The sequence below is a fragment of the Heteronotia binoei genome, chromosome 1 (genome assembly GCF_032191835.1).
Source record: "Heteronotia binoei isolate CCM8104 ecotype False Entrance Well chromosome 1, APGP_CSIRO_Hbin_v1, whole genome shotgun sequence".
Classification (NCBI taxonomy): domain Eukaryota; kingdom Metazoa; phylum Chordata; class Lepidosauria; order Squamata; family Gekkonidae; genus Heteronotia; species Heteronotia binoei.
The window spans coordinates 25,280,838-25,550,444 of record NC_083223.1 but is presented as its reverse complement, the minus strand read 5'-3'; the positions used below and the strand labels follow the sequence as shown (position 1 = coordinate 25,550,444).

General features: G+C 45.3%; 3 protein-coding genes across 4 annotated transcripts; 1 reads left to right on the top strand and 2 right to left on the bottom strand.

Moving 5' to 3' along the window:
* Positions 1 to 3,356: 3,356 nt before the first annotated feature.
* Positions 3,357 to 19,195, top strand: CRLS1 (cardiolipin synthase 1). The gene is made up of 7 exons (XM_060232687.1): positions 3,357 to 3,883; positions 9,956 to 10,093; positions 12,594 to 12,723; positions 14,113 to 14,198; positions 14,742 to 14,810; positions 15,750 to 15,841; positions 18,857 to 19,195. Exons 1-7 carry the CDS (start codon positions 3,443 to 3,445, stop codon positions 18,942 to 18,944), a joined length of 1,044 nt encoding a protein of 347 aa, XP_060088670.1. The 5' UTR covers positions 3,357 to 3,442; the 3' UTR covers positions 18,945 to 19,195.
* Positions 19,196 to 31,268: 12,073 nt separating this feature from the next.
* Positions 31,269 to 62,952, bottom strand: LRRN4 (leucine rich repeat neuronal 4). Its single transcript, XM_060234477.1, has 4 exons — positions 62,256 to 62,952; positions 58,415 to 58,619; positions 46,683 to 46,820; positions 31,269 to 32,587 (listed from the first exon to the last, which is right to left on the bottom strand). The coding sequence occupies exons 1-4, from the start codon at positions 62,950 to 62,952 to the stop codon at positions 31,303 to 31,305; spliced, it is 2,325 nt and encodes a 774-aa protein (XP_060090460.1). The 3' UTR covers positions 31,269 to 31,302.
* A 26,409-nt stretch (positions 62,953 to 89,361) lies between these two features.
* On the bottom strand, positions 89,362 to 213,453 carry FERMT1 (FERM domain containing kindlin 1). 2 transcript variants are annotated; one of them, XM_060232676.1, is made up of 15 exons: positions 213,431 to 213,453; positions 143,967 to 144,165; positions 142,263 to 142,496; positions 135,430 to 135,570; positions 131,349 to 131,562; positions 129,552 to 129,654; positions 124,755 to 124,862; positions 114,752 to 114,880; positions 112,881 to 112,930; positions 108,448 to 108,572; positions 105,799 to 105,905; positions 104,627 to 104,848; positions 103,164 to 103,288; positions 96,831 to 96,972; positions 89,362 to 91,816 (listed from the first exon to the last, which is right to left on the bottom strand). In XM_060232676.1, the coding sequence occupies exons 2-15, from the start codon at positions 144,115 to 144,117 to the stop codon at positions 91,643 to 91,645; spliced, it is 2,025 nt and encodes a 674-aa protein (XP_060088659.1). In that variant the 5' UTR covers positions 144,118 to 144,165; positions 213,431 to 213,453; the 3' UTR covers positions 89,362 to 91,642. The 2 variants fall into 2 exon arrangements, with proteins under 2 accessions (XP_060088659.1, XP_060088650.1); XM_060232667.1 differs by lacking the exon at positions 213,431 to 213,453 and adding an exon at positions 147,318 to 147,567.
* Between the last annotated feature and the right edge of the window lie 56,154 nt (positions 213,454 to 269,607).

Sequence of the window (269,607 nt, the reverse complement as noted above, 5' to 3'; positions counted from 1 at the left end):
CATGTTTGATCAGGCCGATGGCCCATCCAGTCCAACACTGTCACACAGTGGCCAGGAAAAAAAATTATATATATATATATATATATATATATATATATATATATATATACACATACATACATACATACATACACACACACACACACACAGTGGCTAATAGCCACTGATGGACCTCTGCTCCATATTTTTATCTAACCCCCTCTTGAAGCTGTCTATGCTTGTAGCTGCCACCTCCTGTGACAGTGAATTCCACATGCTAATCACCCTTTGGGTGAAGAAGTACTTCCTTTTATCCGTTTTAACCTAACTGCTCAGCAATTTGATCGAATGCCCACGAGTTCGAGGGAGAAACGTACTTCTTTCTCTTTCTCCATCCCATGCATTATCTTGTAAACCTCTATCATGTCACCCCGCAGTCGACGTTTCTCCAAGCTAAAGAGCCCCAAGCGTTTTAATCTTTCTTCATAGGGAAAGTGTTCCAACCCTTTAATCATTCTAGTTGCTCTTTTTTGGACTTTTTCCAATGCTATAATATCCTTTTTGAGGTGCGGTGACCAGAATTGCACTCAGTACTCCAAATGAGACCACACCATCGATTTATACAGGGGCATTATGATACTGGCTGATTTGTTTTCAAATCCCTTCCTAATAATTCCCAGCATGACGTTGGCCTTTTTTATTGCAATTGCACACTGTCTTGATAATTTCAGTGAGTTATCTACCATGACCCCAAGATCTCTCTCTTGGTCAGTTTCTGCCAGTTCACACCCCATCAACTTGTATTTGTAGCTGGGATTCTTGGCCCCAATGTGCATTACTTTGCACATTGAACCTCATCTGCCATGTTGACGCCTACTCACCCAGCCTCAACAGATCCCTTTGGAGTGCCTCACAATCCTCTCTGGTTCTCACCACCCTGAACAAATTAGTGTCATCCGCAAACTTGGCCACTTCACTGCTCACTCCCATATGGTAGATGGATGGGTGGTTTGGCAGCCAGATGGTTGACAGTTTACCACCTCAATTGAAGGCCTGATGGAACAGCTGTTTTACAGGCCCTGCAGAACTGCAACAGATGGGAGCTTGTTCCACCAGGCAGGAGCCAGGACAGAAGCCCACTGCCCAAAGAAACTCCACTCCAGCTCAAGCACAGCAGCTCCATCTTTGATGGATTAAGTTTCAACTCTGTAGCAGCCATCCATCCACAGCCTCCACCACCTGGCCCAGATCATCTGGGGTGGAGTCCAGGTGGCTGCCCACCAACATATAGAGCTGGGTGTCATCAGCATACTAATAACCCAGCCCATACCTCCATACTAGCTGGGCAAAGGGTTGCATATAGATGTTAAATACTGGTGAGAGGATTGCCTCCTGCAATACTCAACATTTCAGCAGGTACTCACTGAGCACCACTCTCTGCCCCTGATTCGGAGGAAGAGGTAAATCATTGCAGCGTAGTTCATCTAATCCCTATGTCAGCAAGGCAGTGGGTCAAAAGATAATAACAGACCATGTTGAATACTTCCATCAGATCTAAAAGTAACAGCTGTGCTAACCTGCCTCAATCCAGATGTCTCCAGAGATCATCTGTGAGCACGACCAGTGCTGTCTCCATCCAGTGTCTGGGGCAGAAGCCAGACTGGAATGGGTCCAGGGCAGATGCTTCATTCAGGAAAATCTGTAGTTGCTTGGCCACTGCCCTCTCAACTATCTTGCCCAGTAACAGTAAGTTTGATACTGGGTAGTAGTTGACTAGGACCGCAGGGTCCAAAGATGGCTTCTTCAAGAGCAGACATACCACTGTCTCCTTCAACCTCACTGGAAAAATACCTGATGAGAAGGATAAATTGAGAATTTCTTCCAGGGGGGCCAGAGCATTGTTCCCACAGGCCTTGATAGGCATGTTAGGGCATGTGCTCATAAGGGCTGCAGTCAATCTGATTATGTAATTAAAATTGTTCACATCTTTTCTCCTTGTAAGAATCCCTTTTTCTTCTACTAATAATGCAGTTTACTCCTTTTAGACACATCTGACATAGGAAGGCTCAGTTGCAACACTTTCAGAATGAACTGTGCAATCTTATCAAGAAGACACAAAATATATAGTACAATTTAAAGGATGCATGTTCTATGTATACAGCTGAGCATGCATTTGACAAAGACAGCCCTTGTTAGAAAACTTTTGGCATTTGTCAACAATTTGCAGCGTATACAATTCCCCCAAATGTGATTCTTTTACAGGCCATGGTGTTTATAGCAGATAATCCTGCTGTGCCCTCTCAGTCTGCTCAGAAATAACTTATTTTAGCTTAATTTAAGGATTAAAACTGAGGTGGTCCAGGCTACATTACTGACTAGGCTGCAAGTTATACATTTATTAAACTGAACAAAACAGTACTAATATTCTGTAATGGTTAGAAAGTTTAGTGTGGTGTAATGGAAGCTTGCTGGGTAACCTTGGGGCTGTTTGCCTACTCTCAGCCTAATGTAGGTGAGGATAAAATGTAGAATGATAATTATAAGCTATTTTGGCTCCCCATTGGGGAGAAGACTGGGATATATTTATTGGCTTCACTTCTGCCTCTGCTAAAATACGGTACTTCACTGATTCTTTAAAAAATTCTTATAAAATCAGTTTGCCTGTGATGACAATATATGGCTTGCTGAATCACGTATTCTGTATTTACCACACATCATTTCCCTGGTTCATTTTAATCCTGCTTTGTTCACCCTCAATTTGACAATTTATGAGAAAAAGTAAATGCTGAATCTACATGGATCCTGCAACTTTTTAAACAAGAGCTCCTCCAAATCCAGTATCACGTCAACTCGAGAAGCATAGAATGAACCATAAACTATAGAGATCCAATAATACTCTTTAGTTACAGTGATTACCCCAATTCTAAAATTACACTCTAGTGAATTATAGGTAACTCTGCAAAAGGGACCGGGCTTAGAAGATAAGCAGCGCTCACATTCATACAAGCAAAAATGAATCCCCTTGTCATCTGCCTCCTACCCTCGTTTGCAACACCCGTCTACCTCTTGTAAGCGCCACTACGGTGTGGTCCTTGTAACAGTGCTAGTTGCTTCACTGCCTCTGGCTTCAGCCAAAAGCAGCTTCAATTCAGGAAAAGTAATTTTATTCCCCTTCCCCAAAAAGGTTCTGGTGGACTGGGATGGTCATCGTCTCTCCCGTTAATTTAGGGAAAGGAAGGAGGCGTGTCGCCGTAAAGCAGAGCGGCGATGTCGTAAAGGCCACGTAGTGTACTACTACCAAGGTAGTAGGCAGAGAGCGAGCGAGGGCTGTGTCTTAGTTGAATGGACAAAGCTGAAGTAGCGGCCACCGGCGAGGAAGAGGAGGGGCTTGTAAATTCCGCCCCTTCCTCAAGCCCTTTCACAGCGGGCAAGGAGGCCCGCCGCCTCCTCCGCTTCAGCAGTCATGCTGACCGCGGCTTGGCTGTGTCGAGGCGCCTCTTGTAAGTGGAGAGTCCTGAGGGGCGCCAGCCCGGCACGGTCCGTCGCGGCCACCGTAGCAGCGGCAGGGGTCGCGGTGTTCGGCGCGCGCCGCAGCAACTGCCGCTCTCGAGCGTCGCTCGCGGCCTCTTCGTTGGGCGGCCTCGCGGCGCCTCCTCCCCCTTCCTCTTCGGCGTGCGGGAGCAACCGGCAGTTAGTGCGCGTGCGCAAGTGTCGCTCGGACCTGTTGGTCTCCTGTACCTCAGCCGGCGGCTGCCCTTCGTGCTGCTGCTGTGGTGATGTCGCCTTTCGCGGAGCGGGACAGCCAAGGCGCTCTCGCAGCAGCGATGAAGGAGCCTCTCGGCCACCGGGAAAGCCCTCGGAGGAGGACGCCGGAAGAACGGACCGACATGGATACGCTGAACTGGTTGGTAGGGGGAAGTGGGCGGTGGTGCTTGTTCTCCGGTCAGCCGCAGGTCACGTGATGATGGAATGCTTCTTACCAGGCACAGTTGTACCTTTAAGACCAACAAAGTGCTGTTCAGAATGTAAGCTTTCGTGTGCTCTAAGCACACTTCATCAGACAACAGGATGGAATGGCAAACAGTCCTAAGTGTTTGTTAGCAGATTGCCATTTTCATGATTTTGCATACTAATTGAGTGCCCACTTTCTTTATATTAAGGACTGCTTGCCATTCCATCCCATTGTCCGATGAAGTGTGCTTCTAGCACCGAAGGCTTACATTCTGAATAAGACCTTGTTGGTCTTAACGGTGCAACCTGACTCCTGCTTTGTTCTATTGCTTCAGACCAACACGGCTGCCCACTTGGATCTCTCATACCTGGCATGTTTGTTGTGACATGAGGAAGGAAGGGACCGGGCATGAATTCTTTACACACATGCACTTCTAGAAAGTTAGTTGATCGAGGGAAAGGATATGGTGGGACTTTTCCCCTCACCTGCTGAGAAGCTGGTACTGTAGGACTAGAACAGGGGTGTTGAACTCATTTGTTATGAGGGCCAGATCTGACATAAATGAGATCTTGTTGGGCTGAGCCATATGCGTCATAAAATGTAATGCAGGTAGCAGAGATACTAACTTTATAAAGGATACAGACAAATAAAGGTTTTTTATATCTCCTCTGTGATTGAGGGAAAGGGGCAAGGGACACTTTGGCTCTTTCCCTCTCTCCCCAGGGGATGAGGGCGGGATGGAGCCTCAGCCAATAGAAGGAAAGAGGCTTGGCTCAGTAGCTCTGCTGTACAATTGAGAGCAAAGCAAGCTTTCCTTCCCCCTCTTTCTCCCCATGAAGAGCCTCAGCAAATGGAGGAAATAGAGGCTTTGCTCCTGTGCAATTGAGCAAGCCTGGCAAAGCAAGCTGTGACACAGAAGGAAACAAGAGGGAGAAGAAAACAGACTTGCTTGCAGGCCTGATGCAGCCCCCGGGTTGCACATTTGACACCCGTGGACTAGAATCTGGGACATCCAGGTCTGAATCTACTTTGCCACAGAAGCTCAGTGAATGGCCTATCACAGCCAGTGTGGTTGTCGTAAGGATAGAGGAAATAATGGGGATGTGAGCTCTTCTTGTCTCCACTGGGGAGGAAAAAAAATTATAACTTTAAAAAAATGGGCTATTTGAAAAATGCAAGGTGACTTTTTTTGTTATGGAGGAGAATGCTATTGTCCTGTCAACTTGAAATTGTGCCACTCAGATACTGTTTGTGCTCCTGTGCCAAAATCAGAATGCCTGTGTGTACTTGGTGAAGCAAGAATGTAATGGTCCAGGGGTGGCCAAACTGTGGCTTGGAAGCCATGTGTGGCTCTTTCACACATGTTTTATGGCTCCCAAAGCCCCAACTGCCCTAGCAGCCAGATTGGAGAAAACATTTGTCTCTTTAAATCACTTATCCAAGCCAAGCCAGCCAATAGCTTGGACAATGCCTTTGAAGATAAACTTGCTTGCTTTCCACCTTTTCCTTCCTCCCCTCCATCTGTTTGCCTGCCTGCCCACCTGTTCTCAAACATCTAAAATTCATGCCTTGCAGCTCTCAAACCTTTGATGTTTATTCTGTGTGGCTCTTACGTTGAACAAGTTTGGCCACCCCACTAGTACTTATGCACAGAGCTATTATTTTAACTTGTGTCTGCCTGATTCTAAGAGCATGAAGTGACCTTTGCTGTAGTCAAAGTTACAGTCCTATCATTGCCAGCCAAAAGATATGGCAAATGGAAATCATGCAAGCAGCAGGGAAACATGCTCAATAAAGGTAGTTTGAAACTGGTTCTTATAGTAGAGTACATGTGACACCTAAATAGGAAGTGGGATAAAGTGTTAGTAGCAGCTCTGCCACAGGGGAAGAGTGTCTGGGGGAGTCTAATACCCTCTCAGCAACCTAACAATTCTTTGAGCAATAAACCATTTGTTCTAGCCAGGAAGAATATTTGGGGGAAAAGTGGGACCATTGAAAAGGTAAAATAACGTGACAAAACAGGAAAAAGAGGGACTGAAAGGCCCAAGCAAAAAGGGAAACAGCATCTGTTGGCATCTAAATTAATCATATCCTGATCTAATCTCAGCAAGAGGAGAGTTGTCTTTCCAACTTCTGGGACATCTATAGGGGACAGGCTCTGATTAAATACTAGACTCAGCAGCTTATTCTCCATTAATTTATCCCAGGATGTTGTATGACAATCAAACAGAGTCCATTGTAAAAGTTCAGGAATAGTTTAAATTTTATTGCAGTTGCCCAGGCCATAAGAGAATTTGACTAAGTAGTAACTTGGAATCTGAGATACATTTGGGAGCTTGCAGAAGTGTGCTCAGGAAGGAAGCCTGTACACTGTCGAACCTATTTAAGACTGTAGAGATTCAAATAGGCACTCCATATAACAGGAAGGACAGAATTTTTGCACTTGAAATCTCAATTGCCATTGGAATTGACTGACCCCCATATTGAAAAAAACTCTCAGAATAGCAGCTAAGTAGACTTTCATTCCTTCTGAGACATGATTAAGATGAATAGACCAAGTGTTGGAAGCTGTAAAGTGGAACCTGAGATAACAATATGAGTTCTAGTTTATCAAATGTCCATTCCTTATCCAAGACTGACTGACTTTTCTATGTGTACTCACTTTCTGCAAGACCAAGATCTTTGATTTGCTGTAGTTAATAACCAGCTCATTATACTGACAGTATTTTGCCATAGTGCAAAGTAAATGTGACTTCCAGTTTTTGGTGTTAGGGAAACAAGACATGCAAGAGCTGTGATCTGTTGCTGGGGCTTTGATATATATATTTTTTAAATTCTGTTCAATGGGGAGGGGGACTTTTTTGTTTTGTTCTTTTAACTTTATCCTTTTCTTTCTTTTTCTTTCCTACCCAGCTTTCACTTTTGTCTTTTTCTATGTGATGGAGTACAAGGCATACTTCTGTCAAGATTATCTCCTCCCACTTTCCTTTTCCTCCTCCTCTTTTAAGTATTCTTTAATTAGTGTAAGGTGATTGAATAGCTGAGGTCTAGTTTCATTCTCTGATACTGATTGATTGTGGCTTACATAGAAATCCAAGCTGGAGTCTTATTTATTTAAATTATTTGTACCCTGCATATCTCCCCAGTGGGGACCCAAAGTGGCTTATATCATTCAGGTCTCCTCTATTTCATCCTCAGAACAGCTCTGTGAGGTAGCCTAGGCTGAGAGTGTGTGACTGGCCCAATAACACTCAGCGAACCTCCTCCATGGCAGGAGTGGTGGTTTGAGCTTGGATGTCCCAGGTTCTAGTCCAGCACTCTTATCCACTACATCTCACTGGCTGTCTTGTGGTAATTTAAGACCCAGAAGTATTTCATTCTTGCATTGACTTTAGTAAACAAGAGTCTGCTTCGTCTGTTGTAGTAAAAGTTGGTCCTTCTAGTGTAGTTGCATCTAAAGATGTCCACTAAGGCTTTATGTTGGAGCAAAACTTTATTGGCCTTTAAGGTGCCACAAAATGCCTATTGGTTTTTGCTGCAATGGTTTTTGCTGCAATGTGGCTACTTCTCTGCAGTTACTAGCGGTGAGAAATGGACTTTCCTGTGTACTATGCTGCTGTGGTTAACCATAAGGATACCTTTTCCTTCTTCCTTGGGAAGCAGCCTGCTGCAGGCATGTATGAATTTGGGATTCCCTTCATAGGTAAGCAAGAATATTCTCAATATTTATATTGAGGACCAAAGCCTCCAGCTGTGTTTGAAACTGCTTTGCTTGGGTTTCCAACAGCAGAGGAGGTTAGATGTTTGCTATGCAGTCTGGCACAGATCTGCTGTGAAACACTGAAAGAGTTGATGTCACAGTTTAAAAAGTTTTTCTTTGGCTTTCTTCTATCCACACTTTGTTTTTTTAAAAAATGGGGATAACCAGAAGGTCATTCAGAATGGTTTACTGTTACTTCTGTGATGCTATTTGTGAAAACAGATGCTTATTTAGTAATTAGGTTTGAAAGGTTAGCCAGGTACTATACCATATCCCTGTGTTGAGTTGTGGTTCATTTCTCGCTGTTGCTGTTACAGTTCTGAAGTTCTGCCCAGTTGTTCACAGTTCTAAAGTTCTGCTCAGCAGTTTCCTTACAAGTGGCCACACACATGGATGGTGGCATGAGGCTGGGTTTCATAATTGATACATAATGTGTTTGTCTCTTAAAGTGCACTGGGAGATCAAGTAGTGACTTGCTTTGTGATAGAACTTTTCACCTCAAGTGCATTGTGTTTCAGTGGCATTAAGTTCTTGCACTTCAGCTGTGTCATCAAATGCTGAGGAAATCAAGTGACAGAAAGAAAGCAATGTTGTTGAGAGTTGTGATCCAGTGATAATACATGCACTTCAGTTTTGCACAACAGTTTAGCCACATGTCCAGTGTCAGCATTTCTTTTCAGAACTGTCAAGTGCTGATATTGTTTTATGCTTGCTTTATGTTAATTTATTTAGCTATTTCTTCCCTTCTTTTTTCTCCCCAGTGAGGACCAAAGCACTTTACAATATGTCTGCCATTTCTATGTTCCCATCACAACAACCCTATGTAGGTTAGACTGAGAGAGAGTAACTTTTGGAGTAGGTATTTGTGGGTTTCCTGCATTGTGCAGGGGGTTGGACTAGATGACCCTGGAGTTCCCTTCCAGCTCTATGATTCTAACTGGTCCAAGGTCACTCCATGAGAAGGGAAGGCCTCTGACATGAAATGTTTCATATATTATAAGGATGTTTAGTCTCATGGAATTTATCTTCAGCTAGGTAGTTTTTGAGTAGACCTTGGATTGACAGGTCAAAGATGTGTAGCCCAGCATCATATGTGCCTTTTGATCTGATCCATTCAAGGCTCTTTTTATATTATTTTTCCTCCTTCTGAACAGTGAACTACCATGTCACTTTCACACATTGCTTATGCAGTGCTCCAATTTCTGTAGAAACTGCAATCACTTAGTATGTTTTATCTTGCTTTTCATTCTTCCTTCATTTTTATCCTCACAACAACCTTAAACTGTGAAAGTGATTGGCCCATAAGTCACTCAGCAGGCTTCCATGGCCGGGTGGGGATTTGAACATACATTCCTCAGAATCCCTCATCTCATTAGCTTTCCATGTGGTACTGGGGAGGGTACAATTTGTTTAAACAAACTTAAAAACTGTTGGGGGTTCTTGGAACTCAGTTTGTGGTTCATTATTATTCTTGGACAATTAAAGTAACTGGGAGGCTTTTCTTTTTTGAATCATGAAATTATTATAAAACCGGACCAGTGCAATAAGATTTGTGAGAAATTCTGGTTTATTCAGGTGCTGTACATACTTACACTAAGTTTAGTGTGCCTTACTTCTCAGTAACATCCTGGATACTAAATTAATTCTGGCAGTTTCTCCCATGTGGTGGTATAACTCGAAGAACAGATGGAAATCAGTGGCAGTTCTTTCAGCATATTCGGTTATGTAACAGGAGACGAAAATAAACGAGACTAAATCATCTATATAGATATCAGTGTTCAGAAATTTGTTAGTCTGATGAAGGGTGTACATCTACTGCTGAGCTGTTATGTTGACATTGTGCACTGAATTTCATACATTAAAAAACAGGAGGGAAGCCCTAATCTGGATCTCATCAGATCACAGAAGCTAAGCAGGGCCATCCCTGGCAAGTACTTACATACACTCCTTGGAATACCAGGAGTGGAAGGCAGAGGCAGGATGTATCAAGCCACTTATCTGTGCCATAGTAGGGGTCACCAGAAGTCACTACACACACACACACGTGTGCACACACATATACAAAATCAACCCCCCCCCCAAAAAAAACCAGGAGGGAAGACCTTGGTAAATTATCACAGTACCAGAGGTACCATATCAGTGGGACACAAATATTACTTTAAAGATTGTGTAATAATGGCATAAAAACCTTATACATTGAAGCCATAATGTCAAGATTGCACTGACAGACTTACTTGAAGTGTCTGCTCTGTTTATTTCCCCAGTATGAAAATCCCTGGACGGTCCCTAATTTTCTTTCAATGGCAAGGATTGGTCTAGCACCAGTTTTGGGCTACTTGATTGTTGAAGAAGATTTCAATATTGCATTGGGTGTGTTTGCTTTGGCTGGCATCACTGATTTGGTAAGTCTTACGATACAATTAAAAAATGAGTACTTTTCATGCAGTTTTATCCTAGAGCTGCTTCTTGAATCATATTTTAGAAGAAAATATTTTCTCATTATGCTTTAGTTTCATAAAGGATCCAGTTATAACTTTAACACTTTTTTTGAAAACCTGAAATATTTGTCCTTTTCAAGAGAATTAGGGGAATGCACTTTTAAAGTTTGCCTTTAGAACAAAGATATTTGAAATCCCTGTGAAGAGCACACATTTGAACATATGAACATATGAAGCTGCCTTATACTGAATCAGACCCTTGGTCCGTCAAAGTCAGTATTGTCTTCTCAGACTGGCAGCGGCTCTCCAGGGTCTCAAGCTGAGGTTTTTCACACCTATTTGCCTGGACCCTTTTTTGGAGATGCCAGGGATTGAACCTGGGACCTTCTGCTTCCCAAGCAGATGCTCTACCACTGAGCCACCGTCACTCCCCAAAGATATGTAAAGATATTTGAAATCCCTGTGAAGAGCATACATTTGTAGGTCTTAATGCAGGTTGTCGTTAGTGTAAGCCCTTTTATGTATACATTTACACGCAGGTACAATTTACTGATGTCTGGCTGGATTCCCAGTGTATCATGTGCTCATTATTACTGTGGAAATTGAGCTATTAGGAGAAGAATGTGTGCAATGCTGTGTTTTGTAATAAATTAGAACAACTAGTTCTTCTGCTATGAACCAGGATCCAAGGAATGGTGCAACTAATTTGTCCTGCCCAGGGAGGCTGGTTTTTCTTTTTCTTTTTGCTTATGTTTCTTGATGCCATGTTCTGGGCCTCTGTTGAAATTGAGCAGATTTCCCCAGGAACTGTGAGATAAGACTGACTCTGCTGATCCCTGGGAATGCCTAAAACAACACTTTGGATCCTGACTAAGGTTTTAAAATTAACAGTGAATTCTAACAAACATATCTACATGCCTCCAGCCACCATCCTAAACATACTAAATGATCCATTGTATAAAGCTAGGCTCTACGCTACTGCTCCAGTCCTACAGACAGATTCACACCTGAGGGATTTGTAATAAACCTTTTTTGAATTAAAGTATCCACCTGATGAAATTGTTTAAGAAAGCCAGAATAGTACCCAGAGAAAACCTGTTACAAGACAGGCCTTAAAAAGACAGTAACAGAACACCACCAGTGGTCACATACAGCTCTCAACTAAAATCAGCTCAACACATCAGCAGCGACTTACAGCTTCTACTGGACAATGACAGCTCTTTCACAAATATTGGGGGGGGGGGCAAACCTTTTCTTGCACACAGACAACACCCCCCCCCCCACAGTATCAAACAACTCCTTACCCACAATAATGCAACATCTAATTTGATCATGGACACTGGTACCAAAGCTTGCAGTAAACGCAGATGCCAAGTTTGCTGCCACATTCACTCAGACAACACAAACACTGGACCTAATAACATTAATTACATCATTTCAGGCTCATTCACTTGCTCATCTTCTAACAATATACATACCATTAAATGTCAACAATGCCCTTCAGTTCTCTACATAGGGCAAACAGGACAAACCCTACACCAAAGGACACAAATCTGACATCAGGATTCACAAGACTGAAAAACCTGTAGGAGAACACTTTAATCTCATTCGATGGGTGACCTCAAAGTAACTGTTTTATTACAAAGAAACTTCAGGAACAGAATGGAGAGGGAAATTGTTGAATTACAAGTTATTGCAACACTGGGAACAATGCACCACCCTGGACTTAACAGTATTATTGGTTTCTTATCTCACTACATATGCTAGACTCATTCTCACTGAGAGGGACTATACTTCTGCTGTATTTTTATGCATTCTCCCCCCCTTTCCTGTTTTGAATAATATAATGGAATACTGTTTGTAATGCAATGCAATATATAGAAATAGATTATTTTTCTGACAAAGCATCTCTAAAGAACAACATATCGGTATAATATTTAGAACAGCATATAGTGATTGTAATGTAATGCAATAAAACTTGAAATATACTTCATCCCACCCCAACTAAAAGAAAGAAATGCTGTTTGTTACCTTCACACTTGAGGGGGAGATGGATGGGGCATCATAAAGGAAGCTCAGTTAACTTTTACCCAATTACAAAAGATTCTCTTAAGCACTTATCTCCTATTTTGACATATTTTTATTGCCTCAAACATCGTTCCCCCTTAATTGGATCCATACAGCTGTTGACCCAGTATACATGGCTTGTTCCTGGTTTGTCTCAAAATGTCTACATCATGTTATATGCTGATTTGTATTTCTGCCCTGTCTATAAATTTGAATGGTTTTCTTCCATTTCATTGTATCTGAAGAAGTGTGTGTGCGCACGAAAGGTCATACCTTGAATAAAAATTTGTTGGTTTTAAAGATGCCACTGGACTCTAACTTTATTCTGTTGCTTCAGACCACCATGGCTACCCACTTGGATCTGTCATTCCTTTTTCTGTTTAATTTACATTTTCAGTTGGATGGCTTTATAGCACGGAACTGGGTCAACCAGAAATCTGCATTGGGGAGTGCCTTGGACCCTCTGGCTGATAAAGTACTTATTAGTGTCTTGTACGTTAGCCTGACCTATGCAAATCTTATTCCAGGTAAGAAAATAGCCATTTTTCAAATGACTATGATTATTGAATGACTGAAACATAAGGAATTTTCTAATGTTGTAGGCTTATCAGTCATGCATGGTGTGGTGTAGTGGTTAAGACTACTGAATTTTATTCTGAGAGACTTGGATTCAAGGCCCTACTCAGAAATGGAGGCCTAAACTACCTCACAGGGTTATTGTAAGGATACGTTTAGGAAGGGATAACCAAGTGCACCACAGTGAGCTCCTGTCAAGCATCGTTTAATCTCTCTTTTATTGTATGAATAAAACCAGTATATTATAGAGATGTTACTAACTCTAAATTAAACCTGGGCACATCAAAGTAGAAGTGTAGAGACAGATCTTTCGGGCCTCTTTCACTTTCACTAACAAATGCAGGAATTTGCTTTTTGAAGATAAGGCCTCCAGGGACAGTTTCCCAGGCTAGTCCTGGACCTCAGGGGAGATAAGGAAGTTACTGTGTGAACTTTCACACGTGAATGCAGGCTTGTTTAGCAATGTTTAGAGAACCTTTGATGTGCCATCTTTAAGTATGCATTCTACTGTTACTTTGTATACCTAGCTCAATAGAGCCACATGGATTATCAATAAACCATACGTTGTTTCAACTCAAGGACTGGTTCTGTTGAAAATTGCATGCTTGACAGCTCCTTGGAGGAAGGGCAGCATGAAAATGGACTAAATAGCCTAGTAAATTCACACTGTAAAGAAAATATAGTTAATACATTATTCTAATTCAGTTCATTTCTGTATTTCACCACATTTGTTTTCTTGTCTAAGATTATTTGAGTGGATCTTTGAGTAGTTATGAAAAGACTTAGAAATAGTAAGTGATAATTGGCCTTCATCATAACAAGTCACAAGGCTCACCTCAGCATGGCTGCAGACTGAATGGCTTTCTAAATAGCATGTGGGCATCAGAATTAGAATATTTCTAAACAGCATGTGGACAATCTGAACACATGTCATGTTTACATGGAGCCAGTCACTGAAATGACTTGTGGGTGGAAATGCAGCTGGTAAATCAGCTTGAAATTTCCAGTTAGTTGTCCCATTTGTCATGTTGTGCATCTTTTGATACATTTTCCCTTTCATAGTCTTATTCTAGGAAACACTTTAATAGCTACCACTGAATAAAGTAATGTTTTTGGTCCTCTCCTCCTGAGAGTGTTTTGTTAAGTGATCATCAGTCTTTTACTAGTTTGTGCAATACCAATAATTTAGACTGAGTAGAAGAGACCAGGAAGTTTGTTTGTGTTGTCTTTATAAGGTAATGAATCTAGATGCTGTGTCTGAGGTGTATAATATGTTTTAATTGTCTTTCTGCATGTGCACAGAGATCTCTTGAAATAAATTCTGTGGGTTTTCCCCCCAGTTCCTCTTACATCTATGATCATTTTAAGGGACATTGCGTTAATTGCTGCTGTTTTTTATGTGCGGTACAGAACGCTTCCTCCACCAGTAAGTAGCAGCTGTTTATTTGAGTCTTAAAAACTCAGTTGTAATTTTATGTATAATGACAGGGTTGAGGGGAAGGCAGCAGAAAGGGCAAAATAATGGGTAAACCTTTGTTTAAATGCAGCCCCAGACCTGTGCTGTGGGAATCTAGAGGTGTCTCTGGTTTACTGCTCTAGTAGGGAAATAGGAGACTTCATCCTGCAAGTGGTGCTCCTGCTCACAGTTCTTTGGCTTTAACTTAGAGTGTGCTCTGTGAGCTCCCAGCTGTATTAAGGAATTCTAGGGAGCCAGGCAAATCAAATCCCTATTTTGAAAAGATAGGCCAATATTTGTACAATAATAGAAATGCCTGCTTCTAAACTATCTCTTTTGTCTTCAAAAGAGCCCTTTAGTGCTGTTATCATCTTGCGGTTGAACATGCACTTTAACTTGATTTAGCAGTGTTATATATCATAGTGGTAAATATTAAAATGAATGTTACATCCCTAAATGCTTCAGTAGGTTTTCTTCTTTCTATGCTTAGTACAGTCTTTTTTCTTTTCACAGAGAACGCTTAGTAGATATTTCAATCCGTGTTACGCCACTGCTCAGTTAAAGCCAACATTTATTAGCAAGGTAAAAATAATTGTACACCTTGTTGTTTGTTCAGCATCTGATCCACCTCATTCTGCAGCAGCATTGGGAAACTATGGTGTGAAGGCTAAATAGATGGCAGGTGCAAGAGATATGAACTTGATGCAGTGCCATAGTGTCTTTGCCCCCTGCCCCCTCCAATTTTATCATAGGAAGAATTTAGAGCACCTGTGAAAGGGGATTATAATAAGCAAGTGAGAGAGCCAGAGAACAAGAGACACTGATGCTGTCATCCTGTGTCCTTTGATGCCAGTGCCCCTTAACCTGCATGCTTGCTACCAGCAAACCCAGGGGAGAATATTATAAGGTCCTTTGCTTCCATCCTGCTTCCCTTCTAACAAGCCACCTTTTTTACTCAGTCTCACCAGTTCCCCTCCATATCAGTAGTCCCTGTCCCAAGGAGATTTTGTTCATGTGGGTCCTGTGGTTCCTCAACATAGCCTTTTTAGATAGTTAAAGGGACCTGCCTAAGCCATTTTGTGCTGGAGGATGTGTGGTATGTCTGTTTTTGATCTTACAGAGTAGAATTTTTCCTCTTTTCTGGCATGTGAGTAGTAGTTGCTTTGAGACTTTTATACTCCTAATGTATGGTGGTAAATCCCCTTAAAGCAAAGGTTTTCTTGAAAGGAACAAGATTCTGCTAATTCCAAGACCTAAAATGAAAGATTTAGGCCTTGAAAGATTTAGGCCTCAAACTCTTATTCCTACCAAGAGAAGAAGGTGAGACAGAATCTACAGATAGGAGAGCATGGAGTTGAAATAGTCTAGATAGATAAAAGTGAAGTGCTTGACATTCCTGTTGATTTTGGTGGACAAAAGATTAAGCACAAGCATGCATCTTATTGACTAGGTCCTAGGTGGGATGTAAAAATGTTTAATGTTAATATCATGTGACCCGTTTTTCCAATTAATTTTTATCAGGGAAACACAGTAGTACAGCTAATCTTGGTGGCAGCTTCATTAGCAGCGCCAGTTTTCAACTACGTGGACAGTGTATATCTTCAAACATTATGGTAAGTAAACATTAATTTTTCTTGTAATATTGTAAATTTGTGAGAGAGGCAGTACATAGACACAGATTTGCATTGTTGCTCAAATTGGGTTAACTCTTCTAATTAACCAATATTTAACAGTTCACGGTGATCAAATTAACCCCCCCAAAATTTGGCTGTCCTCAAACCAGAGCCAGGGCTTTTTCAGCCCTAACTCTGACCTGGTGGAACTCTCTGCCAAATTACATCCATGCCCTGCAAGATGTAGTCCAGTTCCACAGGGCCTGTAAGGCAGAGATGTCCCTTCAGGCTTATTGTTGAGGACAGCAATGCTTTCCTTTTGCCTGGCCTTCCTTTCTTTCTCTCTCCTTTGAGGTAAGGATAAATCTGGTTTTTAGATGCCATCTGGAATGGCTGTTGTACCTGTTTTATTGCTTTTGTTTTAGATGTGTCTCTTTGAATGTCGTACACTGCCCTGAACCCCAAATATGGGGGAGGGTGGTTTAGAAATTGAATTTATAAATAAATATAAATAAAACATAAAGTTCGACTCTGAATAGTGTGAAACTTAGTCTGATGCATATTTACAACCATAGAGTTGGAAGGGACCTTCAGGGTCTTCTAGTCCAACTCCCTGCACAATGCAGGAAATTCCGAACACTCCCAGTAACCCCTCCTCCATGCCCAGAAGATGGGGAGGGGGGGAGAAAACCTCTAAGATCCCTGGTCAAACTGGCCTGGAGAAAATTGCTTCCTGACCCCAAAGTGGCAATCAGCATTTCCTTGGGTGTGTAAGAAAGGGCCATCAGAATTAAGCACTGATGCACCTATCAGGAGGTGGTGGGCTCTCCTTCCTTGGAGGTTTTTAAACAGAGGCTAGATGGCCATCTGACAGCAATGAGGATCCTGTGAATTTAGGGGGAGGGGTTTGTGAGTTTCCTGCATTGTGCAGGGGGTTGGACTAGATGATCCTGGAGGTTCCTTCCAACTCTGTGATTCTATGCAACCCTTCCTGCCCTCCCTCTCACAAACTGCCTAAGTTCACAGAATCAGCATTGATGTACAAATGACCATCTAGCCTCTGTTTGAAAACCTCCAAAGAAAAGAGAGTGCACCATCTACTGAGGAAACCTGTTCCACTGAGGTACTGCTCTAACTCTTTTGACTTAATTTCAACTGGTTGGTTCTGTTCCAGCCTTCTGAAGCAGCAGGAAACAACTCTGCACCATCTTCTATATGACAGCCATTCAAGTACTTGAAAGTGGTTACCATATCACCTGGAAATAAATTCCACTGACTTGAAAGGAAATAACCTTAGGTCTAATGGGATTATATCCATATATAATGAGTGTCAAATTGAAACTGGTATGGTGTAACAGCTGAGCTTCGCAAACAAACTAAAAAAAGGTCCTTAATTCCAATTGCTTGTGCAGTAAACTCAGCAGAAGGCAGTGGGCAAACCATTCTCTCCTGCCCCAGTCTAATATGGAAGTAATAAAATTGACCATCCTTGCAGGCTTATTGCTGTGTAAGTACTACTGCAGTCTAAAGTAGTCTGTGAATACTACTTATAATTGCTAGAAAGGCCACAGAGCATATGCTTTGGGTGGGTGGAGAAAATCCCAGGTCCTGTCCCTGACCTCTCTAGTTAAACAGGCTCCTAGAGAGCAGGCTGAGAAAGACAGAGCTGCTGCCAGAGCTATGTATGACCAAACTCAGCGGGTAACACTGTGGTCTTACATGACCAAACTTCAGGGTTGTGTGTTCTCTCACCCTCCCTTACCATTCTCCAGTTTTTGTCTCGTGCTTCCTCTTTCACAGAAAACCATATTTTCCATTTTCTTTTCAAAATCAAAGTTAGATACATGGTTTTGAAGGGGTTTTCAACCTGGGTATGAAAGTGCAAGCCATAGTTTGGTTGAAATGGCAACCTATGATATAAGAAAGAATCTGAAGTGGGTTAGAACAGAGCAGGCATCTAAGCACTCTCATCTCATAGCCACACTACAGCATAAACTAGCCTAATATAGGTCTGGTTTATGGTGTCAAGGTTGACCCTGCCTTGGTGCCAGTGACGTAACCAAACTCTGGCTTGAGTTGGTTCAGGTCACTCCCCAGCAGCTCACATGGAAATGAAGCAATAAAGCTGTATTGAAGAAGTGTTATGAAAAACAAGGAATTTAGGTCAGTGGGGTCATAATGCATACAAAATAACAAAATGCTAATTGACTGTGCTGCTTACTTACACTAATTGGCCTAATCCAATAGGCTTCTCTTATATTCTCTGCCAGTCTGAGAAGACAATACTGACTTTGATAGACCAAGGGTCTGATTCAGTATAAGGCAGCTTCATATGTTCATATAATAGCAACACTGTTGATTGTTAGAGCTGAAGCATGATATTCCAGAGCTTACACAGAGTATCTCCTGGGAGCAAGTGTGGTAGATGGAGGAAAGGGGATATGAAGGGAATGTTGTCTTTCTGCTATAATCTATAATATAGATATTGCTAGCCATAACCTTCTAACCTTCCCAACCAATCACAGGGCTGCCTCCTTGGAACTTTCTGGGGTGAAAGTGAGTTCCCATCCATAGCAGATTCACAGCTGATTAATAGAGTCTTGAGAGGACCTTGGTCAGTCTGGTGGATTTTGCTGATATCTGTATTTTATTTTATTTTTAATTTTATTGCATTTATATCCTGCCCTCCCCTAACAGGCTCAGAGTGGCTAACAACAGTTAGGCACCCAGAATTCAGAAGATGGAAGTTCTAGGCTGGAATTTCCCCCTAAGGATAGCTTCTGTCTTGTTCATAATTGTAAAATAGTTTGTTTTGTTCATAATTTGGCTTAAGTTAGGTTTGATTTGTGCTGCCAGCAAGCTCATTTTCCTTAGTCAGCATTAGCTGCCATGGCAAAAACACATTTTAATGCTTGCCTTGGAAACACCTAACTGCAAGAGACCAGAGGGGCTTTAGACTTTGCCTTTCCCCCACCGCTTGTTCAGAAATTAATATAATTCGTTTTCTCCTTGAAGGTGCATCACAGCTTTCACAACAGCAGCGTCTGCATACAGTTACTATCATTATGGCCGAAAGACAGTTCAGGTACTAAACAACAAATGAAGTCTTGTGGCGGGACTGCTCATGACCCATTGGGCTTACTTTGGAATGGTGTTGCCTGCAATATATCTGGACTGTGGATAAAAGAGCATTCTTTTAAAATAATTTTCTCTCAGTGAAACCATGTCTTCACAACAGAGCTAATATGAAGTTAATATGAAGTTTTGATCATGTAAATATGCAGAATTTTCAATGTAATTTTTCAATTTGTTACAAATAAAATATAATTTTGTATGTTAGTATACTTAAACACATGTGGGGGTTAGGGCCTGATATCATGTGTTTTGCTGATTGGTTTTCAGAAGCTTGCAGTTAACTTTGGAGGGTTTGAGGTTGTTGCTCTACTGCCTTTGTACATCTGAACTGAGGCTAGTTTGTCATGGAATACTTGGCACAAGCACAGCCTAACTGAATTGGAATAGGTTAGATACTAGTGTTCCTTCTACTAACTGAGGCATCTTCCATGTTTTTGAACTGAAGGTTCCTTGGTTAGCAGGAAATAAGCTTAGGAATCTGTTCTTCTTGCATAAGAAGTAATTTCATTAACTTTCCCCTCCTCATTGCAGCCCTCCATGTTGGATAGCTTTTTGTCAACACAGGCTCCTCACTTCCAGCATTGACTTTTTGGCTGCTGTGGGAAGGAGATGCCAGGAATAATCCTTTAACCCTTTCTATTGGTGTTGCATAAAATCCAACCAAATATATCTAGGGACAGATTTAACCAGCATAACTATTGGTGTGGAATGTTGCATTAATGTAGCATGTTAGGCAAGAAAGCGTTATATCCTTCTGTGAAGGCTTTTGTTTGTCTTCCTAATGATGTGGGTGATGTGCCCTATGTTCTTATGAACATCTCTTTTACATTGTAAAATGAAACCTTGAACATTTGTTTCAAGCAACAAGTGCTTATGAAAGAACAGCTGTAGCTATACTGAAACATGGTAAAGCACAGTGCTGTGCTAGCATTGAGTCAGTATTGCACTAAAAAGGCTGAGGATCAAAATACCGTATTTTTCGGACCATAAGACGCACCCCCCCCCCAAAAAAAAAGTGGGGGGGGGAGTGTGTGTGTCTTATGGAGTGAAGGTACCTTCCTCCGGTGGCGGGCGATCCGTTGCCTCTGCCTCTGATCCGGCGCTTCCCCCGCACCTGCCTGCCTGGCTCCAGCTTCTTCCAGCAAGCGCTGGGATCGCTCCACGCTGCCCCCACCACAAACCCAGCACTTCGCGAGCACTGGCTGCGGAGGGGGCAGCGTGCTTCCTCCGTGCCTGTCTCCCTGGCTCCAGCTCTGACGCTTACAGCAAGCGCCAGGATCGCTCCCTCCACTCTCCGATCCCGGCACTTGCTTTAAGCATCAGAGCTGGAGCCAGACAGACAGGCACAGAGGAAGCACCCACCCCCTCTGCAAACCCAGCGCTTCGCAAGCGCTGGCTGTGGAGGGGGCGGCGTGCTTTCTCCGTGCCTGTCTGCCTGGCTCCAGCTTTGATGCTTAAAGCAAGCACCGGGATTGGAGGGCGGAGGGACCAATCCTGGCGCTTGCTGTAAACGTCAGCGCTGGAGCCAGGCAGACAGGCACAGAGGAAGCACGCTGCCCCTTCCGCAGCCGGCGCTCGCGAAGCACTGGGTTTGCGGTGGGGGCAGCATGGAGCGATCCCAGCGCTTGCTGGAAGAAGCTGGAGCCAGGCAGGCAGGTGCAGGGGAAGCGCTGGGATCGGAGGCGGAGGCAGCAGATCGCCCCCCAGGAGGAAAGTGCGTCCTATGGTCCCGAGCGCCTTATGGACTGAAAAATACGGTAAATGATTTTACAAGACAATGGAGCTTTTGGGGGAAAGCTGTTTATTAATTTTTAAAAACTAGACCTAGCTCACCATCTCACTGTATTTGAGACTGAGGCATGAATCAGGATGTCCCGTGTTAAGTTTTAAAATGCCACAAACTCACTTTGGCAAGTGTCTCTGTTAATTAGCTTCAGCTTTTCCCACCTACACAAGAGAATGACAATGACGTACTTTACAGACTTGTTGTAAGGATTGTAACAAAATGTATCTAAACTGCATAAATACGTCTATTACGATACTTTGTGAATACCTTTGGAGCATATTGCCTATAGACAAAGTCTTTGCTTAAAATCCTGTTGTCAATAGAATTTGCATTTATCAATATCTATGCTGAGAGTTGGCACCAAAATCCTTCTAATGTGTTTGCTTTCTGAAAATTAAGGTATAGAATATCATGCAAAACACTGTCAGCAGAAAAAGAAAAGTGGTCACAACTTTGTTCAACTAAAACTGATGGTTGCTGCTGATCCCGTTATTTCTCTGTGGTACAAATACAGAACACAGGAAGCTGCCTTATACTGATTTAGTCTATTCATCTATCAATGTCAGTGTTGTCTGCTCTGACTAGCAGCAGCTTTCCAGGATCTTTTGAAAGTCTTTTTCCTCCCATCCTACCTAATCCTTTTAATTGGAAATGCTGGGGACTGAACTTGGGACCTTCTGTGTACAAACCAGATGCTCTGTCATTGAAGCATGACTCCATTGCTGAAATAATAAATGCAAAGTGAACATCAAAAGCAAGACCCCCCCCCCCACCTGGTCCCCGTCCCAGTGGTTGACATAGCATATTGAGAAGTTTGGTGGCAGGAAAGGCTTAAAGGGATTGCTCAGATTTAATAGCGAATAGCTTGGCTCTGGGTTGTATTTAAATTGAGGTTTCTCTTACAGGGTACTAAGAGGGACATAAATAGTTTCAGGGTGGTCTGTTACTCTTCAGGCAGGCAAACCAACTCTGTTGAGAAATCTGTTGAGCTGAACTCACCCAGGGTGCCAATACTGAGCATGGCTCCATTTAAAAAACAATATTTAAAACTTTATAAAATATTGACACAAAAATAAAGAATGCTAGATGTCAGAACATAGGACATGTAACTATGAGGCATGTTTTGCATAGTGTAAGAAAAGCGTGGCATGGTTATGGGGCTGCATATGAATTTGTGCATGTTGTAGACTCACCAGAGAAGAGCTCTCTATGAAAACAAAAGCTGAGTGGAGTGGAAGTGATTGGGATTCTTGTTTGTATGGATATAAATAATTTTATATGTTTTATATATTTAAACTTGTATAGAGAATGTTTACTGGGGGGGGGACTTTGATACTTCAAATGCAACCTCCAGATGCTGCAATCTAATAGTGTCTTGCAATATAAACTGGATAGAGGAGGAAATTCTTTAAACTTTGAAAAGAGGATTTTTCCAGTTTTATCAAGGTGAAATAGTGCAAGGCATTCTGTAGGAACCACTCAGGTATGTTCCTCCATGTAGACAAGGAAATATGGCCCATATTGAAAGTTTAGGAGAACTGAATGATGGGTGATGCCTTGGATGTGCAGGGCTGTCAGTTGTCAGAACTGTCAGACCCAGAGCCAAGGAAAAGACAAGTAGAGTTCAAGATCTTTATTTCAGCTTCATGGGCATACACATGCGTTGTCAGAACTGAGAAGTCCGCCAGTTCTCCCAACTTATAAACCTTTGCCCTGATGGTTATAAGTCAAGCCAAAGTGCGCCAAGCTAAAGTGGGGGTTTTGCGTGGGGTTTCTATTAGCTCTCATCACTACAGGTGCCGTTATCAGTTCTCGGGTCGCTTCTCCTCCTGTTCGCGGCCTTGGTTACATAGCAACTAGCCAGCTACCAGACAGACCATCCTCCCTTCAGATAAGCAACTACATCAAAGCAGCATAGCTAGCACAAGGACAATATTGTATAACCAGGTACATATGGCAAGAGGAACAAGATGGTGTAACTCTTGACAAGGACCACTGCACTTTCAACAATAAATAAATCTTTACTAGTGTCCAGACTCCTGTGTCTTAATTGTACTGCTAGTTTCTATGCAACCACTTTAATGAAAAAGGTTCTCTCTGGTTTGTTGATATCTGCTTTAGAAGTCTGATGAAAGGAATTATGAAATTTGAATTTTAGTTGACAATATAAATGAATCTGATCTGGGGGATGAGTGCGCATACACATGTGCTCGTTCCACCACCATAAACCTAGCAGAAGTGTACTGTAACTAGGATATAGCAAACAGCCAATATGGTTAGTGTTGAACTAAAATCTGGAAGACCTGGGTTCAAGTCATAAAACGTGGATTCCGATGTCTCTACACATTAGTTCCTCCTGTTTGTTTCCCATACTCTGTGCATTAGCACAGAGTATGGGAAACAAACAGGAGGAACTGGATGTCCTAATAAAGGAAAGAGACTATGACATAATAGGCCTTACTAAAACTTGGTGGGATGACACTCACAACTGGAATATTAGGATTCAGGGGTACAACTTATTTAAAAGGGACAGGCAAATGAGAAAGGGCGGAGGTGTAATAGTATATGTGAAGGAGGTATATACTTGTGAGAAAATATGTGAATCGGAGCATGGCAGCTCAGTTGAGAGTCTCGGTAAAAATAAAAGGAGTAAGAAATAACAGCTACCGTATATTATTGTGGGGGGGTCTGCTATAGATCACCAAGTCAGGCAGAGGACTTGGATGAGATATTTCTACAGCAGATTGCAAAGTTCTCCAAGAGAAGGGATACAGTGATCATGGGAGATTTCAATTACCCGGACATCTGTTGGAAGTCCAACTCTGCTAAAAATGAAAAGTCAAATAGATTCCTGACTTGTCTTGCTGACAACTTCCTTTTCCAGAAAGTGAAGAAGGAAACAAGGGGATCTGTTGTCTTGGATTTGATTCTCACCAACAAGGAAGAATTGATTGAAGAAGTGGAAATAGTGGGCACCCTGGGCAGTAGTGACCATGTGATTTTGGAATTTACAGTCTTAGGGAAGGGAAAAGCTATACGTAGTCAGACTTATAGGTTGGACTTCAGAAAGGCAAACTTCGATAAACTTAGAACTGTGCTGGGTAAAATCCCATGGTCAGAAATACTTAGGTGGAAGGGGGTTCAGGAGGGGTAGGAGTTTCTTAAAAGCGAAATACTGAAAGCGCAATCACAGACGATTCCTATGAGAAGAAAAAATAGAAAAAGCCTAAAGAAGCCAAAGTGGCTCCATAAACAGCTCTCTGAAGACTTGAGAAATAAAAAAACCTCCTTTAGGAATTGGAAGGAGGGCCTTATAACCAAGGATGAATATAAACAAATCACCAGTGCTTGTAGAGAAAAAGTTAGGAAAACTAAAGCTCAGTATGAGCTTAGGCTGGCCAAAGATGCTAAAAACAACAAAAAAGGGTTCTTTTTTATGTTCAGAGTAAGAAAAAGAGCAAGGACATGGTAGGCCCATTGCGAGGGCAACAAAGTGAAATTGTAATGAGTAATGAAGAGAGGGCGGAACGGCTCAATTTCTACTTTTCCTCAGTCTTCTGAGGGAAACGATGCTCAACAGGACAGAAAAAGAACATATAAGAGGGTATGAAGTTCCAACCTAGGATCAGCATAGAGGTAGTACATAAACACCTAGTTTCTTTAAATGAAACTAAGTCCTCAGGGCCAGATGAATTGCATCCAAGGGTTCTAAAAGGGCTTGCGGATGTAATTTCTGAGTCTCTGGCTATTATTTTTGAGAATTCTTGGAGAACAGGAGAGGTGCCGGAAGATTGGAGGCGGGCGAATGTTGTCCCCATCTTCAAGAAGGGGAAAAAAGAGGACCCAGCTTGACATCTATACCTGGAAACATTTTAGAACAAATCATCAAACATTTAGAAAGAATGGATGTGATTACTAAGAGCCAGCATAGGTTTCCCAAGAGAAAGTCATTTCAGACTAACCTGATCTCTTTTTTTGAGAAAGTGACTACCTTGCTGGATCAGGGGAATGCTGTAGACCAGGGGTGGCCAACGGTAGCTCTCCAGATGTTTTTTGCCTATGACTCCCATCAGCCCCAGCCATCGGCTAACCCTAACCCGTTGGCCACCCCTGCTGTAGACGTCATTTATTTTGATTTCAGTAAGGCTTTTGATAAGGTTCCACATACTATCCTTGTTGATAAGACGATGGTGTAGGGAGGAAGGGTTTAAGTTTGTTAGGAACTGGGATGCTTTCTGGAACAAGCAGGAGCTGTACAAAAGAGACGGTCTCCACTTGTCCCCAGATGGAACCAGGCTGCTGGCGCTTAAAATAAAAAAGGTGGCAGAGCAGTTTTTAAACTAAATCTTGGGGAAAAGCCGACAGGAGATTAAATGTCTCTGGTTCAGGAGGACTCATCTCAAAGAGATGAAGGGTTAGCTGTTACTTTTCTACCGGGTAATGGATCAGAGTTGTCCACTGAGATGGTGACAAACAGTATGGACTGTCTGCCAAAGTCTTGAGGCGGCAGGAGGAAGGTTGCGGGCCTAGCTTGCCTGGGAAATTATAGATGTTCGTATGCAAATGCTAGAAGTGTTCGAAGTAAAATTGGCGAGTTGGAATGTTTAGTGTTGGGAGAAAACATAGACATTGTGGGAATTTCAGAAACTTGGTGGAATGAGAATCAGTGGGACACGGTGATTCCTGGATATAAGTTATATCGGAAGGATAGGGAGGGAAGGGTTGGAGGTGGGGTGGCTCTGTATGTCAGAGAGGGTATACGGTCCAGTAAGACTGAGGTCAGAGAATTAGATTCCCTTCTAGAAATGCTTTAGGTTGAAATAGAGGGCCCAAAAGGAAATTTAACTATGGGAGTTTGTTATCGCCTACCAAATCAAAAGATAGAGGATGATTATAATATGATGGAAGGATTAAAGATAGTGGCTAAACGTAAAAACTGTGTCGTAATAGGTGATTTTAACTACCCGCAGATTCGAGTAAAATAATTTTTATTATTCAGCAACATTAATCAATAATCATCCAAAAATAATCATCAAACATATTGCATCACATTTCCCATCTCCCTCCCCCCTTTTTGTGACTTCCCCGGTGCATTCAACTTAAAATACAAAAAGAATAAAAGGTAATATTAACCTTTTAAGAACCTTGTAAAAACTTATAACTATAATAAAATACAAATAAGAACAAAATTACTTATTATTTTCTATCTTAATTAATAGTATTATAATATTACTCTACTTAATTTTTGGTGTTATCTATCTTAATTATTATCTATTAAGCCCAATCCTTATATGCAAAGAACACTGTATATTTCTATAATTTTACTTTATCTATAGTTAACATTTTACATTAAAAAAAAGAAAGAAAAAAGTTAACCATTATTAAAAAAACCCAAATCTTGGAGAAACGTTGACTGCAGGGTGACATGATAGAGGTTTACAAGATAATGTATGGGATCGAGAAAGTAGAGAAAGAAGTACTTTTCTCCCTTTCTCACAATACAAGAACTCGTGGGCGTTCGATGAAATTGCTGAGCAGTCAGGTTAAAACAGATAAAAGGAAGTACGTCTTCACCCAAAAGATGATTAACATGTGGAATTCACTGCCACAGGAGGTGGTGGCGGCTACAAGCATAGACAGCTTCAAGAGGGGGTTAGATAAAAATATGGAGCAGAGGTCCATCAGTGTCTATTAGCCACAGTGTGTGTGTGTGTGTAATTTTTTTGGCCACTGTGTGACAAAGAATGTTGGACTGAATGTTGGCCTGATCCAACATGGCTTCTCTTATGGTCTTAAGATCCTGTGAATTTAGGGGGAGGTGTTTGTGAGTTTCCTGCATTGTACAGGGGTTGGACTAGATGACCCTAGAGGTCCCTTCCAACTCTATGATTCTAAGTCCCTGCTCTGCTATGAAAGCTTACTGGGTGACCTTGGATCAGTCACACACACTTGACCTAGCCTTCACAGATTGGTGGCTCTAAGGACAAAGTGGAGGAGGGGAGAGCAATGTTATATACTACTTTGGATCCTCCCCCCACCCTCACTGGAGATAAACATAAATTATATATACAAACAATGCTAATGCATGTTTCAAAATCAATTGTTTTCCCAATAGGTTGTATGGATTTTTGTATCCTAGATTCTGAATTGTCAGACACCATCCAGTTATTTATTGTATTAAAAAATCCACAAATTACGAACGGGCAGTAAATGGATCTGAGATGAGAATGACTGTGTCTGCTCAAAATTATCCAAAATAAAATTCAACCCAGAAAGAAGCTTAGAAGTCTACCAACAACTGCAGTGTAATAGGCAGAAGGCCAGTGAATTAAAAATTAAGACATTTCATCTCAATAGGTTTCTGTGGCTTTGAAAGAGCTGTAATAAAAGGCATAATAGTATGGCTGGGTGTTTATACTCTGGCTTTATTCCATGGTAACGAAAAAGAGCTTAAATGATCAAAATTGCAATTATCAAATTATTAAAATAACATTGGGCCAATCACAGTTCTCTCAGAATCCTCTCAGCCCCACCTACCTCACAAGGTGTCTGCTGTGGGGAGAGGAAGGGAAGGCAGTTGTAAGCCGATTTTAGACTCCTTAGGGCAGATAAAAGCAGGGCATAAAAACCCAAATCTCCTACTGTGTGAGACAGGATGCTGAACTAGATGGACTATCGGTCTGATCCATCAAGGCTCTTACTGTTCGTAACAGGGTGATCATCTAAATGGTATATTTCCTAATTAAATTGTTTTATTTTGTGGGTAGTGGAGCAGGGCCCCCAGCAAGAACTGCAAGGCAGAGAGCTCTAGTTGAGGTACTGCAATTGCGATAGCCTTGTCCCCATTCTTCAGACAGAGGCCTCAACAAGTTAACAGCAAGTCCTCAGACACTATTTGTGCAATTATGCTACTAAGGAGCTTTTTTAAAGGAAAAAAAATACTACCAGTGCTCTTGCATTATTGTTTGGAATGATTCTCAAAGTGTAGCTCTAGGGTGTCCTTAAGATGTGTCAACCCATGATGAGGCAAGAGTTTTTGCAGGGATGGATGCTACCATGCAGTAATAGAGAAAACTGGGATTATTAAGCTTCTCAGAGAATTGAAAGCTCCTTAAGAGTTTAACAGTCAAGTGTTGAAATAGCTGGCCATTGCAACATTCGACTCCACCATCTTGGATACAGGTTTGCCTGTGTCCCTTATAAAGTTTATGTCTCCACTACTTGGTTTTACATTTTATGGTATCCATGGCCTGGACTGACAAAGTGACATTTATGTCAGATCCAGCCTTTGTAACAAATGAGTTTGTCACCTCGACCTAGAGGCTTTTGTGACATCACAGTCGCAGCTCAGCCAAGGAGGCGTTTTTAGCTGGGTGGCTACACTGCCAGTTTGAGAGGGAGGCAACCTCAGGGAAAGTTTGACAATCTGAATTGACAGGTTGAAGAGAAAGGAGGAAGGAACAAGTCATTGTGTGTTGACTTGTTCATTATGGCAGAGTCAGTGAGATAGTGGCTGGGATGCCCTGGATTCATATCCCAGCTGAGCCAAAATGCTTCACTTCTTGCTCCAGGCAGTCTCTGTCACAAATGGGTGTTTTCTTTGCTTAGTTAAAGGGATCTTAGAACAAAACAGCTTAATTTACAATAGGTCTTCACCGGCAGTTGACCTGGACAGATAGTAGTGGTGATTGTCAAGCTAAAGTGATGCAAGAACATGGAAGATAACAGTGGAGGACATGTTTTGGTTGCCATGTATTTGCCTCAGTCTCAGGTTTTGGAGAAGGAGAGCCTTTAATGAGGTACAGGGGACCATAGGGAATAAATGAGATTGTAGAGGGGGGTAGGCACGCTCTGTGTGGACAAGGGGAATCACTCCCACTTTATAGAATCCCTTTGAAAAAATCTAGTTGTGCTTATGATCAAATCCATTTATTGGGGCTTCTGTGGTTGCCCAGTAAATCAATTGCTTTCAGTCAACAACACACATTCACAATATGTCTGAGTTTTGTGTTGACTCGTTCTCAAACTTTTCTGAATCTTACCTGTCTAGAATGTTCTTACCCTGCCGTTCCTCCAAGGCACCCAGGAGCAGTGTGCGTTGTCCTCCCATCCTTCATAGTGGCCTCTTCATCGAGGGGGGGAAGTGGGCAAACACGGTAAGGACGCACAAACTGGAGCTTACTAGTGCTCATGTTTTTAAGCATGTTTGTATTTTGAGTAAAATATAATATCATTAATTGGGTTTGCTTGTGTCCTTTATAAAGTTTATATCTCCCGTGCCTGGTATTACATTTTTTGACATGCATGGCCTGGCCTGCAAAAGTGAGATTTATGTCAGATTCGTCCCTTATAACAAATAAGTGTGTTTTAGACTATAAAAATGACACTGATAGGAAAATTTACCCTTTCAGACCTAATCTGAATAATTTATGCCTTGATGTACGGGGTAAGAGCGTGAAAAAAACAATGCAGGAAGCTCCTGGCACAGAATCCCCAGTGTATTGGTAGTTAGGCTCTGATCCCATTCATAAAGCTATGTTCATTCAGGCAAGGTAGTTCATCTGTATTGACAAATGTATAAGGCAAGTATTGAGAGTTATTAGGGACAACTAATGTAAATAACCATTTAACTTTTTAAATTAGTGCTTCCTGATCCATTACCTAGAAATTTCAGAGGGAGCCTGAGAACCTGTTTTTAATCTCCAACTCCAGTCCTGGAATATATGGATGAATAATAACCCAATACCAGTGAATATGCACAGTTTCTTTTCTTTATTAAACAAAATAATAAGTCCCCTACCTCAGATACATCAATTCACAGTGGACTGGTCAATTAGTGGCTTTCAGAAAGGGTAGTTTAAGGAGGATCCCAGTGTAACTGATTAGCAGAATTTGGAGGCAAACAACAGGGAAACAGTGCTCCCTTACTTCATGCCTTGCTTGGAAGCTTCCAGAAGCATCTGAATGGCTACCTCGGAATATAAAATTCTGAACTCTAGGTACTTTTAATCTGATCCAAAAAGATACATTTTAGTTCTTTTCTGGAATCAGGGTAAGGAATCCATGGATATAGATTCTAGGTGAACTTAAGTAGATAGTGTCTTATTTAAAAACTAAATTTAAACATGTGGCTATGACCGTCTTTACAGTCCTAAACCTACTCATTTACTTCGATGTAAGCCTTATTCATCCAGTATATATAAAAGGCTGAGGGAAAGAGGAAGTGACAAGAAAGAGGTGACAGCCATGGCCTCTGAGGAAATGCTTCTCTTAGTGCATATGCACGAAGTACTTCCTAACTACACCCTCAACATCCTTGATTTTTTGACAGGGTTGTAGCTAGCAGTGGGGTATCGGGGCGGTGCCCCCTCTAGAATTAGGGATGTCCTTTACCCCCCATGTCTGCTTGATTCCCACCTCCCATCTTCCTGGAGGGTGAGGGAGCCTGGGGCAACTTTGGGGTACTGGGTGTCAACCACTCGGTTCCTTCCCCATGCCACCCCTCTCTTTCCCCCACCTGCCAGTTGAGTGGAGAAAGGGTTTAAACTTTAAATCCCCTCCATTGGATACAATGGAGAAACTGTGCTGCAGCTGTGGTGCAACTCCAGAGAGGGGATTTCAAGTGTAAGCCCCCTCTCTGCTAAACTGGCAGGTGAGGGGAGGATTGGGGATCAGGGGATGGCTACATAGCCGTCTTGTCCACTGAGTCCGCCAGCAAGAGGCTGTGCCTCTGTCTGTCAGTTGAGCAGAGGGGGTTTAAAATCTACAGGCCTGTCTGTTGCCCACATTCTTGAGCCTGTGAGGTTGTGACTGTGGCTAGTCCTTTTCCTCTCACCTGATTCCAGTGTCACATGCTTGTAGCTCATTGGGGTCCCAGACTGGGAAATGTTGGTACTCTCTGCTCTATTGATTATGTGCTGGCGTGACAAATCTCAGCACTGGGCTGATAACAAGTAAAATGCTCCCAGCCACAACATTAATCTAGAAGCTGATCTACTACAGAGGTTCACATTCCTTACTTAGTTAAGATTTAAAAATTGGAACTAAAATGTATTTTGAGAGGATAACAAGTGCTGCAGTTTCTTTTTTAAGTTTTAAAAAACAATCCAGTGGCTTACTTCCTTCATTTATCCCATTTATGGAACAATGAAACTAAAGAGGGACAAACAGAGCTTTTTTTGAGCAGGAATGCAGTTCTGGCTGGCTTGGCATCAGGGGGTGTGGCCTACAAAAAACCCCTGTGTGAAACAATGGTGGCATCATGTGGGTGTGGCCTAATATGCAAATGAGTTCCTGCTGGGCTTTTTCTACAAACAGAGCTCTGGGGATAAAGGGGAAAACCCCTAGTAAGTTGAAACCAAACTCAAGATTGAATTCAAAAGTGCCTTTCCACCCATAGAGTTTTCTACTGATAAGCTTTCTTTTGCAGGTGGAAGCGCACCCTTGAATCCATTACATTTTCCCATTAAAAACAGAAAAAGTCCGTTAAAAACAAACATTGAGTATCAATGCTAAATCCTTGCCATCTTGTTCACCTTTCCTATTGTGAGGAATGATCAAAAACAGGGTTTTTATAGGAAATCAGATGCGTGTTATACTGCTCAGCAGAGGGCGCTTTATGTTTCTTGCAGAGGCACCCCAACATGAGGACAGTAGCAATGAGAAGGAGTCCACTTATCACACTCAAGATGGCAAAACTGGCTTTGTAGCTGTATTTTGTGGCAAAGGTAATACAGGGCACATTGCGTCCATTCCAGCCTGTGGTCTGACTTGAACCAGCTTTGTTGGAAGCAGTTATGCATACCTGGTAGTTGGAACCAGGTTGGAGGTTATATAGAGTGTACTCCCTGGCTGTGGGGTAAATCTCTCCAGAAACGGTGCCATTATTCAAGTTGCCTTTAGGTCGGTAGACAAGCTGGTAGAACCTTACATATGAATTGGGGGCACACCAGTGGATCGCTGCTGACGTGTCCCTTATTTCAGAAACTTCATGCATCCTCGGCGGTTCCGGGATGGTGAATTCATCTGATATGCCTGGGCACAAGCAAGGAGATAACTCCTGGAGTTCAGAACAAGGCTTTTGGAGATGTCTGCAGGGATCATAGGCACACGGGCCAAGCATCTGGACTTCGGATTGGTCTTGATGACCTTCGTAGTCATAGTTATCTACATAATATACTGGAATGTCAGTGGATGAAGGATTTGGAAGAGTGGGTGTCTTGGTTGGGTTTTGCATTGGTGATTTGGTTGGAGCAGAACTTGCCATATTCTGTGTGATAAATAAAGCACTGGGGATAGGCAAAGAATCTGTTCTGGTTGGTGCAGCTGTTGGAGTGTTCAAAGCAGAGTGGTGAAGTGTTCCTTCTGGGCGGACAAGAGAATCTGCTGCTGTGAGATCATGACTTCTTGGATCCCTATCAGTTGCATTCTCCATGGTCAGCACACCAGAAGTCTTTCCCAGGATTGTTGAGGCAGTGGTCAGAGTGGCTGTTGCAGATGAGCTCTCTGTAGATCCATTAACCATTTCTTCTTTGTAGGCAAGCATATCTGCCTGTGAAGAATCCTGCTTCATTAGATCGACCCAAGTCAACGCAATGCTGTGCGGGGTGACTGAACTGCTGTGCCATTCCTGGGGAAATGTACCAAAGTCTGGCAGTGTTTTTGTGGTGAATCTGGAAGATGTGCTGTAAAAGTTGCCTACTGTGAGCTCTGGGGATAAATCAGTAGTTCTGTTGGATTGGCATTCATCATAGAGCCTTGACAGAGGTATGGATCTGGGTGCTACATTGTCTTCTGCGGGCAGGTAACAAGTAGTTTCTGATGCCCTAAGATAAAACAGCAGGGACTGAATTATAAAAAGGGTCCTCGGAGAAAGAAATCAGGTGGAAATCACACAACTCAAATAGTGCCACCTGTAGCTTTAAAAGAAGACATTGAACATAAGAGAAGCCATGTTGGATCAGGCCAATGGCCCATCCAGTCTAACACTCTGTGGCACACAGTGGCAAAATTTATATATATATATACACACACACACACATACTGTGGCTAATAGCTACTGATGGACCGTTGTTCCATATTTTTATCTAACCTCCTCTTGAAGCTGGCTATGCTTGTAGCTGCCACCACCTCCTGTGGCAGTGAATTCCACATGTTAATCACACTTTGGGTGAAGAAGTACTTCCTTCTGTTTTAACCTCACTGCTCAGCAATTTCATCGAATGCCCACAAGCGCCGTTGATGGTGGTGATGCTGCTGGCGCCGCCGTGAGGATTTGAACAGGGAGCGGAGGGCGGCGCAGGGAGAGCCGCCACTGAGGAAGCCACGGCACCTCAGCGCGGATGCTTCCTCCGAGCTCCCCTCGAAAGCCGCCGGCGGGGGGTTCCGCCCCTCTCGGGTGGTGGTGGTGGCCAAGACCACCTGCTATGAGTTCGAGCAACAGCGGTACCACTTCGCCGGCCTCTCGGAGGAGGACCTTAAGCAGCTGGTGAGCGGCCTTCCTTGGGTTGACCCAGTGCAGGGGTGGCCAAACTGTGGCTCTTTCACACATATTGTGTGACTCTCGAAGCCCCCTCAGCCTCATTAAAACTAAAGTTACTTTCTTTCCACCTCCCTCCCCCTCCATCTATTTGCATTCCTTCCTTGTCTTGCAGCTCTCAGACATCTGACGTTCATGGCTTGCAGCTCCCAAACATCTGATGTTTATTTTATGTGGCTCTTGCATTAAACAAGTTTGGCCACCCCTGACCCAGTGCGTGGGGGTGGGGGTAGAGTCCTCAGGTGCCTTGTGGGGAGGGCTGTATCACCTCAGAGAACAGGTGCATGATAGCAGTTGGGGGATGATAAGAACATAAGAGAAGCCATGTTAGATCAGGCCAATGGCCCATCCAGTCCAACATTCTGTGTCACACAGCGGCCAAATATATATATATACACACACACACACACTGTGGCTAATAGCCACTGATGGACCTCTGCTCCATATTTTTATCTAACCTCCTCTTGAAGGTGGCTATGCTTGTGGCCGCCACCACCTCCTGTGGCAGTGAATTCCACATGTTAATCACACTTTGGGTGAAGAAGTACTTCCTTCTGTTTTAACCTCACTGCTCAGCAATTTCATCGAATGCCCACAAGTTCTTGTATTGTGAGAAAGGGAGAAAAATACTTCTTTCTCTACTTTCTCCATCCCATGCATTATCTTGTAAACCTCTATCATGTCACCCCGCAGTCGACGTTTCTCCAAGCTAAAGAGCCCCAAGCGTTTTAACCTTTCTTCATAAAGTGTTCCAAACCTTTAATCATTCTAGTTGCCCTTTTCTACACTTTTTCCAATGCTATAATATCCTTTTTGAGGTACGGTGACCAAAATTGTACATAGTATTCCAAATGAGACCGCACCATTGATTTATGCAGGGGCATTATGATACTGGCTGATTTGTTTTCAATTCCCTTCCTAATAATTCCCAGCATGGCGTTGGCCTTTTTTATTGCAAATGCACACTGTCTTGACATTTTCAGTGAGTTATCTACCACGACCCCAAGACCTCTCTTGGTCAGTCTCTGCCAGTTCACACCCCATAAACTTGTATTTGTATATTGAGATTCTTGGCCCCAATGTGCATTACTTTGCACTTGGCCACATTGAATCTCATCTGCCACGTTGACGCCCAGCCTCAACAGATCCCTTTGGAGTGCCTCACAATCCTCTCTGGTTCTTACTACCCTGAACAATTTAGTGTCATCTGCAAACTTGGCCACTTCACTGCTTACTCCCAACTGCAAATCATTTATGAACAAGTTAAAGAGCATGGGACCCAGTACTGAGCCCTGTAGCACCCCACTGCTTACCATCCTCCACTGCGAAGACTGCCCATTTATACTCACTCTCTGCTTCCTATTAATTAGCCAGTTTTTGATCCACAAGAGGACCTGTCCTTTTACTCCATGACTCTCGAGCTTACTAAGGAGCCTTTGATGAGGAACTTTATCAAAGGCTTTCTGGAAGTCAAGGTAAACAACATCCATTGGGTCTCCTTTGTCCACATGTTTGTTCACCCCCTCAAAGAAATGTAACAGGTTAGTGAGGCAAGATCTTCCCTTACAGAACCCATGCTGAGTCTTCCTCAATAACTCGTGTTCCTCAATGTGCCTACTCATTCTGTCCTTGATAATGCTTTCTACCAATTTCCCTCGTATTGAAGTCAGACTGACTGGCCTGTAATTTCCCGGATCTCCTCCCGAACCCTTTTTAAAGATGGAGGTGACATTTGCTACTTTCCAGTCCTCAGGAACAGAGGCAGATTTCAATGAAAGATTACATATTTTTGTCAGGAGATCCACAAGTTCAACTTTGAGTTCTTTCAGAACTCTTGGATGTATGCCATCCGGACCTGCCTCCAAGCTTCCCTAAGGGTTTAGTCTCAGTTTCCTCTTCACATGCCTTCTCATCTCAGAGAATTTACCCCTTTTAAAGTTAAACGTGGTTGTGCTGGTCTTTTGGGGCAACTCTCTATTTATACAAATGGTGAAATCAATAACGTTATGGTCACTGCTCCCAAGTCGTGCGATCACTTTTACATCTCTCACCAAGTCTTGGGCATTACTTAGGATCAAATCCAGGATCGCCCCACCCCTGGTAGGTTCTGAGACCATCTGCTCCAGTCATTGAGAGCATCTAGAAACTCAATATCTTTCTCTCGACCTGAACACATATTGACCCAATCGATCTGCAGGTCATTAAAATCACCTATTACGACACAGTTTTTACATTTAGCCACTATCTTTAATCCTTCCATCATACTATAATCATCCTCTATCTTTTGATTTGGTGGGCGATAACAAACTCCCATAGTTAAATTTGCTTTTGGGCCCTCTATTTCAACCCAAAGCATTTCTAGAAGGGAATCTAATTCTCTGACCTCAGTCTTACTGGACCATATACCCTCTCTGACATAAAGAGCCACCCCACCTCCAACCCTTCCCTCCCTATCCTTCCGATATAACTTATATCCAGGAATCACCGTGTCCCACTGATTCTCCTCATTCCACCAAAAGTTTCTGAAATTCCCACAATGTCTATGTTTTCTTCCAACACCAAATATTCCAACTCACCAATTTTACTTTGAACACTTCTAGCATTTGTATACAAACATCTATAATTTCCCAGGCAAGCTAGGCCTGCAACCTTCCTCCTGCTGCCTCGAGACTTTGGCAGATAGTCCATACTGTTTGTCACCATTTCAGTGGACAACTCTGATCCATTACCCGGTAGAAAAGTAACAGCTAACCCTTCATCTCTTTGAGATGAGTCCTCCCGAACCAGAGACATTTCATCTCCTGTCAGCTTTCCCCCAAGATTTAGTTTAAAAACTGCTCTGCCACCTTTTTGATTTTAAGCGCCAGCAGCCTGATTCCATCTGGGGATAAGTGGAGACCGTCTCTTTTGTACAGTTCCCGCTTGTTCCAGAAAGCATTCCAGTGCCTAACAAACTTAAACTCTTCCTCCCTACACCATCATCTCATCCACACATTGAGACTTCTAATTTGTGCCTGTCTCTTCAGCCCTGCACCTGGAACAGGTAGCACTTCTGAGAAGGCTACCTTGGAGGTCCTGGCCTTAAGTTTCCTGCCTAGTAGCCTAAATTTTTCCTCCAGGACCTCACGACTGCATTTCCCCACATCGTTGGTGCCAACATGCACCATGACCACTGGCTCCTCCCCAGCACTGTTTATCAGCCTATCTACTACACGCATAATGTCCGCTACCTTCGCACCAAGCAGGCAAGTCATCATTTGGTCAGTATGTGGTTTTGCCACCCAGCTGTCTACTTGCCTAAGGATCGAATCACCAACTACCAAGACCCCCCCTCTCTCCCTGTCCAGGGATAGGTCCTTGGCGCGAAAGGATACCTGCTTACCAACTGAAGAACAGGTCCCTTCTGAGGGCGCATTTCCCTTATCCTCAGCACAGTGCCTTGTTCCCTCTCGACCCCCATGCTCCCTGGCAGCAACAGGGCTGCCACATTCAGAGTTGGGCTTATCTAAGACGTCCCCGAGAGTCATCCCCAAGTGCCTAACTGGCTGTCTCTGCTTCTCCAGGTCAGTCATCTCCACCTCAAGGGTACGAACTCGTTCCCTGAGGACCAGGAGCTCCTTGCATTGAGCACACACCCAAGACTTCTGTCCTGTGGGCTGATGGTCATACACGTGACACTCAGTGCAAAACACTGGAAAGCCCCCATCCCCCTGCTGGCATTCTACCTTCATGATAGCTTTTAAAAAATATATATATATATACAGTCCCCTTTTAAATCCTGTTTGTTTATGTGGCTCCGCTTCTGGAGGTCAACTTACCTTATTGGGAACACAAGGAAAATAGAGATCTGGGTTCCTGGTCCTTACACAGCTCCCAGGCTAAGAGCCACAGGCCAAGATCCCTTTAGCTCTCACCAAAGGCTCACACCTCTGGCAAGGCGCAGCTTAATAATGCAAAGAGGGTGGGGAACACAGCCACTCCTAATCAATCAGCAACAATCACCTTCAGCCCACTCAAACCAAACAGACAGCAACCACAAACTCAGAATTTTCAGCAGTCACACAAACTCAGAAATTCTCAGCAACTTCCCCAGCTGCTTAGAAAGCCAAACCTCACCCTTATAGCACTTATTCTCTGCTCTTTCTCAGAGCTTCTCTGCTCTCTCTCAGAGCTCTGTGAAATTGGATTTATATTCCACCCTCCACTCTGAATCTCAGAGTGGTCACAATCTCCTTTACCTTCCTCTCCCACAACCGGCACCCTGTGAGATAGGTGGGGCTGGGAGAGCTCTTACAGCAGCTTCCCTTTCAAGGACAACTCCTACGAGAGCTATGGCCATTCCAGCCCCCAGACCCCCAGCAGCTGCAAGTGGAGGAGTGGGGAATCAAACCCGGTTCTCCCAGATAAGAATCTGCGCACTTAACCACTACACCAAGCTGGCCCTCTTTACTGGCTATACATCCCAGTTTGACTACTATAATGCACTCTATGTGGAGCTGACCCATTTTACACTGGTTGAAGCTTCAGAATGGTCTTTGAAGAAGTCCTACATAAAGCATATGAGCCCCGTGGTGCAGAGTGGTAAACTGCAGTACTGCAGTCCAAGCTCTGCTCACGACCTGAGTTCGAATTTGGTGGAAGCTGGGTTCAAGTAGCTGGCTCAAGGTTGACTCAGCCTTCCATCCTTCCGAGGTCAGTAAAATGAGTATGCAGCTCGCTGGGGGGAAAGTGTAGATGATTGGGGAAGGCAATGGCGAACCACCCCGTAAAAAGTCTGCCGTGAAAACGTTGTGAAAGCACCTCAGAGTCAGAAATGACTGGTACTTGCACAGGGGTCCTTTCCTTTTCCTAAAATGTGGTTTGGATCCTGTTCAGTGGATCTGTAACTGGTTGACAGATTGCACCCAAAGAGTGCTCATATGTGCTTGCCTTGGAAACACCTAACTGCAAGAGACCAGAGCGGCTTTAGACTTGGCTTTTCCCCCACCGCTTGTTCAGAAATTAATATAATTCGTTTTCTCCTTGAAGGTGCATCACAGCTTTCACAACAGCAGCGTCTGCATACAGTTACTATCATTATGGCCGAAAGACAGTTCAGGTACTAAACAACAAATGAAGTCTTGTGGCGGGACTGCTCATGACCCATTGGGCTTACTTTGGAATGGTGTTGCCTGCAATATATCTGGACTGTGGATAAAAGAGCATTCTTTTAAAATAATTTTCTCTCAGTGAAACCATGTCTTCGCAACAGAGCTAATATGAAGTTAATATGAAGTTTTGATCATGTAAATATGCAGAATTTTCAATGTAATTTTTCAATTTGTTACAAATAAAATATAATTTTGTATGTTAGTGTCAAGTCAGCTGGATTCAATAACGAGTCCTTGGTTGAAAACAAGCTTCTAGTTTATTGAAAGCCGAAAAGTAGACCATGATAACAATTGAAGGACTAAGGTACCAAACATGAACCAAGCATTTTTAAGGTGTAGATCAAAGGATTCCTACGGGCGGGGTACACTAAACAACAGGTTTTCACACTAGGATGTTAATCTCTCATTCTCACACCAAAGCCGCGGCGCTCTGTACTCCCACAGCCCTTTTGGTCTGAGAAGGCTCCAACATCTCATTCCCATATCAGCATTTCAAAGTGAACTACCCAACAAAGGCATAGCTAGGAGGAGGGGGGGGGGGGAAGGAGAGTTAGCTAGCAGCATTCGGTGTTCAGTATGGACCCAGAATCCCTTGCTTCTGAACCAGAGTTAGAAAATATATTCCCAAAAATACAGCAGACTTGACATACTGCCCCCCCTAAGCCCCCCCTACGGTGCGGGCTCGAGGTTGTTCTTGATCATGCTTTCGTGCTTTGAAGCCTGGGGGGGGCTCTGCACTCCCCCGACCCGAGAGAGGCGTTGATTCCGTTTGATGCCAATTGGTCGAGGTTGGGCTTCGACGCAGCAGGCTGCAATGAAACACAGGGTGAACTTTACCAAGGGCCGGAGGCAAATCTAACTCCACCGTTACTGGGTTAATCACTCGTTTGATCTTGAAAGGCCCTATGAACTTAAAGGCCAACTTTCTGGATGGTTGGGAGAGAGGTAGATTTTTCGTTGACAGGTACACTGAGTCCCCAACCTTTAGTTCCCAGACTGGCACATGAGACTTATCATATTGCTTCTTGTAAGCCTCCTTTGCTGCTTTTAAGTTCTCCTGGATGGAGGGCCAGTATTGGCTAGGTCCTTGCCACCATTGCTCAAACGCAGAACCCGTTTCTGGGCTCTCCCCCCCCGGCAGCAGCGGGATTGGCTTTCCCTCATATCCCAACACCGTGGCGAAGGGGGAGGCTTTGGTGGAACTGTGGGCGCTGTTGTTGTAGGCGTACTCTGCAAACGGGAGGAGGTCTACCCAGTCTGCCTGGCGTTGGCCCACAAAGCATCGTAAATACTGTTCTAGCACCCCGTTCACTCTCTCCGTCTGTCCATCTGTCTGGGGGTGGTATGCTGAACTTAACCCCTGCTCCATCCCTAATAGTTTGCAGAACTCCCGCCAGAAGGTGGCAACGAACTGAGGCCCCCTGTCACTAATTACTTTGTCTGGGATTGTATGGTGTTTGGCCACGTGATCGAAGAATAGGATGGCCAGCTTCCTGGCTGTGGGTAGTTGGGCACAGGGAATGAAATGGGCTTGCTTGGAAAACGTGTCCACTACCACCAAAATGACCGTCTTCCCCCGTGAAGAGGGGAGCTCTACTATAAAATCCATCGACACAATGGCCCAGGGGCGTTTGGCTGTTTCTAGCGGCTGCAGGAGACCGGGGGGCTTCCCCCCTCTCTTCTTCGCCATTATGCACACTGGGCAGCTGGTCGCGAATTCCGACACGTCCCTTCGGAGGGACGGCCACCAGAACTGCCGGTTTACTAGGTGCAGCGTCTTTACATAGCCAAAGTGGCCCGCCAATTTAGATGAGTGGCAAAGCTGCAAGATTTCTTTTCTCAGATTCATCGGGATGTACAGTTTCTCCCCTTTATACCACAGTCCATCCTTCCCCTTCTGCACCCCCTCAGGCCGCCCGCCTCCCTCCCTCTCGGCCTCTAGAGCGATGCGTTCCCGACTGATTCCGTCCAGCTCCCTCCTCTTTTGCGAGCGGGTGGTGACCATGGCTGCCACTTGTGTGGGGGAAATTAAGGAGTCGACCACCTCTTCCCTCTGGCTTTTGTGCTGCGGGAGCCTGGACAGGGCATCAGCCAAGAAGTTACGTGTCCCCGGGATGTGTTTCAGAATGAAATCGAACTTGGAAAAGAACCCCGCCCATCTGATCTGTTTCTCACTGAGCTTTCTTTTCCCCGTGAGTGCCTCCAGGTTTTTGTGATCCGTCCATATTTCAAATGGCACTCTAGCCCCCTCCAGCCACGATCTCCATGTCTTTAGCGCAAACATGACTGCGAAGGCTTCCTTGTCCCACACTGACCAGTTCCTCTGCTCATCTGAGAATTTCCTTGAGATGTAGGCACAGGGTCGCAATTTCCCCTCCCCATCCCTCTGCATGAGAATGGCTCCTACGGCGACATCGGAGGCGTCGCACTGGACCACGAAGCCCTTGAGCTCGTCTGGGTGACTCAGGACTGGCTCGCTAGTGAACAGTTGCTTGAGCCGGTCGAAAGCCGCCTGGCAAGCGGGTGTCCAGTTAAGCTTCGACCCCGGTCGCTTTGCGTCTTCCCCCTTCCCCTTTGTTTTGAGGAGGTCCGTCAGGGGCAGGGCGATTTGAGCGAACCCCTCAATGAATCCTCTGTAAAAATTGGAGAATCCGATGAAAGATTGGAGCTGTCTACGTGTCCTCGGGGGGGCCCATTCTACGACTGCCTGCACCTTCGCGGGATCCATGGCTAGTCCATCTTTGGACACCCGGAACCCGAGGTAGTCTAATTCGGTGCGGTGAAACTCGCATTTAGACAGCTTGGCATACAGTTGGTGCTCCAGCAGGGTGGTTAGCACCTCCCTCACTAGTTTTACATGGGACTGTTCGTCCTGGGAATAAATAATGATGTCATCCAGGTACACCACCACCCCTTTGTACAGAAATTTTCTCAGTACATCATTTATAAAATTCATGAATACCCCAGGCGCCCCCTGCAGCCCGAATGGCATGACTAGGTACTCAAATTGTCCCATCGGGGTGTTGAACGCCGTTTTCCACTCATCCCCCTCTTTGATGCGCACTCGGAAGTACGCGTCTCTCAGATCAAGCTTTGTAAAGATCTTCCCCCCCGCCACCGTGCTCAGCAAGTCTTTAATGAGGGGGATGGGGTAAGCGTTGGACATGGAAATCGCGTTTATCCCGCGAAAATCAGTGCAAAGTCTAAGCGTATTGTCCTTCTTCTTTCTAAACAGCACCGGGGCCGCGTGGGGCGCCGTGGCGGGCCTGATGAAACCCCTCTCCAGGTTCAGGTCTAGGAACTTGCGCAGCTCCTTCTTCTCAGCCCACCCCATTTGGTAAAGTTTGGCCCGGGGGAGGGTTTCCCTGGGGATCAGTTCTATGGCACAGTCCGTGTTCCGGTGGGGGGGTAGTTGGTTGGCTTCCCGCTCACTAAACACTTCCATGAGGTCCTGATATACACTCGGGACCTGGTGCACCTCCTCTACCAGGACGCACGCCCTCTCTCGGGCGGCGGGCGCCCGCGGTCCCCACGCCGTGTCCCACGAGTGCCCGCTGCAATCAGGGTCGGGGAACCGGATGGTTTGTGCTTTCCAGCGGATAAGGGGCTCGTGTTTCTCCAACCATCCCACTCCCAACACCACGGGGTAGCCACAAGCCGGGGCGATGACAAACGTTTCCCTGTCCCAATGGCTCTCAATCCCCAGGGGGCATGGTTCTGTTTCCTGCGTGCAGGGCTCCCCCCCCATCACTGACTCGTCCATTTGTGCAAACCGCATGGGGTGGGGAAGTTGCAACCGCTCTAGTCCCAGGGCCTCCACCACCTTGGGGGAAATTAGTTCCCGGTTGCACCCCGAGTCTATGAGGGCGCGGATCTGCAGGAACCTTTTCAGTTTTGGGTTTAGCAGCTTCACCATTACAAAGTACAGTCTTCCCGTGGTTTTTACCGTTAATGGTGCCTCCTCCCGATCGACTTGCTGGCTGGCACCGTTCAAAGCAGGTCGGCGCCGTTTCCCGCCGGCTCCTCCTCCCACGCGAGGTCAGCTAACTCTGCGGAGAGACGGACTTCTTCCTCCTGCAACTCCTCTTGCACCATCAGAGTGCTGCTTTTCGCCGCGTCCTTAGGGCGGCCCGTGGTTTTCTTCGGACCCGGGGTGCCTTGCCTGTTCAGCCCCGGCGTCGGGGTGGCTCCTGCGGGCGGCTGGGGGCAGTTGGAGGCGAGGTGTTTGGGGTCGCCGCAACGGAAGCAGCGGCAGGGCCCTGCCGGGGCGGCCGCTGGCGGCTTCTTGGTTTTGGGGGGCTCGACCTTTCCGGGTGGGGTTTTGGGTGCGCCTCTTCCGGCAGTCAGTGCCTGCCGCAGCATTGCCACCCGCTTCAGGTTGGTCTCCACCTCTCCCGCGAGCTGGATCCATCCCACTAGCGTGTCTGGGTTGGCCTGGGTTAGCGCCCGGTCCAGGATGCTGGGGTTCAGCCCGTTGGTGAAGTGTTCAATCTTCATTACTTCGTTCCAATTCCGGGCCCGGGCGGCGTTAGCCTGGAAATCCGCCGCATACTCCCGGATGGATCGGGCCCCTTGCTTCATATTTCGTAGCGCCGAAAGCGCCCTGGCCTCTTGCAGGGGGTCCTCGTATTGGGTCAGTAGAGCTTGCACGAACGTGTTCACGAAGTGCAGGATCGGACTGTTGGTCTCACACAGGCTCACATACCACTTCTTGGCGGCCCCCCGCAACTTCGAGCCCAAATAGTCCACTCGGCTCACTTCATCGGGGAACAGATCTCCCCAATAGTACATGTAACTATTCGCTTGGATTGCAAAATAGTTCACCTCCTCCGGATCCCCGTCGAATGTTGCATCCAGCTCCCGGCTCCCCCCAAGGTCTCGCTGTCTGACCAGGGCGGGGCCCGCCGGCGCTTGGGGCGCCGCCGGCGCCTGGGTGGCCGCCACAGCGGCGGGTGGGGGTTGGCTCGGTCGGCCGCGTGGCCCCCCTGGCCCCGGCTGCTGTTGGCGAGTCCCGGTTACTCCCAACGCTCTCCCCAGTTGGGCGGTCAGGGTCTGTAGTTGGTCCTTGAGGTCCCTCACTGCCCCGTCGACCTCACGGCGCACCATTGACCGGAACATCTGGAAGTCCTCGTCGTGCGGGTCCTTGGGTTTCAGCCCCCCTTCGTCCTCCTCCCCGCACTCTACGCTTTCGCTCCCGCCGCCCGGGGCTTGGGTCGCGGTCGCCTCGGCTCCTTCCTCCGGCTCTCCCGGGTTGGTAGCCGTGGCTTCGGCCAGTTGAACCCGCTTGGTGTGGCGGGTCATGATCGCCTCTTGGCGGATCGGTGCCTGGTCCATCAACGTGGTCGAGGTCCTCGGCTGGTATTGCCGGGGGGTGCCCACCAACTGGAACTGGGGAGGGGAAGCCGCGGTCCTTCTGGCAGTGTGGATGTGCCAGGGTGTCTCGGCCCCCTCCGCTCTGGCTGGGAGTTCCCCGTTGTCCGGAGGCTGATCGGACATCGCCTTTTCAGTTGCCGGAAAGGTTGAACTCCAATAAAGGGAGTCCTTCAAAATGTCAAGTCAGCTGGATTCAATAACGAGTCCTTGGTTGAAAACAAGCTTCTAGTTTATTGAAAGCCGAAAAGTAGACCATGATAACAATTGAAGGACTAAGGTACCAAACATGAACCAAGCATTTTTAAGGTGTAGATCAAAGGATTCCTACGGGCGGGGTACACTAAACAACAGGTTTTCACACTAGGATGTTAATCTCTCATTCTCACACCAAAGCCGCGGCGCTCTGTACTCCCACAGCCCTTTTGGTCTGAGAAGGCTCCAACATCTCATTCCCATATCAGCATTTCAAAGTGAACTACCCAACAAAGGCATAGCTAGGAGGAGGGGGGGGGGAAGGAGAGTTAGCTAGCAGCATTCGGTGTTCAGTATGGACCCAGAATCCCTTGCTTCTGAACCAGAGTTAGAAAATATATTCCCAAAAATACAGCAGACTTGACAGTTAGTATACTTAAACACATGTGGGGGTTAGTGCCTGATGTCAAGTGTTTTGCTGATTGGTTTTCAGAAGCTTGCAGTTAACTTTGGAGGGTTTGAGGTTGTTGCTCTGCTGCCTTTGTACATCTGAACTGAGACTAGTTTGTCATGGAATACTTGGCACAAGCACAGCCTAACTGAATTGGAATAGGTGCCAAAAAGGTTGGGGATTGTTAGAGTAACTGGTTGGCCACTGGTGTGAGACAGGATGCTGGACTAGATGGGTCACTTGTCTGATCTAGCAGAATCTTATTTTTTATGATACCCCATAGCAGAGGCATCATGAAGAATTCCATAAAGCAGATGTCATGAAATTGAGCTGTTGTCCCCAAGTGCCACCTACTGGTATCAGGTTGATAGATGGGGGGGATCAGTATCACCAAAGCATGGCCCTGTTGACCCCTGTCCCTATCTTAGCAAGACAAGCTGAGGTGGATGAGGATGAGCAAGAACCTACAGGAGATATGCTGCTATCATTTGCCTGATGTTTCATTTTGCCATTTGCATTGGACTGTCTTTATCTACCCAGAAGAATCACATAATGGATTCAACACTGAAGCTAATATATTTTATCCAAAAAATAATAATTTTGAAATTGAGATCCCATCCTGAAGCTGCTGAATCAGAACTTGGGCAGATTTGATGGTATCTGTCTTGGTCACAATAAAATTTGGGGATTTACGTATATTATTCAATGGCACCAACTGGATAAGAGCAACATCCATTCTGACTGGATTATTTGGGCTTTTGACAGCCTTTTGTACTGTTGAGTCTTCTGGCTTCTCTATCTTAGATCTATCACAGAATGGTCATGGTGCTTAGAGATCACCATGACTTGAGGATTCTTTTTCCTTCCCTCTTTCACAGGACCACACCATGTTTGTATCCCAGTGCTCCTCTGAGCAAAATTTGAAGCCTTCATCTATTCTAAGGAGACTTCTTCCTAACTGAGTGGCTGTGTTTACAGTAGAAGAGCCATTTCAGTTGGAGGAATGCTCCTTTACTGATGGACGGTTTCAAATGGTAGGATACGGGCTATCAAGAGCCAGCTTGCTGTGTAGTGGTTAAGTGTGCGGACTCTTATCTGGGAGAACCGGGTTTGATTCCCCACTCCTCCACATACACCTGGCTGATGTGATCTTGCGTCAGCCATATGTTCTCTCAAGGCTAGATCCAAGTGGGCAGCCATGTTGGTCTGAAGTAGTTGAACAAAGCAGGAGTCAAGTTTCAGCTTTAAGACCAAGTTTTATTCAGAACATAAGCTTTTGTGTGCTCTCTATGCACACTTTGTCACACCAGGCCCTCCTGTCTTCCATCATCCTCTGAAGTCTGCTCAAAATTGTGTTTGTTACATCAGTAACACTGACCAGCCATCTCATCTTTTGCCGTCCCCTTCTTCTTTTGCCTTCTGTCTTTCCCAGCATCAGTATCTTCTCCAGAGAGTGCTCCCTTCTCATTTGGTGGCCAAAGTATTTGAGCTTCAGCTTCAGCATCTGACCTTCCAGTGAACAGTCTGGGTTGATTTCCCTTAGGACTGACTGATTTGATCTTCTTGCAATCCAAGGGACTCTCAAGAGTCTTACGAAAGCTGACGTTCTAAATAAAACTTGGTCTTAAAGGTGAACTTGATTCCTGCTTTGTTCAGCTTCTCTTAAGGCTGTTCTGCTCAAGAGTAGTTTTGGGAGAGCTCTCTCAGCCCCACCTACCTCACAGGATGTCTGTTGTGGGGAGGGGAAGCGAAAGGAGATTGTAAGCTGCTCTGAGACTCCTTTGGCTAGTGAAGGGAGGGTATAAATCCAAACTTCTCTTCTTCTTCAAAAATACCTCCAAGCCCAATTGTGATGCCTGTAACTCAAGCACTGAATGAGGGACCAGGGACTGCCAGCAAGAAGAATAAGAAGAATTGCAGATTTATACTCCGCCCTTCTCCCTGAATCATAGACTCAGAGTGGCTTACAATCTCCTTTATCTTCTCCCCCCCACAACAGACACCCTGTGAGGTGGGTGGGGCTGAGAGGGCTCTCACAACAGCTGCCCTTTCAAGGGCAACCTCTGCAAGAGCTAGGGCTGACCCAAGGCCATTCCAGCAGGTGCAAGTGGAGGAGCGGGGAATCAAACCCAGTTCTCCCAGATAAGACTCCATGCACTTAACCACTACACCAAACTGGCAAGGAAAACAGGAACAATCTTTGTAACTCTCCTTACCTCTGCAGAACTATTCTTTCTGGTTCTGAGAGTAGCCAGGACATCTCACAATGGCACTCCAAAGGGTTTCCATAGAGGTTGATGACCAGATTGTCTGATGAGCTAAGATTCCACAGATTCAAGGAACTCAAATTACAGCTAGAATAAGAAAGAGGTATGAAGTTAATAAATGTACGGGTTATCACTTAATAACCTATATTAAGTGCCCCATGGCGCAGAGTGGTAAAGCAGCAGTACTGCAGTACTATAAAGCTCAATTTGATAAAAAACATAGTCTAGGGTGGGATTTCAAAGAAGGAGAGACAGTATTCCTCTCCACCAAAAACTTACTATTGCCCCAGACTTCCCGCAAGCTAGTCTACCGATACCTGGGGCCGTTCAAAATAAAGAGAGTGATCAATAAAGTGACTGTGGAACTGGACTTGCCCAAACTGTTTAGTAAAATACACCCTGTTTTCCATTGCAGTCTTATCCGTCGGGATCCGGGTGGTTCGAGGTGGCATCCTTGGGACCCCGAACCGGAACCTATTCTGGTGAAGGGTCAGAAACATCACGAAGTGAAGGAGATCCTCGACTCTAAACTGCAAAGGGGGGTTTTGTACTACCTGGTCCGCTGGCGCTATTTCCTACCCAGCTGCGATGAGTGGGTGAAAGCCTCTGATCTCAATGCCCCTCAACTACTCAACCAATTTTACCTACTGCACCCAGACAAACCCCGAGCAAGAGATTAGGGGGGGGGCAGTATGTCAGGCAATGCTTCATTGAAGTCAACTGTGTTTATTAGTAATGTTTAATCCATGCTTACTAACCCTAATGCTTAATAAAATGCTAACTATTAATGGTTGTGCCCTGCACGAAAAGGAGGGGTGGGAAGAGGGTTGCCAAAACTCCAAAGAGCAGCCTGGCCTTTGAAGTGTAAAATACCAGGCTGACCGCTCTGGTGCCTCCCGGGCGAGAGCAAGGACACCAACAGGAGGGTGTCAAGTCTGATGTTTCAATAACGAGACCTTCTTGATAAAAGTTTCTAGTTTATTGTAACATGTTGCAGGACTTGTAGACAAAGATTGAGAGACTGGCGAGCATATACAAAGAGCAAACATTTAAGGTACAAATCAAAGGAATTCCTTAGGGTGGGGCACTCTATGCGGGGCACATTCACACATTGTTGTTACTTTATCGTTCTCAGGCCTGGCTGGCCTTGGGCACTTCCTTAGCACCGATTATCTCTGAGAAGGCACAGTAATCTTGTTCCCATATTCAAGTTGCAAAGCATGGCTACATAACAAAGGAAGGGAGGGGGGAACGGAGAGTTGGAGCTAGCAGCATCTGAATACAGTATGGTTTTTACCCAGGAGTCATTTCCTGAACCAAAGTTTGGGACTAGACTAATAAGACATAAAGCAGACTTGACATACTGCCCCCCCTAAGCCCCCTCTACCGCACGGGGAGGGGGCCTGGTTGTTTCAGGTTCCGGGACTTTTTGACTGGTGAAGCAACGGTCGGCCATGGCAGGGGCGGACCCTGCGGGTGGAGGATGCCAGCTGGATGCCCCGGGTCTCGACGGATCAAACAGCAATGAAACACAGGGTGGATTTTGCCCAGGGCGGGTGGCAAGTCTAGTTCCACAGTCACTGCATTTATCACCCTTTTTACCCGGAAAGGCCCCAGGAATTTGTAGGCCAGTTTCCGGGAGGGCTGGGTTAGAGGTAGGTTCTTGGTTGACACGAACACAGAATCCCCCACTTTAAAGTCTCCCGCCGGGACATGGGATTTGTCGTACTGCTTTTTGTAGGATTCTTTAGCAGCCTCTTGGTTTTTCTTGATGATTGGCCAGCTGTTGCTCGGCCCCTTCCACCACTGCTCGAAGGCGGTGTGAGTGTCTTGAGTTGCCCCCCCTGGGAGTAGAGGGAGGGGCTTCCCTTCGTAACCGAACACTGTGGAGAAGGGTGAGGCTTTGGTGGAACTCTGCATGGTGTTATTGTAGCAATATTCAGCAAAGGGGAGCAATTCTACCCAATCAGACTGGCGTTGGTTAACGAAGCATCTTAGGTATTGTTCTAGCACCCCGTTAACCTTCTCCGTCTGTCCGTCGGTTTGAGGATGATAAGCTGAGCTCAACCCCTGTTCCATTCCCACTAACTTACAGAACTCCCGCCAGAAGGTGGCAACAAACTGCGGCCCGCGGTCACTAATGACCTTGTCCGGGAACGAGTGTAATTTTATCACGTGATCAAAGAATAGGGCCGCTAGTTTCTTGGCCGTGGGTAGTTGGGCGCATGGAATGAAGTGGGCTTGCTTTGAGAAAGTATCTACCACCACTAGGATGACTGTCTTCCCACGCGAGGGGGGAAGCTCCACTATGAAGTCCATTGACACTATTGACCACGGCCGCTTTGCTGTTTCGAGCGGCTGCAGTAAGCCGGGCGGTTCCCCCCCCCCCTGTTTTTTGGCCATTATGCATACTGGGCAGCCTGTGACAAATTCGGACACATCCCTGCGGAGAACTGCCGGTTCACCAGATGCAATGTTTTTACATAGCCAAAGTGCCCTGCTATCTTGGAGGAGTGACACAATTGCAGGATTTCCCTTCTCAAGGGCTTGGGCACATAGAGCTTTTCTCCTTTGTACCACAGCCCGTCCTTTCCCTTCTGCACCCCCTCAGGCTGCTCGTCTCCCTTCCTGTCGGTTTCCACTGCAATGCGCTCATGGTTAATCCCTCCTAGTTCCCTCTTCTTCTGGGAGCGGGTGGTGACCATGGCCGCCACTTGGGACGGCGTAATTAAAGAGTCTACCACCTCCTCCCTTTGGCTCTCGTGCTGCGGGAGCCACGAGAGCGCGTCAGCCAAAAAGTTCTTTGTCCCCGGGATGTGTCTAAGGGTGAAATCGAACTTCGAAAAAAAGCCCTCCCACCTGATTTGTTTTTTGCTCAGCTTTCTTTTCCCCGTTAGAGCCTCTAGGTTTTTGTGATCGGTCCACACCTCGAAGGGAAGTTTCGCCCCCTCGAGCCAAGACCTCCAGGTTTTTAGGGCGAACATGACGGCAAACGCCTCTTTGTCCCACACCGACCAGTTGCGCTGGTCATCTGAAAACTTTCGGGAGATGTAGGCGCATGGTCTTGACTTCCCTTCCCCATCCCTTTGCATGAGTATGGCTCCTACGGCCACGTCGGAGGCGTCGCATTGGACCACGAAGGCCCTTTGCTCATCGGGTGGCTTAGGACCGGTTCGCTAGTGAACACGCGCTTCAGGTGATCGAATGCGTTTTGGCACTCGGTTGTCCAAATTAGCCTGGCCCCAGGCCGCTTGGCCTCCGGCCCCTTGCCTTTCATCTTTAGGAGGTCAGTCAAAGGCAGGGCGATCTGGGCGAACCCCTCTATAAATTGCCTGTAAAAATTTGCGAACCCGAGGAACAATTGGAGCTGTCTACGTGTCCTCGGGGGAGCCCATTCCAATACCGCTTGGACCTTTGCTGGGTCCATGGCCAGTCCGCGCTTGGACACCCGAAAGCCTAGGTAGTCTAGTTCTGTCCGGTGGAACTCAAACTTAGACAGTTTAGCATACAGTTGGTGCTTTAACAGGGTGCTGAGCACCTCCCTCACCAATTTTACATGCGATTTTTCGTCTTGTGAGTAAATAATGATGTCAACCAGGTAAACCACCACCCCCCTGTACAGGTATTCTCGCAACACATCATTTATAAAGTTCATGAACACCCCCGGGGCCCCTTGCAACCCGAACAGCATCACCAAGTACTCAAATTGTCCCATCGGGGTGTTGAATGCCGTTTTCCATTCATCCCCCTCCTTGATGCGCACTCGGAAGTAAGCATCTTGTAAATCCAGTTTGGTGAATATACTTCCCCCCACCACCGTGCTTAGCAAGTCCTGAATGAGGGGGATGGGGTAGGCGTTCGACATGGAAATCGCGTTAATCCCGCGAAAGTTCGTACAAAGTCTAAGCGAGTTGTCTTTTTTCTTCCTGAACAGCACCGGGGCGGCGTGGGGGGCTGTGGCTGGTCGGATGAACCCCCTCGCCAAGTTCTGATCTAGGAACTTGCGCAGCTCCTTCTTCTCCGCCCACCCCATTTGATACAGTTTGGCCCGGGGTAGGGTTTCTCCCGGGATTAGTTCTATAGCACAGTCCGTGCTCCGGTGGGGGGGTAATTGGTTGGCCTCCTTTTCACTAAAAACTTCCATCAGGTCTCGGTATGCCTCAGGGACTGAATGCACCTCCTCCACCGTCACGCAAGCCCTCTCTTTGGCCGCGGGGGCTTTCGGCCCCCACGCCGGGTTCCAGAGGTGCGGTTTGCACCCTGGGTCTAGGAATCGGATGGTCTGGGCCCTCCACCTGATTAAAGGCTCGTGCTTCTCCAGCCATCCCACCCCCAGCACTACCGGGTACGAGCACGAGGGTGCAATTACAAAGAATTCTTGGTCCCAGTGCTCTTCGATTCCCATCGGGCAGGGTTGCGTCTCGAGCGTGCAAGGCTCTCCGCACATCACCGACCCATCCATTTGCTCAAACAGCATGGGGTGGGGTAGCTGTGAGCTCTCTAGTCCCAGGGCCTCCACTACTTTGGGGAAAATCAGTTCTCTGTTACACCCCGAGTCTATGAGGGCCCGTATCTGCATGAACCTCCGGAGTTGGGGTTCAGCAATTTTACAGTCACAAAGTACAATTTCCCCGTTACTCTCACCTTCAGCGGCGCCTCATCCCGATCGACCTGCTGCCGGGCAGCCTTCAGGGCAGCAGGTTGGCCTCGTTTCCCGCCGGCTCTTTGATCCAGGCTAGGTCGGCCAGCTCTGCCGAGAGGAGCACCTCCTCCTCCTGCAGCTCCTCTTGCACCGCTGCCGCGCTGCTCCTCGCCGCATCCTTAGGGCCGCCGGGCGCCTTCTTTGGGGTCGGGGCGGTCGGTTTCGGTGGGACTGGCGTCGCCCGCGGCGGCGGGGGATGTGGGCAGTTGGAGGCCAGGTGGTTCGGGTCTCCACATCTGAAGCACCTGCGGGGCCCCACCGGCACGGCTGCTGCCGGCTTCTTCCCTTTGGGGGGCTCGACTCTCGGGGGGCCCCCCTTTGCCTGGGACTTCCTGGACTGGTGCTGGCGGAGCATGGCCACCCTCTTGAGGTTATTCTCCACTTCCCCAGCTAGCTGGATCCATCCCACCAGGGTGGTCGGGCGCGCTTGGGTGAGGGCCCGGTCCAAGATGCTCGCGTTCAACCCGTTCGTGAATTGCTCGATTTTCATCACTTCGTTCCAACCTCGGACCCTGGCGACGTTGGCCTGGAAGTCGGCGGCATATTCTCGGATGGGTTGAGCCCCCTGCTGCATGTCTTGAAGGGCCACCAACGCTCGGGACTCTTGCAGCGGGTCCTCATACTGGGTCAGCAGGGCTTGGAGAAAGGTGTGCACGTCGCCAGGATCGGGCTCCTGGTCTCGCACAGGCTCACGTACCACCTCTTGGCCGACCCCCTCAGCTTCGACCCCAGGTAGTCAACCCGGCTGAACTCATCCGGGAAGGAGTGCCCCCAATAGTGCATGAAGCTGTTCGCCTGGATCCCGAAGTAGTTCACCTCCTCCGGGTCCCCATCAAACGTAGCATCCAACTCTCTCCCCACATTCCGCGGCCCCGCCGGGGGTGCCGGGGCCTGGGGTGCCGGTGCCGGAGGTGCACCGGCCCTCGCTGGGGGGGGAGCGGCCGCCGCCGTAGGTTGACTGGGGCGGCCTCTGGTCACCGTGGGGGCCCCCACCGGCCGTCTGGAGGTTGTTCCGCCCATCGCTCTCCCGAGTTGGATCGTCAGGTCACGGACCTCGTCACGTAGCCCACCGAGGGCCCCATCGATCTCCTTCCGAACCATCGAGCGGAACAGCTGGTAGTCCTCCTCGTCTTGGTCCTTGAGCCTCGGCTCTCCGCCGTCGGCCTTTCGGCCCCTGGCCCCATCGCCTCCGTCCTCTCCGACCTGGACAATGATGATACTGTCCGCCTCCCCCGTCTCCCTGGAGCTCGAGCTAGCGGCCTCATTCCCAGCCATCTGGATCGGCCTGGCGTGGCGGTTCAGGATGGCTTCTCTGCGCAGCGGGGCCTGGTCCATGATGGTTGTCGAGGTCCTCGGTTGATACTGCCTTGGAGACAGTACTAGTTGGAACTCGGGGGGGGGACTCCGCAGCTCTCCTGGGGTCTAGGACGTGCCACGGGGTAGCTCCCTCCGGTCCCGCATCGGGTGGGAGTTCTCCGTTGCCTGGAATCTGGTCAGCCATCGGGTTTTTCAAGTTGCCGGAACGGTTGAACCCCTCAAAGGGGAGTCTCTCAAAATGTCAAGTCTGATGTTTCAATAACGAGACCTTCTTGATAAAAGTTTCTAGTTTATTGTAACATGTTGCAGGACTTGTAGACAAAGATTGAGAGACTGGCGAGCATATACAAAGAGCAAACATTTAAGGTACAAATCAAAGGAATTCCTTAGGGTGGGGCACTCTATGCGGGGCACATTCACACATTGTTGTTACTTTATCGTTCTCAGGCCTGGCTGGCCTTGGGCACTTCCTTAGCACCGATTATCTCTGAGAAGGCACAGTAATCTTGTCCCCATATTCAAGTTGCAAAGCATGGCTACATAACAAAGGAAGGGAGGGGGGAACGGAGAGCTGGAGCTAGCAGCATCTGAATACAGTATGGTTTTTACCCAGGAGTCATTTCCTGAACCAAAGTTTGGGACTAGACTAATAAGACATAAAGCAGACTTGACAGAGGGAGGATGTAAATATGCCTGAGGGGAAAGATAACCGGCATGTGAAAGTAACAAGTGCAGGGATGAATGTAGATTTATTATGAGAAGTAGTTTGTAACCCTAGTCTTTGATGTATGTTCATAAATACCAATGATTCCAGCTACTCGTTATCAGTTGCAATGAACATGTGCAGAGACCAACATTGTTGTAATCAATAAATGAAACTTAGTTTTTGAACAAAGCCAAGTCTGATCATTTTGGATACTTCAATTAATCCTTTGCTGACACAGGGGGCCAACGAACTACCGCCCCACAGAGACACTGACTGTACCATTGAGTTGATGCCAGGGCAATCACTCCCTAAAGCCAAACTATACCCGATGGGATGGGCGGAGAAAGCGGAGCTGCGCAAATTTCTGGACAAGAACTTAAAGCAGGGTTTTATTAGGCCGGTCATGGCCCCCCACGCAGCCCCAGTTTTGTTCCAGAAAAAAAAGGACGGCTTGCTTAGACTTTGTACAGACTTTTGCGGGATAAACGCGATCCCAACTTCCAACGCTTACCCCATCCCCCTCATTAAAGACTTGTTAAGTACTGTGTCGGAGGGGAAAATTTTTACAAAGCTGGACTTGAGAGATGCGTACTTCCGGGTGCGCATAAAAGAGGGGGATGAGTGGAAAACAGCATTCAACACACCACTGGGGCAGTTCAAATACTTGGTGATGCCATTTGGACTACAAAGGGCCCCTGGAGTGTTCATGAGCTTCATAAACAATGTGTTGAGAAAGTTTTTGTTTAAGGGGGTGGTGGTCTACCTGGATGACATCATTATTTACTCGCAAGACAAACAGTCCCATGTGAAATTGGTGCGGGAGGTGTTAAGCACATTGTTGAGTCATAAATTGTATGCTAAGCTGTCAAAATGTGAATTTCATAAGACAGAGCTGGATTACTTGGGTTTCCGAGTGTCCGCTAGGGGGTTGGCAATGGACCCGGCAAAAGTGTAAGCCATATTGGATTGGGCTCCCCCGAGGGCACATAGACAGCTCCAATCGTTCCTTAGGTTTGCAAATTTCTACGAGATGTTCATACCGGGGTTCGCCCATATCATGCTCCCCCTGACTGAGTTGTTAAAAACCAAGGGAAAAGGCCCAGAGGCAAAACGGCCGGGAGCACGTTTGAATTGGACGCCAAATTGCCAGTCGGCATTTGATAAATTGAAGCGGCTGTTCACAAGTGAGCCGGTCCTGAGTCACCCCAATGAGTTTAAGCCCTTCGTGGTGCAATGCAACGCCGCCGATGTAGCCGTCGGAGCCATTCTCATGCAGAAAGATGAGGAAGGGAAACTGAGGCCCTGCACCTATATTTCGAAAAAATTCACGGCGCAGCAAAGGAACTGGTCGGTGTGGGACAAGGAGGCGTTTGCAGTAATGTTTGCACTGAAAAGGTGGCGGTCTTGGTTAGAGGGGGCGAAAGTGCCGTTTGAAATATGGACCGACCACAAAAATCTTGAAGCCCTCACAGGGAAGAGGAAGCTGAGTGAAAAACAGATCAGGTGGGCAGAGTTCTTTTCTAAATTCGATTTTGTGCTCAAGCACATCCCGGGCACGAAAAACTTTCTAGCTGACGCGCTGTCCTGCCTGCCCCAGCACAATAGTCAGAAGAGATAGTGGACTCTTTGATTCCGCCCACCCAAGTGGCCGCGATCGTAACCACCCGGGCACAAAAGAAACGCCAACTACAGGGGTGGGGGACAGAAAGAATGGCGGTAGAAATCGAGAAGGAGGGGGAGGAACGGCCAGGGGAAATTCAGAAACAGGAGGATGGGCTATGGTACAAGGGAGAAAATCTATACGTTCCCAAGACCATGAGATCAGAAGTGCTACAGTTCTGCCACTCCAATAAACTAGCTGGGCATTTTGGGTATGTCATAAGAACATAAGAGAAGCCATGTTAGATCAGGCCAATGGCCCATCCAGTCCAACATTCTGTGTCACACAGCGGCCAAATATATATATATATATATATATATATATATATATATATATATATATATATATATATATATATATATATATATATATATATACACACACACACACACACACACACACACACTGTGGCTAATAGCCACTGATGGACCCTGCATTTGGTTAACAGAGAATTTTGGTGGCCCTCCATGAAAAAGAATATATTCGAGTTTGTGTCCACTTGTCCTATTTGCATAATGGCCAAAAGAAGGGGGGGGAAACCCCCCGGATTACTCAAACCGCTGGAGACCGCCTCTAGACCCTGGTCAATAGTCTCCATGGACTTCATTGTGGAGCTACCGCCCTCTCATGGCAAGACAGTAATATTGGTAGTAGTAGACACTTTTTCCAAACAAGCCCAGTTCATTCCCTGCGCCCAACTCCCCACCGCCCAGAAACTGGCTTACTTGTTTTTCAACCACGTAGCCAAACTACACTCAATCCCAGACAAGGTGATTAGCGATCGCGGCCCACAATTCGTTGCCAACTTCTGACGGGAGTTTTGCAAACTAATGGATATGGAGCAGGGGTTGAGTTCCGCCTACCACCCTCAGACGGACAGACAGACGGAACGCGTGAACGGGCTATTAGAGCAGTATTTAAGATGTTACATCAACCATCAACAATCCAATTGGGTGGATCTCCTCCCTTTCGCTGAATACTGCTATAATAATAGCATTCACAGCTCCACTAAAGCCTCGCCATTTCAAACAGTGAGTGGATATGAGGGAAAACCTCTCCCTTTACTCCCAGGAGGGGGCGCAAAGAAGGAACCAAGCCTGTTCAATCAGTGGTGGGGCACACTGACTAAAAGTTGGAAGGAAATACAGGAGAACCTGGAAGCAGCCAAGGAGGCTTACAAAACACAATATGACAAAAGCCATGTCCCCGCTTGGGATTTCAAAGTAGGGGACTCGGTATTTGTTTCCACAAAAAACCTTCCACTTAACCAACCGTCCAAAAAATTGGCATATAAGTACCTGGGTCCTTTTAAGATCAAAAGGGTGATAAATAAAGTTACAGTAGAGCTGGAGTTACCAAAAATGTTTAGTAAATTACACCCTATCTTTCATTGCAGTCTTCTTCGGAAGGACCCTAGGTGTTCCCCTTGGCATCCTTGGCCGGAAGCACCTCAACCTATCCAGATGGGGAACCAGAGTCACCATGAGATCCAGGAAATCCTGGACTCAAAGATTAAACATGGGAAGCTGTACTATCTAATCAAACGGAAGCATTTCCCTCCTAGTGAAAATGAGTGGGTAGCAGAAAAAGATGTGTCAGCCCCGATCTGATTAAGAAGTTTCTAACTAAGCACCCTCAGAGACCGAGAGGGGGGCAGTATGTCAAGATCGACGGATTATGACTAAAGACTGGGGGATCTTAGCCTAAGTATTAGGCCTGGTTAAAATCATAATGGATTCACTGCTGCTAATGTTCCACCCTTAGTTACTTCCCTTCTCCCTTTTCTTATTTTGATTTGCAACTGTGTGAAAGAAATAGTCGGCGCCTTCTCAAGGCCTGAGGTGGGAGGAATCCTTGCATGATAATGCCAGGACAGGAGGCCAGCTATTGCCCGAGAAAGTATCTGGTAGTTATGTGTGAATGTTTCCTCATGAACCCTCCCCCCTGCAGGAATGTTTTTGAAGTATATCTTAAAACCCATGTATCAATGTATTGGTTTCATTCTTAGCAAGCTAGAGGCTTGCTCCAGAGCACCGGTTATCAATAAATGTAGTCTTAGTATCAACTTTGACTCATTCTTGAATCCGTAGACTTGACAACAAGCTGAAGGGTGAGAGCTAAAGGGTTCTTGCCCTGTGGCTTTTGGCCTGAGGATCCTGTAGATAGTTAGAAAAGTTTGCATTATGCCTCACCCTTTTTGGAACAGGTAGCCATTTGGTCTGTTCTATGAGTTCCAGGGTACAACAACACACCAAGGTGCAAATCCCCACTTGGGAAGTGCTGATGAATGCCCATGGACCATTTCCTGTCACCTGTGGGAGCGTGCCATGTTTGTCTTCCCTCTTTCACAAGAGGACCTGCAGAAGATATGCTGCTCTTCCCTGCGGATTCTCTTTGTCCTCCCGCCTGCCTTGCCTCCTCCCCATCCCTTCTCATCCTCTGCTCACCCGCTCCACCTCCTTCCCATCGATTTTCTTCATCCTCCCACCCATCCTGCCTTCTCCCCGTCCCTTCTCGTCCTCCACTCACCTGCCCTGCCTCTTCCCCCCCCCCCGATTCTCTTCATCCTCCAACCCACCCTGCCTCCTCCCCATCCCTTTTCATCCTCCACTCACCTGTCCCGCCTCTTTCTTGCCAATTCTCCTCTTAGTCTGCCATATGGGTGGTGGGGCGCAGTACCGCGCAGGGGGGGAGATGGTTGGTGAGTCTGCTTGGGGCGCCATGCACCCCAGGGCTGGCCCTGATTAAGAGTGTGGACTTTAATCTGGGAGAACCAAGTTTGATTCCCTACTCCTCCACATGCAGCTGCTGGTGTGACTTTGGGTCAGTCACAAGTTCTCTCAGAGATGTTATCTTAAGAGCAGTTCTCTCAGAGCTCTCTCAGGCCCACCTACCACACAGGATGTCTGTTGTGGGGAGAGGAAGGGAAGGAGATTGTAAACTGCTCTGAAACTCCAAGTGAAGTGCAGGGTATAAATTCTCCTCCTCTTCCTTCTTCTGTCTCACAGTGTGGGGACCAGGACAGGTGCCCTGGTTGTCCATTGGCTAAGACTATCCCCGAAGATGTTAGTCTGACACCCTAACTGCTACACCACACTATTTTCTCCTCCAGTCCACAGCATCATCAAGGATTCTCCACTCCCCCATTTTCCCCTCATGTCCACCCTGCAGCATTGCCACTTGAACCCTCACAACCTTCTTTTGTCTATGTTCCTGAGAGGAATTGGAAGACAGTTTACAGCAAGCACTTTGATATAGATATGACCATAGTAATAAACAGGCAGAGGAAACCTTACTTTTGGAACATGAGAAAAGCCAACTTGGGCATCTGGCCGAAGGACTCTGTTTCCACCTGGCTAAGGATGTGGGAATCTCGGCAGTTCAGTTCCTCCAGAAGGGGGGTATACACAAAGACAGCCGCATTGAGGCTCCTCAGATGGCTCATTTTTGTCAGATGGAGAGATGTCAGTCTGGGCAGGTCCTTGAGCCACTCCAGACGAACTGTGGGGAGAGAAGGAATGTTTAACAGCCTTTGTGATATCGGAGAAACCTGGGAAAGATCAGACTTTAAGGGATTCATATAGGCCAATTTCAATCACCAATATGGATTATCGAATATTTGCAAAGGTTATGGCAATGAGACTCAAAAAATGTATTGCACAATTGATAGGGAAAGAGCAATTTGGGTTTATGCCTCAAAAATATTTAGTAGAGGCAGTTAGGAAGGTGATGGGTATGGTTTATTTAGCTAAAAATAAGGATTTGCCGCTTACGCTTTTGGCGTTGGATATTTATAAGGCCTTTGATTCTGTGGATTGGACATACATGAAGACTATATTTCAAAAGTATAGGTTTGGGGAGAAATTTCAAAATATGATTGAGGCAATATATTCTAAATCTAAGGCGTTGATAGGAGTTGGTGGTTCAGTAGAGGGATATGTTCAGGTATTGAGTGGTACGAAGCAGGGATGCCCTTTATCCCCTATGTTATTTATTTTAGCATTGGAACCGTTAGTGAATAAATTAAAAAAGGATAAAAGAATTATAGGCTTTGAAGTTCCAGGGAAAGGGAAAATAGATGGGAATCTCTTAACAATGTATGCAGATGACATGATGGTGACAATTAAGGATGTGGAGCCCGCAGTGGCACCTTTAAAAAAGATACTACAGGAATTTGAGGAAGTGTCAGGGTTAAAAGTGAATTTTTCAAAATCTTCAATGATGTGTGTTAATGTAAAACCAGGGTTACAATTAGCAGCTTCAAAAATTTTGGGTATTCCCATAGCAAATAAAATGGTGAAATATTTAGGGGTTAATATTCCTAGGAATATTAAAAAAATATTTGAGTATAATTATAAAAAAATCTGGAGTGGAATTCAAGTTAAAATGAGAGACTGGAGGAAGAGGAAGGAGTCAATTAGTACAAGGAATGCCATGGTTAAAATGTTTCTAGTTCCTAGGTTGACTTATTTATTTTATGTATTGCCTTGGCATATACCAGAATACGTACTGAAGAGATGGCAAGGAGATATAGATAGATTTGTTTTTGCATCAAAGAAACTAAGGACAGCCAATAGGTATAGATATTATGGTATTAAAGATGGGGGATGGGGGATTCCCAATATAATTTACTATTATGATGCATATCAATTAAGGCACTTAATGATTTGGTTGGAGGGAGAGTTAGGAGAAGAGCTGAACGGGATAGAAAAGGAAAATTTAGAGGTAGTAGGAGGAAAGGAAAGTTTATTTGATAGAACGAAAAGGAGGAAGAAGATAGGTGATAAATTATCAACCTTTATAGGGCCCAGTAGGGTATGGGAGAAGTGGAAGATAGAACTCGCTCCGGAGATATCATCTATTATTAAAATGTGGTACTATGATAAATTTGCTCCATTAAGGGGATCACTGTCAAAGGAAGTAGGAGATAAACTGAAGAGGATTACGATTCAAGAATTGAAAGAGGTTTGGGGTACTGATGGGGTGAAGAAAGAGGAGTATAATATTTTGAATAATATTAATTGGTTGTTAAAAAGTCAAATCTCCTCATTGCTGAAGGAGGAAGAACTTAAAAATATTGGTAAAAGAATTAATACTCCCTTTGAAAAATTGGTGAAAGAGTATAGAGAAGATAAGTCAAAAATAGTTTCAAAATTGTATAAGATTTTATTAGGTACAGGGAAATCCCCGAGAGAATTTTTGAAGGAACATTGGGAAACAGATATTGGAGATAAAATTTTAGATGAAGATTGGGAGAGGATGTTTAGATTACCTCCCTTTGTTACAACATCTAGGTTAGTGCAGGAGCAGGGATTGAAGATGATACAGAAATGGTATTATACACCCATTAAGATGTATTATATTTCTAAATCAGGGAGTAAAAATTGTTGGAGGAAATGTGGAGAAATTGGAACTTTCAGTCACATGTGGTGGGATTGTCCCTTAGTGAAAAAATTCTGGATGCAGGTTGGCATAGAGATGACAAAGATTATGGGATGGAAAATAAGTATATCCAAAGCAATGGCAATTATTAATTTGGATGGTGTGGGATTAAGATCAAAAGAGGATAGTAAATGGATTAATTTGATGTTAGTAGCAGCAAGACAAGTGATAGCAAGGAATTGGAAAGAAGCTGAGGAATTGACAATTAATCACTGGAGGGATAGAATGAATAGTATAATTATTTTGGAGTATTTAACGATGAAGATACGAAGAATGAATGGATTAAAGGTTAGGGAACAGGAGGAGGGATGGTTTAGGAAGATGGTGAGATATTTGGAAAAGTTTAAACAATTTAAGACGATTGGTTGGTTAATAAGAAAATGAATGGATAAGATGTTTAAATAGAGTGACGGAGTTGTATTTGGACGGAATGTTAATGTTAATGTTAATAGTTATAAATTTATGGATTATTATAATGTATCTATGGCCTGGGACTCTCACAGAGGTGGATTGGTGGTGGATTGGAATACATAACAATAAAATTTTTTATAAAAAAAAAAAAAAGTGATATCGGAGTTGAGGAGGGGTGTGACACTAAGTACAACCCCTGTGACCCATTTTGGAAAGTGACTTGGCTGCTGTCTGACAAATCCCAGAGAGTTTGTAAAAAAATAACAACCCACAACCCACCAGTAGTATGAATTCATGGAACTTGTTTTGCAATGATTTATCACTCATCTGTCTAGCTCAGTTTTGCTTCCTCCATGTGACAGTAGTACAACTTATTATTATCTGAAGGGTGACTTTATGGCTCAGTGGCAGAGCATCTGCTTTGCAATCCCAGATTCAATCACCCATAGCCCCAGTTGTTTTCTCTTACTCTATGTAGTTTATTTATAGCCTGCCTTTCTCACCAAGACACAAGGCAGATCAAAATGTATTTAGAGAATACAGACTGAAAGGATCAGGAGTAGGTAATGTAAAAAATCCTCCACCTGGGACTCTGGAGAGCTGCTGCCAAGCAGAGTTGCCAACTCTGGTTTAGGAAATTGCTGGAGATTTGGAGGAAGTTCCTGAGGAAGAGTGGGGGGAGTGGGGGAGACCTCAGCAGGGTATATTTCCATGGAGGTGTCCCTCCAGAGCAGCTGTTATCTCCAGAGGAAATGATCATCTGGAGATCAGTTATAATTCTGGGTGATCTCTAGACCCCACCAAACATCTGCAGGCCTTGTAGAAATCCCCATTGCCTAGGGTTGCCAGTCTCCAGGTGGTGGCTGTAGATCTCTCAGAATTACAATTGGTCTCCAGGTGACAGAGATCTGTTCCCCTGTAGAAAATGGTTACTTTGGAAGATGGACTTCATGGCATTATATCCAGGGCTTTTTTTTGTAGCAGGAACTCCTTTGCATATTAGGCTACACACCCCTGATGTAACCAATCCTCCTGGAGCTTACAGTAGGCCCTGTATTAAGAGCCCTGTAAGCTCCTGGAGGATTGGATACATAAGAGGGGTGTGGTCTAATATGCAAAGGAATTCCTACTACAAAAAAGCCCTGCTTAGGTTCCTCCCCTCCCCATGCTCCTCAGGCTCCATCTTCAAAATATCAAGGAATTTACCAACCCAGAGGGAGCAACCCTACATGCCCCCCACATCTGACTGTGTTTTGAGCTTCCCACCAAAGTTTTCCTACTTACTTCTCTCCAGGAAGGTTCTGCTGAGGTCAAGCACACCAAGAGTATTTCCCACCGTCTCGGTGGTGTCCCCCTGCAAAAAATTCACTGCAAAGGCAGAATCCCAAATCCCATCACTGCCATCTTGTCCCAGCAGAGTGGAAGACAGATTCAGGGACTGCAGCTGAGGATAGCAGGAGAAAGCAAAGGCCTGGATTTCTGCGATGGGATTCCCAGCTAGAGACAGTTCCTTGAGGTCCCTCAAAGTGGAGGCATTGCAGGCCGGCACAGAGGACAGCAGATTGAAGCTCAAATCCAGGGACTGCAGCCTGGCCAGACTTCCGGCATCTCCCCACGTCACTTGTCGGATCTTGTTCTGTCTCAAGGAAAGGGCCCGCAGCTTGGGAAATGAGGCTGCTTCCTGGCCATTGAATTCAGGCAAGAGGTTGTCACTCAGGTCCAGATGTTCCAGAATCTCAGGCAAGCATGATGGGAAAGATGCAAGATTTCTGTTCTGCAGGTGCAAAATGGTCAACCTCTGAGCATTCAACTCTGCACAGGATAAGTTGCTGGAGAGACTGCCATTTGCCTTTGGAGGGTTCTGCAGAATCAGCTGGAAAAAAGGCTGCAGATTCCCCTGGGTGGCAGAATCAGTCTGCTCTGTGGGCCTTGCTGGCATTTCCCTTACAAGCAGAAGCACACAGGCCAAGAGGAAGAACATGACTATCCTTTGAAGTACTTCCTAATTGGAAAAAAATAGCCTATTTTAAGAGAGCAGAGGAGAACACCAGGTTGAAGGTTGTGCTGTCCACATTTGCCACAACAGAAAAATCCCCCCCTTCCCCATTGTTCAAGCATAACTAATTAAAGGGAGGAGCTAATGTGCTCTGTGTTACACCTAGGGCTGCCATCTTTCAGGTGGGTAACAAAAAGAGGGAAAAAGCCATGGAAGATAGAGAGCTAGGAGAAAACCCTGCTTATATAATATAATTCATCACTAATTAAGCTAGCGTAATATATTTTCATACAAGATCCATTGCTGTGTTCAGACCATGAGGAGCAACAGTTCTGAATTTATGAATAAAAAAGGATTCTTTTTGTAAGAGTAATTTGTGCACCTCCTTAATATCAAAAGGGTTAGAAAATTGCAGTTTAAACACAATGCCACATTTCAGATCCTTAGGGTCATGATTAAATTGTATCATTGTCAAGTCTGCTATGAATTACTCAATACCTGTATTAAGTTTGGTTCTGAAGTGAAGGAGTCTGGGTACTTTACAGTGTACACCGATTGCTGCTAGCTCACTTTCCTGCCCCCTCACTAGAGAGGCCTTTGTTGTGTAGTCTGCTTTGAAATGCTAACATGTGAATAAGATAATGGCACCTTCCCAGCCTTGTTCTCTGTGGGAGGATGGGGCGTCAAGGCTTCGGCCTGGGAATGAAGGGAGTAGCATCCTAGTGCGAAAATGTGTTGCATAGATTACCCCCACCGTAGGAATTCCTTTGATCCATACCTTAAATGCTGGTTTAGTGCCTATGTATTTCAGTCCTTCAATCTCTGCCATGGTCTCTAGTTCTGTTTACAATAAACTTGTTACTCTGTTTCACCAAGAGACTCGTTATTGAATTCAGCCGACTTGACAATCATGTGATTCACAATTGGTGCCTCTGAAACTTTTAAGTTTAATGCGTGAAAGATGCTCTAAGAAGCGTACTTTAAACAGTCTTATTGAGGATCCGATGTAATAAAGAGAAGGAGAACAGGGACATTGAACATAATAGATGATACGAGAAGTCTCACAATTGGAAAAATGTTGTAAACGCCAGGTAAAATTATTAATACTAATTTCCTTGTCTTGAACAGTGTAATTACAAACTGCACAAGATTTGCCACACTTGAAATGCCCACTAGGTAGATGAGACTAATAAATTGACTCTATATTAACATCAGAATGCACTAAGCAATCTTATAAGTTTCTACCCCATTTCCAGCCTATAACCGGAAATGAAATATCTCCCATGGATGATTGAATAATATGCCAATGCTTACAAAGCACCTGTGGAACTGATTTACTGCCTGGAGAAAAGGTTAAAGGGCAGACAAATTTATTAGGAGACTGAGGCTTTTTATTAAAAAGAGATTTCCTAGTTAAAGAATCCGCTCTAACTCTAGCATCCTGAATGATCTCCCTAGGATATCCACATGCTAAAAAGGCTTTAGTTAACACTTCACTACCAGAATGGAAATCAAAAGAAAACGTGGAGTTCCTTTTAATGTGAAGGAACTGACTAAAGGGTAAATTCTTTTAAATATGAAACGGATGGAAAGAACGGTAGTGCAAAAGAGCATTCCTATCCGTTGGTTTACAAAAAGTCCTAACTCCTAAGTGACCATCACCTCTTACATACACTGTGGTATCTAAAAAATTCAAACAGGTATTACTACTCTGATGCTCAAACTTGATGGTCGGATGTAAAGAGTTGCACCATTCAACAAAGGGCAAAACAATGGAGGTATTGCCTACAAGACAAAAGATGTCATCAAAGTATCTGAAATATGCTATAATATTTTTAGTAAAGGGATTAACCTCCACATCATAGAAAAATTTAATTTCGAATTGTTCCATGAACAAATCTGCAATAGATGACACTGCCGGGGAACCCATGGCCGCCCCACTCACTTGTAAGTAGAACTCTGATTGAAACCTAAAAAAATAATGTTCAAAGATAACATCTACAACATCTAAAAGAAAATGAGTGGGTGGCGACAGGTCTTGTTGCTGATCAAGATATTTTTCTAGTATAATCCTTGCTTCATCCAATGGGATGTTGGTGTAAAGGGCACATATGTCCATTGTTATTAAAGTAACAGTAGAAGTCTTAAAGGAAAGTGATTCTATAATAGAAATAAAGTGTGAGGTATCTTTAACAAAAGATTTTATTTTGGGCACAAAGGGTCTTAGGAAGTAATCCAAATACTGTGATAATGGTTCCAGGAGGGATCCCAATCCCAAAAGTATAGGACGCCCTGGAGGCTGTATTAAAGACTTATGGATTTTAGGAAGCGCATAAAGTACTGGGCACCTTGGGAATCTGTTTATTAAAAATTTTGCAGTCTGGTTAGTAATACATCCCAAGGTTTCAGCCTCTGTAATCATAACCTGAATGACATTAAGAACATGTTGGGTAGGATCACTCGGAAGCCTCTTATAATGCTCAGGAGTATTTAATAGCTGATACACCATCATACAATCCTTAGGATTATAATCACAGTTGCCCCGCCCTTGTTGGCCGGCTTTATAACAATACTGTTGTCAGATTTAAGATCTTGTAAAGCCTTATTCTCTGCTAAAGTTAAATTATAATGTCTCACTTTCACAGAATTCTCATTATTTTCCACGTTCTTTTCTCCAGGCAGTAAATCAGTTGTACAGGTGCTTCATAAGCATTGGCATATTATTCCAGAAGTGACATCACTTGGCCTTTGACACCACAGGAAATGACGTAATTCCTGTCTCCCGGCTCCACCCCCAAAGTCTCCTACCTCCACCCCTAAATTTTACTGGGTCACTAAGGAGAAGTGTAAAAATAAGTGGGCCACGAGAACAAAATGTTTGGGAAACCCTGGTTTAGTGCATTCTGATCTTAATATGGAGTCAATTTATGAGTCTCATCTACTGCATTTCAAGTGCGGCAAATCTTGTGCAGTCTGTAATTACACTGTTTAAGGCAAGGAAATTAGTATTAATAATTTTACCTGGCGTTTGCAGCATTTTTCCAATTGTGAGACTTCTTGTATTATGTTCAGTGTCCCTGTTCTCCTCTTTATTACATTGGATCTTCAATAAGATCATTTAAAATACGCTTCTTAGAGCATCTTTCGCGCATTAAACTTAAGGTTTAAGTGGCAGAAATTGTGAATCACATGATACAATTTAAACATGACCCTAAGGATCTGAAATGTGGCATTATATATTACACTGCAATTTTCTAACCCTTTTTTATTCATAAATTTTCTAATCCTTTTTTATTCATAAATTCAGAACTGTTGCTCCTCATGGTCTCAACGCAGCAATGGATCTTTCCCCTTTTCTTTAAATTGTGAGTTCACTTTAAGAGCAAAGCGTCTTTCCAGCTGGAAATGTATATCTTGGAGAAGGGGCGTTTGCCACTTTGAAAACTGATAGTGCTATTACTAAGTAATTGACCAGCAACGTGGCTTGTGTTTTATGGAGCACTGGGTAGGTTCCTTATAATTTTTAAAGAAATAATAATTCCTTGCTTGTACATGAATTGAAGAGGGGTATAGATCCTAAGAATATTTCTTCATTTAGTTCCAGGTATAATTACCAGACTGCGTCTTAGCCGCATAAGAGAACTATTGCCTTGGAAATTGACATGTATTTTGAATGAAATGAGTTTTGGGTGAGTTGAGTAATTTTGTTGATGTATATTATGTATATTATTCATTGGGGTAGTCTAACAGAATTATGTATGTTTAATTAATTTATCATAATATGTGTATTTATTTTTATATTTAGTTCCAGGAAAAGTTATTAATGTCAGATGAAGAATTGCCATCAAAACACGACTGTTTACGGGAACCGTGCCACAATATTGTATGCAATACTGTAATTTTGCAAATTTGGACTGTTAAAATTTTGACCTATGTCTTTTCACTTGTCAGTCGACCGTTCAGCTTTGGCTATGTCAACTATACTAAATGCAATGTTGATATTGTAAAACTTATGTAGTTATTCAATGTGTGTTCATAAAGAAATATTAGTATAAAGCTTGATTCTGTGGTGTATGAAAATATATTAAGCTAGCTTAATTAGTGATGAATTGTATTATATAAGCAGGGTTTTCTCCTAGCTCTCTATCTTCCAGGTGGGGCCTGGAGATCTCCCAGAATTATAACTGATCTCCAGACTACAGAGATCAGTTCCCCTGGAGAAAATGGTTGTGACATCCTGAACGCGATGACACCCACATCAGGGTAAGGTAGTCCAAAGCTGATCAGCTTCAAAGAGGGGTCAAAATCGGATTGGAGCTTGTTTGGAGGTTGACCTTCGCCTAGTAGTAGCACTCCAACAATACTTGGCTGTGAGAGGCCGGGAAGAGGGCATGCTTTTTCGGCACTCTGATGCCAGCCCTTTACTTATGTTTCAGTTCTGAGCAGAGACCAAGTGAGAATTGGACATGTTGGGCTTGGGGCAGTTTCGATTCAGGACCTGCTCTTTCCAGATTGGGGCAGTCTCCACTGTGGCTGCTATAGGTTATGCAGCCCCAGATATCCAATGGCTTGGGTGATGGAAGTCACAATGCTACAAGTCCTATGTGCTCCCACTTAATATTTTGTAAGCGGGGGTTGTTCTGCTGTCTCTTGTGTTTTCCTCCTAGGTGGGGGCAGCTGCAAAAAGAGGTGGAGAGTCACCATTTGTGGCCATTGTAGGGTTGCCAGGTCCAACTCAGGAAATATCTGAGGTCTTTGAGGGTGGAGCCAGGACCAAGTTTATGACACGCATGATTGAACTCTGAAGGGAGTTCTAGCCATCACATTTAAAGGAACTGCACTCTTTTTAAAAGCCTTCCCTCCACTGGAAATAATGGGAGATGAGGGCACCTTCTTTTGGGGCTCATAGAATTGGATCCCCTGATCCATTTTTTTTAAACTTGCAGGGGGTTTTTTTGAGGACAGGCCCCACCAGATGCTATAATGAGAATTTGGTGCCTCTACATAACCCCACCCCCAGACCCCCAGATACCAACAGATTGACTCTTCATTATACCCTATGGTGACCAGCCTCTGTAGGGCATAATGCCCAGTGGACACTCAACCCCACCCTGCCTTCTGATAACCCTGAAGTGGGGGGAGGGCCTCCAAACCAGGGGATCCCCTGCCTCCAACTGCGGATTAAATAACCCAATATGAATAGAGAATCACAGATAAATGACGAGCAGGGGAGCCCCTAAGGGTTCTGTGATTAAACCAGCCTCCAATATAATCAACAAATTTTCATTGAAATTTATAAAGGAAACATAAACAACCATTTAAAGCACTGGATTGTACATAAGGTGAAGTCATACAGTATGCTCAGTCCTTTATAAGGACAAAATTAGGTGAATTATTATAATATGCACAGTCTTTCTTGGGACCAATAGGCCTCCAAATGGTTTCAGCCAAGAACTGGCAAAGTAGAGTCTTCTTCACAAGTCAAACTGCTGTAGAAAAAAGCCAACAGTAGCAGACAGCCACGAAGGCGGCGCCTTAATGCAAAAGATTACAAAGTTGACAATGGAAATCAATCCTTTAAGTACAGTGAAAGTTATGTTTATAATGAGGTGCTCCAGCAACCACCTTATGTACAATTCACTGCTTTAAGTGGTTGTTTATGTTTCCTTTATAAATTTCAATGAACATTTGTTGATTATATTGGAGGCTGGTTTAATCACAGAACCCTTAGGGGCTCCCCTGCTAGTCCAACTGTGGATTGGCAACTCTAGGTTGCCAAGCAGGGCTGGCCCTAGATTATCTGGCACCCAGACTATAGGCTGGCCCTAGGCTATCTGGCACTGAGTCACATGGGCCCCCCCAGTTTGCCACCTCCAGAAGGCTGATGCCCTAGGCAATCACCTAGTTTGCCAAGTCAGAAGGGGTCCCATTGGCTTGCTATTGGAGCTCAGTAAATTTGCTACGGTTGGGTTTGAGTCAATTCTTGCCTCACCCTGGGATATGGGAGGAATGGAGTGACCTGTACAGGGGTGACAGGGTTCATTTTCTGAGAAGGGCAATGATATATTTCTGGAAGACTTGTGCCAATGGCTGCAGGCAGCTCTGGGCTGCCCAGTGGGCACAAGGTCCTAGGCAGAGGCTTGGCTCTGGTGGTGGCAGGTTAGTAAGGAAAAAGGGAAAGCAGATTCAGTGAACACCATATGTCACCTTCCCTGTTGGGGGTCAAGGAGTCTATCAGGCTCAGCCTTTGAGTTTCATGGCCCAGTGTGGGGAATAAGAAATGCCCTCCAAGTTTTGTGGCTTGGGGGCAGAGAGGTCCAGGGCAGCACCACCTTTGCCATGCCAGCTGGTTGTCAGCCAGAGGGATGACTCACACCCAGGCAGGGCCGGCGCACGGGAGTAGGCCAAGTAAGCAGCTGCCTAGGGCGCCATTTGGCCTAGGAGTGCCATGAGGTGCCCCTACCCCCATGCCCTGTGCTCGCTGCTGTCCTGACTTCACCAAGCCTTCCCAAAGCTCGGGAGGCCTTGGCGAAGTTGTGGTGTGTGTAGCAGCAAGCGTGCTCAGAGCCCGGCTCTAAGTGTGCTCGCTGCTGTTCCAAACTTTGCCGAGGCCCCCGAAGCTTCCTGAGCCTTGGCAAAGTTGGGGGGAATGTGACAGTGATGTGCACGATTATAATGATGGGGGGCAGAGGTACGGGGTTCGGCCTAGGGGTGCAGATACCCCTAGCCGGGTCTGCACCCAGGGCAAGATGGATCACCCAATATATGGCGAGAAGGTTTATTCTTACTGCAAAATGTGTAAATAGTCAATGTAGTGGTTCATAGTTAAACCCAATACTGTGTCTGTCTCTTTCTTCTGACTGGGGGGGTGGGCAATGGATCTCTTTGGACCCTTTTATGAAGGACTGACAAACACGTTAGGTAACTAATCATTCAAAAATACTGAAAAACCCCTAATAAATGAAATCCTCTCATGGAAAGACTGCAATTTTTTTTAAAAAAATATATTTATACCCCATTTTCCCATGGGGAACCCAAAGCTGCTTTAAAAATTGTTCTCCCCTTCTCCATGTTACCCTCACAACAACAGCCCAGTGAGGAAGGCTAGGCCAAGAGAGAGAGTGATTTTGGACTAGAATCATAGAGTTGGAATGTACCTCCAGGTCATCTAGTCCAACCCCCTTCACAATGCAGGAACTTCACAAGTACTTCTCCCCCACCCCACTCCCCATTGATCCCTATTTCATGCCCAGAATATGGCAAAAACCTCCAGGATCCCTTGCCAAATTGGCCTGGAGAAAAATTCCTGCCTCACTCCAAATTGATCAGGCTCAGCATTTCCCTGGGTGTTTAAGAAAGGGCCATGAGAACTAAGGACTGATGCAACCCTTCCTGCCCTCCTTCTCATGATCTGCCTAATTCACAGAATCAGCATTGCTGTCAGATGGCCATCTAGCCTCTGTTAAAAAACCTCCAAAGGAGGAGAGCCCACCACCTCCCAAGGAAGCCTGTTCCCCTGAGGAACTGCTCTAACTGTCAGGAAGTTCTTCCTAATGTTTAGTAAAAAACTCTTTTGATTTAATTTCAACCGGTTGGTTCTGGTCTGACCTTCTGGAGCAACAGAAAATACCCAGAGTGTTTCTAAAGCAGATTCAAACCTTAATCTCACAGATTCTAGTCTGATACTCTGCTTTGTGCGCTGACTTCAGAAAGTCTGAGTTCAAACTTCAAACACCGCTAACTGCCTGGCAACAGACACATCACCTTTTCAACCTCCAACTGCAGACAAAAAGAGTGACCTTGTTGTGTCTTGCATTTCAGTCCCAAAATTACAACACAGTGGACCCTACGGAGGTGACCAATGGACGTCCACTGGTCCCCGGATGTAGCTCCGCAAATACACTCCGCCAGTCAAGATCTGTGGCAGGAAGTTTAACTGGCCAGGATTGGACCTGTCCAGACTGAGGGTTGTTCCAGGGTATGTATATAATCGGGACCCAGCCCGTGTTTCCTTGCCTTGTGATGTACTCACTAATAAAGCATGTTGCCTTCAACACGTCTCGTCACTCAGTACATTACAGACCTCAAAGACTTACTGTGAGCACAAGGAAATGATGGCTTAGGGAGTATGATAGACTGTGTAACTGGATCCAGCCCCTCCCCACATTGACCAACAAAGGGGTCTTGTGCCCCCCTTTAGCACTGAGACAGTTATGCTGCAACAACACTGATGTGGCTGACAGGTCCCAATAGATGTGTGTGTGTGTGTGGGGGGGCTTTACATCCCCACTGAGACCCTGTAAGCCTTGCTGTTTCACATAGAGTTGCCAACCTCCAGGCAGGGCCTGGAATTCCCTGGAATTACAACTGTTCTACAGCACAGAGACTGGTTCCCCTGAAGAAGAGGGTAGTTTCATAGGGGCAACTCATTTGTTTATTTAGAAAAAAAAATATGCCACCTATTCAGGAACCTGACCTCTGCTGTATCACAGGTTCTAGGTGAAATCCCTCCTCAGATCTTCCCCTCCACAGGCACCATCTCCAAATCTCCAGGAATTTCTCAGGTTGAAGTTGGAAACCCAAGTTTCACTGACGTAATCCTTCAAAAATGCAACTCCTCTTCAACCAACCAGCAAAATTATGTAAGTTTCTGTGGAGTAAGTGGTTGTTATATCTGACTAGGATCATGTGGAAAACCGAGGTTCAAATCCCCTTTCCTGCCATGGAAACTTGCTGTGTAAACCTTGGGCCAGTCCCACACTCTCAACCTAATTTACCTCACAGGGTTGTTGTGAGGAGACAATGGGGGGCAGGACAGTAATGTAAGCCACTCTGGGTCCCCATTGGGGCAAAAGGTGTGGTATAAACAAATAAAATATTATTTCCTCAAGGAACGGGGATATAGATCAACTTTGGGCCTGTGTGGCTTCCCTCTGCTGTAAGTGAAGAAGCCACATTTGTGGACCTGCTAATGACGCAAACATGGACAACAACATCATCCAGATCCAACCACCTGCACCAGCTGCTGGCTTCTGTATTGCAGACGCCTCAGATCCCATGCTGAATTGCCACCCATTCACCCCACTCACTCATCAACCCTTCCCAAGAGTGGCTCCTCCATAATCTCTTGTTAGCCCATTTGGATCAGCTCGTACTTACCCTGCAAGGTGCTGCGACTGGGGAGATGGTCCAAACAGTTCAGTGGCTTTATACAGTTCAGTGATTCAGAGCTCAAGCATGAGTCTGGCTGCTCTTTTACTTCTTGCCTCTCCCACCTGAGCCTGCTGGGAATGTAAGGTCTCCTCTCCAGACTTTCTTTTAAAGATCCTGTTCTCAAATCCGTCCCACACCCTCCCTCTACGGTAGACAGGCAGATTGGATCCCACCCCCCCACCCCAGCATATACATACAACTCGACTGACTGTTCCTCTGGCACAGTTGGGGTGGGCTGCGGGGAGAGAAGAGACTCTCCTTTCTCTGCTGTTGGGGAAGGGAGGAGAGAATTGCATTCTCTGAAGATGAAAGGTTCAAGGGGACTCCTCAGTCTGCTGATAAGACAGCCTAAGTGGTTTTTTTAAAACAGAAAGAAACGAGTGAAATCTCCCACATAACTTGTCCTCTGGCGGTGGAAGAGGTAAACTACTCTGTGGCATTGTACCATGCTGAGGTAAAATGAAAAGTGGCCTCAGCTTTGAGTTGTGTCAGTTTTGAGTTTTGTGAATAGGAGAAACAAAACCTTGCCAGACATTCCCCCCGAAAAACTACCCCCCCTCCATGTCACCCTGTTATGGAACTGAGTTGAGACTCCTTTTGCATCTGAAGGATTTTTTTTGGGGGGGGGGGCGACTGTGGAAAAGGGACACAAGCACCTCCACGCACTGCCCCTGTTCCTTGCAAAATGAAGTTATTCCACATTCCACTTCCTCCTGAATGGATTTCAGAAGTGTAGCCAATGTTAGTCTATTGCGGGAAAATCAAGCAGAAGTCCCCTGGCCACTTAAAGACTAACAAAACGTATATACGGTAGATAAATTTATACCAAGCTACTTTTCCTGAAGTGATGACAGGCTGAAATGAGCGAGAGGAGTTCACAATCAACGCAGTGCCCCCCCTTCCCAATACCAGCAGCTTTTCTTTATGAAGTGTGTTAGTATTTAAGGTGCCACTGGACTTGTGTTTCAGGTTCCCAATACCAAGGTAGTGGCTGGAGATCTTCTGGGATTTCTGGTCTCTAGGCAACAGAGATCAGTTCACCTGGAGAAAATGTTCACTTTGGAAGGTGGACTCAGAGGCATTATACCCCACTGAAATCCCTTCCATCCCCAAACTTGACCCTCCATAGGCTCCACCCCCAAATCTCAAGTTTCTCAACCTGGACTTGGCAACCCTACTTGTGTTTGACCTAACATTTCTAACCTACAGGAAATATCAGGTGTTACAATTGATTTCTAGACAATAAAGATTAGTTCCCTTGGACAAAATGGTTACTTTGGAGGGGGGACTCTGTGGCATTGTGCCCTGCTGTGGTCCCTCCCCAGGCTCCACCCCCAAAATCTCTAGGTCTTTCCCAACCCAGAGCTGGCAACCATAGTTTGACCCTCTGAAGTTGTTTTAATCGCTTGTTTTTAAGATTACCATTTTCTCTGTCATCTCTCACTTAGTCATTCTACCTTTCCTTCAGTGAGCCTAGAACAGGCTGAAAGGTGGGATATAAGTCTTGTAATAAATAATCAACAGGGCTGGCGCTAGAGGTTCTGCTGCCACAGGCAAGAATCCCTGACACCCCCGCCCCCCCCCCGCCCACGCAGCGGTGTGCATGTCACCGCCTCTTTCACCTGCCCAAATCCCAGGCAGGCAAAAGGGGTGGCGGGGCACCTCTGCACTGCTAGGAGTGGTGTGCAATTGCCACTGTGCTGCCTCTTTTGCCTGCCTAGGTCCTGGGCAGGCAAGGGGGGTGGCAGGGTGCCTCTGCACTGCTTGGAGGCTGCCTTCCCTTGGAGGGAGAGGTGTGTATGTTGCTGCTCTGCTGCATCTTTCACCTGCCCAGATCCTGGGCAAGTGAAGGGGGCAGTGGGGTACCTCTGCACTGCTTGCAAGGGAAGGCAGCCTCCAAGTGGCACAGAGAACACGGAAAGGCTGAGCTGGAGCATGTTTTCTTGGCTCTGAGGCGTTCGGAGCAGCTCCGAACACCTTGAAGCTGAGAAAATAGGACACGCCGTGCACCCCACTCAGCCGCTTCTGGATCCAGAAGGGGCTGGGTGGGGTGCATGTTATGTTTGCTTTGCTCTGAGGCATTTGGAGCTGCTCTGAACGCCTCCAAGGTGAGCAAGCCAGCGCGAGCAGGGACAGGGAGGGGCAATTGCTCCTGCAGCCAGGTGGCATCCTAGGTGGCCACCCATCTGGCCTATTCTTACACATCGGCCCTGATAATCAAATGTCCAAATAAAGAAATGCTACATCATCAAAACAGTTCCCCCCTAAACATATTTTTCCTCTTTACAATATGAAATTGCTAGTTTAAGGCAAGCAGAATTCCAATGTAAGAAAGAAAGAAAAAAATAGTCTATTCACATGATGTCAGGGTTGTTCAGACAGCAGCATTCAAGGGGGACTGGTGAGATCTACGTGCACTTTCAAGAACATAATAACTGAGGCTGTGTTTCCCTCAGGACCTTAAAATGTACTCACTCTCCTTATCTGCAGACTCTTCAAGCGAGACTTGAGACATTGCAGGCTTCATAGAGATATGAAGAAGATTTCTTAATGGGGCTATTTGAAACCATTGTGGTTTCTGTCCCTGTTGGCTATAAACAGAGCATCTAGTAATTTAAACTGTGATTATGGAATGGCTCTTTTAAAGCCTAATAGCATCATTAAGTATTGCCCAACCAGTCGGGCTCGAAGGCTAATTTCTGCCTCAGGAAACAGCCTGGAAAAACAAGGCCTCTGTCAGAAGGAGGGTCACACACGGCAGCCTGGGAACCCAATGTCATTCCACACCAAATCTTGAACCACTCATCTGAATGAAATCATATCAGGACCCGAAATGTGGCTTATACTTAAGTAAAAATTCAGTGACCTTTTCCCAGGGCTGCCATTGTTTTGGGAAATTCCTGGAGATTTGGGTTGCTGTGGCTAGGGAGGGTGGGGGTTGGGGAATGAAAGAGAGCTCAGTGTGAATAGAGACTGCCCTTCAAAGCAGCCATTTTCACCAGGGGAACTGATCTCTGTCTAGAGATCAGTTGAATCCCTGGGGATTTCTAGGTCCCAACTGGAGGTTGGCAACTCTAGCTCTTCCCAATAACAAGGTATTGTTCTTTTCATACTAGGGTTACCATCCTCAAGGTGAGATTTTGATTTCTCCTGGAATTACAATTATTGGGTGCATTCACACTACACTAAATAATGTGTAATAATGCAACTGGATTTTTACTGTGTAAGAATAACAAAAATCCAGTTGCAAAATGCATTATTTGGTGTAGTGTGAACACACCCATACCTAACGCACAGTTGCCATCTTGATGGCTTTTTCCCTCAGTGTTTCTTCTTTCTCCCTGCTACACTCATTCTGGGAGTTCTGTGTTGTGGTTTTTGTTTGCTGAACCCCCAGGTAGGGCCTTGAGAACTCCCAAAATTACGACTAATCTCCAGACAACAGAGATCAGTTCTCCTTGGGAAAAATGACTACTTTGGAGGGCAGACTGTATGATAACTCCTAATCTATTTCAGAAGGTTGGTCTTGCTTGCCCATTACAGCATCAACAAAGGCTAATTGTGACATAAGATTTTGTGAGCTAGACTCTACTGCATCAAATGTGTACACATAAAATAATTTAATGTTTTTAGTGAGTGAGGAAAACTTTTGCCTTGATTTAAGAGCTGTGTAGATATAATCAACCTTCCTGACATCTTCCAGTCCAGCAATTCTCCATTGGAAGATCCTTTCTTAAATGACTGTGTGACTCCGGGTGACTCAGATCAGCAGTAGAGTGGCACTATGACCAATATTTCTCATTTGAAAGCTGCCTTGCAGGATTGTTGTGAAGGTGCAACAGAGATGTAACCAGGTATGCTGCCCTGAGTTTCTTGAAATAAAGCTGGGATTTTTAAAAAAGCAATAAATTGATTGTTTTGTTAGAGAGAATAAGAAGTTGATATAGTTTAAAAGAGCAAGAGTTCAGTAGCATCTTAAAGACTGACCGATTTCCCACTAACCTTATACCGCTCTCACTCTCCACTTCTCCACAGGGCTTCTGTCAGATTACACACTATTTGCCCTGGGGCTGCAACTAGCTCTGCCTTTTGTGCAGCAAACAAGATCCTCTAAAAACTGGTTTCTGTTCATGCGAAAAAGGCAAAGCTAGTTGCAGCCCCGGGGCAGATAGTGTGAAATCCGACAGAAGCCCCCCTGAGGAGTGTGAGAGCAGCATAAGAATAGTGGGAAATTGGTCTAACAAAATTGGTGTCAGAGTATGATTTTGCATGAGTTCTGTGGCAAGGCATGAGTTTTCTGCTTACTTCTTCAGATACAGCCAGAATGTGAGCCCATCTGTCCTAATTATCTTGGTGAATGGAGTAATTTCAGATGCTGAATAACAATAGCAGGGAAATGACAATAGCAGGCATGATTGGATCAGGTGCAGAGGGAGAGTAGGTGTGGAAAAATCAACATTGATAATGAGACAGGAAACTTAAATCTCCATTTAGTCCAGGTGGATACATTGTCTTGAGCTTCACTATAATACAACGTCATCTGAAATTACTCTACTTTCCAAGTAGAGATGGGCTAACATTTTGGCTGTATCTGAAGAAGTGAGCAGTGACTCACAAAATCTCCTAACCTGCCACAAATTTTGTTAATCTTTAAGGTGTTACTGGACTCTTGCTCTTTTTTTGCTGCTACAGACAGACAACCACGGCTACCCATCTTGATCCATTAGGACAAATTTTATTTAACATGCATATGCAGTGCAGAGAGGGGGAACCCAACTGATGTATGGAGGATATTGTTTCCAGGGGTTTCCAATCTTGGTTTCCAATATACAAAAGAGAAATGGAAAGGGCGGGGGGGGGGCATTAGGGGTGGCTAGCCTGCAATCCATTTGCAGAGGCTTTGTGACTCACAAGTTGTGAAATACTGGCCTAAACCCTATGCAAGTATTTCTCTCTTTACTGTCCTGTTGTCCCTTTTCCTGGTTCTGGTTTTGGGGGGTGGGGGGTTAAAAGTTAATTTTCTTTCTGTCACGTTTTGGTTTTTTCAAATTACCTCTGGTTGGTGTGAGGGGGTTGGTGTGCGGGCTGTGTGGGGTGGGTCACTTTCATGTTTTTATAGTTATTTTTGGAGTCTGAGGGTGCTTTTGGTTTGGCTAGGGCCACTAAATAGGCTGCCCCACTAATAAGGGTGTTTTTAGGGATTGTGTTTTTTTAAATTAAAAAAAAATTAATCCAGTTTAGGGCTTTATCTTCTTCAAAATTCAACTAGGCCAGATAGGGGCAATTTAAAAAGATTTTAGGTTTCTCATAAAAGGCAGCATGACTACTAGGCCACATCAGGCTCCCTTTTAAAGAGACTAGGGTTGCAGTGCATCTTGCTTTCAGGCACTGAAAGCTGGTGCATCCTTAGATTTCCACAGGGTAAACCACAGCTTCTCTCTAGTTATAGGGGACACCTGATTTCTAGTTTGCAAGGAAATCTGGTTTGTCCCAGGATCTAATTAGGAGAAGTTTAACTAGGAAGATATAATAAGGATTGCCTTCATCTCAAGGTAGCCTTTTAAAAACTGTAGCCAGGTAGAGGCAGGATCACCTAGTCTCCTAAACTTTTCCAGACTACTACTATCCCAACCCAAAGAAGGACAGGTTAAAGACCAAAAAAACAAACAAACAAGTTTTGGTGGGAGGGTTTTTAAAAAGAAGTCAGGGCACCTGTTGGTTCAGGGTACAGTGTAATGAGTTAGGTTTGTAAAAAACCCTACTCTTAGTTCAGGTTGTGTGAGACTGGGCAAGGGTGACATGAGTGACAGGCAGCAGACGAGGGGCCCTGGGGGCAAGGCCAAGGAGAAGACTAGAGGGGTGGAGGGGAGGGGGAGGACCCAGTTCCCCCCCCACACACCTGTGCGTAGGGCCACTTCACAGCCGCCTTCCAGCACTCCGACTTCTGGCTGGAGTGTGATGAAGAAGTCCCGCCTTGGGCCCTTCATCGAGGCTGCTGCGGGGGCACCCCCAGCAGAGGTGCCATTAGGTGCTCACACTGAGCAGGGGTCTGCTGCTCAGGCAATCTCTCCTCCAGCTGATGTCGCTCAGCCTCAGCAGCCGGAGGAGGGGCAGCAAGAGCAGCCCTCCCTGGAGATGAGCTTTGGGGATAGTTTTCTGTCCAAAACGATCACCCCAAGGAGGGTGCAGAGTGTCGTGCAGGAGCTGGAGGAGAAGCTGGTTGAGGAGGACCAGTCCCCTTCTTCGGTTCCTTCGAGCACCAGCAGTCCTTTAGGGGATGGCCAGGAGGGGAGGCCGCATGGGGTGGAGGGGGAAGAGATGGAGACACACGAGGTGCCTCCATCTCTGCCCACTTCCCCCTGGTGGCCAGCCCCTCCTGCCACCCCGAGACACAATGTTTTTGCCCTGAGCACCTCACAGGAGGTGGCTCCGGACACCCAAGCTGCCGGTCTGCTTGGGCATCTGTATACCTCCAAAGTCTGGAAGCATTTCCGACTTACAGAGGATCCACGATATGTGCAGTGCCAGCTGTGCAAGGCCCGGATCAGTCATGGGCGGGACCCTGCCCACCTGACTCCGGGGGGAGGGGGGATGCAGAACCACCTGCAGAAGCACCACCAGGCGGTGCTTCTTAAGGTGGAGAAGCAGGCTGGTGCTGGGGTGCCCAAGCGGCCAACACCACCCAGCCAGGAGGTCCGCCGCACCGCGACTACCTCCAGAGCTCTCCAGGAGAGTTCCGTGACAGGGCAGGGATGCCAGCCATCTCTGCCTGAGATGTTTGGTGGGGGTGGCACCTGTGTGCCAAGAGGGGGAATCAGGTACGGCAGGAGGGTGATCGCCTGGAACCTTGCCAGGTCGATCGCCCATGGGCTTCCATTTTCAGTGGTCAAGAATCCTGGGGTGCTAGGGTTGCTCGAGTACCTGGTGCCCTGGTACAATATTCCTGCTAGAACCACCATTAGCAGGACCATTGTGCCAGCTGTTTTCAGGGTGACCAGATCTGTGGTGAAGGAGCATTTGTCCCATGCTGTCGGGGGGACTGTTCATTTCACCTCAGATATCTGGAGCTCCCAACAGGCATTCGAGGAGTATCTCTCCCTGACTGCGCATTGGTGGCAACCCAGTGAGCTGCAGGGTGGGGGTGGAAGTAGTGGCAGGCAGGGTCAGGGCCGCCAGGCTGGCTATTGCTGGGCCTTGCTGCACGCCAAAGCAGTCGACGCGCCGCACACAGCGGACACTCTCAGAGCCATCCTCTCACGGCAGTTAGAGTGCTGGGTAGGCAGCGGGGACGTTGCCACGGGCTTCGTGGTGACTGATGGTGGCTCAAACATTAAGGCGGCTGTCCAGCGTCAGGGCCTAAAATGCCTTCCTTGCGTGGCCCACCTTCTCCACCTCGTGGTTAAGGACGCATTGGGCCAGACAAAAAGCCAGGATCATCGGTATCTAGCTGCGATTCATGAATACCGACTAATGCTCCAGAAGTGTCAGCACATCATGGGTCACTTCTCATGCAGCAATACAGACTTGTATCTGCTGCGTGAGAAAGAGACATTGACAGGCATGCCAGGGCACCACCTGATCGGTGACGTCAGCACACGCTGGAACAAAACCTGTGCCATGCTGGAGCACATGGTGGAGCAGAGAGCAGACCTGGATGCCTTTGTCTCTGAGACGAGGGTCTTTTGGGATGAGAACTGTCTCACCCAAGAGGATTGGGTGGTCATTTCTCAGACTGTGGAGGTTCTTGGGCCCTTCAAGACCCACACAGAAATGCTCTCGTCTGACATGGTGAGCATCGCACTGGTCGTCCCCATAGTCCACATGGCCCGTGAGGACCTGGCCTCGTTTCTAGTGCCAGCTCAAGGCCGTGCAGACATTCTTTCAGCAGTGCGCACCCTGGTTGTTAGGATGCAGGAAGGGCTTGAGGCCCGCTTTCAGACTTTCACCCAGGATAAGGTCTACATGATGGCGACCATGTTAGACCCGCGCCTTAAGGGCACAGTCGCCGAGTGGGCCAACGAGCTCGATCACTGGCGAGATGAGCTCTCCCAGAAGGTTGAGCGCTGCAGAGTCAGGGCAGGCCCAGTGCCGGTAGCTGAGGAGGAGGGGGGTGGAAGCAGCTCATCTGCCACTTCCACTGCTGTTCATTCCCAGCCTCCCCAGTTAGGCAGTGTTTCCCACCAGACTCACGCCAAGAAGAGTGCTGAGATGACACTCATCGGGCGGCTCTGGGAGCGGTAGGCCCCTGAGAGCAGATGGTGCTGCAATGGTGAGGGACTATCTTTCAGAGCCCAATGAGTCGCAGGAAACATATCCTTTGGACTACTGGGTCATGAAGGAGGGGGTCTGGCTGGCCCTCTCCTCTGTGGCTAAGGCGTTCCTCTCATGCCCACCAACGAGTGTGCAGAACGAGTGCATCTTTTTGCATATGGATGACATTGTCTGCCCACATCGCAATCGCCTGCAACCCTGGACAGTTGAGCAGTTGGTCTTCCTGAAGGTCAACTTGCCTCTGTTCGGCTCACCGAACATAGACTTTGAGAGTGAATGAAGTGAGCACCTACTTGTGCCTGCATCCTCTCTTGGCCCACGCTTGGAAGGTGGTTGTAAAACGCTCTCCCACTAAACATAGACTAGAGTCCAAAGACAGCCCAAAAACTCACTCCCAAATTGATTGGCAGTGCACCCCCCCACCCCTCATCCATCCCCAAACCGAAAGTGAATGTTGATTTAAAATCTGCAAAGCAATCCAAATTTCCCCAGTCCCATCCACCCATGCCTAATAATACTGAAAGGACCATTGCAGCCCCCAACTGTAACTGACAGCACCCACAGGCCCAGCCAGGATAACCCAGTTTTTTTTTCAGGGGCAGGAGGAAGAAAGAGGGAGGTGCCAGTGATGATGACAGGCAGCCAGCAGCCATACCAATGCTGAGGTCTCTCTGATGGGACAGTGATAGTTGGTGTGTTGCTGATGAGCTGAGCGAGAAGGAATGGTTGCCTTCCTCTCACACAATCTGAGGTCCCCCCAGTGATCTTCCTCATTTGGGGTGCAACTCTGGCTCACCTCCTTGTGGTGCATCCTGGGTAACGTAAAAGAGCCTGGACCAGCCAACCATCCATCACTCAAGGTAAGTCTAAATGCTTCTTGCTTTGCGTCAGATACAGAATGATGTGGAGCTAGGTGTGGTCCACCGCTTGTCTTGTTTGAGAGTTGTGTTGTTTGGGGCAGGGCTGGAGAGCTGGCATCTGTAGTTTGCATGTTCTGTGGCAGGGAAGCTGGCATCTGGGTGAGAGACCCAGAACCAGCATGCTTGTTGTGCTTGGCCAGCTCTCCCCGCGTTGTTTGGGGCAGGGCTGGAGAGCTGGCATCTGTAGATTGCGCATTCTGTGGCAGGGAAGCTGGGATCTGGGTGAAGGACCCAAACCAGCATGCCCGTTGTGCTTGGCCAGCTCTCCCTGCATTGTTTGGGGCAGAGCTGGAGAGCTGGCATCTGGGTTTGCTGCAGCCAGGTCTGCAGAGCAGACCTTGAGCAGATTGTGTTTTGTGTGGCAGTGGGTTTATATTGGTTCCAGGCCGTCAGGGTTCATAGAGTAGATGGATGGATGTAGTGCATTTGGATCCTATAGAGATTCTCTGGTGTGAAGTTAGGTTTGGCTTTGGGTGCCCCAGGAATTGGACCCCCTGGTTTGGGGGGCTCTCCTCAAAACCCCCTGCTCCCCAGAGCCACTTTCCCCACGACAATTACAGTGGGGAAAGTGGCTCTAATTGGTTTTTTCTCACCATTGGGAAACGTGTTCCTTTCAAGGTGCCCACAGATGGGTGCAGTCTTTTTGGGCCAGGGGGGTTGCATGCGGGGGAGTCCCCTGAAGCTGTCCTGCAGTTTTGGGGCCTCTCCCTCAAACCCCGCTCTGGCCAGAGCCACTTTTCCTACAGCAATTATAGTGGAGGAAGTGGCTAATTGGGCTTTCCCCAGCATTGGTGGCAATGGGCCTTTTGGGGAGCCCAAAGACAGGGACCCCCTGGCCCAATCTTTTTGGGACTTGGGGGGTTTGTAGGGGAGAGTCCCCTGCAGTTTTGGGGGCTCTCCCTCAAACCCCCTGCCCCCCAGTAGCCTCTAATTATGCCCTATGTTGCCATTGATTTCAATGGCCCATAGGATATAATGGTGGGATAGGGGCACCCTCTTTGGGTGCCCCTGGAATGGGAACCCCTGGCCCAATCTTTTTGGGACTTGGGGGGTTTGTAGGGGAGAGTCGCCTGCAGGTCCCCTGCAAATTTGGGGGCTCTCCCTCAAACCCCCTCCAGGCAGTTTCCAATATACTCTATTTTGCCATTGATATTAATGGTGCATAGGGTATAATGGGGCCGTATATTTGGAAATAGCCGTATATCTCCCATATATACAGCTATTTCGAGTACCAGTATTCAGAAATATACGATATTCTGAATATTTTGGCCCCGTATATTTCTGAATCTGATTAATTCCTAATTATTATTATTTTTTTGCACACCCCTAGTCGTGAGCAGAGCTTAGGACTGCAGTACTGCAGCTTTAACAGTCTGCACCACGGGGCTCTCCAAATCAAATCTCAACCCCAGTGTAAAAGCACAGGCTACATCCAGAGGACTGAAGTTGCTCATTCCTATGAGTACTTTCAATGTGCAAAATATGTACCACTGACCTCAGTGGAATTCGTTCCCAAAGAAATGTGCACAGGATTGCACTCTTAAGATGTTCTCTTATCGTCTGCCAAAGAGATCCAGGTGGGCAGCCATGTTGGTCTGAAGCAGTAGAACAAAGTAGGAGTCAAGTAGCGCCTTTAAAGTGCTACTTTAAGATTCTGCTGGAGAATCATGGGTGAAACTGAATTGTGCAAAGGGATCCAATCCAGATCTCCTAGATAAAGGCCCAAGGAGACCTCAGTGTTTTTAAGGCACTCTGGTGAGCCAAACACTGGCCACAATTCAAAACAATATTGGGTACACTTAAGCCTGCTGAGGTCTGGGGCATGCCTAGCTATGGTGATTTATGTGTGTTAAAAAGAAAACTTCTTGTATCAGAACAGCACCTCGGGGAACTTTGAAAGGTGCAAGTCCACTGTTCCCTCTGCTGTAGGGTGCAGTAAATCATCCAGGACTGAAAGCTGAATTCCTTAATGGCATAGGAAGATTAACAGAGAGAGAGAGGAGCAGACTGTACCAGGTTCTGGGATGAATGCCTCTTCCCCCACTCCCACCCCTTCCCTAGCAAATGCAGAGTCTCCCCTCTACCCAACCCCATGATTGTAAGGACTAAAATATCCTGGTAATTGTGATGCTTCAAGCTCTGGCTGAACCAGATCCCAATACAAGCAGAAGGCTGGTTGGTAACATAACATAAATAACAGGAGAAATAATATGGTGTCATTCTGTTGCTCCCCACTTTTTGGACACTAAAAGCTGAGGAGGACAAAGGGGAGCTGGGATACCTGTCAAGTTTTAAATCCTTCAGCACTGGGCTTGGCTGCACAAGAAAGAAGAGCCAGTTGTTGTGCAACTATACATATATCTAATTTCAAAATCTCTCTGGGCCTTTCTGTTATTTTCTAGAAAACAATAGTGAACCAGATGCTCCACAAAACAACAGTGCAATGTCAGGTTATTACTAACAATAAACACATAATATGTCTTTTATGCTGCTCACCATAACATATATGGCTGAGAGAAAACATAACATGTCAACTTGAATTAACAGAAGTATAAATACAAGCTTGGTATGTTTAATGTTACTTAATGCATTAATTGAGTGTTTTCCATTTGCAGGGTTGGGATCTGGCCCCAGGTCATGGACTTCTGAATACCAGGTCGTGGAGAGATGGCAAAGGCAGCTCCCGGACTCCCCTCCCCATTTAAGCACCCGACGGGGTGGCAGGGTGGATTGGCAACTCCCTGGGACAACTAATGGAGTTCTGAGACAGGCAAACTACCTTTTCCCCTGACAATCCAGTTTCAGAGATTGTCAAACTACCTTTTACCCTGGCAATCCGTCCTGGAGGCTTGCAAACTGACTTTTCCCTTGGCAATCCAATACCAGAGGTTGGCAAACTATGTTTTCCTCGAGCAATCCAGTGCCAGAGGCTGGCAAACTAAGCTTTCCTTTGGCAAGCCAGTCCCGGAAGCTGGCAAACTAATTTTTCCCCTGGCAATCCAGTCCCAGAGGGTGGCAAACTACCTTTTCCCCTGGCAATCCAGTCACAGAGGTTTGCGAACTACCTTTTCCATAGGCAATCCAGTGCCTGAGGGTGGAAAACTACCTGTTTTGTTTGGCAACCCAGTCCTGGAGACTGTCAAACTAACGTTTTCCCTGGCTATCCAGTGCTAGATGCTTGCAAACTACCCTTTCCCCTGGCAATCCAGTCCCATAGGCTGGCAAAATAACTTTCCCCCTAGCAATCCAGTGCCAGAGGCTTGCAAACTACTCTTCCCCCTGGCAATTCAGTGCCAGAAACTAGTAAACTACCTTTCCCCTTGGCAATCCAGTCCTGGAGGCTGGCAAATTAACTTTTCCCCTGGCAATCCAATCCCTGAGCCCGGCAAACTACCTTTAAAAGCCATCTTCCATTCATCCCCCTCCTATATGTACACTCTAAAATACACATCCCTTAAGTCCAGTTTGGTGAAAATCTTTCCTTCGGACACTGTGCTTAACAAGTCTTTGATGAGGGGGATGGGATAGGCATTTGATGCCGAAATCCCGTTAATCCCATGAAAGTCCGTGCAAAGCCTGAGCGTGCCGTCCTTCTTTTTCCTAAACAAAACGGGGGCGGCGTGGGGGGCTGTTGCCGGTCTGATAAAACCCCGCTTCAAATTCCAGTCTAGAAATTTCCGTAACTCCACTTTCTCTGCCCAACCCATGGAGTATAGTTTAGCTTTAGGCAGCGACTGACCTGGTATCAGTTCGATGGCGCAGTCGGTGCTCCTGTGTGGGGGGGTGGAGTTCGTCTGCTCCCTGCTCACTAAACACCCCCATCAAGTCCCGGTATGCCTTAGGAACAGCTGGGACCTCTTCCATTGTCAAACAGACCTTCTCCTTCATAGGAGGGGCTGTGGGCCCCAGTCCAGACTCCAAAGGACTTACACAGTGGGTCAACAAACTTTATAGTTTGATCCCCCCACCGAATGCTCGGCTCGTGTTTAGCCAACCACCCCACTCCCAGGACTACATCATAAGAGCAAGAGGGGGCGATTACAAATGTTTCCTGGTCCCAATGCCCTTCGATCCCCACAGGCATCAACTGAGTCTCTAGCACACAGGGCTCTCCCAGCATCACCGACCCGTCCATTTGTTCGAATTGTATGGGGAAGGGAAGGGCTGTGGTGGCCAACCCAAGGCGTCCACCAACTTAGGGGTGATTAAGTCCCAATTGCATCCTGGATCAATCAGGGCTCTCACATGTACAAATCTTTTGAGTTTAGGGTTCAACAGTTTCACTGGTACAACCAGAGAGTAACCCTGTTACTCTCATCCTGAGTGGTGCCGGTTCCTCCGCGACCTGCTGGTTGGCACCCTTTAGAGCAGGTCGTCCTCATTTCCTGACGGCTCGTGCATCCACACCAGCTCACTCAGCTCGTCAGCAATGAGGGCATCATCCTCTGGCTCCCTGGCGGTTGCAGCGCTGCCTTTCGCCGCTTCCTTAGGGTGGCCCGGCTTGGGCGCACTCGGAGGTGCCCAAGGTGGATTAGAGCAGTTGCTGGCCAGATGGTTGGGGTCCCCGCATCGGAAACACTTCTGGGACCCTGCAGCCTTCCCGCAGCCTCCTCCTCTTTGGACTTTCTTCACCTTCGGTTTAGCCCCCATCTTTGGATCTCGGCTCCCCTTGCCGCTCTGCTGCTGGCGCTGCATGGCCACCCGTTTCATGTTGGTCTCGACCTCGCCCGCCAGCTGGATCCATCCCACCAGCATGGTAGGTCTGGCTTGGGTAAGGGCTTGATCCAGGATGCCAGCATTCAGCCCCCTGGTGAAATGCTCGATCTTCATCAGCTCACTCCACCCTCTCACCTTCGCGGCTTCGTACAGGCTCATGTACCATCTCTTGGTGGCCCCCTTCAGTTTTGATCCCAGGTAGGCCACTCGACTGAATTCATCGGGGAACGTGTTTCCCCAGTAGTGCATGTAGTTGTTGGCCTGGATCGTGAAGTATTCCACCTCCTCCACGTCCCCATCGAACGTGGCATCCAGCTCCCACCTGCGGCCTCCTTCCCTGGGTGCTGGAGGTGCTGCCGGTCTCGGTGCCAGTCCCGCAGGTGGTGGAACAGCCGGTGCCCCCGGGGTGAACCCTCCGGGGTCCGGGCAGTCCCAGAGACCGGGTGATCTCCCTGGTGATCTCCCCGCCATTCGAGCGGTCATCGCCTGCATCTCGTCCTGCAGCCCCTTGGCCACGTCCTCCACCTCTTTGAGGACCATCGCACGGAATTCGCAGGCCACCACATCCTCCTCCTCCTTCGGGGCTGGGGCCTCCAGATCCCTCTCCCCCGAGTCGGGATCGCCGTCTGGCAGGGGAACGACCACGATGGTATCGATCTCCTCTGGCTCACCTGGCGCATGTGTCTTGTTAGGATGGCCTCCCTCCACGCCAGTGCCTCGTCCATCGTGGTGGTGGAGGTCCGCAGCTGCCACTGCCGGGGGGTGTGTGACCAGGAGCTGTTGGATTTGGAGAGGTGAGCCTGGTCCTCTCCGGGCGTCCAGTACATGCCACGGCACGGGCACCCATCTTCAGGCTCATGAAACTCACCACCTCCTGGAATCTTTTCAGCCATTCGGTTATAAAGTAGCCAGGGTGGTTAAGCTTCAAAAAGGATTCTTCTCAAAATGTCAAGCATGCAGGTTCAATGACGAGTCGAAGTTGATACAAAGACTACGTTTATTGACAGACCGATACTTTGGCTCAAGCCATTGCTTGAGAAGAATGAAACCAATACATTGATACACAACTCTTAAGCTACACTTCAAAGGGATTCCTACGGGGAGGGAAGGAGGAGAACATTCACACATAGAATATCAAAACTACATTCTAAGGGCGTTATCAGACATTCAGCCTTTCAAAGCCCAGATGGCTCATCCTCCCGGAGAAGGATTCATGGGAAGGTGCTGATTACTTTGTTCCCTCTAATTAACAGTCTTAAAACAAGAGGGGAGCCAGGAAACCATAATAAACTAGCAACATTTGGTTCTCTGTGATATTACCCAGTCCTGCTTTTAGCCAGGCCCTAAAACCATCAGTTATTGATCAGAATTAGCCATGCTTGACAGTTCGTTGCCAACTTCTGGTGGGAGTTTTGCAGATTAACCAACATTGAGCAGGGTTTGAGCTCAGCATACCACCCCCAAACGGACGGGCAGATGGAGAGAGTGAATGCGCTTCTAGCGCAATATTTACGGTGTTATGTGAATCACCAACAATCCAATTGGGTGGAACTGCTACCCTTTGCGGAGTATGGATACAATAATAGCATTCACAGCTCCACTAAAGCCTTGCTCTTTAGAGTCGTGAATGGATATGAGGGGAAATCTTTTCCTTTACTACCAGGGGGTGAAACATCCACAGGGCCTTCCTCATTTGAACAATGGTGGGGAACTTTGGGGAAAGAATGGAAAGTAATACAGGAGAATTTGGAAGCTGCCAACGACACTTACAAGAAACATTATAAGAAGCACTCCCCGGTCTGGGATTTTAAAGTAGACTGTGTTTTTATCAACTAAAAACTTACCAATTCCTCAATCATCTAAGAAATTGGCTTATAAATTCTTAGGACCTTTTAAAATAAAGATCATAAACAAAGTGATGGTGGAGTTAGACTTGCCAAAACTGTTTAGTAAAACTCACCCTGTCTTTCAATGCAGTCTATTACAGCGGGATCCTGGGGCTACGACTTGGCATCCGCGATCACCAGCCCCTCAACCGATTCAAATTGAGGGTCAGAGTCACCATGAGGTGCAAGAGATACTGGATGCAAAATTGAAGAGGGGAGTGTTGTATTTTTTAATTAGATGGAAGCACTTTTCCCCAGTCACGATGAGTGGGTTGAAGCCGTAAACGTGAGAGATCCCTAGTTAATAAAGAAGTTTTACCTACTGCATCCAGAAAAACCCTAGAGAAAGCCTTAGGGGGGGCAGTATGTCAAGCATATGGTTTATACTCAGTATTAAATGTTAAAGTTGATTTTCTTGTAGAACGCTTTCCAATATAATTGCATATCAAAGCCAGAGACCCATCCGGCCCTCTACCCTCCCTTTTCTCTTTCCCACCTTTGAGTAGCAAATGTAGTAATGTAATGCTTTGATAACGGGTGCCTCCTGGAAAGTTTACACACTGTAGTCATTAAATGTATGCATGAGACCCGGGAAGTTTAACCACAGAGATAGCTATGTGTAGATATGTAGCAATTCACACGTCTTTGTTATGTCTTTGAACTATCATTCCCAATGCGCTTGGATGTAACCTTTAACGCTTTATGCATAGCAATACTTTGTATCACTTTCAAGGTGCTCTACCGATGAGCAACAATGGATTATCAATAAACTAAGACTTTGTTTTAAACAATCACTTGGTTATCTGAAACTTCCATGCTTGACATAGATGACCTTAGAAGTCCTTTCCAATTCTATGATTTAAAAAGATAGGTAATAAAAAAGAAGAAAGGACAGAAACAATGTAAAGTAGTCTAAGGAACAGAGCGTTCTTCTCTAAGGTGATCAAGTGGAAAACTGCTTGTTCAGTTTCCCTTATATTTCTGTAAAGAAAGGGGCTACCACTTTTTAAAAAACACACCCACCCACACTCCTTTGGCTATAGAGCCAGTTTGTTATGGTTAAATGTGTGGACTCTTATCTGGGAGAACTGGGTTTGATTCCCCATTTGCAACTGCTGCAATGGCCTTGAGTCAGCCATAGCTCTTGTAGGAATTGTCCTTGAAAGGGCAGCTTCTGGGGAGAGCTCTCTCAGCCCCATCCACCTCACAAGGCGTCTGTTGTGGGGGAGGAAGGTAAAGGAGATTGTAGGCCACTCTGAGACTGAGATTCAGAGTGAAGGGCGGGGTATATATCCAATATCATCGTTGTCATCATCATTATCATTGTTGCCTGATTAATGATTTTGAAATAAAAGCTGTCAAAACCACTTAAATGTTCAAAGAGAGTATTTTAGAATTATTTTAAAGACTTTTATTTATAACCCCTTTCATCCAATAATTGATTACCAAACAGCTTACAGTAATAAAATGCAATACAATTCAGAATTCGATTAAAAATGTTCCTTGGAAAGAAGATTCTCAGATGCCTGGTGGCTCTGGTTGCTTCCTGCCCTCTCTTAGGTGGTATCAAGCAGTACAAAATTAAAACCACAATCAAAGGCTGTCAGTTCTACCCCAAATAAGAACTACATTGCAACCTGTAGGAACACAGCTCCCAAAAGCAAATATTTTACCATTTGAATTCTAAATGGTTATGAAAATGTGAAAAACAGTTTAAAACATTTCATAAACTTTAAAAAAAAATGGATGGAGACAAAAGAAAAAAGTCCACCTTTGACAAAACAAGTAACAGTAACAAAAATAAACATTGTAGTTGTAGATTTGAATATTATTGCAAGAATTAAAAATATGCCTCTTCCTATAAAAACATATATAACTTTATTCATAACACATAAACACAGCATTTTGTTCCTGCTGCATTAGCACCTTTCTTCCCTGTAGATAATTAAAATTGACAAGAGTAGACTCTTAAAAATCCCGCATCAATTCCCCTGGATAAAATGGGTGCTTTGGAGGTTGGGCTCTGTGGCATTATATCCTCCTGAGGTCCCTCCCCTCCCCAAACACTGTCCTCTCCAGACTCTACCCCCAAAATATCCAAGTATTTCCCAACCCAGAGCAGGCAACTCTACCAAGCTCCTGCAGGCAGAAGATGCCTTTTGTTTATGGATTGCAGACCTTCCATGTGCAGATGTATTCTGCTCATAGAAAAACCATTTTAAACCACACACGGCAAGAGAAAAAAATCCCCCCACACCACTTGTGCTTTGCTCGTAGCATTAATTTGAAGGGGGTGGGGGGAAACCAGCAAGGGCACAATCCTTTTGGTATCCTAAGGCTGTGATCAGATGAGCTCTTTGATCTGATGTCATTGCTGTTCCCTTTGGATTTAAACTTCATGTTCAAACAGCATCATCAGTATCCTGTTCCCCAGTCATTGTTCCCACCCCACTCTGATTGTGACTTTCTCGGCAACAGCACTCAGCCTGGTCTTTATGACTGCAGCTGGTTTCACCCTGCATTTCTGGATGTCTGAACTCTCAGCTGCAATCTCAAGCTGTTCGGGAAATCTGAATCTTCCATTTTTGCTCCTTTAAAAAAATTCAGTTAGCAATGTGTGCGTTATCGGATCTTTGTGGCAGGGTTGTCAATCACCACTTGCTCATTTCAGTGCCCAAATATTCCGCCAGAATTGGGAGCCTCCAAGGGAGTTGTTTTAGAGTAACAACTTCAAGAAAAACGACCCTTTGTGCCATTTCTTGGGGTGGGATGGCACTGGAAATAGTTGATATTTAGGCTCCAATATCGGTGGCCAGGACACTGCCCCCAGAACTTTACTCCAAGTCATAATATTGATCTGGCAGGAAAGCTCTATGGAGAGAGGAAAAGGGAAAACTTCCCTATGAAACGAGTGGGGAAGGGAATAAGTTCAGGTGGGAAAGATTTCTGGTGGAGAAATATAGTAGTGTAGGAACTAATGATCACAGTACTTGGCAGAGGGATTGCAGAGCTGACAAAAAGAAGCCAGTGCTTTGGCTACGCACTTATGTGCATGTGTGAAAAGCAAAAGAAACAAAAGGATGCTGCCTGTCTGACTGCTTCATGGTTACTGTGCAGCAATAATTTGAACAGTCAACCATGGCATGTGGAACAACAGATTAAGGGTAGATGTTTAGACAAAAGTCTGTAGCACAAAAAATAAGGATTAAATTAGAGACGTGGCCAAAACACTCTAAGCCTGTCATCTGACTCCAGCCTAAGCATGTCAAGCATATCCTGCAAATGCAGGGGGGGGGGAAATAAAAGAGGTCAGTGGCAAGGCACTCTTATGTGCAGAGCAGACCACATAGAAATAGGAAGTGAGGATGGGAAGAGCAACTGGTATCCTTTGCATGCAAAGGAGCAGGGTCTTAACTGTTTTCAACAGGATGACTGAGCAATAAAAATGGCAGAGGAACAGAACTGTGTATTCCCTCTCCATACTATTTTGTTAGAGTGAAACAAGCTTCAAGTATTTAAATTTAACTTGGTTAACCCCTGAGATAAGTTAGATGGATGGGGTGAAAGAGATTTAAGACCAGAACAGCCTAACGCCCTGCTCCTGTTCAGAAGAGATGAGTATCGTTTTGCAGTTTTCTTGAGCTGAGATAATCCAGGTGTGGCATCACCTCACTCCCATCCTCCAGTTAATTTATGGAACAAGTCTTCATCCAACGTTTCGTTCTGGTCTTTGGCACGGGTGGACAGGAAAATATAGCCTCCGATGTATTCATGGACTACCTTGCAGTCAGTGCTCAGGCATGTGAAAGCAATAGACACGTTCTGATCAAATTCAATAGCCACCTAAAGGGAAAAAATGAAAAATGAACTAGATGTAACCATTATATCTGCTGTAATTCAGCAGCAAGGTCTCTCCAGAGCCGAGGTGTCAGCGACCCAAGCCTGGGCCCCCTGGGTCACAACCAATGTTCCCTCTAAGCTGTGGAGTCTTGTGAGCAAATATTCTACTTCATGAGCTACTGGCATTGAAGTTGTGAGCGAGCCATCTGGCTACTGCATAAATTGGTTTGCTCTGGGGCCCTCCTTTTTGAGCGAAGACAAAAACGTGTGAGCCGGAGGCTAAAAAACTGTAAGCTAACTCACACTAACTCAGCTTAGAGGGAACACTGGTCACAACTCCTTTTTACCTGATCGGCATCCAGCCCTGTGGGTCCTTGAGGTTAAGTGTACACAAATAAAGCAGGCCTTTGTATCTGTCTGTCTGTCTGTCTATCTGAATGTATATATATGTGTGTGTGTATGTACATATATGTATGTGTATATATTTGTTGTTCAGTTGCACAGCGAGTGACTCTTTGTGGCCCCATGGACAAGGTCACGCCAGGCCCTCCTGTCTTCCACCATCCTCCGAAGTCTGCTCAAATTCGTGTTTGTTACATCAGTAACACTGTCCAGCCATCTCATCTTTTGCTGTCCCCTTTTTTGCCTTCTGTCTTTCCCAGCATCAGGATCTTCTCCAGTGAGTGCTCCCTTCTCATTTGGTGGCCAAAGTATTTGAGCTTCAGCATCTGACTTTCCAGCGAACAGTCTGGGTTGATTTCCCTTAGGACTGACTGATTTGATCTTCTTGTAGTCCAAGGGACTCTCAAGAGTCTTCTCCAGCACCACATCTCAAAAGCATCTGCACTTGGCCTTCCTTAGGGTCCCGCTCTCACAGCCATACATTACTACTGGGAATACCATCACTTTGACTATACGGACTTTTGTTGGCAGGGTGATGTCTCTGCTTTTTATTATACTGCCCAGGTTCGCCATAGCTGTCCTCCCAAGGAGCAAACGTCTTTTAATTTCATAGCTACAGTCACCATCTGCAGTGATCTTGGACCCTAGAAATGTGAAGTCTGTCACTACTTCCATGTCTTCCCCTTCTATATGTTAAGGTGTGATGGGGCCGGATGCCATGATCTTAGTTTTTTTGATGTTGAGTTTTCAAGCCTACTTTTGTGCTCTCCTCTTTCACCCTCAACAAGAGGTTCTTTAGGTCCTCCCCACTTCCTGCCATTAGAGTGGTGTCTGGAGACCAAGTCCTATGAGGAAAGGTTGAAGGAGCTGGGGATGTTTAGCCTGGAAAGGAGATGGCTGAGAGGTGATATGAACACCATCTTCAAATACCTGAAGGGCTGTCATATAGAGGATGGTGTGGAATTATTTTCTGTGGCCCCAGAAGGTAGGACCAAAATCAACGGGTTGAAATTAAATCAAAAGAGTTTCTGGCTCAACATCAGGAAGAACTTCCTGACCGTTAGAGCGATTCCTCAATGGAACAGGCTTCCTCAGGAGGTGGTGGGCTCTCCTTCCTTGGAGGCTTTTAAACAGAGGCTAGATGGTCATCTGACAGCAATGAAGATCCTGTGAATTTAGGGGGGAGGTGTTCGTGAGTTTCCTGCATTGTGCGGGGGGTTGGACTAGATGACCCTAGAGGTCCCTTCCAACTCTATGATCTGCATATCTGAGGTTGTTGATGTTTTCCCCAGAAATCTTAATTCCAACTTGTGCTTCATCCAAGCCAGCATTCCACATGATGTACTCTGCATATAAATTAAATAAGCAGGGTGACAATATACATCCTTGTCGAACTCATTTTCCTATTCTAAACCAGTCAGTTGTTCCATATCCCATTTTGACAGTTGCTTCTTGACCCTTATACAGGTTTCTCAGGAGACATGTGAGGTGGTCTGGTACTCCCATCTCTTTAAGGACTTGCCACAGTTTGTTGTGATCCACACAACCAAAGGCTTTAGCATAGTCAATGAAACAGAAATAGACGTTTTTCTGATACTCCCATGCTTTCTCCTTAATCCAGGGAATGTTGGCAATTTGATCTCTAGTTCCTCTACTTCTCTGAAACCCAGCTGGAACTTCTGGTAGTTCCCGATCAACATACTGCTGAAGCCTAGTTTGTAGGATCTTTAACATGACCTTTCTGGCATGTGAAATGAGTGCAACGGTGCGATAGTTTGAACATTCCTTGGCATTACCCTTCTTTGGGATTGGAAAATAAACTGATCTTTTCCAATCCTGTGGCTACTATTGCGTTCTGCAGATTTGTTGACATAATGTGTGCATCACTTTAACAGCACATCTTTTAGGCCTTTGAAAAGCTCAACTGGGATACCGTCATCTCTGCTTGCTTTGTTGTTAGTAATGCTTTCTAAAGCCCATTTGACTTCACAATCCAGAATGTCTGGCTCAAGGTCAGCAATTTCACTGTCATGGTTGTCAAGCACATTGAGGTCCTTCTTGTATAATTCTTCTGTGTATTCTTGCCACCTCTTCCTGATCTCTTCTGCTTCTGTTAGGTTCCTACCGTTTTTGTCCTTTATCATGGCCATGTTTGCATGAAACGTTCCCTTGATTTCTCCAATTTTCTTGAATAGATCTCTTGTCCTTCCCATTCTATTATTTTCCTCTATTGCTTTGCATTGTTCCTTCAGGAAGGTCTCCTTATCTCTCCTTGCTGTTCTCTGGAAATCTGTATTCAGTTGGGTGAATCTTTCCTTTTCACCTTTGCCTTTTGCTTTCCTCAGCTATTTGTAAGCCTCATCAGACAGCCACTTTGCTTTCTTGCATTTCTTTTTCTTCGGGATGGTGCTGGTTGCTGCCTTCTGTACAATGTCATGAATCTCCGTCCATAGTTCTTCAGGCACTCTGTCTATCAACTCTAGTCCCTGAAATCTATTCTTCTCCTCCACTATATATTCATAAGGGATGTGATCAAGGTTAAACCTGAATGGCCTAATGGCTTCCCCAGTTTTCTTCAGTTTAAGCCTGAATTTTGCAATGAGTAGCTCATGATTTGAGCCACAGTCAGTGCCAGGTCTTGTTTTTGCTGACTGTAATTTTCTCTGGGTTCTCAGCTATGGCCTGCCCATCTTGGGTGGCCCTGCATGGCATAGCCCACAGCCTCACTGAACCACGCAAGCCCTCTCGCCACGTCAAGGCAGCAATCCATGAGAGGGATATATATATATGTGTGTGTGTGTGTGTGTGTGTGTAACGTCCACTCCTAATTCCCCCCTCCCCCCAATCTGGTTACACAACTGAGCAGATTCTCACAATTAATCAATTACCACATTCTTGAGCCTGGCCTTGAAAGAAATAAGGATGGTATCTGCAGGAAGGCCCAAACTATGGACATCTGCAAGCCAGAGCAGGCCTGCTAATAATCATGTTAACCCTTGAGGGAAATGAGGGTGCTTTGCCTCAATCAAGGTAACTGCAGTTATCTTTTCTCCTCTCACTCGTTCATATGTGACAAGAGACACTCCAGACTCTAAAGCCAGAACTACATGCTATACAAGGAGAGACCTGGTGATTCACTGAAAAGCAGCCTTGGAGGCTGTAATCCAAAACCAGGTATCAAGAAAAGCAGAAAAAGAAAAGCAGCCGGTAGGCTGGATAATTTTAGTGGACAAGGAACAGGAGAGAAAACTAATTCTCACAGCAGCCACTTTCCTGTACCGTTTCTCTACTCTACTAGCCGTTTTCTATTTCTGCTTTTCATATTTAAGAGCGTGCACACAGAGACAGATACACAGGATTTTTGTGATGTTTTAACTGCTGCCTTATCAGGGAAATTACCTTGAGAAACATCTGTTCAAACGAAGAATGCAAACACTGTATGTAAATAAATCAATTTAAGGACACTGTTCATGAATCTTCTGGGAAATGTATAATTTGGTTGTGGCTGGAAACCACAGTTGCCCAGAAACAGCCATCCAATTACAGGTAGCATCTGAATTAGTTGTGCTTACTCAGTGGAGAAGGAAAGGCACTTTGTACATAGGTGGAACCATTTTGTGTGTTAGTGGGTCCAGGAATCCGTGGTCCACCACAATGGAGGACTATGATTGCCAACATGCCTGGAGAAAAATGAGTCCTCTTTCACAGTGTCTTTCTAGGATGTTATTTACTAGATGATATTATTAACTTCTCCTGCCATGAAAAACTTCAACTGCTCATTTCCACACATTCTGCTTCTCTTAAAGGGACAGAACATTTTTCTGAAGGCCTGTTGGCAAGCCCAAAAATAAGCCATGGTACTGCAAAGACCCATCACCACACAAAGGAATTCAGATATGAACCAAGTTATGTGCATGTAGAATTGTACATCTGATGTCGAATCCCAAGATTATTTCCTTCCCCAAGCAAGCAAAAGGAAACCAGAAACAGGGAAAGTCATATGTGTTTTTTCATTAGGCACAGATGCCTGGGTTTCCCAGTGACTCTTTATGCACAGAGATCGTTGCATAATGCTGCTTAATTCTCAGTCCCTTTTAAAGATTTCAAAGACAGTCATCAACATATATTGTGGAAGCAAATGGGAGAGAAAGGAAGGCCTTTTCTGAACTCCCAAGCGGATTTAAACACTGTCTAGCCACCCACCTACGTGTGTCTCTCTCTCTCTCCTCCACTCACCACAAGTAATGAAGGCAGGAAAAAATAGAAGCTGGATTTGATATCTGGGTAGAAACCTCAATTTTCAAGCCTTTTATAAAATTCACTTTGATTAAGGTAGTTCAAAGGGAACCTGGCTAACATGGGCTGAAAAACAGCCTGATCCAAGAGGAAGCAAATGGTGTATGTAGAGAATGCTCATAAGAAAAATGTATTAATGTAACGACTTCTGTCTGTGGGGTGGGGGAGTTTTTATATTCCCAAGGGCATGCAACAAACCAGGCCTATTATAAACCTGGAATTAGGGGCTGCAGGTTTACTATTATCAACTGAAACACTTTAAGTCAAATACGATCAAGTGAAGAGACACCCATGGTTAAAGGAAAGAAAAGACTCTAACCTGTCGTATCTCCCAGTTCACATTCCATTGTTTCATGTTTGAGAATCTCCATGTTGTAATTGGATCCCCAGTGGCTGTATCGATCCTTATCAGTCTGTTATAAGAGATTCCCAGGAGATCATCTTTCTTGCTTCCTTTAAATCTGGGGAGACAATTGGCTAATTTTATACATGTTTCTAAGAAAAAAAAGCAGAGTAATACAAAGAGAATTCTTCTCCAATTGACTCCATTCAGCTTAAGAAAAATGTGATGCGTGGCTACAGTGCTGGATTACGCCCTGAGAGGGAAAGGTTAGAATCCCTATTTGCCATAAACTTTAGTGGTTGACTTAGTGGCAATCACATACTCTCAGCCAATCGGAACTCCTTGAAGGAAAGATGAGATATAAATGTATCAAGTAAATAACAAACTCCTGAAATGTTCTCTTGCTTTACTCCTTCAGAGAACACACTGCATCCCAACACAGGAATAGTCAAAATATGCCACCCTGTGGACAAAGTATAATTTGCAAACCTATAAACACACTTATTCTGGTCAAAAGAACATATCATTAACTGCATATCTGTCAATGATTTCCAAGGAATGTGCTGCCATAAGCAAGACTTTTTTTTTATCATGTTCCACCCAGTTTGATTTTTCCTAGAAGACTAAATTCAGGCAGCAAGAAGGCACTCCAGAATCTTCTGCACGTTGTAGAGGATTGTGAACAGAGAGAGGGAAGGAGGCAGGGACATAGACAGGTACAACATCCCATTTAGAGCAATACAGCTCAGCCAGCATGGCATAGTGGACTCTAATCTGGAGAACTGGGGTTGATTCCCTCCTCCTCCTCTGCATGAAGCCTGCTGGGTGACATTGGGCCAGTCACAGCTCTCTCAGAGCTTTCTCAGTCTCACCTACCTGATAAAGTGCCTGTTGTGGAGAGAGGAAGGGAAGGAAAGACTCTGAGACTCCTTAAGGTAGAGAAAAGCAGGGTATAAAAACCAACTTCTTTTTCAGCTTAGAATTCTTTTTTGTTAAAAAGTGTTGTATAAAAATGGTGACACTGCAATCCAAATCCAATATCTTCTTCTATTTAAAAGAACGAGTGTATTCTCACTTTCCTTGTTTCTTAGAGGAATGTTTCTGGTTTATTAAGACATTGGTATCACTGAAGCCACCCCCACCCAGTGATTTTCTAAATTTCATTCATTTGGCCTCTCCAACTATAAACAACCAAGAATCCACTGGGGTAGATTTTTCAGATAATTTTTTTTTTTAATTATCCCATCCCATAACCATAAAACTGTCCTGGAGTGTTTAACAAACCTAAAAGTGGCTATTATACCATTACACCCAACAATGTAAAAGTAAATATACAAATCATGAAAAAACCCTCAAGTTGTGAATTTTGTAAGCCACTTGGGTCCCCAGTGGCAGAGAGCAGTATGTCAGTGGCCTGATCCTGCAAACCACCAGCAGGTTGCAGAATCTCCCCTGCCCTCCAGTTCCAGGAGCCCTTTCCAACCTTGGGAAATGTTATTTCTGAAGTGGAGGGACTCACACATGCGAACAGCCACAAGGGTCCTGCTGCTTCAGAGGGGGTGGGAACAAGATCACCCTTTCTCCATCTTGTGTGAGTGGAGCTCCGTTCACAGGCAAGGAAAGAAGGGATGACTTTGCCCCCTTGCCTCTCCCTGCTGTAGCTCCCCAGGCATCTAGCTACTGATAATTCCTTTTGATGTTAGTTATGTAGGTAATAAACCAATTGCTTCAAAAGGAAAGGGTTGCAGCTCAATGGAAAAGCATTTGCTTGGCATGCAGAAGGTCTCAGGTTCAATCCTCTCCAGGTGAAAGGACCAGGCAAGTAGAGGATGTGAAAAACCTTTCTCAGCCTGAGACCTTGGAGAGCCACAGCCAGTCTGAGGAGACAAAACTGACCTTGGCAGATCAATGGCCTGATTCAGTAGTAAGGCAGCTTCATGGGTGAGAGGAGGAAACTCTGCCATAGGTTATTCTAGTCGGGGAAAAGGGGTGCATAGACAGACTGGAACATTTTTTAAAAAGTGCTTCAGTCAGAACTGCCAGAAATCTTGTTGCAAAAACTGCAAGCTTTGCTCAAAAGCATCTCAATCTTGGGGGCTCATCTCTTAAAGAACATAAGAACATAAGAGAAGCCATGTTGGATCAGGCCAATGGCCCATCCAGTAAAACACTCTGTCACACAGTGGCCAAAAATTTATATACACACACACAGTGTGGCTAATAGCCACTGATGGACCTCTGCTCCATATTTTTATCTAACCCCCTCTTGAAGCTGGCTATGCTTGTAGCCGCCACCACCACCAAGTATCTTGGGCAGACCAGGCAGGACTTTTTTCTGATTTGGAATCTGAAGGTGAGGACTCTACATTTACCTCTGGAGAGGAGGATGATACTGATCGATACAGACCATATAGGAATACTAGAAGTAGATCAAGGGAAGGTCGGGATTTTTACACAGGACAACCAGGAAGGAGGGGGAGGTATTGGACTTAGTAATAAATTTATCATCTTACCGTCTCTCATATGATGAGCTTAGGGTTTTGAATTTAGGTTTTTGTTCCCACCGCTTATTATGATTCATTCTCCACTAGAGTTGACTTATTTAAATTATGTCGTCTATTAAAATTGAAGCATATGTTTGGCCAAGACGGGGGGGGGGGGACCAGTGAACAAAGGACACCTTTTAGACGCAAGTCTTTGTTTATTCCTAATAATGATGACCCACGCATCGTTTTTGAGAGAATGGTGCTTCAGAACTTGAGAGTCAACAAAACCCTTACTATAATAATTTAAATAGACACGAAAGGGATAATTTATCCCCGCTATCTGAGAATCTCAATCTTGTGATTAAATCAACTGATAAAGGAGGAGGGATTGTTATTCAGGATAGGCAGGATTATCTCCTTATGGTAGGAGCATTACTATTGGATGTGGAATATTATACACTTCTAAACACTGATCCCACTGAAAGAATAGCTAAATTGGTGAGGATGGTGCTTATAGATGCTAGAGAAATGGGTTACATATCCCAGAAAGTTTGAATTTTTAGATAACCCCTACCCGAGAGTACCTTTTTTTTATGCCCTCCCTAAAGTGCATAAAGAAATCAGACCTCCTCCTGGTCGTCCAATTGTGTCAGGAAATGGCTCGCTACTAGAACTCTTGTCGAAATTTGTGGATCACTTCTTGAAGCCTTTTGTTTGTAAGATTCCTAGTTTTATTAGAGACATGAAAGATTTTGTCTCTAAGGTTGAGGACTTTAATATTCCTGTAGATGCCTCATTAGTAACATTGGATGTTCAGTCACTATATACTAATATCCCCTTTGAGGATTTGAGAAAAACAGCTCAGTTTTATTTGGATCAGAGGGAGGATTTAGACCCACCAACACCCTTTCTGCTGGAGTTAGTTGACTTGATTATTGAAAATAACTATTTTCATTTTGATCATGAATTCTTTTTGCAACGTAAGGGGGTCGCAATGGGCAGCGCATTTGTGCCATCTATTGCCTGTTTATTCATGGCTATGCTGGAGAGTGAATTTTATTGTAACAGCAATATGAACCCTTTTTTTGAAGACATATTGTTTTATGTCAGGTTTGTAGATGACATCTTTATGGTGATGAAACATGCAGAAGGACTAGAAAATTTAGTGGAGTGGATGGACTCCTGTCACCCTAGCATCAAGTTTTTGTTTAATAAAGATCCTGATACTATCGTGTTTTTGGACATGGTGGTGTATCGCACCGCTCATAATACCTTCGCAATCAAGAATCATAGAAAGGCGGTGGCCAACAATGGGTATCTACATCATGCTTCATTCCATCCTCCTTTTCTGCGTAATGTACCTTATGGACAATTCTTACGCATGAAACGAAATAGCACCTCAGTTACTGAGTACAGAAAATCTAGTAATCAACTGACAGTGCAATTTAGGGAATGAGGTTATCCAGAAGCAGTTATTAAAGGGGCAGAAATTAGGGCTGCGAAACAAGAACATTCCCTTATGTTACAGCATAGGAGTAAACATAATGAACGAGGAGAGGCTAGGGAAACTCAAAGGCTATTTTGTTCACTACAGTATACTCCCAAGGCATTAGCGATTAAAAACATCATCCTTCGCCATTGGGGTATTGTTTCCAGCATTGCAGGATGTGCTTCTCCACCTATAGTGGGTTTCCGTAGATCTCGGAACTTACGGGACTATTTGGTGCATACTGATTTGAAGAAGGCACAAACATCTTCTCGGTTGCCCCCTGGCTATTTTCGTTGTAAAGGTTGTAAAGCGTGCAAATACTCATTACAAATAAAAGAGTATGTGGATTCCAAATCCAAAATGACCATCAAATTAACTGGATTCACTAACTGTGACTCTAAGGGTGTTATTTACGCCCTGGTTTGTGGAGACTGTTCAAAAATGTATATAGGATGCTCTTGCAGGGCGATTAAGGCACATATCTTGGAACATATTTCAAGGGTCCGCCATCAAGTTCCTCTCCTCCAACATTTTATTGAGACGGATCATGACTTGGAATCTTTAAAAATTTTTGTGATACAAAAGGTTGAAATTGGGGAAAGTAGAGGGGATGATTTTCAAAGAATTATGTTACAAAAAGAGGCAAGGTGGATACACCGTTTAAACACTATTGAACCCTTCGGTCTTCATCAACATAATGATCTTTCTTGTTTTATATAGTGCTTGGTGTTTCTGGGGTATGTCCTTATAATTTGACTATGTCTCTTTTAAATGGTTGATTAACAACAGCTGTGACCGTCTTAAAAAAAATCTGTGTGCTCAGCTAGATTAAGCCATCAATTAAGATACTGAAATGGGCGTTTGAGAGAGACCTTGGCTAGAAATTTCAGGTTGTTGTATCAACTGTATTTGTATGTTTTTGTCAATATTGCTTTTCTGTAGAGGCTGCTTTTACTGGTCATGTCTGTTATTTACAGTTGGCTTATGAGGAACGCAATTAAAAACTGGTGGTTGTGTGAAGGCAAGAATTTTTCCTTCGGAAGCCAACAAGCAACTGAGGGACTTCTTTGGAACTTTGTTGTTGAGTCTTAGTACTCTCTTTGTGAAATTAAGAGACTTTGAGGGGTCCTCCCTGAAATATTACATTTGAGACTTTTGTTTGGCTAAAGTTTTCTGAATTTATGATAACTTTTGTATGCTCTTCATAATATATTTAATTTCTACAAGCTATTTAAGAGTGTGATTTGCACAATATTTTTGGCATATTTGTATTTTTTATATTGTGCTGCCATTGTTTTTTTCATTCAGCCACCACCACCTGTGGCAGTGAATTCCACATGTTAATCACCCTTTGGGTGAAGAAGTACCTCCTTTTATCCATTCTAACCCGACTGCTCAGCAATTTCATTGAATGCCCACGAGTTCTTGTATTGTGAGAAAGGGAGAAAAGTACTTCTTTCTCTACCTTCTCAATCCCATGCATAATCTTATAAACCTCTATCATGTCACCCTGCAGTCGACGTTTCTCCAAGCTAAAGAGCCCCAAGCGTTTTAACCTTTCTTCATAGAAAAAGTGTTCCAAACCTTTAATCATTCTAGTTGCCCTTTTCTGCACTTTTTCCAATGCTATAATATCCTTTTTGAGGTGCGGTGATCAGAACTGCACAAAGTATTCCAAATGACACCGCACCATCGATTTATACAGGGGCATTATGATACTGGCTGATTTGTTTTCAATTCCCTTCCTAATAATTCCCAGCATGGCGTTGGCCTTTTTTATTGCAATCGCACACTGTCTTGACATTTTCAGTGAGTTATCTACCACAACCCCAAGATTCTCTTGGTCAGTCTCTGCCAGTTCACACCCCATCAACTTGTATTTGTAGCTGGGATTCTTGGCCCCAATTTGGAGCTGGGATTCTTGGATACTTTGCACTTGGCCACATTGAACCTCATCTGCCACATTGACGCCCACTCACCCAGCCTCAACAGATCCCTTTGGAGTGCCTCACAATCGTCTCTGGTTCTCACCACCCTGAACAATTTAGTGTCATCTGCGAACTTGGCCACTTCACTGCTTACTCCCAACTCCAAATCATTTATGAACAAGTTAATGAGCATGGGACCCAGTACTGAGCCCTGCGGCACCCCGCTGCTTACCGTCCTCCACTGCGAAGACTGCCCATTTATACTTACTCTCTGCTTCCTATTAATTAGCTAGTTTTTGATCCACAAGAGGACCAGTCCTTTTACTCCATGGTCAAAACAAAAACAGTGAAAAGGTTCAGAAAAACTATTTGTCAAAAGATGAGGGCCAGAAGGTATTCACTTTACCTTACAATGTAGTATGCCAATCCAAACTCAGGAAGCGACTGCCACACCTGGATGAACCGAAGTTTGGTTTCCATCAGAGACAAGTGGGAAATGTTTTGGTGGGCTTCTAGAATGCGAGCTGTTAGCTTTAAGTGATGGTGGTGGTGAGGAACATACAGGAGAAAAATGTAGTTTTCATTGAGATGCATGAAATTGAAGTGCAGTATTAAGAGAGATGGACACACATGTAGTTAAATAGGATAAATGTAACTGCTGTTACTTGCAGAAAGCAAACTCGTATTTGGGTGTTAAACAGTCTGTAAGACCTATAACAAACCATCATGTATTATGGACTGGCTCTCTGTTTGGTTTCTCAGTCTTGGAATGTTCCACCCCTGGACGGAACTGCAATCTTTGGGTCAAAAAGATGCTCAGACAGCTATATATTTCGGGAACCTGGAGAGGCCATGCTCCATGTTTCCCTGCTGTCAAGAGATTCAACAGATGGTTATGCGTGACTGGGCCTTCTTAGTGATGGCACCAAGTCCACAGAACTCCTTTCCCCACATTGTTGCTCATTTTGTTATTGCCAGGGCTTTTTTTTTGTAGCAGGAGCTCCTTTGAATATTAGGCCACATACCCCTGAGGTAGCCAATCCTCCAAGAGCTTACAGGGCTCTTAATACAGGGCCTACTGTAAGCTCCAGGAGGATTGGCTACATCAGGGGTGTGTGGCCTAATATGCAAAGGAGTTCCTGCTACATAAAAAACCATTGTGGTAAACCACTGCAAGGGGTGGGTGTTGAGAGCCAGTTTGGTGTAGTGGTTAAGTGTGCAGACTCTTATCTGGGAGAACTGGGTTTGATTCCCCACTCCTTCACTTGCAGTTGCTGGAATGGCGTTGGGTTAGCCATAGCTCTGGCAGAGGTTGTCCTTGAAAGGGCAGCTGCCGTGAGAGCCCTCTCAGCCCCACCCACCTCACAATTGTCTGTTGTGAGGGGAGAAGATATAGGAGATTGTAAGCCGCTCTGAGTCTTTGATTCAGAGAGAAGGGCAGGGTAAAAATCTGCATTCTTCTTCTTTTAGTACAAAAAGGTGGGGTAGAAATGTTGCAATTAAACAAGTAAATCTCAGATCTAACTCCATTATTACATAGGTGCAGAACTGTCAGACCAAAATCCCACCAAAGAAAAAGAACTGGAGACTTGGAACTCAGTTTGAGAAGCAAAGCAAAATTGATTGGGGGGGGGGGGGGGGAGGCATCAACCCAACAAGACATGCCCTTTGCCTTGGTTAAAACTATTCTGTCCTTGAATTAGAGCTGAGTCAGTCTGAGAAGACTTACAGTACAATCTTAAACAGAGTTAAACCCTTGACTTCAGTAGACTCAGAAAGCAGTAACTATTTGCAGGTTTGCACTGTTTATCATGTTCTCTGCCGAAGACAGGGCTGCAATTCTGTTTGCACACTCCCTTCCCTCATTACCTGTTTGGACTTGTATTTCTTTGCGTATCGTGGCGAGACAAAGCACTCTGGTTTCATATCCATGCTTTCTGGGTCGGAAACAGCCTGGGGAGCAGTGGCCCTGGTTTTCATTTTCAAGAATGACAGGATGTTATGGACTTCAAGACGGTACGAGCTATCGGCCATGGTCTTCCCTTTGGAAGCCAAGGTGCAAGCAGCCATCCACCTGGCATACTGATTCTCCTGCAACAGACAATCAGTTGAGTTTCATGAAAAAAATCTGATAAATAGGGTTGCCAAATCTGTCAGAAAACTCCTGGAGATTTGGGGGTAGAGCAAGGTTTGGGGAGGTGAGAGACCTCAGTGGGGCATAATGCCACAGAGTCCACCCCTCCAAAGCAGCCAGTTTCTCCAGGGGAACTAATATATGTAGTCTGGAGTTCAGTTGTAAGTCTGGGAAATCTCCAGGCCTTTACTAGTAAACTGTATTTTGTTCATTTACGTTGTGGCATCAGGCTTCTTTGGTTAGCTTAGGCCATGATTTTGAAAGGACTAGAGAAAGATTGAGCTTCCCCAATGTGTGCTGGCCTAAGTCTATTGATATAGGAATGGTACCCACCTTTGGTTTCTTCCTCAACCCAGTACTGTAGGCCATTTAAACTTATCAATTGCTAGCAGGGATGGGTATGAACCAGGACAATTGAAGTTTGTTGGAGGTTTGTGAAAACCCTGAACCTCCAAAGAGCTCCTCCACTGCACGAACCAGTTTGTGGTTCGGAAAATGTGATTTTTCTAAATAAACATGTCTATTAAAATAATATTTTTATAGATTTTGCATTTGTACTTCTTTTTTGATTATTTGTTCTCAACCTTTTGTTCTACCTGATCAGTCAATCAGGTTGGGTTTTCTTCCCTCTTTTCCTTAGCAGTTGGCATTTAAAAACGAATGCATTATTTAGAGTCACAAGCATTCGTGGGCCAGAGCCAAAGTAGCTAAAGCAAGACTAGCAGTGTGGAATGTGTTTCTGCAGAGCCTCTGCACAACGATGCTCCTTCATACAGCTTCATTCACAGGCTGACAAGACCTGCAAAGTCAAATCCTGTCAATGTGTTGAACAACCATTATTCATTCATTTCTGGAGCCCCAGACATTAAGCCCTTTTATAAGATGGGGTGGATATTTTGCTACTCACGTTATCACATCTCAAGTGTACTTCATTCATTCCATCAGCAACAGGAATGAGCAACTTAATTCCATATTTCTTCCCTGATACACTTACATCTGGCACAATTTCACACCCTGAATGACAGACACATGAGAAGTCATATGTACTTTACTTGAATTCTTAGCCAAAATAAACATACACAAAAATTTTTCATGCATGAGCTACAAGAAAGAACCTGAAGTCTTGGAAAGTTCAGTTGGTAATCAACAGAACTTTAACACAGACAAGGATAAGAAATCAAAGACTAGCATCTAAAAGAGAAACAAGACAATTTTTTAAAGTGCAAACGACTATATCAGCAGGAAAGACATTTCATCCCATACCTACAACTGTGAAATAATTAATTTGTCAAAGTCCCTCTATAAAGTAAATATAGCAGTGTACGAAATCCAATACTATGCTGAAGAAGTGAATTTTTGTTGTTATTATCATCATTATTAATAATATTCCATTCATTTATACCTTTATACCCAGTGAGGAAAGTGGCTTACATCATTCTCCTTTCCTCCATTTTATCCTCACAATTAACACTTGAAGGAGGCTGACTGGCCAAGGTCACCCAGCAAGCTTCCATGGCAGAGGGGAGATTTGAACCAAGGTGTCCCGAATCCTAGAGTTAAACACTCTAACCACTATACAGCACAGGCCATTAGATTGTAGAACACGGGGAATCCTCTAGGATCTCACAACCAATTTTCCCTCTAAGCTGATTTAGTGTGAGCTGGACCACAGTTTTTTAGCCTCCCTCCATTTTTGTCTTAGCGCAGGAAAAATGCTCCCAGAGCAAACTAATTTATGCAGTAGCTCACTATCCCCAGTGGAAGTTGGGTTTTCAGATAGCCAGCTTGAGGTTGACTCAGCCTTCCATCCTTCTGAGGTTGGTAAAATGAGTACCCAGCTTGCTGGGGGGAAAGTGTAGATGACTGGGGAAGCCAATGGCAAACCACCCCATAAAAACTCTGCTGTGGAAACGTTGTGAAAGCAACGTCACCCCAGAGTCAAAAACGACTGGTGCTTGCACAGGGGACCTTTCCTTTCCACAACTTTAATGCTAGTAGCTGACAAAGTAGAATTTTTGCTCACAAGCTTAGAGGGGGTACTGCTGACAAGCTCATGGATTACCAGTCCTGTCAGCCATTCTCTTGCCTGACCGTAGGGACTTGGCTATAGCGACTTATTTCTTACCAAGGTTACTACATTGACTTGGGCCATATAGTGCCAATCCACCTGTGCCACTGTTTTCTTCTGGTACATTTCTCCAGCAGTTGGTGCCTTCTACCCATGCAAGATGCTCTTGCATTGGCGGAGGGGAATCTTGTGTCAGCATTTCCACCATGAGAAACTGCCTCATGCCACTGTGACATGGTTGTGCAAATATATATATATATATATATGCTGGAACAGGTTCCAACACATAGTTCAAATATCATGATTCTTTATTTACTGAGGGTTAGCTAATGCAGTGCCGGATTAAACCCTGTGGAGATCCCTAAACAGTCAAAATCTCAGGGGCCCCCTTGCAAATTATCTCAGAGTCGGAGCACCTGCTCTGCCACCCACAGCCCCCACTGCAGCCTGCAAGCACCTTCTCAAAAGCCTCTTTGACAAAGCTGCAGGGGAGAGGCAGAGAGAGGCAAACTTGGTGACGATGCCAGCAGCAGCCGCACAAGGCAAGTTGGGCAAAGAGTGGCTCAGTTGCTGGCTGTGCATGCAGGCTGGGAGGGCTGCAAGCAGCAGGGTAAAGCCAGCCCGGGGCCCCTAAAGGCATGGGGGCCCATAGGCCAGTGCCTAGTTGGTCAAATTGTTAATCCGGCCCTGAGCTAATGCTTCAAGCATTAACAAGGACTTACAAAACAACAAACTCAACCAAAATATTGAACAGTTGCAGAACTGCATCAGCAAACAGTATTCTGAATGAGCCTGGGGAGGGGTTCCACAGACTTGTGCTCTCCTGCACCTCATAGATACTGATCTGATTAGCCATGTTTGCTTTTGAAGCAAACCACAGTTTTCCTTTATATCTGAGTTGGCTAACTATGGTTTGTGCTTTTCCTGCCAACCAGCATCAAATATATTGTCTGGAATCCTGGTTTGCAAGGAAAGCACAAGCAACTGTGATTTGTTGCAAATCTGGAAGCAGCTAATTATATCTTGCTACACACAAGGAGAAATAAATATAGCAAGAATGGGAGTTTGTGAGTCCACAGATCCCCTGGGTTTATTCACATAGTTGCACACGCATACCTAGTGGTCATGCTTATGCCACAAGCAGAACTGTGCAAAGTGCACCGTACCAGCGATCCCCACCCAGCAGGCAACAAAAAGGAGCTTTCCTTTATAAATGAAAAGATCCAAGTGGGCAGCCGTGTTGGTCTGAAGCAGCTGAACAAAGCAGGAGTCAAGTTTCACCTTTAAGATCAACCAAGTTTTATTCAGAAAGTAAGCTTTTGTGTGCTAAGCACGCTTCATCAGATGAGGGGATCAGGTTTACCTGATTCCCTCATCTGATGAAGCGTGCTTAGAGAGCACACAAAAGCTTACTTTCTGAATAAAACTTGGTTGGTCTTAAAGGTGAAACTTGACTCCTGCTTTATAAATGAAAAGTTACCCCCTTACCTCTTAGGTTCAGTTTCTCAATTGGTTCTCCATGTTCAGCTTGTTTATTTTTAAAATAAGATACTGACGTGTCCTTGAAGACAAACCAATATTCCTTGAAGGCTTTCAGCATTAACTTTTTGGATCTGCAAGGAAACAATAATTCTATAAGCTCTAATTAGTTCAACTTTTTTCAAGTCAGCAGGGTCAACCTGCCAATGGGCCCAATCACAAGCCTGTATGTGGGCTTTCTCCCTTATGGAATGGCCTCCCCCAGGAGGGCAGGAGAGTTCCTTCACACCCAGCCTTCCACAAACTATGCAAAACTGAAGAAGAGGGCTCTTCTGTGCAGGTAACAGGGTTGCACTGCACACAATGGGTTTACAGACTTGCTTGGATAAATGGTTAAGGACTGTGGTCTACATGGCCTATTGTACTTTTTGTTGTTGTTCAGTCACAGTCGAGTCCGACTCTTTGTGACCCCATGGACGAAGTCACACCAGGCTCTCCTGTCTTCCACCATCCTCTGAAGTCTGCTCAAATTCATGCTAGTTATAACAGTAACGCTGTCCAGCCATCTCCTCTTTTGCCATCCCCTTCTTCTTTTGCCTTCTGTCTTTCCCAGCATCAGGGTCTTCTCCAGTGAGTGCTCCCTTCTTATTTGGTGGCCAAAGTATGTGAGCTTCAGCTTCAGCATCTGACCTTCCAGGGAACAGTCAGAGTTGATTTCTCTTAGGACTGACTGATTTGATTCTTCATGAAGTCCAAGGGACTCTCAAGAGTCTTCTCCATTTTGTACATAAGAAATGTATGTAATTTCTAAAATCCTAAAACATGGAATGTCCCATTGTGTTGACTGTGCTGGCCCACTCTGTAATCTGCCTTCTGTCCCTGTGAGAAAGGTTGGACTATAAAAATAACATTAAATAAATAAAATATAGAAGAGAATTCATTTCCAGGGCTGTTTTATGGTGCTGATCGTTTCCCTCCCTCTCTTCTCAGGTTGCAGAGGAGGCTGTTCCAGATCACCTCCTTTTCAAAACAGGATTTGAAGCAACACCTTCTGTAACAGCACCAACTCCTTAGGATTTCTCACACAAAGATGTTCACACTATGGTTTGGTTGCCATGCTATTAAAGACTGGCTTATAAAGTGCTTTCCCTGAGGATGGTTATGATGTCAACCAAGGCTGCAACTACTGAATTATGATACGTTTCTCTGTTGTATTTAGCTTTGTGTCTGTATTCTTTGATCTGACAATGTAGGCTATGACATGCATTTGGCAGAGAAAAGTGTTCAGGTAATACCAAGAACACTCTGTGGCAGACTGCCCAATCCTAACAATACAGTGCAGAGGACTGACTTTTTTTTAAAAAAAACTTACCTGAACACTCCTGTGGTGGCAAAATAGGACAGTGGGGGCAGAATCTTGGCGCATCCCACAGTCCTTGCAAAGCCAACCCTGGACGGTGCATCTCTTGTGCTGGCTCAGAAGGTGAAGAACCTGGGAGTGACACTGGATGCCTCCCTTTCAATGGAGACACAGGTCACAGTGGTTGCTCGGTCTGCCTTTTATCATATTGGCAGGCCAGGCAGCTAGCGCCCTACCAATCCCCCCAGGACCTGGCTACAGTGATCTATGAAATGGTCACTTCCAGGTTGGATTACTTGCTCTATGCAGGCTTACCCTTGAGACTGATCCAGAAGCTCCAGCTGGTGCAGAATGCAGTGGCTCGGCTGTTGATAACAGTGCCTGTGCAAGCAAGCATCTGGCCAGTGCTGTGTCAACTGCACTGGCTACCAGCTGAGTACTGCATCTGTTTCAAGGTCTTAGTTTTGACATTTAAAGCCTGATGTGGCTGCGACTGACATATCTACAGGACCACCTCTCCCCATATGTGCCCCAATGATCATTATAATCCAGCTCACAACATCTACTGACTGTCCCTGGCCCGAAGGATGTCCAGCTTGCCTCAGCTAGGGCTAGGGCCTTTTAGGCCAGGTGGAATCAGCTCCCTACAGAGATCCAGGCCCTCACTGAATTACTACCTTTTCGTAGGGCCTGTAAAATGGAGCTATTCTGCTGGGTCTTTGGTTGAGGCAGTGGGCGTCCTATCCCATCAGCTGACCTTCTTTGCTGTGATACCATCTCTGCTTAGGCTTGCCATTCCCCAGGTCCCAGTGGGGGTTCTTCGGCTTTCCCAGGCTCCTTCCCGCCCCCAGTCAGCTGGCCGGCGGGGAGAAGCACCGCCCCCACAGGACCATGTGCCTTTCCACTTCCGGAGGCTTCAGTCTCCAATTGGAAGGGCTTCCTCTTGAGATGGTGTGTCTGTGTTACTTTGAAGAAGTTGGCAGCAACTCGTGAGTAGAGAGGCCAATCCCTCACTTCACAGTTGCCAGAAACGCGGGGTTGGGGGGAGGGAAACGTCTGCTGAGCACTTCATTATTCCCTATGTGGAGATTGATTCTCATAGGGTTTAATGGAGAATTGATCTGAAGGTATTGGGGGCTCTGGGGGGGCTGTTTTTTGAGGTAGAGGCACCAAATTTTCAGTATAGTATCTAGTGCCTCTCCCCCCAAATTTCAAAATGATTGGACCAGGGAGTCCAATTCTATGAGCCCCAAAAGAATTCTATGAGCCCCTATCCTTCATTATTTTCTATGGAAGGAAGGCATTTAAAAAGGTGTGCTGTCCCTTTAAATGTGATGGCCAGAACTCCCCTGGAGTTCAATTATGCTTGTCACACCCTTGCTCCTGGCTCCACCCCCAATGTCTCCTGGCTCCACTCCCAAAGTCCCCAGATATTTCTTGAATTGGACTTGGCAACCCTATCTCTGCTGCAATATCATCTTCTGTTTTAGACCTTTCGTATGTTGTAAAATGTGCCCAACTGAGCTGCCATCCATAACTTATTTATAATCTGTTTATAGTTCATTGTACTGTTTTATACTATTCCGATTTTAATTGTACGTTTTAAATCTGCCACCTACCTATAAATTGTTTGCCACCTACCTATAATTTGTACTCATTTTATTATGTTGTTATCCGCCCTGAGCCCGTTCCTGAGAAAGGGTGGAATATAAATTGACTAAAACAAACAATCAATCAATCAAGCAAACTCAAAATACAGCTGCTCTTCTTGGTAAATTGCATGTAAAAATAACCATCAAATTCCCTTTGAAGCAAAACTAGTGTCTAGGGAGAAATCATAACCAATTACTAATACCAAACACTTAGAAGAGATCAAAGCTTTTTTTAATCTTTAAATGCCATAGAATTGGCGATGAATGTATGAAACATCAAACAACTTACCAGTGTAAATAAAGCCACTGCATAATGGAAGCTTATCTGAACTATTAGAAAGCTTTCATTATCTACACACGCAATGGATAATAATATAGTCAACACGCTGTCTGCCACCTACCTATAATTTGTACTCATTTAAGAATTACATATACAATTAGGTAGACGGAAATTGCAGGTAGCCATGTTGGTGTTTTAGAAAAACAAACAGCTTTATTTATTAACAGCCTGTTTTTTGCTGAGAGTGTAAGACAATGCAGTCAAATAGCATGACACATCCAAAAAACAATGCAATAGGACTAAGATCACAAAAAGTATCAGAAATTATGTCATGAACTGTGCAAAATATGACATTGCTAAAGTAGAAAACAATGCCATAAAAGCAAGATAATTCATATAATGAACAGTGGAACAGAGAGCACAGTCCTGTTCCCTTTGTGAAACAGCCCTCAATTCTATTATAAACAGCCCTTCAAAGAAATACTACTGCAAACAGCAATAGTAGCACAGAACACTCTTGTTAGGTTTGACTACCACTGGGGTCCCTGATGGGGAGCCGCGGCACTCATGGTGCCTGCCAACATCTTTCCTGGTGCCCACCAATAATTTTTAGAAAGTGGGTAAGGCCACGTGCTGAGAAAAGCTGCTGACTGGCAAATATTTCCTATCCCTGAGCTGGCAACCCTACTCCCGCCCCCAAATGCCACCTTCACCAGGCTCTACCTCCATCCCATCCCATTTCCCATCCCAGAACTGGCAACCCCCTAATGTGCACAGAAGACTCAAAGTATGTCCAGTGAAAAAACAACTTCCCATAGAAAGGGAAATCCTTGTAAATCTGTGTATTTCTACTGAAATGACATTTGATGCAGTAAAAACAATTCAGCTTTACTAGGAACACAGAATTTCTGCAACTTTTTAACATGGGCATATTAGATACCAGCAGTCCCTTTTTCAAAACAATATGAATAATCAGAGTACAGTGCTAAGCAGAGGTACACCCTTTGAAGGCCATTGAAATCCAGGGTCTTAGAAGGATTTTTATCTCTGATTAGGATTGCATTTAAGATTGCTTCAAATAAGCGTGATCAAATAAAGCTAAAGACATCTTTACCGCACTTTGCCAATTGCTTAATTTGTTTTTACTCACCTAAATAACTTGAGGTTATCTGCAAGTCTTGGTATGTCTGTGATGTCCTCCTAGAAAGAGCCAAGGAATATTTCAGTACAATATAATTATCAGCTATAAATTACATACATCATGTTCATCAGTCTACATTATTCTTCCTGTCTTTTGCCACATGCCCCATAACATTACTTTAATCCCAGTTCAACAACAGGCTGTGGACAAATTTAAATGAGTAGTTAAACAAATTTAACACAGGTCCTCAAACACTGGGCTTATTAAAACTGGGAGAGATGAAATATCCAAAAGATACATATGGGGTGACTGCAGATGGCCAGGAGTGGACTGGAAGCCTCCAGACGGCATGCAGCCTGCCCTCAGAACAGGGATGAGCTGTGTGCGCCCCAGAGGAGCTTCTAGAGTGCTCGAGTCCCTCCTGGCTGCTCCCCAGGCACTTCCCGGCTGTCCAGATGCCCAGGAAGCGCCTCAAAGCCACTTTGGAATTTAGGCACCACTTTGCAAGTGGTGCCTTTCCAAGGTGGCTTTGATCTGGCCCTGGGTGGGCTGTGGTTGGGACAGGAGGCAGATGTGTACGTATGGACACACTTTTTTAGTCAGAAGAGCAGATAAAATTTTGTCTTTCTAAAAATGACGGTTGCCTAAAGGGCACAGTCCACACAGCGTTAAGATGAGAGCCAGTGTGGCGTAGTGGTCAGAGTGAGAAACTCCAAGTTGAAATCCCCACTCTGCCACAGGTGACCTTTGGCCAGTCACACACTCTCAGCTGAACCTACTTTACAGGGCTGTTGTCCTGGTGAGGAGAATGATGAAAGCTAATTTGGGTTCTCACTGGGGAGAAAAGCAGAGCATACATAAAAATAAATCATTTGCTGGGAGTGATGGGAGCATATCTATGGATGGAAAGATTTCTTGTGCCCTTGGATAGATGTTGGAAATGTAAAAAACATGAAGGTTCTTTCTTCCATATGTGGTGGACATGTGAAAAAGCGAAAGAATTCTGGAAGATGATACAACAAGAAATCACCAAAATTCTGGGCTATGATTTTAAGAAAATTGCAGAGATGTTTTTACTTGGATTACAATTAGAAAAATACCCAAAAGAAGACAGGACTTTAATTTGGTACCTGTTATCAGCTGCTAGGACTTTGTACGCGCAGCTTTGGAAGCAAGAAAAAATACCAGAGAAATGGGAATGGACCATGAAAGTTTTATCGTGGTGTGAAATGGACAAATTAACCAGAACACTAAGAGACTATGATCTAGAGATATTCAAAAGGGAGTGGAGAAAATTTAAAGGATATATGGAGAAAACTTGGAAAGTAAAGAAATATTGGACAATTTTTTAGTTGTAAGAATATATATATGGAACTTTGTGCAGTCAGAAGTGCCTTTAGTATGGATTTGAACTTATAACCTCGGGGAAGTCAACATTGGAGGGAGGGGGGATGGAAATGTCATATGGGTTAATGTGAAAAAAGAAAAAAAATTAAGAAATAGAAAAGCTTTGTAACCATATGCTACCAATAAATTGTTTAAAACCCGAAAGATTTCTTGTGCCCTGGAGCACCACTTTTTCACCTCCCCTCTCCTGTGAAGTACAACATTTTAGGTGGCAACAGCAGAGGGGAGCTGAGAAATTCATGTGTGTGGGTGGAAATAATGCCATACACAGAAACACTCTGCTGGATCCAAACCAATTATTTCAACAGGATACCTGCACCCAGAAGGGAGGCGAAATGTGATTATGAAACTCTCAGGGTGTGTTTTCCTGTCGGATATTGTTTGAGACATCATTAGAAAATTGCAAGAGTTCTCTCTTTTGTATGCCTTGTCTTGATTTTCTTTTTATCGCAAGATGCAAATGTGCGACGTACCAAAATACTCTCCATTTTTCCACCTTCTAGAGCTACTTCCAGATTCAAAAGAGCTGCCTCCACTTCATCGGTTTCAGCTTCAGTTGTGAAATCTTGTGACCCTGATAATGACAGCTTGCAGATGTGATACTACAAACAGAGATAAAAAGGCAGAGTTGATGGAGCTGATGGAGTTGATGCCCTTCACATGCAGGGCAAAAAAGATTTGCCAGCTCCAGGCTGGAAAATACCTGGAGATTTTGGAGGTGGAGTTTGGGTATAGGAGAGATTTCAAAGTGCCACAGAATCCACCTTCCAAAGCGGCTGTTTTCTCCAGATGAACAGATCTCTGTTATAATAGTGGGAGATCTTCAGTCGCCACCTGGAGTTGGACAACCCTACCAGTAACACATTTTCAGAGTAACTTATCACTTTAGTTTACCCATTTTCCCCAATCTTCCCCTTCTTTCCTATTTCCGTTTTCTTTTCTGAGATCTACTACTTTCATTCTTCTTATTTGCGTTACTATTTTAAGGAAAACAAGGGCTAGGATGATTGAGCTCTCATGGATACACAAATACAGCAATTAAAGTGTTCCTGACTTACCAAGAGACAGTAATAGGGTTGCCAGGTCTGTGTTAAAAACACCTGGAGACTTTGGGGGTAGGTCTGGGAGAGGGTGGGGTTTGGCGAGGGGCCTCAGCATGGTACAACACCATAGAATCCACCCTTCAAATAAGTCATTTGCTCTAGGGGAGCTAATCTCTGCCAGCTGGAGATCAGTTGTAAAAGCCCCACCTGGAGGCTGGTAACCCACGGCAATAAGCCTACACCCAACTAAAATAACTGGAAAGAACATCATAGAATAGGTGTGCATCTAAAGATAAACAGCTTGAGTGAAGAGTCTATTTTGAATCCATAAACACCAATTTCTGAGGCCAGATGTTTAACATTCTTCAGAAAATCACACTCAAGAGCCACCAGTTTTTCCTTTTTTCCAGATTAGAATTCTAATTAGCTAGCCCTTGCAACAATCACCAAGTCACTTGTCCCCTTGACTAGAATAGTATTTTTGTTTTTTGAACTGTACACATGCACAAAAATGGATAGGTTTCTAATAAACTTTAACCAGAGGACAGTGTGTGTGAGAGAAAGAGAGAGAGGGAGGGAGGGAGGGAGGGAAACCTGCCTGAAGGACAGGGAAGATGGGAGAAAGGGGGTCAGATTTGTGTACAGCTGGAGTCGTGAAGATGGAAGGAAACAGGCTTAACATTACCACACACTCCACAGCAGAAAATAATGCACCGTCTTCTGCAGAAAGTGAGTTCAGTAGCACCTTAGAGACCAACAAGCTTTTTGGGGTGTAACTTTAGAGAGTTAAATCTTCTTTCATAAGATACCTGATGAAGGGAGCTTGAACTCTCAAAAATTATACCCCCAAAATCTTGTTGCTCAATCTCTAAGGGCCTACTGGATGAGAAGCTAGCTGTTCTACAGCAGAACAACATGGCCATCCTCTAAAACAAGAAATGTAAGTATCTGTAAAAAGTTCCCAAACATCTAAAATAAGTCCATATGCAGTTGCTGTCTGTAGGTCACATGTTCAAATATTAATAAGGTTGTAAGGTCTTTAATTCATTGGATTATGGAAGATGGGCACTTTTCTTTCCATTGTAGTAATATAAATATTTTTGCAATAGTAAGGTCAGGGAGGGTCCATTTTTGTTGACATCAGATAGCCTCATGGAGACAAGCAAATAGTTTAAATGTACATACACATCCTCAAAGATAAATTAATATTCCAATACAAAATTGATCCCAATAATTACTTTCTTTTCAAAAAGACCAAATAACTGGATGAGCTCATAATATATGTTTCAAAGACAAACCCATTAGCTACAACGCCAACAACTGAAAAACAGGCCCTTTGAGGAAACGCTGAGGGACTTGGGAATGTTCAATCCGGAGAAGAGGAGGTTGAGGGGGGGGGGGTGGCATGATGATAGCTCTCTTTTAAGAATTTGAAGGGCTGTCACTCAGAGGAGGGCAGAGAGCTGTTCCTGTTGGCAGCAGAGAAGACTCGCAATAATGGCTTTAAACTAAAGGCAAGAAGGTACTGGCTGGTTATTAGAAAAAAATTAGGGGTGTGGCCTAATATACAAAGGGGTTCCTGCTACAAAAAAAAAGAGCTGTTCAGCAGTGGAATCAGCTACTGAGGGAGGTGGTAAGCTTCCCCTCCCCGACAGTCTTTAAGCAGCAGCTGGACAAACACTTGTCAGGGATGCTCTAAGCTGATCCTGCATTGAGCAGCGGGTTGGACTAGATGGCCTGTATGGCCCCTTCCAGGTCTGTGATTCTATGAATTAGACACTTTACTTAGTCCTTTACTAAAAAGGTGCTATGGTGTCCAATATATCCAAAGCATTTTGCTAACTAAGCATATTGCTGTGAGGGCCACAGAAAGAACAGGTATGAAGTTTAGGGCCATATCCCATTGCTTTGGCAAAACAGGTGCCATGCAAAATCCTAACTTCACATACAGAAAGCAAAATCGAGGCTGCTATCATATGAATGTATCACTCCTGTTTTGAAACAAAACCACCCAGGTGAAGCACCTGCCCACATTCCAGAGTCCCTGGCCTGCTGCCTGCACATACCACAACAGCCGTTCCCCTGAATCCCATCAGGGAGCTCTGCAGCACCAATCCACAATGCAGACTTTGAAAATCAGCTCTCTGTTTCGTAACGCTGAGCTGGTTCAGATAGAAGGCAGCAGGGCTTTTTTTTACAGCAGGAACTCCTTTGCATATTAGGCCACACACCCCTGATGTAGCCAATTCTCTTGGAGCTTACAATTGAACCTGCTTGTTTCTGAGCAATGCAGCCTGTACTAAGAGCCCTGTATGCTCTTGGAGGATTGGCTACATCAAGGGCATGTGGCCTAATATGCAAAGGAGTTTTTGCTACAAAAAGGCCCTGGCTACATCAGGGGTGTGGCCTAATATACAAAGAAGTTCCTGCTACAAAAAAAAAAAGCCCTGGAAGGCAGTATACTACTGCTGCTATTTTAGATATATTTTCCAGCGCAGTGTTTCTTGACTTGAGGGCTGCAATCCAAAGATGGATGATGAGAGTGGGTTGCAGGTTGGCCCTCCCTAAGGGCCGCCCCTGCCATTTCGATTGTTCTGTTCTGTATTTTGGAAACCAAGATCTGAACTTGGAAACACTATCTTCCATGTCATGCATCAGTCGGTATTTTTTCTTCACAGCATGTACATGTTGATATGTCCTGATGATTGTTATGAGTCAATGAAAACCTTGGGGATTAGAAGGAGTAATGGAGAAGGAGAGAGTAGTAGGGTTGCCACCCCTGCACGAGAACAGGGGATCCTCCAATTTCATGTGCTCCTTCCTTCCTGTCACCAGCCAGCTGGCTGGCGGGGGAAACCGCATTGGTGATCAATTCTGGGAAAAGGAGGATATTCAGTTATATGTTTTAGGCAACAATCAAGCAGAGACAAATGAATTTCTTTCCCCTTTAAATTGCAAAGCAAAGAAGAGAGAGAGCCTCTTCATCCTTTCCTGCAGGTACAGAGGCAAACACAGGCTGCAAAAGCATACAGTTTGCATCTCACAGATGGGACAAAAAAAGATGATCATTTCCTGTTAGAGCTCTAAGAGCGTACTGTGCTTGTTGATCTGAATACTGCTGCCATATCTATTGCTATGGTTTTGACTAAAGAAGAATATTCCCCTAACAGATGTGGAATATGTCTTGATTGGGAAATTCACTTCTGGGGCAGAGTCAGACAAAGGCAGATAGACTGGAAGCTGAGAGCTGCTAGCTGCAGTCATTTGGAAACTGGGATCCAGTATGGGCGAGGGATGCACATGTGGCTGTCGAAGGATCACATGCAGGGGTCAGAGATCTTGACTATAGAACTATAGAACTCATATTAATATTGCTTGGGTTCATAAAGCTTTAGCAAATTTAAGGAAAAGCATAAAAGGGGTATTTGTGATAATACTGGAGAACATAAAGAGAGATAAAATCAGCATTTAAAATGGATCCTAAAATTAAGAAAGCACCACCAGCCCAAGCTACCCCTCCTGGCCTAGGGAAATCTGCTACTTCAGCATTGAATCAGGATGCTGTTGAAAAATTACATGCCACAATGTTGGCGGGTTTTAAGCAGAACCAGGAGGCTTTGGAAGAGATTCAGGCAGGATTAAAGGAAGATATTAGAAAAACAAATGAAAGGATGGATGAATTTCAAAGGCAAGTCCTAGCAAATGTACAACAAGCACATAAGTTGACGGCTAAGGTTGATGTGCTGGAGGAGCAGGGGAAAACTATGGCTGCTTCGATGAGAGAAGTTAAAAACACCACATCAGACTTAGAGGATAGACTGGATAAAATGGAAATGGACCAAGCGATGTATAAACTGAGATTTCAAAATGTGCAAGAAGAAAAAGGCGAAGATTTACATAAAATAATTGAAGAGATCTTGAACCCAGATGGGGAACAGGAGATGAAGGATATAGGCCTAGAAATTGATTGGATAAAAAGAATAGCAACGGCATATACAAAAAAGAACAACCTCCCAAGGGAAATTCACGTAAGATTTATGAGAGTTTCCACATGTGAGAAGATCCTGAGAACTTCAAGAGGAAATGAGATAATGTGGAAAGGAAACAAGATTAAAATCATGAAAGATATTCCCTGGAGGGTAAGACAAAGAAGAGAAGGCTACAGGAAGCTAGTGGCGTGGTTGGTTGACCAATCCATCTCCTTCAAATGGCTGATACCAGAAGGAATTTTTTTCGTGTACCAAGGTAAAAGATTCAACATAACATCCTCGGAGAAAGTGCAAGAGTTCTGGATGGAATATATTGATAATCAAGAGACTGAAACGGAAGAAGAGCAAGAAAGAGAAGAAGCTTCAAGCAGCACCTATAGGCAAAGTACAAAGAAGAAGAAAAATGGAAAAATAATGACAAGATCGCAAGCATCGAAAGAGAAAAGAGAGATATTAGATAGTAATCTAGGACAGAACAATGGATAAGAAGGGACTAAAGATAATATCAGTGAACATCAATGGCTTAAATGAACCGCATAAAAGGAGTAAGATATTTCTTCAGCTCAAGAAGACCCAGTCTGACATAATATGTATTCAAGAAACACACATCAAAAAGGAAGATCAAAGATATCTACAAAATAAGAAATTGGGTACCCTCTACCATTCTTCCGATCTCAGGAGAAAAAGAGGAGTAGCTATATATGTGAAAGAATGGATTAACTCTAAGCTACTCTATTGTGATGGTTCTGGCAGAATTGTGTTGGTGGAAGTCGAAGTGGAAGGTAAAAAGATGATTATAGGAAACATCTATGCTCCCCATAACAACCAAGATAAATTCTTTGCTGAATTGTATAAGAAGTTAATTGAATTTGAAAATACAAGTTATTGTATCCTGGGAGATTTCAATGCTGTACATGACGTTCTTAAAGATAAAAAAACTGGGAAGAAAGGGGGGGGGGAAAGGCTGCGTGGCCTACTTCCCCAAACCTTCTTTAAGATGGCAGATGAACTCAACCTGGTGGATACTTGGAGAATGAAGAATCCCCAGACGTCAGACTTTACCTTCCATTCTCAAGTGCATGATACATGGTCCAGATTGGACATGTGTTGGATGTCAATATCAGTGGCAATAGCAGTGGAACAGGCCGATATACTTCCAAAAGTTTTTGCTGACCACAACCCAATACAGATAACTCTGGGAAAGGCAACCCCCAGGACTCGTTGGACATTAAATACGCAAATCTTAAAAGATAAAGAATTTGTATTGGACTAAAAAAAAAGATAAAAGTGTTTTTTGAACAAAATCGGGAACATGATACTCCAATCCAAATAATATGGGACGCCTTTAAAGCTTTTTTTAGAGGTTTAGCAATTTCCTACTCAGCTAAAAAAAAGAAACAAAGAACCCAAAAGTATAATGATCTATTGGACAAACTACGTAGACAAGAAAACATCCAAAAAGTAAATAATACAGAACAGATTAAAACAAGGATCCACGCTTTGCAACACCAAATAAATCTACTGCTATCAGAGGAGCTTGAGAGGAAACTAAAATGGACTAGACAAAATTACTTTGAGAACGCGAATAAAACTAGTAGATGGTTAGCCTTCAAGCTGAGAAAAGAAAGAGAAAAAAAAGTTATCAGATCATTGAAGGATGAGAACCAAATAGAAATGGTCAAAGAGGAACAATTGAAAGAAATTGTGAGGAAATTTTATCTGAAGCTATATAAGAACCAGCAAGTATCTGAGCCCCAGCAAGATGAATATTTAAAACAAGCCAAGATGAAACAAATTACAAACCAGCAACGGGAATCTCTGGAAAATCCGATAACAATGCAAGAAATTGTGGAAGCGATTCAAGGCCAGAAAAATAATAAGACTCCTGGTTTAGATGGTTTGCCGATTGAGTTTTATAAGTGTTTTGAAGAGGTGCTTTTAATACCATATAAACGTGTTTTGGAAGGAATAAGAGAGACAACTAAAATACCTGAATCATGGCTGGAGACGTTAATTACATTAATATATAAAGGTGGGACTGAACCTACAGACATTAAAAATTACAGACCGATCTCATTGCTGAACGTGGATTACAAAATTTATGCGACCATACTAACAAACAGGCTTAAAAAGATTATCCCGAATATTATACACGAAGATCAATCTGGTTTTATTCCCGGAAGAGTAATGAGACAAAACGTTAGAATATTAATGAGTGTTCTGGAATACTATAAAGAACATCCAGATAAACAACTTGCGGTAATTTCATTGGATGCAGAGAAAGCTTTCGATAATGTAAATTGGAGCTTTATTTTCAAAACCTTAACATCAATTGGCTGTGGAGAAAACTTTGTAAACTTGATCAGGTCTATTTATGCAAGCCAAAAAGCGAGAATAAATGTTAATGGCTCCCTGACGGACCCAATAAAGATTGAGCAAGGCACAAGGCAAGGCTGCCCGCTGTCCCCTATTCTCTTTGTTCTAGCATTGGAACCGTTACTGCAAATGATCAGAGAAGATTCGGAAATCAAAGGAGTGAGAATTAAAAAGGAAATCTATAAAACGCAGGCTTTTGCTGATGACATATTAATTACGTTGGAAAATCCAAACTCCTCAATTGGAAAGTTGATGTCTGCCTTAAAACAATATGGGGAAGTAGCAGGTTTCAAAGTCAACTATCAAAAAACTAAGTTCTTAGCTAAAAATATGACGAAAGAACAAATATCTGAATTAGAAGTTGAATCAGGATTTGCCTATGAAAAAATAAATAAATATTTAGGTATAAATTTAACAGCAGAACTGAAAACCCTGGTAAGAGATAATTATGAAAAAATATTAAAAGAAATTAAAACTGACTTAGAAAAATGGAATGAACTGCAAATCTCTTTACTGGGAAGGATTGCAACAGTCAAAATGAATATACTGCCGAGAGTGCTGTTTTTATTTCAGATGATCCCTATCATCCTCCCAAAATCCTTTTTCAAACAACTTAACAAAATAGTGGCAAAATTTGTTTGGCAAAACAAAAAACCTAGGATCAAACTGAAAGTCCTACAAGATAAGAAGGAAAGAGGTGGGTTTGCCCTACCAGAGTGGCAGATCTACCACAAAGCGTGCATCTTGACTTGGATCAAAGACTGGCTGTTATTAGAAAATAAAAGACTTTTAACTCTGGAAGGTGCGGACCTTGTTAAAGGTTGGCACTCGTATATATGGTACGAAGACCCCAAAAAAGGGAGCATCTTTTTTAGACACGAAATAAGAAAGTCTTTGTTCAAGATTTGGGCTGAAATTAAAAAACAAGTATATAGATATACTCCCAGATGGCTCTCCCCAGTGGAAGCTTCAGTGCACCCCAATCTTTTTTGTTGGGGAAACCACCTTACTTATGAATCGCTACTGGATCCCAAACACGAATTGAAAATCGAGGAAAATGTGGATATGGATTGGTGGCTTAAAATGCAAGTTAAATCAAGATATAAAAAGGACAATGAAGTAGGATTCTCCAAAAAGTTAAATGAATTTGATTGCATTATACTAGGAACTGACTGGAAGCTTACTTCAAAAATATATAACTGGTTACTCGATTTGAAAATGCAAGACGAAAATGTGAAGGAAAATTGGATTAAATGGTTACAGGATTTTGGTTATACCATCGAATTAAGCGAATGGGAGAAAATATGGAAAGAGAATTTAAGATTGACAAAATCTGCCCAGCTAAAAGAAAATCTATATAAGATGGCTCATCGATGGTATTTTACCCCAGAAAGGCTTTCCAAAGCCTTCCCAAATGTATCGGATAAATGCTGGAAGTGTGGTAAAGTAAAAGGTTCTTTGTTCCATATATGGTGGAAATGTGACCTTGCAAAAAAATACTGGGTGCAAGTTTCGCTTTGGTGTAAAAAGATGTTAAAGATTAATATCCCGCATGTGCCAGAATTGTACCTTTTGAACATATGTAAAATCCCTATATCTAAAACAGCGAAAAAGTTATTGTTTTATATTATTACAATAGCGAGGACCTTATTTGCTAAATATTGGAAAACGTCTCAGATACCATCCAAAAGAGAGTTTATGTTAAATCTTTTAAATGCTGCAGAAATGGATATGTTAACATGTAGATTGAATGACGGGAACATGGAAGAGTGTGAGAAAACGTGGTATCCAATGTATGAATGGGCAAAAAAATTGGGATTTGAATGGTCTTGAATAGAGATATTAATATTACAAATATTTAGTTTCTTGTATATTCGCTCCAGAAGATAAAATGTATATAGGATTATGAATAACATATTTTTTGTTGTTGTTATTGTTGTAAATGCTGAATTGTTGTTTAGTTGTTATTTCTTTGGTTGTTTATTGTTGTTGTCTTCTTTTTGTTGTTGTGCAATGTTATAATAAAAAAAAATGTAAAAAAAAAAATAAAATAAATTGCAAAGCAAAGAAGAGAGAGAGCCTCTTCATCCTTTCCTGCAGGTACAGAGGCAAACACAGGCTGCAAAAGCATACAGTTTGCATCTCACAGATGGGACAAAAAAAGATGATCATTTCCTGTTAGAGCTCTAAGAGCGTACTGTGCTTGTTGATCTGAATACTGCTGCCATATCTATTGCTATGGTTTTGACTAAAGAAGAATATTCCCCTAACAGATGTGGAATATGTCTTGATTGGGAAATTCACTTCTGGGGCAGAGTCAGACAAAGGCAGATAGACTGGAAGCTGAGAGCTGCTAGCTGCAGTCATTTGGAAACTGGGATCCAGTATGGGCGAGGGATGCACATGTGGCTGTCGAAGGATCACATGCAGGGGTCAGAGATCTGCTGCCACCTAGAAGGGTGCCTCCTTGCATCCATTTGCATAGCTTGAAAATAAGACAGACACTGAAGTCAGGAAGGGATTTTCTCCAGGCCAGTTTTGCCAGGATCATGGAGGGTTTTTTGCCATCTGGGCATGGAGCAGGGGTTACTGGGGATAGGGGGGAGAGGTATTTTTGAATTTCCTGCATTGTGCAGGGGATGGACTAGATGACCCTGGATATCCCTTCCAACTCTATGATTCTATGATTCCAAAGTCACTGTAAGTCTCCAGGAGTCTCTCCTCCAAAGGAAGTGAAACCACACTGTGTGGCTCCTACAACGTCTGACTGCTTTGGAAATGGAAGCACGTACAACTCTCCCCGCTCCAGGATATTCTGCATTTCAGTTTTAGTATGGTTAAAGCAGCTTTACAAAAGTTTAACCTCCAAATGTCATACAGGATTGAGGTATCTGTTAATAATTTACATGGGCATAAACGGCATTTGCAAACTAGCAAATTGCTATTGAAAGTGTGTGCAGGGCTCACACAGAACAGTCAATACAGGATTCCTTCATCATGCTCCTGTCTTGGCTGGTGCCTGCCCTGACAAGAAAACTGGTTTGGCAACTTAATGTTCGAGTCCATACTTGCAATGCAGCAAAGATGAAGGTCTCTTCCTCTGTGCAGTCAATTTCTTCCAGCAGGATAGCCCATCGGGCCTGTTCGTACAGCTGGTTGATCCGAATCGCATCATACTGGCAAAAAAAGTGCAGCACTTAGAGGCAAGTCCTAAGTCAGTACTAGTAAATATTTCAAATAAATATGCCACCAAGTTACGGCTTTAAACTCTATTGTTTAGTATAAGACACCCACTCGTCCCTCTCACCACATGACAAATGTTTTTATCCCTTAGGCAATCCTATGCATTTGCATTGGGGTGTGAATTCCACTGAACTAAATGCAACTTAGTAAACATGCCCTAGGGTCATGGTTTCTGCCTCCTGAGCTGGGAAGGAGACAGTAGCATCACATGGGGATGCAAGTCTGAGTCTACGGGTAATGGGTTATCCGCAGTCAATTACAGATTATTGCCTTTGTTGTATGTCCTAGCCAAAATCATAGGAGTCGTCTCTACTGCCTGTGCCATAGCACTAATGCCACATACATTAGAATATTACAATAATCCTTAATAAAACAAAATCCTCCTATGATTACAATAATCCTTAATGAAACAAAACCTTCCCCACCCTCAAGAAAATGACTGCAGCTCAAACCCCATTAAAAGTCCTAGCAAATAAAACAGCCTTACTGCACCTCTGAAAAGCTTCTAAGGATAACCCACCCTCACCTCCTCAGGGAGCCTGTTCCACAAAATGGGAGCTACCACTGAAAAGATACCAAGAGGCTTCAGTAGATTCCAGGTGGGTTATCTTAAGCAGTCAAAAGATGGCAAGTAAAGGACCCTTGGTGCACAGGGGTGTATGAAGAGATAGAGTCCTTCAGATATATAGGTTCTGGGTCACAAAGGGTTTTAAGTTTCATAACCAGCCCCTCCAATTGAACTTGCTTGTTTCTAAGCAGCCAATACAGCCAGATCAATAAATGCACTGCTGTCTTCAGGCCTGTAGCTACAGTGGGGCCCGGGGGGGGAGGCAGGCCATTGCATCCAACCCCCCCTTCCACCAGAATGGCCCCTCCATTGGAGGGCCTCCAAGCGGCTCCAAAGCAGCAGCAGCAGGAGGTGGCTGTCCCTGAGGCAAAACAGGCCAGGTGCCATGACCCTCCTACTCCAGAGCTGGGTTCCACTTCCTTCAGAGGGGGGGCGAAGCTAGTTTGAGTTGGGGCAGCTCTCTGCCTAATGACTCGGCATTCCCATTTGGAGGCAAGGTAGCCGTGAGAGAGTGTCGGGAGCACCAAAGACTGAGCAGCGTCTTTCCTTGCCTGGGTCCCTCCCACCAGTCCATGCAGGCAGCTTGGCAAGCCACACCAAACAGCCCCTCAAGCCCCCAACTCTGTGCAGAGGAGTTACTATGTCAACCAGCGATAACCACGCTCCCAAGGCGTCATTACCCAAAGACATCCAACTAGCCCTTTTTAAAAAGGGAGGGGGGCCTTTAAAAGTGTATACAACTCCTGCAGGCGGTGGGGGGGGGGGGGTGGAGAGCACAAAAGGGAAGAAAATCACACTTCCAGAGGAGGGGGGGAACTTCGCTTTCCTCCTCCCTCCGTGTCCTGTTTTCATCTCACCTGCCCCCTCTTGTTGGTTTCCAGCTTTCCTTTAGGGGCCTTTTGAAAGGCAAGGACAGTCCTGAAGACGTCCCCTGCCTTCTCTGCTTGACCTTTTAAATTTATCTTTAATTTTTTTTTTAGTTTGTGACATCATTTTGGGCTCCATGGCCCCTCCACCTCAAATTTTCTGGCTACGGGCCTGTATTCCGAACTAATTGCAGTTTAAATGCAAACCTCAGCATGTTTACTCAGAAGTAGGTCCTGTTGAGGTCAATGGGGCTCTCTCCCTACTAAAAGTATGTCTAGGATTGTATTCTCAGCCAACCATATCCTATTTTACTCGCAAAACACATATGAGAATCAGAACTTCCGTGTTTCTACTCATATTCCTGAACTCCATGAAAGCCACGCATGGCTTCTGAGCCACAGTTGTGCCACAGGTCTGGGCAGCTGATGAGCTGAATGTCCCTATGCTCTCATAACCCCAGAGAGTTATGGGTAACACTGAGGTAATACATTAGTGGTGTAGAGATATGACCAGCTCCTGTGCATATAGTGGTGCCCCCCATGCCAGCTTTAAATTTCTGATTTAAACTGCTCTCTTCCCATAGTTGCATTAAACACTGCAATGGAAAAAGGCAAGTATACAAGTTATACCTTTCTTTTTTCTGTCACAGAATTAATAGGAGCTGTAACTGTGTGTATGTGTGGCAGATTAAATTATTAAAAGAGCAGGTTTTAATCCCTCACCCCACACCAGTTTACTGATTTCAAGTGTTTTCTTCCCACAGCTGCATTAACCTTTGCAATGAAAAAAAACCAGACATCCATTATCATACCTGTCTTTTGTCACCTATGGGATTAATAGCAGTGCGTGTGTATGGGGGGCAGATTAAATTAAGGAAATAATGCAGTGGGGAAGATTTAAGTCCCTCTTGCCCCCAGCATCACTGCCTTAAGGACTCCTCAGTAATTGTGCAGGGGAGGGGAGTGAACAGGAGGTATGATGAAAAATATTCCTTATCTCATGTAGTCTGACTGTGACTTGCAACAACTTGGTTCAGATATGGCATAATTATAGCAATCCTGCGCCAGTGAAGCTCAGTTTCAAGCACTGTTGCCAAAGATTAAAGAATATATCAGCAGGAGAAGCTATGACTCCTTCCTAAGATTGTCTCCAAGTGCAATGCTGTGCAGAACTGTAATGGTCTGGTTTGGAAACCAGGGCACATGTTAGGGCAGGAGTTACAGGGGCAGGATTTTTACTGTTTATCTGCATAAAGATCAGCACTCAGATTGCAGCTTCAAGACAGCTGTTCCCTCTCATCTCATTAGAAAGCTCACTGTTTTTGTTTTTGACTTCAATTTCTTCCATTTGATCTGCAAACAGCTTCAATAACAGCCAATTGTAAAAGAATTGTGGGAATCACATCCCTGATATGTTGATCTGCTACAAAATGGCTCCATAAAATTTCAAACTGGGTTGATATTTTTTATCAGAAATGGAAATCCAAAGTCTGGCACGATGACAGGAATGATCAAAGTAAATTTGGGTGAAACAGAATACTATCCATATATGGCAGAAAAGATATTTTTGGAAAGGGGTTGGATTCAGTTTCTTGCTTCTCTGTTATCTACTATAGCATACAAGTGTGAGACTAACTTTATATCTTTAACAATGCAATCCTAAACAAAATTTTAGCCTTCAAAGTCCATTTGAAGTCAGTGGGCTTAGTAGGATAGAGATTTGCTTAGGACTGTGTTGTCAGCAGTGTTCCCTCTAAGCTGAGTTAGTATGGGCTAGCTCACAGATTTTTAGCCTCCGGCTCACACATTTTTGTCTTAGCTCAGGAAAAATGGTCTCAGAGCACAATAATTTATGCAGTAGCTCGCAACTATAAGGCCAGTAGCTCACAACTTTAATACCAGTTGCTCACAAAGTAGAATTTTTGCTCACAAGACTCTGCAGATTATAGGGAACATTGGCTGTCAATCATGTTACTAGAATGCATAAAGTTAGACTGATTCTGCGGTAGCAGTTGCTCTGCCCCTGGGCTTCTGCTTTCCCTGGCTCAGCCAATCGATTCCCTACCAGTCGCTCCATGGCTGTATTTTGACCTGCGTCTCCTCTGATTTCCCCCGTGTCTTCCTGTTCTCTAAAAACAAGATCAGGAAGACGTGGGGGAAATTGGAGGGAGATGTGGGTCAAAACGCAGCCGTGCAGCAATAGGTGGGGAATCCATCAGATGAGCCGGGGAAAGCAGAAGCCTGAGAGCAGAGTGACTGCTACTGCAGAATCAGTCTTAGTATTACTCAGGAAGAACTTGCAAGAAGTGCTCTGTCTCTCTCTGTACGTGAATGTGTGTAAAGTGCCATCAAGTCACAACCAACTCCATAGAGTTTTCAAGGCAAAAGACAAGGTGGTTTGCTATTGCCTGCCTGTAGTTAATAGTTGCCTGCTATTGCCTTGCCTGTATTGCTATTGTCTGAGCAACCCTGGGCTTTCTTGGTGGTCTCCCATCCAAGTACTATTCAAGCACCATTTGCTTCTGAGATCTGATGAGATCATGCTAGCCAGGTGAGGGCGAAGAAGTGCTAGATAACTGAAAACAAACAAACACCTTACCTGCAAAGAAACAAGAAACAGATTCTTTTAGGATCATGAAACAAAATTATGAAACTGAGAAGTGATACCCAAAATGAATTTTCAAGGGAAATGCAATTGCCTTTTTTTCTCATGTTTCATGATTCAATGTTGGAAGCCACCAGTTGAATCCAACCAGCTTTCCTGCAGGTGAAAAAGGAAGGAGCAGTTCCCTCTGTGTATCCAAAATGATTCTACTGAGGAGCATGGTTCCTGTGTGTACAAAAGCCATGGGGCACAGTAGCTGAGGTAAGGAGGAGAACTGAGTGAAAGAGAGTTGAAAGAGCTGATTGGATTCAACACTACAGTTGTACTTTCTTCAATCTGAATGTTTGTGTATTTTGCCTTATGCAACCCTGGCAGGTGAGGTGGCTTCTCCTTTGTAATTAGATCAATTTATTTTACATAATGTATGTAAACAAAATTGGGATGGTATGGTAATACATAGAAGGTACAAAACACACCTGGGTAACTACGAGATAAAATATACATTTCTAGACAAACCTTGATCTGTGCTTTTTACACTAAAAAATATGACAAACTTTGAAGGAATGTTCTGCAAGTTTCTTACTTTTGCGTTCAAATCGAAGAATGTGTAATATTTAAAGCGTAGCAACAGCTGATCTTCCTCCTGGATCCCTTGTTCCATAAGCGATCGAGATGAATCTAGCCACCTGGAAGAAAGACAAAAACACACACAAAAAATGAGTTCCACCCAGCTGAGGTGAATGGGAAATTTTTAAAACTACAGCTCTTCAGGATTGCTTCCTGAAGAAGCAATTCAGCTTCTAAGATTTGCACACAGCAAGCTGCCACTTCCTAATGACCAAGACGTTTTCCAGTTCTTCTCAGACCAGGCATATCAAATGGCACATAAAATATTTTTTTAGGGAAGGGGCGTAGGACTCTTCCATCTCTCACAAACATTGCATTCTGCAACTGTTGGGGTTGTTTGGCCCTCTTGCAATTTAGCACACATAAAAATTCAAGCAAAATTTCATGATCCTTCCGATAGAGGATATTTTAAAATCCATTTGAAATATTCCTTACACACTCAAGTTCATTTTTATTATTTCTGTTTTAAATATTTCTAGGGAAAGGCATGAGAGGAGATACATGAGGGGGTGCAGAAGTGTCAATAAGCAACATCGATGACTGTGGAGGATGCTGTGGAGTGATTCTGGACACAGGAATGTCACTCACTAAGGAAAGCCTCATTCACGGCTGAGGAAACCCTGGCTGGGTTTTATAGATTTGTTATCTTTCTTTCTTTTTTCCCAGCCTGGAATTTGAGGGTTGCCAGGAAGTTGCCTGTCCAGGCACTGTCCATACACAGACCTGCTTAACATCAGCAAGGTCACTGCACACCTGTGCAAGCACCAGTTGTTTCCATCTCTGGGGTGACGTTGCTTTCACGACAGACTTTTTACGGGGTGGTTTGCCACTGCCTTCTCCAGTCATCCATGCTTTCCCCCCAGCAAGCTGGTACTCATTTTATCGACCTTGGAAGGATGGAAGGCTGAGTCAACCTCGAGTCAACTACCTGAACCCAGATTCCACTGGGGATTGAACTCAGGTCGTGAACAGAGCTTAGGACTGCAGTACTGCAGCTTTAACACTCTGCGCCATGGGGCTCAGGGAGAAAAGCAGAATATAAATAAACAAATGCAAATTTGCTCGCATCCGTCCATCATTGTTGTATTTACCTGTCTTCTCCTGTCTCTGAGAGCAAAAAGGACCATCAAATTGCAAGTGATTCATGGGCAAGAGGCAAACAGAGGTGGTTTGCCACTGCCTGCCTCTGTGTCGCAACCCCATGGTCTCCTATCCAAGTACTAACCAGGGCTGCCCTGCTTGGCTTCTGAGCTCTGATGAGTTCAGTCCACCTTGGGCCATCCAGATCAGGGTCCGTCTATCTCTACCTTCTAGAGACTTCTTCCTGTACTGAGGAAATCTTGATGTAAGGTCCTTTGGGCAAGGATTACCCCCTGCCCCTTTGCTTAGATACCAAACTACACTAACACTAACAGCACTATATTAATAACAGCCATTTTTTGAAGCAAAATTGTCTTTCCTAATGTGGAAATCAGCCTTAAGTGGACCATCATTCCAGGATTGGGAACAGAAGACATCATGTGACTTGGGCCAGCAACTCTCCCTCAGCCTCACCTACCTCAAGAGTTTGTTGTTGTGAGGATAAAATGGAACAGGAAAGAGTTATGTTGAGAAGACCATTTCTATTTTTGGGGCTCAAACTTTCTGACAGAAATTATACAAGTCTGAAGATACCTTATGTGAAAATGCCTTGTACAGACACCTCCCTCTTCAGAACTGACTAATCCAGATGCTTAACAGAGGCATCCCTTACCCAGCGCTGAGCTTGGCTTTGTCAACTAAAGTTCGGGGCTGGTACATTTCCACAAGTGTTTCTGGTGTACAGATGGGTTGGTTGGAAGCAAGGTTGTTCCAGTTCTGTTTGGCTAGCAGGCTGTCCCCGAACCATGCAAGTGTCGAAGAGTCAGGCGTACCACTGGTTGGACTGTAAATGGGACTCATGGTTTTGCTGTATAAGCCAGGACTTGCTGGAATATTAGACAGGAAAAAACCACTCAGTCTGGGACAGCATTGAATGTCAAAAAGTAAGAGCATTTTCTACAAAGAGGCAGAACTTCATCGCTGCAAGATCACATGACTCCATATAAGTCATCTAAGTACATTATGGCCACATTAAAGTTCAGTTTGCCTCTAAGTCTCAGTAGTAAAACAGACAAAGCCTCAGGTTTTGAGGGGGCCTGGGCAAAATGGCTTTCTGTAGGCCCCTTTATATGCAAACACATGCCACACATTTCCAGGGTTGTAAGGGTGAGACTACAGGGGAAAACTTCCAAGGGCCCTAGTCTTCCAGGGAGCTGAGCAAGCTCTGGCTAAAAATTCTGCATTCTCTTAAAAAGGGAGGTAGGGTTCTCAGCCTCCTGTTGGGGGTGGGGTTTCCCCCCGTTTTGGGGCTCCCAACCTGCCAGCATGGAGCTGGCCAGCAAGGAAATCCCCACCTTTGAAGAGCACTGTTGGTGCTCAAGGATGGTTGATGCCCTGGTGCGATGATGTCACCCAGAAGTGATGTCATCAAGCCAGGCACATTGCATGGGGGATGCTCTAGAATTTGGGTAAAGATTTTTGATATCATTGTGCCATGTGTGTGAGAAACATTCCTCACCAGGAGCCAGGTAAGACCTGGCAACCTTGGAGGGAAGAGAGAGTGTGTATAACTGTTCTTCAGGCTAGTCACTATCTCTCAATTCCTCAGAACTGCCTACTACACAGGCTGTTGTGAATATAAAATGGAGGAGGACAAAAATAGTAAGTCATGTGATTTCTTTTCAGACAATATTTGGTCTGTGTCTGTGCAGTCCCACATGGGAGACTACCAACCTAATTTATCTGGTGGTGAGGTGAACCATCTGATGCTTGGTTCCAAAAATTCAGAATGTTCCCTTCCGCATTGCGGTTGGTCACAAAATAGTTCCTGTTCACATTGGTCTCCCTGCACCCACTGGGAAGACGGGTCATGATAATTTGGGATCTGTGCTCCAGACGTAAACCGGGGACAGAGTATGTGAAACTGTCTGTAGTGTTGGTTCTGTCTCTGCAGTCTTGGAAACTGCAGATTTTGGTTCCTATCTAATTGTGAGGGTCAAGGGTCCTGATGTGCAATTTATGCTAAGACTTCAACATATTTTTTAGCAGGTAGTTCATATGTACACCTGTTCGGGGCCATTTCCAGTGTTTTGGAACACATTCTAGTCCAACTGAACTGCAGAACCAAACAAGTAGAAACCACAGATGTCACACAAGATGCATATCTGAAACACAGTTGTGGTGCTGGAACTATCGGTTGCTTCACCTGGGTATACCGTTTAACTGCCAGGTTGTTAGAAGCTGAACGAGCCTTTTCCCACAGTGCGGTTTTTAACTGTGATGCTCTCTCAGCTCTAACTTTGGGAGTGGACTGCTGGCAGATGGAATATGCCAGTACATTATGACCTTCCCCCAAGCAAATCAGGCACACCTTGTGCTCACTGGTCTTTGTCACCTTTGTGATGCCACTGCCTTTCTCTGCAGAGTCTTCCTTGGTGATCTCCCACCCAAGTCCCCAACCCTGTTGAACTTTCGAGATCTGATGAAGTAGGGCCATTCTATGCCACCTTCCTTCCCAAAACTGATGTGACCTACTTTGAATAGATTAATGCCTTTGAGAAAGTTAGAGAAGAGATGCAATAACAGATGAAGAAATGGCAGAGCTTAGCTGTTCTAACAGAGTTGCTTTGCCCCAAATAGCAGTAAAACCAATGTGAGCAGATTGGGCGAGTGGAACCTTTACGGCTCTTCTGAGAGACAGTGTGGTCAGAGGGTCAGCCAGGATTTGGGCAACCCAGGTTCAAATCTCCATTCTGCCACGGAAGCTCACTATGTGATCATTCACTCTCTCAATCAAAGCTATATCACAGGGTCGTTGTCAGGATAAAAATGAGACACTGTATACACACCCTGAGCTCCTTGGAGGAAGGGCTGGCTAAAAACATGATAAATAGTGTAAGATAGCAGGGTGGAGTGGATAGTAAATCGGACTTGGGAGATCTGGTTCAAATCTCGACAACACGTAACTGACCTTGAGTAAATCAGACTCAGTTCTTGTGAAGACGAACAAGGCAAATGGATGTGCAACCCTTTACAAATATAAACTGCAGATTAACTGATATGAAAAGTAAATAAGAAATCATTGTAAGATTTCTCTATCCTCTACAGTGCAAGGTCTTACTTCGGTGAAGAAATCAGCCTGGGTGTGCCATTTCCCCCCACATTTTACCAACAAGGCTCTGTTAGGGATTCTGATTTAGATAGTTTCTTACACCCTGTGTGTCTGGCAACAATGGCTTAGCTCATATCATCCAGTGCCTAAATATAAGTTGCTATCCAGAAGAAACACACTTTGTGATTAGCTCACTGTCAATTATACTGTGATTTCATTTTCATGTTCACACCCAACAACTAGTAGTCACTGGCAAGGTCTATGAGTTGTGCCTTGGCCAGATGTTACTTCTAGGTAAGGCTCATGCAAGAAATTGTTCATTGCTGCTGCTGCGGCTCTCTCTGTATTATCTCCAGTTTGCTCCACAGCTTTTTTGGGATCAAAGCATCTATTTCTAAACTCAGAAAGTTGTTTGGAGCTTTGACTGCTGCCTGATCACCAGCTCTTCAGCACCTAACTGCACACCATTCTTCCTCTGCTGTGGTTCCCCAAACTAATCACTGGCTGTTCCTAGAGACCAAATTTTTGGTTCTGATTTTCTAAAATGTCCATACTGATGTTGCTTGACTTCCCACTCTCCTTCACCTTCTTGCTTTAACCTTGATTCCAATACAGGCTGCTAGCCCTCCAGTTCCAAATGTCCAAAACTCCACAATGTCTACCTGTGAAGTTGTTGGTATGTCACCAAACAAAAAGATGGTGGGATTTGGGGAGAGATGAGGATTGTTCTTGGCCACACACATGGGAGGTGAGATTGATTCCCTGTCCTACCACTTCACTGAGCAAAGCTGAAGAATTCTTCCAGCCTAAAGAACATTTTGTTGTTGTTCAGTCGCACAGTCGAGTCCGACTCTTTGCGACCCCATGGACAAAGTGGCTGTTCCATTGTTGCAAGACTAACAGGGGTGTCAAACATGTGGCCCAAGGGCTGGATCAGGTCCCCAGAGGGCTCTTATCAGGCCTGCAAGCAACTCACTGTCATCTGCTTCCTTCTCTCTCTCATGCTTCCTTCTGCATCACAGCTTGCTTTACCAGGCTTGCTCAATTGCACAGGAGCTACAGAGCAAAGCCTCTATTTTTTTCCATTGGCTGACCAGCACATGAAGCAACTTGTGTACAAAAGCTTACAATGCTCAGCCATTTCATGTTGTCCCTTGGGTCTTAGGCTCAAAGCACTGACCATGAGATTTCTGCAATGAATGTCAATAAATCAAAAGTAGGTTGGCAACTTACACACAAACACACTGAACAGCATACTCAAGATTGCTATAGCACAGACATTGTCTCCAGATTTTGATGCAATAATTCAGAGCAAAAGGTGTCAGTTATCAGAGACTGTTTAAACAAAATATTGCAAGAGTGCTAGTGTTTTAAGCATATATTAAGTTTTTTTTTAAAAAAAATTAATTGCGTTTGTCTGTGTCCTTTATAAAGTTTATATCTCCACTATCTGGCATTACATTTTATGGTACATGTGGCCCATCCCAACAAAGTCTCATTTATATCAGATCCAGCCCTCATAAGTTTGACACCCTGGCCTACAGCTTTTTAAATAGTGGTAAACAGCAAAGAATCATTTCCTTTTTCTTTTTCATTAAAAAAAGAGTTAAAAACAATTCAGTAAGACATTTTAAACTCTTACCTGGTAATCCTAAACTCCCTGGGGACTGGGGCAAATTTAAAATATCTTCTATAACTGGTTCTTTGTTCTTGTCTTTCTTCCTTTTCTTTTTTGTGTCTTCTGATTGCCTCAGCAGGGAAAGTTCTTCCGCTCGTCTAATACCTGTGACAGAATTTTAGAAGGAAGAGCTACAGCGGCTTTTCAAAAGACCAGACTAACAAAACGACCAACAAATCTTTCAGAAACCACTCCAGTCCCTCTTACAAGATTTTGTTTAAACAAAACACACACACACACCTCACTCAAGGTCAGTGTCTCAAGGACAGTAACCACAATGAACGCTGCTACAAACAATCTATAGTTCTTTCCACAGGAAAACATTCTAGGACACATTTATGATATTAAGGATACACTTCCAGAACATGTCACTCACAAGTCTAGGACCAGTAGCATCTTAAAGACTTGCAAAATTTGTGGGAGGGTATGAGCTTTCATGAGTCACTGCTTACTTCTTCAAATACTTCTGAAGAAGTAAGTCTCAGACCCAGAGGCAAGGAAAAGACGAGTAAAGTTCAAGATCTTTATTCCAGCATCATAGGTAGATACAGGCGTTGTCAAAACTGGCTCTCCCGCCAGTTCCCAGGTCTTATAACCCCTTACCCTGACCGTTACAATTCAAGCAAAGCATGCCAAGCTAAGCGGGGGTTTTGCGCGGGTTCCCTCCTACTTCTATCATCACCCCAGGTGTTTGTTATCTACCCCTTCGGCTACTTCTCCACCAGCTCCCTTGACCTTGGTTGCATAGTAACATTCGAATTCCCAGACAGGCCACCCTCCCTTCAGATAAGCAGTGGGGATGCTTCAAAGCAATAGCCAGCGTAGCAAGCACAGCATTAGCATTGTATAATTGTTAGCTAATTGGATACATATGGCAAGAGGAACAAAGATGGAGTTACTCTTGACAGTAAGCAGTGATAACCAAAACATTTGTGGTAGGGGATGAACTTTCGTGAGTCACTTTCATGAGTTACTTCTTCAGATACTTCTGGTGAAATACTTCTATGTGACTTAACTTAGAGAATGCAATAATCGTTTTCTGTGTTTTTCTTTGTCAAGAAAAGGTAGGAAGTACCTGTGTGGTCTTCAGAAGTATCTGAAGAAGTAAGCAGTGATAACCAAAACATCTGTGGTAGGGTATGAGCTTTCATGAGTCACTGCTTACTTCTTCAGATACTTCTGAAGAAGTAAGCAGTGATAACCAATCTGGGCCTGATAACCAATAATGCTTATCACTAATCTTAACAAGAAGCCAGTTAACTTACTCCTCCAAGGAAAAGGTTTTTTGTCATGAGAACGCAATATGTGAGACTGAAGCTTGTTCATGGAAGATGTTCACTTTCAAGCGTCAGAACATGACATTAGTGCCAAACTAGACGTGGCAGCAGCAGACTCACATGCAGGAAGTAGGTGGTGGGGCTATAGTTTAAAACCATAGGAGGGGAATGACACAGAACCCTTCCTCCCTTCCGTGCAGCTTACTCCCCTGCTTGAGAGACAATGTTCCTATCTTGCCTTTGAACGTTGTCTACTTACATATTGTCAATACTGACAGCGGTATCAAATCATCTTTCCTCATGAAGTTTTTGCAGTCACTGCACCTGTTTAATGGCTACTATACGGAGGGCTAAGATTTTGAGGCATGTATGTGATCAAAAGTACATTGGTCCAGTGTCTATGCAACAGAACTCTTTTAGTTCTTTGGTGAAATACTTCTTTGGTATTTCAATTATTGTTATATCATTCTGTCTAAAAGCCTATGTGCTATGTAGACTTCCTAGCAGGAATGCTGAGACATGTATAAATACCAGTGAACCACACAGGTACTTCCTACCTTTTCTTGACAAACATAGAAAACAATGATTGCATTCTCTAAGTTAAGTCACGTAGACCTCTCCAGGTCAAACTAATTTATCCACTCTGTAACTATTATTTGTGGTTACAATACTGGGAACCCAATTCCAGTTGAGCAATTCTGAGGTTATCATCGCACCCATTGTGACACACAGATATACTAGAAATGTAGTTTCTGAATTGCTGTTAGTATGGTTTCTGGTGTGAAATTCCAGAAAGTATGAGCATTCACTCTCATGCCTTTAGACATATGAGTATATCAAATTAGAGGTATTCTGAAACTGACAACCTTACAATACCCAAATTCCAATTACTGGAATAAGCCGGGGGTATAGTAGTTAGAGTGCCTGACTAGGATTGGGGAAACCCAGGTCAGAATTACCCATTCAGCTGGATGGCTTTGGGCCACGGAACACACTCTCAGTCTTACCTCCCACGAGAATAAACTGGAGGAGAGGAGAACACAGCAAGCTGCCTTGGGTTGCTATTGGGGAGAAAGTTCAATCAATGTCATCACACCCCTGCCTATTTCATAACCACTCTGAATTTTGAAAAGATGGATTCCTCTATGAGATCCAAGATAGATTCCACTTTCTGTGATTTTATTGATGTGTTGTGTTCTAGGGCTTTATTGAAGTTGACTTTTGGTTTTAAGGGGGTTTTTATACCTTTTTGTATTGGTTGCTGTTTCTTTTGTCCTTTCTTACTGTTCATGAACTACCTATTGTTTTAATTTATCTTCAGATTTTTATTTTTGTCTGCTGCTCTGGGCATGTTCTATAACAAAAGCAAGATTTCTTTCTATAAAACAAAAGAACTTTTTAAATGAATGTGCAGTTTCACATGTGTTGATAATAACTTCTACTCGGAAAAAATGTCTGGAATTCCATAAAGCAGGGTTTCCCAAACTTTTTCCCCCCGTGGCCCAGTTATTTTTACACTTCTTCTTCGTGGCCCACTAAAATTCAGGGGTGGAGCCAGGAGACTTTGAGGGTGGGGCCAGGAGACAAGAATTATGCCATTTCTTCTGATGTCACTTCCAGGTGATGTCACATCCAGGGCATACTGAACCAAAACTACACCACAACCAAAACTCCACCTTTTCCTGTGATGTCACTTCCAGGACACTCCCCCAAACCTGCCACTTCTTCTGAAGTAACTTTGTTTTCAGAAAACTCTCTGAAACCCATGCTGAGCCAAAATGGGGGTGGAAAGTGGGTGGTCTGCAACTTTTTCATACATTCCAAGGGTCCTCTCTTTCCACCCTCACACCTGCGTGCACCTATCTGTTTGTGTGTTCTTCTCCAGCTTGCAAGCACTCTTAATGCCCATGTTCAATTGCCTGCACCACCTACACACCCCTTCCTCAACAGCACTGGCCAGTGTATGCAGTTGGAAGTGCTGTTGCCATTGCCATCAGGAATGCCAGCGCTGTGAACCACCCACACTGGGCCCTGGCAGCTGCTGAACCTCAAAATATGCTGACACGTTTAGTAGGTCCTTCCTTCAGCTGCTACTACTGGAACCCTTCCTCAAGCTACAACCAAGCTTGCTTGGTTTCAAGAAAATCTTTTGACAGCTATTTTTCATTCTTTTCCTTGGCTGAAACACTGGGAAATTGCTGTGAAAGGTAGCAGAGAATTATACTGTGATTAATGAATTAATTTCAAGTTATAAAAAGTTCATACAAGCTTTTCTGCAGTTATCCCAAAAAGGATATTTATGAGGGCTTGCAGCTTTTTACTGGCTGTGTTTCTCATGCCTTTAAAAGCAACCTGTTGTGCTCTGTGAATTTAGCCAGTGAACTTCTTTCATCCTTTTTAATACCTACAGGAGGAGTTTTAATACCTACAGGAGGCTGCCACCGGACATCCTACAGAATGCTGCCGATCATAGTCAGAAGTCAATACCGCCTAGAATGGACTAAGACAGCGCTAATAGTTTTAAAATTGATAAGTAAACTATGGTTTTATATGTTTTATTGAATTGATTGTTTTTATGATGTTGTAAGCCGCCCTGAGTCCGCTTGCGGAGAGGGCGGGATATAAATGTAAAGTAATAAATAAATAAATAAATTTTGGTGTCAGACAGCTGTTAATTTTGGTGTCAGACAGGAAGCTCCTCTCTGCACAACACAGAGACGGGGGAAGGAAGGAAGCCAAACAGAGCTCAGGTTTTGCAGCCTGTCAGTCTTCAAGGCTAGCTTTTCTCTGCACAACACAGAGAGAGGGGAAGGAAGGAAGCCAAATGGAGCTCAGGCTTTGCCGCCTGTGTCAGTCTTCAAGGCTAGCTTTTTTCTGCACAACAGAGAGATGGTGGAAGGAAGGAAGCAGAGCAGAGGTCATGCTTTGCTGGGAACGGGGCTAGCTTTGGCTTTTCTTGTGACCTGGTAGTGAGGCTTCCATGGCCTGGTACTGGGTCCCAACCCTGCAAATGGGAAACAGTGCCATAAAGTATATACAGCCTCAGCTCTAAAAATAATGGCCCTGATTAAACTTATCTAACTTACTGAATAAACAACCCTTATCTTACCTTGTTTAAACTGTAAAACCATTGCAATATAAAATCAAACACTGGAATTCACACTAGCCAATACCGTGGACACTTTCAGCAATATTTGGATATACAAAAACATAAAAAGAGTAGGGAAATTGTTGTGTGATACACCTCTAGTTCCCATTAGAAAGGTGATTACCTGAGGCACATTCCAAAGCCACACTATGTGGGATGTTGAATCCCATAATCCATCCCTGGAAGGGGTTAGCAGTTGCCAATCTGCCCAGCTTTCTCCTCTTTCCAACCAGAAAGTTTATTCTTAGGGTTGGGGAACCCATGTGGAGTAATAGCCACACAAGTAGAGAGCTTGCAGTGAGGAAGAGGTGGAACTGGAGTGTCAGCCATGGAAGGGACAACAGGCAGCAAATCAGCCCTTTTCTCCTCCCTCCAGCAAGTTCCTGACCCACATGGGTCCCAGAACCCCAGGAATAAACATCACAAGGAGTCTGAAAGAGCTGCTGTAGGGAGGGAAAGCCAGGCAGATCTTTATGCTGGCTCCAGCTTCACAACTGGAACTCCAAATATGTTTCTCCTAAACTGTGGAAGCCTAAATAAGGGTCAGAGGCGCAGTGCTGGGGTTTATAGCTCTTTTCTCCACACCATAGAAAATGTTTCCCCAAGTTGTTTTAAACTCAGGTAATGAACAAAGATAGCAAGCTGTACTACAATCATTTTAACTACTATTTATAAACAGCTCTGTGAAAGGGCTTTTATAACTGGGAGGGGGAGAGAGTTACCCTTTCCTGTCCCAACAACAAGGCCCCATGGATGTTTTTTAATGCCAAAACTGCTGATCTTCAAAGTCACACGTGGGTGCAAACCACAAAATGCCGCTCCAATCAGTCACCTCTCAGAGATCTATCAGCAAAGGTTATAGCTTATTTTACAAAAATATTTAGTAATTTCAGTAATATCTACAAAGTATAATTACTTATGCACAAAACATTCAACAAAAAACTATCCACAAAGGGAATTCACATTGCAAATTAAACTCGTTCATTTATTCATTTGAAAATGTGTGTATAAGGCTATTAAACATAACACTTACCGAAACCATCAATGAATCTGAACAAATGAACATATCTGATGTATTTAAACTGTTTTTTGTCCATTCATGATCCTTTCTGCACGCATGTTTCGGAAATTTCACAGTTGTAGTTAATTGGTTGAAGTGATGTATTTATGTGCTAAGAAAGGTTTGAGATACTGTTCTTTGAAAATGCTTCTGAGATATGCTGACCACCATTTCAGTTGGTAAATGCTATGTTTAATAGCCTTATTCATCATCCTTATTATTGTTGAAATGGAAGTGTGGGTATGGATTATGTTGTATGAGGAGGTTTCAAAGGATTGAAGGAAATATGGGATGGCATTCTGTCCCCTCTTTGAGAAAGTTTCATGGAAATGGATGTATAGACTGGCAAGTTCTGTCAGAGATGTAATGGAAGAGTCCTTTCCACGCATTGAAAATTGATGAATTGGAACTTTCTGCAGCACAAGCACTTTAATTCATTGAGGAAGTTCAGATGACAGTTGGACTACTGACTATATTTGGAAGCAACTTTGTGAGAAAATTTGATGGCGATTGGATTATTGGTCTACTTTGAATTTTTGACTTATTGGGATAGAATAACATTTGTATGAGTAATCGTATATGTATTTATTGAGAGTTGTTTAAGATTGAATGTAAATAACAGAATATATTTGTTCATGGTATTATTTTTGGTTTATTCTCCTATTCTGTGGATCTCTCCTTGTTTTTCAATTTTCAGGTCAACAGAGATCAGTTCCCCTGGATGAAATGGTTGCTTTTGTGAATAACTCTATGGCATCCCCCCTCCTCTTTTTTGCAGTCTTCTGGCCTTGGAGCAGGGGTGTGTGTGCAAAGGGGAGGTACTTGTGAATATCCTGCATTGTGCAGGGGGTTGGACTAGTTGACCATGGAGCTCCCTTCCAACTCTGTGATTCTGACTGCACCCTGCTGAGGCCCCTCCCCTCCCCAGGGTCCACTTCCAGCAACCCCAGGGATGGAATTCTGGCAGGAGCTCTTTTGCATATTAGGCCACACACTCCTGATGTAGCCAATCCTCTAAGAGCTTACAAGGCTCTTTTTTGTAAGCTATTGGAGGATTGGCTACATCAGGGGTGCATGGCCTAATATGCAAAGGAGCTCCTGCTAGAATTCCACTCTGAGCAACCCTAATTACTGATGTCATTGTGAAACTTCCTAGACACACTCAATTTATAACCAGTGTATAACCAATTCAGAATATCTTTCATCAAGCCTTTGCTGCAATGAAATGGAAAACTACTGTTATCAATGGGATGACATCACAGCAACTCCTAGCCTAGGAGTGAACGAACAAGCCTCGATATGCCATACTTACCAAGGGTCTTACAGATGTTGACAACGACCTTGAAGACCACTGAAGAGAAGCTGACATTCAGCCTCACTGTTTTCATGCTCGGCAAGCGAACACGTAGCATTTTGTGCTGAAGAGTGAACAGGAGCCTGGCATCTGCCTGCACCCCATATTTATCCAGCGTCCAATGGGTTTTCAGAAGCCAGCACTGCCTTTGCTCCCACCAAAGGGCATAGTCAGACCAGTCCCGAGTTACCTCTGTGTGGGGAGAACAAGAAGTCAAGCATGAGCACTGAGAAACTGGGAAAACAGAAAGGCAATGAAGCTTTCTTTTGAACACACCAACAAACGCAGAATATGGCTTACACATCTCAGCAATCACATCAGATGTCTTCATATGTAGGCTATCCTGGCTCATAGGGTAGCTACCGGGGCACAAGGCTTCCCACAGCACTCACTGTCACAGACCCCTTTACCTCCCCTTCCACATGTTCATGTGCCTTTCTCTGCCTGTGTGCTTGCAAGAACTCCACCGCCCATGCTCCCAGCTTCCCAGAGTTGATGGGAAAGTGTAGATTTTGTTTAGCTGCAGCAACAGCCAGTCCTGTTGGGGAATGGACATGAATGTGGTTCAGGCAACTGTGACTGCAGGTGGTGGTGAGGCTTGTGAGAAGAACAAGGATTCACAGTCAGGTAAAGATACACACATACCAGTTTGGTGTAGTGGTTAAGTGTGTGGACTCTTATCTGGGAGAACCGAGTTTGATTCCCCACTCCTCCACTTGCACCTGCTAGAATGGCCTTGGGTCAGCCACAGCCCTTGCAGAGGTTGTCCTTGAAATGGCAGCTGCTGTGAGAGCCCTCTCGAGCCCCACCCACCTCACAGGGTGTCTGTTGTGGGGGAGGAAGGTAAAGGAGATTGTGAGCCGCTCTGAGACTCTTCGGAGTGGAGGGCGGGAAAAAAATCCAATATCTTCTTCTTCTTCTTCTACTACAATCAGGTATGGAAAGGGAGGCATGAAGGCGGGCTGGTGGTGCACAAAAGGGGCCCTCTTTCATATATTAAACTGCAAGTTCCTCAGGGCAGGGACCTGTCTTCTTGTTCTCCATAAAGCAACACTACTTTAACAGTGATAAATAACAGAATTCATCAGGAATGGTTTCAAATGCAATGAATTGCTCTGCTATGCTGTTTTTATGAACTATGACCGATTTCACACTCAGCTTACCCCGCTCTCACGTTCCTCTTCTCTGCGCAGCATCCATCGTATTTCTTACTATCTGCGCTGGAATTACAGGAAGTGTTGCAGCTTTCACGCAGCGAACGGAAACCACTAAAAACCAGTTCCCGTTCGCTGCACAAAAGCCACAACACTTCCTGTAACTCCAGCACAGATAGTGGGAAATTCGACGGATGCTGCACAGAGAAGAGGAACGTGACAGCTGGGTAAGCTGAGTGCGAAATCGGTCTCTATGTAGAAACATTGGATAGCAACTAGATTGTGAGACAAGGATCTGTGAGATCCAAGTCTGAATTTCCACTCTGCCATAGAAGCTTGCTGGGTGATCCTGGGCTAGTCACAAACTCTCATCTTTGCCTACCTTCACAGAATAAAGTTGTAAGAATAAAATGGAGGAGTGGAGAATGATGAAAGACACTTTGGGTACTCAGTGGGGAGAAAGGCAGGGTATAAATGAAATAATAAATAAGATTACACATCTACTTACTGATCTGTTCCACCAGCTTGAGCATCACTCCGCCAACGTGGAGATCCCCTGAGACACGAAGTGTACACTCCTTCTGCTCTCCTTCATACTGATGATCAATAGTAACAAGGAGCTCCCAGGAATTGGGACCATATTCATTGGATGAAATCATGGCGTTACTGAAAACCTCACAGCCTCAGAAAGGCAGGGAAGCCAACATCTGTTCAGAAGCAACACAATACAGTTGTCATATGCCAGATACTTGGGTACAATCCTAGTATGGTGATGTTAGATGACATCACCCAGATGCCTACCAGGTCTTGTCAGTCTATTAAACGGTAAAAGTAGTCCCCTGTGCAAGCACCACGTTTCCAACTCTGGGGTGATGTTGCTTTCACAACTTTTTCACGGTAGACTTTTTTGGGGTGGTTTGCCATTGCCCTCCCCCCCAGCAAGCTGGGTACTCATTTTACCGACCTCGGAAGGATGGAAGGCTGAGTCAACCTGGAGCCATCTACCTGAACCAGCTTCCGCTGGGCTCGAACTCAGGTCGTAAGCAGTGGGCTCCGACTGCAGTACTGCAGCTTTACCACTCTGCGCCATGGGGTCAATCCATTTGGAGAAAGAAATTCAAAGGTGGCAGTAAGGTAGACTCTTTATTAGGACCAAAGAAAAAGTCAACACAAAGTGAACAAGTTTCTGAGTTCATCATTACAATAAATTGGAATTTACTTTCATAGTTTGAGAGGAAGCAGGTTCCCACCACTGTTCAAATTACACTAGAGATAAGATCAAATTACTGCACACCAGGCCTCATTCTGGGCAGGAGCTCACAGGAGCGGAGCTCTGGACCCTCTACATTTTATTGTAAACTTTCTCTCCCCCCACCACAAAAAATACTTGCTTCTGGGCTCCATTGTTCAAACCCCCTGAGACAATTCTGCTGAACTCTAAGATCTGACAAACTTTCTAATATTACCCCCCAACAAAACATACAAAGCAGACAGATGGAAATCTTCATCATGCCGCTGTAGCTACATAGGAGAAAAATCGCCTGTCATGGGTGTGTGGCAAATGCAAATGAGTTGTGCTAATGAGCTCTGGCACCTCTTTTTCTACAAAATGACTCCCGCTGCGCGCTATTACATTTGCTAAAGATATCAACTATGCTTTCATTTAGCCTAAGATCTTTTTTCAAAATGCAGAGGTACTAAGACTTCATCATACCTCCTGTATTTTCTCTTAATGTTCACAGAGTTGTTGCCTATGACTTCGTCATCATATCAAGTAACGTTAGGGTAAGGCCTGGAGATCTGGTATTACAACTGATCTCCAGACTATCAGTTCTCCTGGAGAAAATGGCTGCCTTGGAAGGGGGACTGTACAGACAGGGGAGGTCCTCACCTCTCCAAACCCCTCCTTCCCTAGGTTCCACTCCAAAACCTCCTGGTTATTTCACAAACCAAAGGTTGCAACCCTACACAGAGGTTATACTGAACATGCACATTGTTCATTTGCATGGATAGATTTTTCTACAAGGTATGCTGAGGGTAGGAACAGTGAGCCCATGATCCTACTCTTCCTATACAGAATCACAGAGTTGGAAGGGACCTCCAGGGTCATCTGGACCAACCTCTGCACATGTTCATAGTAGATATCTTTATTATTATTGATGGCACTTGTATATTTTTAGTCAGTGCACCTTCCTTTGAGGTTCTTAAAGAAAGACTCTGACACTCTAAAATACATGACCCCCCCATTTTTTCATACACTTGTAACCCCACCCTCTCTCCCATCTTGCCAACCACAGTCAAACAACCCTAATTCTATTCCCAGGAGTCCCAGAAAACAGTGCCAAATAACAAAAGTGGCAGTTCTTAACCATTTGTTCACCCCAGTCCAACCAGTGTCTTATTTATTCCAAAATGTCTTTGCCTATTGTGGATTATCCAGGGCTTTTTTTCTAGAAAAGGAGGCGCTGGAACTCTCCAGAAGGAAATGAAGAAGAAACACATGGGTGCCCCTCATGGACTTTAAAACATTTTTTTTGGAGAATTTTGTTGCCACAAAGAGGCTCTGGAACTCTGTTCCCCAAGAAAAAAAGCCCTGGGATTATTCCATCCATCCCTTTTAAAAATGTTTTCTTAAGAACACAAGTGCTACTATTCTGTGTTGTGGTGTTTTTAAAGTGTTCAGCAGCACAACTCTGTGGACTTAAACTGAAATCAGTGGGCTCAGACTGGAGTAACTCTGCATATGTTACTCTAAGAAATGTCACCTTCTTAGTCCTGTCTCTGGCAGGCATTATGCCTCCAGATTCACAAAGACTATGCCAAAACAAACATTAAATGATTTTAAAAACAATTCTGGCAGAATTCTTAAAAATCTGTTCATTAGGTCCAATAGCCAAATATTTGGGTATGGATATTTGGGTATGGGTCAGCAACTCCTCATGCCACAACTCAGACCAAGAGATCATCAAGATGCCAGTATAAGAAAACCCATCCACACTTTTCAAAATATACAACTTCCCATCACTGTTAACTGACATGCTGATTAATATCCCATAAAGTGGGGATATTATCAATTGACATGCTGATTAATATCCCATATCCACAGACTGAACGGCTGCTGCTGCAAGTCCAACCAGTGATGTTAAGTTTTCTGTTAGAAACAAATACATATGGGAACATTGTTCTTTTAGGTTAGGTCAAAAACAAATACATATGGGAACACTTTATGGTTGTTTTAAGGCACTGGCATAAATCTGCACCAGATTCACACTTGGATGGTTGTTAACTGAACACCTCTATCGTTTTCCTTTTCTGCAAAGAGTCTCGAAGTCCTCTGGCCCTGTTTTTAAAAACTGCCTGTCATTCCCTTCACATGCTGGTTATTCTAGCAATCCCTTCCTCCAATAACCTTCGGGGGGGGGGGCTTCATCTCGTATTTTAAAGAATGGTATGTGGTTCCCTACTGAGCCACCGCTGGTTCTGGAACCACCCGTGGCCGATCCCTCCCTTGGAATTCCCTGGCCCCTAACAAAGCCTCGACCCGGATAGCCCAGGCTAGCCCGATCTCGTCGAGACCTCGAAAGCCTAAGCGGGGTGGTCCCGGTTCGTATTTGAAGGGGAGTCCACGAAATAATTCCGGAGGCGGCCCGCAGCAGCAGCCAGCAATGGCAAACCACCTCTTTGCCTTGCAAAACCCACCTCAACTTAACGGCAAAAAGCGAAGCCGCCCTCGCACCCAACTTTCCCCTTGTTCTGCGCGCTTCCTTTCTGAAGGGGAGCCGAGCGCGCCGGCTCCACTGGAGAGCCCACAAGACACGCAGGGCTGCCCCGTTTCCCAGTTTCTCCCCGCAACACTCACTCGGTCCTCCTCAAGCAGGCTGCCGCCGCCGCCGCCTCTCTAGTCCCAGAGGAGCTGCTTCCTGCCCCAAGCAAGGCGGCGCCCTTTCGCGAGTCAGCCAGCCCCACCTTCCGAGGTGGCGGGGCCGCGGGAGCCTTGAACGCCGCCCCGGCAACAGGCCCCCGCAGGCAGGTCTTGTGCACAAGACGAGCCCGGCTGCGGCCGGCGGGATTCCTCAGGCCCCTCCCTGTCTGGCACCAGGAGGCGGGGCGGCTCCAACAAGCCGGCCAAGGACGACTTTGCTGCAAAACGCCTCATTTGCAGCAGAGGCTGGTTAGATGAAGAGATGGGCCATCCCGCGCCTTGGCATGGTTCCTCGGAAGGCAGCGCCACGGAGTTCAATGGGACTGACTCCCTAGGAAACAAAGATTTATTTATAGATCCCCCTCAATGGAGACCCAGAGAGGCTGGCGACTTCATTCTCTCCTCCCCTTTTTATTCTCACAACAACCCTGTGAGGTTGGTTGGGCTAAGAGAGAGTGAGTGGCCCGAAGTCACCCGGTGAGCTTCTGTAGTGGATTGGGGATTCATACCTGCGTCTCCCAGATGATAGTCTGACATCTTAATCACCACACGATTCTGGACTTTAATCCCCCCTCCCCATGGGGCAAATAACAATTCCAGGGCTGTTTCAGGTCAGGACCACAGTCCTGCACCACAGTCCAGATGTAAGTTGCCCCTGGGTGAGTGTGGGCACTTAGTTCCACCAGCTGTTCTCCGGCTGTGAAAAGGACAAAGGCAGAAGGAGGCTTGGCGAAACGTTTTGTGGCGTTTGAGCTGAGTGTGGGCACACTTCATCAGATGCAGATGTTTCCCCAAGGTCATTCCTGGTCTCACACCCTCTTACATTTGTTGTTATTTGAGTGCTTTCCTGTCAGGTGGTCATGAAAGGTAACCATAGATCTTAGACCTTTCTATGCAAAGCTCAAAGTATGCAAGATAAAGAACAAATTCCAGAGGGGCAGTCTGGTTAGTTGGTTGCAACAAACCCAACACAGCCTATGCAGTTGCACTTGTTCTATTGTGGCATCAATTTTTTACGGTCCAAAGCCCACTAATTGATTTTACGTATTTTTATCCAACCCTTCTTCCAAGATGCTCAAGGTTGTTACTTAAGAAACTAAAGACATGGTGTAGTGTATTTAGTTTCTGATCTCCTTTACACTGTGGTCCCTAGTTATATTTCTATATATCTGACAGGGTTGTTACTTGGCATTTCCTTCATTTTCTCTTCACAACAGACCTGTGAGGTAGGTTAGGTTGAGAGAGAAATTTTCTGGCAAGTGGGAATTTGAACACAGGTCTCCTTAATCCTAGTCCAACATGGCAATCAATACATTACACTGGCAAAGGGGGCATCACGAGTTACTCTCAGTTGGTAGATAGATAAATCCACAAACATATAACTACAGAGAAAAAAGTGTAAATTATTTTTCTTATTATTTAAACATATTCTTTTGCTGCCTGATGGCTAGCATTTGTCACAAGCAATTAGCAGCAGGTGTGACTTTTTACAGCAGAGCTCAAATATATAAAAGAAAAAAAAACCAGACATTTTAGAGACTAACAAAATTTATTGCATCATAAACTTTTGCTCACTTCAAATGCATGGTGTGCATATCCATAAGGCCAATGACTTCATATTAGAGATTGCAAACAACAGAAAGGTGTGTGTGTGTGTGTGGGGGGGAACAGCTCCAGAGGGCAGCAAAATAAAACAGAAGTCCAGTGGCACCTTAGAGATGAGCATTTATTCTGACCTGAGTGCTTGTGAGTCAAAGCTCACTTTTTCAGATGTGAATTAAAGCAAGGTTAAAATTAAACATGATTAAATAATTTAAAGAAGTTTAGCCTGTGTTCTCTTTGTAACATCTTTCTTTCCTTTCTGAAGTTTGCTGCTTTTAATATAAATACACTGGCCTTACAGATGTATCATTCATACATTTTATTTATTTATTTATTTTAGTATATTTCTATTCCACCCATCCTCTGTAGGGGAATATGATATGATAAAAAAATAAAATACAATAAAAACATTTTATAAACAGATAACTCAACAGCACTCAGAAAATATACCATAATTACATATTGCCCAGTCTGGCTGTCTTACATCATGATATCCCATAGAGATGGCAGATATTATTCTGTTTGATAGCACAGGTGACAGTGCTGGCAGGGGAGGCCAACCAGATCAAGAATAGACACCTGCAGCCTCAACTGAAAGCCCGGCAGAACAGCTCCGGAAGGCTAATAAGCCAGGTAGGGCCCGGATCTCTGTGGGGAGCTGATTCCACCAGGTCAGAGCCAGGATTGAAAAAGCCCTTGCCCTAGTTGAGGCAAGGCGGTTGTCTCTTGGGTAGATGTTGGGTAGAACGTTACGACCTCCCGGGCATATATGGAAGGAGACCTCCCTGGCATATATGGAAGGAGACATCTAATGAAGTGAGCTCTTGACTCACAAAAACTTCTGTAGAAAAGGCCCAGCATGAACTCATTTGCATATTAGGCCACACCCCCTGACATCACCATTGTTTCACACAAGGCTTTTTGTCGAAAAAGCCCAGCAGGTACTTATTAGCGTATTAGGCCACACCCCCTGATGCCAAGCCAGTCAGAACTGCGTTCCCGCTCAAAAAAAGCCCCAGTTTTTATTAAAAAGAAAATGTTTAATAAAGAAAGAAAGAAAGAAAATGTTTACAAGCATACTTTTAGCACCACACCAGACTGAAGCAAGGAAGAAAGAAACTGGTAAAACACAAATCTTCTGTCTGTGTCTCTAAAACATGCTCTAACTAGATGTTAAAGTTAAGACAGGATCTTTATCTTAGATGTCCTAGTATCTTAGGTGTTCCTAGTTCTTTAAAGATCTTCCATTATCTTCAGAGCTGGCCCCAGCACTTCCAGGCTGACCACATGTTCAATGGCCACCTGCTTAAAGACCAGAGCACAGCACCCTCCTCAGCTCAGCATCCCAAGGAAAAGAGAGACTGCCTTCCCCTTGCAAGACAGTTTTAACAAACCTGTGTCCCCTCCCTCTTGACCTCGGTCATCCCAGATTAAGGCTTCTTTTCCTGTGGTCTCTAGGAAGCTGCTTCCTGTAACCTGTCTAGCCAAAAGTCCTCCAAGCCTCTATGTTCCCTGCTTTCAGAAAGTGTGTGTGTGGGGGGAGGAACTGGTCCATATCACTGTCTCTAGGAAGACTCATCAGTATTTCTTAAGAGATGCATCTGGAAGGCCATGGGCTACTTCTTCTTTCACAGCCTGTAGGAAAAAAAATAAAATGCCAACTTGGTGCTTGCCAGCCGCTCTCCAGAAGAAAATGCATTTCTCCACAAAGTCACCTCTGGTGACCCTATGAATGAACAACCTCCAAATCAGCCTCTTATTAACAGCCTTCCTCAAGTCTTGCAAACTGAAGGCTTGGTGGGTCTTCCTCTTCTGACTGCCTTCAACTTTTCCCAGCATTATTGCCTTTCCCAGTGAGACAGATGCCATACATGCAGGGATTCTGAAGAACATACCTGGAGAGTTGGTGGTGGGGTCTGGAGAAGGTGCAGTTTGGGGAGGGGAGAGACCTCATTGGGATATGCCACAGGACCCAAGTGAACATTTTTGCCAGGCAAACTGATCTCTGTCATCTGGAAATTGGTTGTAATTCTGGGAGATCTCCAGGCTCCACCTGGAGGCTGGCAACCCTACAGATTGACAGTAGGGCTGCCAAGCCCCTGGTCAGGGTGGGGGTTCCCCCACCCGAGAGGTTCCCAACCCTCCAGCCCACTTTGGGCCGGCGGGCGGAACCTCCCCCGGAAGTGACGTCATTGCACTGGTGCATGGCAGTCACTCTAGGCATTTCTGGGAAAACTCTATGGTTTTCCCGGATGCTCTAGCCACTTGGGGGGGAAAGCTCTATGGTACAATAGGTACCATAGAGCTTTTCCCTTCCAGATGGCTAGTGTCTGGGAAAACCATAGAGTTTTCCTGGAAGCGCCTAGAATAGCCACAAGTGCTGTTGCTGGCATGATGATGTCACTTCTGGGTGATGTCATTGTGTCACATGGGCTTTGCGCGTGTGTGAAAGTCCCCAACCAGAGAGTGGAGGGGACTTGGCAATCCTAATTGACAGTTACACAGGATACAGGGTGGAGGCTCCAGGACTGGCCTGTGAACTCTGTAATGTATGGATTGGATGCTCGATCAATTCTTCCTCAAAATTCCCCTCTGTTCCCCCCATTTCCCTCCTTTTCACTGACTCCATCATGAGGGTTCCACCAATGCTGCTTATTGGAGTGTAAAATATTGATAAACTAGCGTGACTGAACTATCCCACTTAACTTCATGTTGAGCTGGAATTTTGGTTATGATCCTCTCCCATTCCACAGACAACAGGATTGCTCAGATACCGTGTTTGAGATAGCAGCTCTCAAGGCACGATTTGTTAAGGAAGATTTCAAAACAACAGACTGCATACCCTTTATTTCTGTCATGCCTAAACCTGCATAGCAGATTATCAAATAGAAACCCAACCAATGAAAACTCACGAGAATTTTGTCAGGTCATGTGAACTCCCTCCCCATCCCAGTGAGTAATACCAAGATCTTTGCAGCAGGGTAGGATGGCTATACATGATTCAGGGAGACCACGAATGCATGTGGAGTTTCCCCTGCAAAGACAATGGAAATGATTCAGATGTTTTTCAAAATCAAAGAGTACTCTTTGAGCCCCTTTAAGAGGCAATGCAATCATTTGCCATATTCGGATCCCAGATTTATCAAATTTCCAGCAAAGAGTCATCCTGGCCAGCTGGACGGGAAGGTGTTGAATGCTGAACTAGTGACGCACCTAGCCTATTTGGCACCCGAGGCAGATTTTTTTTATTACCCCCTTCTCTATTTTTTTTTTTGCTGTCAAGTCACATCTGATTGGTGGTGGCCCTGTAGGGTTTTCAAGGAAAGAGACGTTTGGAGGTGGTTTGCCATTGCCTGCCTCTGTGTAGGCTTGCTTAGCTTCTGAGATCTGATGAGATCAGGCTAGGCGGGGGCTATCCAGGTCAGGGCCCCTCCTCAATATGGCACAATTATTTTCAGTAGTGATCATGAAATCAAACAAATAATAATAATGGCCAGGGCTTGTTTTGTAGCAGGAACTCCTTTGCATATTAGGCCACACCCCCTGATGTAGCCAATCCTCCTGGAGCTTACAATAGGCCCTTACAATAGGCTCTGTAGGCGCTTGGAGGATTGGCTACATAAGAGGGGTGTGGCCTAATATGCAAAGGAGTTCCTGCTACAAGAAAAAGCCTGATAATGGCCAGAAAAGAAATGCAAACTGTGAAATTTTTATTTTATTTAACTTTATATATACAATCATGCCAGTTTTTAAAAAATCAAATTCAAACAATGCTTTTCCAGCACAACAGCCAGTGTGGTGAAGAGGTTAAAGTGTTGGACTAGGATCTGGAAAATCCAGGTTCGAATCCTGGGTCATGCCATGGAAGCTTGCTGGGTGACCTTGGGCCAGTCACATTAGCATAGCCCTTACCTGGATAGCCCCCGATAGCCTGGTCTTGTCAGATCTCAGAGGCTAAGCAGGGAGGGCCACCATGGGGGCAGGCAGTGACAAACCACCTCCAAATGTCTCTTGTCTTGAAAACCCTACAGGCAGGGCTTTTTTTAAAAAAGAAGGAACGCACAGGAACGCAGTTCCGGCTGGCTTGGTGGCAGGGGGTGTGGCCTAATATACAAATAATCTCCTGCTGAGCTTTTCCTACAAAAAAGCCCTATGTGAAACAATGGTGACATCAGGGGTGTGGCCTAATATGTAAATGAGTCCCTGCTGGGTATTTTCTACCAAAAACGCCTGCCTACAGGGTTCTCAGCTGTGACTTAATGGCAACAAATAAAAATAAAAATATGTCACATTACTTGTATTCTGAGCAGGCACTGGGGAGGGCTTCTGTTCTTCATTTTGAAGCCCCAGAGCTGACCATCCCAAACATCTACAAGACATTTTTGAGAACTCTGAGTCTGCCTTTGTACTAACTTGTACTAACTAATGCTAGTCAAAGCACCACAAAATAGTGTTTGCAAGCTTCTCCAGACTGGATGTAGTAGAAGGAGGAGGAGGAGACTGGATTTATACCCCACCCTTCACTCAAAGTCTCAGAGCAGTTTATAATCTCCTTTCCCTTCCTCTCCCCACAATAGACAGCCTCTAAGGTAGGAGGGGCTGAGAGAGCACTGAGAGAACTGCTCTTGAGAGAGTAGCTCTGAGAGAACTTTGATGGACCCAAGGTCACTCCATTGGCTGCATGTGGGGATGTTTGGTGTACTGGTTAAGTGTGTGGACTCTAATATGAGAAAAGCCTCTCAGATTAGAGTCCACACACTTAACCAGTATACCAAACTGGCTCTCACTAACACCCCCCCCCCCAAAAAAGGTGCCCCTATCCTCTATTGTTTCCAAAGGATTAAAGTCCATACTTTTCTCATTCATTTCTATCCCCTTTTACTCAATTTTTCTGTACCCCCCTTGTGGCAATGCCAGCTGCTGGCAAGCACAGAAGCACAGTACGGGGAGGGGGGGAGTTGGAAGCTCAGCAGAACCAGCAAACCCAGCACCTTCTGTTCATAATATTAACAAAAGTTTGCTATTATATTACTCTTAAATACATTCTGTTACCAAGCAGGATCAGGATGAGAAATTCTTGAGACCAAGAATTAAAAATAAGTGTGGGGGGGTATAGAAAAATTGAGTAAAAAGGGACAGAAATGAATGAGAAAAGTATAGAAAAGAGGGAGAGAAATTAAGAGAGCAAAAGCTTGCTTTATCTTGCTGCAATACCCTAACTATTGCCTTGCAAGATCTCACTGAGCTGGGTACAAGGAAGGGAAGAGAGAAGGGCTTTTGCAGAAAATGACTTGCAGGCTGATAATTACTGTAGCGGCTATCAGCTTGCTGGTTCAGTTGTTGCTAAGTGAGCTTGCTTCACTTTTGGGGGAGGTATTTGTGAATTTCCTGCATTGTCTGGGGGTTGGACTAGATGACCCTGGAGATCCCTTCCAACTCTATGATTCTAAAGGAAGTTTAGCTGATCCTAGAATTTTTTTTTTGCTATGCTTAGACTTCCCTGCAACCTTAGTGACTGCAGCCAGAACTGATTTTTAAAAATAAAAGGAAAGGTGTTTGGCAGACACCATGACACTGGCTTTGAAGGCCCCCTTCAAAGGCCTTTCTCGAGCTGTGTCCGCGGTGGACCACAACCCTCTGCCTTGCCCCTGCCCTTGGTATGCTACTATACTGAACCAGTATTGGTAAAGATGGGGAAAGAGGCGGATAAAGAGTATCCACATTCAATGGCACTAACAGGGCCTGTCTCCAATTAGATCAGTCATGGAGCAGACCAGTATTCCCTCTAAGCTGAGTTAGCATGAGCAAGCTCACAGATTTTTAGCCTCCAGCTCACACATTTTTGTCTTAGCTTGGCACCAGAGCACAATAATTTATGCAGTAGCTAAGTGTCACGTACTGAGTAACAAGACGTGTTGAAGGCAACATGCTTTATTAGTGAGTACATCACAAGGCAAGGCAACGCGGGCTGGGTCCCGATTAGATACATACCCCGGAACAACCCTCAGTCTGGCCAGGTCCAATCCTGGCCAGTTAAACTTCCTGCCACAGATCTTGATTGGCGGAGCGTATTTGCGGAGCTACATCTGGGGACCCGTGGACTTTCACTGATCACCTCCGTAGGGTCCGCTGTGTTGTAATTTCGAGACTGAAATGCAAGACACAACACTAAGAACTTTAATGCCAGTAGCTCAGAACTTTAATACCAGTAGCTCACAAAGTAGAATTTCTGCTCACAAGACTCTGCAGCTTAGAGGGGACATTGGAGCAGACCATACAGAAGAGAACTTCTGCTTCTTTTGCTGTCACTTGAAATCTCACCCTCCCACAAACAAATTTTTCTCTTCGAGGGCAACACATCCAGTACAGCACAGGGCAAAGTGGAAGACTGAAGTGGGAAAGTGGAATCCATGAAAATCTCTGACTCCTCTTCTGAAGACAGAAGTGCCTTTCCCTTTTTGCAAATCAATAGCAGGATATGAACAAGGTCCAATATTCTGTTGATGTATTAGAACTAAGAGGAACTACGCAACCTCGTACAGAAGACCCCTACAGAGGACAAGGTGATCATCCTTGGCGACTTCAATGCCAGAGTAGGTAAAGACTCGGAAGCCTGGAAAGGAGTACTTGGCAAACACGGCATTGGCAACTGCAATGACAATGGGCGCCTCCTGCTAGAATTCTGCATGGAGCACCAGCTCACCATCACCAACACTATCTTCCAGCAGAAGAACAGTCTAAAGACAACCTGGATGCACCCACGGTCCAAGCATTGGCACCTTATCGACTACATTCTGGTGCGCCAGAGAGACCTTCGAGATGTCTTACACACCCGAGTAATGCCCAGCGCAGAATGTCATACGGATCATCGTCTTGTACGCTGCAATCTCCGTCTTCACTTTAAACCCACACCCAGGAGAGGAGGTATCCCTCGGAGGAAGTTTCAGGTTGGCAGCCTCCAGTCAGCCGAAGTTAAAGCTGCCTTCCAGGCAAAACTCCAGTCAAGAATTGAGGACCTCAGTTGCCCCACAGACCCTTCTCCAGAAGCACTCTGGGAACACCTAAAAACTACCGTCCTGCAGATCTCTGAAGAAGTCCTCGGGTTCTCCACAAGGAAGAACAAGGACTGGTTTGATGAGAACAATCAAGAGATCCAAGAATTACTGGCAAAAAAGAGATCTGCCTACCAAGCACATCTTGCTCAGCCCTCCTGTCCCGGGAAAAAAGCAACCTTTCGCGCTGCATGTAGCAACCTCCAGCGCAAGCTTCGAGACATTCAGAACGAGTGGTGGACCAAGCTTGCAGAGAGAACCCAGCTGTGTGCAGACACTGGTCATTTAAGAGGGTTCTACGAAGCCCTGAAGGCAGTATATGGTCCATCATATCAGGCTCAGAGTCCCTTGCATAGTGCAGACGGCCAAGTGCTCCTCACAGACAAGGCATCCATACTGAACCGGTGGTCGGAGTATTTTCAGGTTCTCTTCAGTGCCAACCGCGTAGTTCAGGATTCAGCAATCCACCTCACCCCACTTCAACCGGTGAAAACAGAGTTGGATGAGATCCCCACCCTAGAAGAGACTGTTAAAGCCATCAAGCAACTGAAAAGTGGCAAGGCAGCAGGAGTTGATGGAATTCCACCAGAGATCTGGAAACATGGGGGCACAGTACTACATAGCTCACTTCACAAAGTACTTGTCACCTGCTGGGAACAAGGCAAATTACCACAGGACTTTCGCGATGCAATCATCATCACCCTATACAAGAACAAAGGGGAAAAGTCAGACTGCTCCAACTACCGGGGGATAACCCTGCTCTCCATCGCAGGCAAAATCCTTGCCAGAATACTCCTGAACAGACTGGTGCCCACCATTGCAGAAGAACTCCTCCCAGAGAGCCAGTGCGGCTTCAGAGCTAACAGGAGCACCACCGACATGGTATTTGTTCTCAGGCAGCTCCAAGAGAAATGCAGGGAACAGAACAAGGGTCTGTATGTGACTTTTGTCGACCTTACCAAAGCTTTCGATACCGTTAGCAGGAAAGGCCTGTGGCAAATCTTGGAACGTTTAGGATGTCCCCCAAGGTTCCTCAGCATGATCATCCAGCTACACGAAGACCAGCGAGGCCAAGTCAGACACTGCAACGACCTCTCGGAGCCCTTCCCAATAGGCACAGGTGTAAAGCAAGGCTGCGTTCTCGCGCCAACTCTCTTTACGATCTTCTTTAGCATGATGCTTCAAAGAGCCGCAGTAGATCTAGATGAGGACGATGGTGTCTACATCCGCTATCGCACCGATGGCAGCCTGTTCAACCTGAGGCGACTAAAGGCACACTCCAAGACAATGGAAAAACTCATCCGAGAGCTACTGTTTGCTGATGATGCTGCACTCGTCTCCCACTCGGTATCAGCTCTGCAGCATATGACGTCCTGCTTTGCAGAGGCTGCCAAGCTATTCGGCCTAGAAGTTAGTCTGAAGAAGACAGAAGTTCTCCACCAGCCTGCACCCCAGGAAGATTATCACCCTCCCTGCATCACTGTGGGTGAATCAGTACTGAAGACATTCCAGCAGTTCAGCTACCTGGGGTGCATCATCTCCTCAGATGCCAAGATCGACAAGGAGATTGACAACAGGCTGGCAAAGGCAAACCGTGCATTTGGCCGACTGCACAAAAGAGTGTGGAGCAACAAGCATCTGAAAAAAGGCACAAAGATCAATGTTTACAAAGCGGTTGTGATGACAACCCTCATCTATGGCTCCGAATCGTGGGTTTTATACCGTCATCACCTGCGACTCCTTGAGCGCTTTCATCAGCGCTGCCTTCGCACCATCCTCAACATCCACTGGAGTGACTTTGTGACCAACACTGAAGTCCTCAAGCGGGCAGAGGTTACCAGCATCGAGGCACTGCTGTTGAAGACGCAGCTGCGCTGGGCAGGGCATATTTCTAGGATGGAAAACCACCGCCTTCCCAAGATTGCCCTGTATGGCGAACTCTCCACCGGCCATCGAAATAGAGGGGCACCAAAGAAGAGGTACAAGGACTCCTTGAAGAAATCCCTTAGCACCTGTCACATCAACCATCACCAGTGGTCTGACCTAGCCTCAGATCGCAAAGCATGGAGGCACACCATCCACCAGGCTGTCTCTTCCTTTGAGAACGCACGCATAGCTGGTCTTGAGGACAAAAGGAGATTGAGGAAGAATCGCACTGCTACAGGACCAACCCTAAATCAGACTTTTCCCTGCAGCCGCTGTGGCCGGACCTGCCTGTCCCACATTGGTCTTGTCAGCCACCAGCGAGCCTGCAGCAAACGTGGACTATTGCACCCTTCTTAAATCTTCGTTCGCGAAGCCAAGCCGAGAGAGTGATGTGACTTGACTTGTGACCTGTGTCAATGATGCATCATAAATGTAGTACCAGAAAAGAGTGACACAACAGTCCAGAAAAGGGGGGGGGGTGCTTGGGGTGGATGGCAACAGTCTTGAGGGTCTACAGCAAGGATGGGCATCAGGATGGGGGATAGAATAGATGAGAATGCAATAACAGCAGCTGACAAAATGTGGAAGGCAAGCAGAAAGATCAGCAATTTGTATTTTACTATTACTCAGGTGGAATTCTAGCAGGAGCTCCTTTGCATATTAGGCCACACCTTCTGATGTAGCCAATCCTCCTGGAGCTTATAGTAGACCCTGTACTAAGAACACTGTAAGCTTTTGGAGGACTGGCTATATCAGGGGTGTGTGGCCTAATATGCAAAGGAGCTCCTGCTAGAATTCCACCCCTGCTGTTAGTTCTACCAAAAATCCAATGTGAAAGTAGGATTCATCAAAAGGACTGAATGCAATCCTCCAGGCTTGAACAAAGATTTTGGTTTCCTTGCTCAATGTATATGTTCATAGCTCATCATGACCCACCATTTACAGATGTCAATATGTTCTGCTTATTGTGATTAGATGATTAGATTTTACACATATGGCCCCATGAGAATTGCAAGGGGGAAACCCTCCCACCTGATTCTAATGTTGCTTCAGAGGTGGGTCTCCGCAATGCTGCTTGATCCCTAGCTTCGCCATGGCTCTTCCCCTTTGTCTGCCCGCCCACCCTTAGCTTTGTTGCCACAATGGCCTGGCAGCAGGGGACAAGTAAGAGCTTTGCCTGTGCTTGTGCAGACCATGCTCTTGTATTGGGAGAGATTTAACTCTCCCCATTTTGTTCTGTTTTCAGATTTTCTGCAGACCTGAGTGGGTCCCCAAAGTTTTCTGAAATATCTGGTTTTAAGGATCTGCAAAGGGAACTACACTTCACTCCAAGTGGGGACCCACCAAAAACTTGCAGAAGCATTTTCCGCAACCTTTGCTTCCTCCCCTCCCCTCCCCCACCTCTCCATCTCTTTCTCCCTCAGCCACCTCCTTCTCTTACTTTCTGTCTCTCTCCCACACGCCTGTCACTCTTCCTTTCTGCCTCCCTCAACTTGTTACTCTTTCTTTCTGCTTCAACAATGGTAGCAGCAGTGACTCATCCACCCAGCTGCTTGGCAGCTTTAGCCCTTCAGTGGTGACTCACACCAACTCACCAAGAAGCTTTGCCTCCTCAATGTGGTATGGTGACAACTTCCTGTCTGGCTTCCTACACAGCAACATTCCTCCCTCCATGGCACCTGTGGCAGAGACTCCCTTGGATGCCCAACATCTGCCCCCAACTATGGCAACTGCCATAATTCCCCCACCTGCAGTTTTGCTACCTCAGCAACTGGTAGGGTTGCCAAGTCCAATACAAGAAATATCTGGGGACTTTGGGGGTGGAGCCAGGAGACTTTGGGGGTGGAGCCAAGATCAAGGCTGTGACAAGCATAATTGAACTCCAAAGGGAGTTCTGGCCATCACATTTAAAGGGACCCCTCTTCAATGCCTTCCTTCCATAGGAAATAATGAAGGATAGGGGCACCTTCTTTTGGGGCTCATAGAATTGGACCCCCTGGTCCAATCTTTTTGAAACTTGGGGGGTATTTTGGGGAGAGGCACTGGATGCTATACTAAAAATTTGGTACCTCTACCTCAAAAAACAGCCCCCCCCAGAGCCCCAGATACCCGCAGATCAATTCTCCATTATTTTCTATGGGAATAAATCTCCCTAGGGAATAATAGAGTTCCCAGCAGACATTTCCTGCCCCTCCCCCTGCTTTCTGACGACCCTGAAGCGGGGGGAGGGCCTCCAAACCGGAGGATCCCCTGCCCCCACCTGGGGATTGGCAGCCCTAGCAACTGGGTTGGTGGAGGGAGGACTATGGGACGTTTGGCTATGCCTGTGCAGACAATGCTCTTGTTTTAAGCTTTGTTATATCAGGTTTCAAACTATGTGGTTTTGCACAGTTTTTGTTTTGTCTACTTTCATCTACTGTGTATCTTACCAATTGTTTTTTGCCCCTTCTTTGGTTTGGCAATACAATATTCGTTAGCATATATATCAGTCTGGAGAAGAGGAGGTTGAAGGGGGACGTGATGGCCCTCTTTAAGTATTTGAAGGGCTGTCACTCAGAGGAGGGCAGGGAGCTGTTCCTCTTGGCAGCAGAGGAGAGGACTCGCAATAATGGGTCTAAATTAAGGGCAGAGAAGGTACTGGCTGGATATTAGGAAAAACTTTTTCAAAGCAAGAGTTCTTTACGGTGGAATCAGTTACCAAGGGATGTGGTGAGTTCCCCCTCACTGGCAGTTTTTCAGCAGTGGCTGGACAAACACTTGCCAGGGATGCTCTAGACTGATCCTGCGTTGAGCAGAAGTCGGACTGGATGCCTGTATGGCCCTTTCCAGCTCTGTGATTCTATGATTCATTGCTGTTGTTTTACTTTTTAAATATTGTTACAAGTATCTTTTCCCTTAATTAACTGTGATGCTTGAACTGTTTTTGATTATCAAACATTCTCTTAATGGTCAATATAGCATGAAAAATGGGCATTTTTGGTGTGAACGAGGCTGTAACGGGAGGGGGGGGGGATGAAAGGCTGTGTTACTGCAATATGGCCAGCAGATGTCACTGTAATCTTAATCCAGCAGTCAACGCTGAATTTCCATTGCCATTTAATTATGCTGCGCAGCAAGAATTTTGATGGATTTGGATTTTTACTTTTTCCATTCCTTAACTACTCAGCATTTGATCACTCAGGGCTCAATGTGTGAACAGACTCCTTTGAAAAGCAAAGCATTCAATATGATGGATAAAACAGGGTTGCCAGCTCTGGGCTGGGAAATTCCTGGAGATTTGGGAGTGGAGCCTGGGGAGGGCAGATTTTGGGAAGGGAAAAGAGCTTTGCAGGGGGGCCATTCTCCAAAGCTGCCATTTTCTCCAGGAGAACTGATCTCTACACTCTGGAGAGTAGCTCTAATTTCAGGAGATCTCCAGGCCCCACCTGGAAGTTTGCAACCCTCCGGACAAAGGCATTTTAACTTATAGTAAAGCTGCAGTACTGCAGTCTGAGCTCTCTGCTCACGACCTGAGTTCGATCCTGGTGGAAGCTGGGTTCAGGTAGCCGGTTCAAGATTGACTCAGCCTTCCATCCTTCCAAGGTCAGTAAAATGAGTACCCAGCTTGCTGGGGGGAAAGTGTAGATGACTGGGGAAGGCAATGGCAAACCATCCGTTAAAAAGTCTGCTGTGAAAATGTTGTGATGCAACATCACCCCAGAGTTGGAAACGACTGGTGCTTGCACAAGAGACTAAAAGAAAAGGTAAAGGTAGTCCCCTGTGCAAGCACCAGTCGTTTCCAACTCTGGGGTGACGTTGCATCACAACATTTTCACAGCAGACTTGTTACGGGGTGGTTTGCCATTGCACAGGGGATTACCTTTACCTTTAAATGACCACTAGGTGTTGTGTGAAACAGTTGATAAATGCAATAGTTCTTCCAGCTTTCACAGTGCAGGATCTCCCAATAATTCATGGGTTCATTATAGTGTTATCATTTATATCTGTAACACATCTACAGCTTTTGGTAGTTAGCTTTCTCCTCCCCACATTGTCTTTTCCCCTATATCACTTCATTGAATGGACGGATTATTCATTCATGGGCACTTCTGCAAAAGAAAGTCATACTCAAGAAACTGCATTAGAGAGAATTGCATAGTGTGCTGAGCACCCAGTGCCATCCTTAACAAAATGTAAAGAGATCACAGAATCAGAAAATGGCTGCAAAGCTTAGGTTTATATCTTCTATCAGATGAGAGATGTTCTTTGGCATTTTGTGATAATGGACTTGTTAGAAATTCCTTTTTTGAAGAAAGAATGATTCAGTCATACGTGTGGTTGACTTTTTAAGAAATGATATACCTGAGGAGGAATATACTATATTCAAATCATCTAAGGAGTCACCGGGTCCGGATGGCATACATCCGAGAGTTCTGAAAGAACTCAAAGTTGAACTTGTGGATCTTCTAACAAAAATCTGTAATCTTTCATTGAAATCTCCCTCCGTTCCTGAGGACTGGAAGGTAGCAAATGTCACCCCCCTCTTTAAAAAGGGTTCCAGAGGAGATCTGAGAAATTACAGGCCAGTCAGTCTGACTTCAATACCGGGAAAGTTGGTAGAAACCATTATCAAGGACAGAATGAGTAGGCACATTGATGAACACGGGTTATTGAGGAAGACTCAGCATGGGTTCTGCAAGGGAAGATCTTGCCTCACTAACCTGTTACATTTCTTTGAGGGGGTGAACAAACATGTAGACAAAGGAGACCCGATAGATGTTGTTTACCTTGACTTCCAGAAAGCTTTTGATAAAGTTCCTCATCAAAGGCTCCTTAGAAAGCTTGAGAGTCATGGAGTAAAAGGACAGGTCCTCTTGTGGATCAAAAACTGGCTGAGTAATAGGAAGCAGAGAGTGAGTATAAATGGGCAGTCTTCGCAGTGGAGGACGGTAAGCAGTGGGGTGCCGCAGGGCTCGGTACTGGGTCCCATCCTCTTTAACTTGTTCATAAATGATTTAGAGTTGGGAGTGAGCAGTGAAGTGGCCAAATTTGCGGATGACACTAAATTGTTCAGGGTGGTGAGAACCAGAGAGGATTGTGAGGAACTCCAAAGGGATCTGTTGAGGCTGGGTGAGTGGGCGTCAACGTGGCAGATGCGGTTCAATGTGGCCAAGTGCAAAGTAATGCACATTGGGGCCAAGAATCCCAGCTACAAATACAAGTTGATGGGGTGTGAACTGGCAGAGACAGACCAAGAGAGAGATCTTGGGGTCATGGTAGATAATTCACTGAAAATGTCAAGACAGTGTGCGTTTGCAATAAAAAAGGCCAACGCCATGCTGGGAATTATTAGGAAGGGAATTGAAAACAAATCAGCCAGTATTATAATGCCTCTGTATAAATCGATGGTGCGGTCTCATTTGGAGTACTGTGTGCAGTTCTGGTCGCCGCACATCAAAAAGGATATTATAGCATTGGAGAAAGTTCAGAAAAGGGCAACTAGAATGATTAAAGGGCTGGAACACCTTCCCTATGAAGAAAGGTTGAAACGCTTAGGGCTCTTTAGCTTGGAGAAACGTCGACTGAGGGGTGACATGATAGAAGTTTACAAGATAATGCATGGGATGGAGAAAGTAGAGAAAGAAGTACTTTTCTCCCTTTCTCACAATACAAGAACTCGTGGGCATTCGATGAAATTGCTGAGCAGACAGGTTAAAACGGATAAAAGGAAGTACTTTTTCACCCAAAGGGTGATTAACATGTGGAATTCACTGCCACAGGAGGTGGTGGCGTCCGCAAGCATAGCCACCTTCAAGAAGGGGTTAGATAAAAATATGGAGCAGAGGTCCATCAGTGGCTATTAGCCACAGTGTGTGTGTGTGTGTGTGTATATATATATATATATATATATATATATATATATATATTTGGCCGCTGTGTGACACAGAATGTTGGACTGGATGGGCCATTGGCCTGATCTAACATGGCTTCTCTTATGTTCTTATGTTCTAAGGAGTTCTCTGCTTTGGTGTTCTTTGTTATGAACATGGACATATAAAGTTCTCTTGAAGACATGATCTTTTTGAGACAAAGTTATTGGGGAAAAATTATGGTGGTGGAAGGTGCTGTCAAGCTGCAACTCTGAACAGTTTTCAAGGCAAGAGTCCTTCAGAGGCAACCCTGGTATTACTTGGAGGTCTCCCATCCAAATAAGATTTAAGAAAATACCATATTTTCATAGGCTGTTTCCATGTGGTTCTTCTGTATTGCAAATTCTATGACGATCTTCGTGCTGTATTTTTAAAGTCCTTTTTGCAACCCTTGCAGGGTTGATCTGAGGACCGTAAGATCTTTTCACTATTAGCCTCAAACAAGAGTGAAACCATTGAATCTGCAGCAAAATCCTTTTACCACACTTCCAGGAGGAGATGTTCTTTTTGACCACAGACTCTATGGTTATCCATATGGCATTGACTTGTTATGCCAATGAAAGTTTTGTGATGTGATGTGAATACTGGCCAGGACCAACCCTGCTTAGATTCTGCGATCTGACAATCCAGATCTGGCTATCCAAGTCAAGGCTACATCCTTTGTCCATAGTCCAAATTTATTGCAGGAAATGCCACTCCAGCATAGGCCCAGTGGGTTTTGTGAGCAGGTCATGCTATGAGACTTCGTTTAGCACCTGAACTGTCTTTTGGCTGTGATGTTAGTAACTGAATGCAGAAGCTGTTGTCATGAAAGCTGTGATGCGCTTTCAGGAAGGAAACATATCACATTAGTTTCTGAGCAAAGGATGGGCCAAAGGCCAGGTCTAAAGCACGGCTGCTCCCTAATAGTAGGAGATATTTGAGGTAAAAAGAGCTTTACTTGTTAGAATGTGAACACATTCCTGTGGTTGCTGCTAATGGTGATTCAGAAGCTCAAATGGAAACCTTAAACCAAAATATGAACACATAAAGTTGCTTTATGCAATCAATCATCAGTGCATTCAGTCTGTTTTTGCTTGGCATTAGCCCCGGCGTTAGGGGTTCAGCTGCGGACTCTGATCACGCGTGCTTCGTGCATGCGGTGTGATGTCACCCAGAAGTGACATCATTGTGATGGCACACAGTGCACCCCCCTGTCCAGCCCTTTCCTGCTTTGGAGGGAGCTGAGCAGGGGCCACGTCTCAGTGGAGATACCTCAGCTTGAACTTAGTTTAGCTGAAAACTCTTTTGATTCAATTTCAACCCACCAGTTCTGGTCCAACCTTCTGGGACAAAAGAAAATAATTCTGCACCATCCACTATATGACAGCCCTTCAAGTACTTGAAGATGGTGATTATATCACCTCTCAGTTGTCTCCTCTCCAGGCTAAACTTCCCCAGCTCCTTCAACCTTTCCTCATAGGATTTGGTCTCCAGACCCCTCACCATCTTCATCACCCTCCCCTGGATACGCTCTCCCTCACCTATATCCTTCTTAAATTGTGGTGCCCAAAACTGAACATAGTACTCTAGGTGAGGTCTAACCAGAGCAGAGTAGAACTTGAGTATGTTTTCCTCATATTTAAGCTCCAAATGCTTATCCATCCTTTATGCTGATTCCAGGCCTCAGATTCCGCAGGAGCTCACAGGAGCACAGCGCCTGAACCTTTCTGATGGTTCCCCCTCTTCCTCTCCACCTACCTTGTCCATTTAATAGATGTAGCTGCCTAACAATCCCTGGATTAGGAGAGCGAGCAGCCAGCCAGCCACCAGGGGCTTTGCCACCCCCGCCCCCCAGCAGCCCTCATTAACCCCCCCCCCAGCAGCCCACACCACCCTTTCTCCACTTCTTATGTGATTTTGGGTGGTGGATGGCTTGCTGGCCTTTTGATTGGTGTGTGTGGGGGTGACACAGGAGAGCTCCAGGTGAGTGAGGCCTTCTTGGGCTGCCTCACTCACTGCGGGGGGTGTGTGTGTGTGTGTGTGTCTCCTTTCTTGCATCGAAATGCTTTTGGCTTGGGGGGAGGCAGCATGTGCTAATGACATATGTTAATGAGCTCCTATTTTTCTACAAAACGACCCCTGGCTTCACAATCCTTCTTTCTACTCCCTTGGTAAACAATATGATCATACTGCAGGTGCCAAGGATTTCCTTTGCTCTGTGCTCCAGAAAAAAGACAGATCTTCGCTAATCTTCTGCAGTTTAAAAATAGCGGCTGAGCACTTTGCGATTCCAAGCTGAAAATACTCAGATTAGATTGTGGAGGTAATCAGAAGGGATCCAGTTTTTCTTCTTCTCTCTGGAATTCATAGTATTTGCAATGACATGTACTGTAGCATCCTACAAAGCAGTCTTGCTGGTGCTGCCTACACCAGGAAAACAGGAAGTGTTTTCCTGTAAAGAGCTATTGTCACATTCTGGATTGTGGAGATCCAAAGAACTGCACATCGAATTATGTGTAACCCAGGTACTGGAAGAAAGAGCAAGTTCAAGGCTTAAGGCCTCCTTTCTTAAATCCCCCTCCCACTTATACACCTTGACTTAAAGCAAAGTAAAAATTTATTATAAAAGAGTAAACACAGTTTTGAACACAGGGTATGGTGCTCCCCACCCCCAAAGTACTTTCCCTTCCCAAACCAGAGATCCAGCAGTAAGTGTCCCAGAAGTGCTGCCTTCTTGATGAAGCTGGTCCAGTCGCAGTCCCTCAGAAGCAGCAGGCTTCCAGTGGGAAGGAAAGTCCTCAAGGCCTCTTTTCTCAACCATCCAACAGAAGAAGTCAGCTTCAGTTCATAGGCATGTGGTCTGGGGGCTAACCTCCTCCAGAAAAAAACAGTCAGTTCCAAATAACAGAGGGCCCACACCAGACAAAACTTTCTTCAGCTGAAGCCTCAGCACTCCAGTCCTTGGAGAGACCAAAACCACTAGGCCCCTGCTCCTCCCACTACCCAGGTTACTTTTCTTCTTGTCACTCCTACATACATTCCTCCCAATATGAAAATTAAGTACTTCCATTGCTCTCCCTAACAGCATATATCCCCAAAGCTCTACATATGCTTGCCCACAGAGGCTTTGGGCTTGGTAGAGATGTGAAGGCCCAGAGAAAAACCAGTTGGGGGAAAGAGGCATGAGGCCTTAAGAGCAGGTTGTAAAATATCTTCTCTGTCACCTTCTTGTTAACATCCAACCTGATGTATGGTTTGGAAACTTGGAATCTTGCACACTGCCTGATGTGATCTGGACAGGCCCGAAAAAAGATAATACATGGCAGAACCTGGGAACTCCCACTGAGAAACACTCTCCCCATCACATTTCTAAACAATTTTTAAACCAACTAATTATAAACTTAATATTAAACCTCTATAGATTTGAAAAAGTAGTCATACACAAAAAACTCAAGAAGCCAGTGTGGCAACAGCAACAGTGTCAAGTCTAAGAACTTGCGCAGTTCCTTTTTCTCCGCCCACCCCATCTGGTAGAGTTTGGCCCGGGGTAGACTTTCCCCGGGGATTAGCTCTATGGCACAGTCTGTGTTCCGATGGGGGGGTAATTGATTGGCTTCCCGCTCGCTGAAAACCTCCATCAGGTCGCGGTAGGCGCTCGGGACCTGGGGCACCTCCTCTACTAGGACGCACGCCCTTTCTCGGGCGGCGGGCGCTCGCGGCCCCCATGCTGGGTCCCATAGGTGCTCGCTACAGTCTGGGTCGGGGAACCTGATGGTTTGTGCCTTCCAGCGGATAAGGGGCTCGTGTTTCTCCAGCCACCCCACTCCCAACACCACTGGATAGCCGCACGCTTGAGCAATGACAAACGTCTCCAGGTCCCAATGCCCCTCAATCCCCAAGGGGCATGGCTCTGTTTCCTGCGTGCACGGCCCCCCCCATCACTGACTCGTCCATCTGCTCAAACAGCATGGGGTGGGGAAGTTGTGCGCGCTCTAGCCCCAGGGCCTCTACCACCTTGGGGGAGATTAGTTCCCGGTTGCACCCTGAGTCTATGAGGGCTCGAATCTGCAGGAATCTTTTCAATTTTGGGTTCAACAGCTTTACCATCACAAAGTACAGCTTTCCCGTGGTTTTTACCGTTAGTGGTGCCTTTTCCCGATCGACCTGCTGGTTGGCACCGTTCAAAGCAGGTCGGTGTCGTTTCCCGCCAGCTCCTCTTTCCACGCGAGGTCGGCCAGTTCCGCGGACAGGCGGACCTCTTCTTCCTGCAGCTCCTCCTGCACCATCAACGCGCTGCTTTTCGCCGCATCCTGAGGGCGGCCAGGTGCTTTCTTGGGGCCCGGGGTGCTCTGCCGGATCGACCCCGGCGCCGGGGCGGTCCCAGAGGGAGGCTGAGGGCAGTTGGAAGCGAGGTGATTTGGGTCGCCGCACCGGAAGCAACGGCGGGGTCCCCCCGGAGCGACCGCCGGTGGTTTCTTGGCTTTAGGGGGCTCGCTCTTCCCCGGGGTGGCTTTGGGTCCCCCCTTGCCCGCCGCCAGCGCCTGGCGCAGCATGGCCACTCTCTTCAGATTGGTTTCCACCTCTCCCGCGAGCTGGATCCACCCCACGAGCGTGTCTGGTTGGGCTTGGGTGAGAGCCCGATCCAGAATGCTGGGGTTCAGCCCGTTAGTGAAGTGCTCGATTTTCATCACTTCGTTCCAGTTCCGGGCTCGGGCGGCGTTCGCCTGGAAGTCTGCCGCATATTCTCGGATGGATCGGGCCCCCTGCTTCATGTTCCGCAGTGCTGAAAGCGCTCTGGCCTCTTGCAGGGGGTCCTCGTATTGGGTCAGTAGGGCTTGCACGAACGTGTTCACGAAGTGCAGGAGCGGGCTGTTGGTTTCACACAGGCTCACGTACCACTTCTTAGCAGGACCCCGCAGCTTCGACCCCAAGTAGTCCACTCGGCTCACCTCATCAGGGAATAGGTCTCCCCAGTAGTACATGTAGCTATTCGCTTGGATTGCAAAATAGTTCACTTCTTCCGGATCCCCGTCAAAAGTTGCATCCAGCTCTCGATCCCCCCCTAGGTCTCGCTGCCGGGCCGGGGCGGGGGCCGCCGGCGCTGGGGGGGCCACTGGGGCGGCGGGTGGAGGTTGGCTCGGCCGCCCTTGCGGCCCCGCTGGCACCGGTTGTTGCTGGCGGGTCCCGGTTACCCCCAACGCTCTCCCCAGCTGGGTGGTTAGGGTCTGCAGTTGGTCCTTGAGGTCCCTCACTGCCCCATCGACCTCGCGGCGGACCATCGACCGAAACATCTGGTAGTCTTTGTCGTGCGGGTCCTTGGGTCTCGGCCCCCCGCCCTCCTCTTCACACTCCGCGCCTTCGCTCCCGCTGCCCGGGGCTTGGGTCACGGGTGCCTCGGCTCCTTCCTCCGGCTCGCCCGGGTTGGTAGCCGCGGCTTCGGCCAGTTGCACCCGCTTGGTGTGGCGGGTCATGATCGCCTCCCGGCGGATCGGGGCCTGGTCCATAAGTGTGGTCGATGTCCTCGGCTGGTATTGCCGGGGAGTGACCACCAGCCGAAACTGGGGAGGGGAAGCCGCGGTCCTTCTGGCAGTGTGGATGTGCCAGGGTGTCTCGGCCCCCTCCGCTCTTGTTGGGAGTTCTCCGGCGTCCGGCGTCTGGTCGGACATTGCCTTTTCAGTTGCCGGAAAGGTTGAACTCCAAGATAGGGAGTCCTTCAAAATGTCAAGTCGGCTGGATTCAATAACGAGTCTTTGGTATCAAAGTTTACTAGTTTATTGAAAACAGAGCTGAAGACCATGATAGAGATTGAAGGACTGGGGTACACAGAAATTAACCAAGCATTTTAAGGTAAAGATCAAAGGATTCCTACCTGGATGACATCATTATTTACTCGCAGGACGAACAGTCCCATGTAAAATTGGTGAGGGAGGTGCTGACCACCCTGCTAGAGCACCAGCTGTATGCCAAACTGTCTAAATGTGAGTTTCACCACACTGAACTGGACTACCTAGGATTCCGAGTGTCTAGGGACGGGCTAGCCATGGACCCTGCGAAAGTCCAGGCAGTCTTAGAATGGGCTCCCCCGAGGACACGTAGACAGCTCCAATCATTTCTCGGATTCTCCAATTTTTATAGAGGATTCATTGAGGGGTTCGCCCAGATCGCCCTACCCCTGACTGACCTCCTCAAGACAAAGGGGAAGGGGGAGGACGCGAAACGCCCCGGGGCCAAGCTAAACTGGACGCCCGCTTGCCAGGCGGCTTTCGACAGGCTCAAGCAACTGTTCACTAGCGAGCCAGTCCTGAGCCACCCGGATGAGCAAAAGGGCTTCGTGGTTCAATGCGACGCCTCCGATGTCGCCGTAGGATCCATTCTCATGCAGGGGGATGGGGAGGGGAAGCTACGGCCCTGTGCCTACATCTCGCGGAAGTTCTCTGACGAGCAGAGAAATTGGTCAGTGTGGGACAAGGAGGCTTTCGCAGTCATGTTTGCACTAAAAACCTGGAGATCGTGGTTGGAGGGAGCAAAAGTGCCGTTCGAGATCTGGACTGATCACAAAAATCTCGAGGCCTTCACCGGAAAGAGGAAATTAAGTGAAAAGCAAATCCGGTGGGCAGGATTCTTTTCAAAATTCAATTTCACCCTAAAACACATCCCGGGGACCCGGAATTTCTTGGCCGACGCCCTGTCCAGGCTCCCGCAACACAAAAGTCAGAGGGAAGAGGTGGTTGACTCACTAATTTCCCCCACGCAAGTGGCGGCCATGGTCACCACCCGCTCACAGAAATGGAGGGAGCTAGACGGGCTCAGCCGCGAGCGCATCGCCTTGGAGACCGAAAGGGAGGGAGGTGGGCGGCCCGAGGGGGTGCAGAAGGGAAAGGACGGATTGTGGTACAAGGGGGAGAAGCTCTACATACCGATGTCACTGAGAAGGGAAATTTTGCAACTGTGCCATTCGTCCAAGCTGGCCGGTCACTTTGGCTATGTAAAAACCTTGCACTTAGTTAACCGACAGTTTTGGTGGCCGTCCCTGCGAAAGGACGTGTCAGAGTTTGTGACCGGTTGCCCGGTGTGCATAATGGCTAAGAAGAGGGGAGGGAAGCCCCTGGGTCTGTTGCTGCCACTGGAAACAGCCAAACGCCCCTGGTCCATTGTGTCCATGGATTTTATAGTAGAACTCCCTTCGTCGAGGGGAAAAACAGTCATTTTGGTGGTGGTGGACACGTTTTCCAAACAAGCACATTTCATCCCCTGTGCCCAGCTACCCACAGCCAAGAAACTGGCGACCTTATTTTTTGACACGTGGCAAAACACCACTCAATCCCCGACAAAGTCATTAGTGACCGTGGACCTCAGTTCGTTGCCACCTTCTGGCGGGAGTTCTGCAAATTGTTAGGGATTGAGCAGGGACTGAGCTCAGCGTACCACCCCCAGAAGGACGGACAGACAGAGAGAGTGAACGGGGTGCTGGAACAATACTTGCGGTGCTTTGTGAGCCAACGCCAGTCCGACTGGGTAGACCTCCTCCCCTTTGCAGAGTATGCCTATAACAACAGTGCCCACAGCTCCACCAAGGCTTCCCCCTTTTCCACAGTGTTTGGGTATGAGGGAAAACCGATCCCGATGCTGCCAGGGGGGGGAGATCCGGGCACAGACTCTGCCTTCGAGCAATGGTGGCAGGGACCCAGCCAATGCTGGCCGTCCATCCAGGAAAACTTAAAAACAGCCAAAGAGGCTTATAAGAGGCAATATGACAAGTCTCATGTGCCGGTCTGGGAACTAAAAGTGGGGGACTCAGTATACCTGTCAACGAAAAATCTACCCCTCTCCCAACCATCCAGGAAACTAGCTTTTAAGTTCGTGGGGCCCTTTAAGATCAAACGGGTAATTAATCCAGTAACGGTGGAGTTAGATTTGCCTCCGGCACTTGGTAAAATCCACCCTGTATTTCATTGCAGCTTGCTTCGTCGGAGCCCGCACCCGACCGACTGGCACCAATCAGAGTCAACGAAGCACAGTTCTGAAACGCAAAGCCATAATCAGGAGCCACCTCGAGCCCGCGCTGCAGGGGGGGCTTAGGGGGGGCAGTATGTCAAGTCTGCTGTATTGTTGTTAACATGTTATCCAACTCTGGTTCAGAAGCAAAGGATTCTGGACTCTTACTGAACACCGAATGCTGCTAGCTACCTCTCCTCCCCCCTCCCCTCTTAACTATGTCTTTGTTGTGTAGCCTGCTTTGAAATGCTGATATGGTAACAAGATTTCGGAGCCTTCTCAAGCTGGGTGTCTGTGGGAGTGTTAAGCGCCAAGGCCTTTTGCTTGGGAACGAAGGAGTAACATCCTAGTGTGAAACTATACTGCATAGAGTGCCCCTCCCGTAGGAATCCTTTGATCTTTACCTTAAAATGCTTGGTTAATTTCTGTGTACCCCAGTCCTTCAATCTCTATCATGGTCTTCAGCTCTGTTTTCAATAAACTAGTAAACTTTGATACCAAAGACTCGTTATTGAATCCAGCCGACTTGACAAACAGCAAAGACAGGTTGCTTACCTGTAACTGTAGATCTTCGAGTGGTCATCTGTGCATTCACACTCATGGGATAGAGCGCCTGCACCAATCCCCGAATCGGTACCTAAAAAACCCAGAATCGGTACCTAAAAACCCCAGGTACCTAAAAAACCCAGGAAGTAACGAGAGTAGAAGCCTCCCGTCCTGGCCTCCATTGGGATCCTCTCTATGGCTTGTTTCTGTAAGAGGTTGCTCACCTCCGCTAGCAGAGGTGGGGAAGGGGGAGTGGTAATTACCACAGATTGGTTCGGAATCTGAGCAAAATCTATTTTGTAGCCTTCCGCTACGACGGAAAGTGCCCACCTGTCCATAGTAATGGACTCCCAGGCCGACAGGAATGGGCGGAGGCGGATAGACGAAGGAGAAGAGGGGACGGTGACGCATGCTGCCAGAAAGTTATGGGAGGGACTGTGGCTCAGTGGTAGAGCATCTGTTTGGGAAGCAGAAGGTCCCAGGTTCAATCCCTGGCATCTCCAAAAAAGGGTCCAGGCAAATATGTGTGAAAAACCTCAGCTTGAGACCCTGGAGAGCCGCTGCCAGTCTGAGAAGACAATACTGACTTTGATGGACCAAAAGGTCTGATTCAGTATAAGGCAGCTTCACATGTTCATATGTTCAAAGTCAAAGGCCCTGCTTTTGAGGGCGAGTGCCCTTGGACTTGCTGGTGGTCTGTGCTGAAGCATAACGGTTTCTGTTGTTCCCCCTGTATGGGGACTTACTCTCAGTTTGAGCAGAGCGAGGTCTCCTCTGCTGTTCCGGGGAAAACTTTTGGTACGGATTCTTTGCCCAAGGCTTGTGCCACTGTTTCTGTCTTGCAGCTCTGGAAGATGCCGGTATGCCCAGGTTCCTGGAAGTTTTTATACTTTTATCCATTTCCTGGAGCGCATTGTCGGTGGTAGAGCTGAACAGGCCTTCGCCTTCGAAGGGCAGATCTTCAACGAAGGCCCTGGTGTCCTGCTGGAGAGCCGTGGATCTGAGCCAGGAGTGGCGGCGGAGGCAGTCGGCAGAAGTGATGGTCCTTGCTGAGACATCAACTATGTGCTTTGCTGCAGCCAGTTGTTGTTGGCTACAGCAAAGCCTTCCTTCTGCAACTTCTTTGCAGCCGACCTCTTCTCCTCATTCAGGGAAGACAGGAGGGGGGGTAAGTTGTTCCCACACGGAGTATTGGTATCTAGCCATGCATGCGGCATAGTTAGATACCTTTACTCCCAGCGCCCCAGAAGAGTAGAACTTCCTCCCGATAAGAGAACATAAGAACATAAGAGAAGCCATGTTAGATCAGGCCAATGGCCCATCCAGTCCAACATTCTGTGTCACACAGCGGCCAAATATATATATATATATATATACACACACACACACACACACACTGTGGCTAATAGCCACTGATGGACCTCTGCTCCATATTTTTATCTAACCCCTTCTTGAAGGTGGCTATGCTTGTGGACGCCACCACCTCCTGTGGCAGTGAATTCCACATGTTAATCACCCTTTGGGTGAAGAAGTACTTCCTTTTATCCGTTTTAACCTGTCTGCTCAGCAATTTCATCGAATGCCCACGAGTTCTTGTATTGTGAGAAAGGGAGAAAAGTACTTCTTTCTCTACTTTCTCCATCCCATGCATTATCTTGTAAACTTCTATCATGTCACCCCTCAGTCGACGTTTCTCCAAGCTAAAGAGCCCTAAGCGTTTCAACCTTTCTTCATAGGGAAGGTGTTCCAGCCCTTTAATCATTTTAGTTGCCCTTTTCTGAACTTTCTCCAATGCTATAATATCCTTTTTGAGGTGCGGCGACCACAACTGCACACAGTACTCCAAATGAGACCGCACCATCGATTTATACAGAGGCATTATAATACTGGCTGATTTGTTTTCAATTCCCTTCCTAATAATTCCCAGCATGGCGTTGGCCTTTTTTATTGCAAACGCACACTGTCTTGACATTTTCAGTGAATTATCTACCATGACACCAAGATCTCTCTCTTGGTCTGTCTCTGCCAGTTCACACCCCATCAACTTGTATTTGTAGCTGGGATTCGTGGCCCCAATGTGCATTACTTTGCACTTGGCCACATTGAACCGCATCTGCCACATTGACGCCCACTCACCCAGCCTCAACAGATCCCTTTGGAGTTCCTCACAATCCTCTCTGGTTCTCACCACCCTGAACAATTTAGTGTCATCCGCAAATTTGGCCACTTCACTGCTCACTCCCAACTCTAAATCATTTATGAACAAGTTAAAGAGGATGGGACCCAGTACCGAGCCCTGCGGCACCCCACTGCTTACCGTCCTCCACTGCGAAGACTGCCCATTTATACTCACTCTCTGCTTCCTATTACTCAGCCAGTTTTTGATCCACAAGAGGACCTGTCCTTTTACTCCATGACTCTCAAGTTTTCTAAGGAGCCTTTGATGAGGAACTTTATCAAAAGCTTTCTGGAAGTCAAGGTAAACAACATCTATCGGGTCTCCTTTGTCCACATGTTTGTTCACCCCCTCAAAGAAATGTAACAGGTTAGTGAGGCATGATCTTCCCTTGCAGAACCCATGCTGAGTCTTCCTCAATAACCCGTGTTCATCAATGTGCCTACTCATTCTGTCCTTGATAATGGTTTCTACCAACTTTCCCGGTATTGAAGTCAGACTGACTGGCCTGTAATTTCCCGGATCTCCTCTGGAACCCTTTTTAAAGATGTTATCCAGCTTCTTTCCCTCCTTGTCTGGTGGAGAGGAGTGCGTCTTGTGGGCCTTCGACGAGGAGGAAACGACCACCGAATTTGGCTTTGGGTGTGTAAAGAGGAACTCAGCCCTGGTCTCTTGGACACGGTACATATGGTCCAACCTTCTCGATGAAACGGGTGTAGAAGCAGGTTTCGCCCAGGGCTCCTTCACCACCTGTAGGATGACCTTCGTCACCGGCAGGGCAACCGCTGTAGACGTATCCCGCTGCATGATGGCGAACACGTTATCGTCTACAACGGTTTGCAGCTGTGTCACTGGAAGCGAGAGGGAGAGTGCCATCCTCTTCACCAGGTCCCCGTACAACTTCAGATCCTCCGATGGTGAGCTGGGAAGATTCTCAGCCATATGAGACACTGGTAAAGGTTCCAAAGCCCGGTCCGGATCGTTGGTACCTACCTCGGAGTCCGATGATGAAGACTCTCTGCGTAGAGAATGTTCTGAGAGCACCGGAGTTGACTGTCTGACAGGCGACCGGATCGACACCGACGACTGAGTTTGGACTTCCTCCACCACCACGCCACATCTGTCAGACAGGACAGAGATCGATGCTGAAGGATGTCGTCTAGAGTGTTGAGACAGCCTGGACATATGGGATGCCTCGGACTGCTGGTCCCAGTCTGCGAACTCACGAGGAGGGTACCATTGGTACGGTGGGTAGGGATAAGCGTAAGGAGGCCATTGGCGCTGCTCCCATGGTGGAAGCGGTGGGAAGCGACGAGCTACTGTAGTCGGTTCCAGCTCTCTCCGGCCTCTCACCTGATCCATCAGTGCCAAAGGCTCCATCGGCGTCAACACCTCCACCTCTGAGACCGAGTCGCTCGCACTGCGACGCCTGGACCCTGAAGATTGGGAGCGCTGAGTCGGGTCGATCTCTTGCTCTGATGCCGATAGGCGCAGCTGCGAAGCACTGCCTCTCGACACCAAAGAGCTACGACGCGGGAACATCAAGATCTTCCTTGGTGGAGCTGTCGATGTCGAAGCGTCATGCGAAGGCAAAGGGGTGCGGGATGGTCTCTTCTTTCGCTTCTCCTTCGATTTCACCTTCTTCGGCACGGATGATCGGGTCCCCGAGTCATCCCGATGCTTCTTAGCCGGGGTGTCCACTGACCCTTCAGAAGGCCATTTCGTGGAACGCCCGCGCTCTACCGGCATCTCAGTCCTGATCGGCGAAGTCTCAGCCGATGTGACCGTCAGGGCTGCGGCCTCACCCATCGGTACCTCTTAAAAAAACCCCAACGTCTTTCCATAGACGCCCAGGAAAAAAACCCACCCAGGAAAGTCTCTGAGGGATAAAACACGGGGGGAAAACCGAGCTCCAAAGGGCAAGTCCAACAAACTTTTTTTTTTTAAACAACACTAACTATCTAACAACTAACTAACTAACTAACTACGCTAAGAAAATAACAAACGGGCTATATACAACAGGAAAAAAGCAATCTAAGATTACTTTACCGACCGGGGACACGAAAGGAGATCCTCTCAGCGCAGCGGTCAGAAAGGAACTGGCGGGATCCTCGTGCTGGTGCCTGGGACGCCTGCGCATGTCCGTTGGTGCCGAGCGCGAAAAAAACCCCGGGCTTTTTAGGTACCGATTCAGGGACCGGCGCAGGCACTCTATCCCATGAGTGTGAAGCACAGAGACCACGAAGAAGATCTGAGTAGCGCACACAGGAGCATAAACAAATTCAAAAGTACAGTTAAAACAGTTGAAGTCCACAAGTTTTCTTTACAAATATATAGTCCTGGATCCCTTATTACAATAAAATTAATACATAAAAGAATCCACAAACAATTCCATAAGTGGATCTGGATGTTAGAGAGACCAAAAGCCAAAGTTGAGATTCGGGTCCAGTAAATCTCGCATTTAGGCGTTCTTTATCAAATCAAGCAGATATTGAAATGGGAACTGTAAATAATTTCAAACCATACATTTCAACAAACCAGATTTCACTCCATTCATAATCCATAGCGAATTACCAAAAGTCAATATATTCCCACTCCAAGGTCTACCCCAGTAGTTCCTGTCAATTGACTATGAGGCATACTCCTCATGGCTCGCTGATGGAAAGGTTCTCAAAACATTCTTTCTCCTGCTTCCATTTAAGCAGACTCTAATAATTCTGTAATAATTACAGGGAAAAAATAGTGAAACAATTTTTAAATAAATGAAGAAACATTAATTCCTGATTTAAACCAAAAGGGGCACACGTTTGTAAATTCTGTCTCCTTTTGTAAAAGAACTTGTAACTCCTTTTGTAAAAGAATGTGTAACATTCTCCAAATGATATGGCTTGGGTTTATAAGCAAAGATCAGACAGAATTTGATATCCTCTGCTGAATGGCTTAGCTTCATGTAATGGTCCACTAAAGAGGCATCCTTAACCTTGTGTCAGATCCTTGATTGATGTTCCAAGACATGTGTTCTTATATCACATGTTGATATGCCTGTATACAAGGCCGGCTCACCCACTAGGCAAACTAGGTAATTGCCTAGGGCACTGGGAGGGGGAGCCCAATTGGGCGCCCCCCCCCCCCCCGTGCCCAAGACAACCATCTAGTTTGCCTCTCCCTGTCGCTGCTCCTGCTGCTGCCGCCACCACCACTACCAACAGCTCCCTCACTTCCGGTTCTGGAAAGGAGGGGGGAGAAGGTTCCTCCCATGCTGGCTTCAAAAACCACGAGGCTGCCTTGAAGCTGGTAAGGCCCACCCTCGTTGCAGCAAGCTCTGGGGGGGCATGTGTGCGTGCAAAAGGGCATGGTGGAGGAAAGGCAGGAGGCGGAGGTGGTGCCGGGCAGGGAGCCTTCTTGGGACACCATGCACCCTAGGGCTGGCACTGCCTTTATATAAAAGGCTGCAAGGACATATGATGAAGTATGTTACCTGTTTAGTATAACAAGAGTATAACAAGATCCCTTTATATGCATCTGAATGGTAATCTTAGCATAACAAGAGTATAACAAGATCCCTTTATATGCATCTGATTTTTTTTCTCCAACTATCATATATTTACAGACCTTGCAATGGCCAGATTGGTTATTTCCTTTTACTTTACTTACTTTACTTCTGTCCTATTTTCTGCTACGTCAGCCCTTACCAGTGCATTCTTTAAATTCCTGTCTTGCTGAAGACCTATACTAGGAAGATCCTTGCAACCCAGTAGATCGGAAACAATGTGCCAGTGCTTCCTAGTACTCCAGCTAATTCCATAAGGAATGTTAGAGAACTGAAAAGAACAAGTAATTTTTGGATCTGATCCCATTGTTTATATTGCAATAACTGCTTCCTATTCCTTTGCTCAGCCCTACATTTAGCCTTAAAGATAATATCTTTAGGATAGCTACTCTGTACAAATTGTTCCACTAAAGTTTGGGATTCTCTGGTGTAATCTTGTTCTATAGAGGAATTCCTTTTGGATCTAAAAAACTGCCCCAGAGGCAGATTAGCCCTATGATGTTACGGGCGGTATGAAGCGAAATGTAACATGGAATTTTCATTTGTAGGTTTGTGAAATAATTTCATAGCCAATTTGTCTTGCCAATTTTTATACACTTCAGGAGTCAGATCCTTAGTTTCAGAAAGGATTTGAGTCCACTGACACTGTAGAGACCAACAAGAATTTGGAGGCATAAACTTTTGAGAGTCAAAGTACCTATGTCTGATCTTCTGGTTCTGCTGCTATCCCTTAGTTACCTAGAATGGCAATCTTAAAGGCTTTCTTCTTTCCAGAGGCTTCCCCCCACTCCAGCCTCTAAGGTGTGGTCTCTGTCCCTCCTAGTTAGACAGCTAGTTAGAATGCCTATGTCAGACTTCTTATCACATTATGCATTTCTTTATCAATAAAGAATATCCTTTCCTTTCTAAAGACAATAAATCTCACATGGAATATATCTTAAGGCAGCCTCCCCTCCGCTTGTGCACAGCCAGATCTTGCCTGCTGGCTGTGCCATTCTGAACAGCATCACACCCTTCTAAGACCACGGACTTCTATGAGCTTAGAAGAGGTAACTCTCCAGAGCTTTATACTGTGGCTGGGCTTTTAATGGTTTGTTAATTTTAATGATTTTATGCTGCTTTGTGATCTTTTTAAAAAATTGTGAGCTGGTTTGAGTAGGTTTTCTGGAGAACTGGCACATCAACCATTCTCTAAATAAATAAATAATTACGAGATAATAAACAGAATGGTCTTGGGTGAAAGATAACTAGGAGCACAGAAGAATCAGTACAACTTTGCATCTGGCTCTTTGTATGTTGTACAGAGTGATGCAAATAGCAGAATGGCTAGAAGAATGAGTGGAAGGGGGAAGAATTAGCTGTGTGTGCCCAATGGAAGTGTTCTCATGGGGACAGGTGTGATTTCCCTACTGCCATTTTTGGTTGCCTGTACAGCATAGTAGCAATGGGACTTTCGCATGCAGTCTTCTGTACATTTGCCCTGCTCCAGGCCTTCATGGGGGCATCTCTGCCTGCACTCACAAAGGGGCTTTTTTGGTTTTTGAAATGGAAAACTTGACATATCATTATAGCATCAAAACATTATAAGAATCTGTTAATCAGATCCTCGAAATTCCAAGCTTTCATTTTAAAAACGTAGAGGTGACAGAAGGTATCCAATATATTTTGGGATCATAGAACCTGCGTGGACAAAAGAGAATGGAGGATATAATAAACAAGTAATTTGGATGAGATTGAAGAAAAAAGCTGGCAGAATGCCAGTTAGTTATAGGCCAGCTGGAAGAGGGCTGTCTTACAAGCCCTGCAGAACTGGCCAAGGTCCCGCAGGGCCCTCACCTCTTCCGGCAGCAAGGAGCCGTTACAGAAAAGGCCCTGTCACTGGTGGATTTCAGACGGGCCTCCTTTGGCCCGGGGATAACAAGCAGATTTTGGGAGCCCGATCTCAGTACTCTCTGGGGAACATGGGGGGAGAGACGGTCCCTAAGGTAGGCAGGTCCTAGGCCATATAGTCAAGTCAAGACCGATGGGAAGGAATGAGCTGCCCAAAGCCAAACTATACTCCATGGGGTGGGCTGAGAAGGCAGAACTAAGGAAGTTGGGTTGGGTGCCAAGGGCCCTATGGATATTTATAACATCATTCATGGGCAATACAAATTATCAATTTAAAAAACAGTGCTCCCCCAAGGGAGAATGATTCAGACCAGCAAAATTAATGCAAATAATTGTTTTTCTATTTGAAATCATGTGGGGAGAGCCTAAACTGGCACACACACACACACACACACCTGGTCTGCCACCCTAGGCAAATCCAGCAGGAACTCAGTAGCATATTAGACCACACACTCATTAGCATATTAGGCCACACCATCTGGGATAATCAAGTGCAAACTGAACTGTGGCAGTAACTTTTGCAGGCCCTGCAGCAATTCTGGCTGGCCAGCCAGGCCCCAGGGAGGCTGCTGCACAGTTCATCTGGCCTGTGATCCCTGCCAGACCCTGGGCAGGCTGCTGCACAGCACAGATGGGCCCCACGATCCTAGCTGGCTAGCCAGGCCCCAGAGAGGCTGCCACATGGCTTGGTTCAGTCCAGCAATCCCCGAGGGCCACATCAAGTGACCTTGAGGGCCACATACGGCCCTTGGGATGGAGGTTCCCCACTGCTGCCTTAGGGCATGCCCACAATTATTATTCCCTTATTGATGTCAACTAAAACTCCAAGTAAAGGAATATTTCTAAGTTATGAACTCTATTCCTAGAGCCTGACATTCAGACAAAACAAATGTTCAATAACACTTACCAAACAACATCTCAATTTGTTCTCCCCAATACCCACAACAGAAGTTGAGAACCAGCATGGTTCTCACAGCTTTCATTTTAAAAAAAGTAAGTCTATCCTCTCCCCTTTGTCCTTATATCTTTGCCAGGGAAGGAGTCAGGGACTTGGAAAAAATGAAAGCTGGGAATTCAGAGAACCTGCCTAAAGAAGTATAGTGTCCAGATCACGTGAAATGATGGTATTGCTTTACTCTGCTCTGGAAAGACCTCACCTGGAGTATTGTGTTCAGTTTGGGGTACCACATCTTAAGAAGGATATAGACAAGCTGGAACACGTCCAGAGGAGGGCGATGAAGATGGTGAGGGGTCTGGAGACCAAGTCCTATGAAGAAAGGTTGAAGGAGCTGGGCATGTTTAGCCTGGAGAGGAGATGGCTGAGAGGTGATATGATCACCATCTTCAAGTACTTGAAGGGCTGTCATATAGAGGAGGGTGTGGAATTGTTTTCTGTGGCCCCAGAAGATAGGACCAGAACTAATGGGTTGAAATTAAATCAAAAGAGTTTCCGTCTCAACAGTAGGAAGAACTTTCTGACCGTTAGAGTGGCTCTTCAGTGGAACAGACTCCCTTGGGAGGTGGTGGGCTCTCTTTTCTTGGAGGTTTTTAAACAGAGGTTAGATGGCCATCTGACAGCAATGAAGATCCTGTGAATTTAGGAGGAGGTGTTTGTGAGTTTCCTGCATTGTGCAGGGAGTTGGACTCAGGCCCGTAGCCACGGTGGAGCCCGGGGGGTACAGCCCCTCCACCCAACCCCCCCTTCCACCTGTGCAGCCCCTCCTTTCCCCGCCGCTCTCGTCGCAGCCCTGTTTTCGCCACCGCCACTATCCCCAGGCTCTTCCCTGCCTCCCCCGGTCTCCCCACAGACCCATTTTAGCTGCCTCTCTCCCCGGGCTCTTCCCTGCCTCCCAAGCTACGGGGCTGGTTGGACTAGATGACCCTGGAGGTCCCTTTCAGCTCGATGATTCTATGAAACTATCATGACAACTCTACAGTATTATATTGATATATAAGTGCTGATTAAAAGAAATAATTGAAATCACTGTCCTGGGGGGGGGGGAGGGAGTGGTTTAACAATGACTACAGCCCAATAATTGAAAAGTGGATGGGACAAAGAATACTGATAGAATCATTAAAAGGTTAAGGTGCAAGCACCAGTCATTTCCAACTCTGGGGTGATGTTGCATCCAATGTTCCCTCTAAACTGCAGAGTCTTGTGAGCAAAAATTCTACTTTGTGAGCTACTAGTATTAAAGTTGTGAGCTACTGGCATTAAAGTTGTGAGCTACTGGCATTAAAGTTGTGAGCTACTGGCATTAAAGTTGTGAGCTACCGCATAAATTAGTGTGCTCTGGGGTCATCCTTCCTGAGCTAAGACAAAAATGTGTGAGCTGGACATTAAAAATCTGTGAGCTAGCTCACACTAACTCAGCTTAGAGGGAACACTGGTTGCATCATGACATTTTCACAGCAGACTTTTTTTTTACGGGGTGGTTTGCCATTGCCTTCCCCAGTCATCTACACTCCCCCCGCAAGCTGGGTACTCATTTTACTGACCTCAGAAGGATGGAAGGCTGAGTCAACCTTCAGCTGACTACCTGAACCCAGCTTCTGCCAGGATCGAACTCAGGCTGCTGGCAGTGAGCTTGGACTGCAGTACTGCAGCTTTACCACTCTGTGCCATGGGCTACTTGACAGAATCATTACACACTAGGAAAAAGCCAATTCAAAACCAGCTTCCAGAAAATGATTGAAGTAAAAGTGGCCTCAAAATAGCCAGAAATAAAACAAGGGAAAAACATACAATGAAGTGAAAACTAAAGTCACAAAACTGTGTGCTGAAAGCAGGAGATAAACTGAAACCAGAACTGACCCCCCCCCTCCCAAATGCAGAAAAGCTCCTATGAAGTAATTGGAGAGAACTAGTTTAACTGTAAAGTTCAATTGTTTAATTATAATCAGATAATTTAAATTTTAACCCCATTCATTAATTCTCCCATGGTATAGATTTTTACCTGAAACCCCCCTTATGGGTCCTATATGCCCAAACACCTCATTTTCCTCCATTCCTTCTTGTGGTCTCTGTTGGGTATGCTCCGGACCGCTAAGCATGCCCTCCTAGAACTGGGTTGAGAGCACAGCAAGCAGAGAAACACTCTTTGGGTGACTATTTTCCTCATTGTGGAACTTTCTCTCCACTTGAAAGAAACCAAAGCCCAAGTGTTTTCTAGGATTAAAGACAGACCTTATGATTAAAGTGGCTAAGGATATGCAAGGGTTTGTTTTGGGGACCTATGCTCACTATATAAATGTTACTAAATTATTTTTTTGAAAATCAAATCCACATTTTTACTTATACACACACAAATATTTTTATTTATAAATAGCTAATCGGACCTTTCACAATGAGGAGATTTTGAAATCTAGCCTGGTATTATTTATCACTATTATTATCTCTTTTTTTGATTATTAAAAGAGATAATTCAGATTTGTTCATGGAAACCCAGCAAATGTATTTGAGCTCATTTTTCATAATTATCAGTCAACAAAATTACTTTAGGGTTTTAGGAATTAGTAGTCATGTATGTCAGAGCTCAGAGGCACATAGAGAGATTTGTTAGCCTTAAAAGTGCCAAAAGACTCTTTGTTACATAAAGAGCTGTCAGTTTTAAGAGAAATATTGGAAGCAGCTGTGATATGAAATGTAGTAAAGGCATAAATATAAAAGCCAAGCAATTAATGCAGGCGTGGAAGACTGTACTTACATTGTAGCAACCCCGAACTGTTACTTTAAAAAGCCAAATTCTCTCCCTACCCCCCCCCCCTTCAAGTATGTTACTAATTCTCTTGGCATGTACTGTAGCAGAATGATTGCATTTATGAGTTTGGCTACTTCTTTTCAACATGATCCAATATGTGCTTCCTAAAAATGTCTTGTTTTTATATCCATTACATGCGCAAAACCATTGAAATCAACCAAAGAGCCACTCAGAAAAAGGTTGCTTGTGTCAAATGGAGATCGCTAACTACCGGGTGTAAAATGTGGATATAATTTTATAACATCATTTTATAATTAAAATTGTAAGTGAGGTTTCCTACTATTGTTTAAAAATATGTCACAATACATTTAAATCACAGATAAAGAGGCAGAAAGGGTTTGCTTGGTAACATGTTGGCAGCAGAGATGGTATAAGGGGGAACAGACAAGGGACATGTGCAAACAATTTCATTGAAATAGCCGTGTTTATGGCATGCGGATTCTGTTTTAGAAACTCTAACCACCTAGAATGGGTGTTCGTTCATGCCACAATGAGGTTCCCGCCTTCAGTATTGTACATCTATGGATAGATTTTACTACCAGAGAAATTTAATATGTCGGTTTTATGAAAGAACAATATTTTAAACAAACTGTAAATTCCTTGAAAAGAATGCTGGAACTCTGTTGGAGTGCAATCCTGCACCCAGTTACTCCTAGGAAAGTGCGCACTGAGAATCCACAGGCAGGATACAAGAGCCAGAAAACTAGTTCCAGGCAGCCTAAACGGGTTTGGCCTTGCAGTTCTCAAGCAGCGGTTCCTCCATGCCTCATGGCAAACCACTTTTGAAACAGAAGGGACTTTCAAAGGCAGTTTGTGGTATGGCAGAGCTGGGTCTGCTCTTCATTAAAAGGCCCCCCTTCCTCACAAAGAAACACTGGCCACATCCAGCCCTTTTGATATACCTAAAGCCTGCTAGGGTTGCCAACCTCCAGGTGGGGCCTAGAGATCTTCTGGAATTACTACTGTTTTCCAGATAAAAAAATCAGAGTTGGAAGGGACCTCCAGGATAGTTGAACCCCCTGCACAATGCAGGAAATTCACAAATACCTTTCCCCCACACCCAGTTACCCCTGCTCCATGGCCATGCCCAGAAGATGGGAGATGACTGAGATCAATTTGACTTGAGAAAAAGGCTGCTTTGGCAGGAGGACTCTATAGCATTATACCATGCTGAGGCCCCTCCCCACCCCAAGTCCTGCCCTCCCCAGGTTTCACCCCCAAAATCTCCAAAGTATGTCCCAATCTAGATTTGACAACCTTATCAGTGAGTGGTTTTTAATCTATCAGTTGAATGATCAATAGGTATCTGTATCCTTCACTTGTACATCAAAAGCAAAGGAATTGATACTGTATCATCCCTCCCCCTAAAAAGGAAGACCTTGATTAAAATTACATATAAATCCTGTAGAAGAGTACCACAAATGCAGCCAAGGTTTTCTCAGATCACATTCTCAAGGTATATACAAAGGGATTGCGCAGTTCAATGAGGCTGTGGGCTATGCCATGCAGGGCCACCCAAGATGGACAGGCCACAGCTGAGAACCCAGACAAAATGTGATCCGCTGGAGAAGGAAATGGCAAATCACTCCAGTATCCTTGCCAAGAAAACCCCATGGACAGTAACAAAAGGCTAAAAGATATGGTGCTGGAAGATGAGCCCCTCAGGTCTGAAGGTGCCCAATATGCTACTGAGGAAGAGAGGAGGGTAAGTCCAAGTAACCACAGAAAGAGTGAAGTGGCTGGGCCAAAGCTGAAAGGACGCTGAGTTGTGGATGTGTCTGATGGTGAAAGAACAGTCCAATGCTGCAAAGAACAATACTGCATCGGAATGTGGAATGTAAGATCTATGAACCAAGGTAAGCTGGTTGTAGTCAAACAAGAGATGGCAAGACACATCAACATCTTGGGAATCAGTGAGCTAAAATGGACGGGAATGGTTGAATTTAACTCAAAGGATCACTATATCTATTATTGTGGGCAAGAGTCCCGTAGAAGAAATGGTGTGGCCTTTATAGTTAACAAGAGAGTAAGGAAGGCAGTAATGGGATACAATCTCAAAAATGATCTCGGTCCGTATCCAAGGCAAACCATTCAATATCACAGTAATCCAAGTCTATGCCCCAACCACTGATGCAGAAGAGTTCTATGAAGATCTACAACACCTTCTAGAATTAATACCAAAAAAAGATGTCCTCCTCATCATAGGGGACTGGAAGAAGGAAGTCAAAAGGTAACTGGAACAACAGACAAGTTTGGCCTTGGATAACAAAATGAAACTGGGCAAAGGCTAGTAGAGTTTTGTCAAGAGAACAAACTGATCATAGCGAACACCCTCTTCCAATAACCTAAAAGGTGACTCTACACATGGACATCACCTGATGGGTAACACAAAAATCAGATTGATTACATACTCTGCAGTCAAAGATGGAGAAGCTCCTTACAGTCAGCAAAAATAAGACCTGGAGCTGACTGCGGCTCAGATCATGAGCTACTCATTGCAAAATTCAGGCTTAAACCGAAAAAAACTGGGGAAGTCATCAGGTCATTCAGGTTTGACCTTGATCATATCCCTTATGAATATACAGTGGAGGTGAAAAATAGGTTTAAGGAACTAGAGTTGATAGACAGAGTGCCGGAAGAACTGTGGACAGAGGTTCATAACACTGTACAGAAGGCAGCAATCATTACCATCCCAAAGGAAAAGAAATGCAAGAAAGCAAAGTGGCTGTCTGATGAGGCTTTACAAATAGCTGAGAAAAGAAGGAAAGCGAAAGGCAAAGGTGAAAAGGAAAAATTCAGCCAACTGAATGCAGATTTTCAGAGAACAGCAAGGATAGATAAGGAGGCCTTCCTGAAAGAACAATTTTATTTATTTATTTATTTGGGATTTATATCCCGCCCTTCCCACAAGTGGCCCTTCCCACAAGTGGCAAAGCAATAGAGGAAAATAATAGAATGGGAAGGACAAAAGATCTCTTCAAGAAAATTGGAGAAATCAAGGAAACATTTCGTGCAAAGATGGCCATGATAAAGGACAAAAACGGTAGGGACCTAACAGAAGCAGAAGAGAACAGGAAGAGGTGGCAAGAATACACAGAAGAATTATACAAGAAGGACCTCAATGTCCTTGACAACCATGACAGTGAAATCGCTGACCTTGAGCCAGATATCCTGGAGTGTGAAGTCAAATGGGCCTTAAAAAGCATTACTAACAACAAAGCGAGCAGAGATGACGGTATCCCAGCTGAACTATTCAAAGTCCTAAAAGATGATGCTGTTAAAGTGATGCACACATTATGTCAACAAATTTGGAAAACACAACAGTGGTCACAGGATTGGAAAAGGTCAGTTTATATTCCAATCCCAAAGAAGGGTAATGCCAAGGAATGTTCAAACTATCGCCCCATTGCACTCATTTCACATGCTAGCAAGGTCATGTTAAAGATACTGCAAGCTAGGCTTCAGCAGTATGTAGATCGGGAACTACCAGAAGTTCCAGCTGGGTTTTGGAGAGGTAGAGGAACTAGAGATCAAATTGCCAACATTCGCTGGGTTATGGAGAAAGCACGGGAGTATCAGAAAAACGTCTATTTCTGTTTCATTGACTATGCTAAAGCCTTTGATTGTGTGGATCACAACAAACTGTGGCAAGTCCTAAAAGAGATGGGAGTACCAGACCACCTCACATGTCTCCTGAGAAACCTGTATAAGGGTCAAGAAACAACTGTCAGAACGGGATATGGAACAAATTGGTTTAGAATAGGAAAAGGAGTTTGACAAGGATGTATATTGTCGCCCTGCTTATTTAATTTATACGCAGAGTATATCATGCAGAATGCTGGCCTGGATGAAGCACAAACCAGAATTAAGATTGCCGGGAAAAACATCAACAATCTCAGATATGCAGATGATACCACTCTAATGGCAGAAAGTGAGGAGGACCTAAAGAACCTCTTGTTGAGGGTGAAAGAGGAGAGCACAAAAGTAGGCTTGAAACTCAACATAAAAAAAAACTAAGATCATGGCATCCGGCCCCATCACACCATGGCAAATAGAAGGGGAAGACATGGAAGTAGTGACAGACTTCACATTTCTGGGGTTCAAGATCACTGCAGATGGTGACTGTAGCCATGAAATTTTGCTCCTTGGGACGACAGCTATGGCAAACCTGGGCAGTATAATAAAAAGTAGAGACATCGCACTGCCAACAAAAGTCCGTATAGTCAAAGCGATGGTATTCCCAGTAGTAATGTATGGCTGTGAGAGCTGGACCATAAGGAAGGCCGAGCGCAGAATAGATGCTTTTGAGCTGTGGTGCTGGAGAAAAGATCTTGAGAGTCCCTTGGACTGCAAGAAGATCCAGTCAGTCAGTCCTAAGGGAAATCAACCCAGACTGTTCCCTGGAAGATCAGATGCTGAAGTTGAAGCTCAAATACTTTGTCCACCAAATGAGAAGAGAGCACTCACTGGAGAAGATCCTAATGCTGGGAAAGACAGAAGGCAAAAGAAGGAGGGGGATGGCAAAAGATGAGATGGCTGGACAGCATTACTGATGTAACAAACACGAATTTGAGCAGACTTCGGAGGATAGTGGAAGACAGGAGGGCCTGGCGTGACTTTGTCCATGGGGTCGCAAAGAGTCAGACTCGACTGTGCGACTGAACAACAACAACGTATTCAGTCAGACCATAGGTTTATGTGATTCAGTACTGTCTTCTCTGACAGTTAACAATTCCTCAAGGTTTGAGAGAAATTACTTGGTTATTTATATTAATAATAGAATGGCAGAGGACTGAGCTTGTTACCTTATGCGTGCAAAGCTTGTAGACTACCACTGAGACATGGCTGCTCCCAAGGGCTTCTCAGAGAATTATCTACTAGCTCAAGATCCCCATAGATCATTAAGGGGTAACTTGGACTCTCACCAACTTGTCATCTCACCAACTGTTCTTTGGGAATCTTATTTGAACACAAAAGTTGACAGTGGCAATCATGTTCATTTATGTGTCTTGTAGGGTTGCATAGCCCAATAGCTGCAAAGCTAGGGACCTTTTGAAGCCAAACCCTGGGGATGGGGAAGGAAGGAATGTCTGATATGAATGTGTGGGAGGGGTTTTTTTGTAGGGAAAAAACCCAGCAGGAACTCATTTGCATATTAGGCCTCCTGATGGCACCATTGTCTCACACAGGGCTTTTTTGTAGAAAAAGCACAGCAAAAACTCATTTGCATATTAAGCCACGCACCCCTGACGCCAAGCCAGCTGGAACTGTGGTATGAGGTAAATTTTGTGTTATGTTCGTGAGGGAAGGCTCAGACCTCTTTTCCACTTGATATGTAAATGCAGCAGAGAGGTGAAGGACAAATTTGTGAAGAAGACAGAGAAGGGATGAAAAATTATAGACCTCAGCACCTCATTTCTCATCTGCTCAAGTTCAACCTAAATAAGAATAATATAGCCAGAGGATTTAAAACAGGGTTGCCAACCTGCAGGTGGGACTTGAAGACCTCCTGGAATTACAGCTAACTACACAAATTAGTTTCCCTGGAGAAAATGGCAGCTCCAGAGGGTGGACTCTATGACATTACGCCCTGCTGAAGTCCCTTCTTTCCCCAGCCCCCTACCCCATGATCCACTTCCAAATGTCCAGAAACCTCCTAACTTGGAGTTGGCAGGATGTTGGACTAGATGGTCTGTACTGCAGGACTCTTTTTATGTTCTTATCTTCTACAAGGTCCACAGTGTTCATGGCTCAATACAAGCCCTGGATTAATCATTAAACAAAATAAGCATGTGCTTAGGGCACCAAGAGAAGAGGGGCACCAGAGTCCCTCCCCTCCAGCTATAATGCTCTTAACTCTCAAGTTCTCACAGAGCTGTTTCTCTTAAGAGCAGTTTCTGTTAGAGCTCTCTCAACTCCACCTACCTCAGGGTGTCTGTTGTGGGGAGAGGAAGGGAAAGGAGATTTGTAAGCCACTCTGAGACTTCTTTGGGTAATGAAGGGTGGAGTACAAATCCAATCTCTTCTTCTTTCATTGTCACACTTGACTTTAGGTGAATCTTTTGTAATTGTCCTTATCTGCCATGTTTGACTTTAATATGTATTGTAAAAAGTGTTTTCTTTAGCACGGCGAGTGACTAAATTTCACTTTCAGCACTTACTGAGTCTTGATCTCTTGTCCGTTGAGCAAAGGAAGGGGCATAACTATTGGGCTGTGCTTAGGGGGTCCATTGGCCTTGGTCTGGTCCCGCTCAAGAGTCTCAAACTCCTTATCAGCCTTCTAATGGAGACATGGCTTCTCATGTTAGCACTGTTGAGCCTTGGCTATAGATGAAATCAAATAAATACTCACTGTTCTTTTCAACAGGACTGGGGATTAGACTCTTATTTCAGACGGTTCAAATCTGATTGCATGGTGTGATCATCACACTGGCAACATTAAAGGAAACTTGAAAAGGAAATATATCATAGGGTGTGGGCTTTTTAAAAAAAAAATCCTGTAATCTCATATTATTATTATTATTCCTGCTAGTTTAAAAAAAAACCTGGAATTTCTTCAATTTCTGTCTTTCTTCTTTCTGCCAAGCATGAGAAAACACAAACCTCTACACCCAGTCCAATAAAAGAAAACACTGGCTAATCTAGTTCACTTCCAGTATTTACTGCTCCAGCCAGTACAGGAAGGAAGTGGATGCTTGAATATGCAATCAAACACCAAGCTTTACAAACTGAGCTGGCCCTTCATAGTATCTGAGAGCCGATACTCAATGATCTCATGGGCTGGCGGCAGAAGGCTGAATTGGCCCAGCCATTCCCGACTTAAAACACAATATTACATCAAAGTATTAAGACCACAAAGTAAAAGATACCAGGAATACCCAATAACGAGCTGTTTAAGTGATGAATGACTTGATTCAGAGGGCAAACACTCTTCATGGCATCAACTGCTTGCCCCTGTCCAAAGCACTGCATTGCATGCCATATCTTACAAGGTGCCTGAAAGTTTCCCCCAAAACAGTCTACCATATTTTTGGTGCACATTTCTCTCCTGTTTGCAGTCCTGTCACCATTTTATTGTTGATTTTAAGAGCCTTCTATCCTAGCAACAGTGAGGCTCACCGTGATGTGTTTGGATTTTGCTGCAGGTTGAGGCCATGAAGGTCAAATAGCCTAATTTGATTGGCCACATGGTGATGTCACTGCTGATAGGAAGAAGAAAGGCTGTTTTTGCACTTTGAAAACCTGCTGCTGAAACCAGTGGAGCCGGGGGGAAATGTGGCTGGCTTGTTCCTGGGGTCCCCTGTCCCACAAGATCATCATTTCATTGATCATTTTGGGCTGCAGCACGAGGGAGGAGGTAACAAAGACTTTCTCTGCTGACTAAAATTTTTCCATCACTTGGGTTTTTTCTAAGGAATCCAAGACTGTCTAGTACTGAAGATGAATCAAGAAAAAAAATGAAGTGAATGAAAAACCATCTTTTAATGGTTTGCTATGATTGGCTTCTTCTTTGGTGTCAGCCAAAAGATGAATAATTTACTGATCTATTTCTACTACTCTGTGAGAAGGCACCTCTCTTCATACTGGTAGTTTGCCAAGTACAGCTTCTAACTCCTTGCTAAAAATGGCAGGGTATTTGTTTTTTAAAGCCAAACAAACATTTAGCTTCTATAGAATGCTTGAGCTGAGGCTGTACTATTTGCTGCATGAAAGTTTCGAATCAGTGAATGAGGCTGGTATTATGTGAAGAAAAAAAATTCTCAATTCTAGAGCTTTTGTCTTCTTAGAGAGCATAGAGTTCCTATTAATCTAGATAAACTGGAAACATACCTCATACCCCCAAGGGTTAAGAGAGGCAGAGTAAATGATATTCTAATGGTCTTTGAACAACCTCACCTTCTACACAAGAGCCCTGCCTCCAATAACAAGGCTACCTATAATATTTGGAAGGAATCTAATTTCAATATTTTGAGTCCTCAACCTGTTGGAAGGCATATGAGATGGAAGACTGTACTATGTTAATGGGATCCTGACTGACTGTTCCTCTGGTCTCACAATGCACATTATAGCTTTCCACAAACAAATACTGTCAATTTTATTGCTATGCTAGTGGTCCTTGGTCTGACCTAGATGGAACAGGCTAGTTTGATCTCATCAGGTCTTGGAAGCAAAGCAGGGTCAGCCCTTGTTAGTCCTTGGATGGGAGCCTACCAAGGAAGTCCAGAGTCTGCTGCACAAGCGCAGGCAATAGCAAACTATATGGATCTGGCTCTGGCTCTTATCTTGAAGACCCTGTGGAGTTGTTACAAGTTGGCTATGACCTGACAGCTCTTTCCACCACCAGCGACTATTAATTTTTAATCCACTACTGTCCTCCAAATACACAACATGATAATTACATCCACCCTTCTCTCAAAGCCTTGTAAATGACAATAACATGCCAGTCAAGGCAACTTAATGCAGGGATAGATACGATGCATGCCTATGATATATAGATCTCAGGCATACATTTAATGAGAAGAAGAAGGCCGCAGATTTATATTCTGCCCTTCTCTCTGAATCAGAGCCTCAGAGTAGTTTACAATCTCTTTCCCCCACAACAAACACCCTGTGAGGTGGGTGGGGCTGAGAGAGCTCTCACAGCAGCTGCCCTTTCAAGGACAACTACGAGAGCTATGGCTAACCCAAGGACATTCCAGCAGCTGCAAGTGGAGGAGTGGGGAATCAAAGCAAACTGGCTCTCTGACCCTTCTGCCTGGTGGCCATCAGCCAACTCTTTGTTTGATTTATAGACTCTTAGAGCTGGAAGGACCTCCAGGATCATTTAGTCCAACCCCTTGCACAATGCAGGAAATTGACAAGTACCCCCATACCCCATTGACCCATGCTCCATGCCCAGAAGATGTATTCCCGTTTGCTATGTGCCACTTTTTAGGGAGCAGATGGAGAAATCAAGGATTTGTGATTTTATCACTAGGATTTTATGAGAACCCAAAATAATTTCCCTTTGCTGGCAGCCAGAAGCCACTACAAATGAAGAAAAAGGGATGGCTAATACTCCGAAGATGTACCCTTCATTTGCACCCCTCCTCCAAATTCTGAAGGCCTTGCAAGATTTATAGATCACACCCCTGGGGGGGGCTCTATGTCCCTTTTTAAAAATCACTGTACAAAACTGTCCACAAACAACTTGTGATACATACATGCAAATAAAGATGCATGACTTCTCACTTTTAATGAAACAAACAGTCTGTGACTTGCAGCGGCATCTGGTGAGGCAGAAGACTGGCAGCATGGCTCACTGTGGACAGGACAAAGTATACCTTTACTGGTAACTATGAGAAGGTGGCCATGGAGGCAGGAGGCAGCTGTCATCACTGTGCAGCCCTATGACAGCTGACTGGGTAGCAGCAACCTGTGGCATGGGCCAATGACATCAGGAAGGCAGAGCTAGCCAATCAGTTCAGCAGTCATGCACTTGCCCAGTAATGAATGAGATGCCACCTCCCAGCAACTGCCAGTTTCCTCTCCCATTTGCCCTGAAGCAGTGGTAGGCAGGCACACACCCACCAGTTAAATGCCTCACTGGCCACCCATACAGTTACTTCTATTTTGTCTTTCACCCCAGTGGGGACCCTAAGTGACTTACATAATTCCCCTCTCCTCTATTTTATCTTCATAATAACCCTGTGAAGTCAGTTGGGCTGAGAGTGTGTGTCTTGGCCCAGGCTCACCCAGAGAGCTTTCATGGCACCAGTGTGGATTTGAACCTAGATTTCCCAGATCTTAGTCTAATACTTGAATTGTTACACTGTGCTGGCTAAACAAAGCTAAATCAATTAATTCCTGTAGAGAGAAAAGTCCTGGGAAGCCTCATTTCTATTCAGACCTTGTCCACAATACATCTACCACAACTGAAATTTCTTTCTTACAAATCTATTCAGAGTAGCCATAGATCTGCACCTAAAGTGAGAAAGCGGCATACAGATTTTAAGAATAAATAAATGAAATGGGTGACAGAGAGCTACACTATGTATCAGTCTAGAACAGGAAAACTAAAACAGAAAATAGTCCCTTATGGGCTTCATCCCAGCCATGAAATGTAAGTTTCACATTACAAAATGGCAAACCCCTAATTATCACTGAACATACCATCATCAGAGAGCAACAGGGAATATCTGGTGAATATACTTGAATGGAATTGGGATCATGCCCACTAGTGACGGTCTCACCTCCATGTGTTAATCAGGCCTATGTACATCCAGCGTGGTGTGGTTAACAGCAGTGGACTCTAATCTTGAGAACTGGGTTTGATTCCCCACTCCACACTAAGCCTGCTGAGTGATCCTGGGCCAATCACAGTTCTCTCAGAACTCTCTCAGCCCCACCTACTTCATAAGGTGCCTGTTGTGGGGAAGGGAAGGCGATTGTAAGCCACTTTGAGAATCCTTAAATGGTACAGAAAAGCAGGGTATAAAAACGAACTCCTCCTTCTCTATCCATCTGCTCACCTGCTCCTGTATGTGCCGTCTGGGACCATGAAAAAGGGAGGTATTCCTGTTTATTCTTCCCAATGTGTACAAAGAAAGGTTTATATGTATAGGGGATGCAAGTATCTAAATTTACTTCTCAGCAAATATGATCAAGGTATTGCAACCACAGTGTGGGACAAATCCAAACTAAAACAACAGGTGGTGCTGTAGACTCACGTTTGTTAATGGTGCTTCCTAGGCATGGGACCCTTTGCCAAGTAAACAAGCATCTGCCTTTCCAAAACCAACAGGATTGTTTCCAAGTATTCCAGAAATATACACAAGCCAGTTTGGTTATATTGCACACATTAAAAATATTCTGCACTCAAAAAGGCCATTCGAAAAGGAAGCGATCTGAAGGCTTCCTAATGTCACAGAGAGAAATTTCAGAAATAAACCTATAACAGGCTGTTGTGCTCCCTTTCATCAGAATGGCTGAAGTAAAGTTATCATAGTGAGTGTTTTGATTCGTTGATTACTTCTGTTTAATGCCTCCTCCACCCTTAGGATAAATTACATTCATACATAATAATAAATGGAACAATAAAGCCAAAACAAGTAAGATAACAAAGAACATACAGGAATCAATACACAGCCGAGCTGTAGAAGCCTTCTTAATCAGAAAAGGCCACCAGCATGCTAAACACAGGCTGGGAGGTAGCCTCCGTCAGCAAGGTGCTCCAAAGAGTGAGAGAAGCTTCAGGGAAGAAGTTCTGGCTCAGGGGCCTATCACCCTGGGAAACTGGCGCCATATTATCTTGCCTCAAAAAAAGCTGCTTGAGTTTGGTCCATTTCCAGGCTATCAGACAGCTATTGTTGAAGCAGCAGGATCACGACAGTGGTCCGTGGTTGGCCATTCACACTGCTAGGGTGCCTCAACCACGAACCTGCCAGGGAAAGCGGTATTTCTTTTTAAAAGTCCCCTGGTGTATGCGCTCAAGCAGAGAAGCGTGCAAGCACTCCTCAGAGTGGGGTTAGGAAAAAACCCAAATGCACCAGAAATGGCTGGGCACAATCACACTGAGTTGCACCCGGATGTTCAGATGGCCAGCGAATATGTTGGGCTAAACGCAATTCAGGGGGAAACTCCTGGGAAGATGCAGGTGGCTTTTTAATCTGGACAGGAGGCGTCTGGAGATTGGGTGAGAATAGGCATGGCTCGGAGGGCAGATGTGCTCGTGTGATTGTGCACATTTAATCCGAATGGGAGGTGTGGTTAGGTCAGGCCAAATCTCTTGTGTGAAAGCACCCTCAGCGGGACAACATCTGCTTTCCATGCAGAAGGTCCCAGGTTCAGTCCCCTACACTGCCAGTTAGAAGGATCAAGTGATGTGACAGGCTTTTTTCTGGGATGCAGGAAAGCTGCTGCCATTCAGACAAGGTAACATCAACCTTGATGTATCAGTGGACTGGCTCAACAGAAGGCTGCTTTGTGTGTGTTCTCAGGGCAGAGGGACACAAAATGACTCCTTCCATCAGTGCCAGCCCTAGGGCGCATGGCGCCCCAGGCAGGCTCCCTGCCCAGTGCCCCCTTGTCGCCTCCACCTCCCTTCCTCTGCTGTGCTCCATCACACACGTGCACACCACCCTGAAGCTTACCGCAATGAGGCCAGGCCCTATTGGCTGCGAGGTAGTTGTGTGTTTTTTGAAGCCAGCATGGGAGGATGCTTCTCCCCCCTCCTTTCTAGAAATGGAAGTGAGGGGGAGAGAAGCCTCCTCCAGCGCTAGCTTAAAAATTGTGCAGCTGCCTTGAAGGTGGTGGGGCTCGGCCCCATTGCGGCAAGCTTGGCGGGGGGGGGAGTGCAGCGGAAGGGCTGCTGGTGGTGGCAACAGCGGTGGCAGGGAGGAGAGAGGCAAAGTAGGCAGTTGTCTTGGCACCGGGGGGGGGGAGGAAGCCGAATTGATGCCCCTCCCTGCACCCTAGGCAGCCACCTAGTTGCCTAGTGGGCGAGCCGGCCCTGCTTTCCATATAGTGCTTAAGGAATATTTATTCAGTTACTTCATTTGTACCCTTCCTTTCTCTCCAGTGGAGACCCAAGGTATCTTATATCATTCTCCTCTCCTTCATTTTATCCTCACAACAACCCTGTGAGGTAGGTTAGGCTGAGAGAATGTGACTGGGTCAAGATCCCCCAGCAAACCTCCATGGCATGAGCCAGGGATTCATAGAATCACAGAGTTGGATTCCAGGGTCATCTAGTCTAACCCCATGCACAATGCAGAGAATTCACAAATACCTCCCCCCACACATCCCCAATGACACCTGCTCCATGCCCAGAAGATGGCAAGAAATACCCCCCCAGGAAAAATTTCTGCCTGATCCTAAAGTGGTGAATAGCATTTCCTTGAGTGTGCAGGAAGGGGCCACAAGAACTAAGCACTGATGCAACCCTTTCTGCACTTCCTCTCATGATATGCCTAAATTCACAGAATCAACATTGCTGTCAGATGGCCATAAGTGGAAAACACCATACATTTGAGGAAAGAACTACAGTTAGCAGAGCTGATCCACAGAGTCCAATCCAATAATTCTGCCCCATGGCACTGCTCTAGAAGAAAATACTGGGTTAGCTTGGTTTGGCTGTTACTTCAATGCATCGGTCCTGGTTGAAGGGCTGAAGAGTTTAGCCACCATTTTGGTTGCTTTGGCAGCAGGCAATCAGAAATGGTGGCTGAACACTTCTGAGAAAAAGGGTCCTTGAAAGAATTTGGGAACAGGCACACAGGGCTTGCCATACTGCTTTTAAAGGTGCCAAGGGTGTGAGGAGGTACAAATAAGGAGGATTGCCTTCTCTGGTAGGTGGGCGGGTGGCAGGCAAGCAGCTTGGGAGTTTGCTGCCCCTGAAGCTCTGTGTTTGAGGCAACTTCCTCAGGCTGTCTCATTAGACTGGTCACTTTGCTTTGAGTTGCAGTTTCTCTCTTAAGTTCTGGGCCATCTACTATGAACAGATGGTTATGGGCAGATGATAAGAACAAGGAAAAATACTTATTTTATTTATTGAGATATTTTATACTCTAGTTTTGTCTCCAAAGGGGACCCAAGAGATGTTACAGTATCATTCTCCATTCCTCTGTTTTCTCCTTACAGAAATAATCCTGTGAGGTCAGTTAGGCTGAGAAAGAAAGTGACTAGCTCAAGGTCACACTCACTTCTTCAGCACATGACAGCTCATTCTTTGAATAAAATGTTGTTGCCACTAGATTCTTGAAGGTGCCACTAGATTCCAACTTTGTTCTACCTGTAGAGAAGATAGTTACACTCAGGGCTTTTTTGATATAAAAAGCCCAGCAGGAACACATTTGCATATTAGGCCACACCCTCTGACATCACTGTTGTCTTGCACAAGACTTTTTGTAGAAAAAGCCCAGCAGGAACTCATTTGCATATTAGGTCACACCTCTTGACACCAAGCCAGCCAAAACTGCATTCCTGTGCGTTCCTGCTTAAAAATAAAATAATAATTTTTAAAAAGCCCTTGTTACACTGGATTTGATTCAGAAATTATTTGAACAAAGGGAAAATGAGAGGAAAGATTTTGGAAACAAAACAAGATAGAATCTTTTGTAAAAAAGAATGGATGAAAGACTGGAAATAGTAAAAGAGGAAAAGGCAGAGGAAGTAAGAAAATTAGATAGCTCTATAAACAAATTTCCGGCAAGGTAAAGCAAATCAATGACCAGGTAGTGACTGTAGAGAATAAAATGGAAGAAATAGAGCTGGAAAGACAACTAGACAATTTGGCTTTAATAAAACTGAGAGAAAAATAACATTGTTTGAGATTTAGAGCTATTCCAGAGGTACCTGACAAAAATACTAGAGAAAGAATTATTACAATTTTGGCAATTTTTTTTTATTGGGAAGGGGAAGAAATGGAAAAAGAAATTGACAATGGAAGGGGAAGGGGAAGAAATGGAAAAAGAAATTGAATAAACTCTAGGTTTGCCAAAACAAGAAATGTCCCAATTTGAAATTATATTTTGCCACTTGTTTAGTGTGGAATGAAGGAATGGATCTTGTTAAAAAATAGAAGATTATAAAAATTAGAAGAACATGATTTTAGATTTGGATGGCATGGGTACCTGTGATATTACAAAGCTAAGATTAATGCAGAATTTAATATCCAGTATATTAGACATGCCATTCTGAGAATATAAAATAAATATAAACATGGAATATGTCCAAAATTACCTTTGTGGCTTTCATCACAAGAAACTCACACTAGAAGAGAAATGATGTCTACATAAGTGGTTAATATATCGTGATATTCTAGAATTTTTGCAAGGTGAATATAAAATAAAATCTAGAGAAGATCTGATAACAGAAGGATATACTTGCCAGAAGGATATACTTTTTTTCCCCCTTACACATCTTAGAAAGTTTTAAAGTAGATAAAAGGCTTTATGATTCTGGCAAACCAAGACTAAATTTGAAACAGAATTATGTACAAATAATGAACATTATTGCCAAAATGTATATATTTTTGTTAAAATTAGAGACAGAGGAAGAACAAGCGAAATAATGTATGATAAAATGGACTAAATTTTTTGGATATGATATATGAGTGGAACAATTGGAAAATAGAAAAAAAGCGGTTGAAATTTACATTGTTTTAGCATTAACAAGAACCTTTATAAGATGATATATTGTTGATATGTGTCTCCAGAGAAACTGGCCAAAATATACAAAGGTACTTCAAGTCTATGTTGAAAATGTGAACAACATGAAGAAATATTTTACCATATGTGGTAGAATTGTAAGAAAGCTAGCAATATTTGGATACAACTATATTTATTAATTCAGAAGGTTTTAAAGATTAAAATGCAATTGAAACCAGTCTTTTCTTTTGAGACTAATGGACACTCAGCTGCAAAGAAGTTATGAAACTGTTTTTATATATGACAATGGCAGTGAGATTATTATATATGCAAAAGTGGAAGTCTGATATTGCCTACAATAGAGGAATGGTTGGTGAAAGTTTTGGAAATACAGGTTGCTTACCTGTAACTGATGATCTTCAAGTGGTCATCTGTGCATTCACACCCATGGGATGAAGCTTCAGCGCTGATCCCCGATCGGTAATACCCAAGACTGGGATTTTAATGCGCCAACGACCCGTGAGGATGCGCAAAGCCCCCAGTATGCATGCTCCCGGGACGGCGCAGAGATCCCACCAGTTCCTTCTGACCGCAGTCACAAAAATGACCAACAGCAGAGGGGAAGGAGGCGGGTGGTGTGAATACACAGATGACCACTCGAAGATCATCAGTTACAGGTAAGCAACCTGTTTATCTTCTTTGTGGTCTCTGTGCTTCACACCCATGGCAGATTAGCAAGCCAGGCTTACCTGGAGGAGGGAGCTGGTGGTCAAGCCGAATGAACAGACTGAAGAACCAGGTTGCCCAGCTGCACTCTATGATGCCTCCTGACGTCAAGGGCGTAATGTCTCATGAAAGCGTGAGGAGATGCCCAGGTAGCTGCCTTACAGATGTCAACTAAGGAGGCACCCTTAAGGAAAGCCTTGGAAGTAGCCATCGCCCTAGTAGAATGGGCATGGATGAGACCCGGCAAAGGCCACTTCGCTAACAAGTAGCACAGTCTAATAGCTTCTGAGATCCATTTAGATAGTCTCTGAGCTGAAGTCTTATGGCCCAAGTTAGGGGGCGCATAAGAAACAAACAAATGAGGGTCTCTACGAAAGCTCTTTGTGCAATGCAGATAAAAAAGAAAGGCTCGCTTAACATCTAGTGAGTGCCGCCGCCGCTCCTCAGCCCAGGAGGGCGAGGGATAGAACACCAGTAGAGTGACCTCCAAGTTCAGATGGAAACTGGACATCACCTTAGGCAGGAAGGCAACATCCGGCGCTAAGGACACCCTGTCAACATGGAAGGTGATGTAAGGAGGGTCAGAGCGCAAAGCCACCAGTTCACCTGCTCGTCTAGCCGAGGTGATAGCAACCAGAAGAGCAAGTCTTCCAGGATAATATGTGCAAAGGACAAGTGGCTAAGGGCTCAAACGGTTTTCCCGTAAGCCTACTCAAAACCAATGGAAGGTCCTAGGAAGAGGGAGGCACTCTGGAAGGTGGGTGTAACCGCAGTAGACCCTGCAGGAAACGTTTAGTATGCCTGTGTGTGAACACAGACTTGCCTTCCACTAGAGCATGGCGAGCTGAAATCGCAGCCAAGTAAACCCTAACAGAAGAGTGAGTCAGTCCAGCATCCACCAGGGATAAAACAAACTCAAAAACTAGTTCAGGTCCAGCACTCTGGGCCAACATACCCCTCTCCTGGACAAAGTTAGTAAATCTCGCCCACTTGCTGCTATAAGAGCGGCGAGTCGAAGGCTTCCTACTATTCAGTAGAACATGTCTGATCCTGCTGGAGAATGCCGGAAGCTGATCCTCCAAGCAGTTAGCTTGAGATGAGGGACATTGTGATTAAACAAGGACCCCTCCCGAGCCAGCAGGAGGTCTGGTTCTGGAGAAAGCATGCGGTACTGATCCCCACCCCCCAAAGACAGGAGGATCGGAAACCAGTTCTGTCTGGGCTACCAAGGAGTGATCAGAATGCACTCCAGTCTCTCCCACAGCAGCTTGTGGAGTACTCTGGTGAGGAGAGGTAGAGGGGGAAAAAGATACAGGAACTTGCTCCTCCACGAGAACAGTAGGCCATCCCCCAGGAATTCCGGCCCTCTCCCCCCTCTGGAACAGTAGCGAGGGCACTTGCGATTCTGTGCGATCGCGAAAGTGTCTATCTGCAGATGCCCCCAGAGTTCGAATATGGGAGCCAGAACCTGCCAGTTCAGTTCCCACTCATGAGGAGTCACTGCCCCTCTGCTCAGAGAGTCCGCCCTCACATTGAGCTCTCCCGGCAAATATGTGACCACCACGAAGATGTTTGCTTCGATGCAATCTTCCCACAGGCTCGTTGCTAAAGCGTACTGTTTTCTTGAGACCGTGCCTCCCTGTCTGTTGACATAGGCCATAGCAGTAGTATTGTCTGTTAGAACAGCTACAGTCTTCTTTTCCAACAGGGGCCTGAAGGAAGTGAGGGCTAACCTGATAGCAGTCAGCTCTAGGTAGTTGATGTGGTGCTGTGCAAAAGAACGGGTCCATGGTCCACTGACATTCAGGTCGTCCAGATGAGCCCCCCAACCCCATAGAGAGGCATCTGTTAATATAGTCACCGATGGAGACAGAAGTTGGAATGGAGCCCCCTGGCAAAGGCTGGCTCTCTTTCCAGCAGTCCAGAGAGCAGAGAACTAAAGCAGGGATGGGTAGGGACCTCCACCGAGAGTCCAGCAATGGATTGAAGCACCTCAGGAACCACAGCTGTAGTGTCTTCATGTGAAACTTTGCGAATCGGAGAACATTCGTGGTGGCTGCCATCAACCCCAGGAGACGCTGGAACTGCAGCAATGTCCCCCTGTTCTGGAATTGCAGGCGAGAGACCAGAGCAATAATGTCTGATGCTCTGCCCTCCGAGATGATGGCTAAGTGGTGTGTGGTGTCCAGAATTGCGCCAATAAATTGCACCCTTCATGCAGGCGTCAGATGCGACTTTGCAAAATTCACCTGGAGACCTAAGACCTGAAGGAGGCTGAGGGTCATATTGAGGTGGACAAGAAGCTGAGTCTTGGAGTTGGCCACGACCAACAAATCGTCTATATAAGGAAAGACAACTACACCCTGCAGATGCAGGTGGGCTGCGACCACTACCATGGTCTTTGTAAACACCCTGGGTGCTGTAGAAAGGCTGAATGGAAGAGCCTTGTACTGGTAGTGGTCTGGTCCTATGGCAAACCTGAGAAAAGCCCTGTGGCTCGGCCAGATGCCAATATGAAAATAGGCATTCTTCAAGTCCAAAGTAGCCTTTCAATCCCATTCCTTGATCAGTAGTAGGATGTTCTGCAATGTTAGCATCCGAAATTTCTGGTAGGATATGAAAATGTTCAAGTCCCGCAAGTCCATAATTGGGCGGAGCCCCCCGTCCTTTTTGGGAACCGCGAAGTACCTCGAATAGAAACCTTGCCACCTGAGGGAAGGTGGAACCGGTTCTATTGCTTGCTTGGTCAAGAGGTTCTGAACCTCCTTCGGTAGGACCGGCATAGGGTGAGTGATGACTAATTTTGAACATGGGGGAAACTGAACAAATTCTATCGCATAACCCTCCTCTATGATCGACAAGACCCATTTGTCGATGGTAATAAGCCTCCATGCTGGTAGAAAACTGTAGAGGTGTGTAGGGTTGAGGAAGGGGGGGGGGGATGGATGGTACAAGGGCCAATGTCAAAGACCTTGTTCAGGGTTCCGAGAACCTTTAGATTTTGCTGGATGCGAGGGTGGCAAAGAAAATTTTGATTTGCCCCCAGAGTAAAGGTTCTTGTTGTCGTACAAGGTTTCCATGACCTCTCTGGCGACTTGGATGGGTATGGTTTCTTGGACCACTGCCTAGGATTTGAGCGAGGTCGGTTGGGACGAGAGGTAGATGGAACACCAAGATTTCTTGATGTCTTGATGCTCTTGTCCATTTCTTGGAGGATGGAGTCTGTGGTAGAACTAAAAAGTCCTTTCCCCTCGAATGGCAGATCTTCAACCCATGACCTGGTATCCAGATGTAGCACCGTAGAACGAAGCCAGGAGTAATGTCTTAAGGTCACTAATGATGTCAGTGTTTTGGCTGCTGTGTCGACCATATGCTTGGATGCTGTCAGCTGTTGTTTTGAGAGGAGCAATCCCTCCTTCAGAAGCTTCCTTGCAGAGGACTGTTTTTCATCCGGCAGGGAGTTTAGGAGTGATGCGAGCTGTTCCCACAGGGAGTAATGGCACCTGGCCATGCATGCTGAATAATTGGATATCTTAATACCCAAGGCACCTGCTGTATAAAAACGCCTGCCAAAGTTGTCCAGCCTTTTACCCTCCTTATCAGGAGGTGTAGAGTGGGTTTTCTTGGCCTTGGATGATGATGCGACCACGACTGAGTTGGGGCGAGGGTGTCAGAACAAATACTCAGCCTCTTGCTCCTGAACCTTATACATATGGTCCAACTTCCTAGAAGAGATGGGAGTTGAAGACGGCTTTGCCCATGGTTCCTTAATAGCCTGCTGTATGACCTTAGTCACAGGTAACGCTATCGGTGTCAAAGTGTCTCGCTGAATGATGTCAAACACCGTGTCATCTATCACAAGCTGGGACTGTACCATGGGCAACGATAGGGTTTGAGTCAATCTTTTAATGAGGTCCCCATAGGATTTTAGGTCCTCTGAAGGAGAGATAGGAAGATCCTCCACTGATCTCTGTTCTGGGGATTGCTCCAAGTGATGTTCCTCATCTGACTCTGGTGCCAGTGGAGAGGAGGAATCGCTACGGTCTACGCATTTGGTTAGATGCAGCACCTCTGGGAGATGTTCTGGTGTGCGAGACCTTGAAGCACTGGTCCTTGGTTGCGATTCCGGCATCGAGGTCGAAGGTTTGACCAGAGCTGAGCGATACAACACCCTAGAGCGATGGGAGGCCTTCGAGCGTTGATCCCAGTCAGGGTTCTGTGGGGGGTACCATGGATAAGGTGTCTGGTAGGGAAATCCTCTGAATGCGTACGACCAGGGGCGTGGATCCCAGTTCGGTAGCGAAGCCAGGAGCCAGAAGAAATTGGGGTATTCCCGCTCGTTGGGTTTGACCACAGGTGTAGATGAAATCCTCGATCGAGGGGTGTCGACCTCCAATGGTGAGGTGGAGTCTGTGCCACTATGAGACGTAGCCCTTGGCGAAAGCGACCACTGGGTGAGGTCGATCTCGGGTTCGGAGCCGGAGCAAGACATCGGTTGAGGATCGTTCAGTCCCGAGGGGCTTTTCGATTGTGCTGGAGAAGCCGGGATACATTTTGGTGGTGTCGGTTGCACAACCGTTGGGTCTGAGCGCCGCTTTGGTGGCGGGGAAGGAGTATGTTGGTCGACGTGACTTTTCTTCTCCTTCCACTTCTTTGGCTCCTGTGAGGAGCGCTCCCTGCCTCCTTTAGATTTCTTGGCTGGAGTGGAGGAATCGGAAGCCAACACCGAGCCCGCAAACTTGGGGGGGCGGTCGGTGTGGAAGATTTGAGTCTGCTGACTCATTGTCGATGGCAACATCGGTGCCAATGCCGAAACAGGAGGCGCCGTTGACATCGATGCTGCCGTTTGCGGGGTCAAGGCCGACTTCAGTAATGCTGCCGAAAGTCTGGCCGCTCAGTTCTTCCTGGTTTGCCATGAGAGCCTGGAGCAGTGGTGACAGGACTCAACCCGATGACCTTCTCCCAGACATAGAAGACACAGAGGATGTCTGTCTGGAGGCGGAATTTTACTCTTGCACTGGCGACAGCATTTAAAAAATCCCCAACACTTTTCCATAGAAGCAATAGGAAAAGGAGGGGAAAAACAATGGGGATACCCCGAAGGGTCAAAACCCCCAGCTAACTACTAATACAATTTTTTAAAATCTAACTATTAACTACTATAACAACAACTATAAACTACAAAGAAGTACCTGGTAAGGGTAAAGAAGAGGCAATTACCGACCGGAGAAGCCGAAACGTGACTGTCTGACACGGCAGTCAAAAAGGAACTGGAGGGATCTCCGTGCTGTCCCGGGAGCATGCGTACTGGGGGCTTTGCGCATGCTCACGGGGTGTTGGTGCGTTAAAATCCCATTCTTGGGTACTACCGATCGGGGATCGGCGCTGAAGCTTCATCCCATGGGTGTGAAGCACAGAGACCACAAAGAAGATCTTGCACTAACGGCTAAACTTACTTCATTGATCAGGGAAGACAATATGTTCATCTATTGCTGATTGGAAACCCCTTATAGACTTTTTGCATGGAACAGATAATAATGACTTGATGATTTGTGGCTTTGATAAATAAGGAATTTGGACAACAAAAAAAAAGAGAGTTTTTTTCTTTGTAAACATAGATAAGAGAAAATTTTGTAATCATATTTATCGCAGAGAAAACCAGAAGCTTCCTTTTATCTTTTTATAGTTACATAAAAAGGTAAAGGTAGTCCCCTGTGCAAGCACAAGTCATTTCAGACTCTGGGGTGACGTTGCACTACAACGTTTTCATGGCAGACTTTGCCCCCCCCCCCTTTGCACTTTCTTTTCTTTTGTTATTTTTTGTTGTTATTTCTTCTTAAAAAATGACATCATCTAAATTAAAGGCACTTACTGTAAACATGAGGGGAAAACACTTTAACAAAGGCTTCTGATAGTCACAGAGGTTAGGGCACTAGGTCCTCCCCCCCCCAACTTATCCAAACATACTTTTACTTTCCCAACAAAAATAGGCATAACTTCTACCAATTAACAACAGTCCCTACACTGGCTTTCTGAGCAGCTTCTCCCACTTCAGAAGTTCAGTGACTGACAGCATTTAAAACTATTTCCAGGCACAATATAAAGTGCTATTTCTTACTTTTAAGGCCATAAATGGTTTGGGTCGTGATACTTGACAGATCTGCTGAGAAGACTGCCTTTTCAAGAAGACCTGCTCTCTGTGCCCCTGCTTTTAGAAATAAGGCAGCTGGGAAACAGACTGGGCTTTTTTGATGGTGGCATCTCACCTTTCAAATGCCCTCATCTTTGAGGCCCACCTTGTGCCTATTTTGCTTTCTTTCAGATGCCAGGCCAAAACATTTCTTTTACCCTGGCTTTTAAATAAGCATTTCCATATCTTTAAGATGGTTTATGGTTTGTTTCTAGCATGAGGACTGTTTATCAGTTATCATTTTAGACTGCTCTGTTTGCTTCATGTGCTTTTGGGTTTTTATGCCCTGTTCACTTTTTGTTGACTCTTTTTACTGGCATATTTTTACTGACTTAATCGGTTTAATTAACCTCAATGGTTTTATTGATGTTTCTATTGCCTTGGTTTGATTGTCTGGTTTTGTTTGATTGTTTCAGTTGTGAGCCTCCTTGAGCTCATCTGGAGAGGCGGCAAACTAATTTTCTAAATAAAAAATAAATTATAATTGACAAGACTTCTTTCCCACTTTTTGTTTTGAAAAACTATTCTTTACATTTCATGGAGTCAAAATAAAAGTTGACTATTCAGTATATTCCCTGTTTGCATATTGGATGACAACATGGATGATGAGAAAGGGTCAAAAAGGCCCTTTCTGGCCAGCCCCCAAAGTCTGATGCACTTCAGTGAAACCACCAGGTGCTTCAAAGAGAGGCCTGTAGGTTGATGCCAAGTCCTTCTCACTGGGCTTTGACATGTACAGGTGACATCCGCAAAATCAAAACACAGTGTCTCTCAACAGCAGTTTCAAAGGGTTTTCTTTATTTGGCAGTTTGGGGATTCCTCCTCCCCTTTTCATTCCAGGTTCACTGACCACTCAGTGTAGCAGCTCCAAGAATCACATATCCTGCACTTGTGTTAGCATAAATAATTTACATCAACATTTCTGTTTGGGAAATTTGTTGTTTGTGAAGTTGGGTGCATCCAGTGGGCGTCTTGTATGATAATATTTTTCTTGTCAGGTTTTCACTGTGAAGGAAAAAAGTTGTTTATCCAAATACAGACCTTTGCTTGCCAGCAGGAATGGACTCATTACAACTACCAGTCAACAACTATCCATGCGTGTGTTTTAGCAGATTCTTCCAAACAAGAAATTCTCTGGAAAACAAGCATATGAAGCAGAGGGACCGCCATTGGTGACATCATAACGTCTCTTCTAGGGAACACCTGGAAGTGATGTCAGTCTTCTCTAAGAATCACTAGATTCCTAGAGAGGGCTGACATCACTTCCTGGTTTTCCCCTGGAACTGATGTCACACCACTGGACCTATGGTGGAAAACAGGAACTAGGAATGGAGGAGCCCCTGTCCCTACTAGGAGTTTGGCAGCCCTAGTATGAAGCATAAATTCTTCTAAGAATTTGCTCAGAATGAATGCCATGTTTTCTGGTTTGAACAAGGAAAGGTGAATGGAAAAGTATAAATCAGCATTTTGGTTTCTTTACTCTAGAAGAATTGTCCCATCCTTTACATCATACATTTAGTTCTGTGTTGGTTGTTGACAGATTTGGGAAATTTCTGGAGATCTGAGGGTGGAGCCTGGGACAAGGTTGCCAGGTTCAGTCTTTTCCCCAGAGAGGGGATTTGGGGCCATTCCAGGAGGGGGCGTGGCCATCTCCAACATGATGACATCACACAGAGACACCTTTGCATTCCTGATGCAGCTTCCCCCCTCCCCCCCCATTATTTTCCAATCACTTAAAGGGAACCTCTTTGAGTGGTTGGGAAAAAAGCAGGGACTGTGGGTTTCTTCCCTGCAAGGGGCAAAATGGCCTCTTTAAAGGTGGGAGCTGATGGCACTTGTTCTTTTCAAGTGGGCCCCAGATGACTGTTGGGGCGGGGCTTCCCCCTGCCAGCTAGTTGGCTGGCATTGGGAGGGAGTCCTAAAAATCATGGGGCGGGGAACCCACCCCCCCCACCACCTGAGGACTGGCATCCCTAGCTTGGGAAGAATGGAGTTTGGTGATGTGAGGGAGCTCAGCAGAGATGAGGGCATAGGGTCCAACTTTCAAAACTGCCATTTTCTCCCAGGGATCTTTGTAGTCTGGAGATCAGTTGCCTTCCCAGGAGAATGCCAGGCTCCACCCGGGAGTTGTCAACCCTAATCTATACTGTGCTTGTTCAAATTATAGGTGAGACCTCGCATGATTTAATGGTCCGCCATAACATCCTTTTCTTGCATTCAGAGAATAAACCCTAATGTTTTAACTATGTAATTTATTATTGTATTTTAATTCTGAATTTTATTGTTAGAACTTTTATGTTGTGAGCCGCCCTGAGCCTGCTTCGGTGGGGTAGGGTGGGATATAAATCAAATCAAATAAAAATAAATAAAATAAAAAAATACATGGAAGGAATTTTGTGTAGAGAAGATTGTCGCGTGAGGTCCCTCCTGCAATATGCAATGGTACAGCCCAGACACAGATTAACCATTTTAGAACTAGGCCCTATTTCCCACATAGGAAGGGAAGGGAATAAGACTCATCCTGGTTATAGGGTTGCCAGGTCAATTTCAAGATATATGTGAGGACTTTGGGGTGGAGCCAGGCAACATAGGGGGTGGAGCCAGGAGCAAGGGTGGGACAAGCATAATTGAACTCCAAAGGGAGTTCTGATCATCACTTTTAAATGCCTTCCCTCCATCGGAAATAATGAAGGATAAGGGTACCCCGTCTTTTTTTGAAACTTGGAGGGTATTTTGAAGAGAGGCATCAGATGTTATGCTGCAAATTTGGTCCTTCTATCTAAAAAAAAAGTGCCCCCCCCGACCCCCAGATACCAGTGAATCAATTCTCCATTATACCCTATGGGAATCGGTCTCCATAGGGAATAATGGAGTGCCCAGCATTTCTCTCCCCCCCTTGCTTTCTGGTGACCCTGAAGCAGGGGGAGGGCCTGAAAACCAGGGGATCCCCTGCCCCCAGCTGGGGATTAGCATCCCTATGGGGTTATAATCTAACTGTCCAGAATTTATACAGAGTTAGCCACATATATCATGAAAGTGCACTTTGGTATATATATTTCATCTGACTTCACTCAACATCACTAATGTGATTCATTCCACACACAAATATATGCTAAAAGACCTGAACTTTCACCCTTTTCTTAATTCACTTAAAGAATATCCTGTGTGGCAGAAGAGGTAGTGTTTGTAAGAAATTGGCTGAGCTAAACTATAGAAAGAGAGCAAATAATCTCCAGTGTAAAGCAGGTAGAAATCAGAAGTGGGAAAAAGAAAGCCACAGAGCAGGAAGTTGTTACTGAAAATCCAGAGGCAGGGAGGGGCCACTGCAGGAATTAGCACTTTGCATTTGAAATAATGACAAAAAAAGGATAGATAACTTTATGGAGATGATTCTGGGTATTTAATTGTGGAAGTCTGCAGGGCTTTTTTTGTAGCAGGAACTCCTTTGCATATGAGGCCACATGCTCCTGATGTAGCCAGTCCTTTTGGAGCTTACAGTAGGCCCTGTACTAAGAGCCCTGTAAGCTCTTGGAGGATTGACTACATCAGGGGTGTGTGGCCTAATATGCAAAGGAGTTCCTGCTACAAAAAAAGCCATGCAAGTGTGTAGGATAACCTATAGGGTATGGCTACGGGAAAGCAGGCCGCTGTCTTTTAGAGCAGTCTGCTCTAGTAACTGAATGTGAGAACCAAAGCTGATACAATCTTTCTATCGTGTATTAATGCTGTTAGTTGCCAGCTATGCTCTGATCCCGAAGTTCTGTCAGTTCTTTCCTACTCACCCCCTTGTCAGCCAGTACACAATAAGTGAAATGGATCATTTGGATCACTCTAAATGCAATTTGTTCAGTTCTTTTCAAGCGCATAATCCTGGTACAAAGAAAGGATTTGGGGGACATTTTTTGAGGAACAAAGGGCCAGGCAGAATTGTCACTTGCAGCTGCGCTGATAAAAGAGCAGCCACTAAATGCCTCTACAGCAGGGGTGGCCAACGGTAGCTTTTCAGATGCTTTTTGCCTACAACTCCCATCAGCCCCAGCCATTGGCCATGCTGGCTGGGGCTGATGAGAGTTGTAGGCAAAAAACATCTGGAGAGCTACCCTTGGCCACCCTTGCGCTACAGTTTGAAATGCTTCTTGGAGAAACTGAACTTTCCTTACAGCAGGTGCCTTCACCATTGCTTTGGAGCTGCCCCCCCCTCCCCTCTCTCTCACACACACACTCTTTCTAGGTCAGGGTGTGCAATTAGATTAGGAGCAAGGACTATCATGGAAACACTTCATGCACACAAGAAGCTCCTGTACACTGAGTCAGACCATCTAGCTTAGTCCCCTCCTGTCTCACATTTGCAAAGTCTCAGGCTGAACAAGGTTCTTGCAATCGGAAATATTTTTTCCTGGAGATGTTTAGGGCTGAATGTGGGACTTTAGGTATGGGCAATGAGAGCCACTGGGGTAGAGAATCAAATGAGGACTGTAGAGAGGCAGGATCAAATCACCACACTATGAAGCTACATAGGTCATGGTAGTCCTGACAACTTTTCTGTGGCACACAGTTGTTATGAGGATAAAATGAAAGAGGGGAAACTGAGGTGTGCCATTGTGTGCTCCTTGTGGGGAGGACAGGATAAAAATATAATGGATCCACTGAGCCAGAACTCTTCTCCATTAATGTGATGCGATGTCCTGTTAATATGATGAGAGCCAGTTTGGTGCAGTGTTTAGGAGCACAGGCTCTAATCTGGGAGAACCTAATCTGATTCCCCACTCCTTCACATGCACTTGCTGGTGTGACCCTGGGTCAGTTACAAGTTTTCTCAGAGCTGTTCGCTCAAGAGCAGTTCTCGAAAGAGCTCTCTCAGCCCCACCTACCACACAGGGTGTCTGTTGTGGGGAAGGGAAGAGAAAATGATTAAAAACCACTCTGAGACTGGGTATAAATGATTTATACCCAGTGAAGGGCTGGGTATAAATCCAACTTTTCTTCTTCTACAGGCCTCAGAAAGGGAGCTTTACAGATCAGGTGCTGGCTTGTTCCGCCACTGGGGTTCATTAGCTGGAAGACCTCAGGGTTGGGAAATACCTGGAGATTTTGGAACTGGAGCCTGGGGAAGGTGGGGTTTGGGGAGGGGAGAGACCTCAGCAGGGTGTAGCAGCATAGAGTCCACTCTCCAAAGCAGCCATTTTCTCCAGGGGAACTGATCTTGGTCAACTTGAGAGCAACTGTAATAGTGGAAGATCACTAGCTGGTGCCACCTGGAGGTTGGCAGCTTTAACTTGTACACATTTGTTGACAAAAATTACTGAAGTGTGGTATTTGCATCAGGACTCACCAGGGTTAGGCTTCCAATCTATAATTCTTGAAACAGAAAGTAATGATGTATTCCCCTGAACATGCAGCAACCATAGCTAAACCTCCCACACATCAGGGATTCAGCCTATTCCCATTATGTTGCATGGCATTTTTATATTATTTGTTTGTCATTTTGACAGCATTTATCTGCTTGTCATGCAAAATGGGTCACAATTGATAGTAAAAATTCTGTGGAAAATTTTAGGATGAGGGGAAAATAATGCTATTTGTCTCAGGTGGGGATAATCCATTTTTAAAGCAAATCAGCGTGTCCATGAAGTTTGGTAGCACCTCTAAACTATATTATGAAATATGTAATTACTAATCCTGGACAGTCCTCATAAAGCTAAATCAGTGATGGTGGTGGAAAGTGCTATCAAGTCACAGCCAACATGGCAACCCTGTAGGGCAAGGGTGTCAAACATGCAGCCCAGGGGCCGAATCAGGCCCCCAGAGGGCTCCTAGCAGGCCCCTAAGCAACTGGTTGTCATCAGCTTCCTTCTCCCTAACACTGCCTTCCTTCTGCATAACAGCTTGCTTTGCAAGGCTTGCTCAATCACACAGGAGCTACAGAACAAAACCTCTATTTTCTCCATCGGCTGAGCTTGTTTTTCCAGGCTCTCTCAATCGTACAGCATAGATACTGAGCCAAGCCTCTCTTCCTTCTATTGGCTGAGGCTCCCTCCTTGGGAAGGAAGGAAAGACCCACAACTTCCTTTGCCAGTTCCGTGGATACCATGAGAGAAATACAAAGAAAACATCTTTAAGACCTGTATAAAGTTTATCTCTCTGTTACCTAATTTTAAATAAGTACACATATGGCCCTGCTCGACATGGCCTGGCCCAACCCAACATGGCCCGGTCCAACAAGGTCTCATTTATGTCAAATCTGGCCCTCATAACAAATGAGTTTGACACCCCCACATTCGGGTTTTCAAGGCAAGAGATGAGCAGAGGTGGTTTGCTGTTGCCTGCCTTGGTGTAGCAGCCTGGATTTCCTTGGTGGTCTCCTATCTGAGTAATAACTAGAGCTGACCTTCCTTGGTTTCCAAGATCTGATGAGACAGGGGAGGGCAAAAGCAGGGAAGAATCAGTATTTGGAATCCTTTCCCCACTCACAAATTCTCCCATGCAAATGCCCCCACAGGCCATTTAACATTGTTGTCTTGCCACTTTGGAAGTTAGCAGCAGTGAGATTGCAGGGGGAAACGAGGGCACAAGGCCAACGACTGGAGAAATTAGCGGGTTCATAAGGGTTTGAGCACCATCTTCTTCCCCCAGTCCTCTTTATCTTATTCCAATGTTTTGGTTATTCAGAAAGCACAACTTTGGAAATAGCTGTTAGCCTTAGGACTCTTCAGTTTAGGCCCGGTCTGTGACATATTCAGTATCATATGGTTTTAGACTAAGGTTCTTGAAGACCTGGTCTGTGACATATTCAGAATATATGGTTTTAGATAAGGGTTTCCATTCCTCTGCTGGGGGTGGGGTTTTCCCCGCTTTCAGGGCCTCTAATCTGCCAGCATGGAGCTGGCCAGTGGAGAGCCCTACCCCCAAAGAGCTCTGTTGCGCCCAATGCGCCCAGCGCAATGACATCACCCAGAGGTGGTTCTGGGCATGTCGCAGGGGGGAATGCTTTATCATTTTGGAAAAAACTCAATGTTGACCACAGAGTTTCCCCCCAAATGATAGAGCATTCCCATGATGTGCCTGGCATGATGATGTCACTTCCGGGTAACCCCCCCGCCCCGGGACAGAGGGCAAAACTCCCCCACCAGCAGCCAGGTAAGACCTGGCAACCCTATTTTAGACACCGTGGTTATGACAATTCAGATGATGAACCTGACTTCAGTAGATATTTTAAAGAGGTGTTTGTTTTTAAATTGTTATCTGCTCCAAAACCATCAGGATATGGCAAGGGGCTAGAAGTTGAATTAACAAAGGAAAAAGAACAAACTGATAGAAAGGATTGCTAAGTAATCTTAAAATCCCTTTTAGTGCAGAGAGCACCCCTTTTCTGTTCCACCCATCTGTTCCATTTCTGCTTCTCTCCTTGCTGACAGGCACAATCTGCCTCTGGATGTGAGGAAACACCAGCAATACTTTGTGAGTCAAGTGTCAGGACGTGGCATAGACTGATACCATCTGCAGTTGCACCCGCTGTCCCCAGAGATAACAAAAGCCAAGAGCTCTTGAGAGCAAAAGTTCAGCTTCCGTTGCCCTCCACTTTGGACTAGAATCTCTAAGGAAGAACAGTGGCATTACTTTGTGTTGACAAGTCAGATGCGAGAACAGTCATGTACTCATCAGTGAATTCCTTAGGCTGCAGAGTGGGAGGCAGATGATTCAACAACACATGTAGTGAACAAACAGTTGTTGAATCTGCCTGCACATAAGTATCAATGCCCACAAAAACTATAAGGAAGGATTTTTCTACCACCTCAACTCACTTGTTCCACCAGATTAAAACAGATGTCTGCTTAAATATTATGAATGGACTAATGCAAAAGTTAACTGCTGTCAAAATGTTATTTCTATTAAAGCACTTCATAGTGCTTGAGAATATTTTTCATCCATACAACAAGTGTATGAAGTAGATTATGTATGTCCTAGAATCATAGAGTTGGAAGGGACCTCCAGGGACATCTAGTCCAATCCCCTGCACAATGCAGGAAACTCACAAACACCTCCCCCTAAATTCACAGGACCTTTATTGCTATCAGATGGCCATCCAGCCTCTGTTTAAAAACCTCTAAGGAAGGGGAGCCCACCACCTCCTGAGGAAGACTGTTCCACTGAGGAACTGTTCTAATGGTCAGGAAGTTCTTCCTAATGTTGAGCCGGAAACACTTTTGAGGAAGCCAAGAAGAAAAGATGATGATGATTTCAACTTGATGAATTGCCCCATCCTGGCTGAAGCCGGGCTCTAGGCGATATACAACAATTAAAACATACAATAATTATTAAAACCAATTACTAAAAACAGGTTACAAACCCGATGACATCTGTTATGAAGTGCTGTCCTTTTTTCTAGACGCTGCACTGAGGGGGGAGAAGGAGAGGGGTGCCAGCCTGGCAACCATTGCTGCCCTCAGACAAAAGCCTGGCGGAACATCTCTGACTGTAAAAGATCTTCTGATGGCTATCCAAAGATCTCATAACTGAGCAGGGCTGTGAAATTTCCTTGATATAGATTGGGTCTGGGATTTTGTAATGCATACAAATACAGAAAACGTTGACGGGATTCTGTCTCCTTTATTTGCAATAATATTCCCAAGACCTATTCTAAGTGTAGACCAAATTACTTGTCTGGGTTCATTAGTGAGGGCTGTGTAACCACAGTTTAAGCCTGTGTTACCTCCAAATCAAGATGATGTGGCATAATAATCTAAACTTAAATTTTCAAGATTTGAAGAAAATGACTGAGCAAATGGTCACAACTCTAAGCACTGAGGGATATAGTGATCTTCCTGATTCTGTTTCTGTTGGGCTCCAGATTAAATTTTGAGATGGAGCTACAGATTAGAGAGCATCCAATGGGGATGACTCACCCCTAAGGTATGATGGTTTCTATGGTCCAGACAAATTAGGAAGAAATGGGTTAGGATTTTTGAGTTCTTGAAACAAATAGCTACATATGAAGTTGGATTTGTTTAATTGATGTATTTTTTTAAAAAATAACAATGGAATTAAATTAAAATTCTAAGATAGCAAAGATTATAGATTCTAGTGGTGCTACATCATTGTTTGTTGTATATTCTAAATAAGAAAAAAAGTAACCATTTTTGTAATTAAAATTGCAACTTTTCTTTGGGAAAAATAATAATAAAAAAAGAAAGATGGGTTAGAACTTGAAAGTGAAAGGATGGCAGGAATTAGCAGCCATGTACAGAAACCAAATGGTGAGAGAGTAGATTGCAAAAATAATGAAACCAAGTGTAGGTGTTTATATGCAATTACTAGTATCTCTCAAGCCAAGATGGAAGCACTGAGGTGCTTATTGTTAAATGAGAAAATAGACATAGTGGGCAACTTGGTAACCTGTCAGAATGGGAGAAATTGACAGAATTGGAGAAATCAGTGGAAAATGGCTTTCCCTAGATATATGCTATAACAGGGAAGGGTGTATCAAGGACGGAGTAGCTCTTTATAGCATAGAGGGAATAGAGTCCAATAAAGTAGAAAAGTTTACAGGAATCAACTTCCTTGTGGTTGGAAATACTGGGCGCAAAAGGTATCTTAATATTGGTGATATATTCAGGGCTTTTTTTTGTAGCAAGAACTTCTTTGCATATTAGGCCACACACCCCTGATGTAGCCAATCCTCCTGGAGCTTACAGTAGGCCCTGTACTAAGAGCACTGTGGACTGGACTCTAGGATAGTTAGGTGGATAGGGAACTGGTTGGAGAACCACACTCCAAGAGTAGTTTTATGGGGCTTTCTACAACCCCCCCCCCCCATAATATGTTTCTGTCTGCTCAATCAAAACTCTGAGGATGATTTTGAAATAAATAAGGAAGGAAAGAAGGAAGGAAGACAACCAGAGACAAAGCTATATAATAATGAATGACTTCTGCTACCCTCACACTGACTAGGTTAAGGAGCATTCAGCTCATAAGACACATGCCACAAATGTGCCTTCAAGCAGTTTGTCAAAGAGCCAACTAGAGGGGAACACAACTCTGGTTGTGGTTCTTTTTGGTGCTCAGGACACAGTGCAAACTGTAAAAGTTGCATGGACTGGGAACAGGGACTACAGTGCTATTAAGTTCAGCGTTTATGTGAATGGAAGGCTGCCCAGAAATCCAACATGACCACATTTAATTTTAGAAGGGGAAACTTCTAAAAATGAAAGGATTAGTCAAAAAGGAAGCTGAAAGGGAGATTAAAGAGGATCAAATCCCTTCAGGATGCTTGGAAATTATTTAAATCCATAATAATGGAAGCTCAGACAGATTGCATACCACAGGTTAGGGAAGAAAAATGGAATGAACTCTTTGTGTTGGTTTTCACTACAGAAAATATGGGCCAGTTATTCACACTGTAGCTGTTGTTTTCAGAACTGAATCAAATAGAGGTGACCAGAGACCAAGTTTTAGGGCTAATTTGTCCATTTAAAAGTTTGTTTTAAAGTCGCTAGGCCTAAATGGCATATACCCAAGAGTTGTTAAGCAACCCTCACCTCTGTCCCAGGGAAGATACTGGAGCAGATTTTAAAGAGATCAGTCTGTGAGCACCTAAAGGACAATTTGGTAATCCAGTGGAGTCAGCATGGATTTGTCCCTAACAGGTCCTGCCAGACCAACCTCGTTTCCTTCTTCGATTGAGTGATAAGCTTACTGGATCAAGGGAATGCTGTTGATACTGTTTACCTGGATTTCAGTAAAGCTTTTGACAGGGTTCTCCATGATGTTCTGATGGGTAAACTAGGGGACTGTGGACTGAACTCTAGGATAGTTAGTTGGATAGGGAACTGGTTGGAGAACTTCACTCCAAGAGTAGTTGTCAATGGCATTACATCTGAATGGAGGGAGCCACAGGGCCCAGTTCTGGGCCCAGTACTTTTCAATATTTTTATCAATGATCTGGATGAGGATGTGGAGACGCTACTCATTAAATCTGCAGATGTCACCAAATTGGGAGGAACAGATAATATACCAGAAGATAGTTAGAATTCAACAAGATCTGAATATGCTGGAAAAGTGGGTGGAAGTGAACAAGATGCAATTTAACCAGGATAAGTACCAAGTTCTACATCTCAGTAACAAAAATTAGAAACACACAAACTGGATGGGGAATACACTTCTGGGCAGCAGTGTGTGTGAACAAGCTCTTTGGGTATGCGTGGACCATAAGTTAAATTTGAGCAGACAGTGTGATGCAGCAACAAAAAAGGCAAAAGCCATATTGGGGTGTATCAACAGAGGCATAACTTCCAGATTGCAAGACGCCATCGTTCTGCTGTACACTGCATTGGTCAGGGTGCAGAGGAGAGGACTCATAATAATGGGATTAAATTAAGGGTGGGAAGGTATTGACTGGATATTATTTTTATAGTATGTTAGGCTGATTCTGTACTCGCCTTTCTCCAGGGCAAGCTTCCATTTCTGGGTGGAGCAAGCTGGCGATTTCACACCAGTTGCTGCAATTTGCCTTACCACAGTGTAAACCTGCCCCGCTCAAAATGGCGGCATGGAGCAGCTGGTGCGAAATCGCCAGCTTGCTCTGCCCAGAAACGGAATCCTGCCCCGGAGAAAGGTGAGTGTGGAATCAGCTATTTGACAATGGAATCAGCTACTGTGGGCGGTGGTGAGCTCCCCCTTAGTGGCAGTCTTTAAGCAGAGGCTGGACTAACACTTGTCAGGGATGTTCTAGGCCAGGGGTGGCCAATGGTAGCTCTCCAGATGTTTTTTGCCTACAACTCCCATCAGCCCCAGCCAGCATGGCCAATGGCTGGGGCTGATGGGAGTTGTAGGCAAAAAAACATCTGGAGAGCTACCATTGGCCATCCCTGCTCTAGGCTGATCCTGCATTGATCAGGGGGTTGGACTAGATGGCCTTTATGGACCCTTCCAACTTTATAGTTCTATGATTCCATGATTCTATGGAACTGTTGATCTCCTAACAAAAATAAACATATTACTGAGAAAACTGGCTTCCCTTTCAGATGACTGGATAGTTGCAGATGTAATGACAATTTTATGGGGCTTTCTTAAAATAAAAAGGAAGCATAGAATATCCATAAAGTTACAGGGCAGCAGTGCTGGACATTAGCAGGTTTTCAGGTGGGGCATGTTCCAGGGTCTACTGCAGGCGATCTCTACCCATACGCCTCTTCTAACACCTGTCAGCATGCCCTTCCCCATCTTGAAAATATGGGCCTGTTCCCCATCATGCCCTTCCTCATCTTGAAAATATAATCCCTTTTCTCCATCATGAAATAATCCAACACCCAGGCTCCCAAGTGCCTGGCATCACTGGGGAAAGGTATGCAGATGCTGCAAAGTGGCCATGGAAGCAGTATTTCTAGCTGTGTGCACTGACCACTGTCAAGGAAAGGGTGTGCAATTGGTACAGGCAACTGAGCTGGGTGATAAGTGGGATTGTAAATAGGAAAAACATACACAAGCAGGTATTGGTGATGGTGGAAAGGGGTAAGAGGGTGGCCTGGTGGTTGGCAGGTGGGTTTTTCTCGGCTAGGGTTGCCGACCACCAATGTTCCCTCTAAGCTGAGTTAGCATGAGCTAGCTCTCAGATTTTTAGTCTCCAGCTCACACATTTTTGTCTTAGCTCAGGAAGGATGACTCCAGAGCACACTAATTTATGCAGTAGCTCACAACTTTAATGCCAGTAGCTCACAAAATAGAATTTTTGCTCACAAGACTCTGAAGCTTAGAACACTGCCGACCAACAGGCGGGATCTGGAGATCTGCTTTTGCAACTGATCTCCAGAGTATATACAGCGGTTCCCCTGAAGAAAATGGCTGCATTGAAGAATGGATTCTATGGCATTATATCATGCTAAGGTTCTTCTCCTCCCAAACTGCACCGTTTCCAGTCTCCACCCCCAGATCTGCGGGTACTTCCCAACCCAGAGATGGCAACCCTACCCTGGACACTGTCCGCCCAAGTCCCCCCCCCCCCTCAACTGCTACCCCTGCAAGGCTGTTAGGTGAATTGATGCATATTGTTATTAAATACAGAATTCAGTCAATCAAACGAGCCTTTAATGGCATAATAATACAATAAAACAGGGATAAACAGTCCAAGAACTAGACACCTAAAAATGTAAAGAAGGTCACCACCAACCAGAACCTACTGAAGTTAAAAAAGCAGAGCAGGTAGGCAAATACAGAATTATTCAGCATAGAGGAATGAGTCCTACTGAGGGAGAATCTTTTGTAAAAGAAGTCTTGTCTCAGAAAACATTTGGAGTTTCTTGAGAGGAGTTTTTTAAACATACACGTGGCCTACCAAATTTTATCTTTCTAGCAAATCTGTATGCCACTTTTCTACCGTAAATTATATGGAGGTTTACATCCACAAACAAATACACCAATAAAGCATCACAGATTTTAGATGTAAGCAGTAACTTGTTAATATCTTGAAAATTTATTTGATGAGGACTTAATTCATGGAGAACATGAACTTTCAGCTGCTTTGATAATGAATGTCATTAAGGGCCAAACTAGACAAGATGTCCACCATGGGGACGTTACCACCTTTTTAAAGCAATGTAAAAATGCTGCGAGGTCCCAGCATGGTGGGGTGAGGTACTCCTGTTCCCCCATTTTGAGTGCTGAAATGCCCCCCCCCGCCCCAAGCAGTTCAGGACTTGAAAAGGTATGTGACTGGGTGTATGTGTGAACAAGAGCGCTTCAGCCTGCCACACTGTGTGCCTGGACTGGTTTGGGTCTTCATGGCATAGTTTGGCCCTAATTCTCTGCACTATCCTTGAGAAACAGTAGAAAGGTCCTTCTGCTTAAGAGAATACTGACAACATATCTCTTTAATATGTTTTACCAATTTTAATAGTGAGTAGTCTCCTTGTCTTGGTCAAGTGGGCAACTTTCTCTCCAGCATTAGTGATTTGTAGTGTTTGGTGCCAAATGAGGCAGTAGACAGTGTTGACCGGCTGCTCCGCTCACAATTACAAACACACCTCCTCTCACCTCAGAGAAGTTTCCCCACATTTAAACAACCAATTGTTTTCCTTTTCAATCAGATGTTTTATTGGATAAAACTGCAAGGAGCCTGAGAAATCAAAAACAAACAAACAAAACACATCTCCTCCAAATAAAAGTGTGAAGAATCTGCCTGAAGGGCGAGAGATAAAAAAGAAACCAACCCTGAATCTGGAGCATTTGACATGTGACACATGAAGAGTGAAGGTGGGGAGAAATGAACTCACTTCAAACTACTATTGACTGTGCTTGTAGTACATCTGAACTTAGTCATCTCTTGCAGTCAGGTGAAAACATGTCTGTTCAGAATAATTCAGAATTATTTCAAAATAATTGCTACCCATGATTTTCTTAGGGTAATCTTTATGAATCATAACAGCCCCATTTTGTTATTTCTAGTTTTGATGGAGGGTTAATATTTTTGTGATATTTTAGGGTTCTTTTTGGAGAAAATATGGACCATGAACATTAAAGATGAATAACAAGGAGGAAATCAACTAGGTGGAATTCCACCAACTCAGGATCTGGTTTGTAAGTTACTATCAAGTAAATACCTGAACTACCATCTAGCTTGTGTAAGCTTATACTGGAAAAAAGGGGTTCAGGCCTAGGACTGACTAGTAGATGTCAGGTTCCTTGCCAATATGTTACAATTTTCACACATTCACAAATTTATACAACAGGTGTTGTATCTTGTGTGCTTGCTTGTAACCACAATTTTCCAAGCTGTGCAGGAGGGTGGCTATCATGGGGAACTGGCTATCTGGTACTTATGGCCGGGGCTTTTTTTGTAGCAGGAACTCCTTTGCATATTAGGCTACACCTCCCTGATGCAGCCAATCCTCCAAGAGCTTACAGGTCTCTCCTTACAGGGCCAACTGTACGCTCCTGGAGGAGAGGATTGGCTACATTGGGGTATGTGTCCTAATATGCAAAGGAGTTCCTGTTTATGGCAATGACTTAGAACAGTAACAGAGGGAATGCATTGTAACCCTGAAGACCCAGGGAAGGTGTCTTGAGTTTACTCCAAAGCCTGGGAACTATAACAGACACTGGGGGGAGCTTAACATTTGTGCTTGTTTTTTTATTTCCTATAATAATCACCATTGTTTGCATTAAACCATTCTTGGCAATGGCCTTCTAACAGAGGGTCATTGCTATGTATCTGATTCCCATTAAACTTTGACCATATTAATATGTGCTTGGATGCTTTAGGTCAGTAACTGGCAAAACTTCACAGTAGATTGCAGATACTTAGATAGACCTTAGGCCAGATTAGCTCATATTTTCATATGCTTGTGTTAATTTACATTGTTTAGCAAAGGTGAATGAGGCATCCTTTTGAAAGAGTCCCCATGACCGAGGTGGTATAAAGCAGGTCTCAGCTAGCTGAAAGAATGAGAAAAAGGGATGGTTGGAGAAATACTGAAGGTAGTACGCTCTGAAGGACAAAGCTTTGGATCCAAGAAGGACAGAAAAGCCAGAGCTGAAATTGTTAGCTGGGAAGAGCTGAACAACCCCAGCAGGTAGAACTGCTAACAGTTGAACTTTTCATTGACTGAACTGGAATCAGCACCCTAGAACACTGCTGCTCTGCTTCACTTTGCCAGGAGGAAAAGGAGAACTGCTCCTGGGGAAACTAGCAAGCTTGAAGACTCAAAATATAAATTCAGTTTATTTAAATAAACTACATTTTGCGTTTATGAACATTACTCTAGACTAGAAATGGGCACAAACAGAATTACAAACAAAAATTTATTTATTTATTTTTCATATTATATCTTGCCCTCCCCACCGAAGCAGGCTCCATCATGAACTGGGCCTGGTTTATAGTTTGTGAACCTCAGTTCATATCATCCCACCCCCATAAACCTCCAACAACCCTCCCAGGTGGCTTTGGAAGGTTCATGTGGTTCATGTTGGTGGGGGCTTGAAGGAGGCATTTAAAGAGAATAGACCACAATCTCTTTAAATGCCTTCTCCAAGCTGCACTGCCTTGGCAGCACAACTCAGCGAGAGAATTCAGAAGCCATTTAAATCTTCTGCGTTCACTTTCAAAATGCAACACTGTGGCGGTGAGACTCAGTGAATGAAGTGGGAAGGCATTTAAATGCCTTCTCACTTCACTCACTCATTTGTGCCACCACAGCTGTGCATTTCACAAGTGAACTCAGAAAATTTAAATGCCGTTTGAGTTCACTGGTTGAGTCGTGCCACGGCAGTGGCATTGCAGCTTGCAAAAGCCATTTGAAGGGAACCCTTTAAATAGCTTTTGCAAGCCACACCACATCACGAACCACAAACTTCAAACCAGTTCATTAAATGAAAAGTTCATGGAGGTTCATGAGACCCTATGAACCACAAACCTTCACAAACCTCCATTTTCCCAGTTCATGCCCATCCCTACTCCAGACTTTAAAACTGGTCCTTGGGACTCAAGGGGTTACACATGTGAGTTACTGTTCCTCTGCCCCTTTATTATATGTGTGTCTTCTTCAGATTACCATTCAGAATTCCCCTCAGCATCATTATCCAAACAGGATTTTTTTTTAAAAAAAAAAAACCAGCCAAATATGAAATTTCTGAGTCCTGACTGATTTCCCCACTTAGTACTCTTCAACTAAGCTGCCTGCTGAGTATAAATGCTGCAGTCATGTCTTGTTGTTGATAAGAGATGCTGAAAGATTACTGGAAGAGGGATTCCCTTCAGCTTGAGAGAGGAAGGGAGAAGAGGTGAAAGAAATGAGAAACAAAAGATCTGAAACTCTGTGCTGACTCCCTCTCATAATAGATGAAACAGACTTCAGAGGAACATTTCCCCTGTCCCTTTTCTGAATCTGTGCAGTAGTTACTGAAACAAGATTTTCATGATCATCTTTGCTCTATGCTGGCTGGGTCTTCATTGCCATGTTTCATTGAAAGATGGGTCATTCTGTAGTCTTTTAATCTTCTTGTGGCAGTGTGTCAGATCAGTTCCAAAGGCCTAGCTCACGAAGAGCTAGCTACCATGGGCCCAAAGACAAAGAATCTTTTGCTTCCCCTTCACCCCACTCAAAGCTTGTGTGAAAACAAACTGTCTGACATGCACATTTCATGGCCACTAACCCCTCCTCCCAGATGAGATGACTAGGACTTACTGAGTTTTGTTCTCCTAGTCCTCTTTCTTGGCTTCCCTGTCAACAGCCGTAGTACGTTGTGAGAGCCAGTTTGGTGTGTGAGAGCCAGTTTGGTGTAGTGTTTAAGTATGTGGACTCTTATCTGGGAGAGCCGGGTTTGATTCCCCACTCCTCCACTTGCACCTGCTGGAATGGCCTTGGGTCAGCCATAGCTCTGGCAGAGGTTGTCCTTGAAAGGGCAACGGCTGTTAGAGTCCTCTCAGCCACACCCACCTCACAGGGTGTTTGTTGTGGGGGGAGGAAGACAAAGGAGATTGTGAGCCACTCTGAGATTCAGAGTGGAGGGTGGGATATAAATCCAGTATCGTCTTCTTCTTCTAAGTCATTGCTAGCTTAGCTTTAAAGCCCTCAAATCCATTATACACAAGGAGTCAAATATGAAGCCCAGGAGATGAAACTAGTCCACCCAGGACTCCCCCCGCCCCAGCAATTAGGGTGTGAAGGAGGAAAGGAAGTAGGTTGCTAGGGGGGTGAGCAGACAAGAGGGTGCATGTGGTGAGGTGTATGGAGTTAAAGCTGTCAAAAATAGAAAAGAAATGGCTGGGGACAGGACTATGAGGTTGAGGTAAAATAGTGTGTGTATGTGTAGGAGAGGGAATGGCAGCAAAGGCAGATAAAGAGGAGACATGGTTTTTTCCCCCTTGCTGCGTCTGACCACAGCTCAGTGAAAACTGGTGAAGCCACTACATGGGGGGTGAGGTGGACTAAGTTGCAACTGTGAGGGAGGTTGGCAAGAGTGGGTGCATATTTGCCAATGAGAGGACCAGGCTGGCAGGGGAGGGAGGAAGTGGAGGGCCAGCACATAGCCCAGGAAGCAACTGGGCTGTTTTGTGTGTGCCGCTCTGAGGGCAAAGACCTCAGAAGCAAGTGGGGAAAAGGGGTGCGCTGTCGCAGCTGCATGTCTGAACAGTCGCAGTGCTGGGGCAGGGGGGGAATGGCAGTCTCCCTTCTCTCCCACACCTGTTCTCAGTCCACAAAAGAGATGTGGTTGCAGGAGGACAAAAAAGCACCCGCTGATGGTTTCAGAGATGGCCTCTCTATCAGGCCTTCTCCTCAGCTGGGATGCTTCTGTGGAAAATGCAAGAGGGATGAGAATTGGGGGTGGGGGGAGCCAGGTTCAGATGCCACCATGTCCTGAGACAGGACCCTGTCATCTCGGTCACCTCAGGCTAGTCTCTCAGCCTGGACCAGCTCATAGGGTTTTTGCTAGTGGTGAGGATGAGGTGGTGGAGGGGGGAGTTCAGTGTGCTGCCTCAAGATCCTCAGAGGTAGAATGGAGGGAAAGAGGAAACAAAAAACAAGTGAGAAATGGATTGCAGTCACGCTCAGCTGCTGAGGCTGAGTGTATGGGGGTGGGCGCTGAAAAACTACCTTATTTACTTGCAAGGAAGATGACTTGTCTCCTAAAAGTGCTCTATATACAAAAGTAACTAATTTGTATGGAAATGTACGATACCCCCACTTTTATGGTATCCCTTGGAAAAATTCTAGTCTTGCATATGATTAAATACATTTATTGGGGCTTTTGTGGATTCCCCAGAAAATGAATTGCTTTCATTCCTAGGAATCAATTGTTTTTGTCTGTATTTTGAGTAAAAATATCTTTAATTGGATTTGCCTGTGTCGTTAAAGTTTATATCTCCAGTACCTGGCATTACATTTTTATAGCACACATGGCCCAGCCCAACAAAGTAGCATTTATGTCAGATCCAGCTCTTGTAACAAATGGGTTTGACACCTCTGCATTAGGCTAACCAGTGCATCTCACCTCAAGCAAAATTTGATTCTTGCTTGTGTAAAACTGCTGAGGAGTTGTGAGGGATTGGTTCGTGAAATTCAGCCTCTCAGCAGCATGGGATGTCCTCTGTGGAGGCTCAAGGAAGACGTCTCTTGGCAGTGGTCCAAGTTGATAAAACCTGCAGCTAGAATGGTTACCATTGGATTTTGCCTCAAGTGAACCTCCATAGAGGATCTAGTAGTTCCTGCTTGAGAGAAATTTCTAAAGATTATGTCCAGGATGTATAGGTCAGGGACACAAGTTCAAATCCCCCTAGACAATGCATTCTCTCACAGCCACAGAGAGATGACCCTGCATACTCCCTTGAGTTTATTGGAGGAAAGGCAGGGGGGAGGAATGAATAAAAATAAAAGGGAAAGAAAAAAGACGTTTGATAAGACCAGTGAAATTTCACAGGGAGACTTTGCACAGTCCAAATTACCTGAAAGTATGTTCCTTTTACATCAATGAGATGTTTCCAGACAAACATAAACTGGCTGAAAACCTATGCACGTTGCCTCAGGTGCTTGCTGTAATATTCATAGCCTCATAAGAAGGGATATCTGTACCAATAGTTCCAGCAGACAGAAGCTGATGGAATTTTGGTTAACATATATATTTCAAAGTATGGTGCGTAAGGCCTATACTATCTCGCCCCACCGGCTTTGGGAAGCCCCCTCCCCACCTCCCCTCTCTAGCAGTAATTTGCGGCCTCTGATGGGAAGCATTTTTCCTTTCTGAAGGAGAGGGGCCGATGCTTTTGTTGGCAAAAGCTTCATATAGCATGCTGAATTTATTAAAATGGGTGAACAAGAGAGGTGGTCTTCTGAGTTACAAGAAAAACACACACTTTTAACATAGGAATATTAACTGTGTAAGGCTGTTTAAAATAGCACTTAATTGACTTCTTCCAGAAGAGCTCTGTAACACATGCTGTAGCCCAGCATAAAGAGGGGATCTTGTCTGGACTGGCAGAAGGGGGAGGGAGGGGTGTGTGGGAAACTATAAAGGTATGCTTGAATTTATTATACGAACAAAGTTCTCCTTAAACCTTTTATTTAAGCCTATTATTTTATTAAACATACAACTGTGAGCTTGCAAAAAAAAAAAGATTATATTTGCAGGTCCATCCAACATATTTAGCATTGTTAAATACAAGAAAAGGCCAAGTATCGTTACATTTGAGCCGTGCATATTTTCTCCCCACATGAAATGTAAAACAACTCAACTCGAGGGGACCTGGGAACACTTAAAAGCATATATGGGTTTTTTTTGTTCTATTTTTAAGCAACTAATCCCCTGGAAAAATGTTTCTTTTAAATGGTTTAAGCTGTCCATCTTGAAAATATTTTTAAAAATATATATCAGGAGTATTACATTTATTCTGGATCCATCCCATCGTCACTTAGTTAAACTGCCTGACACGTTCACATGGATTCTAAGGGGCCAGTCAGAAGAAAGCAGACCAGTGAAATTTCACAGGGAGACTGCACAGTCCAAATTGCCTGAAAGTATGTTCCTTTTACATCAATGAGATGTTTCCAGACAAACATAAAACTAAAGGCACCAGATCTCGGGTGATGGTAAGTCCTACATTTCCCCTGACATGTCAAATGCCATATCCTGCGCACAACATATGACCACCCTGAAGGCCACTGTGTGGCTTGCACACAGCTACATTCACAAACACCATCCACCATGTGACTACTGGGTGTGCTTGTCATCCCCCCACCAACATCACACATAATCAGGGCTTCTTTTGTAGTAAGAACTCCTTTGCATATTAAGCCACACACCCCTAATATGGCCAATCTTCCAAGAGCTTACAGGGCTTTTCTTACAGGGCCTACTGTAATTGGCTACATCAGGGGTGTGTGGCCTAATATTCAGAGGAGTTCCTGCTACAAAAAAAGCCCTGCACATAATGAAAATTTATAATTGTAATATTCCCTGACCTGGATGGCCCGGGCTCACCTGATCTTGTCAGATCCCGGAAGCTAAGCAGGGGTTGCCACGGTGAGTACTTGGATGGGAGACCACCAAGGAAATCCAGGGCTGCTATGCTGAGGCAGGCAATGGCAAACTACCTCTGTTAGTCTCTTCCCTTGAAAACCATATGGGGTTGCCATAAGCCAACTGCAACTTGATGGCATTTTCCACCACCAATATTAAGTATACAACTGCAGCAAGAACTATATTTCTGCTGTCTTATTTGGCAGTCTGATGGATGGCCGTCCATTCATTACCCTGCATTGCTTCTTTCTCTCTGATCCCGTCTTTACTTCCTCCTTCTACGGCCCTTCAGCATTTTTAATTCTAGCTTTTTACCAGTCCTGAATCACTTCTGGTGTGTCTGTGTTTATTGCTTGATATGCTGTTGGACGCATGAAGCAACCCCTCCAGAACTCAAAGTTAGAAGAAGAGCCACAGGTGGCACATGGCTCACGAGCTGCCGAGTGAATACCATTGGTTTAGATCCTACGATACCAGGAACTGGAGGGCCAGTTTGGTGTAGTGGTTAAGTGCGCAGACTCTTATCTAGGAGAACCAGGCTCCTCCACTTGCACCCGCTCCTCCACTTGCACCTGCCTTGGGTCAACCATAGCTCTCGTAGGAGTTGTCCTTGAAAGGGCAGCTGCTGTGAGAGTTCTCTCAGCCCCACCTACCTCACAGGGTGTCTGTTGTGCAGAGGGGAAGGTAAAGGAAATTGTGACTGCTCTGAGACTCTGAGATTCAGAGTATAGGGCGAGAAATAAATCTTCAATATATTCTTGATTGTGCCTGCATTACCTTTCCTATATTGATTCCTACTATTTCACCCATGAAGATCAGGATAAGAAAAATATACACACATTCATCGTATTCATGAATGCAACACATAAAAATATTAGGATAATTTTTCTTTCATGCTTTTTAATGCTGAATGTCTGAGTAACATGCAAGTAAAATGGCCATGATGTCCAGTGAAATGCCTAAAGCAAAAGAAATTATGTACAGGCATCTCAAGATTCTGCCTTGTTGAGGTCAGATCACAGGGTTCCACCCCAGTCTTCTTCACACACAATCAAATTAAGGCAAGTAAGACAAGTTAGAGAGGTTTTCAGTAGGTTTAAATGCAATGAGAGCCAGTTCGGTGTAGTGGTTAAGAGCAGCAGACTCTAATCTGGAGAACTGGGTTTGTTTCCCCACTCCACATGCAGCTGTTGAGTGATCTTTGGTCAGTCACAGTTCTCTCAGAGGTGTTCTCTCAAGAGCAGTTTCTGTCAGAACTCTCTCAGCCCCACCTACCTCACAGGGTATTATGGAAGAATTTCTTTTGGGTTGGCCCTCTTTATGAAATTGGCAACAAGATGTCCAAGCTATTCAGCACTATTAAGCATTCATATTGCTAACAGCTAACAGCCTAGGCTGAGAAACTAGATCAGTAGAAAAGTGGGTGAAAGGTAAGGACTATATAAGGGCAGCCTTAGCCTTATATGGTATGAGCAGGAACTGGAAAGAGTGAAGATAACTGGTCATGTGTAAGGTGCAGCTGGGGTTCTAGAATGTAGTTGACGTACATGATAAGATAAGATGATGATGAAACAGAGATAAGCGATAAAGTTTCTGGGGGAAGCTCTTTATCAACCCTGGGATTTTGAGCAGAAGTGGCTGATGTGACTAGAGACAGGAGACTGTCTCTATTCTGGTCATGCCAAACTAATTGGAACTTGGGACTTAGACTCTGAACTATGCTTTATGCTTGACTGTAGGACTATGCTTAGCTATGTTCTAACTGTGTAACTATCTTCTGAAACTGTACTAATGTTCTCTATTGCTTTGCTTTTCTATATGTATTATTAAGCCTTCTGTTTGGAGAGAAGAAACTTGGAGTCTAATAAAGCTTATCTGCAAGGTCTTGAAACTTCTTAGTGTGTATGTGTTAGCCAATAACTGCAGGTTGTTTTGATTACTGGAGTGTACAAAAGTAAATCCCACCTCAGGTGTCTGTTGTAGAGAGGAAGGGAAAGAGATTGTAAACTACTCTGTGACTCTATGGGTGATTGCAGACGGCTGGCTCAGGGCAGCATCAAGTCACCCCAAAGAGAGCTGGACAGAAAAGGAGCAGACCAGAAGTCTCCAGACAGCATGCAGCCACCCCTGGAACAGGGACAGGCTGCATGCTCCCCAGAGGAGCTTTCAGAGCACTCGTGCGCCTCGTGGTTGCTCCCCAGGCACTTCCTGGCTGTCCAGACAGCCAGGAAGAGCCTCAAAGCTGCTTCAGAATTTAGGCACTACTTTGCAAGTGGCGCCTTTCTGAGTCAGCTTTGATCCAGCCCCTGGCGGGCTACGGTCAAGATGGGGACAGGAGGCAGATGTATGTGTGTGGACGCGCTTTTTTGGTCTGCCCACCTCCCATCTCCAGGGCGATTTAAACCCTCTCAACTGTTATCACCCCCAAGTGAAGGGTGGGGTATAAATCCATTTCACCACTTCCTCCTCCAGTTGGACAAAGAAATTGTAAAAGTTGCTTCCAATCTGGTTAGTTCATCTCTACTAGTATTATTAAATGGACAGCTTTACCTCAGACTCTTTGGTTTCCTGAGCAGTGCCAGCTTAACTCATTTGGCTACCCCAAAAGATATGCCCACCTCTCCTGCTGCCTAACCTCGTCTCCAAGAAAGCCTTATGGCAGAGTCAGGTGGCAGAGATAGCAGCACAGGGATTGTGACTGCTCCCTGTGGGCTCCAAGAAGAGACCTTCCGTAGCCCATCAGAGCTGAGGTTCTACAGCTGGTTCCAGCACAAATGGAGAGGGAGCAAATGGCTCCTTCCATGCTGACCCACCAACTCCAAGGCAGGTTGCAGAGGATCTCTACAGTTCATTGCCCAACAGCACCAGCATGTGTATGAATTCCCACCCACCTGTGCTGCCCTACTGCAGCCAGCTGCAGAGAATCTGCAGCCCATTGTAGCTGGGTGGCAGCAGCACAAGCATCTTTACTCATGCCGTTCCCAGGCTGGATTGCAGATGGACTCTTCAGCCTGCCTTGGATGTGGCCTGGAAGGAGGTGACAAGCACAAGCCACGCCTGTCAGGTCCTCCCACATGATGCCCCCTGCCAAGCTGGAGCCTCAAATATCTCCTGGGGCCATTTGAAGAATGAACCAACCCTGCTCTCTAGGCCAATGTAAGACTATGTTTATATTAGACTTGGATGTGGAAGACCAAGATCGAAATCTTCACTTAAAAACAAAAAACTCACTGGCTGGATACAAATGGCCAGTATAAGCCGCCACAGGAATGGCACACGTCCAGATCAAAAAGGCACATTCAAACACACACACTCTGTAAGTCGAAGGAGAACATGATTCGGCTAAGGGGAGTACCTGAGAATGACCAAGAGGATTTGAAGACTCATATTGCCACAATTATAGCTGAATTTTTGGAAGAAGATCCGGAGGAGATGGAGTGTTTATGTGACTATGCATATAGAGTCAATTCAGAATTTGCCAGAAAGCATAAACTACCCAGGGATGTCGTAGTGAAGTTTACCAGGAGAGACGTGGTGGGAAGGATCATAAGCAAGCAATTTGAAAACCCAATGGTGAGAGAGGAAAGCAGAGTACGAATAATGAAGGAGCTGCAGAGAAAGGTTATCAGTGATAGAAAACAATTTAAAAAATTGACGGACAAGCTAAGAGAGAAGGGCATAAGATATAGATGGATTCTACCAGAAGGTCTCAGCTTTGAATATAAAAGACTGCGAAAAATAATAATTGACACTCAAGGAATGAATGAATTTTTTGTGGACAATAAAGAATTTGAAGGTACAGAATAACTGAGAAAACATTATGGATTACAAATTAATTTCTTGGAATGTAAATGGACTTAATTCACCGCAAAAAAGAAGGGCAATTTTTCATTGGATTAACAAGCAGAAATGTAATATAATTTGTTTACAAGAAGTGCATATTAAACAATTGGATTACAAATTTTTATGGAATAAGGCTTTGGGAGAACATTTTTTTTCATTAGCTAAAGAAAAAAAAGGGAGTGGTTTTTTACATTAAAAAAGAACTGGAACCTGAACTGGTTTTTAAAGACAATGTTGGCAGATACATTGCAGTGGAGGTGTTGATAAATGAAAAAAACACCCGGTTTTGGTGGGCTTGTATGCCCCTAACGGGGCGAAGGATGTTTTCTTTAAAGACATTTTTCAACAACTTAATCAAGTGACTTATGAACAGGTTATGCTAATGGGAGATTTCAATGGAACTATCAACAACTCTCTGGACAGATATGGAAACCAAAAGAAGAAAGATGGGAAGCTACCAAAGTCCTTCTTTGATTTAACAGAGCAAGAAAGTTCGGAAGACATTTGGAGAAAGTTTAATCCTAATGTATGTGACTATACCTTCTTCTCAGCAAGGCATAATTCCTTCTCAAGAATTGATATGTTATGGTCCATGAAGGACCTGGGACTTATTACAAATAAGATGGAAATTCTTCTAAAAATAGGTGCAGACCACAATCCACTAATGTGGTCAGCAAAGGCTATGAGAAAGAGCAGAAGATGGAGACTAAATGAAGATCTGTTGCAAAAAGTGGAAGTAGTGAAGTCTCTGGAAAAAGAAACTAAAGCTTTCTTCCAAGCAAATGAAGACCAAGAGGTTAAAACACAGACCATTTGGGATGCATATAAAGCAGTGATGAGAGGATTACTAATTACACTGAACAACAAAGACAAAAGAGCTAAAGAAAAGCAATTGAAAGACTTATAAACAGAAACAGGCAAAGAAGAAAAATATCTAAAAAAACGACTGGGGAAAAAGAAAATAATGCGAGAAATCACAATTTTGCAGAAGCAATTGAGATATTTATTGAACAAGGAGGTGGAATGGATGTTAAAAAGATTACAGCAAAAATCATTTGAAGGTGCCAATAAACCGGGGAAATATTTGGCTTGGCAACTAAAGAAAATAAGGGAGAAAAAGTTTGTAAATAAAATTTGTGTGGAAGAGAAAGAAATTGTAGATAAAGCTGGAATTAAAAGGGAGTTCTTTAAATTCTATGCCAAACTGTATAAAGGTCAACAGGTAAAAAAAGAAAAAATTGATGCCTATTTGCAAAGAATAAAAGTGAAACCCTTGAATGATGATATGGAAAAAATCTTGAATAATCCAATTGAGAACGTTGAAATTGAAGCAGCGATTTGTTCAATGAAATTAGGGAAAGCTCTGGGTCCAGATGGCTTTTCAGCAAAATTTTATAAAGTCTTGGCGGATGTACTAGTTCCCAAAATGCAAAAGTTGATGAACTGTATTAGAGAAGATGGGAAGGTACCAGATTCATGGAAAGAAGCTGTTATTTCATTAATACCGAAAGAAGAAAGACTCCACGAATGTTAAAAACTATAGATCAATTTCACTACTGAATAATGATTACAAAATATTTGCTAGAATTCTAGCGGAACGACTCAAACAGCATTTAAACATTTCTATTCAGGAAGAACAAGCGGGTTTTCTCCCTAGGAGGCAAATAAGAGATAACATCAGAAATGTAATAGACATTGTTGAATACTATGAAAAACATCCAGAAAAGGAGGTGGCTTTATTTTTTGAGGATGCAGAAAAAGCTTTTGATAATCTTAACTGGGACTTTATGTTTGCAGTGATTTAGAAAATGAAATTAGGAGATGATTTTATAAGGATGATTAAAGCAATATATACAGAAGAACAGGCAAAACTCTGTGTGAATACTGACTTAACTGAACAACTGAAGATCAGCAAAGGCACAAGACAAGGTTGCCCTCTATCTCCGTTGTTGTTTATAATTACCCTAGAGGTCTTGTTGACTCAAATTGATGAAGATAGTGAAATAGAGGGATTGAAGTTGAAAGGTTTTTCCTATAAATACAGAGCCTTTGCAGATGATGTGATGTTCATTAATGAGAACCCAGTACAAGTGATGCCTTTGTTGTTAAAGAAAATTAAAGAGTATGGTGAGATAGCTGGCTTTTATATTAATAAAGAAAAATTGAAAATCCTTACTAAGAATCTGACACTAAGCAAACAGAAAGAATTACAAAATGCCACTGGCTGTGAAGTTGCTTCCAAAGTAAAATATTTAGGTGTGGAAATGACGATGAAAAACATTGACTTATATAAGAACAATTATGAAAAGCTCTGGCATAAAATAGAAGGTGATATGTTAAAATGGAATAAACTAAACATATCTATGCTGGGGAGGATATCTGCAATTAAAATGAATGTTCTGCCAAGGATGATGTTTTTATTTCAAACTATCCCAATAGAGAAAGATAAGAAACAATTTAACCTGTGGCAAAGAAAGATTTCAGAGTTTATTTGGACGGGTAAAAAACCAAGAATCAAAATGAAAATCTTAACAGATGCGAAAGAAAGAGGCGGCTTCCAATTACCTGATTTAATGCTATATCATGATGCAGTTTGTTTGGTATGGATTAAGGAATGGATGACTTTGATCAACAAAAAATTATTGGTGCTAGAAGGACATGGAAATATCTTTGGCTGGCATGCGTATATGTATTACGGGAAAGAGACGGATGGTTTTTTTTCACATCACTATATAAGGAGGAGTTTGCTGAATACTTGGAAAAAATATAGTAGTATGGAGATGAGAGGAAACCACTTTGGATTGTGCCAACAGAAGTAATAAGTATGCCGCAAAGTGTAAGGGAAGGGAAATGGGTATCATACAAACAACTGCTAAAGTTCAAGGGGGGCAAAGTTGAAATGAAATCGCTTGAAGAGCTGCAGGACAAATTTGATTGGTTTCAGCTGCTACAAATTAAAAGCTTGATAGAGAAAGACATTAAGAGTACAGGTATAAGACGAGAGAAAACAGAAATGGAGAAAATGCTGTTGGGCGAGAATGAAAAATTGATCTCAAGGATGTATAAGCTGTTATTGAAATGGTCTACAGAAGAGGAGGTGGTGAAGCCTCAAATGATTAAATTGGCGATTAACTTTAATAAAGAAATACAGATGGAGACGTGGGGACACCTATGGAAGAATTCAATGAAAATATCAATGTGCTATAACATAAAAGAGAACTGTTTCAAAAAGCTGTACAGATGGTACATGACACCTAAAAAGCTAATGAAAATGAGTAAAGCTTCAGACAGGTGTTGGAAATGTAAAAAACATGAAGGTTCTTTCTACCATATGTGGTGGACTTGTGAAAAGGCGAAACAATTTTGGACAATGATTCAACAAGAGATCTCGAAAATCTTGGGTTATAATATTAGGAGAGCACCAGATGTCTTTCTGGTGGGATTACAAATGGAAAGCTTTCCGAAGCAAGACAGAACATTGTTGTGGTATTTGCTTTCAGCTGCGAGAACATTGTATGCGCAAATGTGGAAGCAAGACAGAATACCTGAAAAATGGGACTGGGTCTTAAAGGTTCTTAACTGGAGTGAAATGGACAAGCTTACTAGAATCTTAAAAGACAATAATTTGGAGAAGTTTAAAGAAGACTGGAGTAAATTCTAAAGTTACATGGAAATACAATGGAGGATGAAGAGACATTTAGTATTTTATGACAACATTAATTGAACTTTAAATGATAAAGAAGAATCGTGATTATTGAGTTAGTAGATATAGTTACATGGTAATTATATATATATGAGTTAAGATAAGATTAAGACAGCTGGAATTCCAAAGTTGATTTTATAACTATGAGTTTTATGTTTAATAAGTACTAAGTGAATGTTAGAGAAAAGGTTAATGAAAGATAACTTTGTGAAAAATTTTATAATGGTGAAAAGATATTTAGTAGTGTACGACAATATTAATTGAACTTTAAATGATAAAGAGGAATTGTGATAAAAGCATTAGTAGAACATAGTTATTTGGTAAATATATATATGAGAGTTAAGATAAGATTAAGATAGGTGGAACTCTGGAATTGATTTAATAATTATGAGCTTTGTGTTTAATAAGTATTAAGTGATTATTAGAGAAAAGGTTAGTGAATGATAATTTTTTCTTTCTAAAGATTTTATAATTGTGAATTTACCTTTAATATGCTTTTAATTTGTTTTAAGTACCGTCGGAGGTCATGAATAAGAGGTGTGCGTGGGGGGGGGGGGGAGGAAAATATGTAATGTATTGGAGAAGTATATTTGAATTTGAATAGATGAATTTATTTCAATATATTGCAAAAATAAAAAGTTTGGTTAAAAAAAAAAAGCCGCCACAGGAATGGCACACGTCCAGATCAAAAAGGCACATTCAAACACACACACCCTGCTCCCACCCTTACCTTATTCCCCATCATTGCCATGCTGCTCCAAAAGTTACCATGTTGGAAGTGGTAGCAAATCACCGAAGCACTTCCAGGGTGCCTTTCTGGCCATCTGAATGGCTGGGGAGCATCAGGGAAGCAGCGTTCAAGCACACAAGTGGCGTGACTGCTCCTCTGGGGTGCACATAGCTTTCCCCCATTCCAGCAGTGGACTATATGCCATCTGACCACCTTGGGGTACTTTACATTATTCCGGGTTACTTCCGCAATGGGTGGCTGCTGCTGCAAGCTGCCCGTCCGTATCCAGCTACTGGGTAGCTTTTGGCAATTTTCAGCTTAACTGAGGGATCCCAATCTTGTTGAACCTATGAGCTAGGGTTGCCAAGTCTAACTCAGAAATTATCTGGGGATTTTCGGGTGGAGCCAGTAGACTTTCACATTCCCTAAAATAAATCAGTAAAAATACAGCAGTGCAGTTCTCCTGAATACAGTCTTCATTTCCTCATCCCCAAGCAGCTGTACATCCCATGTACACTCTCTCTCTCTCTCTCTCTCTCACACACACACACACACACAGAGCAGCCAAAATAAACAGTTTGCAATCCCACACTTGTGTGGTCTCACTAGGGCAATTTACTTATGAGTTTCTGAAGTTTCAAGTTCTTCAGACTAACACAAGGAAACCAAAGGTGAATTGTGAAACAAACGGAGCACCTTGGCTGCTTTTCCTTCCTTTTTTACAGCTTCACAGCTCACTGGGAGCAGCCATGATGTTCTGCACGTACCCTGCCCCCATTCAGCCTGGCTCTTACAGATTTAAAGACACACACACCATCTAAAAAACAAGCCTTTCCAAGCTTCTTCTAGCCTTCCGAAGTAGAAAGGCACATGGTGGCTGTTGGGGCAGGGCTTACCCCCGCTGGCCAGCTGACTGGGAGCAGGAAGGAGCCTGCAAAACTGGGGAAACCCCACCCCACTGGGACCTGGGGATTGGCAAGCCTACTATGTACAACAGCAAAATGGCTGCCATGTGGCCTGGGTCCAATCATCTGTGACTGGGCAGTTCTACAAAATGTTAGGCAGTTTCAAGCCAAGCATCTTCCTATGATGGAGGCAGCTCCCTACAAATGGATGCTCCCTACAGACACAAAGGTGATGCTTCTGGGTAATTTTGAAGTACCATCTATTTTCAAAGATTTCAGGTTTTCACGGCTGGTAACATCATTAGGGTTTGTAGAATCTTTCGGGCTCAAGTGCCGTGTTCTACTGGAGAAAGTCAATGCACAGCAGCCAAGAAGGTCAGACAGAGCGCCTGTTCCGGCTGCAATGCCACTGAGGATGTTCTCCGCAGCCGAGAACGAAACGTCTGGAAGAAAAACTTTCTCCAGTAGAACACGGCACCTGAGCCCGAAAGATTCTACAAACCCTAATGACCATCTATTTTGATCAAGTGGGGGAAAGTCAGGACTGAATCTTTGTTTTGATGAGGAGAACTTTGGGGCAGAAGCAGGCAACATACCAGAGGGCACCATGGCACCCCACAGTGAGATCTGTGGCTCAGAGTCAGATGTCTCATCCCTGCAAAACAATCTAGCGTGGAACATGCTACAGAAATTATTCTTTCTGACTGTGATTAGTAAATGAGGAAATTTCAAAGTAAGGAGGCCTAAAAATAAAACTATGTATCTTTCTAGTACTTGTGCATGTTAATCATCCACTGTTCCTGCCTTAGTCTTCATATTTCTCTATTTTTTAAAAAAGACCCTTTAATTAACAACAAATAGCAATTAATTTCCTGCCACATAAGAGCCGCACTGTAATAGCCCACTAGCAATGTTAACAGGTCATGCTTCTTTTGGAGACCTAGCTTTTTACTATATACAATTGCTGTTGCAATTAACTTAGGGCTTTAATTATAACAAGATGAATGAATTGTTTGAATCCCAGCTATATAATGTCATCATCTGAACAGTACCTTGTTCACTTGACACAAAAGTTGAGCACATCAAACAGATGTTAAATGCGAGTGCAGAAACCCTGCCAACCTCTTGGGAAAGTAGCTGATCGCAACATAAAAAGAAAAGGCTAAAAAATGCTCAAGATTAGTGTCCTAAATACAGTTAATCAACCCAGCCTTCTCCCTCTTGATAAATTAATCTGTATCATTTGTTTTTAATATGCTTTACTCCATAGCTCTTGCTCTATAATTATACAGCTTCAGGTCTTCCTCCCTTTGAAATATTTGCTTTGAGGCTCCTTAGGGGAGAAAAGAGAGAGAGAGAGAGAGAGAGAGAGAGGGACACACAGAGAGAAAGATAGATTACTGTGCAATTTGATGAGCAGTATGAAAAAAGGCAAGTCACAATCTGATCCAGCTTCGGTGTTATGCCAAGAGTGAAAGCAGTTCAGAATGGCCACCTAGGAGAGAGCTGATTTTCCTGGTTAGTTCGGGAACTTGCATGTGGAAGATCCCTCAAATGCTAGAAGTAGGGATGCTCCAACATCCACCTGTTTAGCTAATGTCCTGTTCACCGGTTGTGAACAGGGGACTGGCTTTTTATGAACTGTCTGCCCATTTCTTGCTGGCTGCAGGCAATGTTCCCTCTAAGCTGCGAGCCTTGTGTGCAAAAATTCTACTTTGTGTGCTACTGGTATTAAAGTTGTGATCTACTGGCATTAAAGTTGTGAGCTACTACATAAAGTATTGTGCTCTGGGGCCATTTTTTCTGAGTTAAGACAAAAATGTGTGAGCTGGAAGCTAAAAATCTGTGAGCTAGCTCACACTTAACTCAGCTTGGAGGGAACCCTGCTGGCAGGTTGCTTCAGCTATTCTTTCCTAACAATACAGGATATCCAAACCGGCTTTTTGGACTCGCACCCAGTCTGATGGTGTTCTACTCTGCCACTGTTCTGCGGACAGTTAAATCAGTCACAAATCATAAAAATCAGTCATAAATAAAATGTTTAAAACCAAGTGTACCATTCAGCTAGTCAATCTTTATAGGCTTCCCAACCCTCCCGCTCTGGTGGGGGACGCCAGGATTTCCACCCTCTTCCCCCGCTCCCCCAAAAAACAGAAGCGGGGGGGGGGGAGGGGGGGAAACGGTGCCATGAACATGGCGAGCCGCCCCATCCCAGAGCAGGCGACGCTGCCCCCTCCCCCCGCAGCTGCTCCTCTGTGGCGCTGTTGGGCCAAAGGCTGCCGAGGGCGGGCAAGCCGGGCAAGGGGGCTCTGCTCTCAGCCAGCAGGGCGTAGCCGGAGGCCAGTACGTTCTTCTTGCCCTGCGCACACATCCGCCCCACCACCCTCCTGACCACCTCGCGGGGGCTGGAAACCTGCAAGGGACGGAAGCGGGACACGTGCTCAGCGGCTGGTGGCGGCGGGGCGGGCAGCCCCACGAGGCACTGGGCCAGCAGGCCGTGGTAGGCTGGCGCATCTCCCTCCTGCAGCAGCCCCCGATTCCAACCCAGAGGCGGAGTGGAGCGCACGACGCCACTGCGCCGCTGCCCCCCCCCCCGCAGCTGCTCCTCCGAGATGGGCCCAACTTGAGCCCATCTCGGAGGAGCAGCCACGCTCCCTGGCGCCATTTCAACCCTCCCTTAGCTCCACCCCAGTGTCTCCTGGCTCCACCCCCAAAGTCCCCAGATATTTTTAAAATGGGACTTGGCAACCCTAAATCTTTATAACAATCCATAAGCCACACAGTCGTTAATGAACTAATTACCTAAACGTTATATCTCTACATGTATCATTCAGCCTAGTACAGCAGACTATGAGAAGGGTTAGGAGTTATCAGAGTATATTATACACAAGACATTCCCTCATCCTGTATTTTCATAGCAGAGGACAGAAACTTAGCTATTTGCACAGTGGTTCTTTGGAAACTTACCATTCAGTAATTAACCTCCAGGTGGGAGCTAGAGACTCTAGAATTACAACTACAAATTTATTTAAAAGATTTATCCCACTTCTCCTGGACAAAATGGCTGCTTTGGAAAGTGTACTGTAGGATATTATACAGTCCTGAGGTCCCACCTCTCCTGAAGCCCTCCCAGACTCCACCCTCAAATCTGCAGGTATTTCAAAACCCACAGCTGGCCACCCTAGTGATCACCTAAGTAGTCCCTAGTGACACAGGTACCCGATCTGTTTGGCTTGGCAGTATTTTCCAGCAGGAACTCATTTGCTTATTAGGTCACACCCCTGATGCCAAGCCAGCCAGAACTGAATTCCTTTGTGTTCCTGCTAAAAAGAAAAAGTCCTGATTTTCATGCTTGCACAGTTGTCTGGAACCAAAATAAGTTGGTGACTGGCTCATGTCTTGACTGATGCAGCCAAAAATGGTAAGTTCAGCTGCCAAATACATTCACTGTGAAATCTGCATCATCACTAGCCAGGAAGCCTTGCACAGTTCAGTACCTGGACTTTTGTAGGCTACAACAAGGTTATGTCTGTCTCTGTGTTGGAGATCCCTACAAGCCTAAATCGAATCTTAGCCTACATTAGCGGCCTATCAAAATGTATTTCCTGATTTTGGAGTTTTTATCCCTTCTCCTGGATGTTTTGTAGCCAAAGGGAAACGTTTCTGTTTCAAATGGCTTTTAATTTATTTATCCACTTGTACTTGACTGTGGTGTGTGCCTTTGTCTCTTTGTGGTTTTATGTTTATTGGGATTTTATCATTTTATAGTTCTGTTTTATCATTTTGTTGGTGCTACTGGTTAATTCCTATTTTTGGAGATGGATATAGTGATGCATTGTGTTTTGATGACTTGTGCATACATCACCTCAGACACTTAGTGGCGATGCAGCCTATAAATATTTTCATAGAGAGCCAGTGCCGTGTAGTGGATACCATCTAGTCTCACATTACAAAATCGTTGCATCTCCCTGCAGGTGCTTCTTGAACTTTCAGTCAGATGTGCTCTGGGAGTCTGATGCTCAGACTGTAATTTCCTAGGTGTGCAGACGCTTAATTCAGATCAGAACTTGTGATATGCAGGGATCATGGGCTTTCTTTTCCTCTCACTTTCCTTTTCCTAGCAGTAGTGGCTCAATGCAGCTTGCAGGGAAAACAAACAACAACAAAACTATTAAAAAGTCCTTCAAAGATATTTTTGGGGGGGAGGTGGGGGGGATGGCATCTTGCTGGTCTGCACCATTATGCAGACAAGCTGATCTCCCCATAGCGGTCTCCTCTAGTTACTACAAAGAAGCATCTTTGAATCGGATCAAAGTAGTTATATTTTTTAGCCAGTTTAAAGGGTAAAGCCACAAGATGTGTTCAGAAAGAGCACAGCATCAGGTGGACATTCCCTTTAAATGTGGGACTTCCTGCCCTCCATGTGGAGAAAAAAGTCCCAATTCCAAGCAATCCTAATATGTTTTCATTTGAATCTGGCAAAGTCCAGTACTATTTGTGATGTTTATTTAACTTTCCAAATAAAGGAACTGGTTTGCAAATTCACTTGATTGTTTCATTAAAGGCAGGACTTTTTTGGTAGAAAAAGCCACAGGAACTTATTTCCTCTCACTTTCCTTTTCCTAGCAGTAGTGGCTCAATGCAGATTGCAGGGAAAACAAACACCCCCTTATATCACCATTGTTTCGCACAGGGTATTTTTTGTAGAAAAAGCCCAGCAGACGCTTATTTGCATATTAGACCACAGCCAGCCAGAGCTGTTCCTATGCATTCCTGTTCAAAAAAAGCCCCGATTAAAGGAATTAAGAATAATATGTTCAGACCATATAACTTAGCATTTGGTTCATGTGGGTGTAACATTCGTTCACATGGATGCCGAGCTGAAATGGGAGGCAGTGTTGTGAAAAGTTGATCAAACTGATTTCCCTCCCTCTCCCTGGCTTGCTTATATGAACTGCCCAGAAAGCCTTGCTCTCAGTTTAATGGAACACTTGCTGCTAGCAGCATCTGCCCATAGCTAAATATGGCTGGCTAAATAGCATTGTCTCATGACTTCCAGCATGTGGTTTAGCCATGGAAGAAACAGCCAAGCCCAATTCAAGAAATATCTGGGGACTTTGGGGGTGGAGCCAGGAGACATTAGGGGTCGAGCCAAGATCAAGGCTGTGACAAGCATAACTGAAGTCCAGAGGGAGTTCTGGCCATCACATTTAAAGGGACGGCACACCTTTTCAATTCCTTCCTTCCATAGGAAATAATGAAGGATAGGGACACCTTCTTTTGGGGCTCATAGAATTGGGCCCCCTGGTCCAATCTTTTTGAAACTTGGGGGGTGTTTTGTGGAGAGGCACTAGATGCTATGCTGAAACGTTGGTGCCTCTATCCAAAAAAACAGCCCCCCCCAGAGCCCCAGATACCTGCGGATCAATTCTCCATGATTTTCTATGGGAATAAATCTCCATAGGGAATAATAGAGTTCCCAGCAGACATTTTCCTCCTCTTCCCCCACTTTCTGATGACCCTAAAGCAGGGGGAGGGCCTCCAAACTGGGGGATCCCCTGCTCCCACCTGGGGATTGGCAACCCTAATGTGGTTCCTGATTGACTTGGACCAATTGAAGGAGAAATGAACCAAGAGGGACAAAAACAGCCATGGAAGAAAAAGATTAAGGGCTGTGGTGGGTGGAATTTTACTTCCCCCAATCAATGTGATTCTGATTCTTCCTACACATGGGCTGATTACAGACCGGCACTTTGGGCTGACTCAGAGTCACCTCTGAAGTTGGCCCAAAAAATCCCTCCACACGTCCACATCTGCTGGGCATCCCCATCCTGTATTCACCCCGTCCTTCCGGCCGCTCCGCCCAGCTCAAAAAATAACCGGTTAGAAAGCGGTTGCAAATATTTGACGCAGCAGGTAGTCGTGGAAATGCCGTCTGGAGGTGGATAGGCGGCCGCCGCTGACGGAAGCGTGTGCAAGCGGCAAGCTGTGGGATCTGCCTCCAACATTTTTTTTTTAAGGAACTAGTTGTGCGCTGATGCGCTCATGTGGTCCTGCGCGCAAGCACATATGCGCACGCGGCGCAGCATGCAGCTGATATCAGGGCTGTCATCAGCACACACATGGCCGCTGTAGGAGATAAATACCCCCCAGAGATTTCTGGCGGCCGCTCTGGGCGAAAATGACTGCAGTCAGAGGGCCTGGTTGGAGGAGAGAGGCGGTTCTGGCTCTCCTAGCCTCTTGGGGGAGGGCAGGTGTGCCTACAGCAGAGCCACCGCAACTTCAAAATCTTTGAAGACATTGCCAGGGACTTGGCAGTTCAGGGTCATTCCTGTTCCCCTGCAGAATGCAGGAGGAAGACTAAAAACCTCCGGATGGAGTATATTGACACCCTGGAGTACAATGCTACAGCTGGGAATGACCAGAGAAGGTGTCCCTATTACGAAAAGCTGCACAGAATTCTGGGGGGCAATGCCACTATGAGCTCACAGAGGGTCTGGGACAGCTTCCCTTTGCAGAGCACGGCAGCCATCAGCAGCTCACAGAGTTGCCTGCAAGGTGGGGCTTCGGTGGCAGGGAGTGGCTTCCGCCTGGGGCTGGAGCCAGAGGTCAGCCAGTCTGATGTCTTGGTGCCAGGCAAGTGGTAGCCCACCCCATGGCCGGCAGCCCCCCTTTTGCTGCCTCCCACATGGCACCTGGGGCGGGCGGGAGAGGGGGGGTCGAAGTGCGGGTCGGTTGCAGGATGCATTTGAGCCCTCAGGCCAGACGCCTGCCAGAGTCCATGGGTCCTGCTGTGAGATGCCCCCATCCCCAGCATCCCCCCCTGGTGGCGATGTCCCCATAGGCGACACAGCTTGGGCTGCAAGGCCGTCGTGGCTGCTGTACCCATAGGGCTGCTACAGTCCAGGGGGCAGGTAGCAGCTTCCCACAGACAGTGGCAGTGCCAGGGAGACAAGGATGGCTGAGTGGTGGCCCCGGCCCTCGGGTGAGGCCGCCCCTTGTCGCGGCAGTATGGACTCCCAGCCTGCCACTGCACCTCGCCACCTGACAACTCGGAGGTCTGCCTCCATTCAGCCCCCCCCCCTGGGGTTGTCAGCCTGGGCCGGGGTGTGTGTCAGCGAAGGGTTTATTGGAGTTTCAAAATGATCAGACGTCTTTGTTTAAAAACTAAGTTTCATTTTATTGATTACAACAATGCTACTCTCTACACAGGTTCTTTGAAACTGATAACGAATAGAGAAAGGTATTGGCATTTATGGACATACATCAAAGCAGTGGGGGGTTTAAATCACTTCTCATAATAAAGTTGCAATTTGTCTTTTGGAGACACTCGGTTCACACGCCCTTATCTTTCACATATGTAAACTGTATCTTCCTTCCGGTGGTGTCCTTGCTCTGCCCCAGCAGGCGCCTGGGAAGCGGCCGAGCCTTTTGCACTTCAAAGACCTTACTGGCCCTTGGCGCCTCAATCACCTTCCCCTTTTCCCTCCCCATACATTCTACAATGGCACTAGTATTAGTGGGCGAAGATTCATAGGGTTAGTTAACAGTAAATAAACATTTCAAACAGCAGACATAGCTTTAATAGAACACAAGCTGACAGGGTGGGGCTTGGCTACAGCTGGCCATGGGAGAAGTTCCTGGGAGATGGTGGTCTTCAGGTGCCAAGGGCACCCAAGGGATGGACCCCGGTGTCCCACCTGTGTCTTACTGTCAGGCGATGGAGACTCAAGGCTGTGTTCATTGATAAGATGGACACTTTATTGGAAACTCATTGCAAGATACAGAAGTTGAGACTAATACCAGAGACTGGAGGTCCCTGGGTCTTATGGAATTCTACATCAAAGTGTTGTCTAAACAAAGCAATTCTCATAACAAAAGCAACTGAAGGTGCAAACTTTCACATGAGAGCTCTCCCTTATCTCTTTGCCTAAGGGAGGATGCTGGCCGGACATGGTATCTATTAGCGGCCACATTCTTCTGCTCCTTTCACACTCTACACAAGGTTAACACTTCAAACAGTCTCCCTTTGATATGCATGCTAGCTACAACACAACAAAGGCTTTTGGGGTTAGTATGAAGAGTCCATTTGGTTAGTATTATATGACTTCTACTATAGGAAAGTTAGAGCCTGACACTTACAGACGTCTGCTATCATCTGCAGATACATCCAACCATGTGACCGATGGGGACACTGAGGACCTCACGCTGCAGGAGGATCCCAATGATGATGATACTCAGGTGGAGCTTGAGCCCCAGCCAGGTGTGGCTGCATGGGGAAACACCCAAGGAACTGGTGGAGCATCATGCAGGGATCGCCCATATCCCACCCCATCCCTGCGTGCCCATCACCCCGGCACCCCCTTGGGCTGAGGGCTGCCGCCTCACAAGGGGCCCTCAGGAGCCTGGAGTGCCACACATTGGGGGGGGGGCCTGCAGTCCGCAGGCCATCAGGTCAGCCTTGGGGCTGCGGGGCCAAGACTGGGAAGTGGCGGCATGCTGCCCGAGGGCAGTGCAGACCGCAGCAGCCTGATGACTGTTGGACTCCCCTCCCCCTCCAGGCATCTCCTGGGACAACCCCCCTGATGTGCGTCATGCACGACGGGAACCCAGCAGACCAGTGGAAGGTAAATGCCCATGTGTGGGGCTGTGTGGTAGGAGGGGCCACAGGGGCCACAGGGGCAGTGCTGTGATGGCTCTGGTGGCAGCCACCCTATGGCCCAGGTGGCAGCTGTGAATCTCATGAGGGCCGAGGGCCGCCACAGGGAGCTGCCAGCCCCTGGCCAAATGGAAACCAACCTATTGCACTGGCGCCGGGGACCACCCTTTGTGAGATGTCCCCCAACACCTGGGATGCTGTCTGGTGCACATGCCGGAGGCATGTGTCAGCACTGCAGGGGGTCGGGGACCGTCTCCTGGACAAGGCGGATAGGCACCATGATGACTCAGAGGCAGCTGCCAGGAGGGAGCACCGAGAGTATCTGGAGGCACTGCGGAGTGGCCATGAGGAGGAAAGGGCGAACCGTCAGGCCATAGTGGACACCCTCATCAGCACCATGGACTTGCTGGATGCGTTGGTCGCATCCATAGGGGCTCCTGGGAGGCCAAGAGCGCCTCCAGCAACATATGCGGTGGGGATGCAGGCTACCGCTCCGCAGCCACCATTGGACCCTCCCACCATGGAGGCAGCCCCCACCCTTCGGGGGCTGTTGCTGGGCCCAGCCAAGGGGAGGAAGCCCCAACTGGCACATGTGGGAAGCCAGCGATGTTTGAGGCAGGATCCGGGGCCCCAGCAGCCACGGCGGACTGCAGCAGCAGGGCAGGCCAAAGGGGTACCCGCCGAACCCCCTGTAAACGGGTGCGGTACAGCCCAGAGCCCTGAGCTGAGATGGCATACTGTGCCTTGTAGTCACCAGGGGGTCTTTGGCCCACCCCCAGGCCACTCTGACGGGTGTCGACATATGCGCACCCCCCCACCAACATACGCAAGTCACGGTGCTGTCAAATAAGTAACTTTATTGGGAGTACATGTGAGTTACAGAGTGTGAGGGAGTGGGGGGAGGATAGGGAGGGAAGGGCGGGGAAACAAAGGCACATCAAAGGCATAAAAATAAAGGCACTTCAAAGGCAGTGAGTGGTTGTCTAGAGGGTGTGCATGTTCGCAGGGGTATGGGTATTCTGGGGGCAGGCAGGTCTACTGTGGCCCACGTTACTCTGGTTGGTGAGCAGGGCCAGAGGGCACGTCGCTCTCTCCATGGTTCGGGTGCGGAAGCAGGCCCACTGGGGCATGGAGCTTCCGGACATCCCAGTTTAGCCTCAGCAGGAGCCGTTGATGGCCACCAAGGAGTTGCAGTACACACTGGTCTGGTGGGACAGAGGAAGAACAAGGTGTCATGGGCGGAGGCGGGGAGCCACGAGATGGGGGGGGAGGAAGCATCTTGGGACGCAGGGTGGCGGCAGCTGTGAGCGGGGAACCTGTGAGCCTGCCCAGTGGCCTGGCCTCCCACCCTGAATCTACCGGGGGGGGGGGATGTGCACTCACACTGCTGCTCCAGCCGAGCGAAGATGATGGCTGCAGCAAGTGGCAGGGGTGCACTCTCATCTGCAGCCTGGATGGGCGGGGCTGGGCCAGGATCACCTGTGGGCACAAGGCCAGTGGTCAAAGGCCATCTGCCCTGAGCCAGAGGAGCATACCTGTATCGGACTCCGCCGTCAAGCCAATCACACTCGGAGCCTCTGGAGTGGAGATCTGCATCAGGACAGGCAGCTCCTCCTTGGCTGGTGGTCCCTCTGCTGCTGGCCCCTCTGCTTCTGCCCCCTCTGCTGGCGGGGCGACATCTGCCTCTGGGGTGACATAGGAGATGCGCATGTCAGCCCTTCCCCGAGTGAGGCCCCGACCAGGCATTGGAGAGCTGCCCCGGCCCACCTAGCCCATATGAGGGCCTGACCCCGCTCTCCATCCCGCAGTGCGCTTGCACCTAAGTACAGGGCTCTCCTTCGGCGTGGAGCCAAGCATGATGGGTGGCTCAGGCGGCGGCAGCTGCTCTGTGGGCCCTGGCAGGGGGTGAAAGGGTGAGGTGGGGAGGGATATGGGGAGCGGCCGCGTCCCCAGCCCGTGGGCTGCCTGTGCGCCTTCCGCCCGTGTGAAAGGTGGCCCACAGGCTACTGTGGACACCCAATACCCAGGTCACCCACCCGAGGGGCGGTGTGTCTGTAACCACAAGCAACCCCATGGCGAGGTCCCATCCCCTACCACTCTGCTGTCCGGGGCCACCATAGCACCTACCTGGAGGAGGGGGGGCCGGCCACTCCTGGTCAATCGGGGAGGATGACAGGGGGCAGATGTGGCAGTGCATGATCCCGTGGGGCCATGGTCTGTGGCGCACTGTGCAAATGGGAATGCATGGGGCCCCATCACCGGGTACCGTGGGCTGTGGCTCCCCCCAGCACTCTTTGGGAATGCTTCCCCACAGGCACCCAGTCCACTGCCCTGGCACCCCCCTTGCCCCTCTCCCTCCTAGGGACTCCACAGCATACCCAGAGTGGCCCCCAACTCACCTGTGGAATAGTGGTTATGCCACACAGGACACCCAGCCTGCTCCCACAGCCTCTGGAGGTGATCGAACCCAGGTGGACACAATCACACAGGAGGGTAGCTGCCCCTGTCCTCCATGGCCTCGAAGAACTGGGCCTTCTCCCTTTTGAATTTTGCCCTGCATTGGGCATTACGTGCATAACTGGCTTCTTGCAGGACCTGGGCTGCCTTGCGAAAAATCGCCAGGGTGGGCAGGTGGGTGTGTGCCCCACCCCCACGGTCCAGCAGGGTGGTGAGCAGCAGGGTCACCTCTGGTTCCTGCCAGAACACAGCGTGCCTCGGCTTCTCCATTTTGTGTGGGACACGCCGGCCGTTGTGCTCTGAAGCGCTTCAGCACATGCTCTTTGGCGGGCCGGAATCTCCCAATGCGCCGCTTTCCTGCCAGGGACTTCCAGAGGCCTACAGGGGCACGATGGCTGCATACTGGCCCAGACGTCTGGCGCTTTGCATAGGCGACCTCCAGTCTCCCGAGGGAGCCTCCCTGGGGACCCGGCCAGCCCCGTCCCACCCAGCACAGGCCAGGCAGCCTCGTTCCCTTCTGTTGCAATGGCAGCCCTCTCCCTCCTCCTGGCAGCTTCCACAGGTGAGGAGGCAGGGGCGGGGCTGCATGGACAGCAAGAACAGCAGTCTGCATGAGCGCTTATGTTACAAGGCATTTTATTATTCACCATTGTCTGTGTGGTTGCCAAAGGCAGATGGGGCCACCATAGGGGTGCTGGCCCTTGGGCAGGTGCTCTACGTGCTCGAAACCCCTGCCCACGTGCCTCACCGCTGGCGCTGCCTGAGCATCCATGTGGTAATCACTGCCTGCACCTGCTGCCCCTTGATCTGCTGCCTGCTGAAGCGCGCACGTTGTGGCGGGGCCAAGAGTGGCAGATGGGTGGGCTCCCTCTCCCCTGGCCGCAGTATTAGGGCATGCCTTTGCTCCTCACAGATGTTGTGCAGCACCACACAGGCGGTGATGACAGGGATGAAATTATCTGTGTGGACCTCCAGCTGTAGGGAGAGACAGCGCCAACGCACCTTGAGCCGGTCAAAGGCCCGCTCGACCACATTCTGCACCCTACTGTGGACCCTATTGTACAGGGCCTCCTGGAGACTATGTGGCCTCTTGTATGGAGTCATGAGCCACCAACTAATTGGGTACGCTGCGCCAGCGATCATCGGGGGGGGGGGGGGACACGAATGCCACCTATGGTGATTGCCAGGCACGAACAGGCCTGCATCCATAGCCCTGTACAAGTGTGAGTGTTGGAGCATGTGGGCATCGTGGTTCCCTGCCGGGTTGCCCCACGTTGACATCGATGACCTCATGGTCCACAGCCCCTTGCAGGATCACAGAATGGAAGCCTCTCCCTGTATCTCCCCTTGTGGCCGGGGGGGGGGGGGCTCACACCGGAATGTGACACCTGTCCACAGCCGCTACACCTGTCCATCGCCTAGCAAAGCAAAGGGGAGCGGGTACAGGTGAAATAGCAACTCCCATACCCTCCCTCCCAGGCTTCCGTCACCTGCCGTAGCTTGAGGGCCGCCACCACCCCTGTGGACAGGCGGATGTTAACTCCGGGCCCGTGAGCCTGCCACTGCGGATGCCAGGCTCCTGAGGAGGGCACAGCAGATCCTCACCTCTCTCACGGACCGGAGATGTACTGTGGCTGTCAGAAGCACGTCGTTGATGGCCCGACACACCTTCAACACAATTGCTGCCACAGTGGAGTGCCCAACACCAAACTGGTTGCTGACCTCACCATACCCTCCCACTGTGGCCAGGAACCACAGGGTGATGGCCACTCGCTTCTCGGGGGGAATTGTCACCCTCATAACTATCTGCTGGTGCACGATCTGTGGCTGCAGCGCCTCCACCAGCCAGGTGAATGTGCCCTGAGTCACTCAGAAGTGCAGCAGCCACTGCTCATCTTCCGAGACTCGGCACACGAAGCTCTCCCACCACCGGGAGGACCGTGGGTAAACCCACCAGCGGCGTGTGCCGCCCTCCGACCACACACATATGATGGCTGCCCATACTCGGGCTCGCAGAGGACGGCACGCTCGCATTCTGGCCCTCCTACGAGCCCACCACTGGGACACCACTCCCTTTTGGGCACCCTGCCTAGCCATGCTGGCAAGGCATGCCCCAATTGCCTGCACCAGCAGCCTCACTCCCAGAATGCAGGCAAGCAGCCCCACCGCGACTCTCTCCATGCTCGTGCCTTTCTCGTAGCTGGGGATGGACCAAACGGGGGGAGCTCGGTGACCAAGGGTGAGAAGAGTGCTTCTGTGCGCATGTACACAACTGGATGAGCGCATCAGTGCATATCAGGTGCAGATGGGGAAGCTGCTGGGCTGTCGGAAGACGGCACCGTGTGGAGATGGCCCCCAGCCTAAGGGCCGGAATTTGGCCGCTTCCCCACAAGTGGCGTGCTGGTCGTGCGGAGGCTCCCAATGGGTGCGTTTTGCACTGGTCCAATTCGGGATGCTTCCCAGCCGCCCTGGATTGTGCGTCTGTTCTCAGCCATGGAGCCTTAAATGTTAGTAGCTCTGAAAAGCACTAACAAAATTGTTTCATTTACATCTATTTTGTGCTAGAACCGAGTTGATACACAATCCAGTTGTATAGGTCCAACAATATGACCTCATTAAGAGTTAGAATACCTGCCATATTTGGATGTGATCTACCAGTACCAAGTTTGGTTTCATTTGACTTAAGATAACATGCTTCAAATTGGTTATTGCTTCTTTCAGGCTTCCTAAACATTTAAAGAAAGTCAAGCTTTGCAAGCATTAAGCTTGTTGGATCAAAGCAAAGCAAGTTGACTCGACAACTCCTTCTGCAGTGCTAACAAATAAATCCATCAAAATGAAGGCTGCTAGACCGAAGCAGGACTCCCTAAAATCATAGAATTGGAGAATTAGAGTTGGAGGGACCTCCAGGGCCATCTAGTCCAACCCTCTGTGCAATTCAGTAAATCCACAAATACCTCCCCTACACCCAGTAACCCCTGCTCTACACCCAGAAGATTGCATAAAGATGATGAGACTACAGTTCTTCTATAAAGAAAATAAAGGCTGCAATCCTAAAAGCACTTTCCTTGGGAGTAAGCCTCGCTGAATAGACCTGAACAGGACTCTGCACAGACCTTAGGATTGTTGTCTAAAAAGCACATTCTACTAAATGGTAGCTTGGCTATTCTTTCCTGTAGGATTGTAGAAATGTAAGTTATGTTTATGCTTGGTTAGTTCGAGATGTAAAATTATAGCAACCCTTGGAGTGGAAAAAGCTTCAAGAAATACTGACAACATTTTAGCTGCTCTATAAGACCCTCTGTGCCCAAAGGCATCTGTGGGTCACGTAAAAGCTGTACCCACTATTCAGCCTAAAAAAACTAAATCTGAGATCCTGAACAAAAATAACCCAGGCAGAAATCCAAAGAACTCTGTAGGGATCACCATGCACGTCCATGAGAACATGTGGGGCTGGGGAAAGAGAGCTGCTAATTTCCATCTACACATGACATTGCACATTAACCCTGAAGAATAGCTTTTAAAGGAACATGAGAGGCTGTGGCATGAGGGGGGATGGAAAAGCCCCAGAGCACATCTGGAACACCATGTTGCAGCCCTTTTGATCCCAGTCAGAGTGATACAAAGTACATAAAACATTTTGAATAAATATTTTTAGTACACATTTATGTACAGGGTCTAAAGTAAATATGGAGGTAGATGGAGTATACAGGTTAAGACTAAGAGATGGAAGGGACTGCCTAAGGCTATGCGGGGAGTTTCTGCTAGAAATTCTAATCAAGGATTTCCTGGTTTGTAGCTCAGTTGCTACCACAGAACTACAAGCTGTATAGGTCTGCAGACTTTATAAGTTAGCATGGCCCTGTGTAGGGATCAGACTGTCAGACTGAGAAGGCCCAGGTTAAAATTCCCACTTGGTCACAAAGCTCTCTAGGTAATCTGGAGCCACTCACTCTCCTTCAGCCTTCTTCGGATGCCAGCCTCCAGGTGGGACCTGGGGATCTCCTGGAACTACAGCTCATCTCCAGACTCCAGAGACCAGTTCCCCTGGAGAAAATGGATGCTTTGGAGGGTGAACTTTGTAGCATTCCCTATGTGGATGTGGAAATTCCTATCTTCTCCAGGCTCCACTCCTAGATCTGCAGTTTTCCAGCCTGGAGATGGTAATCCTGCCCCCTCCATCACCCACTGGTGGCAAAAGGAGACCTGGTAACCCTACCTATATCATAGGGTTGATATGAGCATAAAACGGAGGAAGAGAGAACTATGTATGCCTGAGCTCCTTGAAGGAAAGGCAGAATAAAAATGCACTGGATAAATAAGGTCACCAGACCCCCTCCCCACAGACCCCACTTGATTTGGAAAAACAAACAACTTTCCACAGCTGCAGACACATTCACATCATATCATGTCACAGCCATTCACAGACCAAACTCACAGTTATCTTCTCTTTGAAATGCCCTGCTTTCACAGCCCATTTAATATAGTCCCATAGATTTCAAATGCCACTTAGGAGCAAAAGGTTCCCAGCACATAGAAAGTACAGGTAGGTTGCCAGCTCTGCATTGCAACATCCTTAGTGATTTTGGGGTGGAGCCTGGGGAGGAAAGAAACCTCAGGTGAAATGCCATTAAGTCCAATTTCTAAATTAGCCATTTTCTTCAAAGAAAATGTTTTACCTGGAGATCAGTTGTAATTCCAGGAGATCTCCAGCCACCACCTGGAGTCTGGCAACCCTACTTTCATGTGAGCAGCAGATTACAAGAATAAATTTCTACATAAATAAACTCTGTATGCTGCCAACCTCAGTACTCTGTATTTAGATACAGGAAGTATCTGGAAATAGAACAGGGGAGGAAAGGATAATAAAGCTTAGAACCAGGGGTCATTTTGTAGAAAAAAAGGTGGTGGAGCTGATCCAGGGATTGTTATGCAGCTGCATGTACTATTCAATGTACAAGACAGGAAGGAGGAGGTGGAAATCTCAGAAAGGTTCAGGAGCTGTGCTCCTGGGAGCTCCCACTGAATCCAACACCTGCTTAGAGCAGAGACAAGAAGCTATCAGTCAATGAACAGCTTTAAACAGGGTGGGGTGGGGGGGTGGAATGGGATGTTAATGAGCAAATGGACCATCATAATTAGATCAAGGATGCAAAAAAACATGAGATGCTTTGAGGAATTGGGAGGAGGCAGGAGGAGATACATTATCAAGATCTAAAGAATCTTCATATCCCTCTGCCTGTTAAAGAAAACTTGTTCATTTCAACACAAACAGGTTCTGAAGATACACAACCAATATATTTGATTAATACACAGCACACAGAGTCACACTCTTCTAAACCCGGGCTTTTAAGAGTGCAACTTTAGAGAACTGTACTGATAAGAAAGTAAACCTACACACTGTATTCTTTTTTTAAAAATTCTTCCTTTTGAAACCATTTCCAGGCAAAGATGCTGCTTCCAGCCAGCCTGACTGGCCTCCTGCATGCAGCCAGACCTGGAGATGCACCAGCCTGGCGCTCTGGCCGAGGGCATGTCAGGCACTGGGCTGGCTGGCTGGCTGTTTCAATGCAGGGCTGCCAAGGCGTGGTGCTATGGAGCCACCCTTCGGCTCTGCCAAGCTCCCACGCCTCCAGCTCACAGGCACACACACTCCCTCTGGCTCACAAGCATGCAACCACCACCTCCCCCACCCCAACTCATTCCAGAGCTCTTTCGCCAGGCTTTCGGCTGAGGCAGTGGACGTCACTTGTTGCTGGCCTCCCCCCTTCATTCCATCCAGTGCTATAAGATCGGCTGGACCTGGACAATAGGCTATGTGTGTGAGGCAGAATCTGCCATTTTAGTCTCTAGTATCATTCTGTAGTTTTAGATTTTATATATTTTAAATTGGTCTTTTATTGTTTTTTACTCTTGGTTGCTTTTATAATGTAACCCGCCCTGAGCCTGTCCTATGAGAAGGGCGGGCTAAAAATCGAATAAAATAAATAAATAAAATAAATCCCCCCCCCCCCCCCAGAGCTTCCCCCTGACAGTGCTAGCCTTGGCAGCCCCCTGAAGGGCACCGGAGCCACAATGCCAGGGAGAGACAGGTGCCCACAGCCTTCCTTCCACCTCCCATCCCTCATTCACACATGCATGCATGCACCCCCACCTCCTCCTGACAGTGCTAGCCTCAGCAGCCCCCTGAAGGGCACCGGAGCCACAATGCCAAGGGGAGACAGGCACCCACGGCCTTCCCTCCACCCCACCCGTCCCCTTGCTCAAACAGACACATGCATGTGTGAGCTGCCTCCTGAAACTGTGCTGGCTGCAGTAGGCCCCTGAAGGGTGCCAGGCTGCACGGCTGAGGGGGAGGAGGGTGTGGAGGGGAAGTAAAGTTTTAATGAGGGTGTGGGACAATTTGGCGCCCCTGGACCATCAGCGCCCTAGGCAATCATCTAATTTGCCTAGTCAATGGGTGGTCTGAACCTGGGTTAGAGAATCACATGGCTCTGGCCAGCAGCTGATTAAAAAGGGCCACCTGACTCAAGAGAACGAACATGAGGGGCAGAGGCAATTGGGTTACAGGGTGTTGGATTTTGCAAGTGTCAACCCCTTCAGGCATGTTGTTTGTGCATACTAATGTAACTAGTTAGCTTAGACTCAATTAGCTGGAGGCTACCTTGGGGTCAATCAGCGTATTGCAGATGCTACATGATGTCCATTACATACACAGGTGGTAAAGCTTGGGGGTGGGTGAGAAAACTTTCTCTGCTTTGTTCTCACACTCAGACAAACAGGGCAGAAGACGAGATGGAATTAGAACTAGCAAGATGAGTTTTTTGTTGTTCAGTCACACAGTCGAATTCACCTCTTTGCGACCCCATGGACCAAGTCACACCCGGCCCGCCTGAGTCCTACCATCCTCCAAAGTCTGCTTAAATTTGTGTTAGTTACATCAGTAATGCCACCCAGCCAGCTCATCTTTTGCCATCCCCTCCCTCTCTTTCCCAGCATCAGGGTCTTCTCCAATGAGTGCTCTCTTCTCATTTGGTGGCCAAAGTATTTGAGCTTCACCTTCAGCATCTGACCTTCCAGGGAACAGTCTGAGTTGATTTCCCTTAGGACTGACTGACTGGATCTTCTTGCAGTCCAAGGGACTCTCAAGATTCTTCTCCAGCACCACAGCTCAAAAGCATCTATTCTTCTGTGCTCGGCCTTCCTTATGGTCCAGTTCTCACAGCCATACATTACAACTCGGAATGCCATCACTCTGACTATACGGACTTTTGTTGGCAGAGTGATGTCTCCACTTTTTATTATGCTGCCCAGGTTCGCCATAGCTGTCCTCCCAAGGTGCAAATGTCTTTTAATTTCATGGCTACAGTCACCATTCCTTGGATCCCAGGAATGTGAAGTCTGTCACTACTTCCATGTCTTCCCCTTCTATTTGCCAAGGAGTGATGGGGCTGGATGCCATAATCTTAGTTTTTTTGATGTTGAGTTTCAAGCCTACTTTTGTGCTCTCCTCTTTCACCTTCAACAAGAGGTTCTTTAGGTCCTCCTCACTTTCTGCCATTAGAGTGCCGTCATCTGCATATCTGAGGTTGTGAGGTTGCAAGATGAGTTAGGATGTTCATTTTCTTCTATGTAACCCATTCCTCATTTTCTTTTAGTAAATTTTTTATTAGAAGCTAATCACACACAAGTCTGTAGCTACTTTATTTCTGCTGTGTATTATGCACTCTGCTAAGGATATCCAACAAAGGGGAATGGTGGCTGATTGGCTCCTTGAGGGTCGAGGAGTTGGGATGAAGCCAGAAGGGAGAACTCAAAGAAGGGCTCTACAGGCAGGCCAGTGAGGAAGGAGGCAGTACAATACCGGGTGGTGAGACTCAGTGCTGCTCTAGAGAAGAAGAATAAGGTGATGATGACTGAAGATTTATACCTCACTAGGGTTGCCAAGTCCAATTCAGGAAATATGTGGGGACTTTGGGGGTGCAGCCAGGACCAAGGGCATGACAAGCATAACTGAACTCCAAAGGGAGTTCTGGCCATCACATTTAAAGGGACTGCACACCTTTTAAATTCCTTCCTTCCATAGAAAATAATGAAGGATAGGGGCACCTTCTTTTGGGGCTCAAAGAATTGGACCCCCTGGTTCAATCTTTTTGAAACCTAGGGGGTATTTTCGGGAGAGTCACTGGATGCTATGCTGAAAATGTGGTGCCTCTACCTCAAAAAATAGCCTCTCCAGAGCTCCAGATACCCATGAATCAATTCTCCATTTCCTATGGGAATAGGTCTCCATAGGGAATAGCAGACATTTCCCTTCCTCCTCCCACTTTCTGATGACCCTGAAGCAGGGAGAGGGCCTCCAAACTGGAGATCCCCTGCCCCCACCTGGGGATTGGCAACCCTACACCCCACCCTTCTCTATGAATTAGAGACTCAAAGCGGCTTACAATCTCCTATATCTTCTCCCCCCACACCAGACACCCTGTGAGGTGGGTGAGGCTAAGAGGGCTCTCACAGCAGCTGCCCTTTCAAGGACAACTCCTGCAAAAGCCATGGCTAACCCAAGGCTATTCCAGCAGCTACAAGTGGAGGAGTGGGGAATCAAACCCGGTTCTCCCAGATAAGAGTCCGCACACTTAACCACTACACCAAACCACTACAGAAAGATCTGTGGTGGGCAGGGTGGTGTCCTACTAACCTCCAGTTCTGAGACCCAAGAGGAGATAGTGGAGGTGAAGGGACACAACAGCAGAGGGGGTGGGGACTGAACTCTCACAAGGGACACTCACAATAAATAAATCCAAAAATAAGTCCTTTCTTCATAAGCCTAAGAATGATGACAGAGAAAAGAGGACATAGAGCTGACAGCTGAGGGGCTTCTGTCTGTTCTTTTAGTCAGCAAAGCTGACAAGTAGATTGTTTGGGACAGGCACTTACAGGTTACCTGTCAGCTGTTTTAAATCTTCCACCTTCACGGAGAAGTTTTTAACAGGGGGGAGGAGAATCTGTGCCCATCTGATGAGCTGGCACAAAGGCGCATTGTCATCATGTTTTACAGCACAGAGAAGACCAGAAAAATCACACAGTAGGATCTTTCATATGCTGCTGGTTTTGCACAGTATCTTTGACATTTACAGCATGTATTTATCTGCAAAGACCAATTGCAGAAACAGCATTGACACACTCAGTTCTATGATATGCATGATAATTCCACAACATGCTTGCGGGAAAGGGCGGGATATAAATCCAAAAATCAAATTAAATTAAAAAGAAAACAAAACAATTTATGCAAGTTATGTCAGCAGAATGCAAATGCAAATGCTTGCATTTGTTTTTTTTTTTTTAAGGCTCACATGTCCAGACGGGGGGGGGGGGGCGGGAATAGAATTGTAATATATTGATCAAACTGCTGCTTGCATCCTATGAAAATGAAAGGAGAAAGATGCAAATTTGGGAAGCAAACAAGATTCATGAAAAGTGGAATAAGCTGCTTTAGTTTTGATCACCAGAAGGTGTCTTGAAACAGCTCCTCTCAAACAGCCAAAATAAAATGTACAGGAGTGGAGAACACACACGTTTAAATTTATGCTCTGTTGATGCACAGAGGTTAGTCAAATCTTGCCTCTCCAGGTGGGACAAAGGTTATAAAAGAACTTTTATCAGGTCAACTTTCAATTCTGCTCTGGCAGCAATTGTATTCTGTTCTATTAGCAACTGTATTAATGTGGTAACAGCTGGCTAGGGAAAGCTAAAACCCTCTTCCCTACAGTGTGGTGTAGTGGTCAAAGTGTCAGACTTGTGCCTTGGAAGCTGGGTGACCTTGGGCAAGTCCCACACTCTCAGCCTCACCTACCTCACAGAATTGTGAGGATAAAACGGGGGAGAAGAGAATGATGTAAGCTGTTTTGGGTCCCCATTGGGGTGAAAGGTGGGATATAATGATGCTATTCAAATAATAGGGATAAAAGGAGGCAACATCATTTTGTAGAGAAAACAGGGGAGAAGGACTTTTGGGGACCCATCATGGAGGGTTGCTGAGCAAAAACAGAGAATACCTAGATTTTAGCCATGAGGTAATCAGTGTTCAGTATATTAGCCTATCTGAAGTCCATCCTACATGAAGTATTGCTTTGTTTTGTCCTCTGCTTAGAATATTGTAAATAGATCTCTGCTTGTTCAGAGATGTGTTTCTTTCCCTTTCTCTTTTTGGTAATCAGTATCTGCTAAGTAAAAGTAATTTTTTAAATTCATCATGTGATTGTGTGTGTGTTTGCAATCTCCACACATGAGCCTCCCTTGCTCCACACAAACCTGGGACAAACAAAGAGAGAAACACATGGAACCTTTCCCCTGACTAGCTTATTACCAACACAGTCCTAATTTTTCAACATGGTCCTGCTCAGGGAAAATTGGAGTAGGTGGATGAAGAAAGCCTGTAACTTTATTCAAAAAAGAGAAAGTTTTAATTGCCTCAAAGGGAGGTTTATTTAATTATATCCTGCCTTTCTTCCAAGTGGGATCTAAAAGCAGCTTATAGTGTTCTCCTCACCTCATTTTTTTACTTTCACAACAACCCTATGAAGTAGGTTAGGCTGAAAGTTTGTGACTGACCCAAGGTCACCCAGGAAGCTTCCATATGAGATCAGAGTCTTGCAGGACTCTGCAGGGCCTGTAAAACGGAGCTGTTCCACCAGGCTTTTGGCTGAGGTAGCTGACTTCACTTCACTTCTCATGGCCCCTCTCCTAGTATTCTCGTGTCCTTGATATTACTTGGGCACTGGAGTCTTCTGGGAACCTATTTTTTGCCTGACATGAGGCATGTATATTTGTTCTATTTTGTTGTCCATCGATGTTTTATTGATGACCATGTGTCAGCTTAAAATGCTGGTCTGGATCCAGTTTATAGTAGGGTTTTTTTTGGTGGGGGGGGGATGGCAAAATTCCATCATTCAGTCCTACAGGTCCAACACCATGGTCCTTCAACTTTATCTATCACAATTTTCACTGAATGAAAAGTATAAACTCATATGCTTCAAAATGTTTACTCTTCTCTAAGCCTAAGAAATAATTTTAGCTCTGTGGCTGCCTCTCCATTGCCTTCACTGGGAGCAGGAAGGAGCCTGGGAAAGTGAGAGAACCCCCGCTGGGACCTGGGGATTGGCCTAATTATTATCAAAGGACTTGACAGCTTCATAAGGAATTTAATGCAGATTTCATGGGCACCTCCCAAACCTGCAACCTGGGAATCTGTATCAAACCACTCTGCTTTGGCCAACAGAAAATCTAATTAATCATCGAGCCTGCATTTTGACTGCAGAGGCAGCGCAGACCCTAGTTAAGTGGGCTCAGAATATATTCTATCTTTATTTTTATCTTCTTTTTTTGTCCTGTGATAAATTCTACAAAAGGTGAAAAACTCCCAACCACTTTAAAGAGACTGGTCCTGCCAATAAAGATGGCATCTCACCAATTCTCTATCTTGATTTCAGTAAGTTGAACAGAACAATAAAACCTAAATACTCATCTGCCCCACCTAAATGTTTCTGCAAATGTAGTTTTTAAGGAAAATCCCTCCCTAAGGACCGTGTAAGCAGTGTTTATACATTATGTCAGCACAAGATGTGCCTGATACCAGGCTTTGCAGATTAATTAGTTAATGATTGTAAAGCACTTTGAAGTTAGAAAGTGCCATGTAAATGTTAAGTATGATTGCTGTGGTGACATATTTGTGGCCCATAATCTACCCTACTATTGCTGCAATTACTGATAAGTTCTTTAGAGCCTCAATAGCTGCCTTATAATTAGACTCTCCAAACTGATTTATCTACCACACAATCGGGCAATTTTCTCAGACATCACTTGTATACATAACCAGCCATTGCTATTACAAATAATTTCAGATGATAGTGGAATTTTAATGCCACATCTTAATTTTAATTGGCTGGATAGAACGTCAATTGGTAAGAGAAAGTATGAGCCTTGCTGATTCTTTTCAGACATAACAATCCCCTTTCTGAATCCGAGCAAAGGTCCAGCATCCCCATTTCCAATACAGGGTGGTCAATCTCCAGGAGTGGTCAGTTTTCCCAGATTTACAGCTCATCTCCAGACTAAAGAAATCGGTTCCTCTGGCGGGAACGGCACCCCTGAAGGGTGGATTCTACCCTCCCCAGGCACCCCCTCCAAATCTGGAGATCTTCCCAATCAAGCATTGGCAGCTCTAACAGAGGACAGCCAAATGAATGCAGCATGCCCATAAGCAGGGCATGAAACTGAACCCACACATGACTGAACTGATGCTTGACTGATATTCTAGGATTAATTTGCCTGCATAGGGTGATCCCACTTCAGAAAGCTTAAGAGCCAACGAATGCATGTTATACAAAAGAAATAGAGTTTCCAGGCAAGTTGTACATGGTAAAGGAATTCCAGATAGAATCATAGAGTTGGAAGGGGCCATATGGGCTACCTAGTCCAACCCCTTGCTCAGTGCAGGATCAGTCTAGAGCAGGGGTGTCAAACGTGTGGCCTGAGGGCCAGACCAGGCCCCCAGAGGGCTCCTATCAGGCCCTCGAGCAACTCAATGTCATCTGCTTCCTTCTCTCTCATGTTTCCTTCTGCATCACAGCTTGCTTTGCCAGGCTTGCTCAATTGCACAGGAACTACAGAGCAAAGCCTCTATTTTCTCTATTGGCTGAGGCACCTCCCTTGGGGAGGAATGGGGGGTGGGGAAGGAGAACTTGCTTTGTCAGGTTTGCTCAAATGCACAGGAGCTACAGAGCTAAGCCTTTGTTTTCTCCATTGGCTGACCACATGAAGAAGCACATGAAGAAGCTTATGTACAAAAGCTCTCAATGCCCAACTATTTCATGTTTCCCCCAGGTCTTAGGCTCAAAGCATTGACCATGGGATTTCTGTAGTGAATATCAATAAATCAAAAGTAGGTTTGCAATTTACAGATACACACTTGAACAACAGCGAGGTATCATTTATGCCAGATCCAGCTCTCATAACAAATGAGTTTGACACCCTTGGCCTACAGCATCCCAGAATTGTATCCCCCATCCAGTAGGCGTGTTCCTCATCTTTGTTACCCAGATGTAGAACTCTGTTCATCCACATTGGCTTTTTGGATCCTCTACCATGTTTCCTTCTTGTTGGAACAGCGATGGCTTGAGGTTGCAAGAGTTCTTGTTTTAGGAGAACCCACCTTCACTTGCTCCTTTCCCTTCCAGCAACCTTGCCCATGGAATGATTCTCATCATACCTCTGAGTTTATTAAAGTCTGCCCTACTGAAATCCAACATACAGATGTGGCTATGAACTTCTTTGGTCCCCACAGCAAAAGGAATTATTTCAGGACATGGTCACTTCCCCCTAAGCCCCCCCCCCCTTTAGTTCATCTACCATCTCTTGCCTGTTGATCAGGCCTCAGATTCAGTGGGAGCTCACAGGAGAACAGCTCCTGAACCTTTCTGAGAGTTCCACCTCCTTGTCCATTGAACAGTATGTGCAGCTGCATAACAATCCCTGGATGAGCTCCACCACCCATTTTCCTGCAAAACAACCCTTGCTGTTGGTCAATATTAAGTAAAATATAGCTGGGACCTTCATAGCTTCTTCCACCATTTCATGAAATAAGTTGCCAGCCAGACAAGCCAGAAACGTGTGTGACTGTGGACGCTTTGCAGTGTCTCCCAGCACACATCAGGGAAGTTGAAGTCACCCATAGCTACCAGGTCATGTTGCTTGTATACCCTGTCAAGCTGTTCAAGGAGGGCAGTGTCCACCTCCTCATCCTGGTCAGAAGTTCTGTAGCAGACTCCAACCATAATACTGTTTGCCATTCCTTCCCTTATCTTCACCCAGATACTTTCCACTGGGCTGTCACACTCCTGCTCCAGTATTTCCTGATGGACAAACCCTCTCCTCACATCTAGTGCCTCTCTCCAAAATACCCCCCAAGTTTCAAAATGATTGGACCAGGGGGTCCAATTCTATGAGCCCCAAAAGATGGTGCCCCTATCCTTAATTATTTCCTATGGAAGAAAGGCATTTAAAAAGGTGTGCGGTCCCTTTAAATGTGATGGCCAGAACGCCCTTGGAATTCAATTATGCTTGTCACATCCTTGTTCCTGGCTCGACCCCCAAAGTCTCCTGGCTCCACCCCCAAAGTCCCCAGATATTTCTTGAATTGGACTTGGCAACCCTATGATGACATCACCCAGAAGTGACATATTACACTGGGCATATCACATGGGGACGCTTTAAGGATTCAAGGAAAATTCTATGGTTTTGTACAGGGATGGTCTAGCAATTTTGAGGGGAAACTCTAGGGTACCATGGAGTTCCCCCCAAATTGCTAGAGCAGCCCCATGCAAAACCGTAGAGTTTCCCCCAAATTCCTAGAGTGGCCCCATATGATGTGCCCAGCACAATACATAACTTCTGGGTGACATCATTGTGCTGTGCACATTGCATGTGTATGAAAAAAGTGCCCCATTGGCAGCCACTTGGGACTTGGCAACCATAAGTCCAGCCCTCAGCACAAAGAACCAGCCTTTCCAGCCAAGCCTAGTTATGCTTTCCTCCCAGGTCCCACCCCCCCCCCCCTTGGCTAGTTTTCCCTCCAAAATTTTGCCACACAATCAGAGGGACAGAAGGAATCCAGGAAGGTGTAGTCCCCTATATCTAGTCCTAGGCAGGCTTCTCCTTGCCTTCTAGGCTGCACTAGGCCTCAGATCATGACATGCCTGCTAACTCATATCCCTCTGTCTGCATTAGGAACTCAAACTTTTTCTTCTTATTGCCCAAGCTTTATGCAATGAAACACAGACACCTGAAGCCTTCCATTAGACCCAGCCATCTTAGGCAGGCCTCTGTTGTTTACTCTCCTTCATTTAAATCCCTGTGTTGGTTATTGTCAGAACTGGAAGAACTCCAATCGAGGCCCAAGACTTCGTTACAAAAGTATAGGCGTTTATTGAGAACTACAGGACTGAAGGCACAGAATAACACTGATAACGAAGTTAGCATTGGTTACATTTTTATGTGCTTGTGGCAACAACAATAAAACGATCTTTCACACGGCCAGAGACAACTGTCTGTTTCCCAGGGTCTGTTATCAGCAAGGGAGGATGGAGTCTTGCTAAGATGTCCTGGCCGGCTGGCTTCAAAGGGCACCTGCAGATGTTGGCCAGAGGCTATCTGTCACCCTTCAGTGATCACAGTTTGTTTGAAATGCATAGCGGTCTGGTTAGTGGCCTAGCTGAGAGCACATTGAGTTAGTATCTGGTTACAATATGGAGTCGGTTAAGCTAACAGCATATAGGAAAGTAACAAGTTCTGACAGTTATAACCTCTTGGTGTCAGTTTAAAGCCTCTTGATGAATCTCTCCAGGTTTTTGCCAAACACATTCTTCCCTGACCTTGACTGGTAAGGTTCATTGTGTGCTAGTAGGCTATTGGCCAGAATACCTAGCCTGTGTTCCCAGAACCCAAATCGCTCCTGCTGCACCACCAATGCAGCCAGTGGTTTACCTCCAGTGTCATCTGCTACCATTGTATTCCTCCTCCTTCTACATCACACAATACAGAAAGCCATAAGAACATAAGAGAAGCCATGTTAGATCAGGCCAATGGCCCATCCAGTCCAACACTCTGTCACACAGTGGCAAAAAATTTATATATATAAATTTGTATATTTGTGTGTGTGTGTGTGTGTGTATGTATATATATATATATATATATATATATATATATATATATATATATATATATATACACACACACACACATACACACACACACACACACTGTGACTAATAGCCACTGATGGACCTCTGCTCCATATTTTTATCTAAACCCCTCTTGAAGGTGGCTATGCTTGTGGCCGCCACCACCTCCTATGGCAGTGAATTCCACATGTTAATCACCCTTTGGGTGAAGAAGTACTTCCTTTTATCCGTTTTAACCTGTCTGCTCAGCAATTTCATCGAATGCCCACGAGTTCTTGCATTGTGAGAAAGGGAGAAAAGTACTTCTTTCTCTACTTTCTCCATCCCATGCATTATCTTGTAAACCTCTATCATGTCACCCTGCAGTCGACGCTTCTCCAAGCTAAAGAGTCCCAAGCGTTTCAACCTTTCTTCATAGGGAAAGTGTTCCAGCCCTTTAATCATTCTAGTTGCCCTTTTCTGGACTTTCTCCATTGCTATAATATCCTTTTTGAGGTGCAGCGACCAGAACTGCATACAGTACTCCAAATGAGACCACACCATCGATTTATACAGGGGCATTATGATACTGGCTGATTTGTTTTCAGTTCCCTTCCTAATAATTCCCAGCATGGCGTTGACCTTTTTTATTGCAAACGCACATTGTCTTGACATTTTCAGTGAGTTATCTACCACGACCCCAAGATCTCTCTCTTGGTCAATCTCTGCCAGTTCATACCCCATCAACTTGTATTTGTAGCTGGGATTCTTGGCCCAAATGTGCATTACTTTGCACTTGGCCACATTGAACCGCATCTGTCACGTTGACGCCCACTCACCCAGCCAAAACAGATCCCTTTGGAGTTCCTCACAATCCTCTCTGGTTCTCACCACCCTGAACAATTTAGTGTCATCCGCAAACTTGGCCACTTCACTGCTCACTCCCAACTCTAAATCATTTATGAACAAGTTAAAGAGCATGGGATCCAGTACCGAGCCCTGCGGCACCCCACTGCTTACCGTCCTCCACTGCGAAGACTGCCCATTTATACTCACTCTCTGCTTCCTATTACTCAGCCAGTTTTTGATCCACAAGAGGACCTGTCCTTTTACTCCATGACTCTCAAGCTTTCTAAGGAGCCTTTGATGAGGAACTTTATCAAAAGCTTTCTGGAAGTCAAGGTAAACGACATCTATCGGGTCTCCTTTGTCCACATGTTTGTTTACCCCCTCAAAGAAATGTAACAGGTTAGTGAGGCAAGATCTTCCCTTACAGAACCCATGCTGAGTCTTCCTCAATAACTCGTGTTCATCAATGTGCCTACTCATTCTGTCCTTGATAATGCTTTCTACCAACTTTCCTGGTATTGAAGTCAGACTGACTGGCCTGTAGTTTCCCGGATCTCCTCTGGAACCCTTTTTAAAGATGGGGGTGACATTTGCTACCTTCCAGTCCTCAGGAACGGAGGAAGATTTCAATGAAAGATTACAGATTTTTGTTAGAAGATCCACAAGTTCAACTTTGAGTTCTTTCAGAACTCTCGGATGTATGCCATCCGGACCCGGTGACTTATTAGTTTTTAATTCGTCCATCAGTTGTAGGACCTCCTCTTTTGTCACTTCAATCTGACTCAGGTCTTTCAACACCCCTTCCAAAATTAGTGGTTCTGGGGCAGGCAAAAAGTTCTCATCTTCCACAGTGAAGACGGAGGCAAAAAATGCATTCAGCTTCTCAGCCATTTCCCTATCCTCCTTCAGTAATCCTTTTACCCCATGGTCATCCAAGGGCCCCACTGCCTCCCTGGCTGGTTTCCTGCTTCTAATACATTTGAAGAAATTTTTATTGTTGGTCTTTATGTTTTTTGCAATACGCTCCTCATAGTCCCTTTTTGCCTGCCTGCTCACAGTCTTGCATTTGATTTGCCACAGCCTGTGTTCCCTTTTACTAATCTCACTTGGACTGGTTTTCCACCGCTTAAAGGAGTCCTTCTTACCTTTTACAGCTTCCGTTACTTTGTTAACCATGCAGGCCTTTTCTTATGCCTGTTTGTGCCTTTCCTAACTTGTGGTATGTATTTTATCTGAGCTTCTAGGATTATCATTTTAAATAGTCTCCAAGCTTCCCAAGAGTTTTGACCGTATTTACCTTTCCTTTCAGTTTCCTCCTCACATGCCTCCTCATCTCAGTGAATTTACCCCTTTTAAAGTTAAACGTGGTTGTGGCGGTCTTTTTGGGCAACTCCCTATTTATACAAACGGTGAAATCAATAACATTATGGTCACTGCTCCCAATCGGTGCAATCACTTTTACATCTCTCACCAAGTCTTGGGCATTACTTAGGACCAAATCCAGGATCGTCCCACCCCTGGTAGGTTCTGAGACCATCTGCTCCATAGCACAGTCATTGAGAGCATCAAGAAACTCAATCTCTTTCTCTCGACCAGAACACATATTGACCCAATCAATCTGCGGGTAGTTAAAATCACCTATTATGACACAGTTTTTATGTTTAGCCGCTATCTTTAAGCCTTCCATCATATTATAATCGTCCTCTCTCTTTTGATTTGGTGGGCGATAACAAACTCCCATAGTTAAATTTCCTTTTGGGCCCTCTATTTCAACCCAAAGCATTTCTAAAAGGGAATTTAATTCTCTGACCTCAGTCTTACTGGACCGTATATCCTCTCTGACATACAGAGCCACCCCACCTCCAACCCTTCCCTCCCTATCCTTCCAATATAACTTATATCCAGGAATCACCGTGTCCCACTGATTCTCCTCATTCCACCAAGTTTCTGAAATTCCCACAATGTCTATGTTTTCTCCCAACACTAAACATTCCAATTCACCAATTTTACTTTGCATCTAGCATCTGTAAACAAACATCTATAATTTCCCAGGCAAGCTAGGCCCGCCACCTTCCTCCTGCCGCCTCGAGACTCTGGCAGGCAGTCCATACTGTTTGTCACCATCACAGTGGACAACTCTGATCCATTACCCGGTAGAAAAATAGCAGCCAACCCTTCATCTCTTTGAGACGAGTCCTCCCGAACCAGAGACATTTCATCTCCTGTCGGCTTTCCCCCAAGATTTAGTTTAAAAACTGCTCTGCCACCTTTTTGATTTTAAGCGCCAGCAGCCTGGTTCCATCTGGGGACAAGTGGAGACCGTCTCTTTTGTACAGCTCCCGCTTGTTCCAGAAAGCATCCCAGTGCCTAACAAACTTAAACCCTTCCTCCTAACACCATCGTCTCATCCACACATTGAACTTCTAATTTGTGCCTGTCTCTCCTGCCCTGCACGTGGAACAGGTAGCACTTCTGAGAAGGCTACCTTGGAGGTCCTGGCCTTAAGTCTCCCGCCTAGCAGCCTAAATTTTTCCTCCAGGACCTCACGACTGCATTTCCCCACATTGTTGGTGCCAACATGCACCACGGCCACAGGCTCCTCCCCAGCACTGTCTATCAGCCTATCTCTCTCTCTCGGCTTGACTTCGTGAACGAAGATTTAAGAAGGGTGCAGTAGTCCACGTCTGCTGCAGGCTCGCTGGTGGCTGACAAGACCAATGCGGGACAGGCAGATCCGGCCACAGTGGCTGCAGGGAAAAGTCTGATTTGGGGTTGGTGCTGTAGCAGTGCGATTCTTCCTCAATCTCCTTTTGTCCTCAAGACCAGCTATGCGTGCGTTCTCAAAGGAAGAGACAGCCTGGTGGATGGTGTGCCTCCATGCTTTGCGATCTGAGGCTAGGTCAGACCACTGGTGATGGTTGATGCGACAGGTGCCAAGGGATTTCTTCAAGGAGTCCTTGTACCTCTTCTTTGGTGCCCCTCTATTTCGATGGCCGGTGGAGAGTTCGCCATACAGAGCAATCTTGGGAAGGCGGTGGTTTTCCATCCTAGAAATATGCCCTGCCCAGCGCAGCTGCGTCTTCAACAGCAGTGCTTCGATGCTTGTAACCTCTGCCCTCTTGAGGACTTCAGTGTTGGTCACAAAGTCACTCCAGTGGATGTTGAGGATGGTGCAAAGGCAGCGCTGATGAAAGTGCTCAAGGGGTCGCAGGTGATGACGGTATAAAACCCACGATTCGGAGCCGTAGATGAGGGTTGTCATCACAACCGCTTTGTAAACATTGATCTTTGTGCCTTTTTTCAGATGCTTGTTGCTCCACACTCTTTTGTGCAGTCGGCCAAATGCACGGTAATCAGCCTATCTACTACATGCGTAATGTCTGCTACCTTCGCACCAGGCAGGCAAGTCACCATACGGTCAGTACGTGGTTTCGCCACCCAGCTGTCTACTTGCCTAAGGATCGAATCACCAGCTACCAACCCCCCCCTCTTCCCCTGCCCAGGGATGGTTCCTTGGCGTGAAAGGATTCCCGCTCACCAACCGAAGAAGAGGTCCCTTCTGAGGGCGCATTCCCCTTATACTCAGCACGGTGCCCTGTTCCCTCTCAACCCTCACGCTCTCTTTAAATGCTGTTTAAACCCTCACAGTCCTCTTTAAATGCTGTTTGTTTAAGTGGCTCCCCTTCTGGAGGGTCAACTTACCTTATTGGGAGAAGAAGAACATAAGAACATAAGAGAAGCCATGTTAGATCAGGCCAATGGCCCATCCAGTCCAACACTCTGTGTCACACAGTGGCAAAAAATTTATATGTATATATGTATATGTGTATATATATATATACACATACATACATACATACACACACACACACTGTGGCTAATAGCCACTGATGGACCTCTGCTCCATATTTTCATCTAAACCCCTCTTGAAGGTGGCTATGCTTGTGGCCGCCACCACCTCCTGTGGCAGTGAAGGAAGGAAATCAGGGATCTGGGTTCCTGGTCCTTACAGAGCCCCTAGGCGAAGAGCCACAGGCCAAGAGCCCTTTAGCTCTCGCCCTTCGGCTCACGCCTTTGGCAAGGCGCAGCTTAAAATGCAAAGAGGGTGGAGCAGAGGCACTCCTAAGCAATCAGCAGTAATCACTCTCAATCACTTTCACCTTTATCCCACTCAACCAAACAAACAGCAGTTCCCCAGTTATCACAACTCAGAATTTTAGGCAGCCCCACAAACCTCAGAATGAAGTCTTTCAAAACTCAGAAATTCTCAGCAACTTTTCCAGCTGTCTCAGCTATGAGAGCTGCTCTGCTCTGTTCTGCTCCTCTCAGACCTCTGTGAGATGTGCCAGTTTGGTGTAGTGGTTAAGTGTGCGGACTCTTATCTGGGAAAACTGGGTTTGATTCCCCACTCCTCCACTTGCGGCTGCTGGAATGGCCTTGGGTCAATCATAGCTCTGGCAGAGTTGTCCTTGAAAGGGCAGCTGCTATGGCAGCCATAGCTCTGGCAGAGGTTTCCTTGAAAGGGCAGCTGCTATGAGAGTCCTCTCAGTCCCACCCACCTCACAGGGTGTGTGTTGTGGGGGAGGAAGATAAAGGAGATTGTGAGCCACTCTGAGACTCTGAGATTTGGAGTGGAGGGCGGGATATAAATCCAATATCATCATCATCATCATCAGAAAGGATCAAAGAGACCACCACCTGGATGGGTAGATTTTCCATAAGGGTCTCTTGGTCCAGACCGACTCCTCTGGGGATGGAAAATCCATTTCACATTTTCATTGTAACCTTTTTTGGTATTTCAATGGAGCCCAAAGGTTTTTCCAGCTGGAGGAGAAGCCAGTGAAGAAAAGGTGGGAAATTTGGCAGCTTCACCGTCTGGTCCCTGCTCTCAGTGGCAGCTGCAGCTTAGAAGGATGAGGACAGGCGGGGAGGGGGTAGATGAAAAGAGCTGCAGGTCAGTTCTGTCCCACGGGCCATAGGTTTGACACCCCTGAATGCTTTTTATGTTTTTTACAGAATCATTCTAACACAAGAGCCCCGTGGGGCAGAGTGGTAAAGCTGCAGTACAGCAGTCGGAGACCTCTGCTCATGACCGGATCCCGACAAAAGCTGGTTCAGGTAGCTGGCTCCAGGTTGACTCAGCCTTCCATCCTTTCGAGGTCGGTAAAATGAGTACCCAGCTTGCTTGGGGGAAAGTGTAGATGACTGGGGAAGGCAATGGCAAACCACCCCGTAAAAAGTCTGCCTTGAAAACATTGTGAAAGCAACATCACCCCAGAGTCGAAAACGACTGGCCTCAGATCATGGGGACACAGGGGACTACCGTTACCTTTTTTTTTTTACTAACACAGCACCTGATCAGGTAAAAGATCGAAGTAACTGTAATGCCCCACATGCTCCAAGGCAGAAAAAGTTGTGCTTATAATATTCCAGCAGGAGGCAGTATACTAATGCTATTCTCACAGACCTTTGAACAAAGGAAATGAAAAGAAAGTGGAGAGAAAGAAGGATTCTTGCTGCTGTGGCTATGGTAGCTCCAATGGATATCATAGCTACAGTGTGCAGAACAGCTTGCATGAAATGAATGGATATTGAATGGTGGCATTACTTGCTGGACTGAACCCACATATTGTTACCATTTGAAAAGATCAGAAACAAGGAGTCATGTTTGCCTAAATTTATGGGGGAAGCCTATTTGTTTATCATACACTGGAGAAACTCTCTAAAAATAGTTCATCTTTATGAAAACATTACCCCTGGAATGTGACCAAGGGCAACATGAGTCTGAATTATCAGCCTTGTTAATGTTCACATAAATTCAAGCTGTCAAGCATTAACTTGTTCAGCCGAGATTTTTATAAAAGACCTTCCTTTTCCTGCACTTTCGGAAATTCCCCCCTTCTCCTATCTGGGGCTTTTTAGTAGTGCA

Excerpts from the sequence above, each read along its gene's own strand:
- LRRN4 (XM_060234477.1), bottom strand. The coding sequence starts at position 62,952 with ATGTTCTTCCTCTTGGCCTGTGTGCTTCTGCTTGTAAGGGAAATGCCA. Across the intron at positions 58,620-62,255 it reads CAGAACCTTCCTGGAGAGAA|TTCGTCTGGAGTGGCTCAAG; the intron begins GTAAGTAGGAAA and ends CTCTCCCCACAG. Across the intron at positions 46,821-58,414 it reads GCTTTTCTCATGTTCCAAAA|CTGTAATTTGAGTTCCTTGA; the intron begins GTAAGGTTTCCT and ends TTCTTATTCTAG.
- FERMT1 (XM_060232676.1), bottom strand. The coding sequence starts at position 144,117 with ATGATTTCATCCAATGAATATGGTCCCAATTCCTGGGAGCTCCTTGTT. Across the intron at positions 108,573-112,880 it reads GATAACCTCAAGTTATTTAG|ATCCAAAAAGTTAATGCTGA; the intron begins GTGAGTAAAAAC and ends GTTTCCTTGCAG. Across the intron at positions 105,906-108,447 it reads TGAGAAACTGAACCTAAGAG|GGTGTGAAATTGTGCCAGAT; the intron begins GTAAGGGGGTAA and ends TCTGTCATTCAG.
- CRLS1 (XM_060232687.1), top strand. The coding sequence starts at position 3,443 with ATGCTGACCGCGGCTTGGCTGTGTCGAGGCGCCTCTTGTAAGTGGAGA. Across the intron at positions 10,094-12,593 it reads TGGCTGGCATCACTGATTTG|TTGGATGGCTTTATAGCACG; the intron begins GTAAGTCTTACG and ends TTACATTTTCAG. Across the intron at positions 14,811-15,749 it reads AGCCAACATTTATTAGCAAG|GGAAACACAGTAGTACAGCT; the intron begins GTAAAAATAATT and ends AATTTTTATCAG.